Source organism: Podarcis tiliguerta (genome assembly GCF_965153285.1).
Source record: "Podarcis tiliguerta genome assembly, chromosome: 14".
Lineage (NCBI taxonomy): Eukaryota > Metazoa > Chordata > Lepidosauria > Squamata > Lacertidae > Podarcis > Podarcis tiliguerta.
In genome coordinates this window covers 32066766-32288737 of record NC_139547.1, presented here as the reverse complement: position 1 = coordinate 32288737, position 221972 = coordinate 32066766, and the positions used below count along the sequence as shown (strand labels likewise).

The following is a 221972-nucleotide window of genomic DNA, read 5'->3' as shown; positions in this document are numbered from 1 at the left end:
TTTTAAATCATGTATCTATTTACCCTAGGCTCCTTGGGGAGGAAGAACAAGATTTAATAATAATAGTAAACATCTTTTGAGCAGCAGTACTACACTTGGTGAAGATGTGGTCACTGAACACAGATTTCTCATGACATGTACAGTGGTACCTCGGGTTACAGACGCTTCAGGTTACAAACGCTTCAGGTTACAGACTCCGCTAACCCAGAAATAGTACCTCAGGTTAAGAACTTTGCTTCAGAATGAGAACAGAAATCGCACAGCGGCAGCAGGCGGCCCCATTAGCTAAAGTGGTACCTCAGGTTAAGAACAGTTTCAGGTTAAGAACGGACCTCCAGAACAAATTAAGTTCTTAACCTGAGGTACCACTGTATTATCTAACATATTAGGCAGTGGAATGTTTTCCCATTGCATTTTGTATTTTGTTTGTTTGTACACCTCCATGTTGAAGGACTTTCCATTCCAATAAGCTGTTTTGGAAATCTAGGCCTGGAATTCTGAAGGGGGCTTTTTCCTCCCCTGAACCCATTTTCAGGAGAAGGCCAGGCTCACCCAAAGCCTGCACCCAGCCTGGCCAGCCAAACAAAGAAGCCCTTTTATTTTCGAAAGAGCCAGAACTCAGTGTCGTCCTGAGCTGCGGTGATACACAGTGCCTTTTGTCTGCATGGCAGAAAAAGAAGGTCGCGTGAAATTAGTGTTGCTTCTGTTCAACAACAAAAAACAGGATGAAATGTTCAGATAGAGGGGTTTTAGGCAGAGTGTTGCAGGAAACACCTTTTGAAGTGAGGCAGCGGAAGATGTAGCAGTTAGAGCAGTGGCCCTCAAAGGATGCAGAACTCCACATTGGCGTGGCATGAAAAGATGGCAAGTGTGGCAGGAAGATTCAAGGACACTCAGAGAAAACAATTAAACATTTCAGTACAGTATAGTATCCAAATATTGTTTTTATTTGCAGAATGTGGATAGGTATCTTTTCAAAACCAAGCACTGCTAGGAGTCATTTTTTTGTTTTGTTTTCCAATGTATTTCTTGCAGAATGTGGATAGGTATCTTTTCAAAACCAAGCACTGCTAGGAGTCATTTTTTTGTTTGTTTTCCAATGTATTTCTTATCAATAAAAAATACTCGGTGTGGCGCAAGCAAATTTTTATTCTGAAAGTGTGGCTGAGGGGGGTAAAGTGTGTTAGGACCCAGGAGACCAGGTTTCAAATCCCCACTCAGTTATGTAGCTCACCGGGTAGCCTTGGTCCAGTCACTCACTCACTCTGAGCTTAACCTACCTCACAGGGTTGTTGTGGGGATTAAATGGGAAGGGGGAAAACTATGCTTGCCACTCTTGTAGGCACCCAAGAGTGGCTTGTGAGAGCCATGTGGTCTGAGCTGGAGCAACCAACTCAAACCTCTTCACATGCTGAGCTTCTCAGATGGACAGGGGTGGGAGTTTAACAATAATCACAAGATTTAGTTATTTCCAAGGTAAGGGGAAGCAGTTTTCAACCTTTTTGAGTCCATGTCTCCCTTAGCCAACCATATTCTTTCTACAGCATTACACTGGGGTTCCGTTACAGGACACACTGTTAGTGGGAATTCCCCTATTCTGCCCCTGTGGAGATATGTATATATGCAGGAAGATAATGGGCTGCAAGTTAACGAAAGAGGGGCAGCACCCTTGAATGTTCTTCAAGTCACCCCAGGGTGCCACGGCACGCTGGTTGAAAACCACTGCTCTATGGTATTAACCCCTTCACGCAATAATTAGACATAAACATGTTGGTTATATGAGACTGGTGATCCCACCGTTTCAAGGGCTTGTGCCTCAAGACTTTTGAAGAACTAGCAACTCTGAGTCTTATTGCAGTTAAAGGCAAATTTACCTAACTCACACTTTCTGGAGCAATAAACAAAACCAAAATGCAGCCCTCCTTCAAAATTTGATATTGTGCAGTGGGGTTCTCTAGGTAATGTATACAAAATGCCTACATTAGGGTAAAATGTGCCTATAATTCCATATGTGAATAAATATAAGCTTAACAAATGCAGTATGTTGCAAAAATGTATATATTATGCAAAAATGTGTGTGATAAGTTGCATTAAACTGCTTGTGAATTTTCAGGAGTTCTTAAAAAAAATGTTTAGCAAACTGATGTGGAAATGTGTAGAACTGAAGACTGAAGAAACTGAAAAACGGAGAGAAAGCTACATTTGTAGATTTATAGATCCCTAGTAACAACGCCCCTGCTTAGCTGAAGCTTCTGAGTCAATGCCCGCCTGTCATTCACAGGATCCAAACGCAAATTGCTCAGCTTCATGTCTTAATGGCTTCTGGCAATGCTTAATCACACATTCTTGATTATGGGAGACAGGCTGCCTTGCAGCAAAAGTGCTCACTCCTCCTTGCAGAAAGTTTGCATCCCACTGCTCTCTAAGCCTAAATATGTCAGATTTCGCTTTGCTTACACAGCTTAAGCCTGTGTTTGTGCTTTCAGATTTAGTAACTACCAGTCCAATATGCTTTGGACATCACAATTAAACTCTTTAAGACACAATTTCTATGGGGTGTCATGATCCTTTTAGCTTTACTGATCATTTAATCATTTGCATATTATCTTATGATACACCACTTTGGGCCATCTCATCCATGAGACAAGGTGAGGTGATTGCCTCAGGCGGCAGGATCTACAGCACTGCTATTTTTCTAGGAAAAGAAGTGCCGGAACTCACCACAAACTCCTCCCTCGTCTCTTATAATGGCAATGGCACCTGCCTGAGAGGTGCCAGAACTGAGTTCCAGCGAGTTCCAGATGAAGAAAAAGCCTTGGGCAGCAGATCCCAATGTAGATCTTTATTCCCCATTTGTTGGGGTTGTAGATCTTCACTCCCTCCTTTGGAGTGGGGGGGGGGGGGCGAGAGACACCATTTTGTGGTTTGCCTCAGGTGCCAAAATGTATTGGGCCGGCCCTGAGACACAGTTTATAAAATCTGCAGCTGAAAGAGCAAGTATGAATAAAATCTCCCCTCATGACACAGGGCAGGGAGAATGAGGGCCTTTTAACCCCTCCTGAAACTGACAGTCAGCAAAATTCAAGAACCGCTCTGCTTTCACCACACACCGGCAGAAGCTACGAGCGGGGATAAATCTCGCCCATTCGTTGCAGTGCCCCCATTGTGCTAGTTTTGCTGACAAAGCCCTCACCCCCAAGCAACAGGTTGCTGGACAACAGATAATGGTCACAAGCTGTGGATCATTTTGAATGAAGGCCAGGCCAAGGTATCTCAGAGGCAGTGGCGTAGCGTGGGTTGTCAGCACCCGGGACAAGGCAAGTAATTTGCGCCCCCTAACCTGGGGCAAGGCAAGTAATTTGCCCCCCCCCCCCGCTGCACTGTCCCTCCCCCAGATAGTCCCTCGCTCTCTCTCCACACCGCACCGCACGCCTGGCACCCTCCCCTCCACAGTGGGCGGCGACCCGGCGGCTCGGATCGGATTCGCACAGCCAGCACTGCAGTGAGAGAGAGTGAGTGAGCCAGGTAGGGGCAGAGAGCTGCGAATGCGAGCGCCTCCCCCCCCCCCCAGATGTTGCGCCCGGTGCGGCCGGCCCCCCCTGCACCCCCCACACTACGCCACTGCTCAGAGGCTGGGGTGGAAAGGCTCAGACCGAACCAGCCTCACCCATATACAGACACAAAACTTCACATGTGGCAGGTTATTTTAATTCCTGGACTTAATGGTCTTTATTTTCCAGGCAGAGAGCTCCTGTGCCCTGCGCCACTGACTTCTTCCTCTGTGGTCCTTGGTCTGTTGCGAAACGTGCCTTTCCTTACCGAAGGCGCTTCCTTTTCTTATGCCTCCTTCTCAGAACACTGTGGAATTTCCTTAGAACTTCAGTGGTGATGGAGTTTAGAGCTTATTCTTTCCGGGAGGCTGCCGTGGATGGCGTCTGTTGTTTTTCCTTCCAGTGAAAACAAGCTGAAAACACACAATCAACATAATACCTCACCAAACCTCTAGGTGGCAGCAAAGTGTGTAGCACAACCTGAGTTCAGAGCGGTTCCACTGAAATGGGGAAATGCAATCAAACCAGTTCCCAGTGCCAAGGTAAAAAGGTGGCCTCTGAATACGTGCAGAGTGCTTTCCCGTGAATCACCAGAGGTGGCCCCTACAAGACTGATTAGCAAGCCAATAACTACCTTATCCATACCATGCTAGGAAATGCTTCCTTCTTTCTATGTAGTTCAGAACAATCAAAAGGGATAATGTTTTATTTGATGATGATGATGTTGATGGTGATGATAATGATGTTGATGATACTGATTTGATGATGATGATTTTATTATTTATAGCCACCCGTCTGGCTGGGTTGCCTGCCCCAGCCACAAATTAAATTGCTGTGCTTTTGCTTTGTTTTAGTTTTTTAAAAAACTTCCAACTATATTGCTTGAAGGAAAATAAGATGTTCACCTGACTGTCTGGAAGGGCTCAATTTTGTGCGTGTTTAGTTCACTTGCTTTCCAGACCAATAGCTGTATTGATCTGCTGCACTATAAGATAAAATGAAAATAAATCCTCTGTATTCCCGCATAGTGCAACCCTATCATCATAATTACTTTTTAGGAGACTGATATAGGATTGGGAATTCTGCGCAAGCCCGTATGGACCCATAGAAACATGACCTGCTTTGCTGATTTTATTTGTAGGCTGATCCCAAATTAAAGAACCTCTTAATGAGGGTGAAGGAGGAGAGCGTAAAATATGGTCTGAAGCTCAACATCAAAAAAACGAAGATCCACTGGGCCCATCACCTCCTGGCAAACAGAAGGGGACGAAATGGAGACAGTGAGAGATTTTACTTTCTTGGGCTCCATGATCACTGCAGATGGTGACAGCAGTCACAAAATTAAAAGACACCTACTTCTTGGGAGAAAAGCGATGACAAACCTAGACAGCATCTTAAAAAGCAGAGACATCACCTTGCCGACAAAGGTCCATATAGTTAAAGCTATGGTTTTCCCAGTAGTGAGAGCTGGACCATAAAGAAGGCTGATCGCCAAAGAATTGATGTTTCTGAATTATGGTGCTGGAGGAGACTCTTGAAAGTCCCATAGACTGCATTCTTAAGGAAATCAGCCCTGAGTCCTCACTGGAAGGACAGATCCTGAAGCTGAGTCTTCCATACTTTGGCCTCCTCATGAGAAGAGAAGACTCTCTGGAAAAGACCCTGATGTTGGGAAAGATGATGGGGGCACAAGGAGAAGGGGACAACAGAGGACGAGATGGTTGGACAGTGTTCTCGAAGCTACTAACATGCTCAAGCATTCACAAATTGGGGGGTGCGGGCAGGCAGGGTCACACCTTCCAGCCATGTTTCCATCGACTCCTCAAGGCAATATGGGGTAAGATCACTACAACCACTGTGGGGCACTTGCCTCCTGAGGCAGTTGCCTCACTCTGTCTATTAGTAGGGCCGGTCCTGAGTGAGAAGTAGGCTGCATTTATTTTATTTCCCCCAACAGAATTTATATCCTGCTAGATTGTAAGAAAACTTCTAAGTGGTTTACAAAAAGAGCAGCAACATTACAATTATCAGTAAAAGTCAGCTAAAACAAGTATTTAAAATCATTTAAAAGAGAATTAAAATCTACAGTAAGCTAAAAAGAGGTTAAAATACATTCCACATGTCTGGACAGGCTTGCCTAAATGTTTTAAGCAGGTGGCAGAAAAGGAACAGCGAAGGCACCTGTCTGGTGTCAGCAGGTAGGAGTTCCCAAATGTAGGTTCTGGTGACGCCCTGAAAGACTGATTCCTTACAAATGCAGAATGAGTATAACATGACACCTAGAATGGTGCCTGTTCTTCAGATCAAAGCAGCAAAGCAAACCTGCACACGGCCATTGTATTGGTACCATGCCCAGAAAAATGATGCTCATTTTTTCTGGCCTTGCTCCAAAACACTCTTAGACATCCTCTCCACATCTATTGGGAAAGAGCTTCAGTCTCTGACGGGATCCTCCCTCGGATCCACCTCCTGGAAATGGAGAGAGGATATCCAGAGCCATTCCAGGAACTAATCAGGGTCATCATCCGACCTCAGTAACTGTCCAGAAGGTAAATGGGTGCTAATTGGTATTCACACCTCTCCCTTCCTGCCCACATTTCCACCACATTGTGGAAAAGTCGACCAGCAGGCTCTTTGGGGCAGAGCACTTCTCTGAAGCACCAGGTAACCAGTCATGTTGCTCGGGAGTGAATAAGGATCTTGTGACTCGCAGCTTTCCCAAACAGATCTGAGTCATGGCACTTGGGATGAACCTGCTACGCAGGTATGCTCCAAACCAGCCTCTCCATTGTGGGACTTGACAATCCAGGCCGAGTCACTGCCTGGGATGGAAATCTTCATCATCAGGATTATTTCAGCATCCCCTCCCCCCTTTTTTCCCTCAGAGCAGATGCCAACCATAAGCAAACAAGTAGGACTGATGCCTCTTCATAAACATTGGGCAGTTTAGCTGATTCAGGCACTGATTTAAAGCATGGGTAGGCAAACTAAGCCCTGGGGGCCGGATCTGGCCCAATCGCCTTCTTAATCCGGCCCGCGGACGATCTGGGAATCAGTGTGTTTTTACATGAGTAGAAAGTGTGCTTTTATTTAAAATGCATCTCTGGGTTATTTGTGGGGCATAGGAATTCATTCATTATTATTTTTCAAAATGTAGTCCGGCCCTCAGTGGACCGGCCCCCTGCTGAAAAAGTGTGCTGACCCCTGATTTAAATGAACGATGCATACAAATCACCTCAGACAACTGGCCATTGTGGTAAACCAGATGTGGATTATTAGGGGGCATTGTTGTTGCTATTGCTGTTCTGGTTGTTGTTTTCCCAGGTCCCTCCTTGTCCAGGCTCTTTCAAAGTTCTGACCCCTCACTGCCCTGCTTCACACCTTCCTTGAGCGCTTTTGCCTGGCTGAAAGGTGCACAATGTGTGCAGGTTTGTGTGGACAGGTGTGTGAGTAGCTGCTGCACACAGGTAAGAACCACGTTTATTGCACTGCCCACTCTTGTCTCTGGCCTTGCCCACCGACGGCATATGGTCCCTGGAAGTTTCCCCACAAAGGGAATGTGGCCCTCAGCCTGAAAATACGCCCCTGTTGTATTGTGCTGGGGTGTGTGGGAGAGGATGAGCACTTACTCAAGATATCTCCGTATGAGGCAAAGCCGCAGAGGGACAACTCCTCTCCTTTAGTTTAATTTATGCGCTTGTGCCTTTGATGAGTAGCAAAGCAATTAATCTATCTGGGTGGAGTCCCACATAAATTGCCAGAGGTGTTTGCCTGATTCTGCGTCTGTGTGTAATATCTTGACTATTTGCTGTCTCTCACACAATCCTTTATTCACGTTGCTCACATAGAATGTTGGAAGCCCCAACAGCAGGGATCATTCAGTTTGCAACTTAAGGTTTAATTCCGTTATCAGTAAGTCTCTCAGCAGTGTAGTTCTGAGAGAGTTTTTTCCCCCTTTGTATGTTTGTTTGAATGTCTCCCTGCTGTGTACAAGGCCTGACTGTCAGAAAGATAAACCCTCTCTGTTCCTTTCTCCTGCCTGTGTTTTGTTCAGTTTCCTCAGTAAAGGGTTGTCAGGCTTTCTTCCTCTCTGGACTCTGTCTGAATTACACCACAGATCAGTTCCTGTACACCTTCAAACTATGGGGCAGCCAACCTGATGCCCTAGAAATGTATTGGACTACAACTCCCATTCACTGTCTGCTGGGAGTTGCAACCTCTGGATGGCTGGAAGCAGAGGAATGATGGCAGGAACCAGCTCAGGAACTCTCAGGAGGAGACGGTTCAAAGCCTGGGGATTGGTGGTGGGATGATGATGACTGGTCAGAAGGAGAAGGGGGAGAAGACTGGGAGAAGGAGGCATTGGAAACTGAAAAGGTAACAGGGCTGAGTGAGCAGGAAGAGTCTGTGGCAGACAGCAGTCCGGACTCAGAAGTAGAAGTGGAAGCAAGAGAGTGGGATGAGGCAGGGACTGGTTCAACATCACCCAGTGAGCTTCACTGCCAAGTGGGGATTTGAACCCTGGTCTCTCTCAGGTCCTAGCCACCACACTGCCCTGGCCCTTCACACAAGCTCTTGGAGTCTAACAGCATTTGGAGGGCACCCAGTTGGGGAAGACTGATCTAGCCTTGCATATTAGGAATCTGTAATCTGCTGTGCATCCTAGCAAGCTTCCTAAACTTTGGCTGTGACTTCGCACATAAAAAGATAGGTTAAATTAGGTGTAAACACCAGGACAGATCTGCAAGGGGTTGCCTCTCTTCTTTATAGCTCTTATAAAGAACATGGGAAGCTGTCTCATGCCAACTGAGACCCTTGGTGCAGCCACATCAGAATTCCAGCAGCTTTCTAGGATTGCAAAGTGGGTCTTTCCCAGCCCTACCTAGAGATGCCAAGGATTGAACCTGGGACCTTTTGCACAAAAAGGAAATGTTCTAATAGTAAGCTAGACTTCTGCTCTTACTTATACTGGGCATTCGTTGAACAGCAGGTGACAGTCATAAAGATAAGAAGAACAGGACTTGCAAGACAATGGACTGTAGGCTGGTCACCAACAGAACACAGCTGTGTGTAGGTGCACCCAAAGTCACGCCAACAGGGCAAGTCAACACAGAGATAGAGGAGTGTTAGCAGCTTCTTGTGTTTTGCAGAAGGCAGCTGGAATTCTGTGGCACTCGTTTTTCCCTATCTTGATAGAGATAATGTTTGCACTGCTTACCAACCCTAGCTCTAAGCCTGCTTCTTAAATTGTGCCCAGAACTGGACACAGTACAGTCATACCTTGGATCCTGAACTCTTTGAGAGTCGAACGTTTTGGCTCCTGAACGCCAGAAACCCAGAAGTGGGCGTTCCGGTTTGTGAACGTTCTTTAGAACCCGAACGTCCAACGCGGCTTACGCGGCTTCTGATTGGCTGCAGGAGCTTCCTGCAGCCTATCAGAAGCCGTGCCTTGGTTTCCAAATGTTTTGGAAGTCGAATGAACTTCCAGAACAGATTCCGTTCGACTTCCAAGGTACAACTGTACTCCAAGTGCGGTCTGACCAAGGTCAGTGTTGCTTTGACAAAGGAGCAGCAGGATATAAATATACAATAATTATCAGTAAATAAAATGTATTGTATGTTTTGGGGGCTCGGTCTGTATGATGCCTGAGTCCCTTCCATTTGTTGGGTTCCTGTACCTGGTAGAAAGTTATGAGAGTAACCTTTAGTTGTCATTGATGCTTTAGCTGTGATTCCTGCATTGCTGGTTCAAATGACTCTCAGGTCCCTTCCAACTCTACAATTCTATGATTCTAAGCTTGCTAAATCAGTCCCTTTGTCTAGTCAATGGCTGCTGGCTGAGTAGTTAAGCGCCATGATCAGCACTACAACTAAGTGACAGTGCCCTCCGGACAAATGGGTCGGCCTTCCCCTCTCCTCACCTGGCTGGTAGTTTGAAGGACAACAGGCAGCAAAGGTGTGTGAGAGTCGAGCAAGAAGGCAGGTTGAAAAGCTGGAGACAGAGCCATGCTTGATTTGGACTGGAATCCAAGGCTGCAGCGGCGCAGCTGGCCACTCAGGTGCCTGGTGTGGGGGGCGTGTCCTGCAGCCGGGGGCGGGGTGAGCCTCTCTGCCACTTGGAACCTCTCCATCACCTCTCCCTCAGCTGTAGGGTGGCTGAGGGAGAGGCAGTAGGCAGCACAGAATCTGCAGGTGCCTAAGCCACCGTGTCACTCCTAAAAAGATTCGTGAGCCCAATTTTTTTAAAAAACCTCATTTTGTCATCCCCCCCTAAGTGATGACACCCAGGGCGGACCGCACTCCCCACACCCCCTTCCTCCACCACTGCAACGCTGTGACTAAGGGGGAAAGCACAGGCTGTTGGTGTGTTAATGCTCTGAGCCCCTCTAGGCTCAGGTTGTATATACTGTGTAAATATATGCAAAAGTAAACCATATGTCTTAGAGATGCCACAGTCACCCTCATTCTGGGGGAAATGAACCCTGCGTGAGCACCGGAACCCCTGGAATCTCTTACCCAGAGGTCAGCAAACGTTTTCAGCAGGGGGCCGGTCCACTGTCCCTCAGACCTTGTGGGGAGCCGGACTATATTTGGGGGGGGGGGGAATGAATGAATTCCTATGCCCCACAAACAACCCAGAGATGCATTTTAAATACAGTGGTACCTCGGGTGAAGTACTGAATTCGTTCCAGAGGTCCGTTCTTAACCTGAAACTTTTCTTAACCTGAGGCATCACTTTAGCTAATGGGGCCTCCCGCTGCTGCCACACCACCGGAGCAGGATTTCTGTTCTTATCCTGAAGCAAAGTTCTTAACCTGAGGTACTATTTCTGGGTTAGCAGAGTCTGTAACCTGAAGTGGATGTAACCTGAAGCATATGTAACTCAAGGTACCACTGTAAAAGCACAATTGTAATGTAAAAACACCAGGCAGGCTCCACAAATAACCCAGAGATGCATTTTTAGTAAAAGGACACATTCTACTCATGTAAAAACATGCTGATTCCCAGATTTAGAAGGCGATTGGGCCGGATCTGGCCCCCGGGCCTTAGTTTGCCTACCCATGCTCTTACCACTCAGAGATTGGGGAGGGGGGCTAATTGATTAATTGATTAACCAATCAATTAACTGGGCTCCCAGCAGCCTCAATCAGCAGGGCCAATGATATGGGCAAATTGTGATCCAGCAACATATGGAGGGCACCATGCTCCCATCCCTAGTATGGACTACATGGATCAACACAGTGACTCAGTTCCATGTATTTTATTGGCAAGATGTGGTGATGTGTTCCCCCACCCACTCCCGCCTGTACACAAAGAGAGATATTGGCTGGCTGCTTCTCTCATTCAGAAATGAAGTGATGAAGAGATGACTCAGCGCATTGTCATCTGCGATGGATCACAAATATGAATGGAGAGGAAATGCAACCGGGTGAAGCCATTCATACATTGCCAAAGTGCCCATGCTGTGCTCAGAGGGCCAGGGTCCCAGTGACAGCCAATGCCACGCACCTCCATCAGAGATGACTGGCAGACTAGGCAGTGTTTCATCAGGAAACACAAAGGACTACTTCACAGCTACTGGGAGGTGATTCACACTTCCAGGTGGAACAATAAAGTGATCATGACATCTTAGATGACTGGACCCACCCTCTTCTGATGGGACTGGTTTGCAATAGGTTGCACACAGCATTTCTTGGTGCCTGGTGGCTTGTTGTTGAAGGCAAAAGCATTTCCTATTGGGGAGAACAGGAAAGTGTAGCTGTAGTTCAGTGGCAGAACAGCTGCTTCACATGCAAAATCCCCAGTGGCATCTCCAAGAGTGTCTCTGCCAGTCTATGTAGGCAAAACTGAGCTAGATAGAACAACGGTCTGACTTAGTATAAGACAGCTTCCTCAGTGGCGTTGCGTGGGTTGTCAGCACCCGGGGCAAGGCAAGTAATTTGCGTCCCCCGCTGCACTGTCCCTCCCCCAGATAGTCCCTCGCTCTCTCTCCGCACTGCACCGCATGCCTGGCACCCCCCCCCTCCACAGTGGGCGGCGACCCGGCGGCTCGGATGGGATTTGCACAGCCAGCACTGCAGTGAGAGAGAGAGAGTGAGCCAGGTAGGGGCAGAGAGCTGTGAGCGCACCCCCCCCCCCGATGTTGCGCCCGGTGCGGCCGCCCCCCTGCACCCCCCACGCTACGCCACTGAGCTTCCTATGCCAGTATGGAGTGCTGTCACTCCTTTGTTTGCTGCCTGTCAGAAGCCAGAGTCAGGTGAAAGTCAGCAATAAAAAAGCACACCAGTGTCAGTGAAGTTAACTCTTTATTCAGAGAAACTAAAACAGTGCAGGCCCAGTGATCCCAGCAACTCTTCCTGGTAGGTCTTGCCCCAATGAGGTAGTTGCAAGGACTGAGGGTCCCCTCCTCTGCAGGCTTTTTTTCCAAACTATCAGAGACTGCACCTGTGTGCAGCCAATCTCTCCTCTGCTCTTTGCATTTCTCCTAATGTTCTGGGAGACCGGGGGAGGGGCAGCAGTGGAGGAAGCCTCTTGGGCACCTGGGGTGGCGCGCCCGGGGGTGGGGTGGGGGACCACCCATAAGGGCAGGATGAACCACCCATAGGGGTGGGGCAACAGCGCCCTTAGGAAGGGAAGGGACAGAGCTCATGGCACCCATAGGGATGGGATGAGGCGCTGGGCCTCAGCCACCCTACAGCTGGGGGGGAGGCAGCGGGCGGACAGCGTGGAACCTGCTGGTGCCAGAGATGAGTGGCTCAGGCACGCTGCAGGCCCCACGGTGAGTGCTGCTCGCCATTTTGTCACTCCCCTCAGTGGGGACACCCAGGGCGCACCACACCTACCACACACCCCTTGCTACACCCCTGGGTGTTGGTTGATGCAGGAAGGGGAAACTCCCTGGATTCTTCAGCAGACTGCCTTCTCTCAGCCTTCTGACCCCCTCTGCTTCTGGACCAGCCTCTTCCTGCTCCCTGAACCCTGGTGCCTCTTCAGCTTCTGACACCTCCTACCCCCAGTCTACCCCCTCTTCTCCCTCTGACGACTGCTCATCACCCCACCACCAATCCGCTGGCTCTGAGTCTTCCTCCCTTGAGGGTTCCACCTCCCCCGCCCCTCTGCGTTCAGCCAGTCCATGACACTGCCCTTGGCAGCCATTTTGTGCCGGCACCCACAACACTGTATGGGGTGGATGAGGCTGAGAAAGAGTGGCTTGCAAAGACCAAAGAGTATCCACATGTGTGTTTTTGCCCAGCTTGTGCTATCCTAAATCTAACATGATGAGCGTGCCATGCTTCCAGTGGGAAACTGGCTTTTCCAATGGGAAATCTTCTCCTGCTTCCAATGGGAAACTGGCTGGCCACTCCAGGATTTGAGAAATTAAAAGAGGATTAGACAAATTCATGGAGACAAAGGCTACCAGCAGCTACCAATACTACGCACAGTGGCTATGCTCTGCCTCCATGGTTGGAAGTAGTAATGCTACAGAACGCCAATTGTTGGCTTTTGGGCTTTCCATTGGGGCATCTGGTGAAACCACTTTGAGAACAGGATGCTGGATAAGAGGGGCCACTGGCAGGGCTATTCTTATGTTTTAATGCTGGCAAAATCTCCGCTTCGTTTCTCCCAGCAGCCTGACCCTTCTTATGTTCTTAAGATTCAGGACAACAAGCCCTTCTTCACACAGCACATAGTTAAACTATGGAATTCACTGCTCCAATAAGTAGTGATGGGCACAAACTTGAATGGCTTTGAAATGGCAAATTCATGGGGAACAAAGTTATCAGTGACTACCAGTTCTGATGGCTATGTGCTGCCTCCACAGGTTTAGGCCCCCCCCCCCCCCGAATACCAATTGCTGGAAAAGACAGGAGGGGGCATTTCTTAGGTAACAGAATTCTGGATTAGATGGGACTTTGGCTCTACTTACCTTCTCAGTGTACATTGTCTGTAATAATCTACATAATTACATAGGCTACTTTGGCAGCTGCAGCATCCACCACGTCAAGACAAAGATCTGGACCAGTTAGTCTTCAAAGTGGTTGCAGACCTATAATTGTATGAATTAGTTGCTGGCAACTGCATTATACAGCAAAGTGGCCAAGAAAACAAGATGCGTTGTTCTAAGATGGAAGATTAAAAGATCTGAAGAGAGTCACAATTGAAACAGGTAGTTGTTATGTGTGGTTTGCTTCAGCTGTGTTTATGTTAGATTAAGCATTCAGCTAAGTACTCCGCAGAGGAGAGCCCAGGGCAAGCTAGGTTGCAGCCTGTCATATTACCAACACCCAGGTGTATTTACATCCACCATCCTTTCTTGGGTTCCTGATGTCTTGCTGAGACTTAGTACATGCTAATGAGGTGGTCTTCCAAGGCAAGGATGGGGAGTCTGCTGGACCACAACTCCCATCATGCCTGCTCATTGGGCTAGGATTGCTAGGGTTGATGGGAGTTGGAGTCCAACAACACCTGAAGGAGATGACGCCAAGCATAGAATTGTGTTTAAGCCAGAAGTGATGATGACCGAACCTGTTTGGGGACCTGTGCAGGCACAGCAGGCTAGTGTGTGCATATCAACATCCACTGCTTGAGTCACCAGGACAGAAAATCACTGCAGGATGATGGGTGTTGTAGTGACTGAACTGAGCTGGACCCCCATCGTTCACCCCGGACACTGAGGTTCAGCCCAGACACTGCGAGAAGTGAGGTTACAGGGAACCAGGCAGAAGGCCTTCTCAGTAGTGGCACCCGCCCTGTAGAACACCCTCCTACCAGATGTCAAGGAAATAAACAACTATCTGACTTTTAGAAGACATCTGAAGGCAGCCCTGTTTAGGGAAGTTTTTAATGTTTGATGCTATATTGTGTTTTTTAATATTCTGTTGGGAGACACCCAGAGTGGCTGGGTAAACCCAGCCAGATAGGCGGGGTATAAATAATGTATTATTATTTTATATTATTATTAATTTATTAGGATTCATGTTAAATATATATATACAAAGTCTAAGGTCTCAGGACCTTCAATCAATGCAGATGCCCTACAGTGGTTATTTCCTGGGGAATCTTCCAAATGCCCTGCTTATTGACCATCCATCCTGATGGTCTCGCTCAGAATTTATCTGGTTATAGACTCTGTCCAGTATTTATTGAGCATTTATTTTGATTTGTTTGTGGGGAGGTGATGCAACAATGAGCATTTACCCAGATTTCTACATCTTCCCATACTTTTCAGCTAATTCTTCTGTCATTTTCCTAACTACACACAAACAAAAAATCCATTTCCTTTTAGGAGGGGTTTCGTTGCACTAAAGGAACACAGACTGCAATCTACTGCAATTGCAGAGACCTATATTTCCGGTACGCACTTGAATCACTCACACAAATTAATGACAGTCTAGAGGAGGCCTGGATTAAATTTGACCCACCAGTTTGTCCTTTATTTCCATCCAGGGTGACCTCCCCACCATCTGCTAGTAAAACGAGGACTTCAGAAGTAGATGCACTCATCCTATTGCCAGGGAAAACACTCAGACCAGAGAGGAGCCAGGGTCCAAGCATTATCAGAGCTTCCAGCTCGCAGGCTTCTGCTTCAAATCTCAGCTACAGCTAGGCTGGCATTGATCATGCTGTGATTTCTGCATTGCAGGGGTTCATGACCCTCTCGGTTTCTTCCTTCTCCACAATTCCATGATTCTATAGAGAGAAGGGATTGCTTCTTGCGGCAGATTCCTAAAGTGCAACCATTACACACCACACACTGTCAGAAAGTAATCATTAGCACCATTTTAGGCAGAGATGGTGCAAGGAGAGTGCGTAATCATTTTGTAAAACTTTCTTTAAAACTTATTTTTCTTTTTTTAGTAATGTAAATTAAGAAATAGAGACGAATAAAAATAGCATAATCAAAGCTACAAAACGTAGGATCCGTACAAATAAATAGACAGCAGATGATGTAGGAAAATAAAAGCAGCAAGACTCATCATTAAATCCATTGGTGGGGGAAGAGATATGTGGATATCTGAATCTAAAAAGTAAAAAATGAAATCCCACCAAATGGCGTAGGAATGTTCTGGATCTTCCTTAACCTTAGAAATGCATCATTGGTGAGTTATTTTCTCTGCAATAGCCAGAGTCCACATATTCTTGTACTACAGAAAATGTAAGTTCTGCAGTGTTTTCTATTGCAAAGAAGATCTCGCGGCAGCCAGCAACCACATGATAAGTTCCTAAGATCAGAAAATTACAGTTTGATCATCCTGTAAGTTCAAAAATGGCAAGTTGTGGGGAGGCTGGAGTGGGGCATTATTATTATTATTATTATTATTATTATTATTATTATTATTATTTTAAAAAATCCTCAAAAATGCCAGTCCAAAATTGCCAGCGGGCATTCCCACTACAACCATGCCAACAATCCTGTAAGGCATTTGATGTCACATAAAAATGATGCACAGGAACAGGGTTTTTTGGCCGCATGTGAGAGCCAATGTGGGGTCACTCTTTCCCAGCTGTCAAAGGTTTTCAGGATTGGCTTATGACATTATTCTGCCTAGCAGAAGAACAAAATGGTCCCCCTTCCCCATTCAGATGGGCAGATGAATCTTATTCCAACACTGGCAATGGGACAGAATCCTCGTCTGCATCCAAAGCAGAAAGCTAGTTTTTGGGGGAATGGGGTTGGGGTGGACAAGCTAAATAGCCAGATTGGCTCTATCTTCCAACAGTTGGGCATGGCTGGTTGGGGCTTAGGAGTTTTCCAAAAGAATGGGGAGATGTTTAAACCGTGCTTTTGCGGTTACGTGTGTGGAGAAAGATAGACAGACAGACAGACAGAGAGAAGTTAGAATCATATAATCATAGAACTGTAGAGTTGGGAGGGATCTTGAGTGTCATCTATACTTCCATACGACCGAGCTGTAATGGCTCTCCTCCTCGTCGTATCTTTGGAATCCATCGACCTCTGTTCTGACTGTGATTAACGACCTAAGCCCTTAATGAGGCTTCAGGCACACTCCCCATTCCGCAGAGTACCCGAACAGCAGCAGAAGAGCAAGAAATGTGTGCTACATTGCTACGTTTATTTCTAACTACTCAGGACAGAAAAGAATATGCATCTGCTCTCTGTGAGAGACAGAGAACAACAGGAAACCAGTAACATCAACATCCATCTCCCGTGAGACTTCCAACAGTCTGGAATGTCAACAGAGTCTTGTGACTCCAAAAACTGCACAGTGGCATAACAGAAATCTAACAATCTAGTGCAATGCAGGAATCTTTTTTTGCCCAACATGGGGCTCGAACCCATGACCATGAGATTAAGAGTCTCATGCTCTATTGACCAAGCCATCCCACCGTTTCTTCTCCCTCTCTCACAGGCCTAGAACCTCACAGGGTCATCCAATGAAGCTAAGCACTGCATGGTCCTTCAGTGTGGTCCTTTGCGCAATGTGTAACCAAAGTATGGAATTCAATACCACAAGAAGGAGTGACGGCCACCAACCTAGGTGGCTTTAAGTGAGAATTAGAGCACACTTTGATGAAGCATATCAATGGCTACTAATCACAGGGGCACCTGTGAACTTGATGAACCATTGGCCTGATCCAGCAGCCATGCTCTTCTGATGTCCTTAATAAACAGCCAGGTTGCTGCCACTCACCTCATTCCACATCATCTAAATGGTAGGGTTGGGCCCAGTAACTATTTGTGAGAAGTATAATCCGTACATGACCCGACAACTTGTTGATGTTATAGATACACAACATTAGTGCACAATGCACAGCTACCTGAAGCTCGAATTTCAGCTCTAGGGCTTAAAATTTCAACACTCTTGGAGGGTGATCTGAACCTCACCCTAGCAAAGCTCTCCTAAGATAGTTTTCTGCAGCCAGGGCAAAAGGTGAGATGGTCTCTGCCTCCCATTCCAGGGACCAGCGCTGAGAAAACTTCTTGAACGAGGCACAGACTGATAAGCTCTCGTGGAGGTAAAATGGCCATCTTGTGCAAGCGCCCGCAGTAAAGATTCCAGAGGGATGATAAAATTGGAAAAGGACAATAATCATCATGAGCAATAATTACAGCCCAATTTGTTGACCTGCTGTTGCTTCAGAACTTTATATTGATTTCTTTTTAGACCGGTTGGGAGAACTGATTCCAATAACAATTTTCAAGAAGTCCAAGCATGGTTCCAGGAAGGGGAAAAGCACAATAAATCAATCTGTGATCTTCCAGCTGATTCATAAACCCACCCAACGTGGCCCAATGGAACAGCAATGCCTGGGTTTTGTTGACACTTCCTTCAGCAAGGAGAAAACTGTGGCTGACGTTATGCAGCATGAGTATTGATGGGTGCTTTGCCCTCTTAACCAAGTAGCTTTTTGTCAGGAGTGGAGAACATCTGTGTCCCTTCAGATGTCACTGGGTCCCAGCTACAGGCAGCCAGCATGGCTAAAGGTCAGGAATTATGGCATCTGAAGATCCACATAATTTTCACAACACTTGACCTTCAAGTTGTGCTTTTCCCAGACCTGATAAATGATGGGGTACAGCCAACTAAGTTCTACTCAGAGAAACCCCATTGAAATTAATGGACCTAAGTTAGCCATGTCCATTAAGTGGGCCTACTCTGAGCAGGACTAGTATGGGATACAGACAAATGGATTTGGAGTTAGAAACACCGAAAGCTGTCAGACCATTTATTTCAGTAATGTCAACCCTGGCTGGCAGCAGCCCTCTACAGTTTCAGGCAGAGCTTTTTCCCACCTCTACCAAGAGATGTTGGTGATTGAACCAGGGACCTTCTGCATGCAAAGCAGATGTTCTATGCCTGAGCTACAGCCCTCCCCATTGCAAAATCTGCCATGTTAGCATAGGTCTCAAGATCCAAACTTACCATGACAAATGCTTTTTTAAAAAAATTAAATGTACACACAGATGTGCCTTTAAACATGTAGGCAGGGGTCAGCAAAATTTTCAGCAGGGGGCCAGTCCACTGACCCTCAGACCTTGTTGGGGGCCGGACTATATTTTGAAGGGGAGAAAAATGAATGAATTCCTATGCCCCACAAATAACCCAAAGATGCATTTTAAATAAAAGCACACATTCTGCTCATGTAAAAACACCAGGCAGGCCCCACAAATAACCTAGAGATGCATTTTAAATAAAAGGACACATTCTACTCATGTAAAAACAAGCTGATTCCCAGGCTGTCTGTGGGCTGGATTTAGAATGCAATTGGGCCGGATCTGGCCCCTGGGCCTTAGTTTGCCTACCCATGGTGTAGAGGGCTTCCACCTGCTTTGTTTTTCCACAATGGGCGTAAGCTTTCTTTAAGCCTTTTTATTGGTCTGTAATCAGGACAGGCAGCAGTGTTGCAACCACCTAATTGCTTAAACAATAAATCTTTTGGCAGCCCATGAGATAAGAAGCAAGGACCCACACCAAAGCCTATGCAAGCCCTTCTTGATAGGAGCCCCAGCAAAAAGATAACAGATGATGTCTTGGTGTTGAAAAATCCCAACAAGGTCAAAACAAAACAAGGTTTGCCAGAAAGGTGCATGTACCTGAGAGGGTGGAACTCAGGTTGTTCCTTTCAAAGCCATCAGAAAAACCACATTAATTAAAGACAGCCAAAACTTTCCAAGCCTGGATATAATCAAGCTACCACAGTAAAGGCATAGCCTGCCTGTGGATGGGTGAGTTTGAGCAAATGCAACCTCCCATAAAACCATCATTTGTGATACAAATACATCTGAGCAACAGGAGTCAGGAACGAGGAAGCTTTCTGGAAGATTCCTGGCAAGTTGTTGTGGGTGAGCAAGAAGCCACAGCGAGCAGGCTGTGAGAAAAGGCAACCCCATTAGCTCTTCCAGCTTGATGATTCTATGAGTGTATGATTCATTATGATCCCCCTCTGTGTATAGGGTGGTACATAAATTTAATAAATAATCACAATCATAATAATATTTGCTCAAAAACATATAATACAATAGTGAACAAAAGTGAAGCAATTGTTTGCTAAATAGTCTCTCCGGTGTTTAGTTTCCATATGGCTCATTCCAATAGTCCACAAAACATCTCCATGAAAATATATTATTTCTTCATCACAGAATCACAGAAGGGAACCAAGGAATCATCTAGTCCAGCCCTGTCTCTTCAAATCTGCAACTGTCAGTTTGTCCATTATTGCCAGTTCAGCGCTTTTACATGAACAGGCAGTGGCTCATGAACGTTCTGACCGAAATGATATTTGCGGCCATTTATTTATTTTATTGCCTTTATAGCCCACTGTTTTCCTCCAAAGAGCTCAAGGTGGCGTACGCGGTTCTCTCCATCCTCATTTCATCCCCACAACAACCCTGTGAGGTAGGTTAGGCTGAGAGGCAGCGACTGGGCCAAGGGCAGCCAGTGAACTTCATGGCACCGAGTGAGGATTTGAACCCTGGTCTTTAGCAGGCCCTAATTTGACATTTTAGCCACTAAGCCATACTGGCTTTCATTAATTAGTAAGATAGAAACTGGAGATCTTAATCCCTTCTCTATCTCATATCTAGTGAGGATGAAGTTTAACGGTTTGCCAGGAGTTAGGATTTGCTTTGGGAGCTGGAAGTCCGGTTGAGAATGTTGGTTTCTGTTTCCCTCACTGAGCTGCAGCTGCAAGTCATGGGACTATGTTTTCATTTCACAGTTCAGTTACTGTTGGATTCCCATGGGAAAGGGAGACTGGATGTGACGTTCACTGGTTTCCTGTTTCTTTGTTCTATCGTTTCTTTGTTGGGAGTTTCTCTCCCAACAAAAGCTTATCGGTTTCCTGGGACTTTGCTTCCACCTGAACGCATTGGACTCCTGCACCCATAAAAAGGTAAAGGTACCCCTGCCCGTACGGGCCAGTCTTGACAGACTCTAGGGTTGTGCACCCATCTCACTGAAGAGGCCGGGGGCCAGCGCTGTCCGAAGACACTTCTGGCGAGCCAGAGCCACACACGGAAACGCCGTTTACCTTCCCGCTAGTAAGCGGTCCCTATTTATCTACTTGCACCCGGGAGTGCTTTCGAACTGCTAGGTTGGCAGGCGCTGGGACCGAACAATGGGAGCGCACCCCGCCGCGGGGATTCGAACCGCCGACCTTACGATCGGCAAGCCCTAGGCGCTGAGGCTTTTACCCACAGCGCCACCCACGTCCCCCTACACCCATAGATGAGCTTTAATCAGGCTCCTCTGTGGGAATTATAGCTTGGATTCCCCAACCTTGTATGAATCCCATAGCACCAGTTGTGGCTGAAAAGTGTTCGGAAATTCATCCCTGCCCTCCAAACACACAAGCACACACAATCTGGAGCTTACATGACGCAGATCCAGTCCCAAATTGGTTCAGGGGCTGGAGCTAATGTTTCATTAGTATTTTTTTAAAAAGTCTAATTAACTATGTATCTGAGAGAGTAAAGAAGGGGAGGCTGCATCCCCATGTCCTCACTGAAGAGAGCAGGACTGAAGCTGCTTCTGCACATTTGGGATAGCTCAGTCAGTAGAGCAAGAGACTCGTAATCTTAAGGTCAGGGGTTCAAGCCCCACGTTCAGCAAAAATATTCCTTCATTTCAGGAGGCTGGACTAGACGACCCTCAGAGTCCCTTACAATTCTATTATTCTATGCTCCATCTTCTTCTCACCTCACACCCAAGACCCTGCCCCTTGACAGCCTTGGAATACTCTGAGCAGCCTGACCTGACCTAAAGCTGTCTTAACCCAACTCGACAAAAGTCCCATTCTGCCTGAATCAAGCTGATTTGGTTTGTGCTTTGTCCAAATCCTAACCCTAACCCTAACCCTAACCCTAATAATAGGTTGCATTCAGCTAAGTTCTGACTAGAATAAGCCCATTAACAGATCTAAGTCATCCATGTCCATATATTTTAATGAGTCTCTTCTGCGTATGACTCAATATGATTCATCTCAATTACTATTATTTGAATAGAAAGATAATGCAACTCAACAGAGTGAGGAACAAGATATTTAATGCACTGCGACACCACTTTAAGCAGTTACAGCTTCCTCCCTCCCAAAAAATGGGATCTGAGGCTGCTGAGAGTGGTTAGGAGACCTCTGCTCCCCTCTCACAATTCCCAGGGTTTTGTGAGAAGAGGGAGTGACTGCTGAACCACTCTGGAAATTGTAGCTCTTGGAGGGGAATAGCGGGTCTCCTAAGAACTCCAAGCACCCTTAACAAACTACATTTCCCAGAATTCATTAGGGGAAGCCATGGCTGTTTAAAGGCGCATCAAAGTGTTTTAAACGTTTCCTGTGAATGTGGCTAAGGTGACTGGTATTCCTGCTCAGTCAGCTGTCAAGGTGCTAAAACTGTTGATGGGCAACTTCAAGCCCTCCCCACTCCTCCAGCTTCAGGGTGCTTGCTTCTTATAGTTCTTAACCTTAAAATCAGATTTGTGCCGCATCTGCACTATACATTAAAGACTGCATTGTATACTGTTTTATACGTATAGGGGAGGAATAGCCTTGTGATGAGAGAGCCCTTCAAAGGATTCCTTCAGATAGAGGACGGTCCTCTGTAAAGGACAGCAAGGCGACCCTACATACAAACCATGATTTTCCATAACTTCCAACATTTCTCCGATGAAAATAGGGACGTCCTAAGGAAAAGCGGGACATTCCAGGATCAAATCAGAAACTGGGACAGCTTCTGTAAATCCAGAACTGTCCCTGAAAAATAGGGACACTTGGCGGGTCTGGATTTTCTTGCAGTGAAAAGAGTTGCAAATAGAGAAGATCTTCACAGCCCTTTGGGTCCCTTCCAGATCTACAGTTCTATGCTTCTATATAACTGAGCACTGAGCTGACTGTGGTCCTGGCAGATTTCAGCAGCTTCCATTGCACAGAATCTGAATTGGTCAACAGCTTTTCCACTGGGGGGGGGGGATATCTCTTGGGGGGGGGGATGGGGACTTCGAAAGTAAGCCATTTGTGTGTCAGGGCCATAAAAAGTTAACTTCAAAACTGTAAAACCAATCAAGTGACACATTTACACCTCTGTAGGGTGGCGCTGTGGGTTATACCACAGAGCCTAGGATTTGCCGATCAGAAGGTCGGTGATTCGAATCCCCGCGATAGGGTGAGCTCCCATTGCTCGGTCCCTGCTCCTGCCAACCTAGCCATTCGAAAGCATGTCAAAGTGCAAGTAGATAAATAGGTACCGCTCTGGCGGGAAGGTAAACGGCATTTCCGTGCGCTGCTCTGGTTCGCCAGAAGTGGCTTAGTCATGCTGGCCATATGACCCGGAAGCTGTACGCCAGCTCCCTCGGCCAATAAAGCGAGATGAGCACTGCAACCCCAGAGTCGGCCACGACTGGACCTAATGGTCAGGCGTCCCTTTACCTTTACCTAGGTTATATCACAAGATGTCATTAAAAAAGAAAACCCGTTCTCCACTGGGTGTCCTGTTTCGAAGTTTTGAGGAGCCCTGACCACTCTTTAAGGTAAAGAAGATGCTTTCTACATGAGTGAACTTTGAAATGGAATTTGCCCAGGGGGGTGGAAGTGCAAGCGGGTCAGGCCTTGGACTTGTGCCTGTGTTGATCTAATAATAGTGAACACCTTTCCGTGTTGTGGTTCTTCTGTTTAAAGAAAGCCTTGAGCAAATGCTCCGGGGATTATCTTCAATTACCTTCCATGTCAAGCATGAACCCAAATAGCTGGCATGGGATGAATGAGCCACATCCCAGCCCTCCCAGCAAACTCGTTCCCCGACATTCCTTAATTGGATGTTTGCAACAAGCCAAGTGTATGGAGGAGGCTGGAGCACTTGGCTAACCTGGGGGGGTAATTAAATGCTACCTGCCTACCTACCTGCCAACAGTCCCTTCCTGTCATTTTAAACTGGGATAAGCCATCTGTCAGCATCCTCATCTCTACAAGGGCAACACCATGCTCTTTCCCTTCCGTGGGACAACGACAGCATCCAACCTGAGGATAAAGTGATTGGAAATTTTGGGAGGGGAAACCAGTCGTCTCATCTTGTTCACAGTCTACTGAGGTATGGAATTTCCTTGGTAGTTAAGTTTGCTGTTCCATGGAGTCGGTGGGGAAATGAAACAGAAGGTGCAGCAATGAAAGCAATAGTTAACTATGTTTTACTCTGAGTAGACCCACTGAAATGAATGGAGCAAAGCTAACCTTGTCCATTCATTTCAGTGGGTCTACTCTGAATAGGACTAGCATTGGAGACAATCCCCCCAAGGTGTGAGGTTTGTCAAAATTGATACAACACATCAACAGATCGGCCACTTGGCAGAGATTCCCAAGCAAAACATAGATGAGTCTCTTCTAAATGCTGGATGACGGTAAATGTTAGTTCTTTATATCTGTGTATATTAGGGCTGTGCTTTGTTTATTTTAATATATTTATATTTAATCAGAAAAGCCTGCAATAAGCCATAGTTTGCAGTTCCATCCAAACTGGGAAACTATGGTCAACAGATCTAGAACAAGTCAGGATATTAAACCAACTTCAGTTTGTGGCTTTACATCCTGGCTTGTTCCAAAGCTGGCAATCTTAGTTTCTCAGTCTGGGTGAAATGGGGAAAACTGTGTTTAACTGGCAGCTTCCTGGCTTCTTTGCTCCGGCCACATAGGGGTGTATGCAGGAGAAAATCTCTCATTCAGATCTTGGCTGAATAATGTTCTGTGATGAAACTCCAGGTGGTTCACACTGGAATTCCCAAGAGGAGGTCTTGGGCTACAACTCCCATGAGCATTGGCCATACTGGGAGGAGAGGGACACAGGGTTCCTCATCCTTGGTTTATGGCGTGTGGACAGCACACAGCAGCAGCAGTGCAGGACTTTGCTAGGATGGGATTTTATTCCCAAGCTATGTTTGGACGACCATATCTCAGTTTATTCAGCCAAGATATGTACAAGACTTTTCTATGCCTGCCTGCAGTCCCTGTGCACCTACCTTTCAAAGAACCAAGAAAGTTGTCAATTAAACACAGTCCCGTCCCCCCCCCCCCCCCGTTTCGCCCAAATGGGGAAGCTTTGGTTAAGAGCTTCAGAACAAGTCAGGATGTTGAAGCCAACAGTTGAAGTTGGTTTAACAGCCTGACTTGGAACAAGTAACCAGAATTTCCCAGTTTGGATGAAACTGGAAACTATGATTTATTAAAGGCTTTGCTGATTAAATTGTGGCTCACACAAAGAGAGAAGAGTCTGCCTGTGCAGGGAAAAGGTTCATTCATATCTTGCAAAGCTGAGACATGGTGATTCAACCAGCTCCATAATGGCTTAATTTAGGGTTGCCATACGTCTGGAATTTCGTGGACATAGCCGGCCATTGTCCATCAGAAACAGTGTCTGGGCAGAAATATTGGGGGGGGGAGGGATTTTCACTTTTTGAAATATGGCAACCCTAGCTTAATTTCTCAAGAAGACTTAATCTTAAGTCTTTCTTTAAAAAAGAAAAAGATACCAGTTTTACTAGCTTGTAAAGTCAAATTTGAAAAGACTTAAAACTGGAACGGATGGTGGAGGATTAATGGGAATTCTTAAACTTGGCTTTTAACTTCTGATATGAATCTATGGTGCAGCCACACTTGGAATAACGAGGGACAGTGCTGGATGTCTCACCTCAAAAGTGGTGTTGTAGTGTTTAGAGCTACAAACTTTTCATGCTGGTGACACCTTTTAGACATGCATCATTTTGTGACACAGTAATTCAATTTTACTAGCAAACCAGAGGTTAAATTAACCTCTTTCCAGCCCCAGGAGGAGCACAGGGAACATTTGCGCAACACACCTACACACAGCAGCCAACACATTCATGTGTCAAGACACACAGTTTGGAAAGGTCTGAGTTGGGGTATGGACTAGGCCTGGGAGACCAGGATTCAAATCATCACTCAGCCCCATAAAGCTCAGTGGGTGACCTAGGGCTAGTCAGTGGCTCTCAGCCTAACTTACCTCACAGGACTGTGGGGATTAAATGAGGAGGGGGAGAACCATGAAGCGCTTTGAGCTCCTTGGAGAAAAATAGATGGGAAAGTTTCCAAAAAAGCAACCAAATTTATCAAGGGGTTGGAGCAACTTCCCTATGAAGAAAGTTGGACAGCGTTTGGGGCTTTTCAGTTTGGAAAAAAGGCAGGAAAGAAGGACATGAAGAAAGGTGTATCAAATCTGAGAAATTCGACATAGAAATATTTTTCTCCATCTGGAAACAGTAGAAACTGGTAGTCATCCAATAGAGAGAGAGGAGAAGTGAAAGGGTACCCTGATTGGTGGGTTGGAGGTAAGACTATTGGAGAACTCCATGAGAAGCGGAAAGAGGAGTAGAATTGCTACAGGTTCCATATCTGGAGGTCAGGAATGGAAATCATGCAAGCAAACAGAAGTGGTAGTTGCTACTGCTGCTTTTTTAAGTCCACAAATGTTATGTAAATAATTGTGTGTCATTGTCTGCATCGACAATACATTCCTCTGAAATGCATTGAAATTGATTACACAATTATTAATTATGCCAGCTTTGGCCATGGCGAATTGTGAGGCTAGCAGACTACTTTTAGCGGAAACAAACCGCAGTGAAACGGAAGCAGTGCTGATAGCGGTGAACACCCGATGGGATGAGAATAGCTGCTCCTCCTCACATCCCTAGTTGCAGGAATGAATTGACACAAGCTGCCTTCTGCAGAGTCATGTCTTGGTCCATCCAGCTCAGAATTGTCCACCCTAACTGAAAATGACTCTCCAAGACCTCCCACAGAAGTTCCACCCCATCTCTTTGCTGCTAGGGGTTCCTAAACTGGAGAAGACAGGACAGAACAAGGTTCATACCTGTGCAAAGCACATGCCCCTCCATTAAGGCCTCATCTGAGCTTTACATTCAAAGCATCATTGTACCACTTTAAACTATCATGGCTTCCTCAAAGAATCTTGGGATCTGTAGTTTGCTTAGGATGCTGAAAGTTGCTAGGGGACTCCTGTTCCCTTCAGGCAGCTAGCTCCATTTCCCAGAGTTCCCTGGGAAGATGGATTGATTGCTAAACCATTCTGGGAACTGAAGCTCTGGGGAGATGGGCATCAACACCTTTCAGCGCCTACAGTTCCCAATATAATTGGGCGGAAGTGGTGACGGTTCAAAGTGGTATGATATTGCTTTTAATGCACAGTGCATATGGGGCCTGAGTGATGTTCTCCTCCCACTGGAGGAGGAGAGGTATCTGTAATGACAGGCAAGTCTATTTCTGGCTTCATTGCACATAGTGATCTCATGGGGCAATATAATAATAAATAATAAAATTTTATTTATATCCCGCCCTCCCCAGCTGAAGCCGGGCTCAGAGCCTCTTGCCTCTCTGTCCTGCCCCTCCCTTTTCATCTAGGCAGGTCTTCAACCTCAGCCCTCCAGATGTTTTGAGACTACAGTTCCCATCATCCCTGAACACTGGTCCTGCTAGCTAGGGATCATGGGAGTTGTAGGCCAAAAACATCTGGAGGGCCGAGCTTGAGGAAGCCTGCCCTAAACCATTGGGGACCCGTGCCTTGGCTTGTTTCCTCACAGGGGCAGGGGGAAAGGAATGTGAACCAGTGCAGCATGCATTTGGTCTGCGTTGAGGTTATGTAGAATTATTTCCCCCTGTATTAATGATTATGATGTGCCTTTGAAGACCAGTTGCTGGGAATCCCATGTGGGAGAGCTACTGTTTCACACATGTCCTGCCTGTTGGCTTTGCTTTAGGGTCATCTGGTTGGCCATTGGGGGGGCCAGGATTCCAGACCGGATAGGCTTGCTCCAACAAGGCTCTTCTTATGCCCATAGTGGCTGTATAGAACCTTCAGGATCAGAGGTGGTATACCTCTAAATACTGCTTGTTGTGAACCATAAATGAGGGAAATGCTCCTTCAGTCTTGCTTTTGTACTTCCCAGAGCCATCCAGTTGGTCATTTTGGAAAGAGCATGCTGGGTTAGATAAGCCTCTAGCTAGCCTGATCTAGAGGGACACGAGTGGCGCTGTGGGTTAAACCACAGAGCCTAGGACTTGCCGATCAGAAGGTCGGCGGTTCAAATCCCTGCAATGGGGTGAGCTCCCGTTGTTCGGTCCCTGCTCCTGCCAACCTAGCAGTTTGAAAGCACGTCAAAGTGCAAGTAGATAAATAGGTACCGTTCCAGCGGGAAGGTAAACAGCGTCTCCGTGCATTGCTCTGGTTCGCCAGAAGCGGCTTAGTCATGCTGGCCACATGACCTGGAAGCTGTACGCCGGCTCCCTTGGCCAATAAAGCGAGATGAGTGCCGCAACCCCAGAGTCGGCCACGACTGGACCTAATGGTCAGGGGTCCCTTTACCTTTAGCCTGATCTAGCTGGAGGGATTTTTCTTAAATGAATAATTACTCACTAATTTCTCTTTAAGTGGGCTGTCTCCAGACTGTCAGCATTTCTGTGAGTGGAATTCAAGCATATCCGGGGAAATTTAGGTTTTGCTAAATTTGTTGCGTATTTAGCTTGCACTGTGTATTTAGCTTGCACTGTGGAAAGCGTGCTGGGGAGACAACATGTTCAGGAAACAACAAAGAAACACAAAAATAACTTTTGCCTGGCTTTAATTACAAAAACAAAAACTCCTCTTACATTAAAATACATTACATCTATAAGTATGACCCATCCATCAACCCATTCACCAGGGTACTGAGAGAGGTAAACGCTGCTCTTTACATACTGTACCCAACTGCTGACACGGCTTAATTAACACAACTTAACAGCATCTGCTATACTGCTTCACAGCTGTAAAACTAGGTCATAATATTTGCTCTGGCCTTTAAAGAGATACACATCTTGTGAAACAATAATGAACCTTAGTATTTAAAGAAAACATTCAACAAATTTATGCATGCTGCCATGTCCTAGCACAACAAATCTGCACTTAAAAATAAACAAGAGTTTTGTGGTTAAGAAAGTGACAGGAAATGTGTTGAAAAAATGAATAAGATGAAGACTTGCATAAACAGCCTGTGAGGAACTTGGGGCGATCGCCTACTGTTTTATAACCACCCCACAAACAAATCAGAATGAATGTTCAATAATACCTTGCCTTCTGCAACATATGATTGCCTTAATCACAGCACATTCATGGTTCTGTGATTCTTCCTCACTGTTCCTGCATTATTGCCATCTAAAAGGCCCTTGCCCACCCCACAAATATTTGTGGTTTGAAAAGCTACTGGAATTTATTTAGCAGGACATGCATCTTTTGCAAACGAAGTAGTGTGGGAGCCCCAAAACTTTTGTAGGTACAAATGTTATTGAATGCATGATCTTGTGCAACCATCACGATAACATCATGAGCATAAACCTTGCCGAATGTGCAATAAAAAGGATGTTGGGAGAGGCTCATAATCTAAACTGTATTTTAATACTTTGTTGGAAGCTGCCCAGAGTGGCTGGGGAAACCCAGCCAGATGGGCGGGGTATAAATAAATTATTGTTGTTATTATTATTATTATTATTATTATTATTATTATTATTATTAACTCCATGTAAGCCGTGGGCAAGCCATCAATATATAAGTCCTATGGAGAAGCCCCAGTTACATAAAAGCAAGCTACAGTCATACCTTGGAAGTCAAACGGAATCTGTTCCAGACATCTGTTCGACTTCCAAAGCATTCAAAAACCAAAGCACAGCTTCCTGCAGGCAATCGGAAGCTGTGGAAACCCCATCGGATGTTCGGCTTCCAAAAGAACAATCAAAAACCAGAACAGCCACTTCCGGGTTTCGATCGTTCGGGAGCCAAAATGTTCGAGAACTAGGCTGTCTCTATATGTCACTCAGGTCCTGCCTGTGGGGTTCCTGCTGGGATGTTGTTTGACCACTGTGAGAACAGGGCATACTGGACTAGATGGGCCACTGACCTGATCCAGCAGAGCTCTTTGTAATGTTCTTACATTCTGCTTTAGATTCATCAACCTACATACTAAAGAAGGGCTGCAGTTCCCAGGTTTATCCTTTCACTGCACATTTCTTAAACCTTTAGCATATATTTGCACTGTGGTAGCGCTCCTGTTGTGACCCACCTTGGATCATGCCATAGCCAGTGATGCTGAAGACCAGTGATGCTGACAATACTGAGCTAGATGGACCACTGGATGTAGCTGCGGCAGAGCATCTGCTCTGCATATAAAAGGTCCCTTCTTCCATCCTAGGACCTTCCCTGGTATTGACGATCTCCATCATCAAGTTGCTTCATAAGCATGCATAGATTAACTTAGAGATTGCTGGCATGAAGAAACAATTGCATCACACACAGGTGATTTAGCTCTGGTGTAAGGCTACATAGTGTGTTCAGGACAGATACAAGGTCCAAACCACAGGCTTCTTGAGCTGCAGCTTGTTCTCAGTTGCATCAGCACTGCAAATGAGTTGCATCGTCCAACAACCATGTCATTAGGATGCCACAAGAGTCTTTGATTTTTTTGCTACATTGTATGTTGGTGTAGGAGGCGGGAGGAAGAGAGAGCATTTCCTTATTGGCAGGTCTGCTTTTTGTACAATGACCCCCTGCTCTGGAACAGATAATGATGGGGTACCCGGACATCGTGGAAGTCAGATGCCTGATGCTGCACACCCTAGACCAGCCACTGGTCCTGCTTGCTATGAATGATGGGAGTTATAGTCCAAAAACATCCGGGGACCCAAGCATTGGCTGCTCTAGGGGAGGGATAGAAAACCTCCGGCTCTCCAGATGTTGGACTCCAACTCCCATCAGACTCCAGATGGAAATCTTGGAGGCAGCCACTGCCAGTCACTGTAGCTAGATGAACCATTGGTCACATTTGGTACAAAGCAACTTCCTATGTGTCATTTCAGAAATACTTTATGGAACCACCACAATAGTTTCAAAGATGTTCACACTGGGTAATCTGACATTGGTGATGTCCTGATTTTGCACCTGATCTCCTTGGTAGAAACCTATGTGCATGTTGCCTCTCTCCCTAATTCAGTGAAATATTAGCTTTCACCCCTTACCTTGCCTTTGCTGTATCACTTGCAGACAAACCACCAGAAATGGAGCAACAAAAAAAGACCGTCTCGATCCCCATGATTCCCCTGGCACAGCAGCCGGAACCATTTGCACCAGGATATTCATCACCATACCCACAACAGTCATCATATAATCCGGAACCTTACGCCCAGGAACCCTATGCACCAGATCCATTCTGGCCAGAACCTTCTACTTCATCAGGTAGGCAGCCATAAATGCACAAGTGGCAAATGTTATAGCATGCACAGAAACACACTCACAAGTGGGCAGCTTTAGTCCAAATTAAATTAGGAAGGTTGGCCACTTGCCAGCCCCACGTTCAATACTACTAACAGAAGCTATGACCCACACTCTATCCCAGGCACTAGATGGGTTATTCCCTTGTACGCCTCCTTCTGGCAACTCCTGCAGCCAAGCTGGTGCCAAATGTATTGCTCTGCTTTCCTATGGACCACATCAGCGAGGCTGAGCAGGGGAGGTGACTTCACTGAAGGTGCATTCATTGTCTCTCGAGACAGATGCCAACAACAGATGGGTTATATCGCAATTATTTAGCAGGGCTCTTCGTACGTTCTCAGCTGAAGCTGCCTGGGAAATCCGATGCAACTAAAGGTTCTTCTGCTTGTTTTTTCTTTTTCTTTTGCTGCAGGTGGCTATGGCTATGGAAAAAGCGGCGATGACTACGACTGTCCATCTCCACCACCATATTCATGTCAAGATGTCCCTTGTGATCAAGTAGGACCAAGTATGTGTTAGAAACCTATACAGATTGGATTACTGCGATGTGCTGTGTGTGGGGATTTCCATGTGCTTGATCCGGAAACTGCAGTTAGTGCAAAATGCTGCAGCACAGTTGCTGGCCAGTTCAAGACCCCATCAGCATCTAACACTCCTGGCTCAGTCATCTGCACTGGCTGCCATTTTTTTACTGAGCCAGATTCAAGGTGTTAGTATATATTTTAAAAAAAAACCTGTAACTGCTTGAGATCAGTTAACTTGAAGACTCACCTTGTGCCATATATGCCCACTCAACCATTATAACCCGTGGAGCTGGGATTTCCTTTTAAAGCATGACTTGTAGGAAATTGATCTTTGGCAGCTGCAACTCTCTGCCCATTGGCATCAGGCAGGTACCATCACTGTCCTCTTTTCAGTAACAGCTTAAAACCTGGGTAGGCAAACCTACCCAGACCGGTGTGTTGACATTTATATTCCAGTTGTTTTAATGACCTTCTGCCCAGAGGTGAGTAACTGCTGGTCTGTGGGCAATATAGGGCTCCACACCCACCCCACAGCTTCTTCCCCTTGCCAAAGCCTCTACCCAGCACCACGTTTAGACTTGAAAACATCCACATCATATGGGTGCCAATAGGAGGGGTTTTTGAAGCCTAAGTTATTATTTTTCTCCAAGCAACTCAAGGTAGCATAAAGTGTCCCCCATCCGTCCTTGTTATATCCTCACACCCACCCAGTTAGGTAGGTTTGGCTGAGAGACAGTAACTGGCCGAGTGAGCTTGATGTGAAGGAAAGAATTAAACCCTTCTAGCCCAACAACTCTGAGTGGCTGCTATATCACAAATGCCGTGGGGAGGTATTCTCGATGGATGGGCTGCAGCTGGGAAGTGATAGTGGAGCAAAGGTAAATGCTCAGACAGAACAATTTCGTTTTTGCAACTCCTAGTTGAAATGGACTCTGGTCCTCCGGTGGTGGTTGCGGGAATCTTCTCGAGCAAGCCAGCGTCCACCATCTGCCCTTGCTGCCGCCAGATCATTACGACAGAGGTCGTCTATCGTGTGGGAACTCTGACATACATAGCATGCAGTGTTGTGTGTGTGATGGGGTGAGTGCTTTTTCTATACAAAGAGATGTACGTACACAGAATGTAATTCCGTAATTAAGGCCAGTGCTAGATGAAATGTGAATGTCCTCTTGCCCTGCAGAGAAGCTTGCCTGGTGCCAGCAAAGAGGGGTGGGCATGGGCAAACAACTGCAATGCACTGGGTGTCCTTGGTTGTCCTCTTGGAAAGACCCTGCTCTTTTGACACTAGGCACAGTCTGTCTGGGAATGCAGCTACATATTTCTCCCATTGAAAGCAGGGAAGAGGCCGTTTCTCATGGTCCAAATAGATGGATGTTCTTGAATGCTAAAGAATACACTCCACATTTGACATTTGGCAGTATTTGGGAAAACATAAGTAATCTTGCTTGAATTTGAAGCCTTGTGAGATTTCGTTCCTTGCAAAATGCATGCACACGCAACACACACAGAAGAGTGCCTCCTCCTTCAAAGGCAAGGCAGATATCAAAAAGGGGAGATAAAAATTTCTGTCTCTGTATGACAGCATCCTAACTTCCTAAAGGAAAGGACTACAGGTAAATCACCTGCTTTGCATGCAGAAGGTCTTAGGTTCAATCCCAAGCATCTCCCAGGTAGGGCTGGGAGACACCGCACCACCACCACCTCCTGAAACTCTGCAAAGCCACTGCCAGTTAGTGTAGACAATATTAACATACATTGACCAATGGTTTGACTCAGAAGGCTGCTTCCACTGTTCTTAAGAGGGCCTTTTCAGATCCTACTGAGTCTTGCCTGGCATCCACCTAGTTATCTTGTAGGCACCAAACACCTTTTTATTTGCCGAGTCTTTTAAAGAACATTCTATCGTTGAGATTTTCTCTCTTGTGTTTTATTAGTGTTATTGGGGTTATATTTTTAAAATTGTCAAACTATTGCAAACTGTCCTGAAATCAAATTTTTGATGAAGTAATAAAAACAATTCTCTTTAAAACTTTCTGCCCTCTCTCTCTCAGAGGCTGCATGGGCTGCTGTCTCATACCTTTCATGACGAATTGTTGCAAGGACGTAGACCATTACTGCCCTAAATGCAGGTATCACATCTACCGATACAAGAGACTATAGACGCCTGGAAGAAAAGCCATTTGAGGCCAACTCGGAGGAAATCAAGCTGGAAGAGAATCTCCTTTCCTTCGGCGAATTCATGCATTGACTCTTGGGACCGTTGCGGGTGCAGAATTGCTCAGCAATTTCCCACTCCTGCCAGCTTTTCAGTAAAGCTTGCCTGGAATGTGGTTGCTGCAGTCTCTTTGCCCCTGCTGACCCCAGAAGGATGAAGCAGGAAGAGGCTGTTGGTAGGTTGGTCAACAGCTTGTGTGCGGAACCTCTTGGCTTTTTGCCTGGGCTTTGGGATCGGGCATCCCTTGATTTCATACTTGCCTCGCATCCTTGTTAGCCTTATTCCCTGAACCAATCACAGCCATTCTTAGCCTGTGGCCTGGTTGATCATGCACAAACTCCCAAATCAGAAATTGCACAAGAACCTTTTGCACCCGTTTCCCCAAAGCTCCTTTTAGAACACACCTATTTCTGTGAGTATAAGTTGTTTTGCAGCCATCCAGGTTCCTCCATCGGCCCCTTGAGACTCTCCCCAGACCACACCTCTCACCAGCATTGCTTCATTCCTCCCCCCCCCCCCCCCGGCTGGAATATGTCCTTGAAATCCTATATTTATTTATTTGCCTGAATGGATCAGAGAGGGGTATGGGTTTATAAAAATTAGACTACTGTACAAAGGTTACACTTGTTGATCTGCCAGTTTTGCCTCTGGTCCTAGCCACTGCTGCCATGTGGCCCTTACGAGGTTGTCTCAGAAGGAATGTGGCCCTTCGGCTGAAAAGGGTCTGAGCTTAGCAAATCACTTTTCTTTCATTCTCTCCCAGACTGTTTGCATATTGGACATGGATGGTGAAAAGTTTTAGGAAGTTTACAACAAGTTGTGACTATTTATAGAGCTCCTTACTTTGATGCACACCAAAGCTTTAGACCTTTGTGTAATTTTTGCAGGAGAAATATTACATTGTTTAGAAAAAAGAGAAATGTTTCTGGATCACCTTTTGTACCTCCGTGGCGCTTCATTTTCCTGTGTGCAGCCTCGTACTTTGCATTATTCAGAAATTCTAAGAAACCATTAAAAAAAGTTGATATGTTGTTAAAATCAGTGGTGGTAATGGATCTTTCCTCTGTAGCTCAAACCTGACTCAGACAAAAAGCAGCTTTGTCTTAATGCCTCACCCTTCCTGAAATATAGGGATTACTATGCAGGACCTGCTCTGCTGGTCTGTTGTGCAGATTACTGATACCATTCATGACATGCCCTGAAAAAGCCTAAAACGATGTACAACTGCAAAGTTAGAAGCAGCAGCAATTAACTTTTGCATAAATCTGAACTTGCCGACATTTTAAACTATACAACACTTCCCAACAAAACTGTGAAAACTTTATAGCAACAGGACTTGTTTTGACATGCAAAACAAAGTATGTTGTTGTTGTTGTTGTTGTTGGTCTGGCAGGAGCCAAAACTGGGAACATTATAAAAAAAGAAAAAGCAGAACAACCAGCTATTCAGACTTTCCACGCCAAATCTCTTTTGAGTATGACACAAGCTCTCCATTGCAAAGCACGGTCTACTACAGAACAACTTGCCCTTACCTGTTCATCTCATATGATAAAAAACAGGGAAATAGTTCAGAGATCTGATTAACAGGGTGTTGGTGTACTTACCTTATTCACAGGGGTACAAACTAGGGCAAGATTCTTGGTCTAAGTGATTGAGTTGGCTACCTTTTTAGCATTAGCTAGCTAATAAATTAGCACACCCAAACCATCAGTTCCTGTACCTTTGTGAGAGACATCAAATCCCACCAATTTCCTGCTGAACCGTCATGAACAAGAGAGTGTGCGCCATCTAGTGGCAATGCCACAGGCTTCAGTTTTCAATACACCTCATTATTTTTAGTACAGTGCGTACTAGATTTTTGTAGCACAATTGACAATAGTGCAAGCTTAATTTGGGGAGGAAAGCATCTCTGAACAGTCAGCTAAAGCTGGTATTTCAGGTATTCTAATAGAGGTAGTCCATCTTGACTGGGATAAATTATTCATGAAATTTCCTAAATTCTAATCAGATGTTTTAAAAATCATTCAGTTTCAGCTGAGTTGGCTCAGCTGGTAGAACATGAGACTCTTAAACTTAGGGTCATGGGTTAGAGCCCCAAACTGAGCAAGATAGTCCTGTATTGCAGGAGGGTTGGACTAGATTGCCCTCTTGGTCCCTTCCAATTCTGATTCTGTGATTAAAAAGGTTATTTTTCTAGTTCATTTGTGTGTGCATGTGTAGCTCGAATATGATTCCGAAGATGCCCACTTTTTCTTTTCTTTCTTACTACATTTATATTTTTGCAGCCATCAGTAAGTCTGTTACCAGCAGATAAATGTTAGGTGCTCAAGAGGTGGAACCTTGAAGTTTAGGGTGGGTTAGGGAGAGATGATGTCACAGGCATAGGCAAACTCGGCCCTCCAGATGTTTTGGGACTACAACTTCCATCGTCCCTAGCTAACAGGACCTCTGGAGGGCCAAGTTTGCCTATTCCTGGATTATGAGCTGCTCAAAATGGCACCCAACCACGTGTGGTTCTTCAGGACAGATAAAAGAAAGCCTTTCTTCATGCAGTGCAGTTAAAATATCGAACTCTCTCCTCCAAAAGGCAGTGATGGCCACCAAGTTTGACGACTTCAAAGCTGGCTTCCTCAGCCTCAGCCCTCCAGATGTTTTGAGACTACAATTCCCATCATCCTGGACCGCTGGTCCTGCTAGCTAGGGATCCTGGGAGTTGTAGGCCAAAAACATCTGGAGGGCTGAGGTTGAAGAAGCCTGCTTTAAAGGAAGATTGGATAAATTTATGAAATGGAAGGCTACCTACAGCTACTAGTCATGATGGCTATGCTCTGCATCCACAGTCAGAGGCCGCAAGGCTTCTGAATACCATTTCCTCCAGCCCCAAGGAGAGAGGTGCTGCTGTGCTCATGTCCTTTGCAGGCTTCCCAGAGACATCCAGTTGGCCACTGTGAGAGCAGAATCGTGGATTAAATGCACCACTGGCCCGATTCAGAAAGTTCAGCTTATGTTTTTATCTGTTGCAAAAATCCTAAAGCTACCCTGCCCGTACGGGCCAGTCGTGTCTGACTCCAGGGTTGCATGCTCATCTCGCTCTAGAGGCCGTGAGCCGGCGCCGTCCGAAGACACTTCCGGGTCACGTGGCCAGCGTGACGAAGCTGCAGCTGGTGAGCCAGCACCAGCGCAGCACACAGAAACGCTGTTTACCTTCCCGCTATAAAGCGGTCCCTATTTATCTACTTGCACTTAAGAGTGCTTTCGAACTGCTAGGTGGGCAGGAGCTGGGACCAAAAGACGGGAGCTCACCCCACCGCGGGGATTTGAACTGCCGACCATACGATTGGCAAGTCCTAGGCACTGAGGTTTTACCCACAGCGCCACCCGTGTCCTACCCCATGTTAAATCTCTGCATGCTGCATTTTTCATTTTGGTTGGCTCAATGTATAAAAGAGAATCTTTAACACCAGTGTCCACTCCTCCACCCTAATCTAGTTTTGAACAAGTGTTCCCAAACAGGGTGTCTTATAGCAATTCCTAATACAGTATACTGTTCCACCTGCGTTGAAATATCCCATTATTCCTTTCTAAATATGAATTGATACTTCTTCCTAGGTTAGCACTGCCTGGCTGGATTTTTGGGGGGAGTGGGGTGGGGTTCAAAGAAAAGTTCATATAGCCACATCTTGATTTTTGATAAAGTGCTCCAATCTCTTTAAACACAACTGCTTTGGAACACACCTGCTAAGAGTCAAATACTAAACTGAACACTGATGGGAAAATATTTTAATTCTTGGCAAATGAAAAGAGCATTAAAAAACAAAACAATCTTGGGCACTTTTATGGATGCTTCATCTGATAAGAAATCTGGTAAGAAAGAAAAACACATACCACAAGGGGTTTCTTTATGGTTCTGGAAATAACCACAGAAAGACCAAAGAAGAAAGGCCTTGTAAAAGTTGGCAGAGTTTACCTTCAGGGCTGCCTGTACTCTGAGATTAAGACCATGTTAATATTGCAAAATTCATGTTCTAAGCAGTGCTTGTAGTCAGGTGTTCCCCTCCTTAGGAGACACTTTGTGGAGATTTCACAGGTGCTGTCCACACACACTTCCAAGCCTGTTTTACAACCTTAAGGGCTAGAAACCTGATTTATCTTGGGATAACTAAATTCTGAACCAATACAAATTTACATGTTTCCACAAGTGCACCTATGGGCGCTTCTATTAAATTTCTGTTGCAGAAGCTTGAATTTTAAACAACTGGTTATGAACATAAGGACAACGTTGGAAGGAGGGCCCAGAACTCTACAAAGCCTCTGTGCTTGAGATGTTTTTGATACCTGGAATATCTTTGTCACAATTAAACATCATCTAATGCGGAAACACACAACTTTGTAAAGCTCCAAAATGTTGCTACTTGGAACTCTAACCACAGGGATGGGGAATCTCGGGCCAAAAGCAGCCTTCCAAGCTTCTCATGACACCCCCCCCCCCGGTCACAGACCTCACTAGAGGGGGCTTTTACCTGTGATAATGGCTCTTTATTACTTTGATGGAGGGATGAGATGGAAGAGATTCTCTTTGTGTGTTAGAAACCTCTGGCTTTTGCATGGCTGGAAGGTAGCTTACTATAAAGGTAAAGCCGGCGTTTGCCCACAGACAGTTTTTTTTGGGTCATGTGGCCAGCATGACTAAGCTGCTTCTAGTGAACCAAAGCAGTGAATGGAAACGCTGTTTACCTTCCCGCCGGAGTGGTACCTATTTATCTACTTGCACTTTGACGTGCTTTCAAACTGCTAGGTTGGCAGGAGCAGGGACCGAGAAACAGGAGCTCACCCCGTCACAGGGATTCAAACCGCCAACCTTCTGATCGGCAAGCCCTAGGCTCTGTACAAAGTTTAAATCAAACCTATTGCTCCATTCAATAAGTGGTGAATGGAAAATAGTTCCCCACCCCCCTGTTCTGCCAAGACTGTTTCAAGACTCTCACAGCCCAGGGAGTGGTGTCAGCTGAGGCACAGCATGGACACAAGCCCTCCACTGTCCCTGAAGAGGACTGGATAGGTCTGAACTGCACATAGTGTTAGACACACATGAAGCTCCCAACATGTACATGGGAACCGAGAGCGAACGTTCTTCCTCTTCTTCTTTTTTAAAAAAGATCAGAACAAAAGAAAAGCACCCCAGAAATACCAGTTTTCATGGCCAGGGGCACAGAGATGTGATAAAGAAGTCAAGCCATTCATATGGCATAAATCATATGTGGGTGGGAGAATATCAAAAGAAAAGGAGGTGCTCAGAAAATATACCACATAAATAATGGTGTAAACCAGTGATGCAGAAATGGAGAACATCTGGCCAATGTGGTCCACAATGCAGTTTACCCCAAATGGCATCCGCTTGTCATATGTGACATCTGGAATGGGGTTGGGAAAGCTGCTTTCTGCAGGGATTGACTGTGCAACTGAGTTTCCCAACGGAGTTCCATGCTTGATGTCTGGAAGCCCCCAGCACAGGGCTCGAAAAGTCCCTTTGCACTGCGGTTCCCAGGCACCTAGTCCACTGCCATAAGATGACTGGTAGCTGTATTGTACCACCTGCTTGTCAAAACTGGTTCACAGAGGTGGGGACCAAAAAGGATGTGGCCCCTAGAGTGAAAAAAAAGGCTCTCCACCACTCCTGCTGTAAAACTTGGGCAGCGGAAAGCATTCCATATGCCGCTCCCACCCCAAAGCCATTGAACTATCAAGACAGAGAGAAGGCAAGGCCAAAGGAAGTCCCTTTCAATGTGTGCTGGCAGGAAGGCGGTCCTGAGAAAATGAATTACGAGTTGATAGTGCCAGGTGCATAAACCAGTGTGGGAGTGCCTCCTCTGATCCAGATGTTTAGGGGAGAGAGCTGTAGAGGGGCACCCCTGCAGGGCTGGCCAGTTTGTGGACATGGGGACAGAAGCTCAGAGAGTGGAGGGCAGCTTTGGCATTCCTCTCAAACTGGGAAGCAGGTCTACTAGTTAATGCTGTCTGTGAGTGCTGAGTGGCACAGCATCAGCAATCAGCTGTCATTCCTGTATTGCAGGGGGCTGTAATAGATGACCTCTGGTGTCCCTTCCAACTGTACAATTCTATGAGCCACTGTGGAAATGTGTTTAGAGGGCAAAGAAAGCAGGTGGAATCAGTGGAAATGGCACCACAACAGGATTACGTTCTCAGTATGAATGTGGTTAACTGACCAGTGTTCCCACCGAGTTTCTGGAATTTACCTAAGTGCAGTTTGAACTACTTGGCTGCAGAGGTTTGACAGTCCTCTATGAATTTCACCACCGCATCTCTTTCATGCTACGGACACAGCTCTGCATAGTCATTTTATTGCCTGTCAGTATGAACCCAGATACGGCAATGCCTCTGCAGCAGTGCCTTTCATTTTGAGGATTAGATAACTGATGCTGCTCAAAGTTCAAATATGATGAATGGATGACACTTACTCTTATCCCTAAATTAAGGCCAGATTTCAAATGTGGATTAACTGGCAAAATAAAAATAGAAGATTCTGTCTAAACAAAATCTTCAGAAAACTTGCAAGGAGAGTGGAAATCTTCTTCAACGTCCAGGCCATCACTCACTGAAGTAAAATTTTATAGAAAATTTTTATTCAACATACAACATTTTTTTCCAGCAAAAAAAGAAAAAAAAGGCAATATACAGGAAGAATTGTTGCACACTGCAGCTACAGAAACAAAATAAAATATTGGCAGGAGGGAATGGAGGAGGGGGGAAGAAGAGAAAGAATGAGAAATAATGTTGGGCGGGGGAGTGTAAATTGCTGCTTCTATATTTTTACCGCACTCAAAAACTTAGGAGAGACACATGGGGCTGCTTGTAGCTCCAAACTAAAATGGAAAAGCAGTCTGGGGACTGAAATAAAACTACACACAATGAATATTGACATCTGTGAAATTCACTTGCAGACTCACCCTGCCCCCCAGCCGCCCCCCCAAAGGAACCCCAAATGTTAAATTGTACATGTTCCTCTGTTAAATATACAATTTGTTTTCTTCCCCCTCCCAAGCCCCACCCCTGCATTTTTTACAAAGTCAACAGCTTACTAAATGCTAGTGAACATGCCCTCAGTGCTAAAAGGCTATTTTGTTTTGTCTTCCTATGTCTTCCCAGATTAACTAAATTAATTATAAAACAGATGCCTTTTCCTTCTGCAAATTCTCTGGGAAGTTGGTACTATGCTTGTAAATCTCACTGCAACCAAGGGATTTTACTCTCAAACCGTTTCTAAAGGGATACAAATACACTGCACCTCCTTCGGGGGGGTTCCCCAACTTCTTCCTTGGCAAAAGGTGATGTGAGAAAAACAAATTTGACTCAAAATCCATTTATTTATAATAATAATAATATTATAATAATAATAAAAAGAGAAATTCTAGGCTGATTGAAGAGACAAAATCTCCCCCCCCCCTCGAATAAGTGCCAACAGTGTACACAATGAAGTAGAGATTGCTATTTATTGATGATGTGAGTTTCTCTTTGCATTTACAAATGCACAAAAATGTCATTTAAAGTATATAACTGAAGGAAATAAATTGGGCGTGAGCCTAACCATAGCGCCAACTAGCTGCAGTGATGGCAGGTACCACGCATTTGGGAAGGTGGGGAGGAAGGAGGGGAGGGCAAGGGAGGGGGAGGTCAGCCAGAAAAGGCTGTCCAGTTAACGTACTACAGACAATATTTCGCCAATGTCAACTGCTCTAACTCAACCCTTTCCTTCTTATGCTGACAATCTCGCTTTGTTTACATTTCCCATAAAAACTCTCATTGGCACCCAAGCTTTTATAAAACACCTTCATTTTTGCTCAAAAAGAAAAAAAAAAAGAAAGGGCAGTCAATAATAGATACAGAGAAGCCAAACTGAACAGCCTCAAAATAAAATTAATAAATCAGCAGCAAATCCTCTTGCTGGAGACTTCCGATCGAGTGCACGTGTACCAAAAGTCCTACAGTTGTTAAAAAGGTGCGCACACACACACACGCACACACACACACGCACACACACACATTGTTGCCCCTTTTGCCTCGAACAAACTGGAGAGGGTAAGTCAGTTATGGATTTTAATAGCTTTTTCAAGGTACGTGTAGCGACTTCTCTTTGGGGCTTTGTTGAAATGGTCAAGCCCTAGCCATGGCCTGGGATGAGACATGTTGCCTGGAAGGGAAGAAGAACAAAGAAAGAAGCGAGAAAGAGGGAGAGGGAGAGACAGAATGAACACACTTTCAGATTGTTTTGTACAAAATTTAGAATGTCAAAAACTGAGGGTGGCATTCAGTGACGTGGTTCTCTCAGTGCAGAATAACTTCCCCTCCCTGTCCCCTCTCCCTGTGTGTGTCCTCCCGGATTCAGCTCTGCCAGCAACGGCAGTTCTGTTGCACAGCCAAGTCCTAGCACTAATGGAACAACTTCATTGGATGCTGCACTGAGTAAAGTTGTCACTCTAACACAGGCTTCTATGACAAAACATATGCAAATATACAGAGTTGGTGGGCTGTGTTCACCTCGGAGGGCAAGACATTGAGCAGGTGAGAGAATAAATGCCACACATGGAAGTCTGCCCCATTGATCTTCAAGGAGCCCAAAAAACATAAACCCCTCCTAGAAGCAAAGTAAAAAAATGGACACTCACCAGGTTGGGGCTCAAAATCTTTCAAGTTCACTTCATATTCATCTTCATTTAGATACTGGTGTCGACCCATCATTACAATGGCAAACTTAAACTTCAGAAAGAACAAATAAATAAATAAAAAACATCAGAGCTCAAATGTTAATTTCTCAAGGAGTATTGTTAAGAAAATTAATTTCGTAGACTTCAAAGCCTCCCTGTCTTGTGCTTGCATTTCCTTGGCTCTCATCTCTCAACCCAGTCTCCCTTGGAAGGTGGTGGACTCTCTTTCCTTGGAGGTTTTTAAGCAGAGGTTGGTGGCCCTCCGTCATGGATGCTTTAGCGGAGATTCCTGCATTGCAGGGGGTTGGACTAGATGACCCTTGGGTCCCTTCAAAATCTATGATTCTAACCCACAGCATGGAAACAGGCCAAAGTTAGAGTTCTCATTTAGTTGTTTACTATCAGCACCAGCCCCATACCATAGACAAGTGCCAATTCCTAAGGTGGGCAACCTGGCGACCTCCACTGGCCATGCTGGCAGCTGGGGCTGACAGCAGCTGGAATCCAACAACATCTGGAGGGCACAGGGGGTTCAGCTGTGCTGGGCTTCTTGCCTTTCCCATTGCCAGGACAGTAAGATTTGATCTCCTATTACATTACAAGCAGGATCCCACTATTCTAGCACCAGTGGAGATGGCCCCCTGGCATAGTGCTGCTGTTGCCCCTCCTTGTGCCACCATGACTGAAGTGGCTCTCAACTGACTCACACTTTACCATACCTCACAGTGCCACTGTGTTTCCTAGCGGAGCCCAGTGGCTGCTTGGATCAAGGCATTCACTATCTTTAATGTCCCGTAATACAATGCCATGGAGCGCCCCCAGCAGAATTATGGGGAATTAAGATAGAGGTCTGATGGGAAGTGTTTGGTGGGGTTAATTTCGGAGGGGGCTCGCTCAGTGGTTCTCACCGTCTGTGCAGGGACTGGCAGGGGGTGGGGAGGCCAGGCTCTACCAGGTATTGATATATGCAAGATATAATAATAATAACGATGATGATGATGATGATACTACAGTCATACCTTGGAAGTCGAATGGAATCCATTCAAGAAGTCCGTTTGACTTCCAAAATGTTTGGAAACCAAACTCGGTTTCCGATTGGCTGCAGGAAGCTTCCAAAAATAGTTTGCAAACCGGAACACTCACTTCCGGGTTTGCGGTGTTCGGGAGCCAAAACGTTTGAGAACTAAGCTGTTCAAAAACCAAGGTACAACTGTAGTAGTAATAATAATAATAATACAGTGGTACCTTGGGTTAAGTACTTAATTCGTTCTGGAGGTCCGTTCTTAACCTGAAACTGTTCTTAACCTGAAGCACCACTTTAGCTAATGGGGCCTCCCGCTGCTGCAGCGCCACCGCTGCACAATTTCTGTTGTCATCCTGAAGCAAAGTTCTTAACCCGGGGTACTATTTCTGGGTTAGCATAGTCTGTAACCTGAAGCGTATGTAACCTGAAGCGTATGTAACCTGAGGTACCACTGTAATAATAATAATAATAATAATAATAATAATAATAATAATACGCTGCCCATCTGGCTAGGTTTCCCCAGTCACTCTGGGTGGCTTCCAGCACAATATAAAAACAAAATAAAACGTCAAACGTTAACAACTTAAACAAAGGTGGTTCTGATATACAGATGCTGATGCCAGACCGGGCAGGACTTCCTAAAATCCCACCCTGAAATCGCAGAGCATCAAAATATGCAGAGAGTGACTTCCTGTGGGGGGGGCGCAGGGGGCAGAGGAGCACTTGCAGAATTACAAGACACATTCATGTTAGCAAGGCTAACTCCAGGGTAAAAGACGCAGGTCCCTTCAGAAGTATGTTATGCTGAGCAACATCTTCCTGAGCAATCTTCTGAGGCAATACCTTTTCAAATTCCTTCTCCTGGATGTCCAGCACTGTCTGAATCCTCTTCATCACCTCTCGAAAGTGTTCACCCTAGGCAGAAAAGCACAACCCCAGCCGTGTAAAAAAATTAATGCCAACCAAAGTTCTGAAACCTATGTGGCTAAAGATGCCACTGAACATGTACCAAAAGGTACTTAGCCAAACCTGGGTATCAGCGAACCTCTAAACACAAACAAAAGGAACTAAATGATCAATTTATGTAAGGCCACCCAAATCACAGAAGCTGAATAAAATATACATACAAGAAACAATGACCGCAGGTGACTATTGCTACTCCTGGATAATCCAGGATTTAATGCAACAAACTTTCCCTTCTAGCGACACCAGTCTTCTCCAATGTGGTGCCCTGCAGCAAACCAGGATGGCACAACATTGGTGAAGGCTACCATAAACCACCTGGGTTGCAATAGTACATAGTTAAGAGAAACAGGACTCTCACCTGGTGTATCCTTAGCAAGAAAGGTGTGCCAAACGTCCCAAAAACCTCTTTCTGGAAATGAGCCACTGTGATGAGCATCTCATTCTCCTTATCTAGATCTACCTGGTCCAGGGGGATTTCCTGCATTCAAAGACAGCAGCACACATTGTGCATCAGGCAGATGTACCACCAGAAACAAAAGAAGACACAGGCAGAAACACCAGCAATGGAAACAAGAGTTTTTAAAAAATGAAACTCATGAAATAATGAAAGCCACAGCAGCAGCACAACTTCTTCAATATTCTCTGTGTGTCTAGAAATAAATTGGGCCCTGATAAGGAGACTTCCTGGTTCCTCTTCACTGGGGTGGGAAGAAGTAAGCCTCACCCACCCACCTGCAACTTAGCTGGGGAAGGTTGCTGCAAATGCTAATGAGGTAGAATGGCCACCATCCATTGTTGCTATTTTATATATTTGTGGGGTTTTTTATTTAGAAAGATTTATAAATTGCTTAACCAATATGTTAACATAATGAAATTGGGCACAAAATACAGCTAAAATAAAAAAAATTAAAACACACAAACACAGAGAGAGAGATAGAGAGAGAGAGAGAGAGAGAGAGAGAAAACGGAACAGAAACTTAAAAATGGATATAGTTAACTAGAAACCTGCTCTAGACACATTATGCCAATAACCTTAATAACTAAAACTTGGAGCTGTTAACTATGACAGTTCAAATATTCACATCACACCACACTGACCTCTATTCGAAATGTTCGACTTGTTGCTGGTGATAAACACTCTAACAATTCATCTTCCTGATGGACACCAATTATTTTGTAACTTACAATTTCTAGCAGCCTTAACAAGGGAAGAGAAATAAGATTATGTAAAAACACAAAGTATTAGGGTTAATGGTCTATATAAACCAACAGTGTCATGGGGCAAATTTCCTTATGCACTGACTGGGCTTGTGCAAAAGCAGCTCCCAGCAGATGGTACCCAATGTCTTAAGTGGAGTAGACATCGAGTTCTGCTGAGCTAATTATTTGGCCCTCCAGATGTTGCTAAACAACATCTCCCATCAACCCCTGCCAGCTTCTGTCTCAAGACCGATGGGAGTTGTAGTCCAACAACATATGGAGGATCAAAAGTTTCCCACTTCTTTAGGGAGTTTTGGTTAATGTCTGATGCTGGAGATATTTTATTTGACATTTGGAATGTTATTAGGTGAACTGTGGAAGAATTTATTCAAGAATATGGGAAAACATTCCAGGTTTACAACAAAATAAAGATTCTGTTTTGATGTTTAGGTACACCAGTGCTTTTTTCTAAAAAAAATGTTTAGGAGTACTCTCATTTCCCTACTCATATTGAAATAATGTCCCTCAATGAGGCCAAACTTAGATTCACAAAATGTTTAGGGGTATGCGTACCCCTGCATCCCCCCCCCCCCCGAAAAAAGCACTGAGGTACACACATAAGCCTTACTTACGTGTGCAGCAGTCGCAAAGAGAAAAGGGATTATGGCTGGCCTTCTCACCCAGCCCATACATTGCAACCCTGTGCTGTTCCTGCCCTCCCCTCGTCCAAAGAACACCCTATATGCACAAGCAGGGAACTGGTGTCCAGGGCAGGACTAGTGCAGCGATCTGTTTGGAGCAGGCTGAGAAGTGTAGCTTCTTTATTGAACTACCTTCATGAGTGTGACATGCATTAAGGGCTACCCACACAGCCCTCTCAAGAAGTGATATGAAAGTAAATGAACAAACACTTGCCTTAATTTCCCTGAACCTCTCTCAGCAAGTTCTACAGCTTTTTTACATTCGTCTAATAAGTCCCGTACACACCCATGCTTGTCTGGATATAGTGTTATTTCCTAAACAAACATTAAAGGGGGGGGGGAGAGAAGGGACTCAGTCAAGAAATAAAATGCTATGGGAAACACAAGGAAATGAAGCATAGAATATAAAAAGTTCTTGTTGCTACAGGCAGGGGCCGAGATCTGCCCAGGGACTCCACTGAACCAAAATGAATGAGCACATCTGTTTCCATGACTTTCAACATGGGGCTTGCAACATAGGCAACTTCCCTTCAAAACACGTACAGCTTGTCTATTAATTACACCCTTTATGTGATACATAATGGACAAATTGCAACCCTGTTGTGCAATTACTCAGGTAGAAGTTCACAAAGGGAAACCACAATTTTATGGCACTGAGTAATGACATGAAAGACCAATACTTTAGACAGAAAAAACTCATTCTCATTTTTGGAAATATCAAGACATTGTATTTTTGCATTATGAGAAAAGGGGATGTCAGAATTTGAATTTTGTAACTAGCCAATATTTTGCAATCACAGCCTCAGCAAAACAATTGTGGGGCAAATTTTAATCTGCGAATGCATTTAAACTAATCGTCCAATCCTACTTCTTTGATTGCAGGCTAGGTTCGATATTTTCAAGGAAAAACAACTTACCTCTTCTCTAAACTGGCTGTTTAACCATATGCACTTAAAACTTCTCCTGTTTTCAAAGTCTGTGATTTTCATTTTAAGCTAGGGAGGAGAGAGGGGAAAAAGAATTGTTGTCATTATGCAGATGAACCAAAGAGTCTTCCTCCAAATATGGACAAGAAAGTCTCCTACCTGCTGATAGTAAAGTTTCTTGGGCTGTCTAGGCTTGAAGAACTGCAGGAGATCTCTTAAAGTTCCATCATAATTATGTCTAAGAGGGTTACCTGGGCCATCTCTATAACTGAACAAGAATACCAGGAGAGAAGATTTTTGAAACACAAAGTTAGTTCAGTGCTCACAATCTGTACAGTTGGGCGACACAACTGAGAAAACCCCTACCCTGCCCCAGTCACTATCCACTAAACTTTAGACAGCCATAAGGCCCAGAAGAGGGCTTCCAATGGGAAACGAAGGGCTTAGGCAGGCCCATATTCATCTGCAGAGAGTTTCTTGGACCATCATCTTAAGATTGACATATTACTGTCAGTGCTGCTGCTATAACGTTTACCATATTGACTATAAAACTTGAGAAAGAGTCAAAAGCTGCATCACTGTCTTGTGTTTTAATTGATGCAATTGTGATACTGTGCTTTGTCCCAAGCTTTTAGTCTGTGCAAGGTTCCCTCTCATTATGTTCTTTCTATATATGACAAAACTGGAAGATTTGGGGAAGAGGGCACAGAACCAGGTTACTCTAGGGCAGTGTTTCCCAAACTTTTCTCAACCATGGCCCTGTTCTGAACTTTTTTCCTTCCTGAGCTCCACCACCACCATCATACCGGAAAGGGACTGAAAATAGAGACACTTGGGGGGTCTGCAAAAGGCGCACAGGGATTTCTGTATATATGGGAAAATTTTAAAAAGCACGTGGTCCTCACTGACCTAGTGCAAAATGATCTTGTCATCTGGAGGAGCCCTGACTCCTTTACCTGGGAGTAAGGCCCACTGAACTCAGTGCAGCTTTCTTCTGAGTAAAAAGGGAATCCTGACCATTAGGTCCAATCGTGTCCGACTCTGGGGTTGCGGCGCTCATCTCGCTTTATTGGCCGAGGGAGCCGGTGTACAGCTTCCGGGTCATGTGGCCAGCATGACTAAGCTGCTTCTGGCGAGCCAGAGCAGCACACGGAAACACCGTTTACCTTCCCGCCGGAGTGGTACCTATTTATCTACTTGCACTTTGATGTGCTTTCGAACTGCTAGGTTGGCAGGAGCAGGGACCGTGCAATGGGAGCTTACCCCGTCGCGGGGATTTGAACCGTCGACCTTCTGATCAGCAAGTCCTAGGCTCTGTGGTTTAACCCACAGCGCCACCAGCGTCCCCTTAGTTATTTACTAGATACAAGTCAGCAGTACCAGACGACCCTGCTTGGCTAGGCACTGGGGTGGATTTCACCCCCCGCCTTGCAGAGCCAGGCAGATGCTGCCGACAGGCCCTGCACCCCTTCGCAGCATCCAAAGGCCCTGATCTGCTAGGCACCAGGGTGGACTGAACCCTGCGCCTTGTGGAGTCACGCCCAGGCTGCCAACTAGCACAGCACTGGAGGCAGCTACAAGCAGTGGTCAAAAATGAGAGTTTCAGCGATCGCCCTCTTACACTGGATACAAACCAGGACAGCTCCAAGAAAATGCATGTGGCAAAAAGAAGTGCTAGACTGCCCTCTAGTGGGTTGCCCCCTTACCTGCTTGTGATTGGCCAAACAGATAGCCAGCCAATCAGGATTTTTTAATTTAGAAAATGATTCCCGCCCCCTTGTCTTCTCACTTCCCTCTGTGGCCCCCCCATTTACGTAATTTTCACCTGTGCCCCCCTTTGAATATCCTGGGGACCCCCGGTTGGGAAACACTGCTCTAAGGAACAGTGCAGAAGCAGTTATGCAGATGTTACCTTTTTGACTCTATTTATCCTGAGGTAGTTAATTTTAGCCTGCTTTTCAATCCCATTGGATTCCCTGCCACAAGTTAGTTCCCTGTGCCTAGACTTAAGACCTCTCCAATTCTCTCAGAACTAGCACTGACAATGCTTAGGACCTGGGTTCTCATGTGTAAATGTTTGTAACCAGCAGGCACATCTACCACAGGAACTATAACTTAGATTTAGGGCATTAGCAACTTACCCCAAAGACTACTACAGTCATACCTCGGGTTGAAGTAGCTTCAAGTTAAGTATTTTCAGGTTGCGCTCCACGGCGACCCGGAAGTAATGGAGTACATTATTTCCGGGTTTCACCCCTCACGCATGCACAGACGCTCAAAGAATGACATCGTGCGCATGCGCGGAAGCAGTCAAATGCAACCCGTGCATGCGCAGACGCATGCTACGTTTACTTCAGGATGCGAACGGGGCTCCGGAACAGATCCCGTTCGTACCCAGAGGTACCACTGTACTGTGCTAAAACTGCATAAAAGGCACTACAGCTGAAATATTAATTCAGATGATTGCTTCTTACCCTTGGGACTTGAAAAACTGTAGTAGCATAGGGTCTGTATTCAGCCTTTGGGCGACTGTCTTTGCAACCTAGGGAAATAAATGTTTTTAAAAATCAGAATAGAAAGAAGCCCAGTATTTGGTAAAGGTAAGACAGTGAATTTGAGATTGCACTGGGAACAGTCCACAATGCTTAGGTTTTCTCACTTTTGTCTGAAAGATACTTGCTGCTAATGAGCATTGGAGCCCTTTTAGTACATGAAGGGGCTCATGGTTTGCTTTAATTTTAAGTAAGAACAAAGTTACAGTACACGTGCAGGAGAGAACAAAGTGGAAGAGGTGACTATAACATGTCAAGTTGGAGAAGGGTGGTGCACTGTCAGAATACCCCACCAGGTACACTGAGCTAAATGAAGCAACCGTCTGGCCTGGTTTAAGGCAAGTTTCATATGTCTCATTCCAGAAATATTTTATGTGACTACTACAATCTGGAATAAAGGGGCATTATTTTCAAAGACGTTCGCCAATCTGATAGTTTTGCACCTAATTTCATTGATGGAAATGTAAGGGAGTATATTTAATACAGTATACCCGCAACTTACGCACATTGCCTGTAAGACAGAGTTGTTCCGCCTGGCCTTTGGCTTGGAGCCAATTTGATTCCCTCCCTCCCTTTCTTTTTTCTTTTCCTTCTCCTCCTGCGATGAGGCTACATTTTAATATTTTAATGTTCCATTATTTTAATGTTGTATTTTACTTTTGTTTTTAAGTTGTAATCATTCATCTTGTTTTTATTATTGCTTGTAAGCCGCTCTGAGCCCGGCCTTGGCTGGGGAGGGCGGGGTATAAATAAAAAATTATTATTATTATTATTATTATTTCACTTACGCACATTCAACTTTATGAGCTCGGCAAAAAAAAAAAAAAACAACAAGTCTCTGTGTGTGTATATATATGGCAGAAAAGAGGCAGAAAGGAGACAGGCGTCCAGGAAAAAAGGCTTTGGCAATCCCACCCACTAGGGAACCCAATGTTTTTTGACTATACAAGGTTTTAGCTTTAGGCAAGTTCCCCAAAGATAACCCCTGTGTAAGTTGAGGGCTTACTGTACCTGAAAATAATTCATTCTGTTGGATAATGTGACAACAAAACCGGGATCATTGGGGATGGTCTTGTCACAGAAGATGACATCAACTCGGTGGTAAAGGTCTCTGAAGTACTCTTTTGCTGTTGGTAGCTCACTGCTATCGTTCTCAGGGTCATCCCTGTTAACAGAAAAGATTGCAGCTGGTTTAACTACACAAAGGTTGTTTTTAAAGCCTTGAAGCTTTTTGCACGGCCTTCAGAAATAATCCAAAGCAGCTGAATAGATCTGTGCTGCATAAAGGGAGTTTCTAAACAAAGCACAGACAGGTCTAGATCAGTGGTTCCCAAACCTTTTGGGCCATTCCCCAGCCCTGCCTGGGGGTTCAGGAAACTTATCCGCAGTGTCCCTTACCCTATAAAAAAGCATTATTCAGAATAGCTGTTTGCACAACCCACTAAGGAAGATAGTAACACAATAAAATTCAAACCCGTAACAATGAATTGCACATTTATTAAAAATCCAGTTTGAAATGATTTAGTTTAATTAATTCAACAAAATTTATGAACTTGATCCAGAGATGATATTGCATGAAAAGCATCTTTACACATTCTTACTAATGAAAACATAAGTGTGAAGAAAATTAGCTTAAAATATTTATATATAACCTCCTACCAAACCTCCACCTACTGTAACTAATTTATAGGAATATCAATAGCTATTACCAATAATTGGCCATCTTGTGACTTGTGACAACTCAGAATAATAAATGCAAACAAACAAACAAACTAACAAACAAACATGACCAAAGGAAATCATTTTGAAAGTGATTAAGAGCAGCAGGTTTAAACATGAAGCAAGGAAGCTGTTTGCTCTAGGCTCTAGACTGGTCAGTCATAAATAATCAATCCACACACTTGGAGGGGCCCAACTTCAACACCCCCGCTGCCCCCCATGACTCTTAGTGCCCCCCTCAGGTAATCCCACTGCCTGCCTGGGGAAAGAATTGCCCACTTTGGGAACCACTGATCTATATGAACATATATCAGCCTATTTCTCTAGGAAACAGGGGGTTGACACATTGATCCCTCCAAATCAACCATTTATGGTGAAAATTACATAATCTAAACAGAGTCTTTATAGGTTCAAACCAGCATTGGGAACCTTATGTCAAGGATTGCATTCCACAAACCAGGGTGAGTGAGGCCAGAATCAGCAGTGAGTAGTACCGGAGCTGATGGTGAGCCACATATTTTCCTTTTTTGCTACCTGTTTCTCTCCCCACTTTATTCTCTTCCATCTTTCTTCCAGCTGCCCCCAAACCCGCCAAAGCCACGCTCCCCTGCCCTGAACACAACAATAATCAAATTTGCCTGGGAGATTTCTCCACTTTAGCCTATCTAGGACAGGTAGGTGCAGGGACAAGGAGGGGTTGGTAGTTCCTGACCACTGGTTCAAGCTATCAAGCAGACTTCTATACCAATTCTATTAATGAAAAAAAAAGCACTGCAAAGCTTGTGTGGTGAATGATTGTGTAGTGATAACCTACTTTTGAAACACAATGATGTCACCATCCATGAGTTCATCAAGAGCTTTGTCAAGGGAAACATCATAGTCCTGAATTCTCTCCGTTAAATTCGGCTTAACTTCCTGAGGCAAAAAGGAGAGAGATATCACAAGTCAGTTATCATCAAGGAGGAACAAATTTCCTTCCTATCCAAACTTTAAAATGTTGTGTTGTTTCCATTCATACATACACAGTGCACTGTGACAGAGCCACAAGGGGAGGTATCAATAGTACACACACCAAACACTCCAAAGACAAAGTGCAGACAATGACATCTCAGCTTCATAAGCCAAAACATGAAGCATCATTTTGACTACACACAGACCTTTTACACAAGAGAAGAAGCAAACCAGGAAGATTCATTAATTTCAATGGGTCTACTCTGAGCAGTAGGCGGGATTCATCGAATGATGTTTATAATAGAGCAACACTGGATTGCACAAAGTATATTTAAGCTGGGTGAAATTTATGATTCAAATGGTATATTTTGGGGGGGGGGGGTATAATCACATTATTGACACCAGAGAACAATTTTGTAAAGTCTGAAACGGTGTAGTTTTTGTTTGATGTGAGCTTTTCATTTTAAATAAAGTAATTTTACAGAAATTCAATTTTTCAATAAATTCCTTAGTTCGGGTTGCATTGTGTCTATCTTGCAATCATGAAATTTTGAGACTCCTTTGTTGTAACGATATGCAGTACTTCAGCAAAAGTTTCTATATGAACAACCATAACACTGTGATCTAGCTTAAGGAATAGTAAGTGATCCAAACCTCATAGAGGATAAGATTAGATTCTTGGGGAAATCCTGCTCTTTCACACATAACCGGCAGCAAGTCACCTTTAAGGAAAAGAAAAGAAAGAGTATTTACCATTTACTACTCCAAATTTGGGAGGGGACAGACATTTCTTACAACATCCTGCTTTTTAAACATTCCATCTTCAAGTTTATAACACAACAAAGATAAAATGATGAAGCTACTCAACCAGCTGAGTTCAGGTAGGCTGTAGCACTAACATATGTTAATAAACAGCATTTTTCAACTATAACCTTGCGGACTTACGTATTTTGCAGGATATAGGTGTGTAGATATGTCCACAATAATTCAAACTCCGTGTCTTTGGATCATACATCTTCAGGAACAGCATTACGTCATCTACAAATTGAGAAACAAAAGTTTGTAGCAGAAGAAAGCCTCCGTTTGAGGACAAGTTACTTTTGTGCAGGTTAAGGAACACTTTCTTTAAATCAAGAGGAGGGGAAATGGTATGGATACTTCGTTATCCAATGAAGTAGTTCCATTAGCACAGGGGTGGACAACCTCTAGCCCAAGGGCCAAATATGGTCCTTCAGGCCCCACCCCTCACTGGTCTTGCTTTTCAGCCAAAATGGTTTGCCCAGTTGGAATGAGTCCTTAGACTCTGATAATACCATTTTTCTCTGAATGGACGATAGAGAGGGGTGTGTACCTGCAGAAATGAACCTACTGTACACAAAGGTAAAATTTACATTCACTCTTCCACCCAGGTGCACCAGGCCCACTGGCAGACCAATTCTGCGTTACAAAGACGTCTGCAAATATGACATGAAGGCTGGCAATATCTACCCTGCCGTGTGGGAATCCCTTGGAGATGACTGCGGACAGTGCCTGGAGACAGACAGACAGTTCGTGCATCCGTACCAGTGACCACAGGAGGAATGACCACTAGGAGGAGAGCAGAGAGAAGAAACGCCATGGTACTTCTGCAGCAGCACAACCGGACACCTTCACATGCCCCAGCTGCAACAAAACATGTCTCTCCCATATCAGTGTCTACAGCCACAGCAGGCGCTGTAACCTTCCAACAGTTTGACTTCACACCCCAAAGGTGCACTCCTCCGTTGTCTCCAGAAACAGACACATGCCAACATGGCCCTCAGAAGGTTGTCCAGAAGGGAATGTGGTTCTCAGACTGAAAAAAAAGGTTCCACATCCTTGCCTTAGTGCAACAGAACTCTTCCCTTTCCTCTCCCCATGCCCTACCAAATCTGTTCTAGAGGGTTGGGGAGAACCACAAAACAGATTTAGAAAGGGGCACAGGATGATGAGAGGGTTGGGAGGATGGGCAGTTCTGTTGCACAGCCAGAAGTCCTTGAGATAATAGAACTACTTCATTGAACACTATCCTAAGTATTAAAGAGTTTTTATTATCAGGCTCTTATCTACCTAAAGGGATTTGCAAATTTGCAGTCTGTACTGTAATTTCAAAGTGACAGCTATTTATTCACTCTCAGAACAACTTTGTGTCACCTGAAAACTTCCAAGCAATTTTTTTTACAAAAGTCATAAGCTTCTGTACATTCCAATGGCTGGGATCCAAATGGCTTGGATATACCTAGTGGAATTTTTGACTTCTTTGCCTTGAATGGAAGATTCCCAGAGCATAATGGACACTACATGCGAAACTTCCCTCAGGTTTAAAAGAAGCTTGCCATGTGGTACAGGGAACTGCTATTTTGCGGGGAAGAGGGAAATGATTTTATCGGTGATAACAAATACACAAAAAATAACTTGGATATGTGGGAAGGTAGCCACAAGGATCTTAGGAATCAGGTCAACATCTTAAACGTATGCTTACGGTCTTTGTCAAACTTGGGTAATGTTGCTCCTGTAGCAGCCATTTCTGGATCTACAGTTTCTAGGAATATTGTCCATGGGTTTTCATTGTCACTGAGCTCAATCATCTGTGAAGTTAAGGAAAGACACCAGATTGGGGTGGGGAGGGGAAGAGGTCACACTGTGAAGAAATGCTTTATTCAGTATATATTTGTTATAGTGGCATCAGGTTGTTTGAAAGTGTGAAATACTGCTGTGGACTACTTAGAGGAGGGGCGAGATAAAAAGATGACAATAACAAACATGCCTACATCAGCCCCACAGCTGCTTAGAGAAAATAATAATAATTTTTGGGCAAATAGGTTGCCGGAGTCATTGATCAAGGTGCCCTGAAATATAGAGATGTGACAAGAGCCTGGCTGCTGGATCAGGCCAATGGCCTATCTAGTCTACCACCTTGGTCTCACAGTGGCCAAACGGATACTTATGGGACGTGTGCAATCACACACCCCTTCTCATGCCACAACTCTCTTCCAACTAACATTCCCAGCAACTGGTACAGAGGAATCCCCACTTATACTGAGGTTCTATACCAGGATGTGCATGAGTAGGGATTCCCCTGTTCTGCTCCCGCCTCTTTTTGGCGTTAAAGATGGTGCGTCTGTCAGTGGGAGTGCGCGTGCTGATCACACACAAGTGGGGAGGCCCTGCCTGTATTCACAGGCATATTGCCTCCCGGGGTGGAGATAGAACAAAGTCAATGTGGCTAGTAACTTTTAATCTGTGAAGTTATCTAACCCCCTTTCAAAGCTATAGAAGTTGTCGCCATTCACTACATCCATCTAAAGGGGCAGTTATAAAGCATTTTCCTAGTGAAGTACATCTCTACAATGAGATCCATGTTTTGGCTCTGTTTAGATCCTGCTGAGTATCCACCTCTACCCTCACCCCTATATCAGAATGCACTGAGGCAAGGATAGGTGTTCTAACATTTCAAAACAAGCCATGCCTTTCTGGCATCTGAACAGCAATCTTGCCAACCTCCAGATGAGACAATTCCTTACATCCCATTCTACTGAAGGTCTGGAAACGCTGCCCTATTATCAAGAGGCTATAAAATGATTATTAACTTTCTGGAGGACCTGAGTTACAAAAGAATTAAACATTCAACCAGGACTTCACTGACATGTATTAAGAAAAAGAATCTCTTATTTCACTGGTGCATGTTTTACTGCTCAATGCATAAGTGCTACAACATAATTTAGAATTAACATCCCCTCTACCACGGCACACTCACAGTTTTATTGCCATCAGCTTCGTTGTCTAACATGGCTGGCCTTTTTGTCCCATTACTTCGGGCTTGCATTGGCCACAACCGTATCTGATCTTGTGGAAAGCCCTACAAAGGTGATGGTGGGGGGTGACATTTAGAAAGAGGTCAGTCATTACAGAATTACAATCGGTTCCATAAAAAGTAACACAACTGATTGGCTAAGGTCTCTCACAGAAAGCTCACCATTGTTTGAGACAGGTTTTGAACGAATTCTGCTAGTGTTGAATTTTTCAGCACTTTGAACACAGTGTATTTCACTTTTTCTTCATCATACATGTCGTTGCCTTGATGGCCACAGAACTGGTCCTCTGTTACTATCTGAAATTACAAAACATGATTTGTTATTGAAATCGCCAAGCAATTGCAGGAGTTCACAACTGACGCTTAGCCTCTTTTCTTCAAGGCCTTACCACGCCACAGGATTGAGGAACCTTTTGGCGCTCCAGATGTAGCTCAGCTACAAGTCCTATCGTCCCTTCCTGAGGCTGATGGGAGTTGCAGAGCTGAACGTTTGGAGGGCCAAAGTTTCTCCACACCTGACTTATAGGATCATGGCATGCCCCCGACCCATGTAAATCCCAGTGTGAGGATCCTAGCAGTAGCACAAAAGGACCAGGTTTCCCTATGCCAACATTAATACCCAGTTTGGGTTCCAGCATCACAGCTGTGCTCATGTGTTTTCAATGACTTCTGCTTAGTACAGAAGGCTCAAGCAAGGGACTCTTATACTGCTCAGTAAGAACATCCTGCAGTCTAACAATCCTATGGCTATATGCGGTGAAGGCCAGCCCGCAAAGTGGTTATTTCTTGTAGCAAACATAAGGATTCCCTGCCAAGGCAGTTCTGCTGAAATTTTCAGGCATCCTACAATTGTAACAGTGCAAGCTAGTGTACAAACATCTGCAGTGAAAACTGGGGTACTACTGTGGTTCGAAGCATGAACTGTGACTTAGAGGTCCCTGGCTGACATCTAAGCTCTTATAGGCAAGTCACTCTCTTTCAGCTGCAGCTCCACATACGTAAGATAGAGTAATAATGTTAACTTATATTAATAAAAATTATCACAAGGAATTGAGAGGGAATCTATATACATTGTTTTGGGAACTTGGAAAAAGAGTGTCATGTACAATTAGCCATTATAAATGGCAAGTACACAAAACAGGTGATGTTCTTGGCCACGCCACAATTTAAACCCAACAACACTGGTCAGTTTGGAGCAGAAGGTGGCATTCATAGTCCTACTCAGAGCGTACCCACTGGAATTAATGGAGAATACTAACTGAGGTTCATTCATTTCAATGGTTCTACTCTTTGAGGATAACTGAGTTGGACACAGTTTCTTATTCATTATAAAGCACTTAATGCCAAAATAGGATTCTAAGTGGTTATCAGCACAAGACACCAGGTAGCTGAGTGCTGGACTTTGACTGGAGAGGTTCAGGTTTAAACACCATGAAGCTGACCTTGGGCTGCTTTTGTTCAGACTAACCTAACTCACATCCATATACAGTGGGATACAAATGTGAACATTATCAACAAATAATGCAAAAGGAACTGGTATGTATTTCCAGGCAAAGGATCCTGGGGTGGCAAAGCTTACCTGTACTTGCATGTAGAGGTGGGCTTCTTGCCTCTCCTTTCTCTTTTGAGCCTCTATTCTTTTTTCTTCTTGCAGCCGTTCTACTAGTTGCTGAGGAATATCATGATCAGTGACTGCTTGCAAAACCTCACCTAGAACATACGAAGTGTGACAATTATTGCGCCTTTTCAAATACTGTCATCCAAACAAAAGCAGCAAGCACGATGAAAACCCTGATTTTTTGATATGTAATATTCATGCAAACACTATCCTTCCTGCACCCCAGCTCAACCAATCATCATTGGTTTGCATGCATACAGACTTGGGAGTTTAATTGTGAATGTCTGCTGTATATTTTGAAAGATGATCCCTGGTGCTACCCAGAAGTGAAGAAAAGATACGTACTTAATTTTGACTCCCTGATATAAACCAACATATATGCATTGGTACAGTGCCGTACAGATAGGTCATCATCGTGGCCTCCATAGTTATGCTCAATTGCTTCTTCTTTTGTACATCTAGATACAACGTCATCATCAAATTTACACCACTGTAAAGGAAAACAAACAAACAAACAACATTTGACAGAGTTAAGCATCATATGTATAATCTAACCTAAAATGTCTTTAAAATTGCATATCTATCTCCTTGGAAGAACATGATATTGGTTTGGATGCAATATTAAAAACTGATAGTACAAAAAATGAACTATTCAAATAGTCATTCAAATTACAAAACTTTCCTGAAACCTCAGTCAACCTTAAGCCTTAATTAAGAGAAATCAGTTTATATGTGACGTGGTCCAATCAAGAGAGCTGGCCTTGCTTCTGTCGGGCAGTAAAGTCTCCTTCCTAGCTTAAGTTTCCCACTTTTAAAATGGTAAATGTGGCATACCTCACAGAACTCGTCAAATGGAAAACCAAAACAATTAAAGTTTTCTTTAAATGAGAAATATAAGTTAGTGTGCCATCTTACATCAAAAGCCATCATTGTTTTCTCCAAAGCACTAAGCTGCAATTTCCCCCAAACCACCCCCAGAAGCATAGCTTTAAGTTGAATTTAATGAAGCAGAAGAGAAATATAACTTGAGATTCTAAAAACACAAATTTAAGTAGCGTTTCTTTCACTGTGGTTCTTCAGCTGATACACAGAACGCAGGTGGGTGATATGAAGTCTAAAAAATGCTAGGCTGGGCTTCCTTTAGCTGACTTGCTGGTACATAAATATGCCTTCAAGATTAACTTCATATTGCAACAAGCATAACCCTGGTCCTCCTCTCAGCTTACTGCAATCAAATGCTACCAATGTGCAGTTAGTTATCTTAAAGAGGAAATGGGGGGACTTGTGGCTCCAGATGTTGTTGGACTCCAACTCCTATAAGCTTCAGTTATCAGGGATGATGGGAGTTGGAGTCCAGTTGTATCTGGAGAGAAGTAGGTTCCCCATTCCTGCCCTAAAGCTCCAGATCAGTCTTATTTCTATATTAGTCATAGGCCGTATCAGAATACAAAATGCAGTAAGCAGTATTTTCTGGAGAGCAGTAAGCGTGGAAGCAAAATGCTCAGGCTTACACAGAGATTTTGCGGTTTCCCACTGTCTTTGACAGTGCACCCTCCCTGCCCCAATATAAGGGGCCCTCCAGAGTAACATGCTATGAGGCAGGAGAGGCCACCAGCAGAAGTAAAGGTGAGCCAACCATGCCATGTATTTGTGGAACTTGACCTGTACATTTTCTCTGGAGTAGACTCTCCTTCTTAGAAGCCTATATTGTAACAAAAACCTTAAGCTAAGGTTTCAAAGTTGCTCTATTAAAGGATTTTAAGCAGGCTTTTAAAAGGATACTAGAATATCTTCATGGAGCTATACTTAAAAGGTTGGCTGTTTTTTCATTACTTACTTTTCCATCCCCTTTAGGGTTCAAGTAAACGACATAATGTCCACCATGGTTATCTCCACTGTGAACTAGCACTGCATGAAGTATGTAGTTTGCAGCATCCTTAGGGTCTGTTTTTTGCAAAAATTCATCAAGAGGCAGCTGATCTGGAAATTCAAACCTGTTTTTCATTTTTTGGGGGGAAAAGAGTGTGTTACATGTGGCTATTTTTTATTTTTAAAAAGAACTATTTTTGTGAATGAATGCTGACAAACAACTCTTGGAACAAGAAAAGGTTGAAAAATTGTAAGTACATCATTTCGGACATCAATTGCACTGACTGGGCTCATAGGTGCTACATTTTACTGGCACAAAACTTTATGCAATCAAAGGAAGAATCCTATGGGGTGCTGCCAAAGGTCGTGGTTCAAGGAGTAGTTTCGTAGGTTCTGAGACTAGACTCTTGTTTCCAATAACTGCACGCAAAGATGGAGTGGAGAACCAAGAGCAGATGAATGACTTTTTATTCAGCGTTGCAAAAATGCATAGACACAATGCTGCAGGGATGTTTCCCCACATTGGCTCTAATTCTGTGTCCATTTGTGCTGATTTCTGCCCCATCCCAACCTTTAGCTGTTACTGCATTAGCTTCTGCTAGCGTTGCAACAGCTAAAGCAGCAGCCTGCAGAAGGCATGCAGAGTGAAGCTGAATATCTTTACCCCATTTGACAAAGGTGAGAAAGACAGGTGTAGGAAGATGCTTTATATCAAAACAAGCAAGTCCATCAAGTTCACTATTACATACTGGGGGATGGGGTGTCTAAGTTGTGGCCCTCCAAATGAGGTTGGATTCCAATTCCCTGTAGCTAGCATGTCTAACGACCAGGGATGATGTGAGCTGGGAGTCAAGCAACATTTGGAGGCTCACAGGTTCCCCAACCCTGGTATATAGTGACTTGCAGCAGCTCTTTAAGGTTTCAGACAAAGGAGCTTTCCAGCCCTACCTAGAAATGCCAAGGATTGAGCTTTGGGCCCTCAGCATGCAAAACATGTATGCTGCCACTCAGCTACCTATCTTCATAAAACATGGAGGGGCACAAGATGGCAAGACACACCTTGTGCCAGCACTGGGAGTCCTCAACTCATTCTAGACCTATCTATGTATGCACAGAATTGCAGCTGACATATTCCATCTGAAACCTGTTTCATAACATCAATGCAAATATCACTGTGAACTATCTAACATCTATGTGTTGTACTTATGCATTGTTCTTGATTGAAGTTCTCCTCAAAGTAGACCAGTTTACATTCCTGGGCCTCAGTTAGTCATGTCCACTAATTTCCATGTGTCTAAGTGTTGTACACAACAAGAATTTGGAAAAAATGCTGGGCAAAAAGGATTTATCTCCATGCTTCCTGAAGATAAATCCTTTTACACACAATGATTAGATTACAAACAATAATTAACAAGACTGCAAAATTAAGTCAACGTTCTGGAATCACTGTTACCTTGGGCTGTGTGTTGCTGCTGTTCTTTGGCTTTTCAGAATAAATTTTAAATGTGGCAAGCTAGAATTCTGATAAGAATTTAGCATTAACAGGTATATAATTTTTGGCTTTAATACAACACAATATTGATTACCTATCATTTATCTTGATGTTCTGGTCAGTCTGGGGATCATACATGAACCTCATGAGTTGTAGATGCAACACTGGTGGCAGCGTTAAGAACTTTACACCTTTTTCTGCTTCCTGCATGTTAAAGAAAGAAACATCTGCATTAATGGTGGAATGCCTCTGAACCCTCTGAAACAATAACTTTACTTACAGAACTGAGGCTACCAACATGATACTTAGCATGCAGGACTATCCTGAAAACATTTGTTATCACACAGACCTCCATGAGGAGTAGCATACCTGCAAACCATGTTCTCCTGCATCATATTTATTATCCCCATCCAGCTGTTCCACAGCAACATAATCAATGAAGGACTCAAATACTGAAAAAGAGAAGGGGTACGAAGAAAGGAGGTGTTACCAATCACACACAGAGGGTCCATGTGCAGGAAGAGAGAAATACCACATTCAAGCACGCAGCACAGTCCCCAGACCCCAGTTGTGCGGTGACACTAGTGCGGGTCAAATAAAATGAAGATCCAGGATGAACAGCCCTGCTCAACTCTGTATCTGCCATAATCAGTCAGTGGAAGCTAGACCTATTCAGGCATTAGTAACTGGAGAGAAATCTCAGCCAGGAGCCTTGGTTGCAGGCTCATACCCTGCTCATGTGGGGAGACTATTAACACAGGCAAGAGAAAGACTGCATTAACTGAATTGGTACAACCTGGTTCAGGTGTCAACATATCTCCAAGGAAAAATAAGCGTAGCAAACCCGCTTGTCAGGTTGAAAAGTTCTAGAGAATCAGATATTTAAAAGTTACCCAGATGCCACTGTCCGGTCCCATGCCTCACAGCAGAGACTAGGTGCACCAGCACAAAAGGTGCTTGTAGGGCAACAGATTCAAGCAAGCCAAAGCCCAAAGGGAAGGAGAATGCCCCTCAGGTTCTTTGAACTTGATGCTTTTGGGGGGTGGGTTAGGGTTGATTCTCAAAAAGACAACATATAGCAGGCACTGAATATCTCAGGAAAAAAAGGGCTTATCTAAACCACATGGATTTATAAACTATATACTTACTGCTTTTCTTTCCCTTTATACTTAGCTGAATGTCGTAATAATCCTCTATTCGTTCAGAACGATAGTCTACGTGTTTGCACTGGATATAAGACTGCAAACAAAAATAGGGTAGAGAGATATCAGTGCATACCAACAACAAAAGTAACACACACAAACAGTGTCTCAAAGTTAGCTTTTAAACCAAATACATACCACCATTTTCCCCCTGAATAATTTAGGGATAGTGCCTTCTACACAGGTGCCTTTCATTTTATTTTCAACATTATCAAGCAACTGAAAGAAAGCAGAAAGTTTGTATTGGAAACACACATTTATTTAATTTATATACCCTTTAAATGAAGCTGGGTGGGGCATGGGGGCTCCCATTGCTCTCCAATCCAGATCTGGCCCACCTCCCCTCAGTTCCAGCAACACTGCAACATTTATTTTATTCTGTTCCATTTCTGTTCCACCCATCCATCAGGTCATGACTCCCAGGAAGGGGTTACAACACCGCCAAAAAATAGCATGACATACAAAAATAATACAAATATAGCAATTAAAACATGAATTAAAATCCAACTGACTTGTTCACAGAGCAGCGAGTTAATAACTAGGATACAGCTAGCTGGGAGTAAAACAAAATCCTTAAAAATTCTGGGTACAACTTTAACTGGTGCTGAAAGGTCAACAACACTGGCATTTGTGGCACCATGTATTTCACCCAGTGATGGGATGGGCCTCTGCTACAGATCTTAACACAGGCTGGTTGCAATAGGGAGAAGAGTTCCTTCGGGTACTTGGGATCCTAAGTCATTTAAATCTTTATATACAAACACACTGAATTGGGCTCTGTAGCATACAGGCAACAAATGCAAATATGTCAGAATTGGTATTATGAGATACCTGCTGGCTATGCCAGTCAAAATTCTGGCAGCCATATTATGCTCTAACTGCAGCTTCCAAGCAGTCTTCAAAGGTAGCCTTAGGTATAAACCTCACTGCAGTCATCCAGAGCTGTTCTAGCCAGCAACAACTGTATCCCAATATAGGGTCTCTGTGCCACTGAAGCCAACGGCAGATCTAGATCCAAGAGTGCCCCCAAGCTATGAACCTGCCCTTCTAAGGGAGAAGAATCCCACCCAAGACAGGCTATCCACTTAATTCCAAGACTGGCTATCCCAATCCACAGTGTTACCCAAGTGGGATTTCAACTTCAGTTTTTTGGTCCTCATCCAGGCCATTACTGCCTCCAAACTACAGTGCTTTCAGATCACCCTCTCGACACTTCAAGCTACTTCTGCTTTCTTAACAGATAATTATTTGTTTAGCTTTAATTCTAGCTAAAGGTCCTGAATGCCTCAGGGTGGCACTTTCTTAACACAGAAATATAGAGAGACCCTACTCAGAGGCGTTCTAAAATTTAAGGTTTCCCCCCTGTCAGATATTCCTCCTCTAGGCGCAGGAAACACAACTCTGCACATATAGGGCTGGACACTAATAATGCCTACACAAATTCCAGGGCTGAGATTTCAAAAATTAAATTAAATTTGATCACTGGCTCTAACTAAACCTGGAGTATAAGTAAAAGATGATTTAGGGTGCAATCTAGCAAGAAGCAATTTTGCACAGCCTAACCAAACCAGGAGATATTCTGCAACTTCTGTTCATTTCAGTGGGGCTTGTGTGGAGCAGCCTCCCTCTGGATTACCCTGTGAGTGACATGATATGCATAACTGCAACAAAACTCTATGCTAATCTTGAACAGAAAAAGGGGAAATACATACCACTCGACATAGTTCCTGAACGTCATGTTGCATGAAGCTGTCTAACGTCTCCCATCTTTATTAAATAGTGGGGAAAAAGGCACTTATAAAATGGCCACATTTGAAAACAATTGTGAAGTTATTAAAAATATACTTTGTGCTGTACACCAACAAAAAGCCCATCTAAGAAAGACTGTGCAACTTACGAAATCCCAGAATGAACCATTCTTTTCATGTGTGGACACGTAAGTGCATGAAGCACGGGCAGAAAACCTGTGACCTAGATCACGACTACCATTTCAAATGGCCTGCCACTCCATATTTGTGTGTGTGTGTGTGTGTGTGTGTAGTGCATCTGCATATATCTCAAGCAAGCCCAGCACTGCAGTGGGGAGATTGCCTAATAGCTAATGCAGCCCTTGGGCTTAAAGGCTTAGCACAACTGGCACAAACTTTTCTTTCAAAGAAAAATTGATCCTGATTTCCCTTTGAAAAATCACCTGACTGTTGGTGGGAGAGCACTTCCAAACAGGCTTGTGCCATTAGAGGTATGCATTGAAACCGGGGCTCCCCATTTTGCACCACCACCACCACCCATTTTAGCAAGGGGTTTCAATGCAAACTGTTTTGCACTAATGGGGCAATCCCCTTTGAAAGCACACTGGTACTGACCGGTACTGGGAGCGCACCTTCAAATGAGGTTGCTGTAACTGCCTAGTAATCTACTTCAAACTTCAAAAGGTGTTTATCGCCTGACATCATTATGACATCAGGAGACTAACAGGTGGGTGGGTGTTCCCACCCAGTTGTCATAAACTTGACCTTGGGTGTGGAGGAGGCTCACGGATCTGGCATGCCAGCCAGATCCAGTTCCCCACTCCTGCCTGGTCCACCCCAACAGGGAGCATCTCTCCAGGGTGTCAGTCAGAGAGTCTTCTCCATTACTGTGGTTTTCCTAAACTCTAAGTTGGCTAGAGATCTTCTGTTACTGGGCAGCATATAAAGAATATGAACCACCTCTTTGAGATACTTTTAACTGCAGATGCCAAGGGCAGAACTTGAGGGCTTCAGTGTTCTACCACTGGGCTATGATCCCTCCCCATAGATTCCTGACAAAATGGTGGGCAAAATGCACATGGAAGGGTTTGCTATACTAAAAGGCTCCGTCGGGGCATGCAAACAATGGCAGGATCCCCTTCAGCAAGAGCCTCTCAGGAACGGACGGCTTCACCACAATTAATATACTCAGTCTTGGTTCATTTAACAGATGGTGAAAGCCACTTCTGAGAAGAAGTAGGCTGAGAATCTTTGGTTAAGAAACTGGCCAGCCATGAAGAGCCATCTGATATCTTGGCAGCACTTACCCAAAGGATTTTGTCAGCTTCTTAGTTCCTACTGGTTTGTCGCTATGCTGAAGCTCATAGAACACCCTCTGCAATGCTAAAGGAACACTTTTTGATGAGTCATCTCCTTCTGTGGGCATCATGTACACAGCCTAAAAAAGAAACCAATTTAATTAGGACTACAGAAAAGGGTCTCATAGCTCACATGGTTGTATTTATTAATCCATTTCATCGTGATCAAAAATCTGTCAGACAGGCCAACATCAGTAAAACATATTTGAATAATCTGCCCATGTACTCTGCTGACACTAAAGGGGAGCGGAAGGCCCTGCAATATCCAGCAGTTTCATCATATTGCTTACAGTGGAACAGTTGCTCAAATCAGACTGACAGCTTAATTTTCAAGATGCCCAAACTATTGCTGCATCACAGCAAGCTAACCGCCAGCCTACATTCTGTTTGGGACTTGGCATTTGATGCTTATTTAAATGAACCTTCCATTATGGCATTGCACCAGATTATTTGGAGGGAGGGATGTCCCTGAAAAAGACTGCCCTTAGTATTCTCTTCTCCCCCCCCCCCCATCCTTTCCAAACATATCTGAAATTTGTCATGCCCAGAACTCCAGATGTTTCAGAGAGCAATTCTAATACAGAGGTAACCACTATACAGCACAACTCTCCCTTAGGGATGGCATGGACCCCAAGCTAGCCTGAGGAAGAACAATCTGCAGGAAGAATTAATCTTGGCACCAGATTAACCCTCTGAAAATTAGAGGTGAGTTCAGACCTCTCAAACAAGGAACCAGAATGCACATCCTCATCATCTCTCCACAGGTCAACCCTCACCTGTAAAGTTCTGAGGAGAGGAAGTTTAACTGAAGACCATCAAGTGATGCTGGAGTGCAAGGCACCAAGCTGGCCAGATAAGGGTAGGCTGGTCTTGGTCAACACTCGGCAGGACGGCTTTACTATTTTTGTGCCCATCTCAGTTCAGACCCTTATCAGAGCAATTTACAACGAGAGTGGGAGCATGTAATGGGAACTGTCCTAGGTCCTGTCCTGCCTGACTCTAATCAATCTGCTACCAGACACACAACACAGTAAAGTTTCCTCTAAATCATGTTCAGCACCTTGCAGAACTGGAATTATGCACAACAGCACAATTTTTATCGCTGTATTGTCTCAATTCAATACACAGATCCAACATCTTGGGCATTTCCCTACACCAGGGAAATATTCCAGCTCCCAATGATGCAGTGGTTCAAGTACCCGAGGATCCAGCTACATACTGGACTGTATAATTCTAGGGAAACATTTGCCATAGGTAATACTGCATCACTCTTAGCTAGGGCTAAGAGAATGCATAATTCAATTTCAAGACTAGGTATTTTCACATTGCAGAAAAGAGACGGAATCTTCTAGTCATTGAGGGGACATTCCCACCTGGCTCAGTACAAAGCAGCTTCCTATGTTCCTGAAGGGAAGGGCAGTGGCTCAGTAATGGAGCACCTGCTTTGCACATAGAAGGTCACAGGTTCAATCCTTGGCATCTCCAGGAAGAACTGGGAAAAACTGCCTGAAACCCTGGAAAGCCACTACCAGCTAGTGTTGACCATGCTAAGTTAAATGGTCTGAGCTGGTATGAGGCAGCTTCCTACGTGATTGACAGTATGCCCATTTAAAAGCATGCAAGAAAGGGGTCAAATGGGTTTTACTTATCTGTTAATCGCCAGAAAGAGGGAGGAAACATACACCAATTCAATTCTCAGATTACATTCAACTGGGAAGGACTGAGAACATCAGTGAATTTAGACAAAGGGCCCTAAAGGGATTAAAATGTGACATGGCAAAAGGCTGCATTGTGTGGGTGACTTAATCGAAGAGCAGGGGAATAGTTCCAACTATTCACTGGTGACACAGGAGTGAGGGAGAAAACTAAAAACACAGAATGCACAAGAGAGGGAATAAGGAGAGCAGCTTGTGTAGAAAAGTCCGAAAAGGAGACTAATGCAATCCAAGGCTGTGCAGAAAACGTTGACATCACAAGGGCCATGTTATGCTGCTAAACTCCCTTGGAAGTTAGATTGGCTTCAACCAGAGCCAGGGCCTTTTCAACTCTGGCTCCGGTCTGGTGGAACGCTCTGCCTCATGAGACCAGGGCCATGCAGGATCTGATTTCTTTCCGCAGGGCCTGTAAGACAGAGTTGCTCCGCCTGGCCTTTGACTTGGAGCCAATTTGATTCCCTCCCTCCCTCTCTTTCTTTTTTCTTTTCCTTCTCCTCCTGCGATGAGGCTACGTTTTAATATTTTAATGTTTCAATATTTTAATGTTGTATTTTTAATTTTGTTTTTAAGTTGTAATTATTTAACTTGTTTTTATTATTGCTTGTAAGCCACTCTGAGCCCAGCCTTGGCTGGGGAGGGCGGGGTATAAATAAAAATTATTATTATTATTGGAAGGATTGCATCCCGAAAGAATTAACTGCAATAAATAAATAGTACACTTAATGGCTACAGACTCTGCTATGTATTTTGGAAATGTGTGTTTGATATGCATTTGGACCCTATTTTAACCAAAGTTTGCATGAAGGTTTCTGAGATCAAGGAGCAGGGTTGGCTGCTCAAGGTGGCAAAATTAACCTTTCAAGACTATCCTGATTTTAACCACTGACTCGAAAACTGCACAGTCTCTTTGGTTTCTTAGAATAACAAACAACACTGGGTTAAAGGCTGCTAGTGACAAATGAGTAGACCACAAGAAAGGAAAGTAGAACTCTGGGGGATTAATACAAGATTAGGATGAGGAGAGACTAAGAACAGGAATAGCAAGGCATATTACAAGCGCGTAAAAGAAAAAAAATAGAAATACACCCTTGAAGAATGAAGACAAGCAGCCAATAAAAGGGAAACAAATAGGAAACTTAGGGGCCAGGATCCCTGGTATATCTAGCTATGTGCTGCCTATACTTACTGGCAGTGGCTTTCCAGGATTTCATACTGGGAACATTCCCAGTCCTACCTAGAGATGGTGAGGATTCAACCTGGCATCATCTGCAAGCAAAACACTCTACCACTGAGCTGTGGTTCCATCTCAATACCTCAGTACAAAGCCTGCTGATATTTCAGTGGGCAAAGTAACATGCCAGGCTGATATGCCTAGGGGAAAAGGGGAAGGGGCACACCCAGCCAACAAGACCACATCAATGGTAGGAAGTTGAGCAAGTTTTTTTAAAAAATGGCTGGTATCAATAGAGACAAAGGAGGCTATAGGAAGAGGAGGGAGATGAAGAGTAGTTCTGACCCACCTGCTACATAGCGAAATTAAACCACTGAAGTAGAGAGAAGCTGGGGAGTTAACAGGAGCTGAAAAACTTTAGGGGCTGGTTTAGGTGATAAAACAAATCTGCTTCTATAACTAGCAGATTATGAATGGAAATCCTAAACAATACAAAGTAGGTGCCTGAATTTAGCATGGTACAAAGAAAGGGTTTGGGGTTGGGGGAGAAAAGCAACTGAAATCACTGCATAAATGCAAAGTAACAAAATAATTTATTTGGCAGGGTTGTCAAAAAAGGAGGTTCTGAAACTGCAACTTCTCTTGGCAACTTGGACTGTATGTCATTCACAATTTTATATCGGTTCGGGAGGGGGGGAATACAGAATGCATATGGAACTGATTTTGCAAAGTCTCAATTTTCTCTCTGGGTGGTAGAGTAAAATTGCCAGGTGAGCTTCAGTATCCTCACACAGCTCTTTGTTAAAAACTTGCTTTTAAAGGACTTGAGATCCTTAGTAAACTGGGCCAACATCATACCCTGCAGAACCTAAACCCCTAGCAGAGTTATTATATGGGGCTCAGATTTGGACAGGCACTCACCTTGTATCTATGGAAGCTGTCCAACCAAAGTTCTTAAGGCAAATTTTATCTGTGCCACCCTGTGTCCCAAACGCTTCATTGCGCCAAGAGGCTAATCTTCCCTCAGTAGAATTGCGGATCTGAGTAGAACACTTAACTATTGGCTTTGCGTAAACTCAAATCCCCCCAGTCTACTATCCCTAGGGCTTCAAGATTGTCACAAGAGTGCCTGGACTAAAATTGTCTATCAAAAACTTCACTCTTGTGCTTTATCACCACAAAGGCTACTTTGGGTGAGTAAAGCAAACAGTCTAATTTGTCAGCGCCTAAATGATACTGAGTATCAGAACAACTTGGCCACAATAAGGAAATTTTGCACATGGTATGAATATTTTCCACCTTCCCATTTCGGCTCTCTGGCACCCTATTTGCATAACCTAGCAATTCTAAAATATAGACGCGCTTTTACTCTTGCAAGATTGAATGTATTGTCCTCGACTGTACTTGAGGGACGAGTCCAACAGACATGAAAAACACTTATGTGCCTGTGGAGATGGCAGTACTGAATCGGTGGTGCATGCCCTTCTGGCTTGCACTCTTTATAAAAACTAGAGGAACGAGAATATCACCCCTCTTTATCCATTCTGAGAAAGGCTACAGTGTTCTTTCTCTTGGCAGATCAAGATGAGCAGGTGGTAGCAAAGGCTGCAGTGTTTTTACCTGGGGCCATCAGAATAAGATCCATTATTTGACTATTGATTCAAAACCCTAAAATGTATTTTATATAATTTTATATAATTATTTCTATTATTTGTATATCGTATTGTTGTCTATGACAGGACCTAATGGTCAGGGGTCCCTTTACCTTTACCTTATTGTTGTTTTATGGCTATGGCTGATGGTTGACGCAAATAAAGATTCATTCATTAATTCATTCACACCCTGCAGAACCCTAAACATGGGCACACAAAGTAGGGCCTGATATAAATTGAGAGTGGCAAGGAGAAGCAAAAGTGAGAAAGCAAGAGTTCTTTTCTTTGACCAACCTAAAAGGAAATCATAATCAGGAATGTATTAATATCAGAGAAGCCTCCCTTAGGGAATGACCATAAAAGAACCAGAAAGGCAGGAAGAGACAAAAGATACCACTCTTTGCAGTAACAGGTGGTGGTTGTTTGCATAAAAGCCTAAGAAAAGCACATTCATTGCTCAACTAAAACACTGTGACAAGGAAGTTGAATAGCTGGGTGGTGGGGAAGTTACTTAAAAAAATTTAAGCTTATTGCAAGACTATGAATTGAGCAATCAGGTCAAGTGAAAGGCCAAACACTTTGCTCGCTGCACTCCTGAATGATCATAGCAGACAGTGCTACCTCCAGAATGAACCATTCATCTCCTAGACACCATAGACAGTAGTAATTTGTTAGAATCAGTTGCATGCTTAACCCCAGAGTGGGGGGGCTGGCCCCATAGAACAAAATACTGGACTAAATAGGCCTTATTCTGATCCAGCAGGGCCCTTTTTTGTAGGCGGAAGGAAGAAAAAGAGAGATGATGGGCACAGACAAGGAGCTGTATCCAGTACTAGTCCTACTCAGAGTAGACCCACTTAAATTAATGGGCATAACTAACTTAACTGTATACAACCTGGTGATTTCAATGGGGCATTTGATCCACTCTTGCATCAGGCCATGAGAACATGGCTTCATTTAATCCCTATAAGCCACAGTAAGCAGCAGCAAGTTTTCTCCTCTTCTTCAAGGACTGCTGGGGTTCTAGAAGAAAACCCTTCGAGTGTCTCTTCATTGCCAAAAGGATTGATGGTACCTCAGGCAGGTTTTGCACACAAGAAGCAGCTGTTCGCAACAGCAATGGAGATAGCTAGTGACTATTACCTTTTGGTAAAATCTCATGCACACTTAACCATTGGGTAGAATAATAATGTTCAGACGGATAGGTATCAGCTAGGGTGGGGCATGTGGAAGAAATACTGAGGAGCCCGAAGGCACAAGTTACAAAGAAACAGAATGCAGGTGACCTACAAGATGGATTTACAATTAGAGAATGCTTGAAGTTGAGGCTGCCCCGAACTTCAAAACGGCAACTGGCATTTGCTAGCTCAGAGGTTTTCTCTGCCACAAGGATGAACTCCGTGGCAACTACAACCAACTAAGAGATCAAGCTACTCTACCTCTTCCTTCCACTGGCCTGCCATCTCTATCGTCTTCTCTGCTGCCAAGGCTGCTTCCTAGCACCTGGAATGGCTCTGTGGTGCTGTTTCCTTGGTGTGGTTGTGGGTGCTGGTTCAGGCAGCAAGTTGTAGATGCAGGGCAGGACAAGCAGCTACTACAGAATAATTTACCAGCTGCATTCGTAACATGGATTATCGCCTATAGCATCCTGCACATCTCCAGTGTAACAACGTTAGGCTGCACAGCTATGGAGGGTCGCTCCTAATATTCCCACAGCAATTCAGGAGCATATCAACAAGGAAGTCACAAAAACTTTGGTTTACCTTTCGTAGCTGATTTGTGAAAAATAATGTCTGTAATAAGCTGTTCATATAGCAGGTTGCTCCCTGGTTCTTCAGTCCTACATATCCTGTATGCTTCTTGGAATCCCACCTATAAAAACCATGAATTGGGTTACAAGAACCACACACACACAAATTAATGTATTCCCAGTGTGTGAATACAATGGACAATTATTGTGGAACCAAGCTGTATCCACCAACACAACCTTGCTGGTCATTAAGGCGATATATCCATCGTGGAATATTTAGAATTTTGTTCCATGTATTCAGAAATCTGTTTATAAATTTTATCCTTTTGAGTATGCTCTTCAAAGACCTTCTGAAGAAAGACTGCACGGCGGACTGAATTCTAAACCACGAAATGAGCAGGTGCTGCTTAGAAGTTGACAGTAATGTGAAGTGATTTGTTGAACACTGAACACAAGACACTTACCAAATTCACAATGGATATCAAAGATTGTTAAGAAACTTGGTTACTGACCCACAATCCAACCACTTGTTCCAGTCAAAAGATCATAAGCCACTTACGCCACGCCATGTGGAGCATCAGCTTGAACGTACACTTCAAAAGTTACTTTGTCATCTTCTATATAGCCTTTATCTGGATCAGTAACTTCCTACAAAAAGTAAAATTGACAAGAACATTAAAAATCAAATCACATAGAAGGCCTAACTAACATCACTTTGATGACTGGCAATCTTGAAAGCTCTTTTCTTAAAACCTGAAGTCTATAAATGCACACTAACTTTTAACAGTGAGTCTGAATGATATAGGAATGTCTCCTGCGCTATATATATATATATATATATATATTCAGAGAGGAAGATCACTGCTCGTCACAATTTATGTGAGCAGGACCACCAGTTGAGAGCTTAACATGGGACTTCTTTCTCATAATGTCAATTACATTGCGTTGTATTCTTTATCCCACCCTTCCTCAAACGATCTCAAGGAGGTATTCACAGTTCTCTCCAACCTATGAACCTGTTTTATTCTCACAACCCAGTGAGGCAGGTTAGGCTAAGAGGAAGAAATAAAGGAAGTAGGAAAGAGACTTGCTCAGAATCATTTGGTGAGCCTCATGGCTGAGTGAGGATTTGAACATGGATTTTCTAGTCCAAAACTTAGAATCATAGAGCTGGAAGAGACCACAAGGGTCATCGAGTCCAACCCCCTGCCAAGCAGGAAACACCATCAGAGCACTCCTGACATATGGTTGTCAAGCCTCTGCTTAAAGACCTCCAAAGAAGGAGACTCCACCACACTCCTTGGCAGCAAATTCCACTGTCGAACAGCTCTTACTGTCAGGAAGTTCTTCCTAATGTTTAGGTGGAATCTTCTTTCTTGTAGTTTGTATCCATTGCTCCGTGTCCGCTTCTCTGGAGCAGCAGAAAACAACCTTTCTCCCTCCTCTATGTGACATCCTTTTATATATTTGAACATGGCTATCATATCACCCCTTAACCTCCTCTTCTCCAGGCTAAACATGCCCAGCTCCCTTAGCCGATCCTCATAAGGCATTGTTTCCAGGCCTTTGACCATTTTGGTTGCCCTCCTCTGTACACGTTCTAGTTTGTCAGTGTCCTTCTTGAACTGTGGTGCCCAGAACTGGACACAGTACTCCAGGTGAGGTCTGACCAGAGCAGAATACAGTGGCACTATAACTTCCCTTGATCTAGATGCTATACTCCTATTGATGCAGCCCAGAATTGCATTGGCTTTTTTAGCTGCCGCGTCACACTGTTGGCTCATGTTAAGTTTGTGGTCAACCAAGACTCCTAGATCCTTTTCACATGTACTGCTCTCAAGCCAGGTGTCACCCATCTTGTATTTGTGCCTCTCATTTTTTTTGCCCAAGTGCAATACTTTACATTTCTCCCTGTTAAAATTCATCTTGTTTGTTTTGGCCCAGTTCTCTAATCTGTCAAGGTCGTTTTGAAGTGTGATCCTGTCTTCTGGGGTGTTAGCCACCCCTCCCAGTTTGGTGTCATCTGCAAATTTGATCAGGATGCCCTTGAGTCCATCATCCAAGTCGTTGATAAAGATGTTGAATAAGACCGGGCCCAAGACAGAACCCTGTGGCACCCCACTAGTCACTTATTCATAACCATCACAGTGGCTCTTGCGCTGCTACACGCTGTTACTTACACTCCATGACATAAAGTTGGAAAAGCCCCAGTCATTTTCCTTATGAAAGAACAAGTGGCTGATACGGCGACTGAATGATTTCTCATCATCTTTGTAATTTATTATCTTGAGCACTGCTTGTGCATGACAAGACCATGACCTGCAACAATTAAAGAGATAACAGTTGACATGCTGAGCTGCAGAAAAAAGATGCTAATAAACTGTGCTTTACTGAACAAGCCTACCTTACTTCTTGCCACCTCTGGAGAAAAAAAAACTTTGCTTCAATGCTCTCAGAGCCATTACAAACTATTAACATCACGGAAAGAGTTTGAGTAGAGGCTCAGTTTCTCACAGAGCTGTTTTTATGTGTTCACTCACCATGGAATTTTTCCAGCTCGGTGCATTTTCTTCTATAGCTATCTAAGAATGCTACAACTCCTCTAAAGCAGGTAGGAATACTTTAAAAAGACTTCTGCTACTACAGGTTAAGAAACAGCAAATGGAGATGCTTCTGTTCTCTGAATGTTTATTTGCTTGCATTCTCAACCTGAGGGTTAGGAGACTCCTTCAAAAGGTTACACATGAACTCCACTGTGCCTCCCACTCAGCCAAGATTGTGGCTTCTAGTTCTCAGTGATGTGCTCCAATCCCATGTATACAAAAATCTGCTGTAGTCACCTTATTTCCATTCCCTGTTTTATTAAGGCTGTAAGCTTTGATTTTTAACAACGTAAACTGAGTCAGTCAACATCAGCTTTAGATGTTAAAACCAACTTTTAAAAAACATACAATTCTCAACCTGTGTTAACTTTTTCAAATGGAATCCCTGCCTAGCAGCTTTGGTAATGTTCAAGTTTATTAATTAAAATTAGCTGATTTACCCATTTTTTTAATTTAAAAAGGCTCTAGTCTTTTCCTATGGGAGGCCTTTCTGCATTTAGCTTTTCTTTGTTTACCAAAAAACAAAACAAAATAGCAGCAACAGAGCATTCCAACATGCTCTGATCATTTTGTGCTCATGCATGAGGGAATTCAAACAGGCAGCACCTCACCAGAAGGAAGCAGCAGTAAGTATGCAACAGTGCAGCCAATTTATGCTTCAATAAATCAGCTCTGTATATAGAGTCACTGAGCACGTGCTGCTTTCTTTTTGTTGGGAAAGGTCAAATAGTCTGCATCCTCATCTGGTTCATGTATTTGGTAATTAACCTATTAACTATTCAAAACTATTAAATACCAGCCTGAATAGCTTATTAATTTGGTCAATATATGTATAGTGTATTAAATATCTTACGTGGAATCAGACTCAGCATTGCACTGAAGAAAGAATCCTACACTTTTTTGGTGCGGCCTGTCTGGGTAGAGTCGTGGCATCACCATAATCTTCCATGGCAGGTTCCGTACAAAGCAGGGGGGACTTAGGACTGATTCATTCAGTCTGTTGAAACGTTCAACAGTGAACTGGAAAGTTGCTTCCGACCGCCAGCTTGTGTCTGCAAAATACCAAAGATCAATTAAATGCAAATTAATCAGCCTGGTCTTTCAGTCCCCATGCAAGGCCAAAGGTGCTTGGCCTCCACTCACCGTGTGGCATTTCATCTGAGCAGCAAAACACCCCATATGCATTGAACAAGTCAGATGTAGAAACAGTAAGAACACTGCAGAGCAAGGATAAAGTCTTTAACAGACTGTCTATTTTATTTCTGATTTTTAGTTACAATGGGAATTTATGGTGCAGAGATTTGGAGAGCACTGTACCAGTATGCAGTTGACACCTAACTTTCTTTGTCCCCTCTCCAACGTCATATTCTAAGGAAGCAGTAGAAAAAGTACACTGTACCACCAGCTGCCTTTGAAAGCTGAAAATTATAGTTGCAGCAATTTGTACCAATGCAATTTTGACCAGGGCCAGATACTTGAATCATGCACCTCTGTTATCATGCCAATCTCAGTGGCTTACAGGCTGGTTCCAAGTTCAAATGCTAGAAGTTCATCTCCTCCCTGTGTGAGTTGTCTGCCCACTAAGATTATCATTAATTCCCCACCACCACCAGTTGATGTGGATACAAAAGAGGGACTTCTTTGTAGTGCAGGACCCAGACTCTGGAACTTCCTGCCATGGGAAATGTGCCTCCGGAGCCCTGCTATGGAGTGCTTTATATTAACAAGTCTACATATCTAGTTTATGGTTGGACTGTGCATATACCGCCCCCTGCAAAACAACAACAACAATAAACAAACACTTCACTACTACTTTGCTTATAACAATTGAGCTGTAAGCCAAATTTGGCTTGAAATAGCTCAACGAAATATATACAACTACAAATATATACAACTACAAATATATACAACCCATACAAAGAAGTATACAACAACAACAAAAACATCATCAGTGCAATTATGCAACAAAGCATAAGGGGGCATAAAATACAGGATGCATAAGGTTTTAAACTTTGACATAATTAGATATGGGGAAACCTCTGGTACAAAATATTTTTTTACAAACAGGATAAAGAGGAACCCGCATAACTACTGTTACGAGATAATCAGTACCTAATAGTTGCTGACAGCACCTGCAAGGAGAATATTGTGTATGTTCAGTGATGAAAAACTGTGCAACATTTATTCTTCTCACACAAAGAGGCTGCTAAAAAGTCTGGGGGAGGGATCTTCATTTTCAGATTCAAAACATCAAAATGTAAAGTCACAGATCCCCTGATAATAAAATAAACACAGCTCTATCTTTTTAATGTAAACATTGATCCATTCTTGACAGAGTTCAGTTTGGAGGTGAACTGAATGGCATTTCACATTAAAAGAAGAAGCTTCGTTTCAAGTTATTTGAAAAAAATGCAATAAGCAGCCACAAAATGAAATCAATGTGCATTTTTGCATTTTCAACAGCCAACTCAGCATTCCATTATGGTCTTTTGCCACAGAAAAACAAAGCAGTCAAATAGAAGTATTTCAAATGACAAGCTTTTATTACATAGCTTTTCAATCTCGCTCTTCCTCCCTGCCTCTGGGGTCTCCCTCTTTCTCTTTCTCACACACACACACACATACACACACATTCCCAAATGAATTTCAATTAGTAAAGGCACAGTTACTCCCCCAGGCCAGATTTTCACTTGTGAAACCAAAGCTGTTATGCCACCATGAACGTCTTCTGAAAGCCTCCCTCTTAAAATGCCAAAGTATTCCAATTTTTAAAATTTATTTCAGGATCTATAAACTGCTCAAAAATACTGAGCAGTGCAAAAAAGTTTATAACATGTAATACAAATGATAAACCAATGTTTTTGTAAAAAAACTTGGAAGTCAACATGAATCAAAAGATGAAGTTTTAAAATGAACTGATCTGGAAGGCTTGGGAAAAAACAAATGTTTTCATCTAATGTCAAAAACATAATGTTGGTTGGGGCTTCCTTCATTGCTAAGGAAAAGAACTTCAGAGAACAGGTGCCACAACACTGAAAGCATGCATTTGAGCCACAAGGCTTGACAGGGAGGTGTGTGGCACCATCAATCAACCTTCATTCATAGATCAAAGTGACCAGGGCGAAATGAGAGAGGTGACTTTTCATAATACCCTGGTCCAGAACCATATAAGAACATAAGAAGAGCCTGTTAGATCAGGCCAATGGCCCAGAATCTAATCCAGCATTCTGTTCTCACAATGGCCAACACTGGAGTAGTTGTAGCTGGTATACCAGCCAACACTAGCAAAGTGCCCTCCACAGTGGTGGATCAAGGAGTACACTCAAGCCTCACAGAAGAAGAAGAAGAAGAAGAAGAAGAAGAAGAAGAAGAAGAAGAGGAGGAGGAGGAGGAGTTTGGATTTGATATCCCGCTTTATCACTACCCGAAGGAGTCTCAAAGCGGCTAACATTCTCCTTTCCCTTCCTCCCCCACAACAAACACTCTGTGAGGTGAGTGGGGCTGAGAGACTTCAAAGAAGTGTGACTGGCCCAACGTCACCCAGCAGCTGCATGTGGAGGAGCGGAGACACGAACCCAGTTCCCTAGATTACAAGTCTATCGCTCTAAACCACTACACCACACTGGCTCACATAAGTTATTTCAGAGGGAGTAATGGCCCATTCACATCTGGCATTTGTGATGGCTGTCCTCAGTAGGGTGGCTTAACCTCTGATTAAGCAGCAATAGCCATTTTAAAAGTTATCAAATTATAACAACCAGAAGAAGTTTTTAAAGGCCAAACAGTTGAAGTCCATACATCCCAGTCCCACTAGCTCTAGAGTCTAGACCAACCTATTTATGTGCTTCACAAGGAATGAACTGAAATGAACTGGCTGAAAGCTCCCTTGCAGCTAATCATTCCAAGTGACCCAAGTAAATTAAGCCAAGTCACAAGTGATGGGGAAGGGCACATACCTCACCCAGGATTGTTAGTGATCATTTTAACTCTATATGATTCGCTTTCATTCTCTATGCATAGCAGTGAGAGTGACCTCAAGGAAGGGCACAGCCCATCCACTTAATATGTTATTGACCCCATAATAATAATCCTCCTATTCTGTTGACTGTAATTTGTTTTAAACTGATTTTAAAATTGCTGTAACCCACCCTTGGACCTTGTGGTGAAGGGAAGATAAGAAATCAAGTTATACTGAATAATAATGATTATGATTATGATGCTATCTGGTCCATGTTAGGAAACTGTACACCACAAGCAATGAGCCCGGGCTTTAGAGGCAAACTTCCTGAAGTTGCATTTATCATAATAATAATAAAAAAAAACACCAAATTTCTCCATAGAGCCTTCAAGACAACTTGAAAGAAGAACAGTAAAGCAAGAATTTAAATTGGTTATAAGGTTTTTTTAAAGTGGATTTTGGTACTTAATTTTTATGTGAATTCATTTAAATATGAATACATTGTTCTATCTGGAATAAAAAAAATAAGAACAATTAAACATCATCTTAGCAAGCTTTTTGTGGGGAGAGGGGGCAGGCTGTATGCTGGAGTTCCTTCCAATTCCTAGATCCAAGAGGAATTGAACTGCTGGAATAGCCAGACAAGTTTCTTGCTAATGGCCCCCTAAGTAGGGGTTGTTAAGGCAAAAGGAAGTGGCTCTGTGACAGAGGGCAAATAGGTGGGCCCCCTTCCTCAACTGTCTGGTAGAAAGACAAAAGCCAGAGGGGAGGGGGGGCAATAACTTCTTGGGGTGTTAATGCTGTGAGTCCCTCCATCATAGGTTCATGTATATACCATGTGTAAATAAATTATATATCCTAAAGCTACCACAGTCTCTGCTGTCCCTCATTACAAATAAAACAAACCATAGGTACTCCTGGAATCTTGCACCTCTTGGGGATTGGCGTGGCATGCAACAACATAATCAAAACCACTTCAACCAAAAGAGTCAAACAGACCACCTTCTGAATTAAAACCATCAATGCATGCTTGGTCCTCCTATCACAGATAGGCAGGTGCAAACCACTACAATGCAATGCTCCTTGCGATCATCTCAGCCAGGCAGCTTAGAAGGGCCCATTAAAAGCCTTGCAGAGGTCTGATACTTTGAAGAAGCAACATCTCACATAAAACTAGAGCCTAGAGACATTCAATGAAGCTGAATGGTGGGATGGCCAGGAATGACCAAAATTAAACTGCACGTAGTTAAAGTGGACTAAAGATGTGTCTGAATCCCCACAAGATGGAAACCCTATGGATGGGTGATTCCTAGATCTGGGAACTGGGTTTTGAACCAGCTCTGGATGTGGTTGCACTCCATCTGAAGGAGCTGGTGGACAGTTTGGGGGTACTCCTAGATCCACTGCTGTCACAAGATGCGTCAGTGACCTTTACCAACCTCAGCTGGTGTGCCAGACAAGGATAACCTTGCCATGGTGGCCCATACATTGGTAACTTCACTGGGGACTCAAAGAAAATGATCAGAGAGCTCCTTTGCCTTGTCCTCTGGCAGCCCACTTAGTTTCTACACTAACCTGCTCACTCACCTGCATATAATTTTGTGTGCTCACCTGCATCCAATTCTTTGTCACCTACGACTACCAGACAAAGGCTTTAATACAAGACTGATGTAGCCACCTATTAACCACTTCAAAGTCTTGCTTAATGAAATATTAATTTTAGTAATATATATATATAATAAATGCAGACTACAAAGAGCAAACATGGCAGGCCCAGCCCACAAGGAATGCTTCCCAAAACAGGAAGCTTTGTTATTATACGTTTATTTGAATGGTGCAAAAGACAGCCTGACCACCGTACTGACTTATTCCCATGGTACTGGGTTACAGTTAAAACACGGGTGCAGTTGCAAAGTAATCTAGGAAGGCATCTGGAGATTCCCGCAGATGCTTAAAGTATTGACAGAGCTATGGTTTCCTGCATTGTATTGCTCACATGATTAAGGCCCACGAAACAGACAATAAGCCACGGCTAGTTATCCCACTCACCACCACCACCCCGCCCAATGAACCATACTTTACTGGAAAGCAAAGCCCTTTTGCCAATCTTAGGCAAAAAGCACAATACTTTTAACAACTTGTGAAAGAACAGGCCATAAAGTGAGTTGGATCACAGCAAAAGTCCATTTAGTACAGCACCCCAGTTCCCACACTGGCCAATCTGAGTCTTCAGGAAGGCCACACACAGAAACACACCCCTGCCACTGCTCCCCAGAAAATGGTATTCAAAAGCATGCTTCTTCTAAACGCAGAGGTCCCATGTAGCCGTCATCAGGCAAAACCACAGAGACAGCCTTTTTGTCCTCCATGAATCTGCCATAACTTAAAGCCCTCTTACCCACTAGCCATCAGCAGCACATCCTGTAGCAATGAGTTCCATAAAAAATAATGAACAGTGTGCAGAAAATCTTTCATTTGTCCTGTTTCATTAGATGACCTGAGTTATTGTCTTACAAGAGAGGGAGGAAAAACTCCATATCCATTATTTCTACACTATACGTTGATTTGTAAACTTCTACCATGTCTCCCAAATACATACATGAGGATGCAAAAGCCTTTCAGGTCCATCAAATGGATATACTACTCACTGAAAAAAACAAGCGAGCTCCCCACCCGCATCAAAGCAAGTAGAAGGGATGACTCACCATCTTCCATGTCTTCTTCTGTGTTGTTGTGACCATCAGCCATTGCTACATTCCCATTGATGACTGGGTTTTGAGTAATTCTTGGTGGATCATCAGCATCTCCAGCTTATTGGGATAAGGAAAACAGAAATAGATCAGTAACCTGGATCTTGACAGTAGTTCTGACAAATTACAGTGGTCCTTGGGTTACATACGCTTCAGGTTACAGACTCCGCTAACCCAGAAATATTACCTCGGGTTAAGAACTTTGCTTCAGGATGAGAACAGAAACTGTGCTCCAGCAGCAGCTGGAGACTCCATTAGCTAAAGTGGTGCTTCAGGTTAAGAACAGCTTCAGGTTAAGAACGGACCTCCAGAACGAATTAAGTACTTAACCCGAGGTACCACTGTATGCAGATCTAAAACATAGCAAAATTATGCAATATAGTAAAAAGCTAATATTTCTTCTAAAATAAATTAAGATCTTACTTTGGGTTCTTCACATTTGGTTGTATCAAATGTGAACCATATTCTGAGTAGCCCCACTGAAACAAATGAACGTAACTAATTTAAATGCCTTAAACTCAATGGGTCTACTTTAAATAAAGCTTATTTAGATACAACCTTCTGTGCCCACAACACTGTCAGAACCAGCCTTTAGCAGGCTTCTGACTCAATTACTTTGTTTATACTATGCTACTAAAAGTTATCTAACTTCATGCAAAAATGTTTCCATATTTTATCAAGAATTACTGTTAAAGTCAAGCTCCATTTTTATTATTTCCTTCCTTCCTCACAGCAATGCAATCCAGCAACAAATGCAAAACAAGTCTCAAAAGCTGCATTTCTCCAGTTCACATTACACATTTAGCCTTCAAAGCCTATTCAGCACCCAGGACAGAGCTATACAAAGTTAACACTGGTCTATGGTACAATGATGGTGCCTTCAGTGCTAACACAAGAGAAAGCCTGTTCAAGTAAAGATTTTCAAGATTAAAGGAAGGCTGACTTCAGCACGCTCACGAAGTCTTAGAGACAACATACACACAGTGCTAAGGACACATTTTAAAATCTTTTAGGCTGTATTAATTATGGACTGCGACCATTTCCTTTTCATGAACTGTTTTTGTAACCTTTTTTGTACGTTTGAATGAGAGAGAGGTGTTGTTGTTTTTAAACAAGATGCATTGGTGCTTGCCTCCCCCTTTAAGTATGCTTAGAATAGGTGGCTTTTAGGAAAAAGCAGCCAAGGAGGCCTCTGATCTACATCCAGAACACATCAAGAGTGGTTTGTCCTTGGGATGGCTATTTTTAGTGATAAAATGGTACAGGATGAAAGGGTAAAAGTTCTACTTCACCCATGCTACAGTCCCAATCCAGCTGTTTTTTCTGAAGAGAAGGCAGCTTCTGTGAACAGCTTTTAAAAATGCATGCTTAACATGAATGGTAGTCTGGCACGTAAGTCTTCACCAGCTCTAGACCTCACTCATTACACAATCCACCTGCTGCATCTTCCTGCTCTGGAAAGGCTTCCAGGTTAGTCTGCAATGCTAAAAGCTTACTTCCTAAGAGTGTCCACTTCAAGTCAGTTTTTCTCTGGTAGCACAACTCCAAGATCTATAATCTTAAGAAATATTTCCTCACAGAATGGGTGTTGCTGAGTCCTGCCTGTGAGTGAACATTTATTGTTGCTGTCACAATTAGACAGATTACTTTCCTTCCACCCAGGTTTAATACCCTGCAATGACTTAGCATGCACCTTCATTTTAAGAGGATGTGCTCCCCGTAAAACAACACCTAGAAACTCAACGTTTGGTTAGATAACTAGAGGTATTCACCTGATTTGTGCACCCTGCAAATGGAACCAGTTTAAAATACATAGACTGAGCATGTTTTCTGTGCTTCAATGCATAAAAAGCTTGGCTTCTGGGTGACGTCGTGAGCCTTCAGCATCCAAACCTATACAAAATGCCAATAATGTCTACAGCTCCACCTTCCTCACAGCATAGCCGTGAGAATAAAAAGGAATTTGAAAACTCTTTGAAAGCAATGATTTAATAAAGATCCACCATAAATCCCTGAAACATCAGGAGAGCACAGAAGCCTAAATACAAGACTTGGGAAAGAAGTGGGGGGTAGTTAAGCTCATATATCCCAGAGGCACTTTCCCATTTAAAACATCTCCTGCCCCTGACCCAAACCAAATATTGTTCTACCACAGAGCTCTGAATAAGCCATTTTATGATATGCAAGACCAAAACACTTTGCAGAGATGGGAATCAAGTGGAGTGGAAGGCCAAACTGGTATTTACCATCCAAGTGTGATGCAACAAAATTATGGTAGTGAACATGTGTGCACTATTGCATTCAGTGGCATGCCAGAATAATTGTCCCTTTCAATAGACTGATGCATGCCCCTCAAAACACCAGTGGGAGTTGGGGGTGAGTTGTTCAAGTCCAATGATTTGCTTTAAGAGATTTCAATAATGTAGATCTGTTACATGCATTCTCTGACCACACAGATACTGCCTACTTTCTTCATGCAGATTCAAGTTGTTGCAGAGCAAAGCAAAAAAGATGAGTTTTTTAAGCTCAAATCTATACTAATGTAATAAAACCAACACTGAAACCAAATGTCTATGGCTGTGGAAGTGCTAAATTCTCCAGGCCAGCCTGCAAATGTGGATTGTCAACTGGGGGCAGATCCACACCATATATTTAAAGGATGTCCAATGCACATTTAAAGCACATGACTTCCACACCCTTCCCAAGGATCATGGAAACTGTACTTTGTTAAGCATGCTGGGAATTTGTAATGTGGAAAAACACAGTTTCCTGGATTCTTTGGTAGGCGTCATGTGCTTTAAACGTGAATTGGATGTGTTTTGAGTGTTTGGTCTGGATCTGTCCCTGATCTTCCTTCTTTTGAAGCCTTCTGCATAACAGATTCAAACTCAGACTGCAAAGGAAAACTATATATAGTCAAAGAAATGTTTACGCTCGGTGCTAAACAAAGCTATGCCTGGCCCAAGCAACAATTTTTTTTGTGAACACTTGTATAAAAATGTGCTTTGTCTTTTCTCTATCACCCCCCACACACACACACTGTTATCCATGTACCATATTGGCACGAAAATAAGCTTCATCAGAATACAGAATACAAGCCACACCTTTAAAGATGGAGAGGGGGAGGGAAAAAAATACCCGAATAAGCCACTCCATTCCTCGCTGCTCCTGGCTGCATACTTGGGGGGGGGGGGGACTTAATTCCGGAACGAATTAAGTTCTTAACCCGAGGTACCACTGTAATTGAAAGAAGGCACTGGAATTCAAGTAAAATCCCAGGCACCTGCTTGTATGTGACTCTCAAGATCATTTAGAAATCTGAACTGTATTTCCAGGGCTGGAAATTAGTTGTCCTGAGATACAAGTCTTCCTACTTAACTAAAAGAAAAGCTTGTTATTGAAAAATAAGTTTTATAAACATGATGGTTGCCACAGGAGTTTCTCCTGCAACCAGTCCAATACAGATCCACACGTAAATAGGGTGAAAATGGACCAATGCATTACCAACAGAGCTTTTGGTGTGGCAGAAAGGGGGAGGGGACAAGAGTCTTCAAAAGGATCCTCATCCAAAATCTATAGGCATGCAACTAGGACCAGGTGGTGGCCAAGAGCTCCCTAGAGGCTAGTTACTTAAAACCTCTCATCCCTATATATCCATTTCTACCAACCCCTTTCCCACCATAGCAGCCCATCTACAGCAAAATATGTGCTTGCAACCCCTAGGACACTTAAGGATTATCTTAGTTTCACAATGGTGTGCCAAAGTCTTGTCACTTACATTTAAATGTCTGTCATGGGAATAAAAATATATCCTCCAGAGATATACTCAAGTGAAGTACAGCAAATCATTTTAAAATTAACATTTTCACCTAGAGATGTGAGGGCCGGGGGGGGGGGATTCCCATTTTTGTTAAAGCCTTTTTTGTTTTTTTCTGAAAAATTGGAATAAATTGAGAATAATTAGATTATTAAATATTTAAGACAAGGTGTTCAGATATTTGCTCACTCAAAATGATTTCCAAAACTGTGCAACAGGAAGACAATTCCTGTACATTGAGGACAAGTAGGTCTTGAGCTGTACAATAAGAGTATAACTCTCAAAGTTGAAGTTATAATAGCACTGCTTCTGCATTTTGAGTGGATTACAAAGCAAGCAGCATACTGAGGGCTTGATATTGGAACGGTACTGTCAGATGTTGCAGAATACAGAACATATTCAGGTATTTGGCCAACAGATGCAGTCTGGGATTCTGCCAAACGCATCCCTCCTGCAACATAGTGGTTAGGCCTGTGCACAATACGGTCTCTGACTCCTCTTGCTTCTTACCTACTTCAAATTCCTCCATCTTCTGCAGCATGTGAAAGAAATTGATGTATGTTGGAAATGCACCAAATCAAGAAATAAACTGGCATATGAAAGGGTAGAAGCTAGTTTCGATCTGGGCAGATTTTCAGTTTTTCAAAGTCCATGATAAATATGATGACAAATATGAGAAAAGAGAAACTGATAGTGATAGCTTAGAAAAAGACTAAATATCATGTAGTGTTCATTGATTTTTGTTTCCCTTCCCCTCTTTCCCCCAGTTCTTTTTATGGAAATGCATGCTTTCTACCTGCTTGACAGGAGGACTGGAGGAGACACAACAATTTGTTTTACTATAACGTTGAAGGTTTCTATTCTTATTGTTTTTGCCTTGTCCTCATAAACTGGCAAAACCAAAGGGATGCTAGGTTCCTTACAGTGTAGCAGCTTCTACATCCAGGTGTAACAAAACCTTAATAAATTAAATCTGTAAGTACTGTCTGAATAAGCTGTATTTTAAAAATATCAGACATGATAACTTTATGGTAAACCAAGTGATACATAATGCACTTAATATTCTTAGAGTAACAGTGTGGCTTTCAACATCTAAAAGAGTGCTAAAAAAAGTAGTATTGCATTTTTTTCAGTTTCTCCAAAAGAAATCTGCTGCTCCTCTACTTCAAAAGAAGGGAGGGCATTTTCCCCCTCATGAGAGGGTGTATCTGTTGCATAAAAAATGATCAGAATTCTCTCTGGCATCAGGAATTGCACAGTTTGCAAATATCGCATTGGAGGACTAAAGCATCTTAATGTGGTTTTCTATGTACTTTTGCAAACAAAAGTTCTGCAAAGCTTAAGCCAGATATTAAGATCTCACCTGAGTTGAAGACATAGAGTTCGAGTAGGCTCATGATGATTTAAAAGTGACGGCAGGTGGAGATCGTTCCTACCAGTGCAGAAATGTAGTGGTAAAGAGTGGCCTAACATCTATCTATTGTGTCCAACCAGCTTGATGATCAGCTACATCACCTAGAGAGTTGCAAGAGAAGCGATTAACCCACCCAGACAACGTCCGTGGTTCTCAAGATACAAGATAAAGTTCCCTAATCAGGAACAGCTTCTGAAATTATACAAACTCCTTCCCAATAGCTCTCAGCTAAGTTGGGTCAAACCAATATAGTGTGCCCTCTTCTAAATGTGTATAGCAGGGAGTGCTACTGTAGCTAGTTATGGAAGCTTCAAGGAGGGGCTATTCAGTCTCCCTTTTAATCCAAGGTACTCCCATTCCTTTTTAATCCAAGGCACTTTGCACTGCACTGTCCACTAACATGGTAAGTGCTATGACATTTTCTGCATGCTTGGCTGATTCTCCTGTGCTAGTCAGGGGCCAGTAGCCTGTAGCCCAACTAAGAAAGCCCTGTAAACAGCCTCTATAACACTGCTGTTCTGTTTAAGTGGCTGCAAATGCTGTTCTGCTGCCAGCTGGTATGTTCCTAGCACCCGGAAGTAGCTATCACTACCTTCAGATAACCAGATGACTGCTAATTTGTATGGCTTTTCTACAAAGATGGAATCAACCAAATCAAGGAACATGAGCTTTTGTTTTTTTAATGGGGGGGGGGGAGAAATCCATATTACTCAGACAAGTTAAGACTCACTTGTTTTTCGCTCCTAAAAGAAAATGCATGCTTTTACCACTATAAGAGCCTCAGAGGTTATATCCAATACATTTACACAACAGCATATTACTGCTGTTATGAGAAACATAGCCTGCATCTTTTTGCCCACCTAGGAAAACCATCACCAAATTTGGGGACTGTAATAATTGCAAGAGAGCTTTCATAAAACTCTGAATAATTCAAACAACTAACTAAACATGAGGGAGAAGTATGCTAAATGAATGGAGAGAGCCAAAGTTTTACTGCACCCAAATCGATCAAGCCAGTGCTGCTCAAGACGATTTTGATGATGGAGGAACGGGGGGAGGCTCACTTTCTCAAAGGTGTTGGCTGCACATTGTCGTTCAGGAGAATTTGATTTGATAAGGCTCAGTAACCATAAAGTTTATAAATCACTTGCTCTGCTAAGCACAACTGGTTTTTCGAATACTGGAGAGTAATGGAAAAAACTGGTAGTTGCTCTACTATTCCTTAAGCAGGTAAGTCAGAATGCTGGACCCAAGAGTTCCGTGACAGTTGCTGCCCCTGGTTCAGCCAGTGGCTGGAAGCTAAGTTTCAAAAAAGCTCTTATCTCCAGCCACACATACTTTTTTCGTTTTAAAGTCCCATAGGGCAGGAGACATAGAAATGAAATTTACAAGAAAACATACCAAATCAAAGAAACAAAACACTAATGGGAAAACTAATCTGAATTACTATCTCATTGTCTACCTTCATAGAGTAAGCACTGAATATTTCTAACTTCAACAGTGTTTTAAACATAGCATTTATTTTCTAAGGGAAATGCACAATACAAAGTCCAGACTACACCAGATGGAAAAAAAACCAAAGAAGCAGTGCATTTGCTACACAATCCTATACATGTTTACTTGGAAGTTCAGCTGTATTCAATAGGGATCATTCCAAGGAAAAGATATAGGATTGCAGCCAAAAAGGACATTCTTAAGAGAGAAAGAGTGCAACCTAACAAATCAGCAGCTATGCACAGATTTTTACTGCAAGGCTCAGAGAAATTAACAGAGTTTGAATGACAGGAAAACTCGGTGAATTAAAGCAAAGGGCTGAATGAAGTACTGCCATCCAGGAGTCAAACAAATTAGTACACCAAAAAGTGGTATTTACTTCACACATAAAAAATACCAACAAACCCCACCTCCGAGCAGGAATGAAATTCTGAATGTCCACAAATGCATGTTTCTATGCTTACTTAATATATAATACTTTCTTATAAAAATAATCTAATCTCTTTAATGTATGCACAATCAGAGTGCACCCCCACACAGCTTTTATAATGTGTGAATATAAGGAATGAAGGTTCCAATCTGAGTTAATGATCATGAGTATTGACTCTGTACGTGTCTTACAACTGCTAATACAGTAGATAGACAGATAGATAGATGATAGATAGATAGATAGATAAAGATCTAGCAAATGCAGCTGCATTGATCCATAAGAAAAACGCTCCTAAAAGTTGAGTAATACCTTTATTAAAGGTAAAGGGACCCCTGACCATTAGGTCCAGTCGTGACCGACACTGGGGTTGCGGTGCTCATCTCGCTTTATTGGCTGAGGTAGCCGACGTACAGCTTCTGGGTCATGTGGCCAGCATGACTAAGCCGCTTCTGGCGAACCAGAGCAGCGCACAGAAACGCCGTTTACCTTCCCGCCGGAGCGGTACCTATTTATCTACTTGCTCTTTGACGTGCTTTCGAACTGCTAGGTTGGCAGGAGCAGGGACTGAGCAATGGGAGCTCACCCAAAATGCCACAAAGGTGTGGGAAGCTTCTGAGTTCTCCAGAGCTATTAATCAGTCAAGATGTAACACAAGCAGGGTATGGGGAGAACGAGGGGAGAACAGTACAAACTCAAGCTGACCCTTTCAGCAATGAGGCCAACTTGTAGACTCAGTTCCAAGACTGAAGAGTTAGGGGTAAATTCCATTTTTACCACCCTAAATAGGGATTTGTTTTGGTGCTGAAAAAATAGGACTCCAACCCAAGCCAAAATTAGTAAATCCATGAAACTGTGGAACAGAGAAACTGATAAAAAGAAACTATTCTGTGTTTTAAGCAATGTAACAATGTTGTTAAACTATATATCAGATGTAATTACACTCTGCAGATAAAACATGAGCTAAATATTTACTATTGTTACTTGCTTAAAACAAAACAAATTTCCTCCCCTTTATCCCACATTTTGATGAGCTGCATGAACTATGGGTGCTGAAATTGCCTCATGAGCCTGGATTAAGTAGTAACAGCTACAATGATGCAATGCTTGTGAAAAAAGGAAATGCTGTTGTGCATTGCATCAAAATGTAAGAGACATCAGATTCTAGTATGATCTAGCTTGGTTGCTGGGAAAAGCAAGCAGAACTTGGTGCCAATAAAGGGAAGAATCCATAGCTATCAAATTCCCTGGAAAGGAAGTTTTCACCTCACACTACAATCACTCAAGGTGCTTTGGAATCACCTTATTCAAAAGCAACATTGATTTCCTGTAAAAACATTTTCTTGTGAGGGAGGCAGTGAGCATGAAGTAACATTGTTTTATGTACTATACAGAATACAGGAAAGGCTTGTGACCTACATCATGGCTTTAATACCTGCATCTATTTTACTGAAACTCATCCAGAGGCAGAAGCAGAGCTGCTCCAACCAGTTCTGGATCCTGCCAATGCAGATTCTTTGGATACAAGTCAGCATGCTAGGGTGGTGGTTCAATAGGACTGAGACAAAATGAGATGCTTTGCCAATCACCCTTCCAACACAACTGGAAATTATATCCCACAATAATTAATCCAGAATTAAGACACCGCCTCATAATTGCTAACCTGGCTAAGAATCCTCACTTGAATCATAAGTGTATATTGGAAGAGGGAAGGAAATCACTTGGTTACTTTTAACAAGCTTTTGTGAGCAAAACAACATGGTTACTGGGTAATTTTCTGCATTAAATGATATTGTCCTTGTTGACCATTCTGGGGAAATTAGTCCTACTGTAAAGTGAAATTGGAATTAAAAGTCTGAATTCAATTTTAAGAAAAAAAGAGGGACTGACAAAAAGTTATACAAAATTATAATTGTAATCAGATTAGCCAAAGCACACATTGTATTTTCTGGGGCCTGTCTCCCTATCTCAAAATACATTTCTCTCCACTACACGGAGCACTATGCGGTGCTCTCTTGGCAGTAACAATGGTAGAAAACTGAACTTTCTGAATATAGTACCAGTACCACAGATTTCGGCTGTGAGAAATTGTACTTCTATTAACAAAAAAAGGAGCCAAGGTCTGCCAAAAACCTTGAAACACCAATGCAATCCTTTTGCAATCTTAATTATTATGTGTTTATATTGTGTATATATAACTGTTGCAAGCTATTATTTTTTAAAAAAAGGAAATCATGGTAAGTATCTAAATGAACAAACAAACAAACAAACCCACGAACCCATCACATTGAAATAACTATTTTTTATAATCAATTCCATTCTCCCCTAACTTTTTTATGGAGTACACGAAATGTGCTTCACACTGGGACCAGACTGCGGCCTCCCTCTCACCTATCAGATGAGATTCCTTGCCACCAATGGCTACCAGGTGAATGCTTAAGTATATGGCTGCTTTAAGCACACACACCCTATGATACATTAGAGATGCATTTACAGTCTGCCTCAACCCTACCTAGTCCTGCCTCTGGACAAAACAACTTATTTCTTGTATTCTTTCATTTGCAGTTCCTAATTTTGTCATTTGCAGTTAGAACTTTGTTCAAGGTGCTTTGGAGCAATTAAGTTAGATGCAGCTCGCTCCCTCCCTCATTCATTCATACATGACTTTCACTCATTTCAGAACAACTTACTGCCTATTTGGGAGTATGGTTATAACCAAGATGCTGTATCTTCAAACTCAAACACTAAAAGTACACAAATATAAACTATTAATGAAAATGAACTTTCAATGACTCTCCCCTCAGTGCAGCTTAAGTTGTATCTAAGTCTACAAGCATCAATCAATTTAATCAATTGATTCACAATAACTGAAATAAACATTCTGTCTTTTAAACCTGGATCTTCCACAGGACTGATGGATGGACTTGAACTTATTTTAGTTCCAATGTATTAGCACACTGGTCTACACCTGATAGGTCAGGATCCATTACCAGGTCAAAGGCCTGATCTAAGGTGGATAATAACAGCAGCACTACCACCATATAAACATACGGTAAGAAATGGGTTCCCCAAATGCATGTTTGGGTTAAAGGTGGATCGCAGATCTGAAAAGCTGAAGACTACTGTTTTAGGAAATAACAGAACACTCCATATTATTTCTCTACTATTGATGATGAAGGAAACATTAAAAGATGGCTTTTCATCTTATTTTATTCACAGTGGAACAAAACAATGCAAATAAAAAGAAAACAATATAGTCTTATGGTAAAAGGAAACACAGATGGATTTTTTTTAAAAATAGTGAGCAAAATGTTGACATCCCAGAGATAAGGTAAATCTTAATATTATTATTTGTAGGAATGCATTTATAGTTGCAAAATGCTGGAAGAACTTGAACCATCTATTGTTAGAAGCATGGCATAATAAAGTATAGATAATTATACTGGCAAAAAAAATTAAACTAGTAAAGTTTGGGCATAAAGACAACAAAAGGAAATATTCATTTTATGAAATTTAGTCTGCTCTCATTGATTTCTTTAATAAACAGGATAAGAGGGGGTTTTTATAAAAAAAACTAGTAAAAATAAGGACTTTAAACCACCATGGGTCTTAGCAGCACTTCCCACCTCATTTTTTACTTTTGACAGCCCACTCACTTTCCCTGTGTTTCTTGCAAAAAGAAGGCCCCAGGCCCTACTTGGTGACAACAGACTGTCTCATTCAGTGGCCTTTGAGCAATTTAACACCTTTCACCCCCCTCTGTCCTCCTCACCCAGGTTCTCACCTGGGTGATATGAATCTTTGCCCATAAACATCCACAGCAAGAACCTCCCACTCCTTGTTCAAAATATAACTGAAAGCTTTTGCTTAACATTTGATTATAGCCGCCCTGAGCCAGGCTTCGGCTGGGGAGGGCGGGATATAAATAAAAATTTAGTAGTAGTAATAGTAGTAGTAGTAGACTGAGAGCCTTCCTTTGAGCTCCTCAAAAAGCCACCCTTAATGAGGTTTTGCAACATGTGTTTAAATTTTCAAAATCAGACAAAAGAAATACAGTACTGTATTACGTTGGCTGGCAGCCTTAGCATGCAACAATTGAGAGGCACTCTGTGTGCTCTCTTTTGCCCAGAGATAATAACAATAACACTGTAGCACAGGTGGCAATTTGTGATCTCTAAGCACTGCTGTCAACGCTACCAACAATCTACCAACCTCTTTCATACATTACAGTCACTGCACCTCCCATAATCATCACTGCTATAGCTCTTATTACATAAGCCCTCCTGACAAGAATCATAGAATCAAAGAATCTTAGAGTTGGAAGCGACCCCAAGGGTCCTCTAGTCCAACTCCCTGCAATGAAGGAATCTCAGCTAAAGCATCCATGACAGATGGCCATCCAACCTCTGCTTAAAACCTTCCAAGGAAGAAGAGTCCACCACCTCTCATGGGAATTCGTTCCACTGCTGAACAGCTCCTATTGTCAGAAAGTTTTTTCCAAATGTTTAACTAGAATATCCCTTCTTGCAGCTTGAACCAACGGTTTGAGTCCTACCCTCCAGAGCAGGAGAAGGAGGCTCCCTCCTCCATGTGACAGCCCTTAAGATATTTGAAGATGGCGATCATATCTCCTCTTTTCCAGGCTAATCATGCCCAGCTCCTTCAAGGCTTAGTTTCCAGACTCTTGATTATCTTGGTTAATAATCATAATCATAATCATTTATTATTTATACCCCACCCATCTGGCTGGGTTTCCCCAGCGACTCTGGGCGGCTTCCAACAAAGATTAAAAATACATTAAAACATCAGTCATTAAAAACTTCCCTAAACAGGGCTGCATTCAGATGTCTTCTAAACATCAGGTAGTTGTTTATCTCTTTGACATCTGATGGGAGGGTGTTCCACAGGGCGGGTACCAATACTGAGAAGGCCCTCTGCCTCGTTCCCTTTAACTTCGCTTCTTGTAGTGAGGGAACGGCCAGAAGGCCCTCGGCACTGTACCCCAGTGTCCGGGTTGGACAATGGGGGTGGAGACGCTCCTTCAGGTACACTGGACCAAGGCTGTTTATTAGGGGTTTAAAGGTCAACACCAACACTTTGAATTGTGCTCAGAAATGTACTGGGAGCCAATGTAGGTCTTTCAAGACCGGTGTTACGTGGTCTTGGTGACCGCTCCCAGTCACCAGTCTAGCTGCCGCATTCTGGATTAGCTGTAGTTTCCAGGTCACCTTCAAAGGTTGCCCCACGTAGAGTGCATTGCAGCAGTCCAAGCGGGAGATAGCCAGAGCATGCACTACTCCTGCGAGACAGTCCGCGGGCAGATAGGGCCTCAGCCTGCGTACCAGATGGAGCTGGTAGACAGCTGCCCTGGACACAGAATTGACCTGCACCTCCATGGACAGTTGTGAGTCCAAAATGACTCCCAGGCTGCACACCTGGTCCTTCAGGGGCAGAGTTACCCCATTCAGGACCAGGGAATCCTCCACACCCACCCACCTCCTGTCCCCCCAAAACAGTACTTCTGTCTTGTCAGGATTCAACCTCAACCTCAACCCATTAGCCGCCATCTATCCTCCAACCACCTCCAGGCTGTCACTCATACAGTACCTTCACCGCCTTCACTGGTTCCGAAGGAGGTAGAGCTGGGTATCATCCGAATACTGATGAATACCCAGCCCAAACACCCTGATGATCTCTCCCAGTGGCTTCATGTAGATGTTAAAAAGCATGGGGGAGATGATGGAACCCTGAGGCACCCCACAAGTGAGAGCCCAGGGGTCTGAACACTCATCCCCCAACACCACTTTCTGGACACGGCCCAGGAGGAAGAAGCGGAACCACTGTATAAAATGAGCAGGAGTGCTCAATTGGCTCTACTAGGGTGCCTGCTCTGCACTAACCTTCTCACCATCTTGCCCCTCCAACTCATGTGCAGTGATGCTGGTGCCAGGCGGCTGGTAAATGCAGCTGCATCTCCCCAATAGCTCCTGCTTGGTTCTAATTCCCATCTTTGATATGGCTTCAGTGCAAGGTCTTGGACAGAGTTGCTGTCTCCAAACCATAGTTTTACATCTTGGAAAGGTGAATTATAGTGAACTACTGTACTTGGTTGTTTGCTTTCACAACTGGTCACTGAATACAAACCTACTCTTTGTATCTAGGGGTGTGTGATGGGAGGTAAGTGTTAATACAGAAAAATGGGCCTCCTGCCACTGCATTAAACTGTAGTGGCAAGAAATATTCATAAAGGAGATCCGACTCCACAACACTAATTTCCCCAGCCAGATCCAGTGAGGTAAAGGTGGTCAGTCCCCCATTCTGCAGGAACATAGTTAAATCTTTATCTCCTTTCTTGTTGTCCCACCATGCCAAATTCCAGGTGAGGATATTAAGATCTTTCTGAGGTCTACTAAGTCAGAAATGAGAGCTCTCAGGTGGTCTCTCTGTACCACCAGCTCCAGTATGGCTGGCTATATCACCAGCATTTGGTCTTGAGGATGCATAGTTTTTTGATGGTGGGTTCTTATGGGAATGGTTAAATGTCAATTTCCCTTCCCTAGTTGAAGACTTATTCCATCTTGGATGGAAGTTCCTGCCATAGGGTTTTGGGAGCGGTGAGGGGTTAAAGGTATCATCCCTACAGAGAAATCTTTCTTGTCGCCCTTGTCTCTCCCAACATACAGGAATGTTATTGGGGTAGGTTATGTATGGGGGCACTGCATTGCTGCTAGTGCTATCATTATATATAAGATCACTTGACCGGTACCCTTTTCGATATAAGCTTGGTACAGTGTGTCTATCAATTGTTTCTTGTTGGATGGATGGTTGTGGTCTGTATGTGAATTGAGATCTTTGTCCTAGGGAGTGCTTGCCCCACTTAAATGACACGTATTTTATAAAGTTTTGCGAAGTTGGGGAGCAAAGACCAGAAGGTATCTGCAGGCAGGGCTGTGAAAAGCAGCTGTCTGAAATCTGGAGATCCACTGAAGACATACTGACCTACACAGATGAAAGGTCTGACTCAACACAAGACAGCTTTGGATGACCATATATGTTCATCTTAATTGTTTCATGGCACCTTCAGGTCTAGTAAATGCTTACAGATGACGACTTCTTTCATATTACCAAATGGCTTACTGCCCAAGATCGTTTATCCTGAAATACATTTGTGGCCTCTTAAAGACTAGTAAGACTAATTTTGGCTGTAAAATATTGAAAAGTACTGAATTCCGCTGGAATTCACCCCAAATGTAGCAACTGAAAACATCAAGTGAAGATAGAAATCTAGTCTGCCCACCAAAATAACAGGTCAAAACTATAGGAACATAGAAAGCTGCCTTATATTGAGTCTGGCTGACAGCAGCTTTCTGGGATTTCAGACATCCATCTCTTGCAACCTTACCTGGAAATGCCAAAGGTTGAACTTGGGGCACTCTGCAAGCAACATAGATGTTCTGCCACAGAGTTATGGTCCTTCTTTATACAGTACACTCTGAAATGAATGCTAAACCAGCATAATTCATCAGGAAGAAAAGTGACAGCTATAAATCCAACACCATTACTGATCAGAAAAGCTACAGAAGATCTTCTCCAGTCGATGGCATTTCCCCATCTTTCTTTTTGGTCATATCTGTACCTTGCCTTTCCTCCAAAGAGCTTATGATGGCATACAATCCATGCTTGTTCTATCCCCATCCCAATCTGAATGCAGTCCTGATAATTTAGTTAGAACACTGAACATGGGCCAAGGAGATCCTATCTATTCTTAAGCCTGTATCCAGTAAATATACATATTTAAAGACTACACTCCATCACCAGCTACGGCAATACAGTTGCAGCATAAAAATACTGGACACAAACACCATGAGCTACTACCTTTCAGAATTCTGAAGAACCTGAAAATGTAACTGTGCAAATGTTGAATCTCCCACCAGAGGAGGATTGCTGGAAATAACTTAAACAAGTGGGGAAATTTTATCTGTCCCCACTCCCAGGCTAACTTTAACATCTGGGTAGAAGAATCCACCTGTCAAGAATATAATGCCCACCCACCTGACAAAATCCACTGCACTTGCTTTAAGGTGGATCTCACAATCCTTTCCAAGTAGAGAAGAGTGGGAGCTGAGCACTCTTTATCGCAATCTCTCCCAGATCATGGCAAGTGCAAATCCACTGCCATAATGTACTTGGAGAAGGAGTTGCTGACAAAATAAAAATGAGCAGCTCAGATCAAAGAATTTGTCGTCCTGTGAAGGGGACCTGGTATGACAGTGCACTGATTTTTCCTTGTCTAGTGTCTGAATTATTTAATACCATAAGGAAGACTAATCCAAGGCCGGGAGGTAGGGGGGAATTAACGGCCTGTTTATGCTTTGAGTTATCAAGATACAAAAATTCCTTAATTCCAATCATTCTCCAGTTGTCTTAAAACTATCAAAAAGAGTTAGAAATTACCCTGTGGATTCAATGGTTACAGCACACTGAAAGCTATTGCTCAACCGCCCTCCTACTTCTTAAATTCCACAAAATCCCAATAGCATTGAACTTTCTGATCAAAACCAGCTTCTCTTAGTCACTTTTAGTGACTAAGTACCTCAACCTCAAAGTATCAGTGGCCTTATGGTGCATAAGCAGCTTGTTTCCAAAAAGTTGGAATGCAGAATGTAAATTGGCTATGTGTTCATCAAATAATGCACTTTATATCAAATTCAGAAATTAATGCACATTCCACAAGACCTCTGACACCATTTGAAAATTTAATTTTACACACAAACGGACATGCAAAAAAACCCACCTTCTATCTATGCTTTATAGAAACAATAATGAGTTAACAATTGGACGATGCAATTCTTTATAACAACAATGGAAATCTGACACAGGTATCAAAATTAAGGAGGTGGACTGGAATAATTTGTGGGCTAAAAAACATTTAAATTACTACATCGATGGCATGTAGCTATATAAAAAAAAAATACTCCCACCTCTGCTGAAGAGGCTGCAACAGGATAGGTACAACATTCCACATGTTGGGCTGTGTGATTACGTACAGCCCTTCTGGCAGAGTCCCTTTATGGAAATAAACCACACTGCAGGTCAACATGTGGAAAGTACCCCAAATTTGGGGCTGCTAACCATTTTAAGAGAAGAGCAGCTTGACCTCTATTAAAAGGAATTACAGTAACCATTTTTCTTCTGGTGGCAGCACACATAATAGTAGTACAGAACTGGAAAGGAATGGAATATTTGCAAACACCTTGCTGGAAACAGAGTGTAAGGGTAATTGCTTTATCAGAAAAAATTAACAAAGAGACTGCACACATTGAACAATACAAGAGATGCAGATGACTTTACTGAAATTTGCCATCCTCTGATAAAATAGTCAAATGATAATCCTGAAGAATAGCATCCACTGGAATCACAAACTGGACTGGGGCAAAACTTAATGGACTGATCTGTCCTGCAGGGGACAAGTTGGCATGGGGAGGGAATTTCTGTAATTGTGTTTATACACTGAAAACCGACAAAACTTTTTACAAATGTCAAGAAGCTGCTTGTTCCTCTTTAGTGATACTATAGACAGAGTTGGTTTATGCATCCACAATTAATGCAGAGTGCAGAGGGTACTTGCAGGAGAACACTAGTGTCTGAGGTCAAAGGTTGAGTTTGCAGCAGTGGCAAGCAGGGGTAGAAAGGAAGACAACAAAATCAGAGCTGGGTTGTAAAAGGTCACAGTTTTATTACATACAGCTTCTGTAGACTTCGGCGTAAAGCAGCAGAAGCATTGTGGCTGACAGGCCAACTACTCAGCCCACCCTCAGGACAAACTGTAAGGTAGCCCAAGACAGCATATGATTCAATCACTATTCTGTGCACAGGCAATAACTTGGGGTGCTGTATTTCAGACTGCTTTGTGCCCGTAACCTCTGAGGTCCTTTAAGTGCCATCATCTATGACGGCCTGTGAGGAGTCCATCACTACATACTCCCTCAAAAACGTTGTCTCTGTCTGAAGCCCAGTTGTACACTTTTGAGAACAGCAAAGCAACGCTTTACATAAGGGATAGTCAACATGGTATCCTATAGATCAGGGGTGGCCAACTCCCAAGAGACTGTGATCTACTCACAGAGTTAAAAACTGGCAGTGATCTACCCCCTTTTGGGGGGGGGGTTCGGGTCAAAGTTGTTGAGTTTTTTCAGGGAGGAGGCAAAATGCTGAGCTTTTTTTAGGGGAGCCACAGTTGTTCAGCTTCTTTGGGGGGAGCCAATGATCTACCTGTGATCTACCGCAGACGTCCAGTAATCTACCTATTGGACATGCCTGCTATAGATGTTATTGGACTAAAACTCCCCTCAGCTCCATCAGCCAGGAAAAACAGGATATGTAGTTGGGGGAAAATTGGAGAGTACCACATTGGCTACCCTTGTGTTAAATTTGCTTTGCTGTGAAGAGACTAGGAACCCCAGCCATCACTCATAATAGTCTATGGATCTGGAAAAATTCCTTCCCAGATCCTAGAACTAGATCAGGAATCTCAGAGGTGCTCATGCCCTTAACTGACATGCAGACCTTACCTACAAATTAGTTTTATTTTTATGCACTGTAACTGCTGACATGGCTGTCCTTCAATGCTCATATAACTACAAAATGACACTTAAACCAACCTTTTTCAGTGTAGATACTTCACTGAGTTGCAAATGTATTAGCGAGCCCCTATTTTACATGAGCTACACCCCACGTAATATACCTAGGGCTGCTCCTTTCTCTTTTGCCATTGAATACGTCCCTGAAGGAAAGGAAGGAAAACTGCTCTGCAAAATTTCTTTCATGACTTTGCCCAGATCCCACTTGCTAACTACTCCAAGGACTCCTAAGGAGTAACAAGGAAATGGGGAGGGGGTAGAGGCAGAACACAAAGAAGTGTGTTGCAAATGAGATATAGAATAATCTCTAGAGGCATGACTCCAATTTGTGTTCTATTTTAAGATGGCAATCGAACTTTTAACTGGTTAACTGCACCAATTAATCGATTACCACATTAATTCCAAATGAGTTTGTTTACAGACCTGGATCTCTTGCTGACAAAAAATAGAGGGCAGAGAAAAACTTCAAAGAGGCCAATTCATTAGATAAATATTTTCACTGTAATTCTGTTGATCCAATAATCACAGTATATTATTCTGAAGTTTAAATATTTTCTTTTCTACACGTGCATTGATTAGAGTATGTAGACCGTTAGGTCCTGGAACAGTCACTTTCTAGAAAAGAAGCAAGTTAAGCCACAGATATATCTATACAGCCTTTTATATCATGCATATATTTCACAACTCTCTACTTGCTATCTCCATTATGGAAGAGTCTTCATTTCAGTTTACATGGTGAGACTGCACATAAAACTATATAGCAGTAAGAAGAACTTAACAGCAACCATTGCAAAACTTATACCCACTAGATGTTTTTGTCAACAACTCCCACCACCATTGGCCAGAACAACCATTGGCAGTCCAAAACATCTGGAGGGCACCAGGCTGGTGAAGGCTGTTTTATAGGAAAAGCATTTACAAAAATTGACAGGATTGTATTAAAATCAACATTTTATGCTTCACAGCACAATGGTCCTACACAATGTGTTAAATTTATCACATTAACAGTGGCTAACATGCTATTTGTGCTAAGTATTAAGCAGCAGGAGGAGGAAGAAGAAGATACAGCCCAAAAATTATTATGGCCCTTTGCATGGTGAGCAAGATTTTATGAAGAAACCCAGCTGGCTTAAGATGTTGTCATCACTTTTGCTGTCACAAAATTTGCACAGGGGCTGGGAACACATTGAAGCCACCTCTGCTTCCAGGTCAGATCTGCTCTGAACCATTTATATTCAGTTTCTTACACACATGGATAGGGAGTGTTGTAGCATGAATTTTGTTGAAACACACAGACTGCATAGCAGCTCATAACTCCCAGGACCTGCTGCAAGCTCACAGAAAGACACAATTTCCCAACCAGCTTCCATGCCTCCTGGCCTTATGGTCAATAAAGAGTAAAAGTACTGCATGGTAGCCTGCTACACAGCAGTAAAGCGCTGCATCTGAATCTTGCTCCATCTCCCTTCTATAAAGATTATTAAGATGCTGATTAATGGTCTCAAATGAACATTCAGGAAGTCATGATGAAGGACATTCACAACCAGCCTCTGCCCTTGGAGCACATTTACAATCAACCTTGTGCAAGGGTCTTACTGTTCACGGTCCTTTCTAATCATCTGCTTATCTAAAATCTTCATAGACATCAATGTTGTTACCATAATAAATACGCAATACACAACAGACTTTATAACACTTAAAGCTTCTAAGTTTGATGTAATATATTCTCTCACATAGAAAAGCAGCTTCTGACACAATGTGTTTGATAATACCGTAATTCAGTTTAAGAAATTGTATGTTTGCAATAAATTCAGTTTTCCTTTAAAACTAGGTTGTTTATTTTTTTAAAAAGGGGGGAGGGAATGAATTTAATTTCCAACTTAAAAACAATGAGATGTATTCTATCACAGTTGCACAATGCATTTGATCCCTGGAGTCACCCTATGTGTTTTGTGATTGCAGGAGATTTATTGTACAGTAATTAGAAGGTTTTAAAACTGTTTTAAATGCTGTATTTTAAACTGTGTAACCCACCCGGCACCTTAGTGTGAAGGGGGGATAATTAGTAACAACAGTAATAATAATCCTGAGCACCATATTACTTAAACAGGATGGGTTTTTTTAAATTACACTTTACAATTTACCTCATAACAGAGCAAGACAAACTGTATATAGAGTAGTACTGTACAGGGTGTTGTGTTAGTACATGGGGTGGAATGTCATTGCATTTTCAGGCTTGATTTGGGAGGGAGTAACTGGACTTCCAGTAGCAGCCAAGAAAACATATGTAATAATTATTTAGGGAAAAAATATTTATATACCACAAAAAACTAAACATCATAAAAAGTTAAAAACAAGTTGAAAGCAAAAATAAATTAAAAACAAACCTCAACAGACCATTGTGGGGGATGTATTCTTAATTGTCTGCATAGGCCTGGCAGAAGAAAAGTTTTCAGCATGCTTTTAAAGATTGGCACAGAAGGGGGCTGCTGAATCTCTATTGGCAGAATGTTCCATAGGACAGGACTGATTATCTCTCATTGTTGTCCGTGGAACCTCACCAACTTGGGGAATGAACAAAGACACTCCTGCAAATGATCTCAGTGATCAGGCTGGAATATAAGGGTTCAGGTTATCTCTGGGATAGCCTGGACCCTGGTTGTTCAAGGCTTTGTAAATCAATACAAGAACCTTGAACCTGGTTCAGAAGTAGATGAGCAGCCAGTGCAGCTGTTTTAACCCTGTCACATTTTTTGACCAGAAGCTCCCATCAGCAATCTGGCTGCAGCATTCTGCACCAGCTGGAGTTTCTGAACCAGACCCAAGAGCCGCTCCATATGTTCTACTTGCAGGATGCAAGCCTCATTTACATGTGTGCATGTGAGGTTGTAAATACAGTGGTACCTCAGGTTAAGTACTTAATTTGTTCCAGGGGTCCTTCCTTAACCTCAAACTGTTCTTAACCTGAAGCACCACTTTAGCCAATGGGGCCTCCTGCTGCCGCCAGAGCACAATTTCTGTTCTCATCCTGAAGCAAAGTTCTTAACCCAAGGTAATATTTCTGGGTTAGCGGAGTCTGTAACCTGAAGCATATGTAACCTGAAGCGTATGAAAGCCGAGGTACCACTGTATCCACTTGCCCGGGCTGAGTAAAAGTCACCCCCAGGTGATTAAACATTTTTCATAATCTGGATAAGAGTTATTTCCTCAAGACTGTCAACGTGCCACAAATGACTAACGTAGCAGTGTGCAGACGAGCAAGTTAGCAACAGCTGTGAATTTATTTGCAAGGTTGATACAAATGCACATTGGTTAACTGTATACAAAGAATAAATACAAATGTTAAGAATTAACTCTGCTCGGTAAAAAATTGAATTAATCTGCAAATGTTATAACAAGGAAAGAGATCTTCCTTGGGGAAAGAGAAAGAAGATGATTTGGTTCCATCCTTTGATTCTATTCTACAAGACATATTTTGCATCCACATACAATCTGCAGGACTTCAGAACACTGCTGTCATTGTTCAAGTTTTTCTAGTAATAATGCACATTAATAAATAACTCTTTGAGAGAGATGGGGCAAGTTGCAGCTCATCACCAGTCTACTCCTGCCTCTGCACCTTCACTGCCAATTCCAAACACCCTGTTGTGTCATTGAAGGTACTGGCTAGACTGCTTTAACTGCTTCAGTTTAGATGCACAGCACAATTTCACTTGAGTAAATTAATTACCTGTACTAAGTTAAGCCAGTCTCAAGAAGAACTTTATTTTACAATAAAGTAATGTGTGTTCCCAGTACACACAATATATAAATGAACTAAGTTACTAAGCCGCTATAGAAACCATTTAGAAACAGTATTGTTGCCACCCCAATCTCACAGCAACAATACTGTTCCAGGGTTCCAGGCACTTACCCAGGATTTGATTTTCTCAAAATGATGGGTAGCAGAGATTGTGGTGTATTTGATATATGGTTTATTTTCACACACACCCCTGAGCATATGATAGAGGGGCTTATAGCATTAGCACCCCAAAAGCAGGAAGGTCTTGCTTCTCCCATAGCCAGTCTCGTATTCCAGCTGAAATCAGGCATGGCTCTGTCTCTTAGCTGCCTCAGCTAACACACCTGACTCTGGCTTTTTGTATTTCTAACTACCAGACAGATGAGGGAGGGGGCACAGCCATTTGTCCTCTGGCACACAGTCACTTCCTTTGTTACCTTAACTATCCATACTTAGGTGGCCATTACAAAGAAACTTGTTTAGCTATTGAAGCAATTGAATCCCTGTTGGATCCAGGAATTGGAAGGGACTTGGGCATACATCCTTCCATCCCCACCCCAACCAAACTCATAACACTATGCAATTGTATTTCTTAATTTTCCAAATAGAACAATGTATTCATGTTTAAATGAACTTACATGATCTTAAGTGTCAAAATCTGTTTAAACAAAAAAAAATTAAACAAAGTTAAATTCCTGTTTTGCTGCCATTCTTTCAAGATGCCTTGAAGGCTCTGGAGAAATTTGGTGCTTTTTAATTTTTTTTTTAACTATAAACACAGCTTCAGAATGTTTGCCATGGTGTGCCATTTTCTACTGGCAGTTCCCTCATTACGAGAAGCAAAGTTACAGGGAACCAGGCAGAGGGCCTTCTTGGTAGTGGCGCCCGCCCTGTGGAACGCCCTCCCATCAGATGTCAAAGCGATAAACAACTACCTGACATTCAGAAGACATCTTAAGGCAGCCCTGTTCAGGGAAGTTTTTAATGTATGAAATTTTAATGTATTTTTGGTCTCTGTGGAAGCCACCCAGAGTGGTTGGGGAAACCCAGCCAGATGGGCGGGGTACAAATAATTTATTTTATTATTATTATTATTATTATTATTATTATTATTATTATTATTATTATTGCTGTGTACAGGCTGACCTGTTGGACCAAACAGCAACATAATCACTGTTCAGGTAGGTAGCTGTGTTGGTCTGATGCAGTCAAAATAAATAAATAAATTGTCCAGTAGCACCTTAGAGACCAACTAAGTTTGTTCTGGGTACGTCAAAGTGCAAGTAGATGAACAGGTACCGCTCCGGCAGGAAGGTAAACAGCATTTCCGTGCACTGCTCTGGTTTCGCCAGAAGCAGCTTAGTCATGCTGGCCACATGACCCAGAAAAACTGTCTGCGGACAAACGTCGGCTCCCTCAGCCAGTACAGCGAGATGAGCACCACAACCCCAGAGTCGTTCGCAACTGGATTTAACTGTCAGGGGTCCTTTCCCTTTACCTTTTAAGGTGCTACTGGACAATTTTTTTATTTATAATCACCATTATTATTCTTCAATATAACATGATTTCTTATCTTCCCTTCACTACAAGGTCCAAGGGTGGGTTATAGCAGTTTAGAAATACAGCTTTGCTCCCCTCCCCGAGTCATAACAGTATATAGCTAAGTTTAAGTCACACTCACAATATTTTCCAGTGAAATGAGAGGAGAATGTAACTTTGGACTTTCTGCCATGGTCCCGCCTTTCCCAAACTTATGTGTGGGGTTTCCACCCCCAACACACACATATATATTTTTAGAAATCCCTTAGGGAGGTGGTATTCACTGAAGTGCTTCTACTACTGCAAGGATTTCCTCTTGTGCAATGGAGCTTCCTCTCTCCCTTCTCAAATATGCTCCAGAAGGTTGGGAGGAAATCAAACAGATTTAGGACACAGGTAGGCAAAGGAAGGAGACGTTCCACCACAAAGCCAGATGACCTTACACTAGTGGAAGCATTTCATGGGATACCACCTTTATAGTTTGCTTAAATTTAAAAAAAAGTCTCAAAGTGCTACACAACATGATAAAACAGATAGGTAGATACATATACAGACACAGCATCAGCAGTTTTGCTAAGAAAGTTATACGCCTTTATACTTAGTAAAGCCTATGGAAGATGCCAACTTGAGAACAGAAAGTGAAGGGCCAAAATCAAATATTCTGCTCCAAAGTAGCCTGGTTTGGGGGAGGGGGTGTATACAAAGAAGCAACAAGAAATTACTGCTTGGTCTTCCAATTTAACATCAAACTGCCACTGGGCATGAGCAAAATCAACAGCAGCCAGGATATGTCTAGCAATAGACAATTGGTGGAAATATGTTTAACAAGTGTTTCAGTTCTGCAAATGAAAGTATATGATCACCTAAGAAAAGCCTGTGTGCTTCCTGATGAACTACATATGCAGCAAGACACTATCTCATCTTTAGTGACTCTTCCTGACAGAACAAGGAAGAAGCACAAATCTTAACAGCTGAGGTTTCACAAGTCATAATTACGTCCAATGACAACTCCTAGGTTCCAGATCATTAACAATGGTTTGAAGCTGGCTAATTTCAATAACCCATAGTTAACGCAAACTTCACTTTATCCAGGTTCAGACACAGCAAACCAGTTGAGCAGGAGGAGCCTTCTAATCTCCAGTGTGGTGAAGTGGTTAAGAGCGGTAGTCTCCTAATCTGGGGAACCGGGTTCGGGTCTCCGCTCCTCCACTTGCAGCTGCTGGGTGACCTTGGTCCAGTCACACTTCCTTGAAGTCTCTCAGCCCCACTCACCTCACAGAGTGTTTGTTGTGGGGGAGGAAGGGAAAGGAGAGCCGCTTTGAGACTCCTTAAAGGGAGTGAAAGGCGGGATATCAAATCCAAACTCTTCTTCTTCTTCTTCTGGTCACACAAGAAAAAACAGCACATGAACGCAAGGCTCCTGCATCTACAGAATACTAAACTTTGGTTTAGCAATATGCATGAAACAGGCAAACATCCCTATGGACTTTAGCATGCATTTCTAAGCTATATGTGATATTTTTATTTACTGTGTCCTCAAGTGCACACCACCATTCTTCAAAGATCAAGCAATGGGTTGTATCCAACAAAGTTTTACTCAGGGAAGACCCACTGAAATTAATGAACCTAAGTAATCATGTCAGTTCATTTCAGAGGGTCTACTCTGAGTATGAGTAACTTTGAATACAATCCAATGTATATTTACCACACTGACAAAGGGGCATTTATAACACTAGAAATCTTGACAACTATCCCCCTTGGAAATGAGATTTATCAATATGCTATTCTCCTAGAAACCTTATGCATTACTATAATGACCAACATCATAACTAGTGTGTATGAAGCATACCTAGTCAGTTAACAAGACTGATTTGGTTTGACATCAGATTTATTTATTATCGTATTTTAATACAATTTACTATAAAATTGCTGTTATCTATTAAATTGTGTGCCTGTCAAAGACCAAAGTGATGCCAGCTTGCCATTTACTTCTTTCCACCAAGCTCCCTCCTGAAAGTTTACAGCACTTCTGATTCTCAAGTGCTACATAGTCCAGCATTTACTAGAAGCACTAATGGCAGAAAGAAGTGTTTCAAAAGATAAAAGAAAGGGAGAAAGTTTTGCATTGACCCTTTGGTATAAATGGATGTCTTCCTTTCCCCGTCCTCCTACATTTCTATGTCATCCTCTCAAGCCTTAAAACTATAGAGAAGTCTGAAACAAAAGTTTCTGATTTTTTAAATATAATTTATATTCAAATATTTATACAATATGTTAACTGAATTTCTGCCACAAGGCAATCAAAGAAGCATACAACATCAAAATCCATCTTGCTTAAAACCATGTTTAAAACAAGCAGCAGCAGCACTCATTTCAATAATTCAAAGAGAGATAACAAGCAAAACCAAGTGATTTTGCTTCAAAGGTAGACTAGGATTCTATTTTTATGGCAACAAGACTTGTGAAGGGTTGGACATCTCCCAGACATATGCAGGTTCACCAAGCCAAGATCCAGGTAGTCAGTGGATTCATTTTGGAGCATTCACCCAGCCAATTACCAAAAGTGAGTTGAAATAGTCATGTGAAATGCTTCTTCGAAAAGCACTAAACTTCCTAAACAGCGCTAAGATATCTTAATGTTCACAAACAGCTAGAAGTTTTTGATCCCCTCACAGTACAATTAGAGGCCTGTGGACTCTCTCATACATGTCTCTGAGCTGCTGGCAGCATTATTGTACATTGTCTTGAGACAACTGTGTAGAAGCTGATTAATAAATTAATTATGATAACAGTAAATAACAACTCAAAAGGCAGAAACAGCATCCCATTCTATAATACTGTAGACTGCTTTGCAGATGAAAACTGCTCCTGTCACAACAACAACTATTTTTACTAAATTCTTCACAGTGAACTGAATTCACTGTTTCTATTCTGCCTCAAATAAGTATGGTAAAAAATGAAAAATCTGAAGCTTTGTTATAAGCTATTGCCTGATGTTACAAGTTCAGCATTTGATCACATTTCTTCTGTATACAGATAATCTTTTGTGATGGTGTGCTATTTTGCAGTGCTGTAAAATCAAATTGCAAAATCAACAATACATTGATTGGAGTTTTTTAAACTGGATATTACTGAGAAAGGGAAAGTAATTAAGAAGAATGGAAGCAATAAAAGAATTGACTTATAAATGACTTGAAGGCAGTATCAGAGTCTAAACACAAGAGCATTAACAACAAAAAGAAAAACATGTTTGCTGCAATAAAGGAGAAAGCTTCTGAATAATTCTAAGAAAAATATTAGCAGTATTTCCAGAAGTCAAGAGGAGAAAGAGAATAGGTCTGCATCAGCTTCAGAACATTCTAAGAAAATGTTGTCAGCATTCTTGCTTACTGTAAAGCTTTATGTAAATACCAAGACAATCTATTCATAACCTTTGTCTAGGACCCCATTCCCATATATCATCAGTACTGATTATTACTGGGAGCAGCATCCTTAGTAAGGTATAGAAACCAAGATCTCATGTCAAGTCCAAAGGTCTCCTTACACAGCACTCATCTCCCAAGACATCCCTGCTGCCTTGGCTACAGTTGAAAACCCTCTCTTGTTTGACCCCCTTTCTCTGTGGTTCTTTTCTTCAGTTGGTTCTCTTCCTAGTTTTCTAAGTTTCATTTCAGTATTCCCATTTGGGGAAGTCTTTCCTGTGCTTTCCTTCTCTGGTCTGGGGCTCCTCATGTGTGGATCATCTCATATGGATTTGAGCACCACCTTTATGTGGATGGCAGTTCAACCTTTTTAACCCAAAACATTCTCTCTTCATCCCCATACGGTCAAGTGCATTTTCTCCTCTTCTCTTCTGCAGCTTGACTGTGGTAAAGAGATGCAGCCCTCTTCTCTTTTACGAACAGAAAATGTTCTTAAGGCAACTGCATTGTGATGGAATACTCCAGGATTCCTTGGAAACTTATCAGAAATCTTTCAAATATCAGTAATAGAGCTCATGTGAAAAAGGTCAAAGTTCATACATACTGATGTGGGAGGGGTCAAACTTAGTTGTAAATAACAAAAAATGTGTTTTTTTTAATGTTGGCAATGTAAAAATTTGGCAAATAAATGAATAAAGTGGTGTTTTACTTTACTGCAATATCAAAACTAAGTACGTAGAGGACACAGGACCTTCAAGCATGAAGCAAGATCAAACTGACCATTGTAACCAAGGTCCAGACCTGAATTTGCAAGATGCTCTGTACTTTTCAGCTAGCAAAAGGTTAACCAGTACATTTCAAAATACTCAGTCTTTAAGTCCCACTGAAAGGGGAGGAGAATGACCCATTAAAGTTCAGCTAATGCTCTGGTTGATGTAGGGAACTAGAATACATACTCTGAGCCTGTGCCTTGATACCAAGCAGATACAGAAACAGCTCTTTCAACAATAAATTTGTACATGTCTCTTAACTTGCCACAAAGTAACACATGACTAGTTCTCACTCTATAGTTCTCAACCTCTAGGTGGGTTGTACCATTTCAGATATTAGGTGAAGGCTCTCAAGATACAGTAATAAGAAGTTCCTGCATATGAAACACAAAAATCTACGCACACACACAATCATATCACATATTTGTTTTCATGTACATTAATATCAGAAGACCCAGCTGGATCAGTGCAAAGGCCCATCTAATTCAGCATGCTATTTTCACAGTGCCCATGGCAATCCCATCTTAATTCTACCATAAACAGCAAAAGTGACAACATTTTAGCTCTATTTTAACCAATCGCCCTGCACTTTTATGGTTTAATCACCTTTTAGGCTAACACCGAAGCCAGTCTGAATATTTTTATTATTCTTAAGGATAGCAACATCTTGATCACCTTTCTGCAGGGATGCTTTTGATTTTCTGATCCCCAAAGTCTTTAATCTTGTTACTGATCAAGATATAGAGAGAATAGATGGTGGGTTTTAATACTGTTTCTAAGAAGTCATCAGCACTTTCTGCATAGAAGAAAAGAAAACTTTGTTGTTGTTTTTATATCTATATATGATGCAGCCTTCCTTATTTTAAACCACTATGGCTACAATCTTATACAATTACATGGGAGTGAGCCCCAAGTAGACCGGCACAGGACTGCACCTTTAAGACCTGGAGCATGATCCCTGGGAGTGTTTTCTTCCTTCCCCCACCCTGGGATGACTGAGCAGGGTCAGTGCCCTATGACTACATATTTAAGAGCATTACCCAGAGAGAGGATTCGTCCCGCATCGAGAGCCCTTCCCCATCCCAATGCATTTTCTGTAAATAACCCCTAGTACGAGCAGAGCAGTGGCCCAATTAAAAATGGCGAGCATCTCGCGTGGCTGGCTGTGTGCAGGATACAATAGAAGGGGGCTGGAAGCTTTTAGAAAGAAAGGGAAAAAACCCAAACGCCGAGCGGCTGCCGGAATCAACAGTCAGGGGGAGGGGGAGATTGGGGAGAAAGCAGCATTCCTGAGCGCAGCGATCTGTCCCAAGAAAAGGGATATCACCGAGGCCCCCCATTGCCATAACCAGTTCGACACCGTTCCTTCTCCACCCCCCGACCCCGAAAATACACTGCAAAGAAGCACCTCCTGCTCGAGGTCAACCGATCTCGGAGCCCTGCAAAGAAGCAATATTGGAACACCGAAGTGTCCGCCGCTTTCTCAAGCTTTCCTTCTAGAGAAAGATGCTTTGCTCATAATGTTCACGCTAGAGCTCTCCACAAGAAGTGAACTCCCAAATTCCACGAAAGAGAGGGACAAACTCTCCCCCCCCCGGGGGTTTCTCTCTATGGGAAACACCTCTTTTCTCTCTCTCCCCACCCCCAATTTACAAGCCTCCCGGCCCCACCAGCCGCGCCCCGCCCCAAGAGCGCCAAACCAGCTCGCATACACAGAGGCGCGCGCACCCCGTTCCCCAGCCTGGAAAGCAAGCAGAGCCGCCACCCCCACTTCTTCGCCGGCTTCCTAAAACTTTTCAACTTCGGCCTCACAGCGCACACAAGAGTCAAACGAAAGGCGGCTCTCCGATCTGGAGAAAGCCAACCCTTATATTTCCCAAAGGTCTTTCCAAGTTGGCTGGTGGGATAGGACCTGGAGCAGCAGCCTTATCTGCCCGGTATCTTCAAGGAAAAGCAGGCATGGCCGGTGGGGCAGGAGGGGAAAAGGAGGCCCCAGCCCTAGAGGGGAAGGAAGGCTACAGGGAAAGGATGCCGGCCACAGAACTAAGATACGTGTCCCTGTAGTGGATGAGGAATAGAGAGGAATTAAGAGTGTATTTCCAGACGACCAAGCAGTGCCTTGTGCAGAGAGATGCTGCAGGGATTACTGAGAATGGAGAGAGCACAGAAAGGGGAGACCTGTAAAGGTCAAGGCAATCCAAAGGTTGGTGGGTAAAATGGGTGCAGAACTATGGAATACAGAGATGAGATGCATTATGTGCCTCTTTCAACATTCAACTGAGTTGGAAGAGAGAGGTATAAGCTTTTTTATATGCCTAAGGGAGAGAAATTGGAAAGCAAGATCTGAAGGCGCAGTTTAGGCAGAGTGGAAAGGAATAAAAATATGACTCCACGGATATGGCATGGATAAGAACATGGATATGGTGCTGCAGGAGTGTTGTGTTAGACTGTGTGGAGGCACAGAGTAAAGTGATGAGATAGCTGCAGGCTTGAAAGATAAAGTGACTGGAGTTCCCACAAAGTTGAGATAATGCCAGGAAGGGGAAAACTGGGGGAGGGGGTACTATAAAGTTAGGAAATCAAAAGCCTACATAGTATTAGGGGCCAAGGGAGAAGAAAATAAGGAAGAGAGTCAAGGTATGCAAAGGGGAAAAGTGTTTAGTAAAAGTGAATGTATGGGAGAAACACAGAATCTGGGGGCTTTGGAACTGAGGTCATGGATCTAAGCGTATGAGAAAAGGGTGCGTGGGGGAGATGCTGAAGAAAGCAGAGAAACTTAAAATATAAGATACAAAAGCTGAGAAAAAGTGTGAGGCTCCTAAGGTCAACAGAAGAAGCAAAAGATAGCTAGATACAACATGCAGGAGGGACTGCAGTAGGGGTGCAGGAGGCAATAAGTGCCAGGATGAGAACATAGTTGGAGAAGGAGAAATCATAAGGAGAAGAACAGGGGTGTACGCTCATTATTTATTTCAAAGGAGGTTTAAAAAACAAGAGGGAGGGGAGAGGGACTACCACGTCCAGTGCCATCCAGGATGTTGAGGGGGGTGGGTGTATGTGTCTGTGGAGGAACTGCAGAACCAAATCAGAGGAGTCACCGTCCTGGGGGGGAGGGAGGAGAGTGGGAATGGATTGCAAAAGACACTTGAGATGAGGGGGTGGGGGGAGGATGCTGAAAGGAGGGGAAAATGGGGGCGCAGAAAGAATGTGTGGGAGGTGGAGTAAATGCAGGCTGCAATCTGCGAAGCAGGGGAGGCTGCAGCCTCCCCCCACACAGCGCAAAACCCCCTGCCCCTTACCTTCCATCTCCATGTCCTCGGGCTCGCTCAGCTGCTGCTCCCCGGGCTTCTGCTGCTGCTGTTGTTGCTGTTGCTGGTGGTGGTTCATGTCGGGCTGCGGGAGCTCAGGCTCGGCGGCCTGGGCCTTGGCTGAGGGAGGAGGGCGAGGAGGCGGCGGCGGCAGGAGCTGCTGCTGCGGAGGCCCCGCGTCGAGCGGCGATGAGCGCTGGAAAGGCAGAAGCTGCTGAGGCAGAGACTGGGGCTGAGTCGGCTGGCGGCGGGGCGGCTCCGCGGCCTGGAGCTGGTGAGGCTGCAATTGCTGCTGCTGCTGTTGGGCTTCGGGCTGCTGCTGCTGCTGGACTCCGGCGGCGGGCAGGGAGCGGGCGGCCGCCGGGGGAGGCAGCGAGACGCGCACGTATTTACTGGCTATTCGCCCAATGGCGGCGGGGGTGGGAGTGGGAGGAGGAGTGAGGAAGGAGGAGGATGGAGGGCCGAGCTCGCCTCAGAGCGGGTGCAGGCTGAGGCAAAGTCCCGGTCCGGCGGTGGCTGCGGAGGAGGAGGGCGACGTCTAGGCCCTGCTGCTGCTGCTGGGTCTCCTCCTCCTCCCCCCGGGCTGGGCCGGCTCCGGTGAGGAGGGAGGCCCGGCGGCGCGGGCAGCGCCAAGGCGGGCGGGCTCCTTCGACGGCGACAGGCGGCGTTGGGAGCGAGTCGGGCCTGCTCCTCCTCCGCCGCCTTCGCTGCCTCTCAAAATGGCGGCCGCGAAATGTCACATCCGCATGGAGGATGGGGGCTCCGCCGGAGTGTCGCGGCGGCGTGAGGAGGGAGAGAGAGAAGGCCGGCCGGGTGGCTGGCGAGCTAGCCAGGGAGGGCAAGAGGAGGAGGAGGAGGTGGTCGCGGCGGCGGCAACAGCAGCAGCGGAGGACGAGATGCTCCGCCTCGCCTGCTTTAGCTCGGCCTGCAACGGCCGGGAGGAGGAGGAGGAGGAGAGTGAGCGAGAGAGTGGGAGGGAGCGAGGGACGAGCTCAGGACGACGGAAGGAAGGAAGGAAAGAAGGAAGCGGGAGGGAGAGAGAGAGAGCAGCGCCGCGGCAGCCCCGGGAACAGCAGCCGCCGCCACAGCGAAAGGGAAGAGGAGGAGGAGGAGCCACTGAGGCGAAGGCCGGCCGGCCGGGGCGCGGAACGCCACCCCCCCAACACACGCACAGACCCACACGCTGTCCCGGGGGGAGGGTCGGAAGAGTGAGAGCAGAATATGGGGGAGGGCGGAGAGATGGGGAAGGAGGGGTGCGTGGTTGTGGGTGAGATTGAAAGAGGGGGTGGGAACAAGGGGGGTAGAGGTAAACTAGGGAAGGTGGGAAGGAAGAGAGGTGCACTTAGAGGGTGCTGGCGGTGGGTGAGACTGGAAGAGGAGGGAGATGGAGGGAATGCGAAAGTTGGGTTAAAAGCGAGAGAGATGGAAGGCAGAGGGTCCTACGGCGGGGGGAGGGGAGTAAGAAGGGTGTAATTCGGAGAGAGAGGGGAGGGGATGCGAAAAGTTGGGGAGCTGTAAGATGAAAACAAAGGGGACCCTGGAAACATTACGACGGGGCATTAGGAATATACTTGGGTGTGCTTAGTGAAGGGGTGAGGAGATGGCAATGGGAACAGCAGGGAGGGGGTGGGGTGTCTTGGAGGAATGAAGGAGAGCAGGAAGGAATTGGGGTTTATTTGGAGGGTTAGGGGCAGGGGTGCCTGGCAGTGGGCAAAATTGAAATGGGAGGTAAAGGTGGGGAGAGCAGGGAGGACTGGTGGGGGCGTACCTGAGGGAGCGGAAGAATGGGAAGTTGCTGGGTGGGGGGGGGGATATACGGCCTAGGACCCTCGCACCTACGGGACCGCCTCTCCTGGTATGCCCCACAGAGGAACCTACGGTCTGCAAATAAAAACATCCTGAAGGTCCCAGGCCTCAGAGAGGTTAGGCTGGCCTCAACTAGAGCCAGGGCTTTCTCGGCTGCGGCTCCAATCTGGTGGAACGCTCTGTCGCAAGAGACTAGGGCCCTGCGGGACCTGACATTTTTCCGCAAGGCCTGCAAGACAGAGTTGTTCCACCAGGCCTTTGGTCAGGGCCCAGCCTGACTCCCTCCTCTGGCAACCTCCACAGAATTTTGCTTAACGGTTGCCATTAATTTGATTTTAATTAATTTTTATAATGAAATGTTTTTAGAATGTTGGATTATTTGATTGTTTGATTATTTGATTGTTGTTAGCCGCCCTGAGCCCTGCTTCGGCTGCGGAGGGCGGGATATAAATAAAATTTATTATTATTATTATGTGAGAAAAATAGAGGGATGCAAATGAGAGACCCTTGAAGAAAGGGGCAACAGTCAGAGGTGTGAGGAGCTGGAGGGATGTGGAAGATAGCCAGGGCAGAAAGCATGCCAGAGGATAGAGAAGAATGGTAAGGTGGGGGTTCTGTTGAAGCAGTGTAAGACTGATGAAATGTTTGGAATGTGAAAGGAGGGGCAAGTCAGTTGTGGCAGAGGTATAAGAGGAAGGTCTTCCTGTTTGCACATTCACACCATACATTTAAAACTCAATGATATCACTTTAAACAGTCATGCCCCCCCCCCAAGAATTCTAGGAGCTGTAGTTTGTTAAGAGTGCTGAGAGTGAGTATTCCCCAGATGGGGCTACACTTTTCAGAGTGGTTTAACAATCAATCAAATGAAACACTGCCCTTAACGAACCACATCTCCCAGAATTCTTGGGGGGGGGGGAGGCCATGACTGTTTAAAGTGGTATTATAGCGCTTTAAATGTATGGTGTGAATGCGGCCTTCACCCACTTAGGGCAATCTTGATAAGGAGAATCAAGTGGAAGGTGATGTAAAAAAGGAAGCTGGGGGCTGGTGGAGGGACCAGGAAATAGTGGAGTGGTGTGGTTCAAACAGGGACTGGGGAAGTTGATCCAGGAGTTAAGAAGGGGGACTATGAGACTCTAATGTGGGAAAGAGCATAGAGAGGATAGTGTTGGGGAGGTGGGAAGAGAGCGCCACCATCAGGAGATTTAAGGAGGTTGTAATGAAAGAAACTGAAGATGGGTAGGGATATTATATAAGAGATAAAAATGAAGGAAAACTTTGTGGGATATGTGAAGAACAGGACAATAGCCCCAAGCTCCTCTTTGAAGAGAAGGGAATGGGTGATGGCTTGTGGTGGCAAGGTATGATGCGGAGAAGGAAGAACATAGAAGTCAGAGCATTACTCCAAGAAGCTCTCCAGAGTTTCAGATGGATCTTTCCCAGTCACACCAGAGATTTATCTTGGAGTCTCTTTCACAGCAGGGGAGTGCTTTCTCTAAGATGTTGCTCTTAAGTGCTGTTTCCAGAGAGCAAGCCAAGTCCCTCTGCTGCAGCAAAAACATCTCAGAGGCTTCTAGCATCTTAAAATTGGGAATCTGCTTCCCTGCGGATGTTGTGGGACTCCCTTCAACTCCAGAGATTATTTATTTGTTTGGATAATTTATGTATCACCCTTTGAACCGGCCACACGGCAGTTTGCAATAAAACCAGGGAGATAAGAATGCATAACAACAATAAAAACAGCATTAAAAAACACAACAAATCACTGAATCACAATTACTAATAGCAGCAGCCTTTCCTCTTTCTAAGATGCATCATGACTATTTGCCTGAAGCTATAAAGAGATGAGGTTTGTTGCACCTCAATAGGAAGAGAATTCCATATGCAAAGAGCCACCACTGAAAACCTTCCTGGGCCCTCACACCAGGTATGTCATCACGTGTAGAGACCTCATCTGATGTCAAAACAAAGTCAGGTTGATATGAAAAAAGATTTGGTTTGGAGGGTCACAGACTCCTATCTGCCTTAAAGTCGAACTCTTAATAATTATTGCAAAAAACGCATGGACTAGAGTGGACGGAGTGAATTCTGGATGGGGAAACTGATGTCATTATAAATTTGTTGATCTTTATGGTGCTCAAGACTAAGAAACATGAAAAAACAGCACATGTGCTGCCCCCTATTTTTTTTTAATCAGGTAGAACAGGGAAGAGTAAGGAGAACTGGGGAAGTAAGGAAAAAGAGAGGTTGAACAAAATGAGATATTATAGATAGGGATTGCAGCAGGCAGAGATGACAGCTCATTTTAACAATGCAATGGTTTGCATTCCAACTCAGAAGAAACCTGCACTGGTTGAATGAGGCTTAACTGTTAGGTAAGCCCCAGCTAGTGGCGTAGCGTGGGTTGTCAGCACCCGGGACAAGGCAAGTAATTTGCACCCCCTAACCCGGGGCAAGGCAAGTAACTTGCGCCCCCCCCCCCCTGCTGCAGTGTCCCTCCCCCAGATAGTCCCTCGCTCTCTCTCCGCACCGCACCGCACGCCTGGCACCCTCCCCTCCACAGTGGGCGGCGACCCGGCGGCTCAGATCGGATTCGCACAGCCAGCACTGTAGTGAGAGAGAGTGAGTGAGCCAGGTAGGGGCAGAGAGCTGCGAGTGCGAGCGCGCCCCCCCCCCAGATGTTGCGCCCGGTGCGGCCGGCCCCCCCTGCACCCCCCACGCTACGCTACTGGCCCCAGCTTCCTTCTGAGTAGATATGCGCTGTAAAAGTGCCACAGATAATTTATAATCTTCAGCTTCATAATTCTGTGGAACAGGTCTCAGAAATCTCGCAACAGAATTTAACATCTGATGCAGTTCCAGAGAGCTCATGGGAAGAAATAGCCCTAATCCTTTAGCAAGGATTCACAAATACACTTGACATGTCACTGCTGGTGAGGACAACTTTTGCACAAATAGAAAAGAAGCTGCTTTATAGAGAGTCAGAAAATTTGTCCATCTATTGTCTATATTAGCTGGCAACAGCTTGTCAGGATTTCAGACGAGTTTTTTCCAGCCTTCTGTGGAGACACCAGGGATTGAACCTGGGACTTTAATGTGTGTAGAGCATGTTTTCTACCACTAACGCCATCCATATGCAGTCAGAATGATGAGCTTAAATCCAGTGCCTTAGACCACAGGCCAACCCTACCACATCCCCCTTCAAGGAGAGCCCCTGGCCTCTTAGGCCTGGAAGAATGTGAGAACTTTGCAATACCAAGCTGGCTTCAGAAGCACAAGAGAAATGCAAGGACCTTTCCCCTGATTCCGCGCTGAATCTCAGAGTTACTTGGAGAGCTGTTGGAAGACTTCATGCTTCACTTTGAATATCTGAGCTTGGCCCTATGGGGATTCCCTTCCTCCTCTTTTTTTGCGAAAGAAGGGAAGGAGCTTGCTATTGACAGTTGTACTGGGTCTTGAGCTCAGGGGAATGCCAGAAGACCCCCGTTCTCTCCTTCTTGAAAGGGAGGGTAGGATCATGGCACAAACAAATCTGGCTGGTTACCAAGTTGAGCTAAGATCCGTGGACCCCTAGCATTCATGCATACGTTTTACTAGAGATTTGATGGAGAAAAAGCCACAGACTTCTGTGTCATGAAAGGTTGTGCAACCCCTCACACACAAAACCCCCCAAAGTGAAAGCTTTGCTAAAATCTGTAAGAACCCTGTGGCAAACAGCCAGTGCTTGTGAGAAGGTGATGTTGATGATCTTGGGCAAAGGAACAGCTGCAGAGCGTTGCAGTTTCTACCCCATAGCTTCCAGCATACTCTCCTCCCCATTTTCATTTTTTAAAATTAACAGCACCTTTACAGCTGCTCCTGTAAACCTTGAAGGTCATGGAATAGACACTGAATGAGCCAATGAATTAAAATACTTGAGTTTGAGGTTAAACACCAAGAGCCATTTCCAGATCGTCGTTTTTTCCTTACTGCCTTCAGTGAATTTATTTTTATTTGCAGATATTTTTAGCCTGCCTTTCAATGCAAGTGCTCTCAGGATGGGGTACAGTAAAGCAATCTAAAACCTTATCAACAACAACATTCAACGGTAATACCATAAAGCAAGGGCAGTAACAGAACAGCAACTGGTACTGCAATGACAAAATTGGAAAAACCAGCTATTGGGAATGTCAAATAAATAGGTCTTTGGCTGGCGATAGAAACTAATAAATGTTGGTGTCATCCATATATCAGAAGAGAGGACATTCCATAAATGGGACATTGCCATAGAGAAGGAATCTTAGTTGGCATCAGCCTGCTTATGCATTGACTATACTTCTGGGGTCTATGGTAGGGTGCCACTTGAACTGAGATTGTGCCTTCAGCCTTGTAGAATCAGTTCTCTCATTTTATTAGAATCCCCATAGCATACTGATGTGTCTTCAGTTTACAATAATGCATACTCTGGATCTCTTAACAGTCAAATAATCTCAGTTAAGTGATTCTGAGTATATACTTTTGCATAAGACATTCTGTGTTGGATTAATCAAAGTTTCTCTAGAACAAGGCTCCAGATACTGCTGAACTATGGCTCCCATCACCCCTGGCCACTGACCATGTGTGGTGCAGCTTATGGGGGCTGTAGTTCAGCAACATCTGGAGGGCCAAAGATGCCCCACACCTGAACAACATTGGTAGCTGTGGAAGCCTCAACTAGCACAAAATGCTGCAGGTAGGTGATTATCGGGGACCGTCTCAAGGTACTTGTACTCGTGTACAAAGCCTAAACAGCTTGGGGTCTGGTCACCTAAGAGGACACCTACGCTGCTGTAGACAAGTCCACCCATTAGCATCAGCCAGGGACTTTCTTGCCTTTGAGGCTTGATCAGCAGCAGCTCTGGGGAGATCCTTCTTGGTGGTGGCACTCCAGCTTTGATGCTTCTCTTACTTACAAGCTTTATTTGTCAAGCTTTTTGACAAGTACCCCCAATACAGTTTACATAGCAAAAGCAGAATAAAAACTAGAATACAGTAAAAACTACAAAAGGCAAAACAAGCAGCAGCAAGCTTAAAACAACACCTAGAACCAATAATTATTATTTTTAAATGCAGACACTCTAGACTTTACATGAAGTTGTCTCCAGCTAAGTTCTACTCAAAGAAGACCCATTTAAATGAATGGACATGACTAATTTAAGTCTAGTAGTTTCTATGGGCTCTGAGTAGAAATTGGTTGGGGACAATTCCTGGTGCCTAAAGGATAGCAATGTAAGAGTCAGTAAATATTCCCACGAAAAGAGTTAAATAGTTAATGCCTCTCTGGAAAAGATTCTGTGGTAGCCACACACCTTACTTCTGAATTTTGGGGACACACAGCTCTCACTTGAGAGATTCAGAGGGGAGAAAGTGGATTGGGGCCTTATGCATCTACTTGGATACTCCCAGTAGGACATAGCCAACTAAGTTTTACTCAAAGTAAACCCACTGACATTGACAGGAATAGGTTATTCATATCTACTAATTTCAAGGTGTCTACTCTGGGTATGACTTAACACTGGATCCAACCCCATTCTTCTGGCTAGCTGTTTGTATCTAAAGTCTGATTGTTCCTAGCAAGGCATCATTTGAGATTAAGCACTCAACGTTTCCATGTGAAGAAGATAATCTTAACAAAGGTATTTTTTGTTTTAATGCAAATATTTATCAAGGGTTTAATGGGGATGTTTGGCATGCCCTAGTCCTGACCTGGTACCATACACAGGAGTCCACAGAGGATGACCCAGACACACACACACACACACCAGGTCAAGGACCTTGAGGAACAAGCAGTGCCCTTCGGTACTAGTATTGAGGATCCTCTTGAGATGCCTTCAAAGAGGAGACCTGCTGAACAACCCATGGAGCTCTCAGAAAAGGACATGGATGCGCCCCAGTCGTTAAAAACAATGGCGCCAAAAAATCTGGGTATGGACCAAAGAGCAACGACATAGTTTGATTCTACATCCCCCTAGACACATTGTGCAACTCATGAGTAAGCAATCCCTGAAACTCTGTCACTTCTGCAGGTTGTGGTTAGGGATTGGTCTAGAAGGCCACTGTATATAAGGTCTTCCTCTTGTGCCTTCCACTTGCTGGAAATAACAAGGCTTGGGGCTGCTTCTTCCTGATTCTGGTGCCTCCTGTTCCCCAAATAATGCTGCTTGGTCTAAAGTGATTTCCCCCCAGTTATTCTGGTTTTGACCCCCCCCCCATTTCCCTCTACAAATATAGCCTTTGAGCATTTCTGTCACACTCTGTTATAAATACCTTATTCACATTGATAAACAGATTGTAGATTATTCCAGAATTTCAGTTTCATTGCAAAGATTTACTAGGGCAGCCAACATTGTGCATTCTGAAAATATTAATTGTCCAGAACCCAAAGACCTTCAAAATTATTTTTCTTTTCGCTAGAATTTGAATTTTACAAATGCTGAAGTGTTGCATTAAAATCCATTAATACAGAATAGTCACAGCAAGGAACAACTTCTGAAATATGAGTTGTTAAGATGGACTCTCAAATTCTTACATAATTTTGCACCTAAAATTTACACTTTTTGAAACCAATGAAATTTCTCCCTAAAATCAACCTGGAATTGTCCAAGCTATAGACAAATCTATGTTTTTGAATTACTTAATGACAATTTTTTTCAACTCATGGGGAAAATGTCATTTAAAAAGAGCACTTTAGCGTATTCCTGCTGCTTTTTATTGTCGTGAGGATTAGGGCTGCAAGTGTTAACTGGTAGATTAATCAATCCGATCCTAACTGGGATTGCTAGAAAGTGTTTTACTGATTTCAATGTGAGTAACTTTCAAGTAACTGCGTGTAAGGATTGCTCTGTAACTGAGTAACTGGTGATCAGTTTCAAGGAGTGAAATTGCACTGTTTCTGGTGTGTCATTGCATACAGTACTTAATATATCTACTTTCCAGAAAATATACTGTATGTGGTAACTGTAGATTGAATTCTACAGTCCTCGGTATCTTAAAAAGCTGGCTATGCTTTGGTTTTGTCAGTATGCAGATTTGTTTACATTAGAGTTGATTGAAAGGCAGATGTTATATTATTTCACTGATAGCTCTTCTGAAGCCAAAAGTGCAATTTGCCTCACTTGATGTCGCCATAAATATGTCGCCAGAATTTTTTTGCCTTTGTGGGCAACCTAGTCGTAGCATATTTCTAAGCTAATCTAGTACTCAAGGGCTTTTTGTTTATTGCTATTCTGTTTTTTTAAATGAAATTGTTTAAACTGAAATAAATTTACACCTTGCTTATTATCGTAACACAATGGAACCAGAGGGATGGAATGAATGTTTTATAAACCTTCAAAATCTGGCTGTTCCCCCATGGGTCTTGGCAGTGCTTTTTTCTGGGGGGATGCAGGGGGACGCATACTCCAAAACATTTCGTGAATCTAAGTTTGGCCTCATTGAGGAGCAGTATTTAAATATGAGTAGGAAAATGAGAGTACCCCTAAACATTTTTTTTTTAGAAAGAAAAGGCACTGGGTCTTGGAAACCAGTCTTCATTTTCTTAATTTCTTGGGACTGTGAGGGTATATCTCTATTCTGTAGATTTAAACTATATAATAAACAATAATAATTGAACTGGTTTAACAGTCATTGCTTCTCTTCCCTTATTTTGGAATGGGAGCCTAGTGATCTCCAATACCTTCACCAAACTACAGTTCCCAGGATTCTTTGTGGAAGTCTTTCATCATGCATGACTTACTTGAGAATAGCCTCCTAAGGTCCCAGTCGTCTGCAGAAAGGGCTGAATGGATTAACTTCCCAAACATGAGTATGTAATAACCTTGTCCTCCACAAATTCCCCTGCAATATTTAAAAACAAAATACAGAACATGTACTAAAATGGAGTTGCTTTTTCTCAATTTTCCCCAGTATGAATTACTGTGAAGGTCTTATTCACATAGCACCTTTGATGTCCGTGATGCTTTGCAGAGCATGAGGAGGAGGAGATGGTGGTGTTTGCAATGTACCTTTCTGATGTTGGTGGAATATTTCAGATTTGATAAACCTGATAATCCAGTATCAAATACTGCTGCCCGGGGCTCCTTTGGGAGGAAAGGCATGATATGAAACAAATGATACTTTTCTATCAGAGTGGCCTCAGGTGTCAGAGCATCCACATATTCCCTAAAGTAGATACATGGGAAGCTACCTTCAACTGAGTCAGTCCATCTAGCTCAATATTGTCTACACCAGGCATAGGCAAACTCGGCCCTCCAGATGTTTTTGGTCTATAACTCCCATGATCCCTATCTAGCAGGACCAGTGGTCAAGGATGATGGGAACTGTAGTCCCAAAACATCTGGAGGGCCGAGTTTGCCTGTGCCTGGTCTACACAGACTGACATGGACTTTCAGGAGGCTTTTCCAGTCCCACCTGGAGATTCCAGGGATAGAACACAGACCTTCTGCATGCCAATAAGCTACAGCCAATCTTTAGGGTCTTCTGTATTTGAAAGCTGAAATTTTATATTTAATACATGTTTGAGAAACCATTAAAAAAAAAAGGCTGAAGGAATAGTAACCAAGCTGCCTCCAGCTTTGGAGCGCTTTGTTGGTTTGTTTTTGGCTTTTAGGTTGTCCCTCAAAGTTTACAACCATGTATGAATATCAATCCATAAACCCAACACAAAATACCCAATTCCATCCAAGAAACATAAAAGCCAGCGCATCATCATCATCAACAACAACAATCTAAATTAGCCTCCATCCAATTTTCCTTGAAGTCTCAAAGACCCATTTAAAATTTAGGAAAGGAAAGTATTTGCCTGGTCTCATTTGTGATAAAAGTAATTATTATTTAGCAGGCATTCTAAGCGAGTTTTTACTCTGACCTTTATGGTTAATCTTAACCAATTTCATCTTGACAGGAATTTTTTGTGTGTAATATAAATAGATTAAATTAAATAAATTAAGAAAGAGATTGAAGTCTTAAAGTAAAATGTTTTGGCTTTTGCCTTATTCAGCCATGTGGATGTGAATCAAAGGGCATTCTAGCCAAGGTGGCAGTTACAGAACACTGAGGATGGAATATGTAGTTGAGTGTTATCAGAGATACAGTTTATCTTTCTGGGTTGATGTCACATGGTGTTATGGTGTTAAAAGTATTTATGTCCAGAAATACGCTCTTGTTTCTACTGTGCTTTGATCAGACAGCATCTTTAAAAGGGGACTCTGGCATAAAATTGCTAAACTTGGCAGTTGCGGCTGGTGGGGCCGAAGGCAAGGAACCCAACAGCAAATAGACCCAGAGCCAATTGCAAGCAGGACCAGCTAAATCTAGCTTTGTCCCCTTCTTCCTCCCTGTTCAATTCTATCAGGATGGCACTGAGACTAAGGCCTCATCTACACTATGCATTTAGAACAGAATCATTCAACTTCTAAGTCATGGCTTCTTGTAAAGAATGCCAGGCACTGTAGTATTTTCAGGGGTGCAGAGAGGCCTTAGGAGACCCCTATTTCACCCACAGAGTTACAATTCTCAGAGTTCCTTGAGAGAAAGGAAATGACAATTAAAGCACTCTGGAAATTCTGTGCAGAGAATAGGGGATCCCCTAGCGACTCTCAGTACCCTAACCAAACTACAGTTCCCAGGAATCTTTGGGGAAAGTTGTGACTGTTTAAAGTGGTATAATATTGCTTTAAATTTATGGTGCAGAGGGATTGTAAGGAGGAGGAAGCTGACACAGGCAGCCACTCCTGGGACTAATTGTGAGCAAGAAGGAAAGTCAGGACTGAAGGCAGGCTGTTCCTCCTGTGCCCAGTTTACCCTAATGCATGCTCTGGTTATCTCCTGCTTGGACTACTGCAATGCGCTCTACGTGGGGCTACCTTTGAAGGTGACCTGGAAACTACAACTAGTCCAGAACGCGCCAGCTAGACCAGTGACTAGGGGCAGCTGCCGAGACAATATAACACCGGTCCTGAAAGACCTACATCGGCTCCCAGTACATTTCCGAGCACAATTCAAAGTGTTGGTGTTGACCTTTAAAGCCCTAAACGGCCTCGGCCCAGTGTACCTGAAGGAGCGTCTCCATCCCCATCGTTCTGCCCAGACACTGAGGTCCAGCGCTGAGGGCCTTCTGGCGGTTCCCTCACTGCAAGAAGCAAAGCTACAGGGAACCAGGCAGAGGGCCTTTTCAGTAGTGGCACCCACCCTGTGGAATGCCCTCCCATCAGATGTCAAAGCGATAAACAACTACCGGACTCAGAAGACATCTTAAGGCAGCCCTGTTCAGGGAAGTTTTTAATGTGTAATATTTTAATGTTTTTTAATCTTTGTTGGAAGCCGCCCAGAGTGGCTGGGGAAGCCCAGCCAGATTGGTGGAGTACAAATAATATATTATTATTATTATTATTATTATTATTATTATTATTATTAGACCAGCCTCCACTGAAACTGGATGAAGGGTAGAGAGGGATGCGTAATGCATAGAAACTAGACTACTGAACAAAAGTAAAATTTTACATCCATTGCCACTTCCACTTTTGCCTCTGGTCCTACCCACCACCAGCATGTGGCCCCCAGAAGTCTGCTCAGAAGATGTGGCCTTCATGCTAAAAAAAGGCTCCTCAGCCCTGTAGATTTCAATTTGTGTAATGCCTGGATGCTTAGCCTCCAATCGCTGTTGGACTACAACTCCCACCATCCCAGGCCATGGACCATTCTTGCTGGGGCTGATGGGAGCTGGAGTTTCCCATCCCTGCCCTAGAGCTTTGACTTGATGGTCTACATGTACCTGGAATATAAAGACTTGGGAGGCTGTGGGGCCAAGGATCCTCTACAACTGCTGTCTCGGTGCTGGCTGAAGTGAGTTGGAAAAGGTACCCAGGTGAGTGAGCCACCAGTGTTCTGAAATTGGAATCTGCACAAATGTGGCGGAATGTTCAGCGCACAGCCCTGCCTCCCCATTGGCTGTGGCACAGCTAAGAAAGGGAAAGTGTGGTAAACAGAATGCTGAGCATGGCAACAGACAATAGGGTGGATATGTGCATGTGTGCATGCATGCATGTACTGTAGCATCCAGGGGGTCAGAATAGGAAGAAATGGCTCATGAAACCTTCCTCCTTAGAATTCTCCCTTGCAAACTGTGAAGTCTAAAATTTGCTAGATATTTCCCGGCCATTATTCACTGAATACTTGCCCTGTGTCCAACATACATTCATGGGGCCACTCCAGCACATTTTGCTGCCTGAAATGAAGGATAAGGTGGCATCCCCAGATTCTGCATGTGGAATCCAACCAGACTGGCTGTTGAGTCCTAGGTCGCATCGGCACTGTATGCTTAAAGCAGTATCATACTACTATAAACAGCCATGGCTTCCCCCAAAGAGTCCTTGGGAACTGTAGTTTTGCTGAGGGTGCTGAGAGTTGTTAGGGGACCCCATCCCTCTCAGAGAACTACAGTTCTCACAGGTCTCTGTGACGAGGTATTTACTGTTGAACCACTGTTGGGTAGTTCTGTCCCTATAATTCCAAAAAGGAAAGCTTCTGGGTTTTTTTTACAAACATTATTGTAAACATCCTTTTCAATTCATTATATATCATTTCCCAGTAAGCGTTAACCTTACTACAAGACCACCACATATGATAAAAAGAACCTTCTTTCTCTTTACATTTCCAACACTTATTTTATTTAGATTAATACATTTTTGCTAATTTACTCAGTGTTAGATACCATCGATATATCATTTTCATATGCTGTAATTTTCTCTTAGAGCATAACATGCTGTAAATTTTATATCCATATTCCACAATCGTTCCCATGCTTCCATGTCTATATTATGACTAATATCTATTGCCCAATGTATCCTTGAGGATCTAACTTGCTCATCCTTTGTCTCCCATTCTAATAATATTTTATACATTTTAGACAGCACTTTTACATTACATTCCAGCAGGTCTTTCTCCAGTTGTGATATTTGTTCCCCAAACCCTCATATCCTATCTTTCTTAAATCATTCAAATGATGATACTGTATCCGTGTTGTTAATTTTCCTGATAATTCCTTAAATTCTTCTAATTTATATTCTCTCTCTTGTTTTAACAAATTTCTATAAGTTGTTCACCATTCTATCATATACTTTTTCTTACTTCTATAGCTTCCAACGGTGAGAGCCAAAGTGATGTTTCTACCTCTTTTTTTTTTTTGTATTTATCCCATACTCTATACAATTTTTTCCTAATTATATGATTGGTAAATCCTTTATGTACTTTTACTTTTTCATACCATCAATAAGCGTGTCAGCAAAAAATATTATCATGACCTTCTGAGTCTAGAATACAGTCATACCTCAGGTTACAGACGCTTCAGGTTGTGTGTTTTTGGGTTGTGCACCGCGCCGAACGTGGAAGTACCGGAACGGGTTACTTCCGGGTTTCGGCGCATGCACCTAAGTGCTAAATCACACTTTGTGCATGCACAGAAGCGTCGGATCACGACACCTGCATGCACAGACGCAGTGCTGCAGGTTGCAAACACTGTGGGTTGCGAACATGCCTTCCGCACGGATCACATTCGCAACCTGAGCATCCACTGTATGTAAATTCTCTAATGTCATCCTTCAACCGACAAAGATAGGATGCCTCATAGTATAGTCTCATATCCGGCAGGGAAAAACCTCCTCTCTCTTTTGCAGCTATCAATATTATATATATATATATATATATATATATATATATATATATATATATATATATGCAGGTTTTGGTGTCCTCGGGTGTCTTCCCGTGTAAAAGTTGGGGTGTCTAGGCGACGTTTCGACGAGGTCTCACTCGTCATCTTCAGGCTGGTGCTTTCGGCTTCTTGTTACTGGAACAGAGCAGGATCTCAGTGTTTGAGTTCCTATAAATACTGTTGAGGAGGTGTGGTGTATAGCCTCCAATGTTCTGGGCAGAGAGGAGGTTCCCAGGCTGGTGTGCCTTTTCTTCTTTTGTTCCTTAATTACTTGAGGGATATCTTGAGTGATTTCTTGAGTGATTTCCAGTAACAAGAAGCCGAAAGCACCAGCCTGAAGATGACGAGTGAGACCTCGTCGAAACGTCGCCTAGACACCCCAACTTTTACACGGGAAGACACCCGAGGACACCAAAACCTGCATTCCTGTACCCGTGAAAATCTACGAAAGCATATATATATATATATATATTTCCCCCTTGCCAAATATATTTAGAAATATCTTTTTGCCTGCCATGTGTTTAAACAATCTGCCTTGCCAGTCACCGGAATTGATTGAAACAGAAATAATATTCTTGGTAATGCATTCATTTTTATAGTCAATACTCTGTTTTATAGTCAATTCATTCTGTTCCAAATTTCCTTTAATAGCTTCCCAAGTTTTTAAAATAATTATCTTTATACAAATTTATATTGTTTGTAGTTACCCATACAGCTAAATACGGTACATCTTGAAATTAATTTTTACTCTCATCATTTATATTTTTAACCAAGAATTTGGTTTTATATTTACTAATCTTAAGACCTGCTACCTCACCAATTTTTTTTATATCTTGTAATACTTTTGGAATTGACTCTTTTGGTTCTTTCACAGATATCACCACGTTGTCTGCAAATGCTTTTAATTTATATTGTCTTTGTCCCACTCATATGCCTTTAACATCTTGATTACATATTATTCTTTGCACCAATACTTCTAAAACTATTATTAAAAAGGTGACAATGCACAGCCTTATATTGTTCCTTTAGTTATTTTACAATTCTCAACCAGGACATTATTTACTATCAACTTAGCTGACTTTTATAAAAGTGTCTCCACAACTCATATATTCTAAAACTGTAAATAAAAAATCCCAGGAAACATTATCAAATGCTTTCTCAGTGTCTAAAAACATTAAAGCCGCTTGTTTTTGGTTTCTCACTTGTAAGTATTCTAATATCTCAATTACATTTTTAATATTATCTTTCATTTGTCTGCTTGGCAAAAATCTGGCCTGGTCATGGTAGATTACCTCTTTTAATACCAGTTTCAACTTATTTGCTAATATGTTTGCAAAAAGTTTATCATCATTGTTCAACAAAGATATAGGTTGATACTTTTTTAGCTGCTCAGGATCCCTGTCTTGTTTAGAAATCAAATTTCTATAAGTAATGTTCCAGGATTCTGGCAGCTCACCTGTATTTAAAATCATATTCATAATGTCCTTTAATGGTTGTATTAGATAATCCTGCAACTTCTTATAATATATTGCTGAAAGGCCATCTGGTACTTTCAAAAGTTTTGCCTGTGAAATTGCTTGCTGTAATTCCATCGTTGTCACTGGTGCATTCTAAATAGTCATATATCAGATACTCCACTGTCCTCTACATATTTTTGCATTTCATCTAAATTTCCCTTGATATAATTCTGTATAAAAACTCACGAATTTGTATCTTATTTCTTTAGGACTTCCCACAACTCTACCTCCTGGTTTCTCTTCAGAGCGTATAAATCTTTCACTTTTTAAACCATTTTTTAACTGGTGATCTCATTGTTTTATTTTTTTAACCACTTGGAGGGTTTTTTTAATATAAAAAACCAATTAAGCCGTACATAAATTTTATGAAATAAAAATATGCATAATTTTCTCTGTATTTGGAAATCCCTCGCTTCTAATAAAGAGTGTACAGTTGTTTGCTCTTGTGGGCTGAATGTGGCCCTTGCGGACTCTACCTGGCCCCCGATACACTTTTAGGCCACGCCCCTCACAAGCCCTGCTCCTCATCCTCCGCAAGTGCTTTTGCCTGACTGGAATTTGTCATTGAACTGTAATAATGCCTCTTGCTTCCCTGGATGGGTGTGAGGATTGGGTGGATGTAGAAATCTCTGGCTTTTAAGCTACTGAAATGTAGCCCATTGTTTTTTAAGAAAGTAAAAATGACCTCTGTTGCTCTACCCACCTTTACCACTGGCCACACCCACCACTGCCACACAGTCTCCAAAAGTTCCCTGTCAGGGAATGTTTCCCTCTGCCTAAAAACATTCCTTTCCCCCAGGAATATACCAGACCCTTCAAGTGTCCCTATTTTCCAGAGACAGTCCCAGATTTACAGAAGCCGTCCTGGTTTCTAATTTGATCCCGGAATGTACCGCTTTTCCTTAAGATGTCCCTATTTTCATCAGAGAAATGTTGGAAGGTATGGAGTTACGTGGCCCCTGAACCAAGGAGATAAGTAACTATACAACATTTAGAAGACATTTGAAGGCAGCCCTTTATAGGGAAGGGGTTTTTTTAACATTGAATGTTTTATTATGTTTTTATATATGGTGAAAGCTGCCCTGAGTTGCTGGGGCAACCCAGTCAGATGGGCAGGGTATAAATAGTAAAATTGTTGATATTAATATTGTTATTATGGAATAAGACACCCCTATTTTCATCTGAGAAATGGTGGAGGGTATGATATACTGAATACCTTACCTGTATGCACAAGTTGCATTCGATGTCAGGAGCAGCTCAGCACTCCCACTTTATGGCCCCCAAATGCATGAACATGTGTTCAAGGTGAGTGACACATGAAATGCGTTTTGTACACACCCACCCTCCCCAGCCTGCCAGCGCCTATAACAATATTTAACAATTTGTGATTTGCCACTGTAGTTTTTACTTGGGGATATAAGGGTGCCCTCTGGTGGATATATGGCAGAACCTCCCTCTTCCTTTTCCCTATTTCCATTTTAAGGACTTGCTTGCACTTGGCACTTTACCTCTTGGTAAGTCTGCCAAGGGATGGCTGGGTGGTAACACACCCTAAAGCATGGGTAGGCAGACTAAGGCCCGGGGGCTGGATCAGGCCCAATCGCCTTCTCAATCCGGCCCATGGACGGTCCGGGAATCAGCATGTTTTTACATGAGTAGAATGTGTCCTTTTATTTAAAATGCATCTCTGGGTTATTTGTGGGGCCTGTCTGGCGTTTTTACTTGAGTAGAATGTGTGCTTTTATTTAAAATGCATCTCTGGGTTGATTGTGGGGCATAGGAATTTGTTCATTCCACCCCCCAAAAATATAGTCCGGCCCCCCACAAGGTCTGAGGGACAGTGGACCGGCCCCCTGCTGAAAAGGTTTGCTGACCCCTGCCAAATCCCCTGCCTTAACACTTCTGTTCTTACTTTGCCAGAGGCACCCAGTGAGGTCAAAGGCAGGGCGGCAGAATTCTCAGTTCCAAGCCCTGCATCTTCTGGATTAAAGGGGAGCCACCGAAGGACCTTCCCCAAGCCAAGTGAGGGCCGCAGCTCTGTTAGTAGCGTGTCTGATTTACATGCAAAGGTCCCAGCTTCAATCCCTGCCCTCTCCAAGTATAGGATTATTCCTCAGCTGCAACCCTCAAGAGCAGCTGCCAGTCGGTGTAGACAGTACTGAGTTTGATGGAACAGTGGTCTGATTCTGGAGAAGGCAGTTTCCTATGTAACCACGCCCACTCCAAAAATTAGTGCTGTCTATGGGAGCTGGGACGCGGGTGGCGCTGTGGGTAAAAGCCTCAGCGCCTAGGGTTTGCCGATCGAAAGGTCAGCGGTTCGAATCCCCGCGGCGGGGTGCGCTCCCGTTGCTCGGTCCCAGCGCCTGCCAACCTAGCAGTTCGAAAGCACCCCCAGGTGCAAGTAGATAAATAGGGACCGCTTACCGGCGGGAAGGTAAACGGCGTTTCCGTGTGCTGCGCTGGCTCGCCAGATGCAGCTTTGTCACGCTGGCCACGTGACCCGGAAGTGTCTCCGGACAGCGCTGGCCCTCGGCCTCTTGAGTGAGATGGGCACACAACCCTAGAGTCTGTCAAGACTGACCCGTACGGGCAGGGGTACCTTTACCTTTACCTTTATGGGAGCTGGGGTGCCATAGTGTCTAAGAGATCACGGTGTGACCCAGGAAGTGCTGAGTTAGAACTTGCAATGGGTTTCGTTGTTTGCTTGAGACAAATCACTCAGTTCCCCCCACTTCTCCCTCAAAAATGCAATATGGGGATATTAATGCAGATCTACATTACAGGATTGTTGTAATGGGTTACAATGAGGTGGTGCATGTGCTGTGCCTTGAACACTCTTGTTGACAGAAAGGGAAATTATTATGCCCAGAGGTAACCCTTTGCCAGACCCTTGTGGAGTGCCAGAGAGAATTTGCTTGGAAGTTCACCTGCCGTGGGAGACCATGGTATCTCTATGCTTGCAGAGGAAGAGGAAACGAGAACTGTGAACAAACATGGTGACGACTTGCTGGAAAAAGATACTGTTAATCCTCACAGAACTCTAGCCCAATGGTTGCCATTAATTTGATTTTGAATTGATTTTAGAATGAATTGATTTTAGAATGCATTTCAATTGATTGTGATTTTGTGTGAACTGTGTTCCTTTTATTGTTGTTGGCCACTCCAAGCCCAGCTTCGGCTGGGGAGGGAGGGATATAAATAAAATATTATTATTATTATTATTAGTCTGGAAGGTCAGTTTGGATGGTATCCTTGTCCTGGATCTAGTAGTAGAGGCTGCTGAACTGCTCAGACAAGTTTCTTTGTGAGACAACGGCCTTAGCTGGCCATAGAAGTGCTCTCATCAGCATCTCAAAGAATGAGCTAGGTTGCCATAGCTACAATTAAGTGATGGTACTCTCCGGAAGGTGTGCATCATCATTACTATTACTATTACTATTACTATTACTATTACTATTATTATTATTATTATTACTATATCTCACCTTTTCCCCAGAACAAACTAAAGACATAAAAAGACAATGAATAAAATGTAATCAAACAGTAGTAGAATTAAGATAATATACAACGGTCATGGTTTCCTCCAAAGACAGACCTACAATTTTCAGCACCCTTAACAAACCACAGTTCCCATGTTTGTTTGGGAGAAGCCATGCACTTTCTTCAACTGTATCTTCCCTCAACTGTCAACTACAGCAGGTTTTCCATCCGGCTGCCAGAGAAGGAAGAGATGGAAATGGAGAGCTGCTCCTTCTGCTCTGCTGAAAGACCAGGAGCTCTTGGCTCCCTCTAGCCTCTTCCCAAATTGGCTTGTTACAGCTGGTCTTGCAGCTAAGATATAGCACTTGAGTTTGGTTTTCCCTCCCTCCTCATCCATTTTCCTTTTGTGCCATATCTTTTAAATCATAAGTCTGAGGTCACAGACAGCCTTAGCACTGGCAGATGCTTCAGTTGAAGGGTCGGATAAAACACTTGAAGAAGAAGAAGAAGAAGAAGAAGAAGAAGAAGAAGAAGAAGAAGAAGAAGAAGAAGAGTAGTTTGGATTTGATATCCCACTTTATCACTACCTGAAGGAGTCTCAAAGCGGCTAACATTCTCCTTTCCTTTCCTCCCCCAGAACAAACACTCTGTCAGGTGAGTGGGGCTGAGAAACTTCAAAGAAGTGTGACTGGCCCAAGGTGACTGCATGTGGAGGAGCGGAGATGCAAACCCGGTTCACCAGATTACGAGTCTACCGCTCTTAACCACCACACCACAATGTAGCTGTGGGAAACGCCAAGACTACTGCAACCCCCCAATACAATGAAGAAAAGGGTATTGTTTTGAAGGGCAGCTGCAAGCTACCATTTTTACGTCACTGTAAAGCCCTGGAGTGTTCTGGAAAATGGTGGCCACTCAGTGCCCTAAGGGGAGAGACCAGAGTGATGTCAGCAACAACCCTTCTTGCTGTGAGACTTTTGTGGGTGAGCTGAGAGATTGCTTAAGACTCTGAGTGAGAGCCTGGGTGGGTGGGTGGAGTACTGGGTGAGAGCCAGGAGGCGGAGAGGGAGGGTGTGTCCAAAGGCAAAATAATTGGTATTGGTTGATATTTATTAGTAATTCTGTATCAATGCCACATGTTTATATGTCAACTCTGTATTTTTGCATTTATGTAATTTTGTAATCTTGTCAGTTGTCTATTGCTACTTTAGTTTTCTGTGCAGTGCTTAGAAATTTTGTTATTATTATTAGCATTATAGAAATGGTGTTAATAAATAATATTTCAGAACGTTGTCAGTCTGTTTGCTATGCATTTGGATGTTTCTTAAGAGATCGTAACCAAATTTTGCACGATGGCTGCGGCTCCCATCAGCCCGCAACCTCAGAATGGGGAAGGCTGGTGTTAGGTGTGCACACGCTGCAATAAATTTAGTGTCACAATTGCCATTTCTTACTTAAAACTGTTCTAACTCTCACACTGTACCATCTGTGAAGTTTATTTCTTTTTGCACCCCAGGGGAAATGATGTCTCAGGAAAAGGATGTCTCAGGATACTAAAAAAGACTGAAAAATTCCCAAATGCCTTTGGGGTTGTATAAGTTGCCGATGGTGGTCCATTGGGAATCTGCCTCCATTTTTTAAATAATGCATGAGGAAAGCACATTTTCATATTAGATGTCTTTAAAAATACATAAATATTGTTACCAATTCTACACACATAAATAATCAGACATGGCATGACTAACAAAAAATGGGTCAATAGGAGGGTAAAATACTAAACAAATTTACAATGCGGAATAATGTGGTGATTACAGTAAGCCAGTAAAATGAATCTGTCAATAAATCAACTTGGAAATCACAGAGTAATAGGAGTGAGCTAAAGACTAGTGCTTGCTTATCTAGGCCATATTGCAATATATTTTGTAGGTATTTCTCATCCGTGTGTTGTTTCATTTGAATATTTAATAAAATCACACCATAAAGTGCAAAAAATAATCTTGTTTTTTTTCTTTCCCCTTGCCACCTTCAATTTTTGTGACAGCTTTTCGATTGTGGCTGTTTGCCAGACTATATTATACCACTGATCAATATTCATTAATTGCAAGGTTTTCCAAGCTCTAGCTATTACCGGTACTGTTTTAGCTGCTTTTAGTAAATGCGTTATTAATTCCTTACTCCTTAATTGGTCCATATCTGAAGTACAGTACATAAATTAAGTAAGGCTAATAATCCTGGGGTTATTGCGTTTGTCTGAGTTGTAACCTGAGATATCTCTTTACGAACGTCCCTCCAAAGTTATCCTATTTATGGACAGTCCCACCACATATGTTGCTATGTACCTAAATTTGGCATCCTCTCCAACAGAAGAAAGAGCTATTGGGCTGTATATAAGATAGGCATCTCAGTGTTGAATACTGTATCATCCATAAACAATTTTAGTGAATGTTCCCTAGTAGTTGCTGACAGAAATTTACATGCTGCTTTTGCCCATAACATGTTTCATTGTTCTCTTCAATGTTTATATCCCGTGCTTTTCTACTAGAAAAAATGTGCCAAGACTCACCATGAAGTTGTTACAACAAGTGCCACACTTTTAACCAGTGCTTTTATTCTAGAACAAAGGTGCTGATCCTGCGTACCCTTGGGTACCACCAGAAAAAAGCACTGTATTATATCCCAATTTAATTCCTACCAGCTTTTTTTATTTGGGGGGAGAGCAAAATTGATTCTCAATATGAGTTTTGTATAAAAGGTTAACTAATCTCTTATCCATTGAGCTGTATCTTACTACTTTCTTTTCACATTCTCTTACTTTCCTTGTTGCTTTATTTTTAATTTGTATATTTGTAAGAAATGATCCCAATTGATATCTTAGCAGCCATAAAATTCAGTTATTTTCTAAGTGTACTTAAATCTCTGCAACTGTAACAGGTTGACCTTTTGTAATCTTTCAAATAATATAAATGGTGTTCTTTCCATGGTTTCACATTATATAATCTGCTTTTACTTTGAAATAAACTTTTGCCCATTTATTTCTATATTCTAAATAATAATAATAATAATATTTTTTATTTATACCCCACCCTCCCCAGCCAAGGCCGGGCTCAGTGTGGCTTACAAGCAATAATGAAAACAAGTTGAATGATTACAACTTAAAATTAAAATACATTAAAATAATGAAACATTAAAATATTAAAATGTAGCCTCATCGCAGGAGGAGAAGGAAAAGAAAAAAGAAAGAGAGGGAGGGAATCAAATTGGCTCCAAGCCAAAGGCCAGGCGGAACAACTCTGTCTTACAGGCCCCGCGGAAAGAAATCAGATCCTGCAGGGCCCTGGTCTCATGAGGCAGAGCGTTCCACCAGACCAGAGCCAGAGTTGAAAAGGCCCAAATGACACAAATGTATTGGAAAGAGTAAGCCAACCCAACAATCACAGCTGATTTTTCATTAATGCTAGTATCCCATAGGAACGCCATCAATTTCCATATCCTCCAGTATTAGCCAGTAGGTTCTCTTATTGAATTACACAATTTCTACCATATGGCTAAATTGGCTTGCTTCATAATAGCTACTTAAATTTGGAATGCCCCAACTGCCATCCAATGGGTGCAGGTATAAAGATGCCATTTCTTATTGCACATTTGTGTTCATAAGGCAGTTAGGATGTGCACAGACGATCTGCACAATTTTAACCCGCAAATGTTTTTATGCTTTTTTTTTGAATGAGTTCCAATTTATACATGCGCCTAATAAAATAAATGACACCTCCGCGGCCATAGGTTCATCAACATTTATTAAGTGGGCCTGGTGGAGTCAAGGACGAAGGAAGACTTGCAATCAATCTTTGATAAATCTGCAGAAATCTTAAAAATATTAATTATTCTGCAATGACAAGAGAACTCTCTGGACATTTCTGCTCCCCTCCCCCAACCGGCCTCTTAGGGGAGGGTCACAACTCAGAACAACACGCTAAGTAGAGAGACAGAAAGCAGCTGCGCCTGCGCGCAAGCATAGACCAGAGGGCGAGCGAGGGAGTTAGAGAACTCCGAGCTCCCTCGCATCCACCCCGCGCTTGCGCAGACTAGCCCCTCCACTCCTATTTTTTCTCCCTCCCTTCCATTTTGTCGGCGCAACCAACCTTAATGCTCATACTATGTTTCGGGGGAAGGAAAGCGAGAGAGAGAAAAAGACTCGACTCGTTTCCGTCTCCTTTATGACATTGATGGACACGTCAGACGCCCAATAGGCTTGCGGAGGCGTCCAAAGGGACGATCGGCAGTGGCGTAGCGAAGGCAAAGGAGGCGGGATTTTCAGCCTTTCTTTTCACTCCTTTTTTTTTTTTTGGCCGCAGCCAACCAATCACCCAGCCAGCATGTTCGGGTGACACCTTTTGGTGCGCTCGGGGCGGCGTCTCGGGCTCAGTGTGGTCGGAGGCGACGGAGGGGCCGGACGCTCCCCGGCCTTGTTGTTGTCGTCGTCGTTGTCGTCGTTATGGGGCCGCTAATGGCGTCCCCGTCCCCGTCGAGAGGCGCCCGCTTTAGGTAGCTGAGCGGCGGCGCACGACAGAAGCGGGAGAGGCAAGATGGAGGAGAAGGCGGCCAAGGAGGAAGGCGACGCCGAGATCCAAGAGCTGCACGGGCCCGAGCACTGGTTCAGCAAGTGGGAGCGGCAGTGCCTGGCGGAGGCCGAGCAGGACGACGGGGCGCTGCCGCCCGAGCTGCAGGACGACGACGAGGCCGCCGCCGCAGCTGCCGCCGCCGCCACCCCGCAGCCCGAGCACAAGCAGCAGAAGCTCTGGCACCTCTTCCAGAACTCGGCCACGGCCGTGGCGCAGCTCTACAAGGGTGAGGAGGAAGGGGGGAAAGACCCCGAGGGATGAAAGGGGGGGGAGGGGACGGGGAGCGCCCCCTCTCAAGATGGCTGGGAGGGAGGGAGGAGGCAGAGAGGAAGTGCCAGGGCCATGGGGGAGGGGTTTCTTTTTGGGGAGGAGAGGCTGAGGTTTTAGGAGGTAGCTCCAGTATATGGGGGAGGGGAAGCGGGTTCCCTAATTATATTTGGGGGGGGGAGGAGCAGGGAGATAGGGACCTTCATTTATGGGGGAGGAGATTTGGAGGCACGTCGAATAGCTTGTGGTTAGTGGGGGCCTCCTTGGATAGAGGCGGGGTGTGTGGAAGGGCACCTCTATTCATGTAGGGGTATGGGGGACCCCCATTCAGGAAACCCTGGAGAGGTTCTCGGGGTAGGTCGAAGAGCTTTTGGAGGGAGATTGGGATCCGTCGAGGGGGCCCTATTCATGGAGACGGGGTGGGGAAGCCAATTGGCATGGAACTGGGGAAGGGGGACCCCCCTATTAAGGAGCGCAGGTAGAGAAGACGAGGATTCTGGCGGGTTTGGAGCAGGTCAAAGAACAAACGGGTCTCCATGGGCAGCTTAATAGGAGAAGGGGGTTTCCTCTGCCTCTACGTGGGGCTGTTGAGTATACTGGGGTTGGGCGAGAAAGGAGAAGCCCGTGTACGCGCTAATGCGTGTAGATAACACACGGCACGTTCATACGTGCGCAGTCGCGTGTGCCTGTGTGCTTTACACGTTCCTGCCTCCGCTCTTCTCCTGTGTCTGGGCATTGACGCGTGTACGTACACACGTGCGGTCTCTGTTCATTGATACGTGTGTGAGGGGCAGAGGCGGCGACGTGTCTGCTTCGCTTCCTTTGCCCCCTCTCTTTCGTGGGAACGGGGCCTGCAGGGGGAGGCGAGGAGGAAGTGGCCGCGGGCGGAGAGCGGGAAGCGCCTGTCAGGGGGCCCTCCGGCCGGCCTTCCTTCCTCCCAGGCCTCGCCCGCCCGTCACGGCCTTTCCAGTCGGCCGCCGTGACACAGACACGGCGGGCGCGCACACAAAATGGCGTGAGGCGGATCCCTCCGCCCTCCTTTTCTCGCCTCGCGCCCCATTTTCTTTTCCCTCACGAAATAAATATAAGGAGGGTGGGGGGCGGAGGGGGAGAAAGGCATGTTGGTTTCTCCTTCGTTCTTTTCTCCCTCTCTCTTTCCCCCCCGCGCAGTTGGCAAGTGGGTTCGTCCCGGCCCCTCCCTTCAGCTTCCCGTCGTCGGCCCTTCCCACCGACAAAATGGCGAGAGGGAGGCTCGGGTTGGGAGGGGCCTGTGGCAGGAGGAGAGAGAGGAGACGACGTGAAAAAAGCGAGTTATTGTAGGCTTCCCTTTTCCCCTTCCTTTTAATGGTGTTTGTCTTTCCCTCCTCCTGCTGCCAGTCTCCTCCTACGTGAGGGGAAGCAGTTTTACTCCCCCCTCCATTCACATGTGGTTGGTTCCAGTAGTCTCTCTCCCCCCTCCATGAAGACTTGGTTGATTCCAGGATGCTTCATATCCTGATTTTTCAATCTTTTTTTGTCCCCCTCCTTCAAAAAAGGTATCCCATTTCCCCCTCCCTCCTCTGTCCAGGCAGCTGAACAAAATGGCGAAGCCCAACATGGCTGAGGGAGGGTCTGAGTGACAGATCATAAGCAGAGCCTGAGAAAGAGATAAAAGCGAGTTAGGTGGTTTTCTCTCTCTTCATTTTCTCGTTTTTGTTCTTTTGTTCTTCCTCCTCCTGGCACCCCCCCCCCCCCGCACAGACCGTGTGTGTCAGCAGCCGGGCCTCTCCTTGTGGGTCCCATTCCAGAATGCAGCCACTGCTGTCACCAATCTGTACAAAGGTGAGAGATTTCAGGTTGGTAGTGGGTTGTGGGGAGGGTGGCAGGATGAATGGGGCCTGAAGAGGACAAGTTGGAAATGGACTTCAATAGAGGAATAACTGAGTTATTTTTCCTGTGTGTGTCTTTGTGGTTTGACAAGTCATGCTGTGCCTCTTCATCTCTTGCCTCCTTCAAATCATAGTCTTGTTAAAAAATGCATACTGGTCTTCACTTCATATTCTTGGACATTTCTGCTCCACCAGGAGTTCAATCCTCCCTCCCCATTTTATCCTGCAGCCATCCTGTGAGGTCGGCCAAACTGTGAGACAGCAACTGTCTACCTAGTGAATTTAATGGCCAAGTGGGGATTTAAAACCTAGTCTTCCAGGAGCTAGCCCAACACTATCCGCTACATCACGCTGACTGTTTTGCAGTTCCCTGCTCCCTCCCTCTCTGTTTCTGTTGCAGTAGTTGCACAAATTGTGGCCACACAGTTCTTCAGTCTGGTAAAGGTTTGCTGTGCTTTACCTGACTGGGTACTGCAGTTACAGGTAGCAGAATAACTTGCCACTTTCAAAGTTAGGCTGGTCAGCCAGGTTTTCCTTCTTGCCTTCCCACACAACTAGTGACCATTGCTGAACAGTGCAGTTGTATATTTGTGACAATAAATATGGAAATAGGGTGCTGGTGGTTACAGATAACTTGGCAAAAATGCAGTGTTGTGGAGTTGCATATTTGATTAGGAGGGTAGCAGGGGTATAGTTCTTTATAAATGGTCTGAGTCTCCAGGTGCTGCACTATTGCTCCCATTGTCCCTTACCATTGGCTAAACTGGCTGGGGAGTCAGTAGTCCATGTGCTCTTGGGACTACAAGGTTGAAGAACACTGGCCTTCAAGTAGTGACTTGCAGTGTGTAGCTGGGTATTTCCCAGACTAGAGACATGTATGATAGACTTCTGGGAAGAGAGGAGTGATTCATAAATGATAAATTTGAGAATGCTGAGGTCTGGAAATCAGTGCTGTATGTTGTAGAATAAGGCCTACTCCACCCTTTCCCAGAATACTGCTGCACACTGTAGAGAGAAGTGTTTCCATTTTAGAAAACAGAACACTTCTGGAGTATGGTGCCATGATATTTTCAGTGTTAATAATTGTTAATTATAATATGTGTTGAGGTGCCTGCATCTAAATAACTCAGTATTGAGTGCCTTCTGCTTCCATCGTATAGATAGAAGCTACTGAATCATGCCCTTCACTGTTCTTGGAGATGCATTGTGAATTGTGAGTGAGTGACAAAATCTTTGTTGTAAGGAGTCTTTGGCCAGAATGACAGAGCCAAATGTACTCTGATGTGACAGTTGCCCAAGTTCTTGGAAGAAGAAATGAATCAGTTTAAGTGCTCCAGTGTTTGGAGCCTACCTGTCCATTCCTTTCCCTATCTTGAATGTCAGCCATTTTTGTGCTGCATTGTCCTTGACCTGCATTACCAGCAGTCTTTTCGAGTGCCTTTTAGGAACTTAGATAATAAGGTCCATTCATTACAGAAGCCTTTCTCAAACTATATTTTGACCAAAAGAGCCTTATAAGTTAAGAACACCTAGGTATTGCTGAACATTTGTGCACAAGGCAGTCTGAGAGCCACCTTTTCCTCAGTGGATTTGGTTATAGAGTGTGGAATTGGTGGTGTAAGCCTTGAGACCAAAAGTGATAGAATAGAATGGTGGTGGGGAACCCATGGTCCTTCAGCTGTTGGATTCCCATCACCCCAAGCCAGTATGGCCAGTCATCAGTGCTGATAAAAATTGGGAGTCCAACAGTACCTAGAGCACCACAGTTTTCCTATCCCCAGAAGAGGAATGCTGAGGTGCCCCAGGATGTCATCTGTGTCTTCATTCCCTTCATTCCGACCCTCTGCCTCATAGGAATGACTAAGAGCTTTCTAGGTTCTTCATTATCACAACACAGACAGAATTACCTTGTTCTGTCTGTCAAGTGGCAGAATGCTTCTGTCTCACCTATTGTAGTACACCTGGCCCTTGGATATGGAGTACAGGTATTATTCAGCTAAGAAACCTAGGTGTGGTTCAGGCTAAGTTCTGAACAGTTTGAAATGGGGGTCTTGAGTCACCTAGCACATTACTGGATGAAAAGTTGCTTTGTGACTCAGTGCCCTAAGGCCTCCATTCTTGTAGGAATCATGAGAAAGTTGATTTGCACACTTGGAAGGGGAATTTCTGGAGTCTAGAAGGAAGTCTAGAAGTGGTTAAATCTCTACCCTTAAGTTATGTTACAAGCAGACAGCCTTGAATTGGGGAGGCTGACTCCTAGAATAGTGTCCAGCTTGACATAATAGCATAGTTTCCCATAGGAACAAAGTGGTTCTACACTTTGGCTGTGTAGTAGCTGACATTGGAGAGAACTGATCTAGTAGTAGTCTGGTACTATTTATACTGTCTTCTAAAAAACCTTAGTTCTTAGTGACACTGAGTGAATTGCAAATCAGTTGGCATCCAGAATGTAGATGACAAAGCATCTAGTTCCTTCTCACAGTCACAGAAGACAGCATGCATACTGACTGCTAGGGTATTAATATTACTCTTTTTACTTTTAATGATTATCATTTCTATGTTTTTACCTTTTTCTGTTTTATCTGCATATTTGTATTTTTAACAGTAAGTCACCTTGAGTACCGATGGGGTGGGGGAAGCAGAATATAACTAAATAGCAACAGTTCGTCTTTCAAATTAGCGAGCTGTGCTGTGCTGCTAGACTTAAATGGATCAATTTGTGTTTGCTTTGTCTTATATGAGAAGGGGGCAAGAATGTGATTATGGGTTTTTGTGGGTTGGGGTTTTGCTGATTTAGGAACTGCAGACCAGCACAGGAATCTTAGCACACGGAGACTAGAATAGCTTGTCAGCTACTGGTACATCCTCCATAAGGTTCACAGGTTCTCTTCCATCCACTCATGGTGGAAAACTGAAGACAGGACTACATGCTACTGACTTTGTCTGAAGTTGCTCCCATTTCCTATAAGGAGACTCTTCAAGGAGTAACGGGCCATCTGACAAAATAGTGTTTCAGTTAAACCACAGGTTACCCTTTTGATACGTTTGACCCAATATGGTGGGGTAACAATAGTTTAGTCAGACTTAACTTTTTCTGCAATCATGTGAGTAACTTGCTATAGAGCAATAGGTGTAATTAGATGGTGTAGCTTCCAGTGTGTAGTGGTTTGAATGGAATGCAACACTCAAAATGGCAAGCTCTTAGTCATCAAGGGAGGTCTTTGCCAACTCAGCCAATAGTATTAGTCAGTGCTGTTTTTCTTTATTTGTGCAGCCAGCTGCCATTTTGCTTGTTTATTGCTTGGTAAGGGAAGACATCTGTGTGATAGCAGTGACTTGCCTTATGCATGTACCTGTTGAAAATAAAAATAAAAGCCCATGGAATTGGGTTGTAAAGAGTGAAGCGTTAATTTGCCATGTGGAGTCAAAAGACCTGTGTGCTAGACTAGACTTGTAACTGCATCCTGCCCATCAGTTGTGCAAGGCAGAAAGTGGGTAGGAACAGGTGGACTGAGTACTACAGGGCAGCTTAGGACAGTGCAGGAGCATTTCTCAAAGCTGTGGAAAGTCGACTGTAGGTGGAGTTGGGACAGGATGTTTACCAAGGCTGGTAGCCCAGCCCACTTAAATTGCAGGATACTGCAGGAAATTGTGCCAGTGCTAATGCAGCAGCACTAGTTCTTGAGCAGAGGTTCTCCTGAAATCCCATCAGCTCATATAAGAACATAGAATAGAACATAGGAACACAGAAAGCTGCCTTATAGTGAGCATGACTTCAGGAGCACTGTTGACACCAACCAGCAGTGGTTCTCCACAGCTTCAGGTCCTGGCTCCTTTTAAGCATGGAGAACATGTGCTCTTCAACTGAGCTACAGCTCTTCCCTACACAAATAGGTAGACAAATCGTCCAAAACCAGTGTGAAATCCATTTTGTGTTACTGGAGTCATAATTTTTGACCTGGCAATATATTGTGAAATCACAGTGTGGGAGAAACCATGAAGCTAGCCAATGCCTCTACATAGTTCCATACTTATTTCAGATATTGTGATGTATTATGATGTTTAGTTGGTGATCTATTGTGATATTGAAAGCCAGTTATCGCCCAGCCTTGTACTGTACCACAATGGTAAAAAGGCGAACTGTGAAATCTCTAGTAGATGTCTTGGCTATGGACTCCCTAGGCAGTCTTGTGTAGATGACTCTCTTTACACCCTTCATCTGTAACTGAAGTTAGTACTGACCTATCCATACATGTAATTTATAAGGGTTATATAGTATAGCAAAAATTGTATATAAATGCTGCTTGCTTCCTGCTCTTCCTCTTCTAACACTGGGGTAGCATGTGCCCTTGTCCTTCACATTTTATTCTCTCAGTAATACTGTGATGTAGGTTTGACTCAGAGTGACTGGGTCAAGGTCACCCAGTGATCTGCAGGATTGAATCCATGTCTTCCCAGTCCTTCCTTTAACGTGCTAACCACTGTACTACATTGACTTTCAAATTGACACATTGATAATTTTAAAATAGAGGCAACTGCTTGGCTTTTGCCATGGATTCACATTGTCTTGCACATAGCCCTGTTCTTACTGAGTTTGCCACCTCAACCTCAGTAGCTGGATCTATGTGTGTATGTTCTGCTCGTATGGCAACATTAATTCCAGTTGGATCTTCAAAGGGTGCTTAGAATCAAGGTAGCAAATCTGCTTTAATCTTTTCAAAACTGGAACAGTTCCTTGAGTAAGGAACACTATTCTAAATGTATGAATCTGACTAGGAAAAAGGTGTCAATTTTATTATTTACTGTCAGACTTGTGTACTGCTATTTCCACACCAAGAATGGACACAGGTACCTTTTGACACTGCACACACATGATTTCACATGTATATGTGTTAGCAGTCCTTCAAAAATGTCCATCCACCACCATTCAATTACTCATAATACATCAAGTAAACAACTGTTTCTTCATTTGGATCCTACTGATGGTGGCCTTTCAAGGTAAAACAAGTTGCTTTGTGGACTGGCTTTGGTCACCCAGTCAATACAATGTGGTAGTTCTAATTGCTCAGTGGGAGGTCAGTCTGTTAACCCCAAGTAAGAAAATTGCTGATAATCATGCCAAGCGTAATAGCACCAGGCAGAATAGTGCTATTTTACACAGGAAGATGTGTAAAAACAAGGAGTGTCAGTCTAAGACTGTAGTTCTCACTTTGATATATTGCTGTTAATAAATCACAGTGCAATTTACGAAGTTGCCAAGGAGAAAGTAGAATGCATGTATGTCCTAACTCAGTAAGGATAGGATTGAAAGTGCAAACTTGCAACACCTTTTAGCAGGTAAAAACTTGTGCTGAGGATTTTGCAACTCGAGCAAATTTTAGGAGTGTTTCTAATATATAGGTCCAGTGGTGGTGTAAATAGTTCCCAAATTGTGTAGTTTGCTAGTGGTTGAAGATTCCCAATAAAAGCATGATTTTTTAACCACTTTTTTTGTTAGTAGTGCTCACGTTTTGAAATCTCCCTATAAGGTGTGTTAAAAACAAAGCTGAAGGCTCGTTTTCAGTTCCTTCAGCTTGAAATGACATGTGACTACTTGGCTGGTATGAAGATCATAAGCTTTTCTTGTCATTGCAACTCTGGAATGCGGTGTCATACAACTCTTGAGTGTGTCTATTCTGGATGCTAGCTGAAGTATCTGTAGAGGGCAGATACAAGTGTAGATGGTTGTCAGTGTGCAGTCATAGAAAGTAGGACTTAAACATGTTAAGTGAGTTGCGTAACTTCTCATACTGCTCTGTCTCACCTTTGCAGATAGGTATTTACTGTTGAAAAGCAGCTCAGTATGCTTTTTATATAACTTTAACGTAATTAGCATTAGTATATTGATAGAGAAGTTTGCTTTTGCTTCCTTGGCAATTTCTGTGTCATGGAAGCATCTTTTAACATTAGTTCTATGCATGCAATTCCATTTTTAAAAAAACTTATGTTGAGGAGACTTTTAGACTTGCTTGTTTCCCATGGGCAAGCTCTTTGTTCAGATTGGGGTCAAATTGATGAAACTGCTCAGTCTACTCTCCTAATTCACTGATGCAAATAATGTAAGTGTATTGAAACAAAGTTTCATAAATGAAAGTTCAGATGCCCACTAGAAGGTGGTAATGGGCCTAAACACCATGACACCATGAGATTAATAACTAATGGTGGTGCACACCTCAACTGCTGCCTTACAACATTGCCTTTAAAAGTTGCCTGTAATCAAAAGCCTTGTATAATGTGGCAGTGGTGCAATATGGTGCTGCCTGGACTAAAAGCAGATGTTTTCCCCTCACCCTCCCTCTTGAGAAGCATAAAGGTGGCTGTCAGATTGCACCTGTTTCTTTTTATTGCCTACCCCCATTATCCTCCTCACCTGTGATCTGTTTGTCTGGCTTGATTTTGGCTGTCATCTGTCTGTTACTGACCCCTGGCAGCTTTAGTTGACCCAGAGAGGAGGAAGTGACTCAGGGCTCTATTGATTGAGTTCATTTGCTTTAAACATCTACTTCCCATAAAGGTCAAGGTGTCCAACAATAAAAGTGATACTGTATATGAAATACAATAAACACAATTCTTTAAAAGCTGTGTTGGTTGCAGGAGGGTAGGGATTACTGTAATTTATTGTAGTTCCTGTAAATTATTCCTGGTGCTTGTAGCCATCACTTAACACCAAACTGCCACTAGCCATGAGCCAATGCTACAGCTATGGGGCACCTCCTGTAGTAGTTAACAGCAATAAATCTGCAGTAAACAGTTCCTTCAAGGCATTTTGTGTCTGTGCTCAGGTTAACTCTACCAAAGGGTTCTTAATAAGACTTCATAGAAGAAATATTCTCCTAATGCAAATGCTTTTGGGTTGTGGAGTTTTTTCTTCTTAGTAGTCATAGTTCTGCATTATAAATTGCTTGGTCAGCAGCAGAATGACTATAGTTCAGTTCTGAACCCCATGTGAACAGCCACTCATCTTGATAACCTATTGATATGATATCAGCTGTGGATATCCTGAATTGTGGGCTTTGGCTGACTTGTGAATGAATTTGGAAATGGAATTGCCATATAGTGTGAGAATTGAATAGTTCTAGAGCTCAGGAAAAGATTTACGCATTTTCATAGGTGTAGATCCCCCCCCCCCCCACATCTAGCAGTGAAAAGGGTTTTGGTACAGTATGCTAAATGGCTTAAATTATCTTGTTAAGAATGGATACTCATCCAGTAATGGAATGGGTGGAGTTGTGTGAAGCACAATGGTTGTATGAAGCAAGCCTCTTGCATATGCCAAAAGTTCTGATATTATTTCAGAATTCATCATTTATAGTTTTCTCTTGAATTGGAAGAATGGAACAATTTTTAAATTGACTTTTAAGGCATGCGTGCAGTTTTGAACTGCCAGAGTAGTTTTGATACAACTTATGGCTGTTCTAATTGCTGGCTTTACTCAGATTGCAGGGCTAGGCCCCATGGCATTCTCCTGGGAATGAATGGTTATTCTACACTGTTTGCCGGGTCACATTGTTGTGCATGGTTACTCAACACCTGATGGTCTCACTGCTGAATATGCAAACTGACTTGGTTGAAAAACATTCTGTTTGAGCTGAACTGATACGAGAATGATCTAGCGTGTCTTGATCATACATGTAGGCCACTGTTGGATGCTGCTTTCATCAAATGTGAAAGCATGAATGTGTATGTGTAAACTGTAGTCTTTTGCCGGTTGCAAGAGCTAGAATGATCTACCATGGATACCATTTGGCTTGGGTTGAGACAGTTGGAATCAGCTGCTGGATTCCATGTGTTGGCTAGGCAGGTCTTATGATTTCCTGTTTGTTCATGTTTGTAAAATGAGCAGTTCAGTTTGCAGTGCTTGAGGAGTATTTCTGTATAAATGATTTCTCCTCAAAAATGTTATGCCGCTTTGAAATTTGAAATCGTTTGTTCTAGGTAGCGTGCATGAATAGCTTGCCAGATGTGATGTTGGTAACCCTTTTGGAGGATTAATAAAGTTGTACTTGACTCCTAAACTTATTCCTAATGCTTCTGTCTGATGTCAAGAGTCTGTTTACCTTGGGATATTACAGAACTCCTGGGGTAAAATTACATGTGTGCTCAAAAATGCTCAATTCAAATCTTCCCCTTTAGTTAATGAGCATTGACACCATCTGTAGGTTACACTTTTCTGTGTTAAATATTACTGTGCTCACCCTCCCAATTTGAACGAGCACCACTATGCATCAGGGTTCACATGAAACCCTCTTAAGAGTGTGCCACTGCTTTTCCACATTGCATGCCTCTAGCAGCACAAGACAATGCTCTTGAATGTGTGGCAAGAACTTTAGTCAGTGTTGCCTTCAAAAAGATTTTGTCAGCTTAAAATATTCAAATAATACTTTGCTACAATCATTACTATATAGTTACTAGGTATGTGGTTTATGTGCTTAACCTTTTATGCCAAACTTTGCCATAAGTTTGGAACTCACGGAAGCTGTTCTTCAAAACATCTGGAGGGCATCAGGTTGGCAAAAGATTTTTTTTAATCAGACAAAAGTTTAATAGGATTAAATCCCATTTTAATCCCATTGGAGTGAGACAACGAGGAGATGGATACAGGAAACAGACCAATCTTTCTAACTATGATCATAATCATGAAATAAATGCTTCCCGTTTTGCCATTATTTTTATTATCGCCTCACCCTGGGACAAAAAACATTCTCAGAGAGCAAAGCCAGGACATCTGGCAGCTTGTTTTGTATGTTCCTTTTCTTTAACTTCTATGCTTCTTTTGACTGAACTTGCATTTCTTCTTCTCCCCTCACCCCCCTTCTCAGCAAACCAGAGCGGTTTTTGCCTTCATGCTGCATCCAGCAGAGCACAACTTTTTAAAGGACACTTGTATGTTTAGAGAAACTTCACGCAGGAAAAAGATGTTTTAAAACAAAAACCAGTTTCAAATGTGTGCAACTCCATGGGAAGTGGTGGAGGGAAGCAAAGAAACCATACATTTAGTGCTACATTTCACAGGTTGCACAAAGAGGCTCAAAAGTGTTTTAAGTGAGTCACATGAAGTCAGTATTTGACTCCAGAAGCAGATTTTAACTGTGTATCTAATGCACCTCCTAAAATTCTTGTCTCTTTTTCCAGAAAGCGTGGATGCCCATCAGCGGAGTTTCGATGTAGGAATCCATATTGGCTATCAGCGTCGTAACAAGGATGTGTTGGCTTGGGTTAAAAAGCGCAGAAGAACTATTCGCAGAGAAGACTTAATCAGCTTCCTGTGTGGGAAAGCGCCTCCTCCACGAAACTCTAGAGCTCCCCCAAGACTAACTGTAGTATCCCCTAACCGAGCTACTTCGACAGAAACTAGCTCCTCTGTGGAGACGGACTTGCAGCCCTTCCGAGAAGCCATAGCTCTCCATGGTAATGGTTCTGGCTTTTTCAATGCTTTTCATAGGAATGGGTGTTTAAAGCTCACGCCTCTACACTCTTTTAACTTCTTTAATGACCGTGAGGTGTTACGGCAGCTAACATGAAGAGTAAAGGCACAGTTGGACTGGCTCTCTGTAGCTTGACACCTCATTTGCATTTTCTGCAGTTGCATCTAGCTGTAGAGTAATTTGTTTTTTCTTGCCCTGGAAGCTGGTTAGTGCACTTTCCAGTGAATATTCCATGTTGGTACTAAAGGGTTGTATAGCTCTGCATCACTGTTCCTTAACTCTGCAAGCTCCAAACACACTAAAAAACCACTTGCTTGTTATGAACATAGTTGAGCGGGGCTTAAGAAACATATGTTGGGAAAAGGAAGAAACTTTTCTTCATTTCCCTCTTCTAGCAGAGGGAAAAGGGGGCACTTCAAAAATGTTAAGTTTTGGAGTTTAATTGATTATTTTTATTTAACAAAATGGATATGCTGCTTGATGATAGAAAACTGCTAAGCGGTTTTTTGTTTGTCCATGGGACAGCCTTGCTCCTGTGGCTCTTTAAGCCATGCTTTCAGCCATATTGTCTTCCCAGGGACTTGAGCAAGAATCATAAAGTCTAAGGTGCAATTTAGGTGAAAGTATTTCCAGCTTTGTAGACTTTTCACTTGGGTACACTGGCTGACACCGTCTTGTATATCATGAGATGAGGCTTGCTCTCCATTTGTTAATGTGATGCATGATTGTTTTTGGCTAAGTGTACATGAATTTGGAATCTGTAGCTGGCCAGCAATCAAATGAATGTGTACTTATTACTTTGAAAGCTTTCTTGCGGCATGGAGGAATTTAAAACCTTACTAGCTTGTTTGGACACCTTCATCCTTGCAAGAAAAGAACATGCTTCCTGCTGAAATGCTATTCTCTACTTGTTTCACAGTGCTAAACTTACCACTTGAGTGCATGCCTATGAAAAGATCCCAGTGGTGCAGACATGCTCAAACTGAAGTGCAGGCTGATGCAACTGAAATAGAAAACCATTCGAAGTCACCTGCATGTATGGGGGAGGAGGCTTGATTTAGAATGATTGCAAGCTCTCTTATAAATTACTACTGATGACTCAGTTTCGAGAAGATGGAAGACGCCAGGGTTGTAAGCTTTCAGAGGTGTGGGTATTTCAATAATGGATGTTTGAGAACAAGTTGACCTGATCTTCCAGAATAGCTTATTTGGGTTCCCATCCTGGCACTGATCAGACCCACACTTGCTTAACTTCACATACTATAGAGGTGACATTTAACTTGCATTGTTTTGAGGGAAAGAAACACATTTTAATGTTTTTATTTTTAGAGGCATAAGCTATGACGCCCTTCTAAAAGTTGCCTAGATTTGGATAAACACAGCAAGGCAAGATTTTTTTAAAAAAGTTTTGGTGCAACTCATAACCAGGAACGGAAACTTCAGGCTCTAGTTCTGAATGTTGCCCTCCAGGCCCCTCTTTCCCTTGCTCAGGCAACACCCCTCACTGGTCCTGCTTCACACTCCTTGATTGTTGTTGCCTGGCTGGCTAAAATTCTTGAAATATTGTCCTTGAACTCTAATAATGACTTGCTTGCCTGGGTTGAAAATGGAGGGGTGTGTGTGTTCATGTGTGTGTATGTAGAAACCGTACAAAGGTAAAGTTGTTGTCTCTTGCATCACCCTCCAATCCCAACCCCAGTAGGTTGACCAGAAGGGAATGTGGCCTTCAGTCTGAGAAAATACTTTGAGAGCCCCAATGTTAATAGAGTAAAGCACTGCATATTTTTAAGGGAAACATTCAGTAGTGTGCCTTGGGAGACTTGTGGGTTGCATTGTTTGGATCACTGATAGCATTTCCCACAGGTCCCACTAATCATCCTATAATAGTAAGAGAGCTGAAGTGCATGCTTGTTTAGTGGTGACTAAATATCATGCATTAGTGGTTGGGTTGTAATTGTGCAGGTGTTCTTGGCTTCAAGTCCTCATTTGGTAAGCTAATATAAATAGTGAGTTGTTGAGATAATAGCATGGATTGTAGTTGGGTTACTGTTTATCTTCAAATTATGCAAACCACTGCCCTAGACTGGAATTAGAGACAGGTGTATCTTGGCAGAGCCTTTTGTTGAAACCCCCCTCCCACAAACACACTGGTTTTCCAGTGTTTTCAAAGCAAGATGGAAATGGGAAGTGCTTCTGTTACTAGGTTGCAAACTGATGCCTAGCCTTTGTGGCTGTAATTGCAAGCTTTCTCTTCCTTCTGGATGAATACCAAAGATAGTTATAGTTGCAAGAAATGCCTGCTAACTATAAAATGAATATTTGCCTCTTTACTAACATGGCCAATATTGCTGAGGAATATGCTCTACCTTCTCATGTAGGAGTGCAAACATCCAGAGTGTGGGAATGCCTCATTCTCAGGCTTTCTGTTACGTACGTATTTGTGCATCTATTTGGCTGTGTCTGGGATTGAGAAAAATGACTTACATCTCAGCACAAGGTTCAGTTCCCATCATCTCCAATTAAATGATCCCCGAAAACAGGGTTCAAGATACTGAAGAGCTGCTGCCAGTCAGAGAGCACATTGCCGCGCTAGGTAGGCATAGCTGTTCTATGACTTGGAACAAGGTAGAGCTGTTTTGGCTTCTGGTTTTTCGTGTTTGCCTTGCTGCTTAGTAATGTCATGGGGTTTTCTGCTTGGGAATAAGACTTCAGAAACAACCTGAAGTTCCAGTATTGAATTAAAAGCTACCATTGACCAGGATTAGGGCATGTTTCTGCATCGATGGAGGTGCTAATTGGATATATGTTGGGTCTGGAAGATAGAACTGAGGAAATCTCTGTCCTTTTTTGGTAGCTTTAGAATAGAAACTCTTTCAGATTTTGGTAAGTTATTGCAGTTTGGAATGCTTCTGTTTAGGGTGCCATCCATTCCACACACACGTAGGATACTCCATTCCATTATTCCTTCCCTGGCTTTCCATTTTTATCCCTACAGTCTTATTCTTACATTTAGATCAGATCTTTTCCCAAGGAGCTCAGTGGTTCCCCCACTCCCCATTTTATCCTCACAACAATTCGGTGAAGTAGGTTAGACTGAGAAATAACTGTCCTAAGCTTACCCAGTGAAGCGGAATGGCTTAGGGGTTTTTGAATGCTGTCCCCACAAGTCCTAGGTTGGTACTCATAACTACTGTGCTACATTGCCTTGGGTAGCATTTCCTGGCCATGTAGCATGTTTAGTCCATATGGGGTTGCTGTGGGTTTTTCCTTCCTTGAGGTCTTTCGCTCTGGTTATTTCCAGCTTGTGCACACAGTGGAGGTCCCCATAGTCATCTGAAATTACACTACTTAGGTGGCAAACACGGTTAAGTGTATAGTCTAAACCCTCAGATTGTTTTGTTTTATTTGTTAAGATTATTTCAACCTTTTCCTAACAAGAATCTTCAGGACATGTTTGTCTGAATCTCAACCAGGGTCATTGGGGTCAGCAAGCACCAGGCCAGTCATGGCAACATATTGTCAGTTGTGCTTTTGAACTTGGGTCAAAAAACTTAGATAGAAAAGCTTAGTGTTACTGAGTCCCTTTTCTCAGGTTTCCTACCTAGGAGACTCTCATTGACTTAGCAACTTCAGTTCTAAAGTTCTGCCCTGAACATGGAGGATTCCATCTCTGCCTTGCCTCTTTTGACAGCTGTTGCCTAGAAAAGCTGTGCTTTCTGCGAACCACTCCCTCAGCAGATTGGGCCCTGTTCGGGCATTGTGCTTGAATGGGGATTCGGAAAACAAATAGTGGGTGTGCACACTGGCCTCTCCACATGCCCTCACTGATCTTTCTTCATTGAGTAGGGAGGTCTGAAAGGGGCTTCTAAGCAAATTCAGTTGATCCAGAATTGGGAGTCCCAGTTGCCCAAACACACTTAGAAGGCCCCTTCAGGCTTTCCCATTCAATGCAGGAAAGTTCAGAGAGGAGCATGGCATGCATGTTTTTGTGCCCATATCTCACATTCACATTCCGGATTCAGGTATAATGCAGCCAAACAAGCATTATTGGAGTTCAAGAACACATTTCACTCCAAGGAGGGTGCAAAGCAGGACAGGTGAAGACTCTGGTAGGGAGAGGGGATGTTGCTTGACAGGGTGTGTAACCTATGGAGAGGCCTATTGGCTCCTGCATCTGATGTTTCTCTGATGCACTGTGGAAGTATATTGACACTTGCTGCAGCAGGAGATGCTACTTTGGGTCATATCCCAGATGGGCTTGATGTGCCCTGTTCCCTATTTGTATTTCTCTCTGAATAATGGGGCTTTCCTGCCATCTTGCAAACAGCTTTCAAAAGTCTTTTCCATGTCAAAGTGGCTTGCTACTTGGCAGGATAAGGGCTTGCAGCTACTGGTGTGGCTACCTGCTCAGTCACAGAGAACTGGTTGTGCAGTTCAGGTCCTGGCTTTTGTCTCCCATATTGTTATGAGCAACTTTGAGTGGCCTGGAGTCTGTCTATTCTCCAGTGGCATTCTGGCAGCTGGGAGAGATCAAGAGTAGGGTTAATTTGAATACTAATTCATTTCCCCATACTCATATCCTGCCCTTCCCGATGGAAGCACAGAGTGGCTAACGATAACACTATTGTACACACGTCACAGCAACAAAAATGTTAACATCATAACAGACTGTGCAGAAGAGCAGTGGCAGCAGAAGGGTCAATTACATACCAAAGGCCTGAGTAAATAAAAGTTTTTGCCTTGCGCCTCAATGAGGCCAGCACGAGGGACAATCAAATATCATTTGGGAAGGAATTCTGTAATTTTAGGGGGAGTGGGGCCATTTCATCTCCTGCCCAAGAGAAGTTGAAGTCAGATTAACAAGTAGAACAGATATTAATTGATGGGTAGATACTTTTTCAGGTACTTGAACCTCAGTCTTCCATTCTGTTAATTGTTTTGTTAAGCGATAATTCATCCCCCTTGTTTTGCCATTAGCTGTGGTACACTTGTGCTGTAATGTGTACTTGGAGTTGCTTCACTTCATATTACCAACTCCAGCAAGCGAGGGCTATAGGACCTCTCTCTTCACATTTCATGAGATAGGTTCTGTTGGTTGTGGACTGACTGAACTTTTCTATACTTAACAGTATTTATTTCGGTCAGAATGAGCAGCAGACTATCTTTAGACGTGCCCACAATTTTCTGGCTTGGCTTTGTTGCCAGCCATTATTAGTGATATCTTCTCCCCCTTCTCTCCCAGGTGTCTTCCATGTGTAGAGGATGTGGTGGTAGGATGGGCACTTTATCTCACTTTGCATTGGATGTTGGAATAAGTAGAAGTTACTTCTTAAAAGCCCAGTGTCACTAGATTGGTTTGATGGCTTTTCTGGATAGGTCTGGGAGAGACTTCTGCCAAACACTGGAAAGATGCTTCCAGTCAATGTAGATGTTCCAGAGCTAGATGAACCAATAATCTTGACTCTGTAAGACAGCCTCCTATAAGGGAACAGAGGGACATTGGTTGAGAGTTGCTGCTTAGGGGAGAGAAGTGATTGCCATCAGTGACTGAATTTGTTGACTTCTCTAAGAAGTTCTTTGTTCTCAAGTTCAGATTGCTGTGTAGGTTACATGGAATTAAGCCTGGAGCAAGTATAAAATCTTGCTATCCAGATACTGTTGTTGGATTATAATTCTCTAGCTGAAATCCCACTGGTTGGGATGATGGGAGTGATGTCTTAGAGGGCACCACGTGGCCTCCCGTGAAATGAAACTGTATATTTAATTGAGTTGGTAGATTTGCCCAATTTAGTGTGTAAATTCATGAAACTCAAAGGAATATATGTTTACTAGTCTTCTGAATGTGTGACTTGGTCAGATATTCTTTCCTCCTTCCTCTGGGAATCTTGTGTAGCAGAATGTTGGGTTTGGAGGTGTCCCTTTGTTTTTTAAGAAAAGTTTATTTGGGACTGGTTGAGGTTTAGGCATTAAATTGACGGAGCTGGTGCTCATTGGAAATAAGCTAGCCCCACCTCTGAGGCTTCCTGCAGGGAAGGGCACTTGTCTCATGTGACACCATCTGGAAATATTTCCGAGGCTGGAGGTGAGGCAAAAGGTGTTTTTCTCATGTGGCTGATTCTTTGGTGACTGGTAGGGACAACTGTTTCTTGTCAGATCTGAAAGCAGGGAGGTGCAGACGTAAGAACCCTGGTGCACATTACTCAACAAAGGCTTTTTCAGGCAATTCCCTATTTCAGATGCATCTGCTACATTCTGTTAAAAGTGCCACAGGTTTTTGTTGTTGCTGTTGCAGAAGGCTGATGCTACTCTTATGGATTCTGATCCAGTATTGTTCAGGGGCCTGTCAGTATGTTTCTTGACTGCTGGTTTGCAAGGGCCTGCCTTTGGAAACTACATACTGTCGGTGCACATTCAGTCTTATTGTGCAGGCCAGGGGTCTGCAACCCGCGGCTCTGGAGCCGCATGTGGCTCTTTTACACCTTTGCCATGGCTCTGGGGCAGATACTAGTGAGGGGAGGAGGCGCATTGTGCGCCCCGACACTCCCCACTGTGGCGGGCGCTGTACTGGCTGTGACGTCGCATGGGGGCGGTGCGTGCGTTAGTCACGCACCGTCCCGACGTCACCTTCCCGCCCGCCCGCTACATTGTAAGGGGCATGTACGCTGGTCACTGCATTGAAAGGGGGCATGTACGCTGGTCACTGTTTTGAAGGGGAGTGAAGAACACACACACACAAAAAAAAGGTAACTTGTTAATTTAACGTTTATTTCTATGAGGAGGAGTAATTCTGAGGGGTCAAACAAAGAAATAATAAAAAAGTGACAAAAAAGTTATTTTTATAATGACGAGTTTTGCGGCTCCCAGTTTTTTTTCCCCTTCGGAAACGGGTCCAAGTGGCTCTTTTTGTCTTAAAGGTTGCAGACCCCTGGTGCAGGCATTTGGCCATAACAATTTGACTGTTCAATGAAACAAGTATTTCAGAGGTCTATAGTGGGTATCAACATGGATGTGATTTGAACCTTGTGCTCTTGAATCAGGGAGTACTGTTGACGTTTGTAAATCATTGCCATCAAGTCTGTGCTATTCAGGAATAAATTCTGTGAATTTTAGAACTGCTATAGAAAGTTGTCATTCTGAGGTGGAAAGTTTCGGTATAAACCCTTGAAGCAGAGTAACACGACCTGGTGGTCACTTATGCTTCTTTTTATTGTCTGACTGAAGCACATTTTCTTGTACTGTATTTTAATTTTTGTGAATATGTAGCTCTGAGCATCATTGTGACTTGATTGCTTATTAATAAGCAAAAAAGACGCACCGTGGCTACATTAAAATATGGCTACAGACATAATGTCTGAACTAAACCAAACCTTTAACAGTGAAAGTAGCTTTTAATGGCTGGTATTTTGAGCCGGACCATATACATTTAAAAGTCTACATTGGCTCCCAGTACGTTTCCAAGCACGATTCAAAGTATTGATGCTGACCTTTAAAACCCTAAACAGCCTCAGCCTTGTATACCTGAAGGAGCATCTCTACTCCCATTGTTCAGCCTGGACACTGAGGTCCAGCTCTGAGGGCCTTCTGGAGATTCCCTCGCTGCAAGACATGAAGCTACAGGGAACCAGGCAGAGGGCCTTCCCAGTAGTAACACCCGTCCTGTAGAATGTCCTCCCATCAGATGTCAAGGAGATAAATAACTGCACAACCTTTAGAAGACATCTGAAGGCAGCCCTGTATAGGGAAGTTTTTAAAGTTTGATGTTTTCTGTGTTTTTATTATGCTGGAAGCGGCCCAGACTGGCTGGGACAACCCTGTCAGAGGGGCAGGGTATTACCACCATCATCTTTTAAGGTTTTGGTAGCACCTACATTAAGGGTCTTGTAATATGCAACTTTAAACCTAATGGATCACTCGCCTTGTAACCGATCAACCAGATTCTTTACCAGAGCTATGTGCCAGTGTAGGTTAACAGCCTGGCCCTAAAAACTGTTCCACAGACTGCTACAAGGCATAAATCTTCATGTTACCTCCTTGCAACCTTGTCTGTTTGTGTGTACAGTTATAAGGCTGATGGGGCTGTTGGTTAAAGCAGAGTTCCGTGCCCAGCGGAAGGATGAGGAGTACGTGCTGCATACTCTTGGTTGCTTTATTTACAGTTCAAAGCAGTTATATTACAGAAAGACATCTTGCCTCTGCCGGAGCAGAAAAGCATCCTCTCTCCTCGACAGCTTGGAGAGAAACAACACAGTGAAAAACAGGAAACCAGTGTACGTCACATCCAGTCTCCCTTTCCCGTGAGAAACTCCAACAGTACAGTACAGACTGTGGAATGTAAACACCTGTCTCGTGACAAGCCCTTTCGCTGCACAGTGAAGGAAAACAGAAACCAACATCCTCCCCCTTTCTGTGAACATCACTGGGCAGCGTGTTCGTACAATATCAGTACAAACCCAACTTCTGCACATAGGTACAGTGTTGATCCCTTGATACAATCTTGGATAATACATCAGCAGGAATTTTATTACCTGGCATATAGGACACCGTTACGAGTCCCTTCTGAATACATTCCCTAGCATGCTGCAATTTTAATTGCAAGTGCTTCGTGCTTTGCTTACAACCTTCAGACTTCAGCAAAGCCAAACATGCTTTGTTGTCCTGGTAAACCTGGATTGGACATTTGACAGGAATTTTCATATCTTTGCACAATTGTATCAACCATTCACAATCCTTAAGTGAATAAGACAGTGCATTCAGTTCAGCTTCACAAGTACTTAAGCTAACTGTTGTTTGCTTCTTGCATGACCAATCAAACAGACCCTGATTGTACATGTAGCAAACTCCAGACGTACTTTTCCTGTCTTCAGTGTCACTTCCAAAACTTGCATCTGCAAATATCTCAAGACCACCAGACTTCTGATTGTTAAATCTCAGTCTGTAATGCATAGTGCCTTTCAAATACCGCGCTATGCGTTTCAGAGCTTTCCAATCCTTGACACTAGGATTGTTGACTTGTCTGCTTAGCAAATTACAGCTAACAGCAATGTCTGGTCTTGAACATCTGGCAATGAAGTTTAGCTTGCCTAGCACACTTCTGTACAGTGTAGAGTCAGAAAATGCTTCTCCAGTGTCATCTACCTGATAACCTGTTGTCATCGGTGTGTCTACAGGGTTAGCATCCATCAGGTTTAGTTTGCTTAACACATCAGCAATTTTCCGTGACTGGTGTACTAGAATGTTACCATCTTGATCTCTTTCTATTTCCAGAGATAGGTAGTTGTTTACCTCACCAAGATCTTTCATGTCAAAGTGCTCTTTCAGTTGAGCTAGGGCGTTATTGTACATTGCGACATCTTTCCAAAAGAATAATAAATCATCAACATAAAACAAACAGTACAGTTTCTTTTGCCCCTCCTCTTTGACAAATACACATGGATCAGCTTTCCCTTGCTGAAAACCTAGAGAAAACAATACTTCAGTGAGTTTTGTGTGCCAACACCGTGCACTTTGTTTGAGACCATAAAGGGATTTCTTCAGAGCACAAACAAATCCCTGTTTTACCTGTACGCCATCAGGTGGAAGCATATAAAGTGATTCATCCAGAGATCCGTACAGAAAAGCTGTATTAATATCATGGTGACTAATGTGTAGATTTTCCTCTGCAGCTAGCTTGAGCATAAGCCTAATGCTTTCATACCTCACTGTGGGTGAGTAGGTCTCGTGATAGTCTTCACCTGGTACTTGTGCAAAACCTCTGGCTACCAATCTGGCTTTGTGTCTGACTATCTTGCCATTTTGATCAGTCTTCGCTTTGAAGACCCATTTGCTTCCAAGCAGTTTCATTCCTGGAACTACTGGAACTAGCTCCCATGTTTTGTTCCTTTCCAAGGAATCAAGCTCAGCCTTCATGGCATTTAACCATGGTTCAGCTTCCTTTGAATCCAAACCCTGGATTTCTTGGAAACTTGAAGGTTCAAATACCTTCTTGGAGCTTTTAACAGCTGTTACTGCTATCGTAGCAAATTCATCAGCAAATCTCTTTGGAGGTTTGCCTTTTGTGGCTCTCTGTGACCTACGAATTAGCCTTAAGTCTTCAACACTCTCCTCTTCCTTCTTAGGAGAAAAGCGACCTATTGTGAACAATGGTTCTTCCAATTCTTGATCAGAGCTTTCAGAGGGTCGCATAGAGGCTTTCGCACTCTTGAAATCCTCTGAATCACCCGATTCAGTTTCAGATTCAGACTCAGAACCTTCATCAGTGGGTGTGGGTTGTTGTGGTTGCTTCTGACTATCCTCAGTCTCATCACTGTCATCAGGATAACATTGGAAAATTCCCACATTCTCCCCCCACTTTGCATTGTATTCAACACTTCTCGTGAGCTTAATTGTCTTAGAGTCAGTCATCATTATTCTGTAAGACCCTTTCTGATAACCTAGAAAGATACCATGCAATCCACGCTTGTCTAACTTTGAATTTTGTGGTGAATGAACCCACATGTCAGAACCAAAAATTTTCATGTGTTTGATGTATGGCTTCTTGCCAAACATCTTCTCATAGGGGGTACAACCAATCGCTGAAGATAACCTGCGATTGTAACTGTAAACAAAACACGAGAGAGATTCGGCCCAATAACTCTCTGGAAGATTGGCATCATGCAGCAAGGTTTTTAACCCTTGAAGCAACGTCTGATTTGCCCGTTCCGCAAGTCCATTCTGCCATGGCGAGCGAGGACTAGACAAATCGTGTTGAATTCCTTTCTCAGTCAGAAAAGCTTCAAACTGCTGAGAAGTGAATTCTCCCCCGCGATCACTGAAAAGAGTCTTTATCTTCTTACCATGCACATTTTCCAACCAAGCACAGAATTCCTTGAACCTAGGAAAAGCTTCTGATTTCTGCTTGAGATTGTACACAAAAATATATCTAGAAAATGCGTCAATGAGAACCATGAAGTACCTATTTCCACCCAAAGAGGGCGCTAGTGGTCCAACCAAATCAGCATGAATAATCTGGTATGGTTCCGTAGCTTGCCTACTAGACACCTTACCTTTCGCAGCCATTTTCACCTTGTTTGCTGCGCATGCTTTGCACTTCATGTGGTACCTGCAGGGTCTAATAGTCATACCTTCAACCAAGGCAGGCATTTTAGATACTGCCTCAAAATGCAAATGACCAAATTTTCGATGAAAATCATGAATACATCCTGCATGCAAACTTTTGTTAGAACCTGCAATGCAACAAGTGTCATCCTGCACAACATCATCATGATACAAAACAAACAAACGATCAACATATTCAGCATGCAATTCATAGTCATTTTTCTTTGTGATGATGCACTTCTTGTTCTTGAAAGAAACGTCAATGTTCCGCTCATTCAGTTGTCCAACGCTGAGCAGATTATGTTTGGCGTCTGGCACGTAAAGGACATTCTGTATCGATAAGTCCAAACTGTGAAGAACAACAGTTCCGTAGCCTTTACTGGGAATAGTGTGGTCATCCGCCTGGTGAATCGCACCTTCCTGCGGTGTAAAAGACACAAAAAGTCTCTTATCGTTGCACATGTGGTGGGTCGCCGCCGAATCAACAACGAAGAAAGATCTAGACGTCTTCTGGACCTCTGCAACTTTTGGAGTGAAGCGTGAAACCATAGCCTTGTGCTGCGTTGTCCTAGACACCGGACCTTTGCCTTTGCCTCGGCCTTTTCCACGCGATGAGCTTTCGCTGCGCTGCTCTGTCTTGGCCCTGGGATATCTGCATTCCCTCTTCATATGGCCTAGACGTCCACACGAGTAGCATTTCACTGCCTTCAAAGCTTTGGCGCCATCTGGTGGTTCCACTGCACTATGGGATGACGTCTGTGAAGACTCCCCCTTGCCCATGCAGCTAGCACCCCGGCGATCTGCTTCATTTAACACCACGGCAGTAACAAAGTCCACTGTTAGCTGAGCTGTTGGCTGCACAGCAATCTGGGTTGCAACAGACTCCCAACCTGAACCCAAAGATTGTAGTATCATGAAAGAATACACAGCCTCTGGAAAGTTGAGTCCTCTCTGTTGCAGCTCATGTCTCAGATTTTGCATCTCCATCAGATGTAAACGCACATCTCCACCTTCAGCAAGAGCCATATTATGCAGCTTGTTAAAGTAAAACATAGTAGATCCAGCTTCTGTCCTTAAGTGAGCCTCTCTCAAAGAATCCCAAATTTCTCTGGCTGAGGTCTTATCACGCAATAGACAGAGCTCTTCTGGGGATACTATCAATGTAAGTGTTCCCCGTGCTTTGGAATCCTTAACTTTCCATGCATCTGTAACTGGAGCTGGGGGGGTTTCTGTAATGACCTCAAACAAACCCTCTTTCCGCAGAATTGCCTCTGCATACAAAACCCAGTCGGCATAATTTTTCTTGTTGAGCTTAGGAATCCCACAAGCATCCTGAAGGGCCATCATGACTCTGGCATTAGCCTTCAGCGTCATATATGCTGCTTTAAATCTTGCTGCGTCACTGCTGCACCTGCTTTATTCCAAAAGCGCACTTAAAAGTTACTTTCGATTTCCCCAGCATAGTAACTTGAGCCTGGGAGCCATTTTCCTATTCCCGGCAAAACGGCTTTAAAAGTTCAAAGTCCAGCCATAAAGCCATTAACTAGAAGCTGGCAGGCTGCCCGGAGCAGTAGCAACATACCTCATCAATCATGTTTATGCGCAGAGCAGATTCCAATCCGATCTGTCCCTCTGCATTCCGATCCTTTGCCGGCACTCCGATTCGACTTCTGGGCCCATAACCACGTGTTGGTTAAAGCAGAGTTCCGTGCCCAGCGGAAGGATGAGGAGTACGTGCTGCATACTCTTGGTTGCTTTATTTACAGTTCAAAGCAGTTATATTACAGAAAGACATCTTGCCTCTGCCGGAGCAGAAAAGCATCCTCTCTCCTCGACAGCTTGGAGAGAAACAACACAGTGAAAAACAGGAAACCAGTGTACGTCACATCCAGTCTCCCTTTCCCGTGAGAAACTCCAACAGTACAGTACAGACTGTGGAATGTAAACACCTGTCTCGTGACAAGCCCTTTCGCTGCACAGTGAAGGAAAACAGAAACCAACAGGGGCTTGGGTGGGCCACAGACTATTTGGAGAACATAAACCCTGTGCTAGAAATACCTGTTTTGCGTGACACTGTTAATACTATAAACATGTGAAAACTTATCTGCCAAGGTGAATTGAAACTTAGCACCAACTAAAACATTTTACTTTAAATGTGCCGTTGTACTACTGTAATATGCCTCTGAATACATGCACCATTGAGCAACAGCACAAGAGGACAGGATATGTTAGGCTAGATGGGCCTTTGGCCTGAACCAGCAGGCTTTTAGGTTCTTAGGTAGAAGCTGTGACTGGACAACAAGCCCAGTAGCTAGTTAAATGCATGCTGTTCCAGCAGGCTGCCTCCAAGTTCCTTAAAAGGGGAATCTCATTCTGTCATGTACTTGCTTGGGAATAGTGCTACGTCCTTTAGGCTCCCTTCTGCTGTCAGACAATGGAATTTTGAAATTCTTTCCCCTTGTAGTCTTGACGTGCTTCTTGGAGATATACAGATAAAATGATATTCTCCGAGAACAGCCCTCCCCAAACTTTCAGTATAGTTGGTAACTATATTTCCCCAGAAATTGGTATGGCCTGATGAGGATGTTGCAGCGTTAATACCTAGCAAGCATAACCATGGTTTAGACCAGGCATGTCCAAACTTTGCCCTCCAGCTGTTTGGGACTACAGTTCCCATCAGTGTGGTGTAGTGGTTAAGAGCGGTAGTCCCGTAATCTGGGTAACCGGGTTCGCGTCTCCGCTCCTCCACATGCAGCTGCTGGGTGACCTTGGGCCAGTCACAGTCTCTCAGCCCCACTCACCTCACAGAGTGTTTGTTGTGGGGGAGGAAGGGAAAGGAGAATGTTAGCCGCTTTGAGACTCCTTAAAGGGAGTGAAAGGCGGGATATCAAATCCAAACTCTTCTTCTTCTTCTTCTTCACCCCTGACCACTGATCCTGTTAGCTAGGGGTGATAGGAGTTGTAGTCCCAAAACAGCTGGAAGGCCAAGTTTGGCCATGCCTGGTTTAGATGTTAGGTAGACAAGCTGTGGCTTTTGCAATGACTGACTTTGGTGTTACCCAAGTTCAATGTGACTATCTCATAAACGTACCCAGATCACCCTTATATGATTGTTGAACCTACCGCTAACACTCTGACAAGTAACAAAAGTGCAGATTCCTAAGTACCACAGAAAGACAACAAGCAGCTGCCCCCAATTCAGAAATTCTTGTACTGTGGCTTAAGCAAGTGACCAGAACGCAGAGTTGGAAAAATGTTTTGAATTCCCAACCCCTTGTATAACATTGTGGTTACCAAGGCAACCAATAACCTGGCCGCTTTCCCAGTCTTGCCTGAATTGGCACTCTACATGGGAAGGGAAAAGGGGGCCAGGAAATGATACCTTCCATTAGATGCTGGTTGAGGCAGAACACATCCGTGCAAGCCTTAAGAGGGCTAGGGTGGCCTTCTCTAATATTGAGTCCTCAGATGGCTGATGGGAGTTGTAGTCCAACAATATCTGGGGGCTCAAGGCTGGACTAGGACATTGGTTGTGATCAGTGATGTGGGGCAGAAAATCCCCATTCCCCAAAATTCCATTACTTTTTTATGTGTGAAGAAGGTTTTCTGCTTGATGCATTCATTAATAACAATGAATGGCCATTGTGAACACAATACTTGGCAGGCTCTGCAGTTTTGGGCTTTGTTAAATGCAAGTAGACTTGGGCCCTGTTTGCAAGCTTCTCAGAGGCATATCTGGTTGACTACTGTGAGAACTGGGTGTTGAGCCTAGATGGACTTTGTCCTGATCCAACAGGTCTGTTGTTATGTCAACATACTAAATTAGGGCACAAGAGAATTTTCCAGTGTAAGTTACCCTAATCTGCATAAGAGAAATTTCAAGGGGGGAAAAATTCCAATTCAATCTTTGACCTTGATCTTGTGGCCACAGGAAGTACTTTACATAAACTTGTCCCAACTTGTTCTGAACTTCTTGCATGTGGAAAGTATGTGGACTCTTCTAATGTTCCTAACTGATTTGATTATGCCCACTGGGCTGCTCTCTGGAGATCCTCAAAAGTCATAAAGCACCTGAAGATCCGTAGGGCTCAGTTAATAAATTGAAACATGGTACATTGCTCTGTGTGACTTGTGGTTTCTGATTCTGCCAGTCACGTTGCAGGCTGTTTTGCAGGAGGAGACTTCCTATTTTGAGCTGATCTTTAGGTCATGAGGGTTGGGAACGGTCCTTAAGACAAATGCTGTCTAACTTTGGAGTTGGGCTGATGGGGCTTTTTTGGGATGCTGACTCTTTTCTAATTTCTGCTTTCTCCTTCCTTCCTTCAGGTCTTAGTGGTGCAATGGCTAGCATAAGTGTTCGTTCGAGTACCCCGGGCTCACCCACTCATGTGAGCAGCGGCTCCAACAGTAGTCGAAGGAGAAATGGACTCCATGACGTTGACTTGAACACTTTCATATCCGAAGAAATGGCACTCCACTTGGACAATGGTGGAACTAGAAAGCGTACCTCAGCCCAGTGTGGTGATGGCATTACGGACTCCCCAACCCATAAACGCAATCGTATGATCTAAATGGCAAAACCTTTTGACCCCCACCTCTCCCTCTTTCTCATTTCCCCCCTCCCCATGCTGCTTTAAAGGCACTCGATCCACAGCATACCCACTGCTGGGGAAACAAACCTGAGGCGCTCTACTCCCAAGTGACACAGATTCAATAATTGCCATAAAGGAAAGCTTACGTACTGACAGTAGATTCTTCTCTCGTAACTACAGCTTTCTTCAAATTTAGATTTCTTTAGCAGAGGACTTCCAATGTTGTGTAGTAGCTAGCAAGCTCATCGCAGGCAGAACATGCATCCGTTCCAAGGCTAAAAAGTGACCTTACTTGTACTCTTAAAGGGAAAAAGGAAATATCAGACATTTATTTGGTTATAGAAATGCTTTTCTGTCCTTTTTTTTTCTTGCTGTGTTTAAATACTTGCTTCAACAGTACTGCCATTTTGACAACAGTGTCAAAAACATGACTTGGCATGTAAGACCTGCAGGCTTCTTTTTTTGAATATATATACATATATATATATATAAATATTTTCTTCTTAAAAGTTCTACTGGGCGCATTAATTTCTATATAGTTAAGTGTGCAAATTTATAATTAAGTATTGGCCTGTACCCTTCTTTAAGTTCCCAAAGCAGTTGATGGTGGCCGTGTGGTAATGTAAAGAGGTTCTACGATGGTTCTGCAATGGAAACTAAATCAGTGCTAAAAAGGATCTTCATTGGATTTGCTTTGTGTGTGTGAGAACTCTGACATTGCTGCACCAGTCTCACCTCCCACACCCTCCTGGCCCAAGAACTTTTAATTGGAAGTCTTTCAGCTGATTGCCCATTATTACTTGAGTATTCCCTTGTAAGCAGTCAGCATAATTCTTCATTAATTGCCACAGAGGAACATGTTCTGTCACGGGCGAACAGGTGGCTTGGGTACTACATGACTTGTATTGTGTGCTTCCTGTGAAGAAATTATCATTGTGGAATGATGAGGAAATGGATGAATGGGACTAGTTTTTGTTTTTGTTTTTTTAAAGGATATTGGATGTTTTCCCACTATGTTGTGTGTGACTTCCAAGCCGCTTAAGGAGACATGACTTAAATCACCAAAGTCAGCCAGTGCAGGTCTTCCGACAGGGGCAAGATGTGACTGTTTTCCAAGTCCCATGAAATAAATTTCTCTAGGAAATAATCCTGAAATGTTTCCAGTGGCTTCAGTGCAATATGCAGCAGATGCAAACTGAAAGAAAAGTCTTGGGTTTAAGCTGGCCTGGCCTTGAATGTGAGCTAATAGCCAAGTTCTTGCCACCCTGGCCACCCTGTGGCATCCTTGGTGAAGCAGGTTTCTGGCTGTACCATGTTTTCTCAATGTCAGTCATGTGGTGTGTTTGATCAGCTAAGTGAACCTTGGAGAATGTTGAAGGGAGGCTTAGAAGAGGACCAGCATGTAAGGGCTATTCTCCTCCGCCTGTGTGGGAAAGAAACCGGTGACAATGACCCAGTTTGCATGTAACGGTAAGTCAAAACAGTGGCTTAGCGCAACTGAGGAAGTGGGCTGGTTGGTTCCAGATTGCAGCTGTTACTCTCTTTGCCCAGTGAAGTTAGACATGATTGGCTTAGTGGTGCACCCGAACTTGGGCTTGCAGTGGGCAGACAAGCCATGAACTGTAGCCATGGTTTGTTCTTGGTTTCTCATTTTGGGAGAGACAGAACCACAGGCCTGATTTGGATGCAACGCTAAGCCAAGCTATGGCTTAAACCTGGCTAGCGGGGGCACCTTGGGCAGGGCTCTGTGGCTGCTGTTTTCAGTCCAGGGACCCTTGCACCACTTGTTCAAACTATTCACACTTAAATTAAGCCATGGTTTGGCTACTGTTATGTGTGAACTGAGGCAGTTGTTGCAGAAGGCCCCACCCATGCCTAGTTCCTGAGATCTTCCCAGTCTTAATCAAGTGGTGAATGGAATGATGTCTTGCCTACTTTCTGCTTCCATAACTGGGGGCTTTTTTAAGCAGCCTAGCCTGCAAGTAATTCAATTTAAACTTCTTGGTCTGACCAGCTAGGCGGCATCAGGACCCTCTTTACACCGTATAATGCATATGCAAACCCAGGTCTCCACCCCCATGGTCACTTCCACATTTCACTTAACAGGATGGAGAGCTCAAAATGCATGTGGATCTTCCTGGCTGGAAGCGCCCTGCAAATGGCTGTTGTGAGGCAGGGGAGGGGGAATCTGTATGCTTCGAATACCTACGGGGAACTCTGTTGGATCGTGGGATGCAACAGCATGACTAGTTGGCTGGTACCGAGTCACATGTAGCTCTTGAATTTTTCTGCCTTTTCAGCCTTGAGGTGTCCTGGCACAGGTGCGCTTTTGCCTCCATTTAGAAGAAGTCTGTTTTGAACCACAGGGTACTCGTATAGCTTCCTGAGGCCAGGAACATGCATTGCAAGAAGCATGTTGCTTTTTTGCTTTTGTAGAGCTTTTAAGTATTGCTAAAATACAAACAGCTTGAGGGAGTTGCTAAACAAATAATTTTTTTTTTAAAGTTACGTGGTGTTTGTGGCTACAGGTTTGTAGTTCATGATACTATGCGTGAATTTTAAAACAAAACCAGAGATGACACTTTCTAAAGGTTGCCAATGTATGTACAGCTAGTTCACTATTGTTGACCTAAAAAAAAGTGCACCACGGCTTCTGTGTGACATTTGTAATTTGCATGTGGTCTAGAACTAGCTTCCATCGTGAGAATTCACACTGGTATGTGCCGTAGTGACTTAAGACCACAGTGCAAAAAACCTGACTACCCACCAGCTTTTTCTGCCAAAAAAGTGGCACTTCAGAAACATAGGAGGAGACTGTTTAATTGAGAAGCCCAGAACACTGGGCAGTGTCTTGTATTTTTGGTAGCAGTCAGCCTGGAATGGACAAATGTCGCATAATAACGTCTGCCACTGCTATGCTCCCCAACCCCCTCACTCCTAAATTGATTTAGTTCATAGATGTACAGAACTAGTAGAGGAAGGTTTTTCTAGGGCTTCACTAAACACTGGGTTTTTCTGATCAGTGGTATGTTTTCTCCAAAGTAGTTAAGTGAGGGCCAGCCCATAATGCTAGTTGGAGCAGGATACGATACGTTTGTTTTATCGCTTAATGAGTTTGAAAAGATTGAAATGTGGATCTTGATGTGTGGAGTTCTTCTTCCCTCAACCCCTATCAGATAGAATATAATAATTCCTCTGTTCACTAATGCTTTGAAGCTTTGCTATCAGTCTAGCTCCTCTGAACAAAATTTGTCAAGCGTTTTTTTTTTTTATATTTTTGGTGCCATTTTTTTCCTCTTGGGTAAAAGAAAAGCTGGCTTTGATAATCTAGCTGCACTAATAGTGTGTGTGCTTGTAAGTCTTTCGACAAACTTTATTTTTACTGCTTTTTGAAACCCTTGTATTTGCTGTTGAAATATTCAGCCTCCACCAAAACAAACAAAAAAGCTAGACTGCATGATGGCCTCATCTGGGAAATGGGTGTGTAACGAATTAACTTAAATATCCAGTGTGGATTATTTCCATTGGTTGTGACTTCTGGAAGAATAAGACTATTGTAAAACAGACATGTTTTGCGCTTTGGGATGTGGTGGGAAATTAGTCGATTGCAGTTCCGCATTTTTACCTGGTTCAATTTGAATGCCTTCCAGTGACGTTTGTCTCATCTCTTTCCCCATGTAAACCAAACTTAACATGAATGTGGGGCAGATTTTACATAATAGTGTATCCTGCATTGAAGCTGAGCTTGGCTTGCATATTACTAAAAGTTCAATTTAAATATTAAAACACATGAGCTATAATGAAGTAATGCAAAGCTGATTTTTTTCTTCTTCCTTTGTCTGAAACTGAACTCCTGCAATCCTCAAATGTGACTTACCCTGCTGGAGAAATAGATACCTTTTTAAAACCCTAATAAAATTCAAAATAAACCAACCTAGCTCGTTTGGTTTTTTAATACTTCTCTTCACTTTCTCTAGGCATCCGGAAAAGAGGGTGGGAAGTATCTCCAAACTCAAACGAGGTCAAACATAGCTTGTTTAAAATCTCACATTTATGGAGGACTAATCCTACTTGTAAGAAGAAGAAAATGATTACCGGTAGTTCCGTTATCTCAGTGTCTTGGAGACTTCTGAGTGTGTTTAGCTGTGCTGTGACTGAATGTAAAGCTCTAATTTGTATTGTTTTGGATGTAGAACATGAGAATGTTTATACAGTTCTTCACATACATTGGGAGAACAGCCATAACTCTGGTAGAGCATATGCTTTGCATGCAGAAGGTCCCCAGTTCAAGCCCTTCAGGTAGGGCTAACAAAGATTCTTGCCCAAAATGCTGGAGAGTTGCTGCCATCAGATCAAGGGGCCCCAGGGACCAAATGTGGCCCTCTCCATCTGGGTATTGGTGTAAGCTCAGGCCACAATCTTCACTGGCATTATTTAGTGCCCATGTGCTTACCTGACTGGAATGTGTCCTTGGATTCTGATCATGATCTTTGCTTGGCTGGATGGAAGAGAAGAAGAAAAGGTAGGTATGTCTGTAGAAACTAGCCTATTGTACAAAGGTAAAAGTTTGGCCTCTGGCCCCACCCACCACTGGCCTGTGGCTCCTGGAAGACAGCCCATAAGGGAAAGTTGTCCCAGGACTGGATTAACTAACATTACCCATGTTAGTTGCTGCCGTAATGCTAACATGGATAATGTTCTCCACCCGCCCCACACTATATGGACCAAATGATCCAACTTTATATTACATCTTTATGAACATTATTGCCTCCATTGTTTTAACATACTGTGTGTGTGTTATGCAGGACAGTTACTGCCTGTTTTCAGACATGTTTGTGCGCTGAGACTGTGAATATAATAGCAGCAGTCCTGAAGCTGCCTGCCCAGAGGCTTGGATTGAATTGCTTTGTAACGGTGCATCCTTTCTCTGCTTGGTAAAAGTAGCAGAAGTTTCATGGAATGAGAAGAACGTGAGCTATAAAGGGATAGTCTAAAACTTCTTCCCAGAAGCAGTGGTTCACAGACCATGAGCCAACAGCTGCTGGCCCACAGTGACTCCACCACAACGCAGTTGGGTGGGACACTTCAAGGACAAAATCTGGAAAATTGACTGGTGGGGAGTGCCACTCTGCCACATCAGATAGTTTGAGATGCACAGGTGTAAAAGTCCCTGTTGTTAAAGGAGAAGGAAGCCTTTCAGGACCAGATGGCCAGATCTGTGTTCTCACCCTACAGGTCAACTTTTACCAGTGTGCAGAGCTACCCACCTGTCTGTAATGTGGCATAATGATAGGCGAATGAGATGGTTAGTCCCACCCACTGAGTGCGGGGAGGGATCTGCTTCATCTAGTGATGGCTGTTTGACAGGTGGTTGTAGTTTGGGGGGAAACGGGCTTGTGGGCCAACATTCGCCTGTAGAGTGCGGACTGGAGATTCTCCATCCCTGATAGAGAGTTCATCTCACTTGTAGGATGCACAAACACAGGTCAACTTGGGTAACAGAGACCTCTGTGTGTTGCATGTACAGGCAGTGCCATTGGCCCAAGCCATAAAATGGGCAGAATGGAGGGGAAACCAAGTCCCTGTCAAATCTGATCCAGTGTGTGTGGGGGAGGGGATTCCTTCTAAAATGGGTAACCTTTTGTTCTTGATGATTGTGCCAGTTCTCACATTTGGTTGTAGACTTCTCTGAGCAAGTTGTAGACTTCTCCCTGAGCCCAGGCCTGTGTATGTGGTGGCTTTTTCCTCAAAGCTACCCTGTGAGGTTTGGAGCAAGAGTTGACATGCCCATGGCCTCTGGGTGAATTTCAGGACTAGGAATTTGAACCCAGGTTTTGCTAGGCCACGTGTGGCATTATAGTACATGGGTGTGGAATTCAGAATCTCTCTTGACACAGTTGCGCACGGACCTCCATTTCCTTCCACCAAATTACAGCAAAGTCATCAGCACTGGGTAGCCTCCATGCTGAAGATATTTCTGCACCAAGAAAAGGTATTTCTGCACTAAGAATACATGTAGTGTTCTAGTCCTGCCTCCATGCTCCTACCAGACTTACTTGGATGGCCACCTCTCTGGTTTCCAAGACCAGCTGCCATTGGTTGCATGATTTTAAGAATGCCCTGGCAAGGGAAACTTTTTTTTTAAAAAAACTTTTTATTAAAGATTAAGCCCAGCTGCTGGGGGTCCTGTGTTCATGCCGAGTAAACATATTCTGTGTTTCCGGGCAAGTATTACATACAACTAGCCTTGTATTTGGCCAAAGTGTGGATTATGTCCTAAAGTAATACTTCTGGATCAGCAACTGCTTCTAATCTTACTCATTCACTGGTTCAGTGCAAATGTATGCAAGAGAAAACCCATGAATTGGCTCAGCAACTCCAGACTGCTATGCTGCCTGTGTGTCATTTATGACCTAAATCAACACCACCCCCACCCCCATTTTTCTTGCAGGAGTGTAGGAAGTTGTTTCGTACGGAGTCAGACCATTGGTTCATTCAGCTCAGTATTGTCTATACCTGTGATGGGGAATCTGTAGCCATCCAGATGAACTACCAAGACATGTTGGCTGTGCTGCCTGGGGTTTTTAGAGTTAGTGCAGCATCCAGAGGGCCACAGGTTCATAATCTCTATAGTCTACTGCAGTTTGCCAGGGTTTTTGAGATTGTGTTTGTGTGTGTGTGTGGGGGGGGGGTGCTTTCCCAGCTGCAGCAAAGAGCCATTGCTCAGTAATAGAGCATCTGCTTTACATGCAGAAGGTTCTCTGGTTCAATCCCAGGTTTCTCCAAGTAAGGCTGAGAGAAGACTTCTGCTGAAACCCTAGAGAGCTGCAACCACTCAGTGTAAATGGTTCTGAGCGAGATTGACAAATAGCCTGCCTTGCTATAAGGCAGCTTCCTGGAGATGACTGGACCTGCTGCAGGCAGCTCATGCTTGACCTTGGAGCTGGAGCCCTTTCCCAGATTCCAAGGAATCTGACTTACTGTCCCTTCTCCTTTTCTCCAAAAAAGTGAATTGATTTGTCTGTCCGGACTTAAGAACACAAAAGGAATTCATGTCCCCTTTAGTCCACCCTGCAAAGCCAGAAATGGGATCCCTCTATGTGATGCCCCTTCTCCTGGCATTTGAGGGAGTCATTAGACCCACAAAGTCACATTGGTGCTGAGCCACTCTGTTGTTACCACTGGGGCTGCAGGCAGTGTGCTAGCCCATTCAAACAGGAATTATTACTGTTTAGCAGGGGTCTGCAACCTTTAAGACAAAAAGAGCCACTTGGACCCGTTTCCGAAGAAAAAACAACGGGGAGCCGCAAAACCATTGCGACATTTAAAACAAATATATCTCCGGAGCCGCGATCTGACAGCGGGCGGGAAGGTGACGTCGGGACGGTGCATGACTAACGCACGCACTGCCCCCATGCGACGTCACAGCCAGTACAGCGCCCGCCACAGTGGGGAGTGTCGGGGCGCACAATGCACCTCCTCCCCTCGCTAGTATCCGCCCCGGAGCCGCGGCAAAGGTGTAAAAGAGCCACATGCGGCTCCGGAGCCGCGGGTTGCAGACCCGTGCTGTTTAGTTTATTACCTGCACTTTACTCTTAAGATCCCAGGGTGGGTTACAAACTTTTGCAATACAACCTTAAAAACAGCTTTAAAAATTTGCAATTACAAAACACGCAGTCACATAAAGGTAGACTTACATCTTGGGTGGCAAAGGCCAAGGTAAAGAGACTTGCTGTCAGCATTGTCTGAAAGCTGTCGTGATGTTGCTAGATGCATCTATGTAGGGAGGGAGTTGCACAATTTAGGGGCTGCCACAGAGAAGGCACTCTGGAGCCATACAGCCTGAGCTTCTGAGGGTGGTGAAACTGATCATCTTAACACCTGAAATAGTCTGTAGGGAAGGAGGTAGTTGAGGCTTAAGACTTTTACGACTTTAAACACTAACCTGAGCACCTTGAATTAGACCCGGAAATGAATTGGCAAGCAATGCAGCTGTTTTAAATGGATTATATATGTGGCAGCTGCCTTTTGAACCCCTTGAAGTTTTCACATCATTTGCAAGGCCAGCTCCACTGAGAGCATATTGTAATAATCCATTCCAATCCTCCCAGTTGCCCCCAGCTATTGTGCCAGTAGAGTTGTAGAACTCAAAAAGCCATAGGGGAGGTTAGAGTTGTCAACTAAGCTGACATGAGTAATCCTTGACAGACATCTCCAAGTAGGGGTGGAAATAACTATCTTCACTTCTCTTTATAAATCCCAAACTGGCCTGCAAATTCTCACCACTTGGCCAGACAATTGTGTTTACCTGCAGACTGCCCAAAAAAGGGGACTTGTATTCTACAACTCCCATCAGCCGGAGGAATATGCTGCTGTGCATACTGGGGCTGATGGGAGCAAAAAGTCCAAAAAGCAGCCATTTATGTTGATAGGATTTGTACTTCAAGCACCACCTTGTGGGCAGCTGTCAAAATACATTAACTAGGACTCTTCTGATACCATTTATCCTACAAATGTTAGCTGGAAGTACTTGGTCTGGTGCAACAAGTTGTTTCATTTGCTGCTTGAAATGGAAGTTGTGAATAAACAAAACCCTTTGCATTAAAACAAAAATACCAAACTTGTTCCCTGGAGAAGAGCCTTATCTTGGTAGCGCCCCTGCTTTGCAAGCAGAAGGTACCTGGTACCTTCTAACCCATGGCATCTCCAGAGAGGGATGTGAAGGACCTGTGCCGGAAATCCTGCAGAACAACTCTCACTGGATAGCATTGAGTTTGGACCAGTGGTCTGACTGCAATGGTCTCATCAATCAGTGGTAGAGCCACCTGTATTGCAGGCAGGTCTCCTGTCCAGTCCCTTGCATTTCCAGCTAAATGCTGGTCTAAAACAAAGAAGACCTGTTCCCTGGAAAGCTGGTCTGATATAGACCAGCAATCTCCATTTTTAAACCTTCCTTGGACTGCTTGAAGATTGCTGTGCCTCCAGCAGATCCCCGAACAAACTATTTTGCTTTGCACAGGAAAGCACTTAATATATTTCAATAACTAAGTTTCCAATTTAATGGATGTGTCTGTTTTTGAAAGTTGTTCAATATTGGATTTAGTGACATTTGATGCTTAGGTTGTTCTCCCTATCGGACTTGATGAATTTTCTCTTTCAAATGTCCTCTCCCCACCCCCCAAACAATAAATCCAATTTTATGGGTTGACTAGGATCCTGTACAGATAATTGGCACACGTTTTGTAAATTCATGTACTTTTCAAGTGACAGCAGTGGAAACGAACAGAGGTGCCTCCATCAGTTACACTACAATAGAGGTGGGGGGGGGGGCCCTTTCCAGCCCCAAATCCACATGTGGGAGCCACATGGCAGTGGAGGGGGTGGCTGGAGCTAAAAGTGGCTGGAGCTAAAAGTGGGGGCAACTCATTTGATGCATGCAAGCAAGGGTTTCCTTACATTTCAGTGGCATAGTGCAGCCAGGCAAAGCCATGAGGGATATGGCCTATACCTCCCAGGAGACAGATAAAGGGGCCTGGAGGAACACATCTGAGTCTGGGCTTGATGTTTCTAGGCCCTGAGACAGCCATAAACTATGACAGCTTTGTTTTCCCCACCTCAGTTTCATCATGTGCTACAGCTGCTGCGCACTTGATGTCCAGCTCTGATTCTATGAGCTGATGCTTCACCCTTATTTTTGCCACTGACACATGCCCCTCAGAAGGGTCTAGGTTGAGAAAGTTTGCCCATTGCTTGCCTAAGATCTCCTGTGAGTTCAGAGCCTTGAGACGAGATCTATTTTTTAAAATACTGCCCTTTGATTAAAATTGATTCCAGGGGGAGGGTTTTGTAAGATGAAATTAAGCAATAACAAAAAAATGGACTAAAACAATTGCAGAGCAATTGAGGACAACAGTGGGAAGCCCCATTGTAATTACAGCACAAGGAAAAACAAAGCTGAAATTATTATGATGCTGCTATACTTTTGATTTTACTAACAGGGCAATTTGTAGCCACATTGATTAGTGCACTGGGGGCTCAGCTCCAGAATCCTTCCTTTTGCAAATGATATTCCCAGCCCTGTCACCCCATTGGCTTGCTGCAGTCTCCCTAGGCGACAAGAGGCCGTGTCAGGCCTAATGGAACATTCCCCACGTGGCTCATTGGCTTCAGGCGTCACCAGGGGCAACAGGACAACACGGAGCCTCAGCAAGGCTTTCTCGTAGTAGGTGAGCATCCCCAGTGAGCCTGGGGACTTTCCTGGCTTGGGGAATCCTCTTTGTGGAGTTCTCTTGGACCCGTGGTTGGCCTGAAGAGCTCCTGGCACCATGTCTCACCCTGGTATCCTCCTGACCAAGGAGCCAGCTCCTCAGACCATCCCCGTTTGCGAGCTGCCCATGAAGGTCTATGAGCCAGCGCTGAACACTGGCCCCGATTCCTCCAGTGGTTTGGCTACCGCTGGCTTCCGCACGGCCAAGTACCTGCCTGAGGAATGGCACCAGCACAACTACACCCGGTACCACGAGGCCTTTGCTGACCGTGACCACTCCGAGCGAGTCCGCCACGAGTCCCAGAACGTGGCCGCCTTCACGGCGGAGCTGGCCCAGCGCACCCAGGAGGACTCCACCGTTAAGGTAGGCGAACGCCTCCAGGACATCCACTTCTGGAAGTCAGAGCTCCAGAGGGAGATTGAGGACCTCACAGAGGAGACGAACCTGCTGGCAGCCCAGAAGCTGCGCCTGGAGAGGGCCCTCGACGCTACTGAGATCCCGTACAGCATCGCCACAGACAACCTGCAGTGCCGCGAGCGCCGGCAGCCTCCTGATCTGGTGAGGGACCAGGTGGAGGTGGAGTTGCTCAAGGTAGGATATTTCCTTATTCATTCTGGGCTCAGGACAAGGGGTTGGTTTGGACCGATAAAACATCAGGACATGAAGGACCGCTTCCCCCTGATCTGGCCCCTGCGATCACTCTAAGCACTACACCACACTGGCTCTCAAGGGGCAATGTTGTGGCCTCATTTCTTTTGGGGAAGCATCACAGCTCAGTTGAAGAGCACCTGCTTTGCATCTTCAAGAAAGTAGGCTTCCTGTCTGAAACCCTGGAGAACTGCTACCAGTCAGTGGATACAACACTAAGCTAGATGGACTGATGGTCTGACTCGATGTAAGGTTATATATCCCATGTCCCTAACAGGAAGCAGCCAAAGCTTTAAAAAGTCCCAGGTTCAGTCCTTGACATCTCCAGGTGAGGCTGGGAGAGATTCCCTGCCTGACACCCTAGAGAGATGCTGCCAGTCAAATAGAAACCAGTGTGTATATTTGCATGCATTTAAAACCTGCCTATGGGAAGCACTGTGTCCGGAAGAGAAGTGAAACCCCCCCCCCCATTCCCAGATCCACATGTTACCTGGCCCACTGCCAGGTTGGTCCAGAGCTTGGGGGCGGGGCCATGTCACAAGGGTTGTGGTTTAGGGCAGGCCCTGTTGCCACTCCTGAAGTGCTTTAGTCCTCTGGGGGGTGGGGAGAGATGGAGGCATGAGCAGAAAAGGTGGGGCAATCTTGTCAATGTCATTTATTGTTATGCCACACTACTCCCACTGGTGTGAATGAAATTTGGTGCAAAATGCTGGCATATTGGTCAAAAAGCCACAGTTCCATCACATAGCCGTCACTGCAGTGTGGAAGGAACATTAGGAAACGGGACAGAAGGGCTAGTGTTATAATCAGGAAAACTAATGCAATTATTTCCTGTGGCTGAATGCACCTTATTTCTCCATACAAAACAAGTGAAAAATAGAAGAAGCACAGTTCAGCTTTGGAGAATATAATAGCCTTAATATGATATCTAAAAGACACTCACGTTGGTGCCTGGTTGGGAGGAGGGCACTGAATGCCCAAACTGGAATGGCTATTGCATAACCTTTGCAAGTTTGGGGCACCCAGAGAAGAAGATTGGGCAGTTCCTATAAGACAGCCTCCCCCAACCTGGTGCCTTCCAGATGATTTGGACTACAACTCCCAGCAGCCCCAGCCAGCTGCTAATCTCTCTACTGCTTTTATCTAGGAAGCTGAGCTCATCAGAAACATCCAGGAGCTACTGAAACGAACTCTGAAGCAAGCTATTAACCAGATACAGTAAGATCCCTTTCCACTGTTGCGGGTTGCTGGTGTTCTAACTAACTCTTGAACCTAGTCCTGGTGTAACATGTGATCAATCGGGAGGAAAATCGAAGCATTGTGCTCTGCAGAGAGTGGTATGTGTGAACTGATGTCTTGTAACTTTGGTATCATGTGCCCCTATGCAGAGCCTGGTGATGCACAGCCCAGCCAGCATTCTGAAGCTAAGCAGTTCTGAGTCTGGTCACTGTCTAGATGGGAGACCAAATGACAGACAGACAGACAGACAGACAGACACACACACACACACACACACACACACACCGCCTTTCAATTCATGATAGAAGCAAGGTGGGTGTAGAACTAATTAACTAATAAGTGTGCGAACTGCTTTGCAAATTGTTGTGATTGTGACGATGAAACAATGATAATAACATGACAAATCTATCTGCATGTTACCAGAGTCCTAGGAGATTAATGGTTCATTGCATCATTGATTGGCATGAGACTTTTTAGTGGACCACAGTAGACTTGCCTCAAGGATTCATGCATGAATAATCCTGTCTAGAATGCTGCAATCTAGTCTTCATGGAGCTGCCCTTGGAAGCAGCCTGGTAGAATGCAGAATGCAGGTGCCTGGCTGTTGTACAGAGCAGTGAAAGGAGGATCATATCCCCTTTGGCTGCCTGTGAAATACTGGGTTATTTCACAAGGGATGCTGGTATCAAGTGTACAAAGCCCAGGTCCTTCTGAGCTGGCTGTGTTCCTACGTCCCCGGGGTCTTCAGCTTAGTATAATGCCTGATGACCTTGTCCCCCTCCTTATGGAGCTGTGGATAAGTTCATGGTAAGAGCATAGTTTTGGCTGGCTACCAAACTGAGCCAAAACTAGCCCCATCCTAATGTTCGATTTCCTTTATAATAAATACTGTATATCTTTTTACAGGGAAAATATGTTCTTATAGTTGCCACCAGATGGCACTATGAACTAAGAAACAGGAATACACACAGGCAAGCTGCAGAACTGCTTTGGATAATATGGAAAGGGGTGGTTTCGGGGAAGAATATCATCCATGATTGAAGCTTCCTGTCCCCCTGCTTGTTTGTAACATCCACGGCAGAGCCTGTGTCCCTCTCTCACTGCAGTAAAATATATGAAACTTGTGTGTAGCACTGCTGGAGGAAAGAACACAGCTCCCCCTTTGGGCATCCTGGAAAAATGCAAAGAACTAGAAACTTGAAGCAGAATTGGTGGTTTCTGGTCTCCTAACCGGCATAATGCCTTTGTCCCATAGCACAAATGTGTGGGTTTGCCTTGCAAATAAGTCTGCAGGGAACCTTTGGCCCGCCTGATGTTGTTGGACTACACCTCCCATCAGCTCAGCTAGCCTGGCCAATGACTGGGATGATGGGAGATGTAGTCTAGCCACCAGGAGGGTCACAGGTTCCCCTTGTCGGCAGAATAAAAAAAACTGCCTCATTTTACACCTGCCTGGCTGGCTTTTCCCAGACACTTTAAAAAAAACATTTCTAACATTCTTGGCAAATATGACTGTCTCTAATTTTTATATAAAGTGAGATCTTGATGTGCACCCTGAATTACTTGATTTGCCTTTCTCAAATTATGTTCTAATTACTTTTAATTGCACTCACTTGAGCATGTGTCAAGGATGGATTTTGCTCTTGGATGAGCGTTTCAGTCTGAAATGTTCTCAGCATTGCATAACATAATGTTAAGGCTGATGGCTTGTACATTCTGGGTTGGAACTGCCACCAGGTGTCATACGGAGAGATGGAAGGAAAGAGCCTTTTTTGAATATTCACTGGGATTCGAATCCAACAGTGAAATCTATCTGTGAATAGCAACTTTTCCCATGGGGATCTAAATGGAAGGGTTTTTCCTAGAACTGGTCTTTTTATTGAGGTGTCGAACCATTTGCTCCTGAAATAAGGTACTGTATGAAGGCAAATCTCAGGGCTCTCCAACATTTTCTCGCTGTTAGGTAGCCGCCTCCATTCTGGTGTCCTGCAGATGTCTTGGGGAATACATCCCTTCCAACATTCCTTAGATGAAAATAAGGGCATTTCTTACTCCCTCCCCAACTGACCAGCTAGTGTGGTGTAGTGGTTAAGAGCAGTGGACTCGTAATCTGGTGAACCAGGTTCGATTCCCCGCTCCTCCACATGTAGCTGCTGGGTGACCTTGGGCTAGTCTCACTTCTCCGAAGTCTCTCAGCCTCACTCACCTTACAGAGTGTTTGTTGTGGCGGAGGAAGGGAAAGGAGACTGCTAGCAGCTTTGAGACTCCTTACGGTAGCGATAAAGCGGGATATCAAATCCAAACTCCTCCATTTTGTGTTCCCCCTCTGAGCATTTCCTATCAGAAGATGGGTGAGGGCCACCAGCATGCAACACCAATGGGACACAGCACATATGTCATCTACCATCTTGAGAAAACCTCTTCATCTGCATTTTATCTTATTTAATTCTTTGGTAGAGTTGCAAAAAGAAGATCATACACCAAGAAATACATTTTAGAAAGGGGCAAGATTAAATGCGGATGCACAATTTTTTTTAAAAAATAAAAAAAATCAAGACTCCTTCCGCTCTGCTCTGCTCCACCTTTCTTCCTACCTAGGGTGGTCCTGCCCTTCTGCCTGCCCCTCAGAGCCAATGCATCATGTAGGTCTGGGCCTTAGCAGCAGCCTCTTCACCTCCTTGCCCGCTCTCCAGCAACCACTACAAGCTGCCCAAGGGAGGAGGGTGGCAGCAGCATCTGCCACCGCTGCTTGGGACAAGGCCCGGCTCATCTGCCTCCCTGAGCTTGGAGGCGCTGGCAGGGGATCAAAGCTATCGGATTGGCTTTTGTAATTCCGGGTCTGTTCTTGGAGCGTATGGGAATATAATTCTGGAAGCTCAGCCATGCTGGCTGGTGCTGATGGGAGTTGTAACCCTAAACACGGCAGCACTGTCTGGGGCTGATGGGATTTGTAGCCCGAAACATCTGGAGGGATGCTAGGCTGGGCAAGGCTGCTGTTAGGCATTCAGTACCTATTTAGACGGGCTGCTCTCTGAAACACAAATCTCTGAGGAACTGAGCTTCACAAGGTTTTCTTGCGCTGACTAAAATTGGGTGTGTAGGTTGCATTTTGCCCACAAAACAAAGGTGAATGGTGTGGAAGGGGTGTGTTTCAACCTCCATTCTGAGGTTTGCGGTGTTTGATTCTGCAGGTTAAATCGAGATCACAAGGAGATCTGTGAAATGGACTGGTCTGACAAAGTGGAAACTTACAACATTGACGAGAAATGTGGGAGGTACAATAACCAGAGCACGAACATCCAGTTCCATCCAAGCACATCGAGGTTTGAGGACAGGTGAGAACCTCTGGATCACCTACACCTGGGAAGGAAGGCGGCACAGAGTAAGGAATCCATTGTATCCACCCTTAGGTGTCAGCATTTGTATATTTGAGAGATACTTGCAGTGGCCGCTGGAGCCCACTGGTAGGAGGGAAGGTCTGAGACCAACAGCAGGTGGCGCCAAAGCTGATGACAGGCAGAGCCAACTAATTCTTGTTTGTAACTATCCCCTCTGCTGAGTTGTACAAAGGCAGAATTGAAGCTATAGAGGAAGCTGATAGGGAGGGCTGCCCCACTGAACTGGTTGCAAGTAAGAAAGGTGGGGGCAGGGCAGGCTAAAGGCAGGCAGAGGTTGCTGGGCCCACTCATCCCAATGGACTAAGCTCTACAGGATGAAGGCTGCTCAGTGACCTTCACAGCTTGAGTAGAGTTTCAAACCTGGGTCTCCCCAAAGTCCAACAATTTACCCAACACATCGTCCCCATCCCTGGTGAGGTGAGCAGAACCATACACAGTCTCTTAAATGTGAATGCCCCATAGATGCAGTCCAGATAGATGCAGTCCCAAAGATGGGACGCAGGTGGCACTGTGGTCTAAACCACAGAGCCTAGGACTTGCCGATCAGAAGGTTGGCGGTTCGAATCCCCATGACGGAGTGAGCTCCTAATGCTCCGTCCCAGCTCCTGCCAACCTAGCAGTTCGAAAGCATGTCAGTGCAAGTAGATAAATAGGTACCGCTGTGGCGGGAAGGTAAATGGCGTTTCTGTGCACTCTGGCTTCCGTCACGGTGTTCCGTTGCTCCAGGAGTGGTTTAGTCCTGCTGGCCACATGACCCGGAAAGCTGTCTGTGGACAAACGCCAGCTCCCTCGGCCTGAAAGCGAGATGAGTGCCACAACCCCATAGTCACCTTTGACTGGACTTAACTGTCCAGGGCTCCTTTACCTTTTTTATCTTTTACTTGCAGTCCAGGAGTGGGGCCCAAATGCCACTCTCTGAACTTCTCTGTCTGGCCCTTGGAAATCTCCTCAGGCCTCCTTGATTTTTGCCAGGCTGGAATGTGTCCTTGAACCTTGAGGATACCTGAGGAGAGACAGCACGGTTTCCATCTGTGTAGAAGCTAGCCTACTATACATAAGCAATGTTTGCATCATTTCCTCTGCCCACGTTTGCTTTGGGCCCTGCCCACCACTGCTATGTGGCATTCCCGCTCCCCACAAGACGGGAACATGGCCCTCAGTCTGACAAAACATCCCCTAGCCCCGTTTGGAGATGGCGGACGTTGTGACACTCACCGTTTTGTTTCCCATCTCCTGCTGCCCTCGCCGCTCCTCCCCGGGGCCCACGCCACAGCGCTTCCACGCCCGAGACGTGGGCCAAGCACAGCCATGACAACATCTACCGGGCCGAGCGAGAGAAGCTGGCGTCCATCAATCTCCGTGCCCTGATCGACAACATCCTCCGCGACACGGCTGAGGACCTCCGCATGCAGTGCAACCGGGTGAACGACGCCTTCGCCCAGCAGTTGGAGGTGCTGGAGGACGCCAAGCACAAACTGGAGCACCACCTGAAGAAAGTACGCGGCCCCTTTGCTATGGCCCAGAGCGAGAGAAGCTTCCTGGATTGGTCCACTCCAAATATCAGCACTGGGTTTGGGGGCGTTGCTTGAGCAAGGCGGCTTCCCTCAGTGAATCTACTTCTTCAGGGGGAGACATGCCCTACAAGTGTCCTGGGGAAAAACGAGGACATCCTGTTTCCCCCTGTGAGAGCACAGCCATTTTGGGTGCCATGATCTCGCACAATTTAGTGCCCCCCAATCTCGTGTCAAGAACATGAGTTTTTGAGTCCTAGAAAAAGCGTGTCCTTTTGGGCTCTGTGATCTCGCACGGGAGCACAGACAGGAAGACGTGTGTTCCAGTTTGGGGACTCAACATGTTGGAGGGTATTACATTGACAGTGGCAGCTTGACAGATACCTGACTAGGCTGGCCCTTGACACTAGCCCAGGCATGACGTAAAGCAGGGCTAGGAAACCTAAGGCCTCAATGTGGCCCAGTAGAACTGTCCCTAGGCCACAGGCCCTCACTGGGCCTGTTTCACATCCTCTTTGAGTGTTTTTGCTTGGCTGGAATGTGTGTCGTTGAACTCCCATAATGCCCCTTGCTTGCTTTGATGGAGGATGGAGTGTGTGTGTGTGGAAACTAGCCTACTGTACAAAGGTAAAATTGATATTTATTGCTCCACCCCCCCTCCTTTGTCTTGCTCTCCGGCCAGGAGCATATTGTTCTCTGGTAGAGCTGACTAGCCCCCTGCTTTCCATCCAGCATTCACCTCAAGGGAGATTCAAATGAGGAGAAACACATGGAGATTGGTGGGAAGAAAATAAGTGTTTGGGCAAGTTGAGCAAAATTTCTCCTGGGAGGTGGGGGTCTCCAGTGGGCACCATAGGAGGCGGTAGTGGGTATGTTGCCAACCTGTGGTTTAGTGTTAGGTGAGAACCAGGCCGCTGACAAAGCTACAGCCAGTGCACTTTACACCTGCAAATTAGTTTCCATTTGATGTGTTGCGGTATCCTCCTTGTTTTCAGAACAGCTTCTCTAATTGAAGCGTTGGCTGTCTCCACCATTGACTTATCACCAACACCACCCTTTGCATAACAGGATACTGCAAGCAGATTTACCGTACTTTTCCATGTTTAAGATGAGGGGGTCGTCTTACACACGGATAGTTTTTAATACTTGATTGGGAGCCGCCCAGAGTGGCTGGGGAAACTCAGCTAGATGGGTGGGGTATAAATAATAAATTATTATTATTATTATTATTATTATTATTATTATTATTATTATTATTATAGTGCAGAGGGGGGACGGGCGATTGGTGTCTGCCACGAGCAGGAGATTGTCAGTGGCATTTGGGTGTGTTATTGGTGGCTGTGGCAAGGCCTGCTGGCGACGAGCGGGCATACCAATAGCGGCTTTGGCCAGGTGTGCGATTGGCAGCGCCAGTCAGACAGGTGAGCGATTGTCTGCAATCCCCCCCAAAAAGCTCAACAACTCTTGGCAATCCCCCCCCCCCATTTCCTTGATTTGGAGTCCCAAAAAATTGGGGTCGTCTTATACACGGAAAAATACGGTACTTTGTGTATAAAAGACTTGGAATCTAAATATGCCCCAAAGTATTTCTAAAGCGTCCTCCTCCCCTTTTTGCATATGTGCTGGAAGCCTCCAGGGGTGGCTGGGGAAACGCAGCCAGATGGGTGGTGTATAAATAATAAAATGATTATTATTTATTTTAATTATTTTAAAACAGACTCTTAAGGAAATTGGAGATCAAGAGCACAACATTGAAGCTCTCAAGCAAGCTATTAAAGACAAGGAAACTCCACTCAAGGTAGCTCAGACGAGGCTCTATGACCGTTCATTCAGGCCCAATGTGGATCTCTGCAGAGATGCTGCCCAGTTTAGGTAAGTGTTGTTCCAGTCAGGGTGGGGGTGGGGCTTGAGGGATTTTTTTTAAATAAAAAAAATCTATGCTAGTTTTTCTGTGAAATAACCTAATTTTCACTAACCTAATGTGCACGTTGGAATAGAATTACCCAGCAGATCTTGCACTTCTCTGAATGTGGTAACATTACTCTCAGCAACTTAAATATTCCTTTTTGCAAGAAAACTGCTTATATGGGAGAGATATGGATTTTAAGTCCCATTTTCAGAGAAATTATGCATTTAAACATGAATTCTGGAAAAATGACTTTAAATATACATCAAAGGGGGTGTGTGAAGCCCATTTAAAACACTTCTTTTAGAGAGAGAATAGTAAAAGCTCATTTGGAGAGAAAATACACTAACACATATTTTGACTATTTTTCAAAAAATATGCTGATAGGTTTAAAATAATTCATAGGTTATTGTGGATATAGGGCAGAATGGAATTATGGGTAAGAATATGAAAGAGGCCAGAAACAGATTCATTTGATTTCATTTCAAGCACTTTTGCTTTGCTGGCCAGCCATGACGAATAGCAGCTCTGAAGGGGAGGACTGGGCTGGAGTTGCGGAGTGGGGTGACCCCATTTTTTTGAGTTTTTAAAATTTATTACAAAAACACCAAAAGCACCGCCTTTCAGAAATCCTCCCCAGATATCAATTCCACCTTTGAAATCCCTGTAATGTATGGCAGCTCTACCTTAAATCAAACCATGGCCTACTTTGGGTGTCGTTTGATGGAACAAAATGCACCGGCAGATCTGATCGGGGAACTCTAAAGCGATGCACAGTTTGGCTCTCAAACTGCCCAAGAAGATTAGGTCCAAGGATGCGCCACTCACTATCCAGCTTGATTCAGATGTTACATGGAATGGTGTAGCGGCAAATTAAGAATATGGGATCCCTTCATGATCATCGCAGCCACTCATCCTCACAGGCCCTTCTCATAATTCATATTAATATTAAAAATATACAATGGTAAGAACTTGGAATGCATTGCAATGTTCTATTCAGATCTCCATGTGTTGCCCTTCAGCTAGATCTACTAGTTTCTGTGCCTATATGCGGGCAAATGATTTGGAGTGCTCCAATACATCCTTTTGGAATGACTTAATTTTCCTTGAAGTTCCATTGTACGTAACAGAACCTGCACACCAGTCCCTTAAAACTGGAGCTCCTTTTGTTGCCAGTGTTCCTAAACACTTAGCTTTGGAGCCTACAGTATAACAACCCTTTGGTGTTCTTCCTGTGCATCTTCTCCAGAGGGACCCTAGGAGCCAATCCTCAGAGGCTGACTCACCTCCTTTACTCTGATTGGCTCTTGTCAGAACAAAGGGCGGAAAGTTATCTTCTTGGGGATGAAAAAGCTCCCCTTTCATGCTGGTTGAGTGGTTCTAGGATACTGGAGACGGGGACCTTGTTGGGATCCTGCTGAAGAAATAGTAACAGGTCGTTGATACAAACACACTACACCTGGTTATATAAGCAGCATAGATGCTACCAGGAAACTGATCTGCATGGGCCTATCTCTGTGTTTAGACAAGTGCTTTGTGGTAGTTTTGTATGAGTAGGACAGAATTCTAACAGTTCCTCTTAAGTTCTGTTTAGCAGACTCGCTTGCAAAAAGGTACTTGAGGGACGAGGGGACGGACTGTACACTGTACTTAGGGTACAGGATTGTACAGAACAGATTGATTCCAAGTTGCAACATATTACTAATACATCCCTTAAAAACCTACACACATACACGATCTTTTCACCGCGGTGCTTCTAATTGCGGCCTGTCATTACAGCAGAAAGGTTATCTACAACTCTTGAGTGCAGAAGTAACAAAGTGGGCATTTATCACCTTGCAAACATGTTTGACGGTGGGGAAGGCGGACTGTCAACACTGTACGTCTCTCACCACCAACATGTTTGTACAAAACAAACACACGAGAGGGAAAAAAAGGGAGAAGAAAAGGCTGAAATTGCTTGATGCCTTTTCACCTGCCGGTCTTCTAAATTAGAAACGGGCATGGAACGGCTCTAAGGGAGGCCTTAGAAGATGTTCGCTAGACATGCAAAAATGACTCGCAATTCCCATTCCCCGTCTTACAAAATTGATTTTGTATGAGCCATAAACGATATAGGCTGGTTTTAGTCCAGAGGCAAATGCAAATGAAGGCAAGGAGAACTGCTGACCAGTCTAGATCTGAAGCTCCTGCTTTGGATGAAGAGAATTCCTCTTTCATGTGAGATTGGATTACTCCAATGCACTTTTATGTGGGGTGTCCCTTGCGCTTGATCCAGAAACTATCGCTAGCCTAGAATGCTGCGGCACAGTTGTGAGACCCCGTTAGCATAGAGACAGACATTTACTATCTGTCCAAGTTGTTGTTATTGCTATATAAAGCCCTTAACAACTTGGGGCCAGTTTACCTGTGAGATTGCGACAAATTGGAAGAGTGACAAAGTTCCGTCGAAATCAGAATGGATTCACAAATTGGCCGAATATGCGGAGCTAGATAGCTTGTCAGAGAAAATAAAAAACAAACCAAAACAGGTATTTAGTTCAAGATGGGAAGTCTTTAAAACTTATTTGAAAAATAACAATTGTAGTTTAAGGTCAGTTATAGTGTTTGAATAATTTCAGCAATAGTATGATGTAAAAGATAAGACAGATAGAAGATGATCAAACTTTAATTGAACTTGTGGCAGTGTATAAACAATGAGAATTTGAGGTGGGGAGTAGGCGGGAAGTCTGGTCGAAAGAAAAAGACGGTTATTATTTCAATATCAAGTTTTCTTTCCTTCCCCACCCTCTTCTTTCTCTTTGTGGTGATGGATAGTTGTTTTGTTTTTTTGTTTGATGTGTAAAAGTGAATAATATTTTTTAAAAAACAAGAAGCATTATTAACAGCTCTGGAAAAAAGAAAAGAAAAAGAGATTGCCTTATTCCCATATATGCCCACTTAGCTGCTTCAATCTGTGAAACTGACACTGTTACAGGCACCACATAATATTCATTCTGCACTTGTAGGAAATAGATTTTTTATTTTTTGTGTGTGGCAGCGTCTTCTCTTTGGAACTCCCTGCCTGTGGACAGATGTCTTCACTGTAATGTTTTTGTTTTACTCTTTCTGAAAACTGCATCGAGGTTTTATGACAGTCAAGCACATAAATTTTGTGAAATAAATGTGTGGTTTCTAGGCAGGCTGGACCACCCGCTCCTCCAGCCCAAACTTTTTTCTTTAAAAGAAAATTAATCCCTGCACCTCTGACATCTGTTACTCTGTTTCACACTATCCAGGCTGGTCAGTGAAATCGAAGAACTGACAGCGTCCATTGAGGCTCTCAAGAAGAAGCTTCTGGAGTCAGAGCAGGCTCTGCGCAACCTCGAAGACTCTCGGATGAATCTCGAGAAGGAGATTGCTGTGAAGGCCAACAGCATCTTTATTGACAGGCAGAAATGCATGGCCCATCGATCACGATACCCTACCATCCTTAGACTAGCAGGCTATCAGTAGCCACTGCTGCCTCCGGTAGAGGAGAGAGACCCACTTGCCTCGACTGACGAGAAATTCAGTTGCATAGCAATGTGAACTTCTCTTCCCTCCCCCAGTTTTTGGTTTGTGTTGAAATAAAATGAAGACATTTTTGCCAGGAGCTGTTGTCTGTTGTCTGCTGGAGACTGGAGCCTTTTATCTGGGAGACTTGGTGGTTTATAAACACCAACGTGGGGAGGGGTGGTGGTGTCCTCAAAACACGGTGTCGTGGTGAAGAGTGCAAGCTGTTACGTCCTTAAGAGAAGGGTAGAGTATCTGTTTGCCTGCAGGAGGTCCCAGTTTTGGTCTCTGGCACTTCCATTCAGGAGAAGCTGCCTGCCTGAGATTCTGAGGAGCTGCTGTCAATCAGTGTGGACAGTGCTGAGCTAGATGGACCAAGAAGTCTGACTTGTCATAAGGCAGCTTCCTATTACAGGTATGTTCTGGTGTTCCCATCTTACCTTGGTCACAAACTGACCTGGTGGTCATAAAATCAGTGAGTGCTGATCCTCCTTTCTGTGGAGGAAGCACAAAGGAACCTGAAGCAGTTGGAGCAGCAAAGACCTGGGTGAACTGAATGCCTTTGAGAGGGCCCTGGCTGACCTGTTTTGGGAGCAATTGACATTGTCTGTTCCTGGCCTGGAGAAAGGGAGAGCTCAGGAAAAGGGCCGGGTGATATCTGTGGTTTTCAACATTGTGATATATCACAATGGCGGCTAACAGATTGAGGTTGAATCCTGACAAGACAGAAGTACTGTTTTGTGGGGACAGGAGGTGGGCAGGTGTGGAGGATACCCTGGTCCCGAATGGGGTAACTGTGCCCCTGAAGGACCAGGTGCGCAGCCTGGGAGTCATTTTGGACTCACAGCTGTCCATGGAGGCACAGGTCAAATCTGTATCCAGGGCAGCTGTTTACCAGCTCCATCTGGTACGTAGGCTGAGACCCTATCTGCCTGCAGACTGTCTCGCCAGAGTGGTGCATGCTCTGGTTATCTCCCGCTTGGACTACTGCAATGCGCTCTACGTGGGGCTACCTTTGAAGGTGACCCGGAAACTACAACTAATCTAGAATGCGGCAGCTAGACTGGTGACTGGGAGCGGCCGCCGAGACCATATAACACTGGTCTTGAAAGACCTACATTGGCTCCCAGTACGTTTCCGAGCACAATTCAAAGTGTTGGTGCTGACCTTTAAAGCCCTAAACGGCCTCGGTCCAGTATATCTGAAGGATCGTCTCCAACTCCATCGTTCTGCCCGCACACTGAGGTCCAGCTCCGAGGGCCTTCTGGCGGTTCCCTCACTGCGAGAGGCCAAGTTACAGGGAACCAGGCAGAGGGCCTTCTCGGTAATGGCGCCCTCCCTGTGGAACGCCCTCCCATCAGATGTCAAAGCGATAAACAACTACCTGACATTCAGAAGACATCTGAAGGCAGCCCTGTTCAGGGAAGTTTTTAATATGTGACATTTTAGTGTATTTTTCATCTTTGTTGGAAGCCGCCCAGAGATGGGCGGGGTACAAATAATAAATTATTATTATTATTATTATTATTATTATTATTACCAGCTAAACATCACAATATACCGATGTAATGTATGAAATAAGGATGGGGCTTTGTCTGGTTTCATGGTTTTCACCACATTGTGTTTTTTGCACTGCACACACCACGATTCGCAATATATTGCCAGGTCAAAAATTACGAAACCAATATCATGAGATGGACTTGAAACTGGGTTTGGGATAATATATCGCCCAGCCCTAACACACATCATGATTCATGCTATCTTGCCAGGTCAAAACCTGATACCGGTATCACAATATGGACTTCAAACTGGTTTTGGACCATCAGAGGCGTAGGAAGGGGTGCGGTGGGTGCGCTCCACCCCAGGTGTCATGACTGACGGGGGTGACAAAATGGCAGGCAAGTGGGCAGCACACCTCGCGCCTGGCGGCAGACAGCAGCCCTCCTCAGCCATGGCGAGGAGCACCCAGCCGCAGCAGTTCCGTTGCCGGGTCATGTCTGATCTGGCTGCGGAGAGCAGGAGGAAAGTGAGTAGCAGCTTCCCTGCCCCTCTCCTACCCTGAACTGTGGCACGTGGAAGGGCACCTACTGTGCCCCGCCCCCTGGGAGCGCGCCCCACCCCCCTTAGAAGCATGCCCACCCTGGGCAGCACAGACATATGCTCCACCACTGTGGACGATATGTTGATATATCGCCCAGCCCTACTCAAGAAAAGCCGCTGCTTTGTTCTATTGAGGCCAAAGATGCCCTGCCGTGTTCTTCAGAGCTGTATTGTTTTCCTGATCTGCTTTGCATGCATCCGCAAGCAAAAGTTTTTCACGGGCTTGAGTGGCACTACCACATGGTCTCCTGCTGCAGAGTCACACAGACTCCCTGTTTGATACCCTAGAGAGCCATTGCTGCCAGCGGATCAGTGGTTTAATCCAACTCCCTATGTTCGTTCCTGTGTTCTGACTTCAGCACTCCCTGAAGCCTAAAGGCGGCTTCCGGACACAGCATGCCTTCCCATCTTTCTTCGAGGCTGAATTCAGGCATGAGGCTTGATAAATATTTGTAAACAAGGCATTATCGAGAAGCGGAATGTGCTGCTTGCAGGAGAGATGGGTTGGGGGGGGTGTCAAAGAGAGATTGATCTTTGGACAAAAGATGGTTAATCACAGAATCGTTTGAATGTTGGCAGTGAGCTACTAATATCAATAGGCCCGGCTGAAAAAAGAACCGATCAGAACTGTCTGAGCTCTGGATCTTTTCACAGGCTCTAAAAGACCTTGTAATAGCATCTTTGCAAGTATCGATCCCTTTGTGTCGTCCTGGTCCATGCCATAGAAACATCCAGCCGGGCTGCTGTGGAAGCGCTTGCATTTTCAGTGCGAGATCTGAAGGCAACGGCAGTTAAATGCTGAAATGCCATTGAAGGCTTAGTTGCCGAGTCGCCTGCTGGGAGATTAATGCAGTTATGAAACTTTGTTGTATTTTTTCTCTTAAAAAATAAATAATGCGGAGTAATTGCAGGGTAGATCCTTAGTTCTAATGATCCACGATAGATAAGCTTGACATTCAACAATATCTACCTGTGAATCATCACCCAGAGAAATAAGTACAATTAGTGCTCTTTTAAAATCCCTAGTAATTACACATTTCCCAAATAGAAGCATCTGATTGCTTAGGTCAGCCTTTGTCAACCTGGAGCCCTTCAGATGTTTGGAATACAAAACCCACACAGATGTGCCAAGAGTAGACCATGTGGCCATAGTGTCCTGGGGCTGATGGAAATTTTGGCTTATCTTGAAGGCACTCGGTCAGGGAAGGCTTGTGTAGGCCATCATCTGAGGCCTTCCAGTACTTTTGTCCTTGTGATGCCACCTGTCTCTGAGGCCCCTTCTGCACTATACATTTCAAGCTGTATCATATCACTTCCGACAAAGAATCCCAGGAACTGTAGTTTGTTAAGGGTGCTGGGAGTTGTAAGGAGCCCCTGATTCCCCCTCACAGAACTACAATTCTCACAAGTTTCCTGGGAAGAGGGATTGATGGTTAAAGTGCTCTTCAGATGTGAAGGAAATAAGTAGCTATCTTATCTTTAAAAGACATCTGAAGGCAGCCCTGTTTAGGGAAGTTTTTAATATTTAATGCTGTATTGTTTTTAACACTCAACTGGAAGCCGCCCAGAGTGGCTGGGAAAACTCAGCCAGATGGGCGGGGTATAAATAATATATTATTATTATTATTATTATTATTATTATTATTATTATTATTATTATTATTATTATCGGAACTGTAGCTCTAGGAGGGGTCTCATAGCAACTCGCAGCATCCTTAGCAAACTATAGTTCCCAGAATTCTTTGGGGGAAAGCTGTGACTGGTTACGGTGATGTCATAGTCCTTTAAATGGGTAGCGCAGGTGGGGAACAGCTTGCCAAGTTAGCGGAAGCCCCTACCTGATGGAGCTTTCTTCCAGGGGGGGTCTGCCCTGGCACCCACCCCTCTCTGTCAGGAAAGAGGCTAATGCATGACTCTGTTCCAGAGAGCCTTTGCTAGGGGGTTGGTGCTGCATATTTCACACTGCTGTGCTTTAGTAATTACTAATTTAAAACTTGCTTCTGAATATTCAGAAGTCCCTTCCATTGTCTCGTGCCATAATCTTTTGTTAACAGACTCCTTTTTTCCTGGTAAAGATTCCAAGCGCTTCAGGGTGCGCAGTTATTTATGTGCATCGCTACTCCTGGAATTTCAGCATTTTATCATTTCCCCTCAATATTGCACCAGTAGATTAAGTGAAAGAGAAAGAACAACTCTGCAATTCTGCGACAAGGAGGCACACCTATATAGAAAGCAGTGAAGCTTGTTATCAGGACCACAGGGGGACAAAGCTAGAATGAAACAAAACCTAAACATGTAAGTCTAGACATGAGCTTATAAAAGGGGACCACAATGGGATGGCGTCTGGTTTGCATGGCTTGCATTGTTTTCGTGCCCTAGAACTGAAATGAAATGTGCATGAATGTGAAATTCAGCAAAATTTGAAACCCGCACACACAAGTAACTATCGATCAGATAAGGAGATACGAGGGGCTGCTGTCTCTGTTCCTATTGCTCACCAACCCTGCCTACCCCCCTCCCTTTAAACCTCACCCAAATCTCCACCCCCCACAGCTCCTCTGTGTCCTTCCATCCGGCTTTATTCAAACCCCTGCTGTTGTTTGGAACTGCCATTTACAAACCCGCCTTCTCCTTTGCTCCCCGTCGCACACCCTGACCAAGCAAACCTGACTTCATCCAAATATGAGATTGCGATGCAGCACTACAAATCCTCCACCGGGGGCTGTGTGATAACATTAACCCCCCCGTCCCCAATGCAAATCATTTACAGTGGTGCCTCAGGTTACAGACGTTTCAGGTTACAGACGCTTCAGGTTACAGACTCCGCTAACGCAGAAATAGTACCTCAGGTTAAGAACTTTGCTTCAGGATGAGATCAGAAATCGCGCAGCAGCAACAGGAGGCCCCATTAGCTAATGTGGTGCTTCAGGTTAAGAACAGTTTCGGGTTAAGAACAGACCTCCAGAACAAATTAAGTTCTTAACCTGAGGTACCACTGTATATAAAATATATCATTTACAGGCAACCCATCATCACATCCCAGGGTGGTTTCCAACAATAACTAAAATACAAACACACACACACACACACACACACACACACACACAACCTAAGAAGAGCCCTGCAGCTGAATCAGGCCAATGGACCATCTAGTCCAGCATTCTGTCCTCAGAGTAGCCAGCCAAGTGCCTATTGGAAGCCAATATGCAGAACTTGTGTTCATTGTCCCTCTCCCACCATTCTTCATTCCCATGTGACTGGTGTTCAGTTGCCGAGGACTGATCTAAGGGATGGTAACGTATGCAGAGCACTGACCTGGGAGTCCTATGTGTTCTTTGAAGTACATCAGAAGACTCTGTGGCAAAGAGGCTAAATAAATGATGGGTAAGAATTTTACCTCCCCAACTCCTTTTTCTTCTGGAGCAACTGATGGGGAAGCGAAAGAGGAGATCATGTCAACGGGGGCCCATCTAGTCCAGCACCCTGTTCTCACAGTGGTCAACCAGATGCTTATGAGGAGCTCACAAGCAGGACCTGAGTGCAACAGTATTCCTAGCAGCTGGTAGACAGAGGCATTTACTGCCTCTGGCAGTGGAGGGAAAACACAGGCATCATAGTTATGATTATGAAAAACAATCCAAATTAATAAAAACAAGCAACAGAACAACAGTGTTGGGACAAAAACCAAACAAAAATGATTACTACTTTACTGCAAAAGCCTGTGAGGACAGGAGCATCATTATTTATTTCATTTGTGAAGCATCTTTCCATGAAGCATATCAAAGCAATTTCACACTACAATAGAAACCACAGTATATAGTAATGGAAGCATCAAACAACACTTGAAGCAAGTTTGTTCTGTGTCCTGGCAAGATGCAGTTAATCACTAAGAAGACCATATATTTGTTACAGTAATTAGCGAATTTTAAAATTTTTTTTAAAGCATCTTGACTTCTGCCTCCATCAGTTGCCCTGATAAAAAATGATGCTGTTTCCAAGGTGACCATTCTAGAGCTTTGAGGAGGGGGTGCTCAGAAGGCCTTCATTTGCTGAAGTGAAGCAATGCTGGTACTATCCTCTAGGTCAGTGTTTCCCAAACTTGGGTCTCCAGCTGTTCTTGGACTACAACTCCCATGATCCCTAGCTAGTGAGACCAGTTGTCAGGAATGATTAGAGTTGTAGCCCAACAACATATGCAGACGCAAGGTTGAGAAAGGCTCTCCAGGCTGACACCATACAATGTTAATGTGTCCAGCGTTCACCTCTGAAAATTCTCCTTTTTCACTAACATTGTTGGATCTGTTGGCATTTCAGAATTAAATTAATTGGAATCTTAGAATCTTAGAGTTGGAAGGGACCCAAGGGTCATCTAGTCCAACCCCCTGCAATGCAGGAATCTCCACGACAGATGGCCATCAAATCTCTGCTTAAAAACCTCCAAAGAAGGAGAGTCCACAACCTCTGTTGGCAGACTGTTCCACCTTTGAGTAGCTCTTACTGTCAGAAAGTTTAGTCGGAATCTCTTTTCTTGTTACCTGAAGCCATTGGTTTGTGTCCTACTCTCCAGAGCAGGAGAAAACAAACTTGTTCCCTCTTCCATGTGACAGCCTTTAAGATATTTGTAAATGGCTATCATATCTCCTCTTTTGAATTATGGCGCTGGAGGAGACTCTTGAGAGTCCCATGGACTGCAAGAAGATCAAACCTATCCATTCTTAAGGTAATCAGCCCTGAGTGCTCACTGGAAGGACAAATCGTGAAGCTGAGGCTCCAATACTCTGGCCACCTCATGAGAAGAGAAGACTCTCTAGAAAAGACCCTGATGTTGGGAAAGATTGAGGGCACAAGGAGAAGGGGACGACAGAGGACGAGATGGCTGGACAGTGTTCTCAAAGCTACGAACATGAGTTTGACCAAACTGCAGGAGGCAGTGGAAGACAAGAGTGCCTGGTGTGCTCTGGTTCATGGGGTCACGAAGAGTCAGACATGACTAAACGACCAAACAACAACCTCTCTCAGTTTCCTCTTTTCCAAACTAACCATACCCAGGTCCATCAAGCGCCCTGGCTTAGTTTTGCGTAAAAAGAACTGCATGTATGAAACAATTTGGAACAAATTCAGATACGTACTGATAGGAATCAAAATTCTCACTTAGAAGGTTTGTTGAAAGAAGGAGCTCATGGTTGGGAAATCATCAGGGTTTCCACCACTGGACTTCTGAGAAAGGGTGTTCCGGAGTCTGGAGTCCACAACAGAGAAGGCCTGCTGATGGAATGATGAAAAGGAGAGCCAGTTGGTGTAGGAGTTAGAGTTCTGCACTAAGACCTGAGGAGAGCAGGGTTCTAGTCCCTACACAACCCTGAAGCTTGGGCCAGTTACAGACTCTCAGCTTAACCTACCTAACAGGGTTATTGTGGGTATTAAATGGATAATATAATGGTGGGGAGAAAACTATGTACACCAATTTGAGCTCCTTGGAGGTAGGATATAAATTTAATAATAGTAATAAAAGACAGTTAGATTTTGTAATAAAACCATTGCAGTGTCTTCAGAACTAAGCTCTTGACAATTCGGCCAAGATGAAGGTGGTAATAAAGAATCGGGAGTGGATTTTACACATCTGGGAGACTTGCTCAAGAATATTGCCAGAAATCTGTACCGGCCATGTATTTCTTGTCGAAATAATGAGCTGTAGAGTACCTTGGCATTCGATAGCTATTTTATTAAGGCTTTTGAAAGATGTGGAAAAGGAGATCTGAAGGCTTTCAGAATTAACTGGGCTCTGCTTTGTGCTCCCCCCCTCCACACTTAATGCAGCCACAGAGAAACACCACTGAATTGTCTTTAGATCTTCCTTCTGGCAGCTTATGGTCAATGGTCACTAGCTGGTTTAATATTTTTGGTTAGTCTAAAGCAGGAGTAGGCAACCTAAGGCCCGGGGGCCGGATGCGGCCCAATCACCTTCTCAATCCAGCCTGCGGATGGTCCGGAAATCAGCATGTTTTTACATGAGTAGAATGTGTCCTTTTATTTAAAATGCATCTCTGGGTTATTTGTGGGGCTCCCGCTCCCCCCAATGTAGTCCAGCCCACCACATGGTCTGAGGGACGGTGGACCGGCCCATGGCTGAAAAAGGTTGCTGATCCATGGTCTAATGCTACAGGGTTTTTTTGGGGGGGGGGCGGCAGACTCATTTAAGTCTGACAGCCATTCCGTCAGCCAGACTGTGATAAAACACCAGTTGATCATAGATGCTACTCCATTTGCAAAACAAAAAACAAAAAACCCTTACACCAACCTTGGAATAGTTAAGTTGTTGATGAAGAGGAAACCAATTTTCATGAGCTGACACATCTTGATGCAGCTCTTGCTAAACCCAAGCAATCAACCTTGGCAACAACCAGCACTCTGAATAAAGAGGCAATGATTTCTCCACAGTAAAACTGGTAAATTCCATTTGATCATTCGGCCGTTGATGCATGCTGCTGTTTCTATAGCAACGCTTAAAAGCGTCTTTCTAACAAGATCATCTTTGCTGTCGATTACGTTTGGCTTACCCACAACTCTTTTGGCTTTTCTCTCATCCTTTCTGACTTTTGCAGGATGAAACCTTTCCTGACAATTCGGGATAGCTGAATGTCAGTTTTAGTTTCTTGTCTTTCCACTAAGTCAGACATATTGAAGAACCCCTTGACCTTGAAGAAAGCCTCCGTTAAGAGTATCGTGTACGGTTCCGGTCAACTCATTTCCCAAAGGATATTGCAGAGTTGGAAAAGGCTCAGAAAAGGGTGACTCAAATGTTTATCAAAGGAGGGAAAGACTCCCCTACGAGGAATGGTAGCAGCATTTGGGGCTTTTTAGTTTAGAGAAAAGGTGAGTAAGATCTGATGTGATAGAAGTGCATAAAATGGTGCACAGGGCAGAGAAAGTGGTTAGTGAATTGTCCCCCCCATCCCAATTGCTGAGAGTCACAAGTGGGGAGAATGCTGTAATAATAATAATAATAATAATAATAATAATAATAATAATAATACCTCTATTGTCATTGTACAACCTGTGTACAATGAAATTAAATGAGCCTCCCCCCCCCAACACTCAATCTCTTATCGAACAACACACCACCTCGCAAGTCAATTTCGCTATATTATTTTTTGTTCAACAGCCTAACAGCCCACGGATAGAAGCTATTTTTTAGCCTATTGGTACGGCTGATTATACTTCTATATCTCCTGCCCGAGGGTAGAAGATTAAAGAGGTGATGGCCAGGGTGTGAGTCATCCCTGAGAATTTTTCTTGCTCTCCTAAGGCAACGATCCCTTGCGATGTCATCTAGCGGACTCAAGGGACAGCCTCAAGTCCTGCTTATGGACTGGGTGGCCAATGTGAGAATAGGATGCTGGACTAGATGGACCACTGGCCTGATTCAGCATCCAAGATCATCTTCTGTTCCTATATTCTCCTATGGTTCTTATGAGTCCTGCAATGCCCTGCCCCATCATGACCTCTCAACTTTCTAGAGCAGGCAGAGGCAAACTCCGGCCCTCCAGATGTTTGGGACTACAATTCCCTGGCCACTGGTCCTGTTAGCTAGGGATGATGGGAATTGTAGTCCCAAACATATGGAGGGCCGGAGTTTGCCTATGCCTATTCTAGAGTCTCTCTCTGGCATTGCTTCCCTGACCCTGTGATTTCATTGAGCTCCTCAGTTGGATAATTCAACCAGCTGCAGGAAGAGCCAAATCTCTGCCCTTTAGCAACCAGGTATATGAACACTGATCTCTACTCACTGCCTATATAATTTCTTTATTAAGTTTGTTTCAGGATCTGTCCCGGGCTTGTTAGGGGATTAGTTCGTTTGCTGGGTTTGTATTTAGACTCTTTTGAGAGCCATTATGTTAATGATATAATTGACTCTTTTAGGGAATGTTTATGGATTTGGTTTTGTGCGTTGTTGTTGTTTTTAAGAAGCAGGATGTAGTTGCTAATTAATATGTCCGCTCCAGTGAGTTAATGAGATTTTCGGGAAAACAAACCAGCATTAATTAGCATTATTGGGGCAGTATACCTAGTAACATTGGATTCGGAAGCTTGATATACCACAAATCAAACCCCAGATTTTCTTCCTCTCCACCTACCCCCTATCCAGCAGGCAAATTGTGTTAAACTCATAATTTGCAAATTGAACAAGCCATCACTGGGGTTTACCGTATTTTTCGCACCATAGGGCGCACCGGACCATAGGGCGCACCTAGTTCTGGGAGGCGGAAAACAAGAAAAAATTATTCTGAACCCCAGAAGCCAGAACAGCAAGAGGGAACTGGCTTCTGGGATACAGTGTGGCTGTTCTGGCTTCTGGGTAACCGTGCCAAGCCTCTTCAGGGCAGCGGGATGAAGGCTCCCCCTGCCCAAAGAGGCTGCGCAGGGCTAAAGCAGAAGCCAGGACAGACGCGTCGCTGAAGGGGCACTGCGCCTTCTCTCTCTGTGTGCAGCGCCCCTCCTTCACAGGAGAGGCGCTGCGCAGAGAGGGAGAAGGCGCAGCGCCCTTCAGCGAAGCTGGAGAAGGAACAGAAGGGTCTCCGTCTGTCTCTCCTCCCGCTTCGCATGACGGGCGCGTCGCTCAAGGGGTGCTGCGCCTTCTCTCTCTCTCTGCGTAGCGCCTCTCCTTCACAGGAGAGGCGCTGCGCAGAGAGGGAGAAGGCGCAGCGCCCTTCAGCGAAGCTGGAGAAGGAACAGAAGGGTCTCCGTCTGTTCCTCCTCCCGCTTCGCATGACAGGCGCGTCGCTGAAGGGGCGCTGCGCCTTCTCTCCCTCTGCGCAGCGCCTCTCCTTCACAGGAGAGGTGCTGCACAGAGAGGGAGAAGGCGCAGCGCCCTTCAGCGAAGCTGGAGAAGGAACAAAAGGAGACCCTTCTGTTCCTCCTCCGGCTTCGCTGGACAGGCGCGTCGCTGCCAAGCGGGAGGAGGAAAAGAAGGAGACCCTTCTGTTCCTCCTCCCGCTTCGCATATCAGGCGCGTCGCTCAAGGGGCGCTGCGCCTGCTCTCTCTTTCTCTCTCTCTCTGCGCAGCGCCTCTCCTTCACAGGAGAGACGCTACGCAGAGAGGGAGAAGGCGCAGCGCCCGTTAGCAAAGCTGAACAGGCGCGTCGCTGCCAAGCGGGAGGAGGAACAGAAGGAGACCCTTCTGTTCCTCCTCTGGCTTTGCACGACAGGCGCGTCGCTCAAGGGGCGCAGCGCCTTCTCTCTCTCTCTGCGTAGCGCCTCTCCTTCACAGGAGAGGCGCTGCGCAGAGAGGGAGAAGGCGCAGCGCCCTTCAGCGAAGCTGGAGAAGGAACAGAAGGGTCTCTGTCTGTTCCTCCTCCGGCTTCGCACGACAGGCGCGTCGCTCAAGGGGTGCTGCGCCTTCTCTCCCTCTGCGCAGCGCCTCTCACAGGAGAGGTGCTGCACAGAGAGGGAGAAGGCGCAGCGCCCTTCAGCGAAGCTGGAGAAGGAACAAAAGGAGACCCTTCTGTTCCTCCTCCGGCTTCGCACGACAGGCGCGTCGCTCAAGGGGCGCTGCGCCTTCTCTCTCTCTCTGCGTAGCGCCTCTCCTTCACAGGAGAGACGCCGCGCAGAGAGGGAGAAGGCGCATCGCCCTTCAGCGAAGCTGGAGAAGGAACAAAAGGAGACCCTTCTGTTCCTCCTCCGGCTTCGCTGGACAGGCGCGTCGCTGCCAAGCGGGAGGAGGAAAAGAAGGAGACCCTTCTGTTCCTCCTCCCGCTTCGCATATCAGGCGCGTAGCTCAAGGGGCGCTGCGCCTTCTCTCTCTCTCTCTCTGCGCAGCGCCTCTCCTTCACAGGAGAGACGCTGCGCAGAGAGGGAGAAGGCGCAGCGCCCGTTAGCAAAGCTGAACAGGCGCGTCGCTGCCATGCGGGAGGAGGAACAGAAGGAGTCCCTTCTGTTCCTCCTCTGGCTTCGCACGACAGGCGCGTCGCTCAAGGGGCGCTACGCCTTCTCTCTCTGCGCAGCGCCTCTCCTTCACAGGAGAGGCGCAGCGCAGAGAAGGAGAAGGCTCAGCGCCCTTCAGCGAAGCTGGAGAAGGAACAGAAGGAGACCCTTCTGTTCCTCCTCGGGCTTCGCTGGACAGGCGCGTCGCTGCCAAGCGGGAGGGGGAACAGAAGGAGTCCCTTCTGTTCCTCCTCCGGCTTCGCACGACAGGCGCGTCGCTCAAGGGGCGCTGCGCCTTCTCCCTCTCTGCGCAGCGCCTCTCCTTCACAGGAGAGACGCTGCGCAGAGAGGGAGAAGGCGCAGCGCCCTTCAGCGAAGCTGGAGAAGGAACAGAAGGAGACCCTTCTGTTCCTCCTCGGGCTTCGCTGGACAGGCGCGTCGCTGCCAAGCGGGAGGGGGAACAGAAGGAGTCCCTTCTGTTCCTCCTCCGGCTTCGCACGACAGGCGCGTCGCTCAAGGGGCGCTGCGCCTTCTCCCTCTCTGCGCAGCGCCTCTCCTTCACAGGAGAGACGCTGCACAGAGAGGGAGAAGGCGCAGCGCCCTTCAGCGAAGCTGGAGAAGGAACAGAAGGGTCTCCGTCTGTCTCTCCTCCCGCTTCGCATGACGGGCGCGTCGCTCAAGGGGTGCTGCGCCTTCTCTCTCTCTCTGCGTAGCGCCTCTCCTTCACAGGAGAGACGCTGCGCAGAGAGGGAGAAGGCGCAGCGCCCTTCAGCGAAGCTGAACAGGCGCGTTGCTGCCAAGCGGGAGGAGGAACAGAAGGAGTCCCTTCTGTTCCTCCTCCGGCTTCGCACAACAGGCGCGTTGCTCAAGGGGCGCTGCGCCTTCTCCCTCTCTGCGCAGCGCCTCTCCTTCACAGGAGAGGCGCAGCGCAGAGAGGGAGAAGGTGCAGCGCCCTTCAGCGAAGCTGGAGAAGGAACAGAAGGAGACCCTTCTGTTCCTCCTCCGGCTTCCAGGACCGGCGCGTCGCGGCGGAGCCTGCATTCGCTCCATAGGACGCACACACATTTTCCCTTCATTTTTGGAGGGTAAAAAGTGCGTCCTATAGAGCGAAAAATACGGTAACTGGATGTTGTAAGAATTGCAGTTATTTTAAAAGTGTATCTGTATTCTTTACGTAGAAAAAGTATATTCAAAGTAACATAAAAAGGCAAGAACAACCACAACATAATTAAAGCCTAGCCATCTAATAAGTTAAGAACATTTTATTCCTTTTTGCTGCCAAAGATGATGATTATTTATTAAACTTATTAGTCACTCCTTAAACGAAGGTAACTGAAAGCGACTTACAACAATAAATACCGGTAAACTGCATGTAGTTTTAGCCTTCTAGTTTAAGTAATTACTTAATACAGGGAATTCAATGGTACCTCGGTTTAGAAACTTAATTTGTTCCAGAAGCCCATTCTTAAACCAAAGTTGTTCTTAAACCAAGGCACGCTTTCCCTAATGACACCTCCCACTGCCGGTGCCCTTCCACTGTTTGGCTTCCGTTCGTAGACTGAGATAAAGTTCACTAACCGGAACACTACTTCTGGTTTTGCGGAGTTCGCATACTGAATAGTTTGTGAACAGGGCTGTTCTTAAAACGAGGTACCACTGTACAGGGAATCAGGCTGATGTAAAACACTTAGAATTTTGGTCCAGGGCCTCAAAGAGAAAATGGATGATGTCCAACCAAGGTGAGAAAGAAGCAAGAAGCGTTTTAAAAGCAAAGATGCTTTATTCGGTTGCAACCGGGTTCCCTATGCAAAGGTGACAAAAGGTATGAACTTACCTGCCCAAAGGTAAGTTCAGAATTTTATACAGCCACAATTGTGAGTTGTCTTTTTCGCCACAGGTTCATCAATTTACAAGGTAAGGGGGAGATATCTGGGAGCATCATGCAGAAAGGAGGTTTGGGTGCAAGATACAAGGTGGGGTGCAAATCCTGTCTGCATAAGTAAGGTAATACTTTGAAATCCAGGGAGAGATGGCAAATGATATGTTAATCCGGTTTCTCTAGAATAACAATAGGATGAGAGTTTTATCTAACAGCCGAGTTCCTCTCCCCCAGGATCCAAGGAAATGGATCTGGTCGTCTGGCACTTTAAGGAAGAAGGAAGGGGAGGTGAGTGGAAATGATTAGGTTTGAGGCTAAAAATAACATTTGTACTTTCATGGTTACAATAAAGTGATGCAATTTGAATACATGGGTTCCAATTCTTATTTTCCTGAAAGTAGTTGCAATCATTGAGAAGTTGAACAAATGCTGATAAAAGCTCAAGCATTCAAAGGGGTTGATTCCATTTGCAAAGATGCCAAATGTAACAATTGCATAAGGGTCACAGTAAGAATTCACACTTACAAGTAGTAAAGACACAATTGCAAAAGGGGAGGAACTACATAAAATTTAAAATTACCTGGATACAATCATATATAAGAACACGCTTACAATTATAAAAGAATACTTGGATACAATTATTAAAAATAGAGATAGGGTAAATTCAGGAAATAGAGTAATGGGCAGTGCAGGGAAGAAAGAAAAAGGAAAGAAAGGATTCGAAGAAGGGGAATAAAGGGAGAAGTGAATTAAAAGGAGTGCAGACAAGCAAAATTGAGGAAAAGGTTTATATATATCTCTTAAATTGTCTTCATTTGGTTTATTTGGTCTTGGTTTTCAGCTTCTTTAGCTATTTTTCAACATCATGGCAGAAGGCCTTCTCGGTAGTGGCACCCACCCTGTAGAACACCCTCTCATCAGGTGTCAAGGAGATAAGGAACTATATAACCTTTAGAAAACATCTAAAGGGAAGTTTTTAATGTTTGATGTTTTAATATGTTTCTGTACAGTGGTACCTTGGGTTACATATGCTTCAGGTTACAGACTCTGCTAACCCAGAAATAGTACCTCGGGTTAAGAACTTTGCTTCAGGATGAGAACAGAAATTGCGTGGCAGCAGCATGGCAGCAGCAGGAGGCCTCATTAGCTAAAGTGGTGCTTCAGGTTAAGAACAGTTTCAGGTTAAGAACGGACCTCCAGAACGAATTAAGTACATAACCAGAGGTACAACTGTATATGCTGAAAGCCACCCAAAGTGGCTGGGGCAACCCAGTCAGATGGGCAGGGTACAAATAATAAAACAATGATGTTGATGCTTCAAGGAAGACTGGATTCTCCTGGTATTTCCCCCCTTTCCCCCAGTAAAACAATAATTATACAAACTGACTTGTAAAAGGTAAAAATAACATTTAATCATTCATAATACTTGTTGTGGGACGCGGGTGGCGGTGGGACGCGGGTGGCGCTGTGGGTAAAACCTCAGCGCCTAGGACTTGACGATCACATGGTCGGCGGTTCGAATCCCCGTGGCGGGGTGCACTCCTGTTGTTCGGTCCCAGCGCCTGCCAACCTAGCAGTTCGAAAGCACCTCCGGGTGCAAGTAGATAAATAGGGACCGCTTACCAGCGGGAAGGTAAACGGCGTTCCGTGTGCTGCGCTGGCTCGCCAGATGCAGCTTGTCACGCTGGCCACGTGACCCGGAAGTGTCTGTGGACAGCGCTGGCTCCCGGCCTATAGAGTGAGATGAGCGCACAACCCTAGAGTCTGGCAAGACTGGCCCGAACGGGCAGGGGTACCTTTACCTTAACCTTAATACTTGTTGAAGAGTAACAAATAACAGCAGCTTTGTTCAGGCAGACATGAAATAGTAATCCGGTTACAAAGACATACTTTAGTGTAGTTTAAAATGGAGTCTAAACTGTGGCTCAATCTTAGCATACGTTCTACATTGCTGAAATAAGGTAAAAAGGAAAGAGGGAGTGCCCAGCCAGATGAGGAGACTGTATGTGTCTATGATCTCTCCATGTCAAGGGTACAGTGGCAGCGGCTCTTGGTGTTCACTCTAGCAAATTTACAGGAAAACTCTGTGAGCTTGAGCCTATCTAGCAAATATGCATTGTTGGTTTGACTGCATTGTAAATATCCCACAGATTTCCCCCCCCCCCATGCCCATCTTTAACTATTGGCCATGCTGGTTGGGTCTGATGAGAGTTGTAGTCAAGCAACATCTGGAGGGCACCATGTTGGCTACCCCGATCTAGTGTGATCCACAAAGTATGCATCTTCATGTACAACAAGAACTCTCCGTTCCAAGCTGACCCTAACTCTTTGCCTTAGTGGGATATGGTCTTCTGGTGGGAATCCAAGAATGGAGCGGATAGGACTGATAAGAATCATAATCAAGCAATTCATGTGGAAAGGTTAATTGCTGAATCATAACGCAAAACCAGGATGTCCTTCAGGCTCGGAGAGGTATGCCGACTCTGAGCTGCATAGGGATTATGCAAAACAGGGCAACCAACTGAGGATACAGCTCTCTTGTGAGCCAGGAGATTTTGCTACGGGAGGAATGATTGCAATGAGAGGGGACTGAAGAGCCAAGATTGGAAGTGAGCACATTGGAGTGGAGGAATGAATGGAGAATCACGCACGTTTTCTAGCTTGCCTGGGCTAAACCAAGGACATTCTGAGGACAGCTGGGTTCTTGATGGTCCGAATTAGCTCCAATGAGGTTCTTAAAAAGGCGGGTGTTCAAATTGGCCCCCTCCTCAAGCACACCTTTCTCTCTCCATACTCTAGATGGTGCTACGCTCTCTCTGAAAGGACATGGGTGTCATTTAGGGGGCCATTGTTGGAACCATCTCTGTCACTGGAGGCAAGGTATGGAAGGAGGCACCATTTTCTGTTCTGCCCCATGGTTGTCTCCTGCAGCGCTGTTTCCATTCCACTGCAATTCATCTTCCACTCCAAAACAACATTATTCATCTTGCTACCCACTGTGGAGAATTTATGCAACTTTCATAATTTACATAATTGTATAAATTACATTATCATTATGTTACTCCATCCCATTCCTTTCAATGCATGGGAAACACAATGCAAACGAGGGGCAGAGGAGAGTACATTATCAACTACATATTGTTTGTGGACTGAAAGAAGCAACAAAAGGGAATACCAATTTGCTGGATTGAGTTTTGTTCCGGACATGGGGCGAAGAAGTGAACAACAGCAACTTCCACTCCCATTTCTGTTGGAATCTTGGATGTCTGAACAACCTTAGTGGCAAGGGGCTGCCATCTCAGTCTGGTGTGCTAAATACCACCATTCCTGTACAGGGGTAGCCTAGATACTGTGGTCCATGCACAGGTAACCTCGTGGTTGGGTTACTGTAACATGCTCTATCTGGGGCAACCCTTGGAGGTTGGTCTAGAATCAGCAGCTAGTACTAAATGCTGCAGCCAGGCTACTCTGTTGTGAATCCTACCATGCAAATATATCACTGATGCAGAGGAATCAGCACTGACTGCCTGTTAACTACTGAGCCAAATTTTAGGTGTTGGTCTTGCCCTCTAAAACCCTAAACAGCTTGGAAGCAGGTCTCTGAAACTGCCCAGGTTACTGCAATCTGTGGTTGTGGGGCATAGGATCATAGCATTGCAGAATTGCAAGGGATCCTGAGGGTCATCTAGTCCAACCCCCTGCTGTGCAGGAATCCTGCCAACAGCTGTCCCTGGGTGGGCTTGAACCTCTAACCTTCTGCTTAACAGCTAGACACAATGACCCATTACATCACAGGAAGGCTTCTTTGACTAAATGCAGAGGTTTTCAATCTTTCTGAGTCCATGGCTCTCTTGACCAACTACCTTTTTTCTGCGGCACCCATGTGGGGCTCAGGAGCCCAGTTATGTCACCTCTTGCCTTCAGAGCTGGCAGCCTCTCACCCTGTTTTAAACACCCTCCCTTGTGGAGTGTTCCCTCAGCCTTCTCTCCCTGGGAGTCCTCTGGGCAGCCACTGCTGCCACCCCTGGTCTCTGAGCTCCCCCCGCCCCGCCCCAAAGAGAGGTGTCTCCTCACACTGCCCCACAGGGGCCTGGGACTTGTCTGTCCATTCCCAAACAGCAAGGGCTGGCGGACTGGCTGGCTGGGCTCCCTTGCCTGCTTGCTTGCTTACTCCAAGGCTGCTTCAGCTCCTGGCAACCAGCACCCCTTGGCCAGCCCCAGAGGCCCCATTTGCCTGTGGAGCGTGTAGCCAGGGCTGCTGCTGCAACAACAGAGAGCTGTGCAAGCCTTTGGGAGGCAGAGATGCAAGAGGGCATCAGAGGAGGGAGGGAAGGAAAGAGGGTCAGAGGCCAGTGTTGCCCGTAGCACCCCTGACTATCATTAAAGGCACCCTGGGGTGCCATGTCACACTGGTTGAAAACCACTGACTTAATGTTTGTTTGCCTGGGATATGAACGAGGATATTTTCTGTTATGGTTCCCATTTTATGGTATGATCTCCCTGTAGGGATAAGCACCCACAAAGGTGTGGTTTCTCAGAGAGTTAGACCTTTCTGTTTACCCTGGTGTTTTCTGACTGATAGCAATGGCTGAGTATGCACCACACTTTTAAAGCACGTGACTTCTTCTAAAGAGCTCTGGGAACTGCAGTTTGTTAAGGATGATGGGAGTTGCAGCTCTGTGAGGGGTATACTACCGTGTGCCTCAAATGTGCTTTCGATGTGTGGTGTGTACCACTGAGTCCTCTTCTTTTTCACTTGGGAGAATTGCAGAAGGCTCCCCTCCCTTGCTGTGTTCATTAATGGTACAACATCCTCCATGGATCTAAATGCACAGATTTCTTTCAGGTTAAAGACCAGAAGACAGACTATGTTCTTCCCACAGACTTTTCTTTATCCAGCTTCTCTCCTCTTCTGCCTGGCCCAGTCACTTCTGGCAGCAGTCAAGAAATGGGAATCTGAAAGGAATGGGGAGCCGACGTCATAGAACTTATTAGCTCATTTTTCAATGCATATCTGCTGACTTCTGTGATCATAATCCTGTTACAGAAACAGAGTGCTCCATTTATTTCCTTCCAAAAGATTAAATAGTTTAGGGAAACAGGGACTTGCATTGGGATCTAATAACAATTTTATTTCAAAGTATTTCCCCCTTAAATCAGACTCTCTCTCTCTCTCTCTCTCTCTCTCTCTCTCTCTCTCTCTCTCTCTCTGTGTGTGTGTGTGTGAGAGAGAGAGAGAGAGAGAGAGAGAGCATCAAACAAATTAGGATCAGAATTATCAAGCTGTAGTTCAGCTACACCCAAAATGCCCTTCAGATCTTTTGGGATACAACTTTTATCTGCACTGGCTGAGGCGGTTGGGTGTTGTAATCCAAAACATCTGGAGGGCACCAGGTTGGCAATGGCTGAGACAGATGTAGGAAACACATTGCAATTTCTTCTAGCACATTGTCAGGTTCTGGCTTTGGGTGAGGGGGGTGTAGGACAGCTGTAACACATGGAAACCTATGGAGGATGCAGTTCATTGACATATTCAAGCCTGGCAAAAATATTTGAGGAGGGTGGACCACAGGGCCTGCAGAGAGAGACATGATCCACAGAAAGTCTCAAGGGCTAGATCAAGAGATCCCCGAGGGCCGCATTTGGCCCCCAAAGTCTCAGGTTCCCCATCTTTGCACTAACAAATGCCGTAGAAATATATTAATAGCTACTATACATATTCCCTTATTTTGATGCATGGATGTTCTTTACAGGAGACTGAAATGGCTCCTGTCAAAACAAGATGTAATGAGCTCTCATCCACAGAGGTCAGAAATGCAGCTGTTTTTGCATAGGATAACACAGGGAAAGTGCTCTAGAGATGAATTGCAGCCACTAAGCCATGATGAGGGTGAGCCAAGGAGCTATTTCAGTGCACATAATGGCATATATTTTCTTTGTCGCTTAGGCTGCTAGCTTCTCTACCCCACCTTTTCGTCGCAATTTGATATAATGGGTGCCCATCTTGGCTTATGAATTGATGAAAGGAGAGGGGTCTTGTTGGAGGAAGGGGTGTGGGCGCGGGTTTAGGAAAGGCTTGGTTTGGGTCCATATTTGCAGGGTGTTCCATACAGGATGACAAACTGGGTCATGGGACAATGTTCTATTAATCCTACAGCTATCTTCCTATATATTTATAAATGTAAGGTTGTCATTGCACAGCCCCCATTGGAAGATTCGTAGGGTCTCATCACAATCCTGGATTGTCATGATTTCGGGGCAAGGCAATGGAGCAAAAGAGAGGAGGCAGGTTTTTAAATGGTGTTTTTTAAAAAATAGCAGAGGTTTAAATAAAGGAAATAGAGATAAAAAGTATGATTTAAGGAACGGCACAGGTGTGAGTAGAATGAGTAGGAAGAGTCACTGAGCAGGGGACGTCACAGTCTAAAACAAGGTTTGAATATAGCAAGAAAAGAGCTGGAAAAGGCTCTGTTGTGTTGGTTTCAACTATTCCATAATACCTTCCCATATTCATGAATTTCGCTTCTGGTACCATGAGCTGTCTTCAATCTGAAGTTCCAGATCAAGTGTAGTAATTCAGTAGTGATAATATGTACACTATCAATCAAATGGACTTAACCTTCTCTAAATGAGCAAGCTTATGGACAGGCCTGCTCTTAAAAGTCTGCTCACCTTAAAGATACAGGAATGGATATCCTGGTGGGGTATGTCCATGCAAAGGGGCTTGCAGGAAAGAGGAGGAGGCATGGGAATGGGGTGTGGTCTGGGTGCAAGGGAGAGTTGAGGAAAAGTAAGGAGGAGGGCGGGGAGAAAAGGGGAGTGAATATGAAAAGGGGTGCAAAGGAGGTTGCGAAAAGGGAGGGAACAGGAAGCATGGGAATGGGGTTGAAGATGAAAGCCGAGGCATGAAAGGGTCTGAGGAAGAGGAAGGGATGGTAGCTTCTTAGCTGGGCAGAAAGTGAGAAGGATGCTTAGTCGTTGCAATGCGTGGGAGGAGGAAGATGCAGGAGGGTATCATGGGGGGTGGTTTCTGGGCACAAAAGGAGCGAGTAGACATGGACACAGGTGTGAATGTGCAAAGCAGGGCTGCAGAAGAGAAGAGAGAAGTGGCTTCAGAAATGGGGTTGGGAAAGGTGAAAAGCAAGTTGCATGGGGTGGGAAGTGAGGGGAGCTCTAGGTGGGAGGTGAAGGTGGGTGGGTTGGCGAGTGGCATGAGCAGGGGTGCAGCTCTGTCTATCTATCTATATCTATCTATCATCTCTATCTATCTATCTATCTATCTATCTATCTATCTATCATCTATCTATCTATCTATCTATCTATCATCTATCTATCTATCATCTATCATCTATCATCTATCAATCATCTATCTATCATCATCTATGGCTATCGTCATGCTGCAGTTCATGTGGCTGGCTGTTGATGAGCACACCAGCCACCTGGCTGATGACACAAAGGCAGGCAAGTAGTATGTGTGGCAGGTGGCCCAGGTGAGCTGTTTAATGAAGTGGGGAGCTGCTTCAGAGAGCGGTCTACCAAACTTCTCTTTTTTAAGGCCTCCCTCCCTCTTCCATCAAACATGGACACAGCAATGAAGTGAGGAGGGGTTGATCAGGTGTAGAGGAAAGGGGGTTGGCGGGCAGAGTGAGCAAGGGCAGCAGTCTCTACTGTGTGTGTGTATAATTTGTATAATAATACATGAATGATGCTCTCCACTGGGATTTGCTCTTGACGGTGCCACAGAGAAAGAGCATCCTTTCCTATGCCGCCATCCAGACAGGGGAAAGCAGCAAGCTGTGCATGGCAGGGGCTCCCTTCTAGAGGGTGCTGTGATTTTTGTCAGTCAAGAGGTTGCCTTGTCAAGTATGTAATTAATTACCAGCCAGCAGTGACTCACTCAGTGTTGTCGGCTGGAGAGATGAACTCTCTCTTCAGGATGACTTGGGATTATTGTTTGTGTTGCCAGAACAACCGGCTCCTTGGAAATGGTAGTGGAGGCTGGTCTAGTAGGGAGTATGGGGTGCTGCCCCACCACCTCAGTCTGCCCTCAGGCAGCCCCCCGCCTGCCTGCCTGCCTGCCTTCTTACTTACAACCACTCTGAGGGGTGTCACTGAAGCTTCCTCCCCCTCCATTTCAGTGTTGCTCCTTGTAGACCTAATCAGGGAGAAGGAAGATAGGAAGAAAACTAGAATTATTTGGTTCACTCTGTCATTGGCTCTGGCTTCACATAGGATTTAGGCTCCCTTCCTTCTTACTATAGTCACCATTGTCATAGTAAATAAGGAACTTCTTTGACATAGCTGTCCATTAAATGTGCATCCTTATCTGCCAATCATTAGCTTACATTAGGCTGTAGAAAGAGGTCTGAGAAGGGAGGCAGGCCAGCAGCACTAAAAGATCAGCAACTTTTTCATCTGCTTGAACCTTCCCACGCAGCTGAACTTGTAACAAACAGCTTGCTTAATTCTTCTTCCCTCCTAACACCTTTTCCTTTCGTGATGTGTCTTTTTAGACTGTACATCTTAGGTACCTCTGGGAGACTTATCTTTTTGGAAGAAGGGTAGGGTCACTGCCTGCACATCATTCCTTTTAATGAGCTTCACATTCAAAAGTGGAACAGGAAACCCTTTTCTCGTGTTCCTCCTATAGATTAGCAGTGGGGTGTGTAACCCTCTGGATATTTAGCTCTCAGAACTCTTCTCAGGCCACGCTCCTCACTGGCTATGTTTTGCACCCTGAGCATTTTCCCTTGGCTGTAATGTGTTTAAACTCTGATGATGCCTCTTGCTTCCCTGCAAGGCAAAGAGATGTGTTAGTGTGTGCAGAAACCAGTCTACTTGACAGGGGCGAAAATTGCATTTGTTGCTCTGCCCACTTTTGCCTCTGGCCCCACCCAACACTGGCATGTGGCCCCTGGAAGGGAATGTGGCCCTTGATGCCCTCCCACTGCTACCAATAAACAGTGCTCATGTTTTCTGCTTGAACATAGCAAATGGATTTGTCTGAGAGCCACCAGCAAATGCGGACAAAGCAATTGCCAGTCACGGTGTGCTTCATTCTGGTTTGGATGGCCGGCCCTCTTTTTGGGAGAAAGCATTACCTGAAAAAGTGAACCGTCGTCGGATCTATTAATTGCCTCCCTCTCCTGGTGCTGCTCATTTCCCAACTGTTCTGCTTCTTGACTGCTTCATGGCAAGGAGCTCTTGATGCGATTAAGGAATCACCAAGCAGCTGCTCAACAACAAACCCATCAAGAGAGGTGTGCAGAAGGTCAGTGCAAAGAACCAAAATGAGACTTCTAATGCAAAAATAAAAATAAAAGAGGAAAGCAAGGAGCACAGACGTTTTGATCCTGCTCAATTTAATGGAAAAGGGTAAAGGCAACAGGCATAGTGGCTAGCACTTAGTATTCAGACAAAGCCCTAATAGGTACAGATAACCTTTTCAAAATACATGCCAATTTAAAGTCCGTCCTCAATGCCAGGGACCTTGCTTGCATCTGAATTCTCCCCAAAAATCCTCCTAATGCACTTTTTGTTTCCTCAGGCTGTAAAGGTAGCTCAGTGGCTGAGCATCTGCTTTGCCTGCAGAAGGGGCCAGGTTCAATCCCCAACATCTCAAGGTAGGGCTGGGAGAAACCTCCTGCCTGGACCCCTGAGAGCCACTGCCAGTCAGTGTTGTCAATACTGAGCTAGATGGTATGACTTCCTGTGTTCCTTCTTGTGTTCCATAGCTCAGTGTTGGAGCACCTGCTTTGTCTGCAGAAGAAGAAGAAGAAGAAGAAGAAGAGTTTGGATTTGATATCTCGCTTTATCACTACCCTAAGGAGTCTCAAAGCGGCTAACCATCTCCTTTTTCCTTCCTCCCCCACAACAAACACTCTGTGAGGTGAGTGAGGCTGAGAGACTTCAGAGAAGTGTGACTGGCCCAAGGTCACCCAGCAGCTGCATGTGGAGGAGCAGGGAATTGATCTCAGTTCACCAGATTACGAGTCCACTGCTCTTAACCACTACACCACACTGGCTCTCAGGTCTCAGGCTCAAACCCAGCATCTCAAGATATGGCTGGGAGACACTTGTTATTTTGGAGAGTGGCTGCCAGTAAGTGGAGCTGCATGGACCATTGCTCTGACTCGATATAAAGGCGCTTCCTCTGTTTCTTAGTACTGTCCCTGTAAGTTAGCTGGAGTGTTTCAAGAGGCCATTTCACACAGATCTGTCCTTAGTACACAGGCACATAAATAGCTTGTTAGTCTTTAAAACAGGGGGAGCTTTAATCAAACATTGCTCCTTGGCGTGTGTGCAATCATGGATCAATAAAGCTGATTGCCTTTTGGCATAGATAGAGGGAGCTGTCACGATGAGCTGTTGAATTACCATCATCAACGAGGGCTGCCATATTTCAAGCAGTGAAAATCTGGACAGAAACGTTGTTCAGCTTTTTTGGGCGACATCACAAAGTTGGACCAGTTAACTCTCCCAACTGGTGGAGCGTGAGACTCTTAATCATAGGGTTGTGGGTTTGAGCTCCACGTTGAGCAAAAAGATTTCTGCATTTGAGGCTGCTGGATTAGAAGACCCTCATGGGTCCCTTCCAACTCTGCAATTCTACGATTCTTTTGGGTTTCCATCAGCTAGTATTCAAAGGCATTGTTGCCTCAAACAGTTGGAGGTCTCTGCGTAAAGATTTCTTGGGAAAACATCATGGTTTTGTATTGAATTATTGAGAATACTACATGAAACACTCCTAAATGCTGTCTTAGGGTCCATGTGAGTGGATTTACCCACAACACACACAAAATACATCAGCCGCAACCACTCCCCTCTTCAGAGCCTGGGAAGGGAGATGAACCCTGAAGCTTGATCATTGTGGCAACTCACAATAACCAAATTTTAACAGGGATGAAGGTGTCCCCCAAAGGCTTAAAGAGGGCCAACATTTAGCAGACAAGCAGCTACAGGAAAAAGGGAACCGTGTCTGGTCATCAGGGAGCCTCTGCTAACTTTGCCCAAAGTTTTTCCATTTCCTGCTCCTTCACTCTGCTAGGGTGTGGCTCTGATCAGGCGCTGACAACTCACAGAGCAGACATTTCAGCTGGTCCTGTGGTTGGCGTCTATATTTATCCTCCATCGATGGCTTAGTCAGCTGTTTTGGAAGACAAGGCAGGACGTTGGTGCCTTGGCAGAGAGTTGGAAACTTCCACCCAAACAATGATTGTGCCCTTGAAGAAAGCCGTTTTGAATTCTCTTGGGCGATGTCTGTCTTTGTGCTTGTGTGTACATGCTTGGTTAGGGCAGGGTGAGGAAGCTTTGGCCCTCCAGATGTTCTTGGACTCTACCCCCACCAGCCCCTGACAGCAGGACAAAGCCCAAGACCAACAGCAGTTGGGGGTAGTTCAAAATAGCTGGAGGGTGTCAGGTTGGCAAAGAATGGTTTATGCAATAGGGCTTGGGGGCCATCCTGATGCTGTTGAACCACATCTCCCATCATCCCTGACCATTGGCCATGCTGTCTGCAGTGCTAGAAGTTGTAGTCCAACAGCATTTGGAAGGCAACACTCTGGCTATCCCTGCAGTAATTGGACTCCATTGCAGGGGGTTGGAATAGATGACCGTCAGGGTCTCTTCAAACGCTACAATTTGACGAGTCTATTATTCCTGGCTTTTTGCCTCCTGGCTCCAGAGGAAGATGGCTAGGCTGGCAAAGCAAATGTTCCAGTCCTGTGTACCTTTTGGGTTCTTTTTTAAAAAGCAAACAAGTGATTTTTTTATTTTTTATTTGTTATTTGCTGTGTGCTGAAAAAGGCAGCATGTATGTGTTTGCTGAGGCCTCCCTCCTCCAAGAGGCTTCCAACAAGGGGGAAAGCCAAGCCTCGTAAATCTACTGGGCAGGCCAAAACATTTCCCTTCCTTGAATGCGGTGATTATGATTGCAGGTTTTTCGCTGAGACGCCTGAGGCTCTGCCATGGCTGTTTAATTTGGAAGGTGAAGGCTTGATGGCAAAAGTGGCTAGAACAGACTTCCCCCTCCCAAGAGATTTTTTTGAAAAAATATTATTTTTAAAAAAGTAAAAGGAAGAGGTTTCAAAAGGTAGAAAAAGAGTTTTGTCCAGACCAGCCTTTTGTAACACAGTCATCCAGATGTTTAGGACTGCAATTCCCATTAACCGTGGCTGACATGGCTGTTCTGGCTGGGGATGATGGGAGCTGTGGTTCAAAGTGGAGGGCAATGGGTTAAGGAAGCTGGTCTAAGTAGTGCTCAGATGGGGAACTGACTGCTAGGAATGGAAAGATCTGTCAGTTTTGGTTCTCTTGGGTTCTCATTTCCCCAATCTTAACTTCCATTCTCCACTTTTTGCAACAATTTGCAAGGTGTGTGTGTGTGTGTATGTGTAAATCCTTATGAAAATTCATCAGCATTGTAGTGTGAATTTCTCCTAATAGCCACATTTAACTATGCAGTTTTGATTCACGTACACATTTTTGCAATTTCCTCTAATACAATGCATTTTTGGCTGCCATTTTCACCAATATATTCTTTTTATGCACAATTTCCCTTAATATATACATTATTATTTTTTTATAAATGTTTGGTTGGTGAAATGCACAGCAAAATTAGGATCAGGGAAAGTTTCAAAGGATAACGTCAGTTTGCAGATTGTTTCAGAAAGTGCAAATTTGATAGATTTGGCTTTAAATATGAACTGAATTGAATATCCCTTGATCCCTTCTGACTTGTGCTTAGCAGGGCTGTAATGCAAAACACCTGAAAAGCACCGTGTTGCAGTGACTCCACTAGGAAGAGAGGTTGCAGCATTTCAGACTTTTTAGTTTAGAGAAAATGGAGGCGAGATAAGATTATAAAACTGTGCATGGGGAGCAGAAAGTGGGTGGAAAAAAGTTTCCAGAACTGATAGGCATCCAGTGAAGCTGCATGTTGGAAGATTCAGGACAGATAAAAGAAATGACTTCTTCACACCATACATATTTAAACTATGGAACTTTCTCCCACAGGAAGCAGGGATGGCTACCAAGTTGGATGGCTTTGAAAGATGACCGGACAAATGAATGGAGAAGGCAATCAATGACTACTGGTCTTGATGGTTATGTGGAGGCAGTAATGGCTCTGCATACCAGCTGCTGGGAACCACAAGAGGGGAGAATGCTCATGTGCTCTGGTCCTACTTGAAGGGCTCCCCTAAGCATCTGGTTGGCTACTGTGAGAACAGGATGTTGGACTAGATGAAAATCTCCCAACATTGCATTGGCTTCATTGGATGTCCACGAGTTCTAGTGTTTATAATTTGATACCATTGGTTCATGTTTACTCCTGGCAGGTCTATCCAGTGTCTGGCTGCTGAGAGGAGGTGGGTTATAAGTTCTCTATAATGTTAGTAGTCATTACGATCTTGGAAGATGTTCAATAGGGTCAATTCTGGAGTGAGTTCTAATACCTGTTTAGTTATTTTGCATATATCTTATAGGACTGCTGCCCAGAAGGGTTGGGTTTTAGGGCATTCCCACCACATGTGGAGGTATGTGCCTCTGGAGGTGCAGCCTCTCCAACATCTTGGTGAGGTTCCTGGGTGTGTCAGCGCTAGTTTCTGTGGTGTTAAGTGCCACCTGTAGGTGAGTTTCAGAGTGAGGTCCCTTCTTTTGGCTGATACGGACTTAAAGGGAGGTTTAGACCACATTCTAGTCCACTGAGTGGGGTTAATTTCATAGCCTATGTTGTGCTCCCATTGTTCTTTGATCATGTCAAGGGCGTTTGTGGGATTTTGAAGGAGTGTTTTCTATATTGTGGATACCATCCCTTTACTGTCTACCTCTGCTGTCAGGAGAAGGTTTTCAAAGGTGGTCAAGGGCCTAGTGACTGCTACTACTCACCTTTTTTCTAAGTGAAGAGGCCCCAAAGTCTGAAGCCTTTTCTTATGGGGGAATTGCTCTATTCCCTTGATGGTCCTGGTTGCCTGTGGAACCTGTTTGCAAAGGGCCCTGTACCAAGAAGGTGTTGTAGATCACTTCCTGTGGATGGCCTTTCCATTGCTCCGCTGCCTGCATTTCTTTGTTCCAAAGTTCACAGCAAACTTCTCAATGTGGTGCATGGATCAATTTGCTTGTACATCGTAGTGGCAGCAGGAGGAGATGAATCAGAAGAAGAATGGAGGAGGCATGCACCAAATTATGGTTGTTCTCTTGCTGCTGGATGCTGGACGTTGCAAATCCTCTTCAATTTCTCTCCTGTCAGAGAGTGCTCCGTTTTCCGCTCTCTAAAAAATAGATGGCAAAGCTCCACGATCTCCCCCAAAATAGCCTCTCTCTATTTCAACTTGATTGTGCTCATCTTGTAATTGTCACTGTAGCCATGATACTGTGTAAGCCCGCCTGCCGTTTCTATTCAAAAGTGCTATGAAAAGCTCCAGACAGCAGAACTAGACTTCCAGAGTTGAAAAGGAATGGGAACAGTTGAGAGGGAGGAGGTGAGACCTGAATAATCTGGCAATTAGAATAGGGTTGCCATACATCCAGATTTTCCTGGGCATATCTGGAACACTGCAGCTGGCGGAAAACGGGAAAATGTACCGGAAAATCCAGATGTATGGCAACCCATGTTGGCATGTTGGCAGTGCCATTTTTGCTGAATTTCCCACCAAAATAGCAATTTTGCAAAAAACAACAACAAAGACCCTCAACAACTTTTCTGTCCGGATTTTCACTGTTTGAAATATGGCATTACTGTATTTGAAATATGACATTATAAGAATCCAGTTTCACCCAGACCCCAAGATTTGCCCTTTTCAGTGTGCTTCTGAGTCACTCTGTGTTCTCTCCATTTCAAGTTCTCTTTTGGGATTTGAGCTGCTCTGTATGAAACAGAGCTGGATGTTCTTAATCTGCTATATATATTGGAAAGTGGTCTGTTCTCCATAGGTTTGGCCACCTCTTTAGATGTCATTGCCAAGTTCAGTATGATGGTTCCCAAGCTGGAGGGAGCAGTGATTGTTGATGCTTGGAAGCTGATCACCATTTTGAATCAAGATGGCAGACTGAAAAGTGACTTTGGCATGACTTTGGCATATCCACCTTTGGAGATATCACAAAGGTTTGGCACCAGGGTTTCTAAGGCGGGGATGGACACCTTCATTGATATTTGGATGGTGGGCATCATTTTGAATCGAGCTGGCATACCAAAACATGACTTTGTTATGACTTTGCTGATTTTTGGCCTGATGGGTGCAAACTCATAAATTGTACTACCCATTAAAAAATTAATTCACACAAAATTTTGCCAGGGGAGGGGACAGCAGAGGAAGATGCAGAAGTTATAAATGTGAGCAAATGCAGTAATGTATTCTTAGTCTTTGTGTGAAGATATAAATCTATTTCTTTTTATTGAGAAAGGGCAAATTAGACGAGAAATGATAAAAGTGTTTAAAAATTATGCACGACATAAGTGGAGAAAGGAAAGTTCTTCTCCTTCTTTCATAACAATGGAACTCATGGGCATCGAATGAAGCTGAATACTGAAAGATTCGGGACAGACAAAAGAAAGGACTTATTCATGCAGTGCATAGTTAAACATAGTTAAACTCACTCCCCCAGGAAGCAGTCATTGCCACCAACTTGGATGGTTTCAAAAGAGAATTGGACAAATTCATGCAGGAGGCGGCTACTAATGACTACTAATCATGATGGCTATGCTTTCTCTCCACAGTCAGAAGCAGTAAGTCTCTGAATAACAGTTGCTGGGAATCATACATGGGCTGTTGTTCCCCAGAGGTTATCCACTTTGAGAACAGAATCCTAGGCCACATGAGTTTGGGGTCTGATGCAGCGGGCTCTTTTTAATATCCTTAGTCTAGGGGTCAGCAAACTTTTTCAGCAGAGGGCCGGTCCATTTCCCTCAGACCTTGTGGGGGCCCAGACTATATTTTTTGGGGGGCGGGGAATGAATGAATTCCTATGCCCCACAAATAACTCAGAGATGCATTTTAAATAAAAGGACACATTCTACACATGTAAAAACACGCTGATTCCCGGACCGTCCGCAGACCAGATTGAGAAGGTGATTGGGTCAGATCTGGCCCCTGGGCCTTAGTTTGCCTACCCATGCCTTAGACCATTGATTGGTTCATCTTGGGCTGGTTTCAGGTTCTTGCTATTTTGTGCGTGGAATTCAATCACCTCCCAGAAAATTCAGGTTGTGCCGCTAAAGCATATTCGGTGCTTTTGCACAAGAACCCTCCTGAACCTCCCCCCTCCCCTCCAACTTATTGCTGTAAGGAAAGTGACAGCAAAATGGATTAGCCAGTGTAGGGTAACAATAGCCTGATTTGACAACACACAACCTCCTTGCAGACAAATCAGGTTGAATGTGCAGTAAACACGTCAACTGGAAGTGACCTACACCAGTATCCTATGCAACTGGCAGATGTTCCTCAAGGAAACCTGATGCTTGAGACCCTTGTTTTTAAACTGGAAGTGTTAAGGATTGAGATGGGACCTTCTGCATTCAAAGCATATGCTCTACAGCAGTGGTCCCCAATTACATAAGTACTGCGGGGCCCCTAGTTTTTCAAAAGTGAAGTCATGGACCCCCTTTACTTTTGAAAATTCTAATATCCCTATGGTAGTTTTTGTTATGTGAATGGTGAATGGGTGGGTTATGTGGACCCCTCTGGGTGCACGGACAACCAGTTGGGAACCACAGCTCTACAACATAACGACGTAAGAAGAGCCTATTGGAAAATTCCAATGGCCCATCTAGTCCAGCATCCTGCTGCACCTTGGCCAGTTAGAGGCCTATGGGAAATCTGCAAGAAAGACCTGAGTCCATCAGCACTCTCCCTTTCTGTGGTTTCCAGCCACAGACATTCAGAAGCATGCTGTGTAAGGCACAGAGGTAAGGCTATAGGTTTCATGGAATAGATGGTTTTCAAGAGGAGCTCTGAAGGAAGAGCAAGAGAAAGCAAGCGACATCTTCATGGGGCAAAAGTCTACAGCTGACCTGAATCCTACACTTAAAGTTCATAGAATGTATATTCTCAGCTCAGTGCTGATCCAAGACTCCAAAACACGTTGCATGGTTGGAAAGTTCCCTCCCTTGCCAAAGCCGAGAACATCTGTCGATCACATTAATAAATTCTTTGGGGAGGAAAAGTGGCCTTCTAAGTGATTCTAGTTCTCAAAGGAAAATGAATTCCACGTGTCTCCCCCTTGTCCATTTGGATGCAGAAGACGTTGGTCTGATTAAGTTTTCAGCCTCCTCTTTTAACCTGAAGATGCAGAAGCTGAACCCACAACATCGTATTGGATGTGTGTGCAAGCAGCTCCAAGAAAATCTCCCTGAGAGCCGCTGGCCATGTGAGGCCACAGAGTTTCATAAGACGTTGGCTTGCTACCCAGTGTTTCGTTTGGATACCAGGAAGGGAGCTTCTAACGGCGGGAGAAACCACAAGTCTGATCCCTGAATGAACAAGGGAGCACTCAGATCTCCAGGCTGAGCAAAGGGCAGCTAGGAAGCCGAGAAAAAAGGAGTTTTTGAGTCACAAAGGTAAGTTGTGTGACACCCGAAGTAGTGATATGCAACAGAATGAAAGCTTATGCCAAGGAATTCATAGGGGTGGCAAACCGAGAAGGTCACCAGTTTGGTTGCACAAGTTTTTGAGTTTGAAGTGTTACAATGGATTGGGGGAGAAATTGATCTGTTACTAGGATTGGGGGGGAAATTTGACTCTGTTCCCAATTTAATGAGAAACTAGTTAATTCATACTTCTTGAACCAATATGCAAACCAAGATATAATTCTTTGAAATGTACTTTTATCCAGATTTTGTGATGTTGTGGTCCAATCAAACAATGTGTACAGCCATGCATATATTAGAGGAAAGCATGCATAAAAATGTATATATTGGTGAAAATAACATACAAAAATGCATTATAGTAGGGGATGTTGCCTGCAACAAAGTGTGCCTTAGTCAAAACTGGATAGAAAAAAATGTGTATTTTTAGGAGAAATATGCACTCAAATGCTGGTGAGTTTTCACGAGAGGTTTTTCAAACTGCTGTGGAAAGGGGGGGGGCTGAATTTAAGATTGGAAAAATGAGAAACCAAGAGAAGCTGAAATGAACAGATTTGTTCATCCCTGGGACCTGTCAGTGGGGTAATTGTGACAGTGGTGATGTCTTTCCTAGATTGATCTGGACAGAGGTGCAAAAATGGGCATATAATCCAGGTGATTTATTCATGGAAGATTACATTGGTATGATATTTTCCTTTCTATATGGAATAGTTAAGCATGTTTTCAAGACATGAAATGAAATCCCCTAATATCACAATTTTTCTTTTCAATTTCCCCCGATATATGCATTTTTGCACACATTGCCTGGCTGAAGAACTGCACTGCAAAATTGAGAGAAGTGCGAATTCTGAAGGATGGCTGAGTTCAATTCACATTTAGTTTTGGAGAGTGCAAATTATGCAGGCTTGCCTTTAAATGTGAACTGTACTGAATGTCTTCCCCCACCCCAACTCCTGACATGAATTGGGGTGGGAGGTGAAGGAAGAAGGCAGATTCCATCCTGGGGCCTCTTCTTGCTGATCCCTAAACCATCAGCCACTTTGCCAAAGACAAGATTGGATCAAGAAGGATTTGGGACGGTTGCACCCTAGATAGGTAGGGGGAAGTCTGCCAGGTTTCCCCCACCTGCTACCAGGCAGCAGAAAGCCTGTCTGGATCAGCTGAGCAACCATTGATGGAATTGGTTTCCTGCCTCATTACATCAAAGCTGCATAGACTGGTGCCGGGTTCCTGTTGCGTCTGTCTGCGGCTCTCGTCACAGCAAGCCTCCCTTGCACCGGGTGGTGATATCGACTTTCATGATCAATGCCATGCTAATGCAGTCACACGAAAAGAGCAGCCCTGGGCAGGGAGGGGAGGGGAGCCTCTCTGCTGAATTCTTCTAAACTGCTGTTGGCAAGGATTCCACGGGTGCCACCCTCACCCTCCGAGCCAGGAGCAATGACCTGTTGTTGCAGATATCAGAGTAGTATAGCGCTCTGGTAGAAGGAGAGGAAGTTCTTCTACCCGAGGGTCATAATATCCTGTCCCCTCTAGTCCTAGATGCATGGCTTTTTGCTATAGGGTTGCCTGATTCCAAGCCGTGAAACTCCAGAGGGAAAAGTTGCTGAGCTTTTTGAGCTATTTTTCTAAATGGAAATTCGGCAAAAATGGCACTGTTCGGATTTTCCTGGACATTTTGCCAATTTCTGCCAGGACCCTGCTGCTGACTGCATTATTCCAGATATGTTTGGGAAATTCCGGATGTATGGCAAGCCTGCTTTATGCTGTAGGGCCAAGAGAAGGAGTATCATGAAGCAAACATGAAAAACACTCTGAGGACATGCAGAGTATCTTGTCCTTGCCAATGGGGAGACATGGAGGAATCTGTCAATTTCAGTTTCTCACTGTCTCCTTTTTCCAAATTTTTTCCAACCTCCCTTTTCCAGTTCAGTTCTCTGCATTTGTGTGTGTGTGTTCCTTAAATGTTGTCTGCATTGTAGGGAATAATTTGCATCTTATTGTGCCTAATAGATACATTTTTTTGCAGGACATTTGTCCAAACACAATGCATTTTTTAAAAAAAATATTGTTATAGATATTTTTTTTGGGGGGAACCCTGCTTAAACTCTAGAAATTAATAAATGATAGGATTTTGCTTATTTGGAATATAGAAGGGAAGATTGGAAGCCAGTGGAAAAATACAGGCTAAGCTTCCTTTCCAAGCCAGGGCCTCACTTGGGATAGAGGCATTAACATGACAAAAGATGTTGATGGCCCACCGGAAAATCATTCTTGGGCCTGGGCGGACAAAGGTTGCCATGGTGATGTGGTGTGTGTTTGAGGTGTCAGGAAAAGAGATGCATTAGAGCAAGGGGTGCTGGGAAGAAGGGAGAGAACAGAGATCCATCTTGGGTGGGCAGGCTGAAGGCTAGCTGGGAGAGATGCCTTTGCCTCCAGTGCTGCACTGCTGTGGGGGACATAGCTGTCAACTTACAGATTTGAAAATAAGGGACCAGCAGCCAAAATAAGGGACCTGCAGCCTCACCTGTTCCAGGCACTCCAGTCTTCCTGTCCTCCTGCAGTCTGGTCAAACTCATGCTGGTAGCTTTGAGAAAACTGCCCAACCAACTTTGTAACCAGAGGTTCAACTGGATAGAGGTTCACATGCACCACAAGGCCTATGCAGCCTCAACTTAAGATGGCTCCCCGGCCTGGCTTTGCACTGCAAAGTTTGCAGCAGCACGTGCGACAAAATGGCGTCCAGCATTCAAAAACCTCCTCAGCTTGCATTAACTAGCCACACACAAGGCATGCAAGCTCCACCCCCCAGTCGTTCTTAGACTTCTTATTGGGTGAGCAACACTGACAAGCAACACAGTTGGAGCCTCCCTCCTCCCTGGCCGGTAGGGAGGGAGAGGAGCTGCTTCCTTTGAAATTTAAGGGACATCCATCAATAAGGGACAGCAGCAGGACACGGCGCTGGAATAAGGGACTGTCCCTTCAAATAAGGGACACTTGACAGCTATGGTAGGGGACAAGGTCTGCTGGAAATGACCGTGCTGTAAGATCTGGACTCCCTCCATGCAGACTGAAAGTGTAAATAGGCAAATAAACCATATTTCTTAAAGCTATGATAGCCTCCTCTGGGTGAGCGCCTAGATGGAACCCCCTGGAACCTTGCTTCTGCTCGGTAGAGAATGGGGGTAGCGTCCAACATCTGTAACAATATGCTATTTCCACTAATGTATGCATTCTTATGCTCACGTTCTCTGATATATGCAACTTTGCACACATTTGAGGAAAATTAAAGCAAATCTGACTTTGCATTAAATTATTAAATCTGACTTTGCATCCACTTTCCCCTACTAGGAAAAGAACAAAAAGTGAGGGATCATTGCTAGCCAATATTTTTGGCTGGAAATGGTATGAAACCCAGGTTTCCCCTTTGCCAGGAACATAACTGTAATGGAAAGAGCTCTGCTTCTGACTCAACGGGAATTTTTAAAAAAATTAATGTGCTGAGATGATGATTCAGCTCTCTGTTACAGCCCACGACAGCCCACTAGGCTTGCCACCCTGCCTTCTGGTAGGGCTCCTGTGCTATTAACAGCTGCACGACAGGCAGAAATTCAACAGGCAAAGCTTTCCCCAAGGAGAAGATATCTACTTGTGCTATGACTGTTGACAGTGCAGGATCCCTTGCCCGATGATGAAGGGAGAAAGCTTACATTATCTTCAAAAGGAGAAATATCCCCTTTCTGGGTGTTCACACTGTCGCCTCAGCAGAGAATAGAACAGATAAGCATAACAAACATTTAGCAAGGGACAATGCTCATTTTCTTGCCATGCTAAGATTCACCGGCTGATTTCTGGTCAGCTGGCAACCATAGTTATGAAGGGGGTCTGTTCACGTGGACAAATGAGTCTGCACCCCCCTGGAGCCTTTGTGAACTCACACAAACTGGGTTTCCAGTGTGGCTGCCCCTGTTCTGTGGGGATACAACAGGCACACACTGTCTGCACTTTCTGGAAACAACTGAAGAGTGGCTGGGGCAGAGTACTACTACTACTACTACTACTACTACTACTAATTCTGTTCTGATAAGCTTTCCTAGCTGGATGAATGGGTCTCTGCCATGGGCATCCTTTGGTACCTGTCTGTCTGTCTAACTGTCTGTCTGTCTGTCTGTCTGTCTATCTATCTATCTATCTATCTATCTATCTATCTATCTATCTATCTCAGTGTGGTGTATTGGTTGGTGTTAGAATGTCAGACTAGGATTTGAGAGACCAGGGTTCAAATCCCTACTCGGCCATGAAGCTCACTGGGTGACCTTGGGCCAGTTGCTGCCTCTCAGCCAAACCTACCTCACAGGGGTGTTGTGGGGATTAAATGAGGAGGAGGAAATCATGTCTTCTACCTTGAGCCCCATGGAGAAAGAGCAGGAAAAGAAGAGCAACACACACACATTTCTGTTGTCTTAGTGTTCTTTTTATCATTTTTATTGTACATCACCTTGAGTTGCATTGTGGAAGGCGATTAATAAGAAAACAATCATAATACATACTACTATGATGACTAATTATTATTAATTATTAGTATTTTGCATGCTTAATGTCACATCTTAATTTGGCCCTCAGGCAAAACCTGGCCATTCATTGCATGTGTAGAACTGCTGTTTCTGTTTTTATTGTGTAAATCACTTTGAGACACCTGAGTGCAAAAATGCGACTAATAAATAAAGATAATTATACATTACAATGTATGTCACAATAATGCAGGAAATCTGTGCCTTTTCCATTTCTATACCCTCTTTTTCCATGCCTTCCTATATATACCTAAATATGCAAGGCTGTCCTTATACAGCCCCTTCGGGAGGATTTCTAGTGCCTCATTACGATCCTAGCTTAGCATGAA

At 44.3% G+C, this 221972-nt stretch overlaps 5 protein-coding genes and 1 long non-coding RNA gene across 17 annotated transcripts in view; 4 read left to right on the top strand and 2 right to left on the bottom strand.

Moving 5' to 3' along the window:
• The first annotated feature begins 23405 nt into the window (after positions 1–23405).
• On the top strand, positions 23406–34599 carry LOC310664745 (lipopolysaccharide-induced tumor necrosis factor-alpha factor homolog). 2 transcript variants are annotated; one of them, XM_083414305.1, is made up of 5 exons: positions 23406–23592; positions 30595–30786; positions 31235–31330; positions 32267–32426; positions 33398–34599. In XM_083414305.1, exons 2-5 carry the CDS (start codon positions 30609–30611, stop codon positions 33504–33506), a joined length of 543 nt encoding a protein of 180 aa, XP_083270431.1. In that variant the 5' UTR covers positions 23406–23592; positions 30595–30608; the 3' UTR covers positions 33507–34599. The 2 variants fall into 2 exon arrangements, with proteins under 2 accessions (XP_083270431.1, XP_083270430.1); XM_083414304.1 differs by lacking the exon at positions 23406–23592 and adding an exon at positions 23761–23899.
• A 5581-nt stretch (positions 34600–40180) lies between these two features.
• Positions 40181–124394, bottom strand: USP7 (ubiquitin specific peptidase 7). 9 transcript variants are annotated; one of them, XM_083414085.1, is made up of 34 exons: positions 124249–124394; positions 121213–121313; positions 86219–86370; positions 80994–81098; positions 75184–75382; positions 73908–74046; positions 72287–72375; positions 71741–71849; positions 65389–65519; positions 64046–64100; positions 62472–62552; positions 62280–62370; positions 61501–61583; positions 61226–61335; positions 59608–59764; positions 58116–58260; positions 57732–57862; positions 56315–56449; positions 56096–56197; positions 54821–54926; positions 53809–53907; positions 53266–53358; positions 52975–53042; positions 52184–52284; positions 50662–50815; positions 49573–49640; positions 47258–47366; positions 47090–47167; positions 46387–46487; positions 45370–45469; positions 44630–44749; positions 44149–44220; positions 42243–42333; positions 40181–41767 (listed from the first exon to the last, which is right to left on the bottom strand). In XM_083414085.1, the coding sequence occupies exons 3-34, from the start codon at positions 86250–86252 to the stop codon at positions 41661–41663; spliced, it is 3363 nt and encodes a 1120-aa protein (XP_083270211.1). In that variant the 5' UTR covers positions 86253–86370; positions 121213–121313; positions 124249–124394; the 3' UTR covers positions 40181–41660. The 9 variants fall into 9 exon arrangements, with proteins under 9 accessions (XP_083270211.1, XP_083270215.1, XP_083270208.1 ...); XM_083414089.1 differs by lacking the exon at positions 53809–53907; XM_083414082.1 differs by lacking the exon at positions 86219–86370.
• Positions 124395–135452: 11058 nt separating this feature from the next.
• On the top strand, positions 135453–167020 carry HAPSTR1 (HUWE1 associated protein modifying stress responses). Its single transcript, XM_083414278.1, has 4 exons — positions 135453–136028; positions 137810–137890; positions 147109–147384; positions 162822–167020. Exons 1-4 carry the CDS (start codon positions 135767–135769, stop codon positions 163064–163066), a joined length of 864 nt encoding a protein of 287 aa, XP_083270404.1. The 5' UTR covers positions 135453–135766; the 3' UTR covers positions 163067–167020.
• Positions 154336–162815, bottom strand: LOC310664750. Its single transcript, XR_014505045.1, has 3 exons — positions 161571–162815; positions 160493–161143; positions 154336–155468 (listed from the first exon to the last, which is right to left on the bottom strand). It is a non-coding gene; the product is annotated as an uncharacterized lncRNA (long non-coding RNA).
• Positions 167021–173412: 6392 nt separating the features above from the next.
• TEKT4 (tektin 4) lies at positions 173413–185691 on the top strand (the record flags this gene model as incomplete). Its single annotated transcript, XM_083414242.1, has 6 exons — positions 173413–173946; positions 175151–175221; positions 178434–178577; positions 179914–180136; positions 181869–182023; positions 185336–185691. 6 exons carry the CDS (start codon positions 173413–173415, stop codon positions 185550–185552), a joined length of 1344 nt encoding a protein of 447 aa, XP_083270368.1. The 3' UTR covers positions 185553–185691.
• A 31011-nt stretch (positions 185692–216702) lies between these two features.
• Positions 216703–221972, top strand: part of C1QTNF8 (C1q and TNF related 8) — an 11727-nt gene continuing 6457 nt past the window's right edge. For all 3 annotated transcript variants that reach the window (XM_083414283.1, XM_083414281.1, XM_083414282.1), the window contains exon 1: positions 216703–217045. The gene's annotated coding sequence lies outside the window, so the exon portion shown is untranslated. The remainder of the gene's footprint in view (positions 217046–221972) is intronic.

Bases quoted from the DNA above. Each gene is read 5' to 3' on its own strand.
- LOC310664745 (XM_083414304.1), top strand. The intron at 31,331-32,266 runs GTATGTGTTAGA...TGCAACTCCTAG, and splicing joins TTGTGATCAAGTAGGACCAA to TTGAAATGGACTCTGGTCCT. The intron at 32,427-33,397 runs GTGAGTGCTTTT...TCTCTCTCTCAG, and splicing joins AGTGTTGTGTGTGTGATGGG to AGGCTGCATGGGCTGCTGTC.
- HAPSTR1 (XM_083414278.1), top strand. From the start codon at position 135,767: ATGGAGGAGAAGGCGGCCAAGGAGGAAGGCGACGCCGAGATCCAAGAG. The intron at 137,891-147,108 runs GTGAGAGATTTC...CTCTTTTTCCAG, and splicing joins TGTCACCAATCTGTACAAAG to AAAGCGTGGATGCCCATCAG. The intron at 147,385-162,821 runs GTAATGGTTCTG...TCCTTCCTTCAG, and splicing joins AGAAGCCATAGCTCTCCATG to GTCTTAGTGGTGCAATGGCT.
- USP7 (XM_083414084.1), bottom strand. From the start codon at position 111,729: ATGAACCACCACCAGCAACAGCAACAACAGCAGCAGCAGAAGCCCGGG. The intron at 53,359-53,808 runs GTAGATATTGCC...CTCAATTTGTAG, and splicing joins AGGGATTCCCACACGGCAGG to ATGACGTAATGCTGTTCCTG. The intron at 46,488-47,089 runs GTAAGTTGTTTT...ATGTTTGTTTAG, and splicing joins ACAGCCAGTTTAGAGAAGAG to GAAATAACACTATATCCAGA.